Source organism: Myotis daubentonii, chromosome 1, assembly GCF_963259705.1.
Source record: "Myotis daubentonii chromosome 1, mMyoDau2.1, whole genome shotgun sequence".
NCBI classification, from domain to species: domain Eukaryota; kingdom Metazoa; phylum Chordata; class Mammalia; order Chiroptera; family Vespertilionidae; genus Myotis; species Myotis daubentonii.
In genome coordinates, this window is record NC_081840.1 from 68,746,827 (window position 1) to 68,990,619 (window position 243,793).

At 43.5% G+C, this 243,793-nt stretch overlaps 2 protein-coding genes and 4 pseudogenes across 5 annotated transcripts; 4 read left to right on the top strand and 2 right to left on the bottom strand.

Moving 5' to 3' along the window:
- The first annotated feature begins 52,182 nt into the window (after positions 1-52,182).
- LOC132226153 (tigger transposable element-derived protein 1-like) lies at positions 52,183-54,003 on the top strand (annotated as a pseudogene).
- Positions 54,004-72,859: 18,856 nt separating this feature from the next.
- On the top strand, positions 72,860-73,575 carry LOC132220382 (U2 small nuclear ribonucleoprotein A'-like; annotated as a pseudogene).
- Positions 73,576-116,340: 42,765 nt separating this feature from the next.
- RASGRP1 (RAS guanyl releasing protein 1) lies at positions 116,341-199,210 on the top strand. Of its 4 annotated transcripts, XM_059705143.1 has the most exons (18): positions 116,588-116,770; positions 121,331-121,515; positions 163,333-163,438; positions 170,004-170,066; positions 170,985-171,116; positions 172,918-173,071; positions 176,107-176,280; positions 177,395-177,511; positions 179,889-180,164; positions 181,557-181,637; positions 182,877-182,981; positions 183,778-183,887; positions 184,564-184,708; positions 185,378-185,414; positions 186,361-186,513; positions 187,962-188,347; positions 190,459-190,554; positions 197,792-199,210. In XM_059705143.1, exons 1-18 carry the CDS (start codon positions 116,736-116,738, stop codon positions 197,924-197,926), a joined length of 2,490 nt encoding a protein of 829 aa, XP_059561126.1. In that variant the 5' UTR covers positions 116,588-116,735; the 3' UTR covers positions 197,927-199,210. The 4 variants fall into 4 exon arrangements, with proteins under 4 accessions (XP_059561107.1, XP_059561116.1, XP_059561126.1 ...); XM_059705124.1 differs by lacking the exon at positions 121,331-121,515 and having other exon boundaries at positions 116,341-116,770; XM_059705153.1 differs by lacking the exon at positions 190,459-190,554.
- Positions 148,059-148,555, bottom strand: LOC132239160 (large ribosomal subunit protein eL21-like; annotated as a pseudogene).
- Positions 199,211-202,374: 3,164 nt separating the features above from the next.
- FAM98B (family with sequence similarity 98 member B) lies at positions 202,375-240,387 on the bottom strand. The gene is made up of 8 exons (XM_059705164.1): positions 240,274-240,387; positions 230,252-230,397; positions 228,962-229,096; positions 224,042-224,220; positions 221,023-221,103; positions 219,606-219,722; positions 209,138-209,305; positions 202,375-204,736 (listed from the first exon to the last, which is right to left on the bottom strand). The coding sequence occupies exons 1-8, from the start codon at positions 240,342-240,344 to the stop codon at positions 204,368-204,370; spliced, it is 1,266 nt and encodes a 421-aa protein (XP_059561147.1). The 5' UTR covers positions 240,345-240,387; the 3' UTR covers positions 202,375-204,367.
- Positions 211,013-218,769, top strand: LOC132227920 (aurora kinase B-like; annotated as a pseudogene).
- Positions 240,388-243,793: the final 3,406 nt, after the last annotated feature.

Genomic DNA, 243,793 nt, shown 5'->3' on the forward strand with positions numbered 1-243,793 from the left:
CTAGAAAAAAGACTTTATGATGAAGAATCTATAATAATAAAAGCGAATATACTAATTAGACCGGAAGACCTTCCGACAACCTTCCGGACGAAGCCGCAGCGGCAGGGGCCGAGGCAGAGGCAGCCGCCACCGTGGCAGCAGGGGCTGAGCCCCTTGTAGGCATTTTGTGCATTGGGCCCCTCGTATAGAAGAAAAAGAGGGGCAAAAAACAGTGGCATATTAGTCCTTTGAAGGAGAAAATCGATTGTGTGTGTGTGTGTGTGTGTGTGTGTGTGTGTGTGTGTGTGTAGTTCGAGATTTAGAAATTCCCAGAGACAGTTTTAAGCTCCATATAAAAAGGAATATTGTCAACAGCAGGTCACTGGGGTACCTTGAGCAGTAGTCAAGTCTCTAATCACAGAGACTGCTCAAGAAGGCTCGTAGCCATGTATCATGAATGCTACTCAAACAAATCCCCACCAGGTGGGAGAGGACATCTTCCTATGACTGTGGTTTTCGATTTAGACAAAGCTGGGCCTTGCCCCCACTTTAGACTAGTTGATCATTGTATTTTCTTATCTTGTATATTTCACATTGGCAACAAGGTCACATCGTTTTCACTTGAAGTGTCTCAGAACCAGCTGCTGCCATCAAAATTTACCAATCCTGAGTAGTCAGGACTCCCAGTGCGGATTTTGTGTTATTTTCAAAGCATTCTCTAGAAGAAAGAGTCCTTCCCGGGCTTGCCCCCAAAGTTCCCCCACAGGCTATGAGAGGTCTTCATCGCTAACAGATGTAAACACAGTATCCACAGGGTTTGCCTTGTCCTCCTTCAAGGTCCAGCTTGCAACTGAAATGAAAAATCAGAGCTCTGCAAATCTTTCGCAATTGCCCTCAGTGTGTTAGATAAATACTAGTACAAAAGAGGAAGCAATGAGAAGAGAGAAAACGTTTATAAGAGAAGGTGGCTGTCCTTCAGGTAGCTGAAAGTTCTCCTAATCTGTCTACAGATCCCGCACACCCTTTCTCCCCATCTCCTAGCCCGCTGCCAGTTAGCGGAGGCCCAGCCACCCACTGTAGATATCTAAGTGCTCCAACCCCAGGCAACTGTTCTCAGAAGAAAAGAAAGCAGAGGAAATAAGTTGATCATAATCTATCAGATCCCAAGTTGACTTCTTAAAACCTTCTACAAATCCCAACTTTTAAAAAATGTTTTAAAAAATATTTTATTGATTTTTTAGAGAGAGGAAGGGAGAGGGATAGAGAGTTAGAAACATCGATGAGAGAGAAACATCGATCAGCTGCCTCCTGCACACCCCCTACTGGGAATGTGCCCGCAACCAAGGTACATGCCCTTGACCGGAATCAAACCTGGGACCTTTCAGTCCGCAGGCCGACGCTCTATCCACTGAGCCAAACTGGTTAGGGCTACAAATCCCAATTTTAACAAGCATCTTCAATGCCCTCCCCTAGCTACCTTTAAGCTCCAATCCATCAGAAAAATACTTCAAACATTGATACGATGCAAAAAAAGAAAGAAAGAAGAAAGAAAGAAAGAAAGAAAGAAAGAAAGAAAGAAAGAAAGAAAGAAAGAAAGAAAGAAGAAAGAAAGAAAGAAAGAAAGAAAGAAAGAAAGAAAGAAAGAAAGAAAGAAAGAAAGAAAGAAAGACACACCTTTGAGAAGCCTGCCAGTGAATCTCACCCACTTGCTTAACTGCCTGACTCCACCTCTCACAGTTTGTAAACAACCAGGATGTGCCAGTGTGACCTCATTTATATACTGCCTCATAAACACAGCAGCCTCGTCTTCATAGATACATGCGATGTTTCCTAACACCAACTCAACAAACACCTCCTTTAATTTTCCATCGACAGACTTTGGACAATGTGATCTTTAAGGTGAAAGCGGAAAGGCCTCCCATGTTGCAGCCCCAAGTTGTGCCCTGAGAGAGTGCATTTCCAGTGCCTCTTCCCGGGCTCTGGAGGCCAAAAAAGATCTGATCCTTGTAGTGGTTCCTTCCTCCCAGCCGCACCCCTGGAGGAGAACTAAAGGTCAGGATAGGCAGGGCTACAGAAGCATTCAGATGGGCATGCAAAATAGCTAGAGCTACCTGTCTCTTCAGAGCTGAGTGTGCTTTCAGAGTCTAGCTGGCTATTCTGTCATAGGGGGAAGTGGCTTATCCACTGCCTCCCTGTTCATGAGGGGCAGAGCTAGGGCAGGAACCCACATTCCCTGATTTGCATGTAACTTACCTTATGCAAGGAGTTAAATGTGGGTAAGGAAAGGTTATCGGATCCGTGGGAAACTGAGGCAACACAAGAACTTACAGAGCCTGACATTGACTCCCTGGAGCCAGCTTCTCATCAGGGAAATAGCATATTAATATCTCACTTAAAGCTTCTGTAACAAGGACATAATGCATGTAGACGGCCTGCTGCTTATGGACATGCACCACATAAAGTTTTCCGTGTCGCTTGTTGTCATTTAGCCAGCCTTTGGCATTCATTTTAGGTTTGATGTCACCCCCCGCACACTAAAAATTGCCGCAGATATTTGGAATATGAGGCTTAGCTAACTTGATGTGCAACATCAAAATCCTCCTCTTTAACGTGAATACTTTTTAAGTTTTTTTTCTAGATTGTCTAGACTGGTGTCAAACAAAATTAGAAGAAATGTTCTCAGGCACTTTGTGGCTCTTAACTGCTGTTGGAAACAGCTGGGACTTGTTTTTCACCTTTGAAGAATACAAAGGCTCGTAATTTTGCAAGTGCATTGGCATGTAGCACACATGAAAAAAGTCCTGGCGAGGGACAGGATACCTGGATGGAAACTTTTTCCTCCCTGAGAGTCTCTTGCTTTCATTTCCGAATCCGTTTGTAGAACATAAAGACCTTGCCAGCACTGGAAAGGGATGAGGGATGGGGGTAGGGGTAAGGGGAGTGGCACTGTGCTTTGTTGCTAAGAGGTGGGAAGTAGTGGGAGTCAGAGAGCTCTGCAGTGCTTGGGTGACACGAACAGGCCCAGAGCCTCGCCTGGGCTTTGGGACATTCCCACTGGTTCCCCAGTTGTGTGGCTGAACGCTGACTCAGAGAAGGAGGCGGTGAGGTCATCAGCTAACGAACCAATGCGCCAGCAGACAAGGCCAAGTCAGTGGCCTGCTCTCCCCCGTGTCCCCTCCCCCAATGAGCACGCAGCACACACGTCCCCAAGTTGTAGCCCGTCTTCTTATGACTTCCCCTTGGTGCTCTTCATAACCTGATTTCACTTCTAAAAAATATGCTGTGGGGGAGGAAACATGCAGAGAAGTCTGGCCCCGCTCTGTATCTCCCTCCCTCCCTCCCCACTCCAGATGGCTCTAGTTGCGAAAGTTTACACTCTGGGCTTTCAGATATGTTTATACTTTGCCTTGAAAAGCTGCCGTGCTCCACCGCCCCTCTCTCTCTGGTCCACTCAGGGCCTCCTGCTGCGCTGCTCTCTCCCGCACCGGGCTACTCTGCCTCGGCGCACATTACCCCTTTTTAATCATGACTCTAAACAACATGCACTGTTACCCTAATTTTAGAGAGGGAAAACAGATACTTCAGAGAGATTATTCTCTCAGTGCAGAAACTGAATTCCTTACCAGGTTTGTCTCCATAATATTGCCCATTCTATAATCATGTCTCTACAAACAGAAGCCTCAATTAAAAGAAATTTTAATTTTCTATCTTAAGAAAATAAACTGAGGCTATGGATTTCTTTCTAAAGCAATGCAATGACATTTGTGGCTGCCCATCCCCAAATCCATCACCATCTTCTTTCTTCCTAATATAAGGCCACACAGCCCACGTCTAGAGAAGCTGATCCCACCGGCAGGTCCAGGATGGGATCGCTGGTGTAAGAATGATCCCATACCTCTTGTCAGCCATCGGCTCAGCAATGGACATGTGACCCAATTCTGGCCAATACGGCATGAGGGAATTCTATGGGGGTCCTCTGAAAACTTCTCCTGCTCTTAAGAAAGAACCACACCTAATGACTCTCTCTCCCACTGGATGTGAGCAAGGAAGCAAACAGCCACAATGACTACTGGCAGCCTTCCTGCCATAAGAGGAGTTGAGAATGAAGACAATACTGGGCATGTCACAGAGGACAGATGAGAGTAAAATAATAAGACATCACTTTACGATATCACTAAAGCATTAAATCAATATATTAGTTCTAATTAAAGAAGTATTAGCCTCAAACAGTGTGAGTAATGACCCGTTGCAAGTTTCTCAGTCCCCTGAAAGCAACCATCCACCTCTAGACTTCCTACCTAATAAGCAAATGCATTTTCATTTCACGTTAACAGGTTTTATTTAGCTTTTCTATTCTTTACAGATAAAGGCATCTTTGATTAATGCCGGGATCTGTCACATCTCCTGCATCCACATAACTATGAGCTCATCATTCACATCTGGAATGACGGTTGAGAGGCACCACACAACCCTTAGTCAACAAAACCAAGTCTGGCTTGGCTGTGGCAAGCTTTGTGTGGGGCATTAAGGATGGCCACAGATCTTTTGTCATTGGGAGGCCATAGAGAGATGAAGTCAATTTCCCCTTTCCTTGAGTTTGTGCTGGCCTTGTGACCAACAAGATGCAGTGGAAGTGACACTGGATGACTTCTGAGGCTGAGCCTTCAGAAAACTGCAGCCTCAGCATGCCATTTGGAACACTCCCTCTTAGAACCAGCCTAGCCTATGACCACCAAGGGCAAACTGGCCCAGAGGGAGAGAAAGAGGAAGGAGGGAGAAGGGGCATGGGGAGAGAAGGGGAGGGGAAGGGAGGGGAGGGGAGGGGCAGGGTGCTCTGTGGAGTAGCACTGAGGTGCCAGACATTTGATAAAACCTCAAACACAGCCAAGTAAACACCGGTACATGCCATAAAGAATTAAAGTCCCACATAGCTGAGCCCTACCCAAATTCATTACTCACAAATAAATGCTTAGTGTTTTAAGCCACTAAGTTTTATGGTAGTTTTTTATTCAGTCAATAACTCATACAAGAGGAAAAGATAGAAACTCCTGTTTCGCAAGCTTCAATAACAAATACAAAAAGCTTTCTGCTGAACCCTCTCCCATCTAGAAACTTCATTCCTCAGGACCTGTATTCCCTGAGTGCCTCCGCGAATCCAGGTGGATGTCTGTGAGCTGGGACCAGGGGCTTCACCCCGTTGCTTCTTGTTCTCCTCTATCCTCCTCAGATCTTGGGTGTTCACAAAGTTTTCAAAAGGCTAAAGAAAATGTATGGGAGGATGATAGACAATTAAGGGGAGCCCACTCTCTTGGTCTTGTGTGCTTGCTACACACACACACACACACACACACACACACACACACATACACACACACACACAATGTCCTTCAAGTTCATGTTCTCCTCGGTTTCTAGTCACTGTGCTTAGCTTGGCAGAACAGCAATTATTCAATTAATTATTCCATAAAAAGTCAGTAGAATTTGAATTAGCAACCAGTTTCTTTTTAAGCTGAGCTGACATTTTGCGTTAAATTTATTTTAACTAGGGATTTATGACAGGAAAGGAATAGTTCTAATTAAATAAGTATTAGCCTCAAACAGTGTGAATAATGACCCGCTGGAAGTTTCTCAGTCCCCTAATAGCTAATTAACAGCTCATAACTGGGTTCCCTTTGTGTCCCAAGGCAAGTGTGAAAAGGAGGCCTTGACTGATTAATGAGATCGGCTCCAACAGGATTAAAAATGAAAATTGGCTTTGTGGACTCCAGACCTGCAAATCCCCTCCACGTGAACAGGAAGGCTTACTTGTAAGGCTTCCTGGGTGATCACTGGGAACAGAGAGTGCAGAGCCAAAGGCACTGATCTGTTAGTGGCCTCCTGGTGACCCCTTTCCCAGCAGCCCCGACAGAGGACAGCACGCCAGTGGGAGGGAAATGGTCTCACCAAGGTCATGGTGTCTATAGGGTTTGAGAGGCAAAGCCAAATAGCCTTTGTAAAGACTTTTTTCTTTTGTTGTGTTTGTATTTCAGGAAAAATTTTAAGGCGGGCAGACAACAAGCTAGAAGCCAATAAATACATTCTAGAATGTATGAGAAGTTCTTCTCCCTTCATCTGAGCTGAAGCCCAGCTTTTCCTCATTTAAAGGGTTTTGCTCAGCTCTCGTGAGGCAAGAGTGAGCCCACACCAAGCCACCTCCCACATAACACTTCCTCTGGCACTTACCAGAACATGGTTTTGAAAAGCAGTCGTGGACTCTGGAAAAACGTTGCCTGTTTTTCTCAGAAGCCCCTCTTCACTGGAGAGAACCACATCCCTTTCATGGAGCTGAGAGTTGTGGTCACATTGGCGAAGCCCTAGGCAGGCCCTTGCTTTTACCACCAACAAACCCCGGAAACTAAAATAGTCCATGAAGCCAACATCTATTTGCCCAGTAGAATTCCATTCAGTGCACAAAATTGCTTTTAGTCTTGGGAGTGGCGGGGGGGACTGGTGCGGAGGGGTCACACACAGATTATCAGGAAATTCAAATCCTCTCAGAGCAGCAGGCCCACTCCCACCCCGCCCCATCCCCCCCCACATTGGAACTGAGAACACGTTCTAAGGGTGGGCCAGAGCAAGGCCACAGTTTTAGGGGTACCGGTGTGGGGTCTTTATCACATGGCTGACCCACAAACGATAGGTTAAATGTAGAGGGTGGAGGAGGAACTACCTCCTTTCTGAGTTGACAAATAAATTTATGACCTGCCATAGTCAAGAAATGGGATGCTATCTGTTAACCAAATAGACTGTCACTGTTCAAAAACATAGGACTATATTGAATTGAATCTTTATTATTTTAAAAGGCATTAGAAACTGTAGTGCTTTCGATTTCTCATAATAAACCTTATCAAAAAGCGAATAAGAGTTAATTAATAGATCAGAAGATTGGAAGACCTATTTTCCCAGTCTGAGTGCATTATGCTCACCCTGCATTCCAAAAGAAGATTCCTTACCTTCCAGTATCTTCTGTCTTCTCCCTACCATCTTAACCATGGCCAGGATAGAACCAGGGCAAAGTCACACAATTGTTTTTTCTCTCCTTCAAGAAATCCACATTTTAAAAAAATGTACGGAGAACACCTAGACATTATATAATCCTATACTGGGCTTAATGCCAACCTATTTGGTTTACTGCCAAGAAAGGTGTTAACTCTCAAGGGAGATGGAGACACACTTAATTAACACTCCCTCAAGGTGAGCAGAAGTGCTCTCCTAGGCTGGATAGAATCTCATTTTCTTCCCAACATGTGACTTGGGACTGACACTTAAAAATTGTCAAAAGTAATTTGGAAAAGGGAATGTGTCTCTTTAGTTATGTTAATCAGCAGCATGTACTCAGCACACTTTGGTGCAGAACTCTGTCTGCATGAGCTTCTGTGGAAGAAATAACAACTGTGTCTGCCCTCGGTTAGTTGATCAGGTGATGTAGGGAATTAGGACCAGCACAGAGTACACTGTGAAGGGAAGCCCATAAAAAGCAATATTACATTAGGGCAGTAGTCGGCAAACTGCGGCTCGCGAGCCACATGCGGCTCTTTGGCCCCTTGAGTGTGGCTCTTCCTAAGCCTTAGGAGCACCCTAATTAAGTTGATAACAATGTACCTACCTACATAGTTTAAGTTTAAAAAATTTGGCTCTCGAAAGAAATTTCAATCGTTGTACTGTTGATATTTGGCTCTGTTGACTAATGGGTTTGCCAACCACTGCATTAGGGTAATTGTGTGTGTGTATGGAGTCTGAATGTCTAAAGGATGGCCATCTTTTAAATTTTAGTTAAGGATGAGGACACTTTAAAATAGTGTATCGGAAGAAGCGGTGGGTGAGGCTTAACAGCAGAGGGGGGTGAGCAAGTGCATCCTGTACAGGGACTAGCCAGAAAATTTGATCCAGCAAGAACATAAAGAGGTCCAAACTTTCATGGCACAAGAAGCAAGAAAAAAGTACAATATTTTAAGTTATAAATGTACAGTATGCTAGGCATAGCTAGAGAAAAACAAAATAACTCTTTCAAAACCTAGTCCGTATCAAGAACAAGAGAAGCCCGGGTGTTCCTTGCTGTATTATTCATGTTAAAGGCATCTCAGGACAGGGTGCCTCACGCCTGGCGGCATATTTTGAAGCCTTCACTCTTATTTCACTTTGAAGGGCTATTGGTTTTGGCCAGATAGTAAAATCAGACACTTTCAATTAGTGAAAAGTCAGCAGCATTTCTGGGGGACTTGGAAATATTACCGTTCTAAAATCCTTCATCCGGCTGTTAAATCGCTAAATCCAGAGTGAGCCAGAATTTTCATTTTCTCAAGATCTACAAAAAGTTGATCTGACATTTGGTTTCTAATCATTTTCATAGCTCCCTCTCACATTATATACCCAGCTTATAGAATTGTATGATTTAAAAGGTCATTTTAAGGGTCATTTAGTCTAGTTCTCTCATTTTAAAAGAGTACCAAAGTGGGGCCTCACAGGAGCTCTGTGACTTGCCACGGGCATGAACAAATTAGTAAACTGTATTCTTTCCGAGGCATTGAGGCCTATAATTCTCTTTCCTGGGTCTTTTCCCTCACCCCAATAAAATCTAGGAAGGAAAATGCTTGCGAACAGTAAAAAATTGCCTTCACCACAATAAAGAGGTGAATCGTGTACCAAAATTTCTCTCCCACCCATCCTTTTTTATGCACTTCACATTAAAACATCCTTTTTTAAAAAAAATTCTGTGAAGAAAAAAACAACCTTTAAGGGTCAAAGTGTCTTAATTCAGTCAATGTGGAAAAAGGGAAGTAAAAAAGAGCTCTCCAAGGATAATCACAATGAGAACAAAAGCTATTCCAAATTATGCAATACATTATAATTATGCTAACAAATTGCTCTTCAGCTGGAGGTGTCAATGGAAAGCGTTACAGTTTTTAAATAGTTCTGTTCTTGATGGGAATGCACGAGCATTGGAGGTGCTCGTGTGTGTGCGTTTATATTTAGACAAATCATGGGGCTGTAAGCATCCATCCAGACCTCTGGATCCTTTCCCCTGCAATACGAAATTAATGGATAATAATAAGAAGAAAAAAGAACTGTCTTGATGTGCATGCAGGCATTGCCCTGATGGTGTGATCCTTGAGGGGAAAAAAACAGTAGCTCTAAATTCTTGCCCTATGCTGTTTGTCCACCTGCAGATGAAGCCGATGGAGGAACAAGCAGTTGAGTATGTTCCAAAAGTGAGTGGAAAACAATGCTAGAAGCAAAAAAAAAATAAATTATGAGAAAGTGCAACGTATTGATGTTATCTAAGTAGCTCTCTGAGCAGAGCATTTTTGGAAATACAACAAAGCAGACTTTTCTTAACTAAAGAATTGAGGAAGTCAATGGCTTTAGCTATTAGTTCTAATAAGAGTCAAGATTTACAAAAAATATTACTTTTAAGGGTTGTTCTGAGTTTTAAATTCCTACTTTTGGGTCTCTCATTTTTTTTCTTTCTTCCTTCAAACTTTGACTGACTCAACTGTTTGTTGTTGTTAATGTTTTTGTGCTTATGTATCAATGGTTCCCAACCTAGCTTCACATTAAAATCCCCTAAGAATCCCCCGCCCCCCGCACTCCAGTTAAGACCAATTATATCAGCATCTCTAAGTCTGGGCATCAGTATTTAGGAAAGTTCCCTTGATGTGTCTATGTGTAGCCATGAGTGAGAACTCCTGTTGGTGTAGACAGTATAACAAGATCATTCTGTAGAAACTTCAGTTAAAATCAGTTTTGCTTATTAAGTTAGTCCAAAGATCTGTGTGTGTAAACAGGCCTCTTGTGGAACATGACACCAATGTGCCTATTGTAAGACCTGTAGATATCATTGGATGACACTAGGGTTTATAGAAAACTCCAGAGTTTAGTTACTTCAAGTCTGGGACCATTTCCTGATATGGACAATGCACTCTGGTTTGTGCTACATTTCTACCTCATTATATGGTTTTGTAAGACAGTTGCTTGTCAAAATCTTTTTCCAAACTGACCACAAGCTCTTCCCACTCACAATGGCCCTGGAACTCCTTTTGCACAGTAGGCCTGCTCTAGCCAGGTGTATCTATAAGAGACATAATGCAGCCCTTCCCAGAGCCCAGGTTTTAGAAGTAGATTGGCAACACTTAGCTTCAAGAAAGAGGGGCATAAGCTCATGTGATATAAGTTGCTGCTTTCAGTAGCATTTGTCTCCCCACCATGACTTTGTAAACTGAGTCTGTACTGAGTGTGGGATGGGAAACTCTGAGCTCAGGTGGGGACAGAGGGCAAGGAGGACAGTGCTGAGGGCTAGGGGCAGCAGCATGCAATGGTCACCCGTGAATTACATTCTATGTGTGAGTGACCATGGAAACCTGGGCTTTAAGTATTTGTACTAGAATCTTTCTTTGGAATATTATGTATATTCTACACATACATATACCAATAATATAAGGTGTCCCAAAAATGTATACATATACTTTATATAATTATAAAGTCAGTGTTTATTAAAGTAATTTAATTTTCAAAATTTCAGTCATTATCTGTGACTTCATTGTATAATAAAGAGCTCAGGTGGGTCTGCCTTCAATCATCATACCATGTGGGAAAGCCCTTAGCCAGGGGCTAGTGCTGAAATTCAGGCCTAGAACATTACTTACAAGTAGACTGCCCAGAAAGTGCTATTTATGAATTGCCCTCTTGGGGAGGAAAGTTAAACAAAATGCAGTTTTTAAAAAATTTCATCAGGTGAGATATTCTGTACTCCAGAAGGAATGGAAAGAAGAGGGAAGACTGACAGAGTACAAGAATAGAACATTCTAATTAAAACTATAAAGTGAGAAATTTTCAGGGGAGTACCCTCCCTTGAAAAGATATTTAAATTGGAAAATTCAGAGAGAAATGACAATAGATGTTGGTGTAGGGTCCTCATGAACAAACTGTGGTTTGTTTGCATATATCACACTAAAACACTGGCCACTCAAATAATCTTTGGACCATGATTTCCCCTTGATCCAAGCCTTATGAAAAGGATGACACAAATAAAGGAAGAAAGAGCCTATGCATATTATCAATCCATCAGCAGAGACAAAAAACTGGTCATCTTGACTTTCAAATGTTATTAACAACTTGAAAAAGTGAAGAGAAGCACATGAAGCAGAACAAGTCAAGCCAATAAATAATAAGTGCTTTGAAATATAGATAGGACCACACTCTCTGATAGGGTGTGGATATACCGGAAAGAAGGGTGACACTGGGACCTTCACCTGGAGTCTATGTCAGAATTTGTGTCCTGAGGAAAGAGTGGAATTATTACAAAGAGAAAGAGTTGACAGTGGCTGATCTGTTTTTTCAATAATTGTGACAACTGGATTTATCTCCCCTTACATGCATTGATTTATCTATTAGTTAGTAAAAACTCAGAAAGCTCCTATATATCCAAAATAGATGACATAGCTCCCCAAAATTGGACAAATGACATGAAAATGTCCTACAAGAAAACAGCAGGGCTGACTTTGCTACCTCTCCTGGTAAAAGCTCTCCATCAGCTTCAATGCGAGGTCAATGAGAGGGTGAATTTTTCAGATCTGTCAGGGTGTCAACACATTTTTGAAATTAATAAAAAAGAAAAAGCATTTAAAATATAGATTCACATCCACTGTTATCAACAAGGAGCCATGTCCCTAAGTGAATATTTTCCTTTGAGATATAAGCTAATAATAACATGAAGACATGACAATTAGTATATTTTAAAATATTATTTAATTTTTACCTCATCTTTTAAATTTCTCTTATTTCTGTATAATGTTGTAGAGCAGTTATATGTATATATTTTAAAGAATCAATAAATACATGTTCTGGGGGATGTGCTAGAAAATGCTCTGCTGGGACGGGTATGTAATCAGAGAAGCAGAGATCACTGGTTTACTTATGAAGTAGCAGAAATTCAGAGAAAGAAAAGTCAGTAGGAGCTGAGGTCAGGAGAGTGTCATAGAATTTGGATTTGGAGGATGAGGATGCATAGAGAAGGCATATCCAGGTGCAAGAAAAAGTTTCAGCAAAGGCATAAATGAAATAATGTTAGATAGCAGATATGTCTGATCTGAGAACTGGTTGTAAGGATGAATAAAGGCATAACAGTTCAGTTTGGGGCATACCTGCCTCCTAATAACAGGAAGACACAAAGTCTGATAGACTTCTCTACCAGTCTTACCCTCACTCTTTCCCTCAACTCTGTCTTTCCATACCTTAGCTATCTTCTCTGTAGATGGCCCCATACATATCTCTATCTCCATGCTGACTTTTCCAGGTACCAGTTGGTTATCTCCTCAAATTTCTAGGACTTATCAGATTTCACAAGTTCAAGAAACTGTATTAGACTGAAAGAACCTCATCACCAGTCTCCATCTTCAAATGGCCTACCACTCTGCATTTCAGTCAAGTAGAAGGATCAGTTTAATGCATGTATATTTATTGTTCCAAAACCTACATTTTACATCTGTTTAAAAAAAACTAAAAGCAGCTACTCATTCAACAAATATTGATTAAGCACCTACCATGTGCCAGATACTGATAACAGCACCCAGGATACATCCATGGAAAAAACACACACAATGATCTCTGACGTAGAGAAGCAAGGACATCTATATTTAAGAAAATAAACAACTTATCCTACAGGTAAAGTGAAATGTCAAGTCCACCAATTAACTGATCTTAGAGAAAGAGTTGCCTGAGCTATTTAGCAGCAGCATCTTTCACTTTACAGGGCAGTATGCTGTTTTTGAAGTCAAGTCAATCTGGCTTCAAATATCAACTTCCTCACCAATAAGCTAATCGAAAGTCTCTTTTCTCCTCAGCAAAGTGGGCATTAAAAATACAAAATTGGGATGTTGCAGGTTTCTATAAAATGCAATGTCGGCCTTACTGAGAGGTGGTATGTGTGTGTTTATAGCATATAAATACATTAAATTGAAAGGATGATTTGGGATGAGAAGGGTTTAGGGAAGAATCCCTCCCAAATCAATGCTGCCTCCTTTATGGAAGCTTCTCAACCTTTCAGTCAGAATTCATTTTTCCTGGACCCTCAGTTTAATTTCTAGACCACAGTGGTTTTTACTGTGGTGATTTTTTTTTTGGAGGGAGGGGTTGGTTTAAATGAAAAACATTTATTTTCTCATAGTTCTGGAGGGTAGAAGTGAAAGTTCAAAGCAGATTTGGTTCCTTGTGAGCCTTTCTCTTTGGCTTGTAGATGGCTGCTGTCTTGTCGCCTCTTCACCTGGTCTTTTCTCTTTGATCTTTTTTGTGTCCAAATTTTCTTATAAGGATATCAGTCAAATTAGATTAGGGCCCACCATACCCTTATTTTAACTTAATCATTTTAAAGGGTCCATCTCCAAATATAGGCACATTGTGAGGTGCTAGGAGTTAGGGTTTCAATGTATAAATTTTGGGGAGATATAGTTCAACCCATAACACTTACCAACAACTTGAAATAATTAGCAGTTTCCATTTGCATTTTCCTGCTGTGGTGATTTTCGTATCTCCCTCTCTACACTACTTGAAGGCTGTGTCTTCTCATTCTTCATGGCCTTTTCAGCATTCATTATGGTGCCAACCACAAATATAGGCCTCAGTGAATTCAGTAGCAATTGAGTGCATCAGGAAAACATCTGTTTATTTGTCTCAGCAAGACATTCTATATGACTGGAGGAGAGACTTTGGGATAGATTCTGCATTAGCCAGCTTGGGCTATCATAACAAAACTAGAGGCCTAGTGCATGAAATTCATACAGGTTAACCTGCCTCGCAGCCTCCCCGCCTCCTCCTTCCCTCACTCCCTCAGCACCGCACAGCCACTGCTGGTCTCCCGGCATGTTCTGTGCCACCCCCTGGTGGTCAGCACACATCATAGCGAGCGATAGAACTCCTGAGCCAACAATTTGCATATTAGACTTTTATATATATACTAGGGGCCCGGTACACGAAATTCGTGCACTGGGTGTGTGTGTGGTGGGGAGTGTCCCTCAGCCCAGCCTGCCCCCTCTCACATACTGGGAGCCCTCAGGCGTTGACTCCCATCACCCTCCAATCGCAGGATCGGCCCCTTGCCCAGGCCTGACGCCTCTGACAGAGGCGTCAGGCCTGGGCAGGGGACCCTCATTTCCCCCCATCACTGGTTCTGCCCCCAGCCCAGGCCTGATGCCCCGGCCAGAGGCGTAGACCCCCATCACCCTCCAATCGCCTGATCGGACCCTTGCCCAGGCCTGACGCCTCCGCCAGAGGTGTCAGGCTTGGACAGGGGACCCCCATCTCCCCCTGATCACTGGCTCTGGCCCCCGCCCAGGCCTGAGGCCTCTGGCCCAGGAATCATGCCTGGGCAGGGGACCCCCATCTCCCTCTGATCGCTTGCTCCACCCCCCGCCCAAGCCTGATGCCTCTGACCCAGGCTTCAGGCCTGGGCAAGGGGACCATCATATCCCCCCAATCCCCGGCTCCGCCCCCCACCCAGGCCTGATGCCTCGGCCAGAGGAATTGACCCTCATCACCCTCCGATCACCAATCACCGGATCGGCCCCTTGACCAGGCCTGAGGCCTCCGGCAGAGGTGTCAGGTCTAGGCAGGGGACCCCCAGCTCCCCGCGTTTGCAGGCTCTGCCCCTGCCCAGGCCTAACACCACTGGCTGAGGCATCCAGCCCGGGCAGCGGGGACCCGCAGCTGCAGCGGCCCCGCGATCGTGGGCTTCGCTTTAGGCCCAGGCAAGGGACCCCTAGCTCCCGGGACTGCCAGCTTTGACCGTGCCCAGCTCCCATCGCTGGCTCCACCCCTACTTCCTGCTATCACTGGCCAGGGTGGCAAAGGCACCTGATTCTCCGATCATGGCTGGGGGGCCCCCCAGCTCTTAGCTCCCCTCTGCGTTTCCGATCACTGTCAGTGGCAGGGGGCTTCTTCCTGCTTTCCCTTTCGCCTCCCTGCATTGTGCCTACATATGCAAATTAACCGCCATCTTGTTGGCAGTTAACTGCCAATCTTAGTTGGCAGTTAATTTGCATATAGCCCTGATTAGCCAATGAAAAAGGTATCGTCGTACGCCAATTACCATTTTTCTCTTTTATTAGATAGGACTAGAGGCCCGGTGCACAAAAATTTGTGCACTCGGCGGGGAGGGGGGTCCCTCAGCCCGGCCTGTGCCCTCTCGCAGTCTGGGACCCCTTGGGAGATAACCACCTGCTGGCTTAGGCCTTTTCCCGGGTGGCAGAGGGCAGGCCCAATCCCTAGGTGCAGCTCCTGGTCGGGCTCAGAGCAGGGCCGATTGGGGAGTTGGGGCGCCACCCCCTGTCATGCACAGAGCAGGGCCAATCAGGGGGTTGGGGCACTGCCCCCTATCACTCACAGAGCAGGGCCCATCAGGGGGTTGGGGCACTGCCCCCTATCACTCACAGAGCAGGGCCCATCAGGGGGGTTGGGGCTCTGTACCCTGTCACGCACAGAGCAGTGCCCATCAGGGGGTTGGGGCGCTGCCCCCTGTCATGCACAGAGCAGGGCCCATCGGGGGTTGGGGCACCACCCTCTATCACCCACAGAGCAGGGCCGATCAGGGGGTTGGGGCGCCGCAACTCTCACACTCAGGGCAGGGCCGATGGGGAGGTTATGGCTCTACCCAGCCGTGGGCAAACTACAGCCCGCGGGCTGGATCCGGCCCGTTTGAAATGAATAAAACTAAAAAGAAAAAAGACCGTACCCTTTTATGTAATGATGTTTACTTTGAATTTATATTAGTTCACAAACACTCCATCCATGCTTTTGTTTCAGCCCTCCGGTCCAGTTTAAGAGCCCATTGTGGCCCTCGAGTCAAAAAGTTTGCCTACTCTACCCTGTCACACACAGATCAGGGCCGATCAGGGGGTTGGGGCACCGCACCCTGTCACACACAGAGCCACAGTGCAATCAGGGGGTTGGGGAGCTCCCCCCTATCAGGCACAGAGCAGGGCTGATCAGGGGGTTGGGGCGCCTTCCCCTGTCACAAACAGAGCAGGGTGGATAGGGAGGTTGTGGCACCACCCCCTGTCACACACAGAGCCGCAGGGCAATCAGGGGGTTTGGGCGCTGGCCCCTGTCACGCTGATCCCAGTGCTGGGAGGCATATCACCCTTTTACTATATAGGGTAGAGGCCTGGTGCATGGGTGGGTGCCGGCTGGTTTGCCCTGAAGGGTGTCCTGGATCAGGGTGGGGGTCCCCACTGGGGTGCCTGGTCAGCCTGGGTGAGGGGATGATGGCTGTTTGCAGCTGGTCACACATCTTTCAGGGTGGGGGTACCCACTGGGGTGCCTGATCAGCCTGGGTAAGGGGATGATGGCTGTTTGTAGCTGGTCACACACCCTTCAGGGTGGGGGTCCCCACTGGGGTGCCTGGCCAGTCTGGGTGAGGGGCTGAGGGCTGTTTTCAGGCTGGGGGTGACTGAAGCTCCCAACCGCTCCTTTTTTTCTTTTCTTTTTTTAATTCTGGGCCAGCTTTAGCTTTGAGGCTTGGCTCCAGCTCTTAGGCCTCCGCTGCTGAAAGTAGGTTTCTGGCCTTTGCTTACAATGTTTCGACCCTGCTGGCTGAAGCCCGGTGACTAAAGCAGATTTCTGGGGTTTTGTTTAGCTTCTATATTTGTTACATAGTTGCTTAGAGTTGCAGCTCAGAGGCCTGCAGCAGCTGGTGGGGAACGTTGGAGTCCTCTGTCACTGAAGCAAGCAAACCTCATGTTAGTTTCAAGCTGCCTGGCTGCCCGCTGCCATCTTGGCTGGCAGTTAATTTGCATATTGCCCTCATTAGCCGATGGGAAGGGTAGCGGTCGTATGCCAATTACCATGTTTCTCTTTTATTAGATAGGATATGTCAGAGACTTAATATGGCCTCTCCTCTGTGCATGTGCAGAGAGCGCGCTTTCTCTTATAAGAACACCAGTCCCACAGGGTTAGGGCTCATCCCTTGTGATCTTATTTGACCTTAAATATCTCCTTAAAAGTCCTGTCTCTAAACTCAAACACATTGGAATTAGGGCTTCAAAATATTAATCTGGGAGGGAGGGACACAATTCAGTCCATCATAAGTCTCTTGCTTTATATTTGTCTACAAAGAAAAATGTTAATTATAGAAGGAGATTTGTGGTCCCTGCTCTCATGAAATTCACATCTATCTTTATCTAGCAAGACTTGAAGACAGAACTAGAAATGAAGAGAAAGGCAGAAAATGATTAGGAGCCCCTGATTCCACCAATCTGCAAATTGTGTCACCAGGATAGAAAAAACATTAATCAGGGAATTAGAAATCCAGTGCTCAATGCCAACCAGACCATTGACTTACAATATGCTCATCTCATGCAATGCATCTAACTTCTCCACTTAATTCTCTATTCTGTAAAATGAGGTTAAGACTTCCTGCTACAAAAATGATGATTCTGTGATTCAAAAATTAACAAGACAACATTTTCCATTTTAAATAATCTCCTTTTCCCCAGTGACGTCTTCACACTCACAGCTTTTGAAAATGTATTTGGTCGTGGTTATTTTTACATTGTTTAGTGTTTGGAATGAATTGGTTCCCCAAACACAGGCAATCCTTTTTTAGTTACTTTCTCTCCTTTACAATGCCTGATATCTCAGTAGAAGTTCTTGCTCTTGTCCCAGACCAACTGGGAAACTGCATGCCTGATTTTTTGCCAGAAGAAGAAAACAACACTGCTTCTCCTATTTGAACCACATCTACCTGAAAATCTGTCTTTCTGGGCCTACCACTCCACAAAGGCACAAATTCACAAGCAGCATTTCCTTACCAATTTTGAGTTAACTTCACAATTTGCAACCAAGGTCAAAAAGACAGGGAAATAGTCAAAAGTCCTGTTCACCAAGTTGTCCACCTCTCAGCTTGCTTTTTGGGTACATTGTAAAATTGTACTTCCTGGTCACTTTGGGTTGGATGTGGCCACCAATGATGGAAGTGACTTATGTCACTTCTGGTTCCATCGCGTAGTTGTGAGACCACCCAGAACAGTCTTCCTCTCTACTTTGGTGACTAGCCATGTTTCAGATAGTAACTGCTCTGTCAGATTGGATCAGGAGCAAGGACGGGGAGCAGACACCCTCTACACCAATCCAAGTTGGACGTGTAACATGGCCTGGTTGGCATTAGCTCTGGATTCTTAATTCCCTGATTATTATTATTAGTTTTTAACCTGGTGACACAGTTTGCATATTGGGGGATTCAGGGGCTCCTCATTATTTTCTTCCTCTTCCTTTCTAGCTCTCTTTTCAGATCCTGATAAAGATAGATGTGAGTGTCATGAGGTCAGGGACCACAAATCTCTTTCTTTAATTAGCATTTCCCTTAAGGTTCTTTATTATTGAAGCAAAACCTAGTCGATCCTGACTGCTAAAGACAGCAACTATCATTTCTTACCCCTTCCCACATTCTTATAATCTCCTGAAGGACACAGTCCTTCTATCAAGGACACTGTAGTCCCACACATGTGGTTGTTTAAGCATCCACCCGGTGCATCAATTTTACAACAGAGAATAGACTCTTAAATCACTTAAAACACACGTGTTTATATAACTCAGTTATCTGGACTCAAATTAAAGTGCAAAAGGTTCCATCATTTGAGATCCCAAGTTCTGACCTGCTCTGTCTGACATGGTAGTCTAGTTCACATGTGCTACTGAGCATTGAATTGTATGTTGTCAGTGCAACAGAGGAACCAAGTTTTTAATTTTATCTAATTTTTATTACTTCAACATTAAAATTAATTTAAAATATCTCAAATGTTACTTATGTTAAATGTGTGGAAATGGTAATATTTGGATATATTGCACTAAGTAAAATCCTATCTAATAAAGAGGGAATATGCTAATAGACCCTCACACCATCACAAAGATGGCGCCCACAGCCAATAAGGAGAGAATATGCTAATTGAGTGCCACACCCTCAAAGATGGTGGTGCCCACAGCCACAAGATGGCAGCACCCAGTCCCCTCAGTCCCACCTGCCTCCAGAGTCCCCCAGTCCCCTGAGCCCCCCAGCCACCCAGGGCTGGCCGAGGCTTGTGCTGCCAGCAGTGGCAGCAACAGAGGGTATGTTGGGGGCATCTCCTTCCCCTGATCACCAGGTCTCCTCACACCCCTGAGAGCTCCCAGACTGTGAGAGGGGGCAGGCCGGGCTGAGGGACCTCCCCCTCCAGTGCATGCATTTTCATGCACTGGGCCTCTAGTATATTAATAAAATAATTGAACCTATTTCTTCATACCTTTTTAAATGTGGCTACTAGAAAATTTAAACATATAGCTGGCTCACATTATATTTCTATTGAACAGAGTTGGTGTGGAACCTAATCCTCAGGTTGCAATTCTTTATTCAAATCCACCTTCTATCATCCAGTCCCATGTAAAATTATGCTGTCACCCCACCACCACCACCACTACCACCACCCCTTCAGTTTCTAGAGGAGTAAGGTTTACCTCTGTGGTCCTGGAAGTCCCCACCTGCCTAGGGGTTGAAAGAAGTGTTTCCCTGCTTCACTAGGTCCTAATTCCCTGAGAATCCATGGTGTGATTCTCTCCTCTGCATCCCCATCTCTCAGTCCTGCCCCAGCGCTGCCTCCTTGGAGTGCTGCATGGTGGTTTCCTGTTTCTCTGTGTCCTTTTCTCAGAACTACCCCAGATATTACCCTCCTTAGACATTGTTCCCATTTGCATGTTGACTCTGTGGCTCTGAGACATCACCTAATCTCCTTAAACAAGGAAGTTATGAAAGACACCTATAATCCTGGGCTTCTTGTCTGATGTGGGGAAAGAGTGCCTGTCAGCTCACCATTGCGTTGTAGGAAAGGGGAGAATTTATTCTTACCTTCTTAGGAAGAGATTTGACTCAACCTAAGTTAGATGAGTCTCCGAAAATACACTTCCCCTGTTGGAATGGCTCATTAGAGTTAAAGACCTCTGTTGGTCCACCTTGACGTTCAGCGACATCATTTCAGCATCTGTCCATAGTTTTCTCCCGAAGCTCTTACAGTCTCTTGCTTTTGATAATGAAAGTCTTTAAAGAATCTTGGATGGTTTAAATCCAGGTCATTCGAACAAGCTTATAGAATCTACCAGAGCCTGGGAGTTGCTCGCACAATGAAGGCTTGGACTCCTTCAATTTCCTTTCTTTGCATCAGATATTTATCTGGCCTTTGGTACTCATTCCCCTTCCGAGCTGCTCATCTAAATGTCAGATAGCTGACCCAGTGCCACATTCTTCAAAGACAGGTAAAAAGTCCCCCCACGTGGCCTATCACCAACCAAAGGCCCACTGAAGCTGGTTATCATTTTCGGAGTCTGCAAAGATCAAACAATTCTTCTACACTTGCTCAGACAGCCACAGAAAAACTCCACCTCCCTCCCCAACCTAACTTCCTGACCCAAAACCCAGAGTCTAATTACCGAGCCAATAGCTTTAAATTTGAGGTTTTGACAGCTACAGAAAGCCAGGCTGCAAGAAAGTGGCTTCCAGACAAGAGTAGGGGGAGGATGCAAGAGAAGTCCTGCAGGTTTACTTACTTTTAATCTGCCAGTTCTTCTCATCTACATGCTTCTTTGCATATATTTTCAGTTTGAGTACCTTCTTCTTCCAACCCTTGAATTTGATTAGTGTCAGGGATTAAATTAGGATGCTATCTATTTGATGATCAGCAGGGCAAGACCTGAATGCACTTTGCACGGTCCCTGTCCCAAAATGGGGGTCCCAGAATACAAGGCTGACACTGGGCAGAGATTCAGATCAAATAGGTTGCACTGGACTTTGGGCCAAATACAGTGTTGAGTGTGAATAAATAAGTGAATGAAATGGATGAATATTTTCATGTTGAGAGATATCACCATGCTTCTGACCTAAGCTAAGTGATCTGAGCTCACAGTACTTAAACCACAAGGCTCAGAGGCTAGAGCTACCCAGCATGACATGGATTGATGGGCTAGAGCAGCCGTGGGCAAACTACGGCCCGCGGGCCGGATCCGGCCAGTTTGAAATGAATAAAACTAAAAAAAAAAAAAAAGACCGTACTCTTTTATGTAATGATGTTTACTTTGAATTTATATTAGTTCACACAAACACTCCATCCATGCTTTTGTTCCGGCCCTCCGGTCCAGTTTAAGAACCCATTGTGGCCCTCGAGTCAAAAAGTTTGCCCACCCCTGGGACTGACTGGGCCTTGATCATTGCATGGAAGTTTCACTCAAATCAAAGTTCCTTTGCTTTTCTGCAGGGAAGTGTAGGAACAAAGTTTACTTAACTGTGAGATTCTTATACATATTTTAAGTGCATTTAGAGGTGTAGACTACTGTTTTTGCATATGCAAATAGGTAGCCACTTCTATAATAAGATTTTAGACTCCATAGTATACCCTCTACTCACACTATTTCTTATTCATGAATCGCTGGTGCCTGAAATGCCCACTAAGTAATTTGGCTTAAGGGGAAGAATATCCCTGGAAAGGATGATACATTAAAGCTCATTAATTATCTATAGTACAAATGATTCTACAGTATTTTCTCTACCTTCGTGTAAATGCATTTTCTCAAACCCTTTCTTAAAGCTATTTTGAGAGAAGAAAGAAGAGAGTTGTAAGGTGCCCAGGAAGTATTTGAGAGATAGAAAATGGTGCCTCAAGTTCCCCTAGCACCTCTGCACTGGGCCAGCTCCACGTGGAGATGGAAATTGGAGAGGCAGGAACCCCCAGTTCTGTTTTCTCTTTCCTGCTCAGTTGCCCTTCACTTCAGTTTGCTTGTTGCTGGAATGTAGAGGCCAGACCAGGAAAGGTTATCTTTGTCACCTGGAGGGGAAGGAGGTGTGGTTGTAGTTTAACTTCAGCTTCCTTTGCTTCTTGGGTGCAGCTCTCACAAGTACTAACTTGCTCTGCTTGTGGGAGCATTGTAGTTTGCTACCTGTGCCCATGTACTTTGGCAAAGAGAGGAAAAAAACAATCCCTTTGAAGCAAAGGTGGGTGAAAGAGAAAGCCACATTAAACAACCAGCCAATGTTAAATTTGGGCTTGGACCTATTTGTAAGAGGTTTAAAAATACCCTAGGCCATTTTTTGCTTTTGCACTTTTTTATTTAGTAGCTTGTCCCATTTCCAAGCAGCCCGGTGTGAAGGCATTTCCTTTGACCCTCTTACACCTGCTGAGAGCTTTAATATCAGTTATCTAAAGGCTCAGGTTCTAGAAACTCCTATTAGAAACTTGAAGACTCTGGGACCCAAGATCTGAATTCAAACATAACAAACAATAGTGAAGAACTATTCATCCTACCCCACCCACCAACACACACCCCAATTAAACCAACCTAAACCCACACTTGAGGGGTGTGTCCCCCAAGGTGCTTACTGAAAGATAAGTTGATCTAATTGTTGAGCAAATTGTGGAGTGCACTTGTTTGAGGTGGGGTGGGGGAGTGTCTTGATTTGCCTCTGATAGTTGAGCAAGCCATGGAGTCATGGAGCTCTTTATAGGAAAGAAAATCTTTCTGTGTCCTATAGGAACAAGTTCTCAAATACTGTGCCCAAAATGAAATACAAATGGGAACAGACATCCGCAAAGAGTGAGTTAAATATAATATGATGTAACCATAAATGGAAAACTGAACAGTTGCAAAAAGAAAAAAAAGAGGAAGCTCTCTGGGCATTGATATGGAACAATCATCAAGAGATATTATTATGTGATAAAAAGCAAGGTATAAAACAATGTGGATAGTCTTCTACTATAAAAATGTCTCCTCCTTCTTGTATACTCACAGATGGATGATCTGGGATCCAGAAGAGAAGATGTGTTCTGTCCTGTCTCCCAGAGCTCCAGACTGTTTGGGTCATGGACTCCCTCAGGGACCCATCCATTGAGTGCTTACTATGTGCCAGGCACAGTGTCAAACAAGTAAAATCTAGATATACTCAACACTACAAAGACTAACACAACAAACACTCAGGTACAACAGTCATTGTCCCTCTTATTTCATCTATAACCCCCCGCCCCAAACATACATATACCTAGGATTATTCTACAGGAAATAACAGATATCATATCATTTCATCCATAAGGATTTTAGTATAAACTTATAAAATATAAGGACTACGTTTTTAAACCTAACCATAATATCACACCACTTCAAATTAAAAATAATTCTTTAAAATCTTCAGATATCCAGACATGTTCACTCTCATAGGATGACTAAGGACATCTGAACACTAACTGGATTTGCACATAATTTTTAATTTTAGGGTCTATCTGTATCAGGATCTAAACAGGGGACGTTGGCATTTGGTTGATATTGACCTTAAGTCTATTTTGGTTTTTCTTTTTTTGAAATATATTTGTTGAATAAACTGGGTTGTTTGACCTGTATTGATTCTCACCTTCTGGACTTGGCTGATTGCATTCTCACAGTTTTGTTTGGTCTTGTCCATTCAGCTTCCTACGTAAATTGATGTTCGATCTAGAAGCTTGTTTTGATTAAGATTTAATCATTTTTACAAGAATACCTCATAGGTGGTGCTGTGTGCATTCAGCAGGAGGCATATGATATCTGGTTGTCTCTCTTTTGGTGATATTAGCAGCCACTGGTGGTCATTACCTAGATCTATTATTTCAATTAGAAGTTGCAAAATAGTGCTATCCCAATTCTGTCATTCTTCCTTATTAGCTTGGATACTCCTATAGCAGTGGTTCCCAACCTTGGCTGCACATTAGAATCATCTGGGAGTCTTTTTAAAATCCTGATTTCTGGGCCTCATCCTCCGGAAATTCTGTTTCTTTGTTACTAATGTTGTGGCCTCACCCCATAACAAAGAAACAGAATTTTCGGAGGATGAGGCCCAGAAATCAGGATTTTAAAAAGATTCCCGGGTGATTCTAATGTGCAGCCAAGGTTGAGAACCACTGTCCTACAGAGAGAAAAAATTTCTCTTTAACTATTTGGTTACTCTGAGATAGAGTTCTCACATGAAAAGAAGTGTAAATGCTTAATGTTTTCCTGAATTATAAATAATTCAAAATGAGTTGGTCCTCCAGCATCTTCCAAAGATGACCAATTAGTTTTTTAAGTATCTTTATGAATTCATGAGTTTTCACATATCTAATATATTTTAATTCATTGTTTTTACTTTTCTGATGCTCACATGGCTCTATATCTGGCCAATAGGAAGCTCTTCAAATTAGCTTCTGAGTTTTGACACAAGCCCAATAGTCTTCAATAACTTCCTCACATTCTGCCGTGACAAGATATTCAGTTTCCTCTTGACCCTTGTCTGGAACCCCCTCCCTCCCCCCAAACCCTGGTTCCTTTTACTGGAAATGTTATTTATATGCTAGAATCTGGACACAGAGGTGCTTATTGCTAATGGGTTGTCTTTATATGGATAGACTAGAAGAGAAGTATGTTTTAATAACACATCATGGGTTCATACTGATATTTATAATTCTACTTTAGGAATACATGGTTTTGCTTATGTGATTTTGTATTCTTTTTTCTCTTACATGGAAAATCTTAGTTTCTAATTTCTTTAACATAATCATTTATTTGCTTATATATATATATATATATATATATATATATATATATATATATATATATATATATAACCATTTCAGGTAACAATACAAACAGAACCATTATTAAGTTTTTCAATTATTTTTTGTTGTTTGTTTGTAGGGTTTATTTTTTATCTTCATAGTTTACCACACTAGGGCTATAGTCACATGACTTTTAAATCACTTGTTTTTTATTTTTCAGATTACTTCTTTAATTTTTATTTTTTTTATAATTTATAAGACATTTACACTGTTCCATTGTTATACCTGTAAAACAAAATACATTAAGAAAAGTCTAACTTCCATCTCTATCCCTTTATCCTTATTTCTTTAAGTAATTATTTTATTTATTTACTAGAGGTCCGGCGCACAAAATTCATGCGCGAGTATGGTCCTTAGGCCTGTCCTGCAATCAGGGCCATCTTCCCTGGCTGCCCGCAGCTGGCCCCGCTCCCCACTGCCACCCACCCCCAGTTCCCCATTCACCATTGGGTGATCAGAGCCTGCTGGCCAGGGGAAGGAACCAAGAGGTCGGCTGTTCTGCCCTCTCAATGGTTCCGCCCCTGCCACGGGTTGCCCTCTGTGTGGGGGGCAATTGGTGGGGCAGGGGCCTTGGCCTGGTGCCACCCATGTGCCCCCGACCCACCCCCAGTTCCCCATTCACCATCGGGCGATCAGAGCCTGCTGGCTGGGGGAAGGAGCCAAGAGGTGGTCAGTGCGCCTCGTAGTAACTGGTCAAGCCGTTGTTCTGGTTGTTCCCCCGTTAGGGTCAATTTGTATATTGCCCTTTTATTATATAGGACTAGAGGCCCGGTGCACAAAAATTTGTGCACTCAGGAGGGTCCCTCAGCCTGGCCTGTGCCCTCTCGCAGTCTGGGACCCCTTGGGGAATGACCATCTGCTGGCTTAGGCCTGCTCCCCGGGTTTGCCCTGAAGGGTGTCCTGGATCAGGGTTGGGGTCCCACTGGGGTGCCTGGCCAGCCTGGGTGAGGAGCTGAGGGCCGTTTTCAGACTGACCACACTCCCTTCAGGGAGGTGGGTCCTGCTGGAGTGCCTGGCCAGCCTGGGTGAGTGGCTGATGGTTGTTTGCAGGCTGGCCACAGCCCCTTAAGGGTGGGGGTCCCCGCTGGGGTGCCTGGCCAGCATGGGTGAGGGGCTGATGGCTGTTTGCAGGCTGGCCATAGCCCCTTCAGGGTAGGGGTCCCCGCTGGGTGCCTGGCCAGCCCAGGTGAGGGGCTGATGGATGTTTGCAGGCTGTCCATAGCCTCTTCAGAGTGGGGGTCCCTGCTGGGGTGCCTGGCCAGCCCGGGTGAGGGGCTGATGGCTGTTTGCAGGCTGGCCACAACCCCTTCAGGGTGGGGGTCCCCACTGGGGTGCCTGGCCAGCCTGGGTGAGGGGCTGAGGGCCGTTTTCAGGCCAGCTGCACCCCCTTCAGGGTGGAGGGTCCTGCTGGGGTCCCTGGCCAGTCTGGGTGAGGGGCTGATGCCTGTTTGCAGGCTGGCCAAGCCCCCCAGCAGGGACCCTCACCCCATGAGGGTGTGGTCATCCTGAGTGAGAGACTGATGGCTGTTTGCAGGCTGGCCACAGCCCCCAGCTACCCAAGCTCCCAGTGGAGGCTGGCTGGAAGCAGGTATCTGGGATTTATTTAGCTTCTATAATTGAAACTTTGTTGCCTTTTGTGGAGGCCACAGCCAGCCAGAGCAGGCGGGAAGCTTGACTTCCTCCATCGCCAGGGCAACCAAGCCTCCTGCTTGCTCCAGTTCTGTGGCTGCTGGCCGCCATCTTGGTTGGGTTAATTTGCATATAGTTGCTCTGATTGGCTGGTGGGCATGGCTTGGGCATAGGGAAGGTACAGTCAATTAGCATCTTTGTCTTTTATTAGTGTAGGTAGCAGCCCAGTGCATGGGTGAGGGCCAGACGGCCTGCCCTGTTGGGGGCCCCTGATCAGGGTGGGGGTCCCTGCTGAGGTGTGGGGCCAGCCTGGGCCACGGTTGTTCTGGTCTCTGGTCGTTCTGCCGTTTCGGTCATTGGGCTTTTATATAGGAGGCCCGGTGCACAAAAATCTGTGTACTCGGGGGGGGGGGGGTCTCTCAGCCCAGCCTGTGCCGTCTCGCAGTCTGGGACCCCTCGGGGGATGACCACCTACTGGCTTAGGACCACTCCCCGGGGAATTGGGCCTAAGCTGGCAGTCAGACATCACTCTGGCAGCCCGGGAGCCCTCAGGGGATGTCCACTTGCCAGCGGGGAGCAGGCCTAAGCTGTAGTAGGACATCCTTAGCACTGCTGAGGAGGCGGGAGAGGCTCACCACCACCACTGTACTGGCAGCCATCAGCCTGGCTTGTGGCTGAGCAGAGCTCCCCCTGTGGGAGCGCACCGACCACCAGGGGGCAGCTCCTGCATTGAGCGTCTGCCCCCTGGTGGTCAGTGTGTCTCAGTGACCAGTGTTTCCCAGTCGCTCTGCTGTTAGGGTCAATTTGCATATTACCCTTTTATTATATAGGATAGAGGCCTGGTGCATGGGTGGGGGCCGGCTGATTTGCCCTGAAGGGTGTCCCAGATTGGTTGTGGGGTCCTGCTGGGGTGCCTGGCCAGCCTGGGTGAGGGGCTGATGGCTGTTTGCAGCTGGTCACACCCCCTTCAGGGTGAGGGTCTCCACTGGTGTGCCTGGCCAGTCTGGGTGAGGGGCTGAGGACCATTTTCAGGCTGGCCAACCCTTCCCTCCCCCCGCCCCCTGGCAATGGAAGCTCCCAGCCTCTCCTTTCTTTTTTTTTCTTTTTTATTCTGGGATTTATTTACCTTCTATAATTGAAACTTTGTAGCCTTGAGAGGAGCTCAGAGCCGGCCAGAGCGGGTGGGGCGGGGTGGAAGCTTGGCTTCCTCCATTGCCAGGGGCAACCCACTCCTGCTAGCTCCAGCTCTGTGGCTACAGCCTTCTGAAAGCAGGTATCTGGGGTTTATTTACCTTCTATAATTTAAACTTTGTTGCTTTGAGTTGAGCTCAAAGCCAGGCGGCAGGCGGGAACCTTGGCTTCTTCCATATTGGGGCAACCAAGCCCCCTGCTTGCTCCAGCTCCGTGGCTGCTGGCCGCCATCTTGGTTGGGTTAATTTGTGTGGCTTAAGGTGTAGTGAAGGTACGGTCAATTTGCATGTTTGTCTTTTATCAGTGTAGATTATGGTTTATTAAATATTAGCAACTACACACAGAGATACTCATATCCCTCTTCTAACATTAGACAAATGTTAGAATACTATGTATACATCTCTACCTTTATTTTTTTTTACTAAACATCTTATTGAGTTAATCACTCCATGCCTACATTTAGAGATAGCCCATTTCCTGTTTATAGCTGCATAGTCTTTTATTGGGAGGATGTTCCATAGTTTATTTTAAAAGTTTCCAATCTTATCCTATTAGAATAGCAAATAAACAATACAATAAATAATTCTCTAGTTTATAATAATGTATAAAAGTCCTTCCTTTTTTTTTTTTTTTACTTTTACATCATATTTTATGGATAGAGTCCTAAAGGTTGAAATGCTAGATCAAAGTTATGCCAAATTCCTAGCCATCAGGTTTGTACTATTTCACATTCCCACTAGCAATGTATGTGACTATTTCTCCACAGTCTTACCAACAAAATATGTTATTCTTCTAGATATTTGTTAATTTGATAGGTGAAAAAAAACTTATGTCAGTGAACCTTTCCTGTGTATTTCTGCTATTATAAGTAAGGTTGAGCATTTTTTCATATGCTTAACAGCCATTTCCCTTTTTTTTCCTGTGAACTGTCTGCTCATATTTCCAGCCCACTTTTTCATAGATGTGTTGGTCTAGGGCAGTGATGGCGAACCTTTTGAGCTCGGCGTGTCAGCATTTTGAAAAACCCTAACTTAACTCTGGTGCCGTGTCACATATAGAAATTTTTTGATATTTGTTATCATAGTAAAACAAAGATTTATATTTTTGATAATTATTTTATACATTTAAATGCCATTTAACAAAGAAAAATCAACCCAAAAAAATGAGTTCGCGTGTTACCTCTGGCAAACATGTCATAGGTTCACCATCACTGGTCTAGGTCTTCTATGTTTTTAGACGTGCTTTTATATTATTCTGTGAGCTCTTTGTGATATAAGTTGCAAATATTTTTTTCAGGTTTAATAAAAATTTCAAACATATATTTATATATCCTCAGATAAAAACACTAAAGCACAAAAAAGTTAAGGAAGCTCCCCCCAAAAGTGACACATTGCACTGATAACAAAGTAGAGGTGTACAAGCGGTTAATTGCCAGTGCTATGTCTCTAAACCCTGGTTCTGCATGTTTAACTTCAGATAGCAGCACTTTTACATTCAGATTACCAGAGTCTAGCTCTGCCTGGATAATCCGAAATAGGTCACCTCAATGCGTAGTACCTTGGTTTCCGTTTCTGTAAAACACCTAGCAGAACACACTGTTTTCATTTCTATCAAGTTCATTTACTCAACAAACATTTCTGGATACCTTTCATTTAGAGTGTGGAGGTCAGGCCAGGTCTCTCTGAGAAGGCAATATTTAAACTAAGACCTAAAAAGAGAGGCCAGGCATTGTGAAGATCCAGGGAACAGATTTCTGGGCAAAGGGGACATCAAGTGCTAAGTCGCTCAGAGAGAAAAAGCTTGAAGTGTTTGAGTAACAGCAGGAATCTGAACATAGATGGAGCATCAGGAATGAAGGGACAAGTGTGGTGGATGGTTTGATAGCAGGGGCCAGATTACAAAGGCCCTTCTAGGTTAGGGTTAGGAGTTTGGCTTCTGCTCTTGCCTCTGGATGAGTTTAATTTTTTGTTTGTTTGTCTCCCGCATGAGTTAATTATGCTCACTCTCTCCTTCCCACCTTCTCCAACATGAGCCCTCTCTCTCCTACCATTACTGCCCACCTCTACCTTGGCCTCTGAGCTTTGAAGCAATGTTCTTGTTCTCCTGGTACCACACAGCTCTTTGTCCTGAAGGAGAGGAATTGTGAATGTGACCAGTTAATGCATGCAGGCACTTCAAGAGCTCAGTTACACAAGAGACAATTTACACAGATGGGAAGTACATGTTCGCACACGCTAACACACATACCTGGCCTTGGCCCAAAACAAATCAATAACAATCCCTCATACATTTGCAAGTGGCTTCTTGTGTAAAGTTTATCCAGGTATTTTATAAGTTTCTGGTGGGGGTGTTATTTATTTTTTGCACTCTCTGTAAATTCTTGGAACATTATCACAGACTCAATAAATGTCAGTAGCTGCTTTTCTATTCATTAACTTTCCTTGGAGCTCAGCTATTAAGAAGTCATATTTTAGCTGTCATGCCACTATTGCAGGCAGTGACAAAAGTTAGAGAAGCCAAGGAGACCATTCAGAAAAAAATATGTCCCATGTTTTATCACCCACCCACCAGTCCCTCTCCCCTCCAGCTCCTCACTGTTAACAATAAATGAGTCTCTCCCTACCTTAGGAAAACCTGTAGAATCAGGAAAGGGCAGTGAAGAGCTAAATATATAATTCTCAAGCAAATTATACAGCCTGCAAAGTGTACAAGAGCCCTAGGACAGGATTTCAAATGCTGACTCTTCAAATGGGATATTTGCTTAATTTGGGATATTAAATATTTCTTCTGCTTGAGAAATGTGTTCCCCAATCATGTTTCATCCTTGGCTACAAATGATAGTCCTCTTCTTCTTGGTGACTATTTCTAACTCAGTGGTTTAATTTTCATTTCAGTAGACACTTATTCTCATACACAGTGAAGTATTTGAAAAGAAACCTAAAGTTTAGATGTCTTACTTAAATCCAATTAATATTTAATGTGTGGTGTGTTTTTTTCTTTCAGTAAACTTTTATTAAGCACTTACAAATGCCAGCACCATGCCGAGTGTTTGGGATATGTATCAATCAGATGGACTTGCTTATACTGTGATAACAAACAACCCCGCATCATAGTGATTTAAAACAAAGCTTATTTTGTACTCACGCTGTGGGGCACCATGGGTTGGCTGGGGATCTGTTGTTCACCATCTTCATCATCCTCACTCTGGGTCCTAGGTTGACAGGGCAGTCACTACCTGTCCATTGCCGGTCAGCCAAGGGAACAGCCAGAGCCTGGACTGGAGGGTCTCCCACTGACAATTAGCTTCTCCATACAGGACTGACATACATAACTCATGGTCAGAACTAGTCACATGACTTCAGGGGGTCAAGAAATACAATCCTACCACATGCCCAGAGCAGAGAGGTAGAAATAGTCAGTGACCAGCGTACAAGAGACAATTAAAATGACATGGTTCTTGCTTTTGCTGGAGTGATCAATCCCAGTTGGGGAGACAGAAACATAAACAAATGTTCAAACACTGTATGCTGAGTGCCAGAACTGAAGCCTGCAAAGGTGGCTAAGGAGCATAGAGGGAGGGTGGTGAATCCAAGATCTGAGGTGTAGAAAGTGGCAAAGGCTACCTAGTGAAGGTAACAGTTGAGTGAATAGTGAAATAATGAGTGAATTATAGGTAGGATCTAACAAGTGAAGGGCACAGGGGAGGGGTTAGCCCTCCTGGCAGCTGGATCCATGGCAGAAGCAAGCTCAGTGTGTGAGAAACAAAAAGCAGGGTGTTGGTGCAGCATTGCTGAGGGTGCAATACTAGAGCAGAAGGGACAGAAGATGAGACTGCAGGTACAGGCAGGAGCCAAATCATGCTATTGGGAGGTGGAGCCTTAGCCCAGGAGAAAGGGAGCTACTGAAGTCTTTTAAGCAGGAAAGTATTATGGTCAGTATGTCATCTCTTGAGGCATTCAGTACAGTGTTTTCCCCGTAAATTCTTTGGACATAAAAGAGTAAGATAGTACTTAGAGAAATATTATGAAATCAACCCAAATTAGGACAAAGCCACAAAATGGAAAATTACCATAAAGAGAGAATGCCTCTCAAAGCTTAGCTGACTGGAACCTCTATTAACTGATCTAAAGATATTTGCCAGTGGAGGGAATGGGGAGGTGTAGTTCAGCCTTGAAAGCCTTAAAATGATTTCACAGAGTCAAATATAGACTCTGCTCATCCAGCTGTGTCTAGAGGCAAGAAAAATTCTCAAGTGGACTTTGGAATTTCCAATCTCATTGCCAAGGTCAATCCAGTCCTGAAATGGTTGCCTCGGGTGTTGCCAGAGCCTGATGATATTAAACAGTCATTGTTTAAACAATGCCATTTAGTCTAAGTCGGAGCTCACTAAGCAAACTTCTCCTTGGGATTTCTCTTTCAACATTATATAAGCCTGGGAAGTTGTCCACCAAGCAGGAATATTTAGGTCCCTGTTGCAGTTTCTCACTGTCAGTAGATTTTCTAACAAACCTAAATTTTGAACCTGAAAGATCCAGGTTCATTTCATGGTAGCATCAAGAAGATAATGTCACTCTGTGAAATCTAATAAGGAAAGGCCCATTTTTTTTCCTGATCAACACACTACATTACCCAGTATATATAAGACCTAATGCATCTATGAATATATTTCTTGTTCAATTTTTAAAATATGAACTATTTCAAATATACAAAAGTACAAAAATCATGTAGCAGCTATCCATATACCTGTCACCAGATTTTACCATTTTTATTCTTTGCTATATATTTGTTTTATTTTTTAGAAATAACAGAACTATTGTTCTGTGTTTTCAACCAACATAAATATAGTATAGGCTCAACTGGCCTTTTTTCTTGACATTATCTTCAACAGATGTATCTGTATCAATATATACAAATATAGTTCATTCTTTTTAAAAAAATGTATTTGTATTGATTTCAGAGAGGAAGGGAGAGGGACACATCAATGATGAGAGAGGATCATTGATCAGCTGCCTCCTGCATGCTCCCTACTGGGGATTGAGCCCAAAACCCGGGCATGTGCTCTGACCAGAAATCGAACCATGACCTCCGGGTTCATAGGTCAATGCTCAACCACTGAGCCAAACCAACCTGGCAGCTCATTCATTTTTAATTGCTATATTACAGTGACTCTCAACCCTGACTGTACATTAAAATTTCTTGGAAAACTTAAAAGAACAACAGCAAAAAAAACCTGATCCCTGAGATCCACCCCAAGAAAAGTCAATCCAAGTGGTCAACTTTGGTAAATGTTACAATTGCCCTTAAAATTAATGTACATTTTTTTAATTGATGGAGACAGGGTTTTATAAACATCAATCAGATCTAATCTACTAATTGCATTAATCAAAATTCCCATGACCTTATTTGTTTTTTATCTTCTTGACCTATCAATTTCCAAGCAATATATGTGATAAAATTTTCTACTGTGGTTGCTGACTTATCAGTGTCTCCTTGGAGTTCTTCAATTTGGGGTTTATATACTTTGATACTGTGTTGGAATTTCTTCCTCAAAAATTATTCCCTTTTATTGCTTTTTATTCTAATAATTTTCATTTATATTTTTTGAAATCTGTTTTATTTACATTAAGGCAGTTATCCCAGCTTTCTTTGTGCTGTTATTTTTATACTATCTCTTTATCAACATTTTACTTTACTTAGGTATTTTGAAACTATCATATATCTAGATTATAAGGTTGTGAGATTCTTAAAATACAATCTGAGCCTCTGTATTTGAACTGGTAAATTTAGCCCATTTACATTTATTATTATTATTATTGCTGACATATTTGACTGGATCTATTTCTGTAATTTTCTTTTGTGCTTTCTATTTACCCTTTTTATTCATTGCTGGGGGTTTTTTCTTAAATTTTATTTTATTCATGTTTTCTATTTCTTCTCTTGTTTTCTTCTGGTTTTGGAGTTACTTGTTTCTATATTTTGAGGATTACTCTTAAAATTCTACATACATGATTAATCAAAAAATCTAAGTTTAGCCCTAACTGGTTTGGCTCTGTGGATAGAGCATCGGCCTGCGGACTGAAGGGTCCCCGGTTCGATTCCGGTCAAGGGCATGTACCTTGGTTGCGGGCACATCCCCAGTAGGGAGTGTGCAGGAGGCAGCTGATCGATATATCTCTCTATCGATGTTTCTACCTCTCTATCCCTCTCCCTTTCTCTCTGTAAAAAATCAATAAAATATATTTTTTTTAAAAATCTAAGTTAAATTAATATTTCTAACTTTCTCATACATAATGAGACTAGAACTTTTTAAATTTAGTAAATTCCCTGCCATCTTATGTTATTTTCTTCTACTTTAATTCCACTTTGAAATTATATCCCCACAATAGTGATCATTTTGTTGGTGTTGTTATTGTTTATATTTATGCTTATCAAATTTATGATTAAGTTTCATATTACTTATTATGAATTTGAATTTATGAACCATGTAGGCAATATAAATGTGGATATCAAATCCATGCAAGTCATAGGTTTGTTGGTGTCATATTCTCAGGTGAGAATTCTTTTGTCTACCAAAAGCCAAGTAGAAACAGAGATATTTCCTTTTTCAGTCTTTGATCACTGTGCAGACTTTTTCTCTTACATCCTTTCACCGAGAGGACAGCCTCAGACTGCATTTTTGGCTTTTTCACTCACCACATCATGTAAATTCTAGCGCCTTCTTTTATACACTGTGGTCCTTAAAGACCAAGGCCCTAGTGGCAGGAACCCATATCCCCACACCAAGGGCAGCCAATGTCAGTGTGTAAACTTACTGACCTGGCTTTCAGTTCCCTCTTCATTTCTGGGACCTAGGGATTTCCCTTCTGCCCCCCCCCCCTTATAGGCTCAGCTATAAATTTCAAAGAATTTTCAAACATTTTATTTCGCTTTTCTCAGAACTTATAGTGGGAGAGTTTCAGTTTCTCTGAGTCTATTTTTTTTTTTTTTTGGCCCAAAGCCAAAATTTTCTATAGCTGTGTGTGTATGTTTATATTAATATATACATACTAGGGGCCCGGTGCACGAAATTCGTGCACTGGGTGTGTGTGTGGGGAGGGGAGTGTCCCTCAGCCCAGCCTGCCCCCTCTCACATACTGGGAGCCCTCAGGCGTTGACCCCCATCACCCTCCAATCGCAGGATCGGCCCCTTGCCCAGGCCTGATGCCTCGGCCAGAGGCGTAGACCCCCATCACCCTCCGATCACCTGATCGGCCCCTTGCCCAGGCCTGACGCCTCCGCCAGAGGTGTCAGGCTTGGACAGGGGACCCCCATCTCCCCCCGGTCACTGGCTCTGGCCCCCGCCCAGGCCTGAGGCCTCTGGCCCAGGAATCATGCCTGGGCAGGGGACCCCCATCTCCCTCTGATCGCTTGCTCCACCCCCCGCCCAAGCCTGACGCCTCTGACCCAGGCTTCAGGCCTGGGCAAGGGGACCATCATATCCCCCCAATCCCCGGCTCCGCCCCCCACCCAGGCCTGATGCCTCGGCCAGAGGAGTTGACCCTCATCACCCTCTGATCACCAATCACCGGATCGGCCCCTTGCCCAGGCCTAACGCCTCTGGCTGAGGCGTCCGGCCCAGGCAAGGGACCCCTAGCTCCCGGGACTGCCAGCTTCCACCATGCCCAGCTCCAATCGCTGGCTCCACCCCTACTTCCTGCTATCACTGGCCAGGGCGGAAAAGGCGCCTGATTCTCCGATCATGGCTGGGGGGCAGGGCAAAGGCGGCCCCAGGGCCGCCTTTGCCCTGCCCCCCAGCTCTTAGCTCCCCCCTGGGTTTCCGATCACTGTCAGTGGCAGGGGGCTTCTTCCTGCTTTCCCTTTCGCCTCCCTGCATTGTGCCTACATATGCAAATTAACCGCCATCTTGTTGGCAGTTAACCGCCATCTTATTGGCAGTTAACCGCCATCTTGTTGGCAGTTAACTGCCAATCTTAGTTGGCAGTTAACTGCCAATCATAGTTGGCAGTTAATTTGCATATAGCCCTGATTAGCCAATGAAAAGGGTATCGTCGTACGCCAATTACCATTTTTCTCTTTTATTAGATAGGATAGGTATTGGTATATGTTTTCTATGTACTTTTATCTTATATATTTTCTATGTATTCAATATGTTTATATATGTATGTGTGTGTTTAGAAATAAAAACAAATGAAAATAACATGTATACAACAAATATTCACATTCACAACTACAACAATTGCATATAAACTTCTACAATTATATATAATCAAATTTCTATAAAAAATTCTTTATTATGACATAATGATACAGAATTGCTCATAGTGGCTTCTGCTTCTCAAAACCTTAATTAATAAAAAATTTGTTACTGGGAATGGTTTGGTTGGTTGCTTCTAAATGAGCTGCAGGACTTGGAGAAAGGAAATGGTGAAATCAGGGCTTTAAATTCCAGGCTCAAAATCTGCATAAGGGCCTAAAGCATATGACTTCCTCAGAGAAGCCTTTATCTTCTACAGCAGTGATGGCAAACCTTTTGAGCTTGGCATGTCAGCATTTTGAAAAACCCTAACTTAACTCTGGTGCCGTGTCACATATAGAATTTTTTTGATATTTGCAACCATAGTAAAACAAAGACTTATATTTTTGATATTTATTTTATATATTTAAATGCCATTTAACAAAGAAAAATCAACAACAAAAAATGAGTTCGCGTGTCACCTCTGACAAGCGTGTCATAGGTTCGCCATCACTGTCCTACAGCCTTAGGTCCAAGGTTTCCAAAACCACACTACTCTCGTAGGTGGCTAAATTACAGTGCAAGTTGACTTATAGAGTTTCCCAGGTTAAAATTAGAGTATTAATTGGCACAGTGAAAACCTGAATATTGGAATGAAGATTTATGACCAAATTGCAATGAAGCTGGGTGACTTGAACCCCTAAACTCTACTGAAACTCTTTTGCCAAATAGAAGTATCCCTCCCTCCCTTGTCTAAGGAGGTTAGTCTCCTTTTGCCTGAAGAACCTGTAATTACCTCACCTGAAATATTTTGCCTTGCAAGAAATTGCTAATCTTTCTTTGGACCTAGTCCGCCTATCTTTACTGCTCTTATGAATAGACTCGAGTCCCAGCACACCCAAGAGGGCAAGGTACAAAGTATGACTCATAAGAAGATACAATAAACACTAAAGAATTGAATTACTATGCCAACTTATATCAAAATAATCTAAATCACAACCAATTCTCAGACTTGAACTGGGCATAGTATACATGCCCAGAACGCCTTGAATGAAGAAAGGTCCCCCTGGAGTAAGAACCCTGCTACATAAACAAAAAGTTTATATTGCAAATCTTCCTTCCAACTTTCCCCAAAGGCACCGATGGCCATTTATCAAAGTGACTATGCACTGAAGAAGAAAAAAATAACCAGACTTGGCAGAGATTACTGAGTATTCCTTAATTCCTGAAGATCCAAAGCATTACTGTGCCCACCAGTCAGAGTAGGGTTTTGTGGAGGTTGGGTGATGAAGGATTTTTGGCTCAAATCTGTCTTCTAATAGTCACAGTGGGTACCCTAACCTCCAACAAGATCATCATTGTATGTCACTAAGATTTTGTGGCTTTTTGTTATGCAACATTAATGTGGCAAGAGATAACTGATAGAATTGATTTAAGAAAATTTAAGGGAGGTTAAAATCAAAGGGCCTGAATTTTAGATATGATAAGTGAGATTAGTCCTATCCTATCTAATAAAAGAGAAACATGGTAATTAGCGTACGACCGCTACCCTTCCCATTGGCTAATCAGTGAGATATGCAAATTAACTGCCAGCCAAGATGGCGGCCGGCAGCCAGGCAGCTTGAAACTAACATGAGGCTTGCTTGCTTCAGTGACAGAGGAAGCCAACGTTCCCCACCTGCCTTGCCGGCTTCTGAGCCTACAGTTTGAAACATTTTAACAAATATAGAAGCTAAACAAAACCCCAGAAACCTGCTTTCAGCAAGCCGGGATCTTAGAGCTGGAGTTATACATTGTTTCGATTATAGAACCCAAACAAACCAGATACCTGCTTTCAGCAGCAGAGGCCTCAGAGCTGGAGCCAGAGCTAAAGCTGGCCCAGAATAAAAAGAAAAAAAGGAGCAGTTGGAAGCTTCAGTCACCCACCAGCCTGAAAACAGCCCTCAGCCCATCACCCAGACTAGCCAGGCACCTCAGTGGGGACCCCCACCCTGAAGGGTGTGTGACCAGCTGCAAACAGCCATCATCCCCTCATCCAGGCTGGCCAGGCACCCCCGTGGGGACCCCTACCCTGAAGGGTGTGTGACCAGCTGCAAACAGCCATCATCCCTTCACCCAGGCTGGCCAGGCACCCCAGTGGGGACCCCCACCCTGGTCCAGGACACCCTTCAGGGAAAACCAGCCAGCCCCACCCATGCACCAGGCCTCTATCCTATATAGTAAAAGGGTAATATGCCTCCCAGCACCGGGATCAGCGGAGCCGCGAGGCCTCCCCGCACCGGGATCAGCGGAGCCGCAAGGCCTCCTGGCACTGGGATCAGCATGACAGGGGGCAGCGCCCAAACCCCCTGATTGCCCTGCGGCTCTGTGTGTGACAGGGGGCGGGGCCAAAACCTCCCTATCCACCCTGCTCTGTTTGTGACAGGGGAAGGCGCCCCAACCTCCTGATCAGCCCTGCTCTGTGCCTGATACGGGGTAGCTCCCCAACCCCCTGATCGCCCTGCGGCTCTGTGTGTGACAGGGTGAGGCGCCCCAACCCCCCTCCCCAACCCCCACAGGCCCTGCTCTGTGTGTGACAGGGTAGAGCCATAACCTCCCCATCGGCCCTGCCCTGAGTGTGAGAGTGGCGGCGCCCCAACCCCCTGATCGGCCCTGCTCTGTGGGTGATAGAGGGTGGCGCCCCAACCCCCTGATCCGTCCTGCTCTGTGTGTGACAGGGGGGAGCGCCTCAACCCCCTGATCGGCCCTGCTCTGTGGGTGATAGAGGGTGGCGCCCCAACTCCCCTATCGGCCCTGCTCTGTGAGTGACAGGGGGGAGTGCCTCAACCCCCTGATTGGCCCTGCTCTGTGGGTGATAGAGGGTGGCGCCCCAACTCCCCTATCGGCCCTGCTCTGTGAGTGACAGGGGGGAGTGCCTCAACCCCCTGATTGGCCCTGCTCTGTGGGTGACAGGGGGGAGCTCCCCAGCCCCTGATCGGCCCTGCTCTGTGGGTGACGGGGTAAGGAGCTCCAACCCCCCTGATGGGCCCTGCTCTGTGAGTGACAGGGGGCAGCGCCCCAACCCCCTGATTGGCCCTGCTCTGTGCGTGACAGGGGGTGGCGCCGCAACCTCCCCATCGACCCTGCCTTCAGTGTGACAGGGGGCGGTGCCCCAACCCCCAATCGGTCCTACCCGAGCGTGACTGAGGGTGGCATTGCAACCTCCCAATCCGCCCTGCTCTGTGAATGACAGGGGGCGGCACCCCAACTCCCCAATCGGCCCTGCTCTGAGCCCGACCAGGGGCTGCACCTAGGGATTGGGCCTGCCCTCTGCCACCTGCGAGCAGGCCTAAGCCAGCAGGGCGTTATCTCCCGAGGGGTCCCAGACTGCGAGAGGGCACAGGCCAGGCTGAGAGACCCTCCATTCCCACCCAAGTGCACGGATTTTTGTGCACCGGGCCTCTAGTTTACAGTATAATAAGACTGAGGTTTTAGGGAGAGACAAAGTTATTTGTCCAAGGTCACAAAGGAGAATATTAGAAGGTGTCCAGTTGTGATTTCTGATGTGATGACATGTAAAAGTAAGGTGTAATTGCATTGCAAAGAGGCTGTCATGCCCCATTTAACTAATAAACATTTGGGAATTAGAAGAACTGGTGCTGGGCTCCAACTTGACCACAAATTAGCCCTATGACCTTTGGCAGTCACTTCACCTCTTTAGCTTCATTCCTTATCCTCCAAGTGAGAATCCTCAGATCTCTCCTGCACTCACATTGCGAAATATCCCAGGGCAGAGCCTCTGGATCTAAACAAGAAACACAACAGAAATATGGGTGTGTGTTAAATCCCAGCAAGCCTCAATGTCTGACTGCAGTTTGTGAGTAGGAGTGTTGTGCTTAGCTGTCAGAACAACCACATCCCGCATGACAGACTCCAGTTCCTTATCACTGAAGGCTAATGTGCACAGGATTTGTATGGTCTCTGCCATCGCTGGCATCCACAGCCCTTGTTGACTTAACGGCACTGTTTCCAAAGAAGATAACTGCAAAGCCATCTTTGCTGTGATGTTTGAGGTAACAGGTGGTTGTGGTTTTAGAGTGGGTCTTTATACTCACTCTCTTGCTTACTCAATTTCTCTTCAAATCGTATCAATTTCCTGGATAATAGATGCCCCGAATCTTACCGTCAGTAGTAAGACCTGCCACTTCACACCACACCAAAAATTTTGTTCCTAATTTTTTTTTTAATCTCAGGCGTGAGAGCTTCATTACCAAAGAGGCCCACAGCTAACCCATGCTGCCCTAACCTGGAGGAAGTGGCTGTCATCCTGTACCTGTTAGCTGCTATCCAGTTTTCAAAGGTCTTTGTAAGTGCTTTGCAACTGCTAGCTAATCCTCTCGACAGACAGTGAGAAAATTGTTATAGAAAACAGTTTTCCATATGACAAAACTGAGCTCTGGAAGCCATGACTTTCCCTTTAGTATATCACAAGTTGGCCTGAAACTAGATCACTACACAGCAAAGTGACATGATACACTCATGCTTCTGAGGCTCTCACATTTGCAAATCCCAGGTTTATTACACATTTCCCAGACTCCATTTTCACAACAAAGAATATAAAGTTTATCATTCTGTCAGACAGATGTGGACTAAGCCAATCTCATCTATGAACATTTCATATTAACAAGTATTTATTAGGCTCTGTTTAGCATACTCCTACTTGTGAGAAACATACACATCTTTGTACCAACATGTAGGAATGATAATCACAATTGGTCTACGGCGTCTCCCACTCTTAGGCAACAACACAAGACTCCTCTCAGCTACTATGTTAATGTATAAAAGAAATCAGATGGCTCCATAGTGAGGAGGAAGGTCTTCTAAACCTGTCCTACTTAGAATACTCATTTTAACTCATCAAGTTTCTGTTAGAAAGTGAAATGGTTTCTCAGGAAGCCTTTGGCTCTATTCCAGTGAAGCTTCCCTTGGGCGACCTGTGAACTTCATCTGAGAGTTCATTTATCAAAGAAACCCACAGCTAACCCACCCTCCCCTAACTTTGGAAGAAATGCCTGGAGTGGGGTCAATGAAAGGAAGGGAAATTATCTACATCTATGCAAAGGGAATGTTCTCTTGAAAATAGGGTGTACCCTTCAACACCATTTTAGGCTCAGATGTATCCTAAAAGGCATTAGGATAGTAGATTTGTCCAAACTCCTACAGATTAACTTGCATTTCCCCCCATAGATCCAGGAGACGTGAATAATGAGATCTGCCTAGAAATTTTATCATTAACGCAACCCTTCCAACCAATAGGCTTCCTGGCTGGTTGTAGGCATACATCTGCAGTAGGAGACTTCCTCTTCCCACAAATTCCTTTGGTAAACAGACAAGTGGTTTCAGGAGATAGTCTCAAGGTTAAATCTATTCTCTCCTTTCATGGTCACTGCCCATGCCCTAATTCAGGTCCTTGGCACATCTCATATGGATTCTTGCAAAGTGTGTCAGTTGGATTTCGGCCTCTAGTCTCGCCCTCTTTAATCCATTCTCTACACTGTCCCCAAAGTATTCTTTCTAAAATGAATTGTCATGTGCTCTACAGAATAAAGTCTAAACTCCATAACTTGGTACGTAAGGTCCTCTCAAATGTAGGCATGACCTGGATTTCCAATCTTCATGTCTCTTTTTATCCTGACATGTATAAGGGGATAACATCAATCATTTATTGTCACATGAATTCTGTGTTATACTCTACACTCAGTGGCTTGAAACAACAATAATTTATTCTCAGGCTTCGCAGTCTGAAAATTGGCTGGAGTGACTCTGTTAATGTGTGCCCTTATGGGTATTCCTTGACTGATGCTTCTCTTTTCACTTGTGCCTTGATTAGGGTCCAGAACCCACAGCCATGTAAAGCCTTGAAGCTCTCCCTTTTATCTAAGAGGGAGAGTTGTATCTGAAAGAGTAAGCATATCACAGAGAAGCCTGGAGAAACCCAGAGCCCTGAAGGCAGGAAGAATCCAGCAGCCAAGTCCAGCTCCCTAAATACACTCACACAAAGAGGGAGAGGGCCTGATCCAGGCATCTCACTGCAGATGTCCATCACGGGAGCCAGGCAGCAAGCCCTGTGGGCTTTGACATTTAAAGGTCACATCTCCTAGGAAGTCACAAAGATCAAATGAATTGTATATAAAGAAGCATTAACATATTTTTGAAAATCATTATTTACGTTAATTTTCCAGCCAGCTATCTTGGACACATATCTACACACAAATATAAAAATAAATATGTACATAATACATAAATACATATATTAATTTTTAAATTATACATTGAATCATGTCATAGATATGGGAGAAGGATGTACTAAAGTCTTTTATTTTCTTTTTTTTTCTGCTGCTGGCATTCTCCAGATCTTCTACCCACAGAGTGTTAAAACCAAGAAAGTATCTTTTCTCCATGTTCACATGCACACTTGTACATATATTAAGGGTCCTTACTTATTTAGTAATAATGGAAATCATATTATACAAGCTTTGTAGCATCATGCATTTCTCAATAACAATATGTCATAGAAATTCCCCCAAGTCAAATCATGTAACATAGTTCTAAATTATTCTTTTGAAAATTGCATAATATGTGTGGATGAGATTGGCCCATAATTTTTAAAATCTCTTCCTCTCTTAGTGGCACTTGTCTCCAGTTTGTTTGGTTGGTTGGTTAACAGTGGTTCTCAACCTTCCTAATGCCGTGACCCTTTAATACAGTTCCTCATGTTGTGGTGACCCCCAATTTCATTGTTACAAATTGAACATAATTAAAGCATAGTGATTAATCACAAAAACAATATGTAATTATATATGTGTTTTCTGATGGTCTTAGGTGACCCCTGTGAAAGGGTCGTTCGACCCCCAAAGGGGTTGCGACCCACAGATTGAGAACCGCTGGTTTAGTACGACAAACAAGATTGCAATAAGATCGATAGGTAGAGTTTCACATTTGTGTGTGTGTGTGTGTGTGTGTGTGTGTGTGTGTGTGTGTGTGTTTCTGTGAGATATATGCCCAGGAAAGGGATTGCTGCTCAAAGGGTATATATATTTTGGCATGTCCGCCTGCCAGCAATCGGACATCCTGTTCACAATCCTGGACAGCTGGCTTCTAATTGCTCACCTGCCTGCCTGCCTGGTCACCCCTAACTGCCCCACCCACACTGGCCTGATCACCCCTCACTGCCTCTGCGTGCTGGTCACCCCCAACTGCCCCCTCCCTGCTGACCTGGTCACTCCTAACTGCCACACCCCACCGGCCTGGTCACCCCCAACTGCCCCCCTGCCAACCTGGCCGCCCCTCATGGCCCCACTGCCAACCTGGTCGCCCCACGCAGCCTGCTTTTCAGTCATTTGGTTGTCCCTCACTAACCCCCCTGCTGGCCTGGTCGCCCCACGCAGCCTGCTTATTCAGTCATTTGGTCGCCCCTCACTAACCCCCCTGCAGGCCTGGTCGTAGGCAGCCATCTTGTGAGGGTGTGGGGTTAATTTGCATATTGCCTCTTTATTATATAGGATAAGAGCTCTTCAAATATTATAGACAAATTTTTTTGTCTTCTATATTGGAGCTATAGTTTTCCATATTTATCCTTTGTTTCTTGACATTTTTTGTAATCCTCATCCCAGGATATATTTCCATTCATTTTTAGAGAGAGTGGAAGGGAGGGGGAGAGAGAGAAAAAAACATCGATGTGAGAGAGACACACATCAATTGGTTGCCTCCTGCATGTGCCCTCGACCTGAGTCAAACCTGGGACCCTTCAGTCTCCGGGGCAGTTTCTTTTTTTCTTTTTTTTAATTAAATCTTTATTGTTCAGATTATTACATTTGTTCCTCTTTTTTCCCCCCCATAACTCCCCTCCTCCCAGTTCCCACCCCACCCTCCGCCCTCACTCCCCACCCACTGTCCTCATCCATAGGTGCACCATTTTTGTCCAGTCTCTTACCGCAACTCCCACACCCCTTTCCCCCACAAGAATAGTCAGTCCATTCCCTTTCTATGTCCCTGATTCTATTATAATCACCAGTTCATTCTGTTCATCAGATTATTTATTCACTTGAATTTTAGATTCACTTGTTGATAGATGCGTATTTGTTGTTCATAATTTGTATCTTTACCTTTTTCTTCTTCTTCCTCTTCTTAAAGAATACCTTTCAGCATTTCATATAATACTGGTTTGGTGGTGATGAACTCCTTTAGCTTTTCCTTATCTGTGAAGCTCTTTATCTGACCTTCAATTCTGAATGATAGCTTTGCTGGATAAAGTAATCTTGGTTGTAGGTTCTTGGTATTCATCACTTTGAATATTTCTTGCCACTCCCTTCTGGCCTGCAAAGTTTCTGTTGAAAAATCAGCTGACAGTCATATGGGTATACCCATAGGTAATTGAGTTTCTTTCTCTTGCTGCTTTTAAGATTCTCTCTTTGTCTTTTGCTCTTGACATTTTAATTATGATGTGTCTTGGTGTGGTCCTCTTTGGATTCCTTTTGTTTGGGGTTCTCTGTGCTTCCTGGACTTGTAAGTCTATTGCTTTCACCAGGTAGGGGAAGTTTTCTGTCATTATTTCTTCAAATAGGTTTTCAATATCTTGCTCTCTCTCATCTTCTGGCACCCCTATAATTCTGATGTTGGTACACTTGAAGCTGTCCCAGAGGCTCCTTACACTATCTTCGTATTTTCGGATTCTTTTTTCATTTTGCTTTTCCAGTTGGGTGTTTTTTGCTTCTTCACATTTCAAATCTTTAACTTGATTCTGTGCTCCTCTGGTCTGCTGTTGGGATTCTGTATAATATTCTTTATTTCAGTCAGTGTATGCTTAATTTCTAGTTGGTCCTTTATCACAACATCGAGGGTCTCATTAGATTTCGTGTACATCTCATTAAGTTTATCGGCAGTCTCTAGAAGACTCTTGAAAGACCTCAAAAGTGTCGTTTTGAATTCTATATGCAGCAGCCTGCTTTCCTCCAGTTCTGTCATTTGTGTCCTGTTTCTTTGTCTCAGCATTTTTTATGCTTCGCTGTGTCAAAAGAGTGGCTTTCTGTGCTAAGTGTCCCAATTACCTGAGGTAGACACTCTTGCTGCACCCCCTTGTGGTCTTTGTGCGCAGTCTTGTTGTAGCTAAGCCTTGATTGTTGTAGGTAATACTGGGAGGGATTTGACCTCCAGGCCAACTGGCTGTGAGAATCAGCTGTGTCTGCAGTGGGAGAACTTCTGTCCTCTAGGGAGGTACTAATCTAGCCTTTGCCTGAGGCTATCCCGCAAATGCCTCTGAGCAAGGCTTGGGCGGGGCTGGTCCCAGGGGATCAACAGGGAGGCGGAGCGAGCAGTTATGGCTGCTCTCAGTCTTGTCCTCAGAGGCTCTGCTTCTCAGTGTCCCAGCAATTGCTGCAAGTACTTCGGATAGAAAGCTGCCCTTGAGTTCTGACCGATATCAGACAGTCCCACTTCTCCCATTTGAGTCTGGGTCCCCAGAGACTTGCCTGGAACTGGAGCTCAGAGCCTGAGACTCCCTCCTGATTGAAAAAGACAACCGCGCCCTCAGCCGCCAGCCCGCTCCTCATGCACCTCCGCACCTTTGTGTTTTACTTCTGCACCGCACCTCCTCTGAGTCTCAGTATGCTTTTCTCTTTCCTTCTAGTTGTGGAATTTCCACTCAGCCAGCCTTCCTGTGGTTCTGGGTGATGTCCGTTCCATCTTTTAGTTGTATTTTTGAAGTGGTTTTGGGAGGCAGCAATCTCCGGAGTTTACCTATGCCGCCATCTTGGTTTCTCCGTCGCACCTCCAAGGCAGTTTCTTGACATTTTTTATTGTCTCTATTGATGTCACTGTGTATATATATATATATATATTCCTATACAGAGTCTGGTTCTTCTGTCTTGGTTAAGAAAGTATCTTCTAGCCTAGATGATTCATGAAGTTTTTTAGATTTTATTATATTTTGTTGTATTTTTTTTTGCATTTATATCTTTATCTGAAATTTATTTGATTTTTGAACATGGTGTAAAATAGAGTCTAATTTTATCTTTACCCAGATAAAGAAACAGTTGTGCCAGCACTACTTATTTAAAAATCCATCACCTTTAAAGTATATTAAATCCTCACAAGTACTTCAGTTGTTTTCTAGTTTCTTTATTCTGTTAGGCTGGTCTAGTTCTGTATTCCTATGACAACATCATATTTATATGATTACAAATTGTTCTGATATCTGGTAAAGCAACTCCAACTCAAGAAAAGCCCTCTTCTTTTTATTCACATTTTTCTAACTATTCTTGGACATTTATTCTTCTATGTGATGTATAAGATTATTTTATCCAATTCCAAGGGGAAAATGTATTGAGATTCTCATTAAAGTCTGATTAAATTTTTACATTAGTTTTAGGAATGTTTATTCATAATTCTAAGGCTTTCTATTCAAGAGCAAAGTATGTCTTCATAAATCTTTTACAATTGTTGCTGCTACTGACAATGAACTCTTTTCTCTATATTCATTTGAGGTGCTTATGCTAATATGGAGGAAAGCTAATGATTTGTATGCATTTATCTTATAGATAATTACCTACATAATTCTTTCATTAATTCTAGTATTTTTCAACTAGACACTCTGATTTCCAAGTGTACCCTTGCAGATCAAGCAAAGGAGATTATTTTTTTCCTTTTCCAAAGTTTATACAAATTATTTCATTTTTAAAAATATCATTGCATTTGCTAGAACCTCAAAGCCAATATTAGGTAATAATATTAATGACAGGCAATCTCATCTTTTCCTGATTTTAATGGGAATGGTTTTAGCAGTTATGTAGTTTGGAGAAATACTCTTCACTTACTGAGGCCGGCCCAGGGATTTTCCAGGAAGTGGCATGTTACCACTTTCTTGTATGTTCATATCTAAGCGAGACGCAAAAGAAGCAGTGATCAGAGGGAGAACCAGAAGGGCAGAACTCCTCCCCTCCACAGAGGAGTGGCTGCTTCCTGGAGCACCACACTGTAAGCAAAGTGAGAGCAGAGATCAGGGCACAGGAAGGCATATAGTGTAGTAGTAAGAACTCTCCATCTGTGCCTGACTGGTGTGGCTCAGTGGTTGAGTGTCGACCTATGAACCAGGAGGTCACATGCCCAGGTTATGGGCTTCAATCCCAGTAGGGAATGTGCAGGAAGCAGCAGATCAACGATTCTCTCTCATCATTGATGTTTCTATCTTTCTCTCCCTCTCGCTTCCTCTCTGAAATCAATAAAAAAAATTTTTTTTAAAAAAGAACTTTCCACCTGCCACCAAGTGGCCAGATTCTCCCCTCCTCTCTTTTACAGGATCAGTCACTTTCTATCAAACTCTTTAGTTCTTCCCAATCCAAACTTCTCATGCCACAAACCTGGGTATGCAAAGCCCAGCCCACCTCCAGCTCACTGCAGCTTTCCCTTTCATCCCCTTGAGAACTCTTAAAGTCCCACCCCTTCCTCCAAGTAAGACACACTGGGCATGGGTTTCACAGGTTCCACTATTTATTATCGACGAGTGACAAGTCTCTGCAGCAACAGGTGCTGATACACATACACCAGTAACAATCTGGCCACCCAGGCACTGCAAAGGAGGATCATCAACCTTCATTAAAGAATTAACTCTCTAGGGCAGGGTTTCCCAACCTTAACACTGTGTACATTTGGGGCTGGATAATTTTTTGTTGTGGAGGACTGCCCTATGCTAATACAGTGGGGCCTTGACTTACGAGGTTTTTTTGTGTTTTTTTTAATTAAATCTTTATTGTTCAGATTATTACATTTGTTCCTCTTTTTTCCCCCCCATAACCCCCCTCCTCCCAGTTCCCACCCCACCCTCCGCCCTCACTCCCCACCCACTGTCCTCATCCATAGGTGCACCATTTTTGTCGTCTCTTCCCGCATCTCCCACACCCCTTTCCCCCACAAGAATAGTCAGTCCATTCCCTTTCTATGTCCCTGATTCTATTATAATCACCAGTTCATTCTGTTCATCAGATTATTTATTCACTTGAATTTTAGATTCACTTGTTGATAGATGCGTATTTGTTGTTCATAATTTGTATCTTTACCTTTTTCTTCTTCTTCCTCTTCTTAAAGAATACCTTTCAGCATTTCATATAATACTGGTTTGGTGGTGATGAACTCCTTTAGCTTTTCCTTATCTGTGAAGCTCTTTATCTGACCTTCAATTCTGAATGATAGCTTTGTTGGATAAAGTAATCTTGGTTGTAGGTTCTTGGTATTCATCACTTTGAATATTTCTTGCCACTCCCTTCTGGCCTGCAAAGTTTCTGTTGAAAAATCAGCTGACAGTCATATGGGTATTCCCATAGGTAACTGAGTTTCTTTCTCTTGCTGCTTTTAAGATTCTCTCTTTGTCTTTTGCTCTTGACATTTTAATTATGATGTGTCTTGGTGTGGTCCTCTTTGGATTCCTTTTGTTTGGGGTTCTCTGTGCTTCCTGGACTTGTAAGTCTATTGCTTTCACCAGGTAGGGGAAGTTTTCTGTCATTATTTCTTCAAATAGGTTTTCAATATCTTGCTCTCTCTCATCTTCTGGCACCCCTATAATTCTGATGTTGGTATGCTTGAAGCTGTCCCAGAGGCTCCTTACACTATCTTCGTATTTTTGGATTCTTTTTTCATTTTGCTTTTCGAGTTGGGTGTTTTTTGCTTCTTCTCATTTCAAATCTTTGACTTGATTCTTGCGCTTCTCTGGTCTGCTATTGGTAGTCTGTATAATATTCTTTATTTCAGTCAGTGCATGCTTAATTTCTAGTTGGTCCTTTATCACAACATCGAGGGTCTCATTAGATTTCTTGAGGATCTCACTACATTTATCGGCGGTCTCACCAGTCTTTTCGAGGGCCTTACTAAATTTATCAGCGGCTTCTAGACAGTTCTTGAAAGACCTTAAAAGTGTGGTTTTGAACTCTATATCCAACAGTTTGCTTTCCTCCATTTCTGTCATTTGTTTCCTGTTTCTTTGTCTCCGCATTTTTTATGCTTTCTTGGTGCACCCCCTAGTGGTCTTTGTGCACAGTCTTGTTGTAGTTAAGCCTTGATTGTTGTAGGTAACACTGGGGGGAATTTGACCTCCAGGCCAACTGGCTGTGAGAATCAGCTGTGTCTGCAGTGGGAGAACTTCTGTCCTCTAGGGAGGTGCTAATCTAGCCTTTGCCTGAGGCTATCCAGCAAATGCCTCTGTTCGAGGCTTGGGCAGGGCGGGTCCCAGGGGATCAACAGGGAGGTGGAGCGAGCAGTTATGGCTGCTCTCAGTCTTGTCCTCAGAGGCTCTGCTTCTCAGTGTCCCAGCAATTGCTGCAAGTACTTCGGATAGAAAGCTGCCCTTGAGTTCTGACCGATATCAGACAGTCCCACTTCTCCCATTTGAGTCTGGGTCCCCAGAGACTTGCCTGGAACTGGAGCTCAGAGCCTGAGACTCCCTCCTGATTGAAAAAGACAACCGCGCCCTCAGCCGCCAGCCCGCTCCTCATGCACCTCCGCACCTTTGTGTTTTACTTCTGCACCGCACCTCCTCTGAGTCTCAGTATGCTTTTCTCTTTCCTTCTAGTTGTAGAATTTCCACTCAGCCAGCCTTCCTGTGGTTCTGGGTGATGTCCATTCCGTCTTTTAGTTGTATTTTTGAAGTGGTTTTGGGAGGCAGCAATCTCCGGAGTTTACCTATGCCGCCATCTTGGTTTCTCCCACTTACAAGTTTAATTCGTTCCGTGACGGAGCTCATAACTCAAATTACTCGTATGTCAAATCAATTTTAACCATTACAATGAATTGAAATGCTGGGCTGATGTTGTGGCATTCACTGTGACGTTCGCTGTGCCAACTAGCAGTGGGGTATCTGAAGCTGGCTCGTAACCTGAATTTTAGCTCGCAACTCAAAGCAAAAAATCGGCCGAGAGATGGCTCATATCTCAAAAAACTCGTTAGTCGGGACACTCGTAAGTCAAGGCCCCACTGTATAAGATGTTTAGCAGCATCCTTGGCCTCCTTAAATAGCATCCCCATTTCCAGCTGTGACAACCAAAAATGTCTCCAAATAGCACCAAATGTTACACCCCAATATGGAAATAAGGATGGGGGGCAAAATCATCTCAGCTGAGAATCATTGCCCCAGGCTCTATGCCCCAAAGCACACTACCTATTTGCCTGTGTATGACATAGCTCATTTGCAAATCATTGCCTATACATGGAAGCATCTGCCCTTGTCTCTTTCAATTTGGAATCTATTTGAAACTACTGCTTCTTCTCTCTATTCAAAGGGTTTTAATACATATGGCTTGCTTCTTCTGACTGGCAGTCACCCAGGCCTCTTGTTGAAGGATGACGGCTCAGAGATCCTGTAAGATAATTTTGTGTGCCACAGTGTGGTCAGTTCACGCCAGTGTTATCTATTTTTAGTTGCAAGAGTAGGATCATTTTTATTTAGCTTGCTGATATATCACTCAGCATGAAGAAACATGTACGTTGGTTCCTATTGATGATGGAGATAAAATATGTGCAGCTTTCAGAATTGCAGTTTTCAGGAGGAAATTAGCTTTCCCCTAAGCAGCCAGACTACTGCAGTTTGGCTGATGACTTCCCAGTAAACAACCTACAAACAAACTCCTGACTCTAGAAAAAAGTAGGAGCTATTTATAGGCAAGAAATTATTTTCATGTGGGTGGGTCAAAGGGAAAAACGAGCTGAGAAAAGTCAGCAAGGAAACTCCCATTTACCCAGTACCTTGAAGAGAGGAACTGTAGGGCCATTTGCCAGAATGGAAAGTCTGCGTCAGAATTACTAACAGAGGAATGATGTTTCGGTGAATTTTCAGCCTGTTGAAAGTGTCAGCCCATTTTGTTTGGCACAACCACAGACTCAATTTAAAACATAAAACCTAAAGGCATGTCCTTAGGACTAAAGAAACAAAGGAGTTTCAACCAGGATCTTGGAACCATCTTAGAAAAGAGTAAAGAAAGGCAATATATAAAATAGGGTCACTTTAACCAAGCTGCTAAAAGTGTTAACATTATGAAGGTTGAGGCATGAGCAAAGACCCATCCTATTCTTATTCTAACTAGCCTGGGAACTTCATTTTTTTTTAACATTCCAGCCCTGTGCCATTGCCTGGATATGCATGTGGACTTCCAGATAACCCTTAATTACCCCCTGAAGGACTCACATATACATCCACCTGGCATCCATTATCCAGGCCACTGGATGTGACCAGACCTCCTGACACCCATCTTCCAGACCACCTGGCATCCATCATTCTGACCACTTGTCACCTGACTGATAACCATCCTGGACAAATCTTAGGGCTAAGAGTGCAGGGCATGATTATCAAGAATCATTAACTTTTACTGAGAGAACTTTTAACGTTTTCTCTTCTTTGAGACACTTCTGGGTTTTTACCTAGCTGTATTTCCGGTTTGCAAACTCTAAGACCCTTGAATAAATCTCTATCATTTATTTCTAGCAAAGCCTCCAGCCTCATTATTAGTTCCTTCAACACATCAATCATATGATGTGTGTCCTATCAACAGGAATGCCAGAAAAAGGCCATCTTCCAGGAACCTGAGGTTTCCCACTGTAAGGTTATTTGAGATAGGTCTCCATGTGCATATGAACGGAAAGGGCCTCAACATGCTGAAAGGCTGTCATGTCACTGCTGCTCTCTTTTTCACTGAGGAAGATTAGAAAACTCTGAATTGTATTTGGAGGAAGTCCAATTTGGGACAGGAGACTGGGTAGCAAGCAGCTCTGAAGTCAAGGAGACAGCATCTGAAAGGGTCAATCTGGTGGGCCCTCCAAAGGCAAAAGATGCCTCTTAAGGAAGTTAAGCTGTTTGGTCATTGGACAGAGATGACGGTCTCCTTCCCAATCAGCCTCTCAGGTCTGTGGCTTCCAGTTCTTATGGCTCCTAACTTCCCTAGAATATAGGACAAAAGCTCAAGACAAAGAGCAGCAGTTGGTTGATGGAGAAACAGGCTGATTCCCAGAGAACAGGGACAGTTTTTGATGGCAGTGATTTGAGCATCTAAGACCTGTATTTAGACCTATCTACAGGCAGGCCTCATTTTACTGAGCTTTGCTTTATAGACATTGCACATTTTACAGACTGAAGGTTTACGGCAACCCTGCATCAAGCAAGTCTATCAGCACCATTTTTCCAGTAGCATTGGCTCGCTTTGTGTTTCTATGTCACATTTCAATAATTTTTGTAATTATTATCATTTTTTTTTTCCATTATTATCAAATTTGTTATGGTGACCTGTAATCAATGGTCTTTTATGTTGCTATTGTAATTGTTTGCCAAGCACCACACCCATGTAAGACAACAAACTTAATATATGTTGTATGTGTTCTTATTGCTCCACCAAACATTCCCCTATATCTCTCCCTCTCCTCAGGCTTCCCTATTCCCTGAGACACATCATTATTGAAGTTAAGCCAATTAATAACCCTACAATGGCCTCTAAGTATACAATATAAAGGAAGAGTTGCATGGTTCTCAGTTTAAATCAAAAGCTAAAAATGATTAAGAAAGGCATGATGAAAGCCAAGATAAGCCAAAAGCTAGGTCTCTTGTGCCAAATATTTATCCAACTTGTGAATGCAAAGGAAAGGCTCCTGAAGGAAATGGTAAGTGCTACTCCAGTGAATACACAAATAATAAGAAGATGAAACAGCCTGATTGCTGATATGGAGAAAGTTTTAGTGTTCTGGATAGATCCATCTAGCCATAACATTCTCTTAAGACAAACCCTAATCCACAGCAAGGCCCTAACTCTCTTCAATTTCATTAAGGCTAACAGAGATGAGGAAGCTACAGAAGAAAAGTTTGAACCTAGCAAAGGTTGGTTCATGAGATTTAAGGGAAAAAGCCGTCTTCATAACACAAAAGTGCAAGATGAAGCAGTAAAGAATGATGAATAAGCTGCAGAAAGTTATCCAGAAGATCTAGCTAAGATAATTAGCAAAGGTGGTCACCCTAAACAACAGATCTTCAATGTAGATAAAATAGCCTTATATTGGAAAATGTCATCGAGGACTTTCATAGCTAAAGAGGATAAGTAAAAAAAAAAAAAAAAAAAAAAAAAAAGACAGAGAGAGAGAGAGAGAGAGAGAGAGAGAGAGAGAGAGAGAAGTTAATGCCTGGCTTCAAAGGACAGGCTGGCTCTCTTGTTAGGGGGCTAATGCAGCTGGTAACTTTAAGTTAAAGTCAATGCTAATTTGCCATTCTAAAAATTCTAAGGCCCTAAAAAAATAGGACAAATCTACTCTGCCTTTGCTCTATAAATGGAACAACAAAACCTAGATGACAGCACATCTGTTTACAACATCGTTTGCTAAATATTTTAAGCCCATTTTTAAGACCTACTGCTCAGAAAAAAAGAAAATGTTCCTTTCAAAATATTATTTCTTGTTGACAATGCACCTAGTCACCCAAGAGCTCTGATAGAGATGTACAATGAAATTAATGTTGTTTTCCTGCCTGTTAACACAGCATCCATTCTGCAGCCTATTCATCAGGGAGTAATTTTGACTTTCAAGTCTTATTGCTTAGGAAATGCATTTTCTAAGTCTATAGCTGCCATTGATAGTGATTCTTCTGATAGGTCTGGGCAAAGTAAATTGAAAACCTTTAGGAAAGGATTCATCATTCTAGATGCCAACTAATAACATTTGTGATTTATGGGAAGAAATCAAAATATGAACATTAATAGGACTTTGGAAGAAGTTTGGAATTCCAACCCTCATGGGTGACACTGAGGGTTCAAGACTTCAGGTGGAGAAAGAAACTGCAGATGTGGTTGAAATAGCAAGAGAACTAGAATTAGAAGTGGATCCTGAAGATGTGACTGAATAGTTACAATCTCATGATAAATCTTTAACAGAAAAGAAGTTGCTCCTTATGGCTGACCAAAGAAAGTGATTTCTTGATATAAAATCTACTTCTGATGAAGACTATTGAAATGACAAGAAAATATTTAGGATATTACATAAACTTAGTTGATAAAGCAGCAGCAGAGTTAAAGAGTCGGCTCCACTTTTGAAAGAGGATCTACTGTGGGTAAAATGCTATCAAACAGCATTGCATGCTACAGAGAAATCATGCGTGAAAGGAAGTCTCTCAATGTAGCAAACTTCACTGTTGTCTTATGTTAAGCAATTATCTCAGCCACCCCAACCTTCAGCAACCATGACCCTGGTCAGTCACCAACTATCAAGATTGAGGCAAGACCAAAAAAGAGGTTATGACTCACTGAAGGCTCAGATGATGGTTAGCATTTTTTTTAGCAATAAAATATTTTCAAAGTAAGTTATGTATATTGGGGTGTTTTTTAGACATAATGCTATCTTACACTACATAGATTAGAGCACAGTGGTAACATAGCTCTTATGTGCTCTGGGAAACCAAAAGGTTTGTGTAACTTGCTTTATTGGGATATTCACTTTATTGCAGTTGTCTGGAACCAAACCCACAATATCTCTAAAATATGCCTGAGTAGATATTGTCAGTCTTGACCAGATATCAGCAAACTTTTCCTGAAAAAGGCAAGGTCGTAAATATTTTAAGCTTGTCACACCATTAGGTCACAACTGTTCAACTCTGCCAATGTAGCAACAAAGCATCCTAGACAATATGTAAAAAAAAAAAATGGGTATGGCTGTCTCCAAATAAAACTGTACTCACACAAATAGGTGGTGAGCTGCATTTGGCCCATGGCCATAGCTTTCCAATTCCTGATCTTGAGGAAAGATATAAAACAAATTTAATTCTCCCTGTCTGAAAAGGCCACTACTTCACATCTTTCTGGCCCTTGCCCAAGTTCACTGTTTCTTTTCTCCAAATGCATCCTCCTGACCCCAGTCTTTCCCTTCTCCAATAAACATTTTCCACTGCTAATAATATTATCTTCTTAGAATATATAATTAATTCATCACCCCCACCTCAAAGTCTTTCATAGTTCCCCAATGCTTATAATAATGATCTAAATTCCTCAATACAGCATTCCGATCCCTCCATAATTCATTATGCCTTTACTAGTACATACACAGTGTAAGCTCCTGCCATGGTGGCCAAGGTGTCACTCTCCAAACATGCCAGGCAGTTACCCACCTCCAAACTTTGTCTAGACATGTCCCTGCCCTGCATGAGCACCCTATAGTTCCTACCTGCCAGTCATTTTCATCTTTACACTGTCACTTCAAATTCACTTTCTCAGTGACACCTTTCTTTTCTGCCTACGATGATATGCCCCCTTCATGGGCTCTCATAGAATTGATTGCATCCCTCTCTTAAAACAATATGCCTTGAATTAAAGTTATTTTCATTTGCTTCCCCCATTCAATAAATTACATGCTTCCTACTCTGGCTGGTGTGGCTTAGTTGGTTGAGTGTCATCCCATGTACCTAAAGGTCACCAGTTCAATTCCTCGTCAGGGCTCATGCACAGGTTGTAGGTTCAATCCCCTGTCAGGGTGTGTATAGGACAGGGGTGGGCAAACTTTTTGACTTGAAGGCCACAATGGGTTCTTAAACTGGACCGGAGGGCCAGAACAAAAGCATGGATGGAGTGTTTGTGTGAACTAATATAAATTCAAAGTAAACATCATTACATAAAAGGGTATGGTCTTTTTTTTTTTTTTTAGTTTTATTCATTTCAAACGGGCCAGATCCAGCCCGCCGGCTGTAGTTTGCCCACAGCTGGTATAGGAGGCAACCAATAGATGTTTCTCTCTCACGACATTGTTTCTCTCTCTCCTTCACCTTTCCTCTCTCTCTAAAGTTAAATTTTTAAAAATATTTTTTAAATAGAATCCTTTAAAAAAAATGACATGCTTTCTGGTTATCTGTTGTTTATCTTTATACTAGAGGCCTGGTGAACGAAATTCATGCACAGGTAGGGTCCCTAGGCCTGGCCCAGGATCAAGGCCAATCTGTGGGGCAACTAGCGGAGTGATCAGGACCCCTGATCACACCCACCTTGGCCTGGCACTGCCTGCTCACCTGCTCCACCATCCCGCCATGGTCCTGCTCTCATCAGGGCTCATCAGGGCTGGCAGCACCTCTACTGCTGCCTACTGCCAGCACCGCATCACTGACACCCACCATATTCCATGCCATCCCCTGATGGTCAGCAAACGTCTAACTCCCAGTCAGTTGAACTCCCGCCCATGGGGACAATTTGCATATTAGCCTTTTATTACATAAGACTAGTGTCCTGGTGCATGGATTCATGCACATTGAAAGGAAATTAATTAGAAAAAATATTTTAATATTGCTATTTACCCTTTCTCTATAATAGAAGTGTCAACCAAATTCTCAATTGATAATGACAGATAGAAACACGCGCATGCAATTGGCGCCAGCTAGAGCTTTATATGTATCATGCATGCGCGGGTCAACTTAGCCTTTTATATATATGTAGAATAAACTTGCTTAATTAGACCTGCTTTCTGATTTAGCTAAACTTTTTCCAGCCCAGTGAAGCACCCCAACTTCTTTTTCAGGTAATTGTCAGCAACACAGCAGTAAATATCAACATGAAGCAGATTATTATTGTAGATCATGCAGGGAGAAAAAAGGGTAAAATATTTAACTGTAGCAGTGTTTGACTATATTCTGTGCAGTGAGAAAGCCTGAAGTCATTTTCAAGTTCTACCATTTCTTACTTCTTTTCAGTCAGGTCAAGTTTCTAAACTTTCTAAATCTCCATTTTCTGGCTAATGAAAAGAAAATAGGATTCTACTGAGTCTCCTATCTACCTATTCCAGGACTTCTGTGAGGATCAAATGAGATGAGGCACATGAAAACACTACACAAACATTTGATTAAAGTGTAAAGTATTTGCACCTGGCTATAAAGCAAGTAGTGTTCCTGTGCTGAAGAAACTCCAGGAAGGCTAGTCACTAGGGAGAGGAAGCCAGGCATTGCTATGTGATGTCATTACCAGGCACCCACAGCAACTGATTCCTGGCTGGGTTGGGCTGTGGGCTGCATTTTGCACCATGGAGTCTTGGCAGTGTTGGCTGCGATTTGGTGGGGTGTCGCTCTGGAGTGTCGGGGCCTATGTCCCACTTGGGGGAAGCTGAGTGTTGGTTTGTCGGCGCCAGGTCTATGGTGCCGTTTATTTTTAAATTGCCAGTGTGCATCACAGCAGCTCCTGCATTGAGTGTCTGCCCCCTGGTGGTCAGTGAGCGTCATAGCTACCGGTCAGACAAACACTTAGTCTTTTATATATATAGATATGCCACAGTATGTTCAATTCTATCATTTGATCATTTATCCTTTAACAAGTATACTTTGAGTACCCACTATATGTTCTCAGTGCTGGGAAAACAGCCATAAACTAGACAATGTCCCTTCTTTCAGACTTACATGATAGTAAGGAAAGTCAGATATAAGTAAACAAATCAACATATAAGATCATTTCAGATAGAGATAAACACCATTAGAAAAACAACACAATTTGTTAGGAAAAGTGAGGGTGTGGGTAGGCACATAGCTACTTTTGCTACAGAGAACAGGGAATGCTCCTCTGAGATGATATTTGAACTGATACCAAGTATTGATGATGAATTGAAAATTGAATGATGAGAAGTAACCACTTGTGCAAAGCTCTTCCCAGAGAAAATATTTTTAAGTGTCCCTTAAATAATTAATAATTGAAAGTATTCCTACAACGTAATAAATTATAATACAGTTCTTTAAGAAGAATGAGGCAGGTATATCTATATGTACATATATGAAAAGATATTGATGATATACTGTTAAGTGACAATAAAAGCAACTTGCAGAGAGGTGTAAAAGATGTTTCCATTTTTTAAATTTAAAAAAAAATCATATGTATACATATGTCAATCCTTGCCTAAGAAATTTCTGGAAAGATATACAAATGAACATTAAGAGTGGTAATTTCTAGGGGCAATAATGAGGGGGTTTAATACTTCTTTTTTTCTATTTTATACCTGTCTGTACCATTTAAAATTTTTACATGCATATATCCCTTCTATAAATTTACACACCAAAAAAAATATATTTCTCAAGGGATAAAAATCCCTTTATGAAGCCTTCTTTAGTTTTTTCAGTCTTTAACTGATGAGTGAATTTTCCCTGACATATCGGGGGCGGGGGTGGGGGGAGGAATCTTCTCATTCTCCTTATTATTATTGAAACATTTGTCTCTCCTAACTCCCAAGGGCAAGTATCCCCACCTTTTTAGTGCCCTTAACACACACACACACACACACACACACACACACACACACACACACACGAACACAGCTGCTTGCCCTCACAATTCACCAAGGGCATCTTTCCTGATATACCATGATGTCCCAGAGCATAGATTGGGATTCACTGTTTTAAACAGGCTAGATTACCAGATAAAATACAGGGCACACAGTTAAGTTTGAGTTTCAGATAGATAGTAAATAATTTTTAATATAAGTACAGTATGTCCCAAATATTTCCCATGAGAAATTATACTAAACGATTACTCTTTGGTCACCTGAGATTCAACTTTAACTGAGTGTCCTATATTTTTCTATTTGCTACATGGGACAGTCCCCAAACAGGCATAGATACTGGATGAAAGATGCTGAAATCTTGGGTGAAGGCCACTAGGTCTCCATGAATGCTCCCTCCACTCAGTTGGGAGAACAAAGGTGCATTTTTCCAACCTTTGACTATCTGAACTCAGTCCCCATGGTTCGCTTTTCAATGCCTTCTCAAAAACAATATCTACACGTGATCGAGCTTGATTGTGTGTGTCAGTATTGCACTGTCCTTCCTTGAACCTTACCTACATCGTGCTGCCTTAGATGGAGTCAGGCAGAGCGAGCCCCTGTCCTCCCACAGATCCACATCTTCCAGGTGTGAACTCAACAGCAGACCCAGGACTCCGCTTTCCCTTGGGCAGTGGTGCTGCCCTGACTGAACTTTAGAATCACCCATGCCCATGCCCAGACCACACACAAGACGAATGCAGAATCCTGAGCAGTGGGGCCCAGTCTAACCTGTTCTACAGTTGAGCCAGCGCTGTGAACAATTGCCTTAACACCTAGGCCATCTGTACCTACTCTCACACTTTAAGTTCCAGAACATAGTGCCTCTCAAACTTGTTGTGCACATGGGTGCTGTTAAAATACAGATTGCAATTCCATCGATCTGGGTGGGGTCTGAGAGTCTGCATTCACAAACTCCCAGGTGATGCTGATGTTGCTAGTCCTTGAGACATACTTTGAGAAGCAAGGCCATCAACACACACACACACACACACACACACACACACACACACACACGACTCACTCACCTTAAAATCAAAGTCATTGCCACTTTTTCTTTTATAATTCATGTAATAGGCAAAATGCATCTTGCAGAGACTTGGCAGTGAAACTCTCCTTGGACCCACGATGGTCCTGAGACTCGCACCATATGTGCATTCCAGTTTCAAGTAGCAGCTTTGCTGGATTCATTTCCTATCCGTGGGAAGCTAAGAAGAATATAACACTGGTTCAGGTTTCAGCACACAGATTTTTTTTCAGACACAAATAGAAACCTCAGGCTAAAACTGCCTGTATAAGGGTCATGAAACCCCCCAAAATTTGTCCAACTTGGCCGTGGGATGACTTAACTCCCAACTATTTAGATTTGGGAGGGGCAACATCTTAGATTTGGAGACCAGCTGAGCAATATGTCCTCTGGAAGCAGGGAAATGGGCTAGGTCACCTCAGGAGGGCCCTGCAGCCCTACAGGGGCTATAACTCCACATTGCACTTCCCCGACCCAGGAAACAGTCCGAGCGAACTTTCCAGGTGCAGATTTCATATGTAGTGCACAGGGGTGAGGTGCTGGACCTCTGCCCTCTCACTGACCAGCGCCGTGACCCAGCACAAGTGATGTCACCTCCCTTAGGCCTTAGATCCCTCGGTATCTTCTGTGAAAAAGGAATGCAAATGTACGCTTAGATAAGATCGTAAGTAAAGTGTTTGGTCCGAGCAGTGCCTGGCACATTAGCAATATTAAATCTTAGCAGTAATTGTTAGGGGTCTTCCTCCATCTCTAAGGGAGGTGGAAATACTGGCCTTGGTGTCACTTACAGAGAGAAGCTGATTGCTACAGTCAAGTACAGTACCCACGCCAAAGTCCTGTAATCTCTGCCCTGGCTTTGCTTCTAGCCTCTGACGGACAGCAATTGGGGCCCACAAAGAAAGAATAATAACCACACCATATCTGCACACATTTAAGAAACCACATCAGGCTTGAAGGCAAACAACATCCAGCAGGTTTTTTTCCCACTTCATGGAAAAGGAAGTCTGTCTTGTGACCGAAGCTACTTCCTTTCAAGGCCAAGGAAAGGGGAAGTAAGGACAGCTCGAGACTCCACACCCTTTACCGGAGCGGAGACCTACAGTGCGAGGCTCTGGGTGGGGCCTGCAAATGGCAGGGGAGAGGAGCCAGGGAAAAGAAAAGTGCCAGAGTTTTTAATATGGATGAGAAGCTGCCTGCTCTTTCCTAAGCAAATGAGGAACAAGAAAAGCAAAAATGTACCCTATGTACAGGTGGTCTCCTGAATAAAGGGGGAAACAGCAGAGGTGTTGTGCGGATCCATGTTTCAGTGCAAAACCTACTAGTATTGAGCCAGGCTTCTGGGAGACGATCTCTGACTTGTTTCAGGAAAGAGACGATAACAATGCAGAAATAGCAGATAACCCTTGAAATGCCAGTGTCAGGCCCAAAGAGCAACTTCCAGAGATGAGGAGTGGGTGGACTTCCAGAGACACAGATTCAGAGTCTAACTTTAGCATGAACTTTCTGAAACTGCGCAGCAGTCCCAGGGAAAAGATTTGGTGTGAAGGTGTCTAAGAATAGAAACTCAAATCAGACTGGAATTAGATGAATTTTTATCAGCCACATGTTGCCCCAATCGGTCGTCTCCTCCCCAGCCTTGGGGGGATATGAACACCCCTAACACTGGAGAGTTGAAGCTATGAGAAGGAGCTTAGACTCATAACAGTGAAAACAAGAGCTGACATTTATTGGGTGATTAGGACTCACAGGCCTTATGCTAAGCACTTTACATAGATCGATTCATTTTTGTTCCTTGTTTAATTTTGTGTGTGTGTGATTTTATGTTGGAAATGATTTTTAAAATTCCCATCCCCTACTTCTCCCTCCCCTTTGGCAACTAATCAGCTTGTTCTCTATATCTATGGGTCTGCTTCTATTTTGTTTTGTTTATTATTTATTTTGATTTTTAAGTTCCACATGTATGTGAGATCATTGAGTATTTTTATTTCTCTGTCTGACTTATTTCACTTAGCATAATACCCTCTACGTTCATCCATGTTGTTGCAAATGGCAAGATTTCATTCTTTTCATGACTGAATTATATATATGTTTAGTGATGTTTAGTAGCCTTTCTTTTTTTAATCTTCAATTCCCTTTTATTTTTAATTTTTCAATTATACTTTAGTTTCAATATTATTTTTGTATTGGTTTCAGGTTTTAAGCATAGTGGTTAGACAATCAGAAATATTTTCAGTACGCACCTGGTACCATTCATAAGTATTGCAATATAATTTACTATATTCCCTATGCTGTGCTTTATATCCCAATGACTATGTCCCGATGACTATTTTTTAACTAATTTGTACTTCTTAATTCCTTCACCTCTTTCACCAAGTTCCCCAACTCCACTCCCCTCTAACATCCTCCACCAGTTCACTCTCTGTATATGAGTCAATTTAAATTTTGTTGTTCATTTATTTTGTTCTTTAAATTCCACATATAAGTGAAATCATATGATATTTGTCTTTCTCTGACTAACCTATTTGACTGAGCGTAATACCCTCTAGGTCCATTAATATTGTTGCAAATGGTAAACTTTCATTCTTTTTATGGCCAAGTAATATTCCATTGTATATATGTACCATAACTCTTTTTTTTAAATAATTTATTTTCAAAATTTACATATGTGTCCTTTTTTTCCCCCGCCCTTGACAATTCCCTGCCCTCCCCTACCCGCCAGTGTCCATTGGTTATGCTTATATGCATGCATACAAGTCCTTCGGTTGATCTCTTACCCCCCTCCCTCCTGCCCCCCACCCCTCCCCGGCCTTCCCGCTGCAGTTTGACAATCAGTTTGAGGCAGCTCTGCCTCTGTATCTATTATTGTTCATAAGTTTATAATGGTCTTTATTATCCATGAATGAGTGAGATCATGTGGTATTTTTTTTTCATTGACTGGCTTATTTCACTTAGCATAATGCTCTCCAGTTCTATCCATGCTGTTGCAAATGGTAAGAGTTCCTTCTTTTTTACAGCAGCATAGTATTCCACAAGGGTGTCTCCAACACAGCAGTTCTTCCACTATAGACACAGCAGGTCCTCACAGCCATTTGGCCTGGAGGTCAATTCCTCCCAGTGATACCAAGAGCAATCAAGGCTTAACTACAACAAGACTGTGCACCCAGCACACAAAGGGGTGCACCAAGAGTGTCCACCTCAGGTGATTGGGGAGGCTGAGCCACTGGGCCCTATAGGACACCTACCACACAAAGCCACTCTATCAACACAGGGAAGCAGCCAAAATGCAGAGACAAAATAGAGGAAAGCAAACTACTGGATATAGAGTTCAAAACTACAGTTATAAGGTTACTCAAGAATCTTCTACAAACCTCTGAGGAACTTAGTGAGACCTTCAAGGATCTTAATGACAATGCCAAAAAAAAAAAATGGAAAAGGACCAGTCAGAAATTAAGCATACACTGTCCAAAATAAAGAATAATATACAGAAATTCAACAGTAGACTAGAGGATCCCAAGAATCAAATCAAAGATTTGAAATACAGGAAGCAAAACACACCCATCCGGAAAAGCAAAAAGAAAAATGAATCCAAAAATATGAAGATAGTGTAAGGAGCCTCTGGGACAACTTCAAACATACTGACATCCAAATTATGGGGGTGCCAGAAGAAGAGAGAGAGCAAGATATTGAAAACCTATTTGAAGAAATAATGACTGAAAACTTCCCCTACCTGGTGAAAGAAATAGACTTACAAGTCCAGGAAGCACAGAGAACCCCAAACAAGAGGAATCCAAAGAGGACCACACCAAGACACATCATAATTAAAATGCCAAGGGCAAAAGACAAAGAGAGAATCTTAAAAGCAGCAAGAGAAAAACAGTTAGTTACCTACAAGGAAGTACCCATATGACTGTCAGCTGATTTCTTAACAGAAACTATGCAGGCCAGAAGGAGTGGCAAGAAATATTCTAAGTGATGAATAGCAAGAACCTACAACCAAGATTACCCTACCCAGCAAAGCTATCACTTAGAATTGAAGGTCAGATAAAGAGCTTCACAGACAAGAAAAAGCTAAAGGAGTTCATCACCACCAAACCAGGATTATAGGAAATGCTGAAAGGTATTCTTTAAGAAGAGGAAGAAGAAGAAAAAGGTAAAGATAAAAATTATGAACAACAAAGTGACAACAAATACATATCTATCAACAAGTGAATCTAAACATTAAGTCAATAAAAATATCTGATGAACAGAATAAACTGGTGAATATAATAGAAGCATGGGCATAGAAAGGGAGTGGACTGACAGACAATTCTCATGGGGAAAGGGGTGTGAGGGGTGCAGGAAGAGATTGGACAAAAATCTTACACCTATGGATGAGGACAGTGGCAGGCGGTAAGGGTATGGGGTGGGGTGGGAACAAGGTGGAGGGGTGCTATGGGGGGAAAAAGAGGAAAATCTGTAATAATCTGAACATCTGTAATAATAAAGATTTTTTTAAAATAAAAATAAATAAATAAATATAAGGTGGTCTTGTGCTTCTCCAGGTATGTCCCCCAAAATAACCCACTAATTTTTTTAAGACATTAATAGCCATAATCAAATACTCTTAGCAAATATGCTAAGTAGAGTCAAACAGGTTTATCTACTGGGGAGCTCTAAAGAGCATTTGATTAGCTAATATACACTGTAACTCTCTAGTAGTAGAACATAGTAGGTGGTATTCAAACATTCAAACAGAATCTTTTTTCAAACTAGTCTTTTCTCAAATATGCATGGGGAAATCCTGGGGTTTTCAAAGATGATTTAATGTGGAACTTCCTGGAGGGCTGAGAACTGGCTTTGCTACTCAAAGTGTCGCCATGCACTTTGTCATCAGTATAAGTATCACTTAGAAGCTGGTGAGAAATACAGAATCTCAACCCCACCCAGACATACTGAATCAAAACCTGCCTTTTAACTATATGTCCTGATTATTTATTTGTAGAGTAAAGCTTAACAAACTCAAAATGTCTTCAAGCCTCAGGATTGGGTTACATAAAATCCCATAGCAACAGCAGCCTAGCATTAGCTATCTGCTGCATAACAAGCCACCCCAAAATTGACTGTGTCTTGAAACACTAACGATTCATTGCTCATGCTTCTGTAGTTTGACTTGGCTCCATCAGCAGAGTCTTCTGCTTGAAGTGGCATGGACTGGGGTCAATCGCTAGGCTGCATTTTTGAGCTGGACTGTAAGATCCAAGATTTCACACAAATATCTGGCACCTCAATGTTCCTCTCTGGGGCTTCTCCGCATGAATAGCTTGGACCAGTGGTTCTCAACCTTCCTAATGCCCTGACCCTTTAATACAGTTCCTCATGTTGTGGTGACCCCCAACCATAAAATTATTTTTGTTGCTACTTCATAACTGTAATTTTGCTACTGTTATAAATCATAATGTAAATACCTGATATGCAGGATGTATTTTCATTGTTACAAATTGAACATAATTAAAGCATAGTGATTGATCACAAGAACAATGTGTAATTATATATGTGTTTTCCGATGGTCTTAGGCAACCCCTGTGAAAGGGTCGTTCGACCCCCAAAGGAGTCGCACCCACAGATTGAGAACCGCTGGCTTGGACTTCCTCAAAATACAGCTTCCTCAGGATTTTGGACTTAATGGCAGCCGATTTCAAGAGAAAACTGATGCTGCCACTTCAATAAGGCCCAGGTCTGAAAGTCCCAGAACGTCACCTGCTGCATTCTATTTATTAGCTGTAAAAAAAAAACCACACACACAAGGTGAATTAGATTCAAGGAGAGGAGAAATAGTTTCTACTTCTTGATGGGTGAATTAGCATGCATATGCAAGGAGAGAAGAAATTGGTGCTGGCCATCATTGAAGACTATCGACCATACTGCTCCTCTTGGGTGATATCAGATACTGTGCATGAGCCTTCCCTAAATTCTAAGTAATTTAAATGTTCTAATGTGTGTCCTAGACTGGCTTTTCCTCTAAAGTAGGCAAGCACTTCAACCTGCTTTACAACGGAAAACTATGTCCCATCCATGGATCATGTCAATGCCAGAGGGATGGGAGAATGGATTAAATCTCACCGTTTATCAACATCAACCAAAACTATTTATCCTGGAACTACTGTATGCCAGGAATTTATTTCTGGGTACATAGCAGTGTGCAACATAGTTATAAGCATGCTCTCTGAAGCTTATACTCAAGTGGTTGAAAATAGTCAATAAACTACTAAACCATTAAATAAACAATAATTTTAGAACGTGTTTAAAGACTATGAAGAAAATAAAATAGGCAATTTAATTGTGAGTGACCTCCCGAGTTCATCTAGATTAGAAAGTCAAAGAAGGTCTCGGAGGTGGTGGCGTTGAACTGAGGTCTAAAGGATGAGAAGGAAGCAGATAGTCAAAGAACTGAGGTCAGAGTGGCTAAGGATGCAAGCACAAAGGCCCTGGGGCAGGACATGACCTACATGCTCAAGGACAGAAAGAAGGCCATTGTGCCTGGAGCACATTCTATAAGGGGAAGAGAGTCTGAGATGAGGCTGGGGATGTGAGTGAGGACCAGGGCTTTGCAGGGCTCTGTAGACCAGAGTAGGAATAGAATGTGATAACATGATATTCTAAGTGCAATGGAAAACTACATGCAGGAGGTGATATGGCTTGATTTCATATTTATAAGAAGACTCTGGCTGCTGTGTGAGAATCAGATGTTAGAGAGAGAAGCAAGGAGACCAGTTAGGAAGCTAATGCAACAACCGAGGTGAGAGAAAATGGCAGTGTGCACTAAGGTGGGGCTCTGAGTGCTGAGGGGCCATGTGGAATATTCCTGTCCCATCTATCTACCCATCATCATGGAAATGCAGTCAGACATCCTCACAGCCCTTGAGCTTCCACTTGAAGAAATACATCTTAATTTAGGCCTTCACAGAGTAGACTATTGCCCTGGGTGTCTATCTTCATTGAATTGGGTTTATGTGATGAGGGAGAACAGGAGAATCTAGCCACGTATAACTTATTTGTGCCTTCATTTAGGTTTAGGTGATGAGGGATTAGAATGCAAATTTTCTGCATATCCTTTTGTACCTAGAAATATGTGACTGTGAGACACTTCATTTCCTCCCGTAATCTTCCAAAGTCCTGACTCTAAACCCAAACTGGTCAGAGTTAGCAGAAGGCAAGTGTATTACCACAATGAACTATAGTAGGAGTTCCTAATAACCAGCTGATTAATATTAATTATCTTTGTTCATGTTTCAAATATTTTGGCAAGGTCATTGCCTCTAGCCTTCTGAGAATAAACAGAAAGAAGCTAATATATAAATGCTGTCTCCCAGCTTGAACCCAGAATGTACATAGATGTCTTAGCTATTGCCACCCCAATCCCATAGCTCCTCCTGAGTTGTGACCACACTGACAGTTTGTGTTTACTCATCACAAGAACTTACGTATAAGTCCTTTACATGTTTCACCTTCTGATTTTGCAAGCCATGAGCATGGCACTACATGTTTAATCTTCTGAAATCACCCCAATTTTTATATACTTACTCTTTTCAACAAAGGTGATTCATTCAGTGGATGCCAAAATAAAGTTCATATTTCTACTGTTGTAGTTGCATGTAAATTCCAAAATCAAAAACAGCTTCTTGTAAATCCCAGTCTCCAACTTTGGTTTCTAAAATATATTCATCATCAATAACCTCTGCCTCTGAGAAAGCTATGGGAAGTGTGACTTTGTACATCACTGACTCCTTCAAAATAAGACATTCACTGCACACACACTACAGGCCAGGCTTGTGCCAGGTGCCCTCAGGATGCTCACAAGCATGCAGTTTCAACCACAATGCTCTAATTAATTAAGAACTTAATAAATGACCTTTGGTCATCAAGAGCTAATTTTTTCTACCCTGTTGAATAGAATTTGTAACAAATAGCCTAGATAAACTACATGACAAGGACAGAGACCAGGAGAACAGGAGAATCTAGCCACACATAACTTACTTGTGCCTTCACTTATTTTTCCCAAACCTCTTTCAAAGTTTGCAGTGAAGGGGTTCAGGACAGGCTTCCCCAGGATGTGTCACTTTGGCATGTGAATTATTTTGATCTGAAGGCAATCAAGAGCCTGCAGGCTCACAAGAAACTTTTATCTCTCCCTTAAATAATTTAAATTAGGGGACTTGACCACAATAAAAATTATCACCAGAAATAATCTTTTATGACCTTTACTAGAGGCCCAGTGCACGAAATTCATGCATGGGGGCGGGGGCTGTTCTCAGCCCCACCTGCACCCTCTTATTTTTAAAATAAATTTTATTGATTTTTTACAGAGAGGAAGGGAGAGGGATAGAGAGTTAGAAACATTGATGATAGAGAAACATCGATCAGCTGCCTCCCACACACCTCCTCCTGGGGATGTGCCTGCAACTAAGGTACATGCCCTTGGCTGGAATCGAACCTGGGACCTTTCAGTCCACAGGCTGATGCCCTATCCACTGAGCCAAACCAGCCAGGGAGACCTGCACCCTCTTGCAATCCAGGACCCCTTGGGGGATGTCCGACTGCCAGTTTAGGCCCAATCCCTAAAAGCCTAAACTGGCAGTCAGACATCTGTCTTGCAATCTGGGACCAGTGGCTCCTAACCACTCGCCTGCCTGCCTGATTGTCCCTAACCACTCACCTGCCTGCCTGATCACCCCTAACTGCTTGCCTGCCTGCCTGCCTGTTTGACCCTAACTGCTCATCTGCCTGCCTGGTCACCCCTAACCACTCTGCCTGCTTGCCTGATTTGCCCCTAACCACCTCTGCCTCAGCCCCCACCATTGCAGCTTCATCAGGAAGGACATCCAAAATGATGTCTGGAAGGTTGTTTGGCTATCCAGTCTAATTAGCATATTACGCTTTTATTATTATAGATACATGGCAGGGCAAACTACTAATCCCTGAACATCTGCTCTTCTTATCGTCCTTCAATGACCCTCTGAAGTCCTAATGTGCCTTACCTCAATCTTGCTCAGAATACCTCGTTTTCCTTTATGTCTGTGAACTTCTCATATATGTGGGGTCTCTGGCTCACTCATGTATGTGAAGTTCCCATATGTACATATGTAATTAAATTCAGTCATTTTTTTTCTTGTTATCTGTCTCATGTCGATTTGATCATTAACCCAACAGGAAGGCCCTCTAAGGATATTGGAAAGTTTATTCCTCCCCAGCAGCTAAGAGGAGAACAAGAAGTTTGGGACCTCAGCCCTAATGCCCACATATAGATTGGTAAGAAATAGGGACATGATATTTTCAGGAGTTTGCCAATAAAGGAAAAGATGGCTTTCTTTTTCTTATTCCTGTAGGATCTTAGAATAATAGTAATGATTTTTGTGCACCATATTCTAGAAGCTGTTATTTGTAAACTAAGGTAATAAATAGGGTTATGGTGAGCTGGGCTGATAAGGGGAGGTGAGAGTGAGGAGAGAAGATGGTTAAATAAAGAAGAAAAAAACAGTGATGAGAGAATATTAAAAAGGAAGTGATGAGGTCGGGATCCCAGAATCCCAAATCAGAAATGCAAACTCATTTTTCCAATCCTTTCTTAAAACAAAGAGACTGAGGCAAAGTGGCAGAGGTGGAACTTGATTCTCAGAGCTTTCTTTCCCTCCACATTTACAATATTATTATACATTGTGACTTTGAGGCACTGTCCCCATGTATAACTAAGGGTGACAGAGCACCTTGCACTGTATGGAACTCTGTAAATATTTAATAACACTAACCTAGGTAGAGATGATAAGTGCAATCATATTAGTATTAGAAGAAAGGTTTCTGCAGGCCCCTGAGTAGTTTTTAATAAGGAAAAGCAATGACAAGGGCAATAGCCCAGGTATAGAGCCTTGTAAAGATCTCCTGTTTACTTCTGGTTTGGAATTCCTCTGTTACAGGGTTCTTTTTCAGTGGGATTCCCTCCCTAGTAGCTGCTGTATGGGATGCAGGTGGTTGTCAGGAGGACAGGGAGACAAATGAAAGAATGAATTTTAGCTGCTCAAGGTCAATGGCATGGCACATTTCCAACCAATGTTAGCCCCTTGCTCAGGAGCTGGAATCGAAAAGAAAAAGCTCTCTGCCAAACGCCTGGCATAGGGCATTCCATAACTTTATAAAACTGTGAGGACTAAGTAAATAACCCCGCATCCTGCTCCATCTCTCACAACACAATCTTGGCCACAGAGGAGAAGCTTAAACATATAAAAGGAGAAGAAGCTAAATAAAGAAAATGGAGAATAAAATTAAATAGCATGTTGGTTCCTCTAGTGCCTATATGTCTAGATCAAAACTATTTAATAGGAGTGTCCCTCATGGAACTGTTATTTAAGCATCCAAGAACTGATACATCCACCCTCAGTGGGTGACCGAAGGTGAGGTCAGTGTGTAATATGTGTGTATATGAAGGGGGGGGGGCACTTGGGAAGTAACAAACAGAAAACAACAGAAAGAAGAGCCACTAGGAGACTGGAGCAAAGGCAGCTCTGCCGGCCCCACCTCTGCACTGCAGTTCTGACACTACCTGAGCCCCTGGAAGCCTGTGGTAGGCAGGCTCTCATTCCTGGGCTCACGCTTAGGCGGAGAGGGAGGCTTAAAGGAGAGGAAGAAAAGGCAGTGAGTCACAATTTGTTTTTATACTGAAAGGTGAACATTCGGACATCCAAGCAAACAGGAAGACACAAAACCCAATTTTTAGTACAAGAGATAACCAAAAACTCACTCCTGACCCCTTTCAAACAAGTGAGTTGTGTCCATCCGAGAATTCTACAAAGACAGGGATGTGGCTGTACCTCCTTAGCACTTACATCTAGAAGCCCACGTGGCTCTAATAGTCCTCATGGTATCTCTTCTGTGAGATAAGTTCCTTCAGGGCAGGACCCATGGCATGTCTCTTCGTCTCTGTATCTTTCACAGTGTGAAGCACAGTAGTTTGTACCCAAAACTCTCTGTTTGTTTAATGATTTATCTTGGAGGATGGCTATTCCCATAGGCTTTCTAAGAGGTCCCTTGTCTTTCCTCACTAAATCTATACTTCAAAGCTTGGTTAACCTTCATAATAAATGATTGAGTATGTCCTACGTGTACTCAAAAATTTCCATGGTGCCCTAATGCACACAGTTCATCAAATCCACTGTCAACGGCTGGTATGCACACCCATGCCAGTCTTGCCTCACACCATCCGCCTTCAAATACCCTCTACTTTCTGCACTCTACCTGCACCATTCCTTACTTTCAAATACTGTGCTTCTCCAATTCAGCATCTGTACTCACTCCTTCCTTCTGCCTAGAATAACAGCAGTAGGAGTCTGGACACTTGGCTTGAAATCTCACCTCTCTTAGTTCATTAGCTGTATGACCTATGGCATTTTTTAAAACCACTGATTCTCATTTCCCCATCTTCAAAATTAGAGAGCATATTAACCCCACACAGTTGTTGTGGAGAGAGAGAAAAAAAATTAGATAACATTTGTGAACGCACCAAGAATAGTAGATACCCCAGCAGCATTTATCCATCTTCTTTGTGATCCTTCAAGCTTGAGCACAGATATATCCCATCACTGTGGACAGAAGAGCCTCTCCCCCACTAACCTGAGCAAGTAGTTATGGGGGGTGTTCATGCAACAGTGGGGGAAGTTCCATTTCCTAGTCAGCCATGTCCAGCTGGGAAGCAAGGGCTGATAGATGATACAGCTATCTGTCCTCCAACACAGAAACTTGGAGTTAAAGAGCTAGAAAATCCTTACAGATTATTTGACCAGATCTTCTATTTTGTAGAGAAGGAAATTGAAGCCCAGTGAGGAGCCAAGACTGGACTCCTGCATTTTGTTCTTTGCTTTTCACAATGCCATGAATAAGGGCCAAAAGTCACTGAACCAACCAGACGCACAGCAATGCCCTGGGCTGAGGCTGGAACTAGAATCACAGGCAAAAGAGCTTCCTCAGAAGTGTCTAGTCCACTACCTTATTCCAGACAGGTGTGTGCCTTCCACTGACTCAGCACTTATTGGGTTCCTACAAAGTGTCAAGTCCACACCTATGAGGGAGATAATAAAATGCCTGAGACAGACATCATCCCATCCTTAAGATTCACAACCTAGCTAGGGAGGAGCCATGTGTTCAAATAATTGCCATGCAGTGTGAGAAATGCACCCTCCTACCTGGTGATGCTGCCTGGGAGAGCAGAAAAGTTCTCACAAAGGAGACAAATGCGTTGGGCCTTGATGACTAAGCAGCTCGTTAAGTGTCCAGGTGTTGGGAAGGGCATTCCCACTTGGTCTTTTACTTTCATGGTGCAAACAATTACAACAGCATATGCTGGAGGTGACGCTGCACACCTGTGTCCGCTGGTGACTATCTTCTGATCACAACAGAAGATCCAGCTCCATGAACGGTAGCCAAGGACTGTCCCAGGAATCAAATGCCAGTGACCCCATATCTTCCTTAATTTATCTGTTTTACACAAATTACTTCCAAGAGTCCCTCTTCACTTTCTTTACTGCTAGGATTGAGGTGGGCCTCGATAAGAGAAATCAGAATCTCAGATATGGGAGGTTTTGTTCAGGGGATAAAAGAAAAAAAACAAAGGTAAGTGGAAAAGCTCTTAAGTGAGAAATAAATGAGTAACTTCTCAAAAGAAAAGGTGTTTTTGCACAGTGGGCTGATTGGTTCCGCCAGGAAGCAGATGCCAAGACCAAGTTAGGAATCCAAGAGATTCATTGGCAGTGATACTTGTGAAAGAGAAAAAGGAGAGAAAGCAGGAGTAGGTGGGGAAAGGCTTCAGATAATGACAGAGGTCTGATCCCTGTGAAAGGAAAGGCATAGGAGGGAGAATGGGGTAACAAGCTCAGGTGAAAAGATCGCCCGTAGTGAAGAAATGGCTGCTCCTTGTACTTGCTGACCTCACTCACGACCAGGGCTGCTCAGTGAGAGATCTGTTCCAAAGCCCAGGCAGATTCCAAATGAACTTTCAACTGACAGCAGCCCTGCAGCAGGTTCTCTCTCAGGGAGATCTGAGCAACACTTCTCCGTGGCTGCTGAACACACGCATCATCCTGGAGTGAAGAATTTAGAGGGGAATTTACTGCGTGGATAGTGACAAATGTGTTTTAGGTGTGCACGTGTGTGAAGTAAACTCTGATCTTAAGATAACAGATGAGGGGTGGGCTCTGTTTATTAGTTAATTATTGTCGTACCTGGAAGGAAAAACTCCATCACTGGTATTTATGACTGGCCTGGGTTGAGGGTAAATTTTCACTCCTGGAGCTCTTAGCTCTCTAGAAACCAATTCTTCAGTTGAGCAAGTCTCTCAACTGTCCGATCACTAACTGAAAAGAAATATAAGTCAATATTCTCAGCCAGGGAGATAGAACAGGGGAGGGAAAGAGGTATACAGTCATGCACTTCAGAAGGTTTCAGACAACAGCGGATCACGTGTGTGGTAATGGTACCCCGTGTAGCCTGGGTGTGTGGTAGGCTATGCCATCTAGATTTTTGTACATGCGCTCTATGATGTTCCCACAATGACAGAATTACCTAATGATGCATTTCTCAGAATGCATCCCCATTATTAAGAGGCGTGTAACTGTAATCCACTAGACCTTGAGCACTATGAATACAGGAGCCCATCAGTCTTTTCCCTCAGTGAATGGCTATCTGCTCCCAGTGTCTGGCCTTCAATAAATATGGCATGAATGAATGAATGAATGAATGAATGAATGAACAAATGAATGTCAACCACCAGCTGCAGATAAAAGTTCTCTTTCGTGAGGCTGCAGGATGGTGAAGCTGACTGCGGAGCTGATGGAGCAGGCGGCGCAGTACACCAGCGCCATGCGGGACGCGAGCTGGACCTGCGGGGATGTAACATTCCTGTCATGGAACATCTGGGTGCGACCTTAGACCAGTTTGATGCTATTCATTTTTCTGACAATGCAATCCGGAATCTGGATGGCTCTCCTTTGTTGAGAAGACTGGTGAACAGCAGTAGAAGATGTCGCACGGGCGAGGCGCTGGGCCGAGCTCATTCTCACCAACAATAGCCTCGTGGAGCTGGGTGACCGGGACCCTTTGGCGTCTCTCGAGTCACTGGCTTAGCTGAGGATTCTAAGAAACCCCGTGGCAAACCAGAAGCGTTACCCACTCTATGTCATTTACAAAGTTCCCAAGTCAGAGTGCTGGGTTTCCAGAAGGTGAAGCTGAAAGAGCATCAGGAAGCAGAGAACGTGTTCAAGGGCAAACGGGGTGCACAGCTCGCAAAGGATATTGCCAGGAGAAGCAAACGTTCACCCCAGGTGCTGGTTTGCCCACTGACAAAAGAAAGGCGTCCCGCCCCGGGGCCATGGAAGCGATCAAGAACCCCAGAGCAAACGCGGACGCTGGCGGAGGTGGAGCGGCCGACGGGCCTGCTGCAGTCAGGCCAGACCCTGCGGAGGAGGCCCCAGCAAGACCGGAGGGAGGAGATGGAAGGAGACACCCTCCCCCACGGGTCCTGAGCAGCGGGCCGAGTGTCCACGAGGCGTGGGGCCTGGCCGGGGACAGGGTCCTGCTTTTGAACGTGGAACAACAGCCTTGTGTCAGCGAAGAGGGGTTCCCAAGCATCGCTGAAGGGCTCCAAAAGCTGCTGGTCGTTTTTTAATACACCTTTTGAGTTCTAAATGCCTATTTTTTACAAACAGTAAAAATAAAGATCACCAGGTGCCTGGGCTGTGTGTGCAGTGGGCGTGTGTCTGCCTTTAAGCTGGAAATGCAGGAGGCATCGTTTCTGACCAGGCCTCCGTCCTCTGTAAAATGTTTGGATGTTTAAATCCTTAATAAAACGGGTTTTAAGTGGCAAATAAATAAATAAATAATAAATAAATAAAAGAAATCTCTTTTCCACTTACCTCTTCCTGTGTTTAACTCCTCAGACATATTTTGATATTGTTTCGTATATATTCTTTACACACCGTGCTGTATCCCTTGGGGTTTAGTGGTAGAGAACAGAATCCTGTCTAGTAGGTGATGCAGGAAGCGATTGATTTCAGGGTATTAAAAGGGCTTATAGAATCGTTGGGAGGACTGCAGAAACAGACTCAAAGCTGGGCTGTCAGGAAAGCCTCCCTAAGCACTCTGCAGAACCGGCCCATCAAGGAAGCTGCCTCGGAACCAGGAAACCACCTTCACCAGAACTACACGACAGCTGCTGCCACCAGGATGCTGCCAAGATCAGGAATCTTCCACTGCTGCCAGCTCCAGATGACACCACACCTGCTGGGTTAGAAATGAATGCCTCACACTCTGCCTCTCAACACTCAAGTGAGTGATAGACTCTGGAAAGGCCAAATGCCTCCATGAGCTTTTTGGCCTCAGAAGCAGCGGAAGCAAGGCCCTTGCCCCATGCCTGTCTTCTGAAACTACGTGAGTGCCACCGGTGGGTGAAACTTGAATCATGTCCTAGCTTCCAGGGAGTTGAGAAAATGTAGTTTTTAGACTTCCAGCCTCTACAGAATAAAAGAAAGCACTCTAGAAGGAGGGCAGAATGAATTGCTGATCCATTCCACCATATCCCCCTTTGAGGAAACAAAGAGAAGGTCTTATCCTCTCATGTTCTATCAATGGCATCTTCAGGCCAATCCTAAGGTAGGGTGGTATCCTCACTTGTGTTTGCAACAACTTTTGTGCATTTTTTATGGATAGAGAAGAGCAGAAATCATTGGTCATCAATTGTCTTCCACAAAGGGACATAATCTGTGGGCTGTGTGGACACTCTACCTCATTCAGAACACCATGAGGTCATTAATGTTGCCTTGTGGTGGTGATACTTGTGAGATCAAATAGTTCACAATCCTTAACTAGTTCATAGAAACCCCAAACCACAACTTCTAGGGTCCATTTTTTGTGCTCTTCTGACATCTGTGTCTCCATGTAGAGAGTTCTAGTGCAATCATTATAACCTTTTGACATTACTCAGTGAAAAGATATTTATTGGACACTTGCTGTATGCCAAGCACTGTTTGCATACGTAATAGATATGTTGAGTAAGTATGACTCATGATATACTCAAAACTGTGTATGTCCCTTAATGGTTTATCAGTAGGTTAACCTTCCCTACCCCTGAATAAAAACCCTGGCTCACTCCTGGGAAATAGGAGAGTACTGGAATAACTTTAAGTCACAAAGACATTCTCACTTTGATTATAAACATGTCCGGTCCCATGTAATGATCAAGAGGCTGAACTTAATATTAAATCCTCTCTCCTCAAGTCTGGCTCAGGCTGGAAGTCCACAGTCAGAAAGGAGGCTTGACATTTCAGCTCTTCTCTTCTTATCACAATCTTTCCCACTCCCTCATTGTCAGACCTAAAAGAGAGGAGGAGGGAGAAGCAAGGAAAGAGGACAGTACTTACTTGACTGGCTGGCTCTGTGCTCTCTGGGCCTAGCACAAGGCTAATGCTGGTGTCCCTGGTTAGAACTCTTTCTCTTATAATGAGCTTTTATAGTTCTTCATGAGTCTCCTGCTAGAGTCTCCAGCCGTGGGCAAACTACGGCCCGCGGGCCGAATCCGGCCCGTTTGAAATGAATAAAACTAATTTAAAAAAAAAGACCATACCCTTTTATGTAATGATGTTTACTTTGAATTTATATTAGTTCACACAAGCACTCCATCCATGCTTTTGTTCCGGCCCTCCGGTCCAGTTTAAGAACCCATTGTGGCCCTCGAGTCAAAAAGTTTGCCCACCCCTGTGCTAGACTCATCTCTCCTGCAGTCCCCTTTGACCAGGTGAAAATAATCTCTATTCTTGGTGGTCTCTTACAGCTCCTTCCTGATCCCCCGGGCATTGGGCAACATACCTCTGGCCCTTTTCAATAAAGATTCTCCTCTCCTTTGGAGACAAGTCCTCCCCTATTGGGCCAACCAAAGATAACCCACCTCATCTCTCTCCTAAGTGGCCTTCATCTAGTCCACAGAAAAAAGGCAATATATATGGCATCCTTGCCCTGAAACATACTTGATCTGGTTGAGGGGGGAATGGGTCTTTAGAGTTATTTCCTTGATAAATCTGCAGAGTGTGGAGGTGTAGGATTTGTCTCCTACTCCCTTTGGTAACTGATAACTTTCATATTGGTGCCTCAGTGAAAATAGAGGCAGGAATGGTTCCATTGTAACATCCTGCCACACATGCCTTCTAATGTCATTTCACAGAGATTTGCCCTGCCCCTCCCTTTGTACAGTGAGTTATTCAGCAATAGAAATCATGCTTATGTTGTTCTCTCCCATCATTATCCTTCCCCTTCACATTCTTTAAGATCCAGCTCATCTCCCACTCCTTTGATGAAGCATGAAGTCTTTCTAGATCTTTCTGACTGTTTAAAATTTCTCAGTTTTCACATGCTTCTCAGTCTTTCACATGTCCCTGTTGAGTTTGCCCTGATCAACCTGTATGCTCTCCAACACAATTGAGCTCCCTCCTTAGAGCTCCCTTAGGACCTTTATATACATCTATTACTATATTTTTTGTTGTTATTTTCCAACTGTTTGCCTTACATAGTAGCCTAGGAACTCTTCAAAGGTAGTGCCCATGTTTTAGCCAACTCATACCTCTGGTCAACTCATACCATACTACACTTAGTCAGCTTATACTTCTAGTACCATACCCAGTCCATCAAATCAACTCATCTTACGTGAATTTATTCAACTACTACAAGCACTGAGGACACCATGGTGAACCAGACAGATGGGGCCTTTGCCTTCATGGCACTTGACAGAACCCAAGTACATTTGTGGCACCTCATTGAATCCCCCTCACTCAAGTCCTGGTTTGTGCTGGGCCCCTCGTGGAGAATAGGTGCATCCCAGAGAAGTGTCACAGTGAGATTCTCAACTACTTAACGTGGAGGTCCAGGACACTTCTAAACAATTGTCACACTACTTCTGGAAAACTCTGACTTGATCTACTAATGTGGACTCACCCATTCAGTGACACAATTTATTCAAAACAAGGATTGAGAAGTGTCCTGAAAATTCCATTATTGGGGAACATTTCATGCTTCATGAGAAAGGTAACGCTCCCCACAAGGGGTGTGTCCTTCCTCATGAATCACCTGTGCACACATGCAGTCCAGGACTCCCAGCAATGACAACATGTCTGTGCATGCAGAGAGGGAGAAAAAAATATGGGTACACAGCAAGTTTTCTTATCTTCACTTCTAATAAGAGAGCATGGCTCATTGAGGTTCTAGGTTATGGAACTATTATTATGTTGCACTTCTTTATATGGGGGAGAGGGGGAAGGAAGGATAGTAACAACAAGTCATATCATACCTGAACATTGGAGATGAAGAATATCTGAGTCTGCATGTCAATGCTAACAAATACTATTCATCAAGCTCACTGACATCAACAATCTCCTCATAAAAGGCGACCTATGGGTTATAGGACTTGGCAAGGCTTTTCTACCCAAAGACTATTTCTCCCCTCACTTTACATCACAAAGCAAGAAAATACCACCATGGAACTCAAGCTAAGGTAAACTGTCTCTAGCAGCTCTGTGTTTAGGTAGCTATGAAGGACAGTAGGCATCAAAAACTCCAGTAATGGTTGTTGACAACATAGGTTCCTGGGGCCTGAATATTTTTATTCAGAGAGTACCCCAAACACTATAGGATATGCTATAGCTTTTGCTGGATTTGATATCAGATTTACTCTGCATAGGTTCAATTTGTTGAATGCCTGTACTTAATATCAAAGTACAGAGGATAGGGGAGACCTGACAAGGGAAAAGTTGACAGACCATATCCAGACTTTGGGTTGACACAGAAAAGAGCATGTGGAGGCAAAGCTGTGGGAGGTGGGCCCTGGAGGAAGGGATCCCTCAGAAACACAAACTCCACATCAGATCAAAGCACAGGCTGCTGGTTCCTAGGAAGAAGTGGGGCAATAGTTCTGTGTTCAACATGGAGTTAGATATATGGCAATGACACACGGCACATTTTTCTGTTAAAATCTTTTTAGTTTCTCAGAAGCCTTCCTGAGCTAAGACTGCTCTGTCCTTCATAAACCTTTCCTGTAAAAGAGGGTGTCAGTACCACAAACCAAATTGTGAGGCAGCTGAGCTGCTGACTTCCTGGAGGCCATCACCAAACCCACGGCAGGGCTCAGATTAGACTAAACTGTCTGTTCCAGTTGTCTTGACCCAACCAGCCAATCCAGTGCTTCCCTGTGAAAATGAGGCATCACTTCAGCAAACTCCAGTGGTCCTCCCCTGTCATTTGGGGCCAGTTTTACTGTGTGGCACTAACAGTAGAGACTAGGAGTAGAAATGAGACATTCTCAAAGCTAACTAGAGGTTACCTAGCTTTACCACCAGGACCGGCAGGAGCACTGCTCCACTCAGCTTACAAGACACTGCTACCACAATAGGCCAAGATGACGCTGAATCTGCAAATGCAAATGTAAAATCTAAGCATGATAGTCTGCTTCAGTAGTTCTCTTTGGACCTGCTGCTCCTGTTTCATAGGTCTCATCATTTCAAACATCCCTCCTCTGCCACCCCCAACAGATGCCGTGGAAAGTCCACATTTCCTGCATTTGCTCCTCCTGGCCCCCCAGTCTGGAATGTTCCCACCTTTTATCTCTGTATCTCACACCTTCTAAGATCCAGTTCTAATTTTCAAGCTTCTATCAAGGCACACTTGACTATTCTGAACTCCAGAGAGCCTTACATATAGTGGTGGTTCTATAGTGGTGTTCCAAAATCTGGAGCAAAGCAAAACTCTTTGATGAGCTTTTTAAGTATTTATTATCACTCTCCTCAGACTGTCTATATTTGAAATTTGAGGAGTGAGGTTGGGAAATCTGCCTTTTTTCGTTTATTTGTTTGTTGTTTAATGTTCCCAAAAGCACTCACTTAAGACTCATTGGTCTATAAAGAGCCAAGTAATGTTTGATATATACTATAATATTGTTTTTCACTTGTTTTGAGTTTTCAGATTTTTTTATTGAATTTATTGTGGTGACATTGGTCAATAAAATTATATAGGTTTCAGGTATATAATTCTGTAATACATAATCTGTATATTGCATTGTGTGTTCACCACCCCAAGTCAAGTCTCCTTCTATCACCATTTATTCCCCCTTTACCCTGTCCTACCTCCCCTCACCCCCCTTTCCCTTTGGTAATCACCATATTGTTGTCTGTATCTAATAGCCCTTTGGAAGACAGTTTGTCAGTTTCTTATAAAACTAAGCATACTCTTACCATATGATCTTGCAATCACACTTCTTGGTATTTATTCAAATGAGTTGAAAACGATGTCCACACAAAAACCTGAATGTGGATATTTACCTCAGCTTTATTCATAATTATGAAAACATGAAGCAACCAACGTGTCCTTCAGTGGGTGAATGGGTAAGTAAGTTGTGGTACATCCAGACAATGGAATATTACTCAGTGCTAAAAAGGATGTCATGAAAAGACATGGAGGAAACTTAAATGCATGTTGCTAAGAGAATGAAGCCAACGTGAAAAGGCTTCATACTGTATGATTCCAACTACATGACATTCTGGACAAGGCAACACCATGGAGACAGTAGAAAGATCGGGACTTGTCAGGGGTTGGGCGGAGGGAGAAATGAATAGATGGCGCACAGAGGATGTTTAGGGCAGTGAAACTACTCTGTATGATACTATAAAGATGGATACATGTCATTATTATTTTGTCCAAGCCCATAGAATATAAAACACTAAAGTGAACCTTAATGTAAGTAATGGACTTTGGGTGATGATAATGTGTCAATGTAGGTTCATCAGTTGTGACAAAGGTACCACATTGGAGGATATTGATAATGGCAGAGGCTGTGCATGTGTGTGTGTGGATGGGGAGGTATGAATAGGGGACATCTCCATGTTTTATGCTCAATTTTTCTGTGACCCTAAAACTGCTCTAAAAAATAAAGTCTATTTTTTTTTAAATGGGGAGAGGGTTAGTTATTCCTGTGACTTTACCATCCAGTCCCACTCTAGTGAAGGAGGGTTATGATGGGATGCAGAGATGATGGGATCTTAGAAAAGGAAATTAAGTCAAGTCAGGCCTTAGAGAACTAAAAAGCCATCCAAAATATTAATAATAATTATGATAATAGCTATTATTTTGTGAGAGCTGATTATGTGCCAGCCACTGTAGGAAGCAATTCACCTGACAGAGATATCATCATCCCCACTTTAAAGATGAAGAAATTGAGTCCTGGGGAAGTTAGGCAATTAGTCCATGTTCACAAATGACAGAGTCCAGATTCCCACCCGGGCCTAACAGACCCCAGAGCCAGAGTGTTCAACCATTTTTGTCTTTCTTTCTTAGCATCATGTGGCTCTGTCTTTGTGCTGCTCTCTTAGTAGACAAGCTCCCTCTATTTTCCCATCTAGTTACACGTGATCCAGCAAGACGGCCTCATCCCTAGAGCTTTCTTTCAAAGAGACTCTTATTTTTATGACCCCTATTTCAAATTCTTGAGAAAATAGGACTATCCAATGAATTGGCTGATTTTGAGACAGGTATTCATTCAGAGTCCAATCAGCCATAGCCAGGAGTGTTACCCCAGAACTATAGGTAGTATAGGCAAATTGCCTGAGGTGTCCTTCATTCCAGGACATCACTAACTATCCTTGAATCCAGAACCCTGGAGTAGGCATTGTTAAATTGCTACTTTTCACACATGTAGAATCATGTGTGATAATAATATACCCTTATGGTGCTATTATGAGATTTAAAGTTATTCTATGTGAAATGCATAAAACAGCGTCTAGCACATGGCCATTGCTATGAATAGCATTATTATTCAAGCTGCACTGCAACCACTTTGGCTCTTGCTTTCCGGTATGCTATTCCCTTGACTCCCAACTTAGCTTCTTTGCCTTGACTCATCCCTTTCAAAAGCATGTGCCTCAACAATTGCCAAATTTAACCATCTCTGCAAACTCATTCTTTTCTAGTTCAGATTTGATAACACCCTTAGACAACAAAAGTAAATAATTCCAGGTCTGAAAATGTCCAGGGCTATTCTAAAATCACACAAACCAATGCTAGCCTTTATCTTTGGGAAGATAGTTTCAAAACCAGGTTTTAAAGAAAGTTGAGGTCACAAAAGTGATAGCCATTTGCACGATAAATAATGCTACCACGGCAAGCTGGAGAATTTAAATATTTCCAGAGGATTGCTATGAATCTTGGTATAGTTCTAGAATCAAATTAAGCAGTGCATTCAGACTTTTGTTGGCAAAGAGAGGCATCACTGCCATGAAGCAACATCCAAATAAAATGAGGTTTCTTAGCCCATATATCACAACAACCACCAACTTACATTTGTTTATTTAAAATTTCTCATTTGATTATTCCCAACTATTGCCCTGCAAGCAAAGTAAGGCCACTCTTCTCCAATCTTACAGATGATAAAATTGAGGCTAAGCAACTTGCTACCACTTGGCACAGCTAGTAGGAAGAACATAGAACAAGAACCCAGGTCTCCTGCTCCACAATATCTCTCCAATGAAAACTGAAAGGAAACTTCCAAGTAGTAAAAGCAATTTGTTGAGAAATCATTGGTGTCTCTCAAAGTGTGCTCCTTAAATCACTCTTGTGTCATGATACTCTGAGAATTAGCTTAGAAATTACTGCTCACCAGATGGTCCCTCTTGGTTTATAATACATTAACTTATTAAAGGCCCTGAGAAATTCTACCTAATTTCTAGCTAATTTATATTAGCCCTGTATTTTTCAAATTTATTTGACCACAAAACTCTTACTGTGTGTGTTATTTATTAATATCACATCGAAGAATATTCTTTGGAAAGCATTTTAGACTGCGTTAAAAACAGTTGTTCAGTGATGTAAGTGAATTAACTAAAAAAAAAAAGTGCTTTAACTAAAAAAAATTATTCTACTTTGCCTGATCCCCAGTTTCTTAGGCCTAAACAAATTTCAGAAGTCATACTAATTCTAGGGAAGTTTTCTGGGCAGGCTGTTAGAAGGCATATAGGAGAGGTGAGACTTTGAAGAATTGAAGCAGGCTTTAGGGGGGCAGATAAATATAAAAACAGAGCTTCTGTCTCCATCCTCCAAGTGGCCAGGAAACTCCAGGTAGCCTTCTGTCTTCGTGTGTTCTCTCTACCTCCACAGCTTTCCATCATCTAGGCCTGGGTCAATAGTGTGGGTGAGATATTTCTCCTTTCCTTCCTCATCTTGTGGCTTTCCTCACAAAGAGAACTTCCTCTAATCCTCTAAGAGAAATCTTTGGCTTCCAGGAGATCAACCTCTTATACATAAAGTAGAAAGGTCACCCTGTGGTTGCCAGGAATGATGACGGTGGCATTAAGGAAAGGGGAATGCAATTTGCATGCCTTTCAAAAACCTCTACCAAGCACTAGTTACCCAACAAATTAAAAGTCACCGCATAACCAGAGTGAGCCCCTTCATTCTTAAACCACTTTCTCAGACCTTCTTGTCAGTGGCTTCAGCTCCCCAATAACTACTACAGCAACTTCTCTTAAAAGAATTAACTTTGCCTCTTCTTAACTCCAACCCTTTACATCCAGCTTAAACTCATTGAACCAGGTTGCCAATTTACTGCATATATTTTCCACTTGGGGAAACACATGAGCTTCTTTGCCTAGGGCCAATCCCCGGAGCAGTAGTGTTTTAAGATGTTTTTCTACTCTGGGCCTCACCCTGGGCCTGGGGACAGTTGAGGAGACTGGCTGCTCTCTGAAACCGTGTGTTTTCCTTCCCACACGAGCCAACATGGCCTTGGCCTATCAGAGACATTTCTCTTCCTTAGATTCTCAGCTCTATAGTTTCTTCTTTACTATTGAGCAGTTTCTTCCAGGAAACAGTCTCAAGGCAGCACACCCAGAGGTCCGCTGGCAAGCTGTGGCCGTCACTTCCTCACTGGCCCAGCTTCTCCCACAAGCAGGGAATGTGTTTATTCTCAGAGGTTTCCCAGGAGTCAGAGGGGTGAGCACTTGCCTGAGTGCCAGCTGGATAGTGGATATGGGGGTCCACAGCCCCCCTTCCACCTTCCTTGCCTCCTCTTCTATCTCCTGGGCCCTGAAGCAGATGCTCCCCAACAAGATAGATTACCCCTCACAGTTCCTCTCTGAGAACTTAGGCCCTGGAGCAGGAACCGCCCACTCCATCATTGGCCAACACTTTCTTAAAAATATGTTTTTATTGATTTTTAGAGAGAGAGGACGGGAGAGGGATAGAGAGAAATATTGATAAGAGAGAAACATCATTGATCTGCTGCTTCCTGCATGGCCCCTTCTGGGCATGTGCCCTGACCTAGAATCAAACTGTGACTTCCTGGTTCACAGGTCAACGCCCAACCACTGAGCCATGCGAGCCAGGCAACACAGAGCACTTTTGAGTCACCTTTCTGGAAAGTCCACTGCGCTACCCTCAGAGCAAGAGAAAACTTAATTTTCTAAATATTGCAGAGTAGAAGATTCTTTCTTGAAGTTAACCACCCATGACAGAAAAAAGCACCCCTCCTCAAATGAGTGCCCTTCTTAGCTGCATGTGATACACTTGGTACCATTTATATCACTCTACTTGAGTTAAAATGGCACTTTTCTTAAAGGTTAAGAATAACACTTTAAAATAATAAATATTGTTATTTTAATATTATAATCAAACACAGGTGAAATGCACATAAGTGCTTTATAATATTACAAGAGGCCCAGTGCATGAAATTCATGCACAGGGTGGGGGGGGGGGTGTTCCTCATCCCAGCCTGCACCCTCTCCAATCTGGGACATCCCTCTCACAATCTAGGACTGCTGGCTCCCAACTGCTCACCTGCCTGCCTGCCTGATTGCCCCTAACCACTTCTGCCTGCCAGCCTGACCACCCCCTAACCACTCCCCTGCCAGCCTGATCGATGCCTAACTGCTCTCCTGCCAGCCCGACTGCCCCTAACTGCCCTCACCTGCTGACCTGGTCACCCCTAACTGTCTTCCCCTGCAGGCCTGGTCACCCCCAACTGCCCTCCCCTACTGGCCTGGTCACCCCTAACTTCCCTCCCTATCCTGGTCACCCCCAACTGCCCTCCCCTGCTGGCCTGATTGCCCACAACTGCCCTCCCCTGCAGGCCATCTTTGACCACATGGGGGTGGCCATCTTGTGTGTTGGAGTGATGGTCAATTTGCATATTACCTCTTTCTTATATAGGATTGACATATTTTTAAAATTTTGATTGACTTTAGAGAAAGAAAGGGAAAAAGAGGGACAGACAGAGTGACATCAACTCGTTGTTCTACCTATTTATGCATTCGTTGATTAATTCCTATATGTATCCTGACCAAGGATGGAACCCATAACCTTGGCTCATTGGGGAAAATGCTCCAACCAACTGTCCTACCTGGCCAGGGCAATATGGTTGATATTGTATAAAATAACATTAGTAAACTCACATAACAATGTTATGAGATAAGTACTATTATTATTTCCATTTTACAGATTAAAAAACTGATGAGAAGGGTAAATTCCCTTTACAGACAGTATAGTGAGTGGGAGGGCTGGTTTTACTTTTTCCTCCCAGACTCTTTGTCCTTGTGTCCCCTTCACTGAGAGGTGTTACTCCCTCTGGAAAAGTCTCTCCCCCTCTCCCTCTCTCCCTCTCTCCCTCTCTCCCCCTTTTCCTTTCTCCCCCTCTCCCTCTCTCCCCCTTTTCCTCTCTCCCCCTTTCTCCCTCTCTCCCTCTCTCCATCTCTCCCCCTTTCCCTCTCTCCCCCTTTCTCCCCCTCTCTCCCTCTCTCCCCCTTTCCCTCTCTCCCCCTTCCTCCCCCTCTCTCCCTCTCTCCCTCTCCTTTTCTTTCCCTCTCTCCCTCTCACACATACACACAGTTAAAGAAAAAAATTATTCTGACACTTGTTAAAACATTAAGGAGGACTTCGTTCAAGACTACTGCAGTAGTGGTATTGCAGTAGGGAAGAGAGATTGAGCTCAACTCCAAATACAGCAAGGACAAGTGGGGGTTTATAGCCAGGAAGCAGAGGGAAGGGGTCGGTAGGTAGAAAATTACTAAGAAGAGACATCAAGGGGAGGAGGATTCTTGCTAAACTGACCAACAAGGATCCTTGCTGAAGGCAGGCCAAGGACTTGGATGTTAAAGGTGGTTGATGAAGATCTTGATCAGATATCAGTGGTGAGGGGATTCTTTCTAAAATAACTTAGCAGGATTCTTGCTAAAACTGCACTAAACAAACCCAAGACAGGTCAAGGTCCAAAGTCAGAGGGCTCACAGAGAGGAGCCTAACTAAAGTTTGGTAAGGGTGAAAGTTTTTATCAACACACACACACACACACACACACACACACACACACCCCAAGTTTGTCCTCTAACAGCCCCCTTTATTCCTTTTCTAAGAAATTGAGTTCTGAATATTGCCTCCCCCTTGCTCTACCTATATATCCTTGAGCCCTAGGATAACTAAAGATACACTGAACATCATTCTCCTTTTCTTAGAACTCCCTGAGAAAGTGCCAGGTGGGAAAGGCACATCAGAACAGCCATCCAGGCTCAGTCACTGGCATGAGGTGGTCAGTGGAAGGCAGGGAAGTCAGCCAGTGAACTGCCCTGTGCAGGTTTCAAGGAGAACTAAGTGCACATTTTAACTGGTTTTCAACCACATAACAATGTTGTAAGGGGGAAAATTAGTGCTACCTGGTGTTTTCTGCCATGATTTCAACGGATGTTTAGCATCTCTGAAGATTTAAGCACAAGGAAAATTGTGAAAAAAACTTTGAAATGAGCAAACTGATTGAGTATCCTTCCCATGGAAGGCTATTGTCTGAAGGACTCTCTCAAGGATGTCTGATGCATTGAACGTCTGAGTCTTTCTTGGTCTTCAACTATTGTGGAGAACTGATAGTGATGCAAATGATTTCTTTCCATAAAAAAGCAAATAAGTTTTGTCCTGTGAAATTACAGTTAATCCCCACCTGTGAAACAGACTGTTTTTGCATCTCTTAGCAAATTAAAAGCAGTGTTTCTGATTGCCTACGTAAATGACTGGTCTCTGACTTTTTATTTGAGCTAGTTGTAATTTCTTATTAGTTCTCTCAATATTCATGAGTTAAATCAAATATTTGACATGTCTTCTTTCTACATTTGTATGAGCCATAGTTTTATCTTTTTAGAAAATTACTCTGTAAGGAAGAGATTCCACAATTTGGTAGTTAACACTAAACTCTTTCTCCCTCCTCTCTTCTGGGCTTTCACCTAAAATTAGACCAGATGCCACATCATGCTGACTCTCAAAAAGAGGCAGCTTTAACAGTAAATAAAGTTTAAGAAGTTTCCTTGCAAGGGGACTAAGACTCCTAAGCCATCTTTAACTCATTGGTAGAGACACCTGGAGCACTGAAGAGAGCAAGGGATAATTCTAACTTACATTACATAAGTTACTTAAGAATTGGGGTTCCTTTAGTATTTTTGTATAGTCCTCACTTAACTATTCTTGCTTTTGTTGCTTGTGCTTTTAGTGGCATATACAATAAATTATTGCTGAGACCAGTGGAATATTACTTGGCCTTTAAAAATCAGGAAGTCCAGCCATATGTGACAACATGAATGACCCTGGAGGACATTACACTAAGTGAAATAAGTCATCACTGAAGGACAAATACTGCATGATTCCACATAGATGAGGTATCTAACATAGTCAAACTCATGGGAACAGAGAGTCAAATGGTGGCTGCTAGGGGCCGGAGGGAGGGGAAATGGGTTTGCTGGAAAATGGGTATGAAGTTTCAATTATATAAAATATAAGATCAAGAGATCTTCTGTCTGACATTGTGCCTATAGTCAACAATACTGTGTTGAACACAAAAAATTTTGTTAAGAGAGTAGATCTCATTTTATATGTTCTTGCTATAATCAATCAATCAATCACAGTAACAGATAATAAACTTGCAAAAAGAAAAATAACAATTGGGGACTCTTTAGATCCCAACCTTTCTCCAATATGTTAGCTCAAACATAATATACCAGACATGGCTATACAGCACGGAGGTGGGCCCTGACATAACTGAGCAGCGATCCACTCCATGCTCCTGATTTTTGGTCTCCTTTATCTTGCGTCACGTGAGAAAGAAAGGATCAGAGGCAGTGAGCAGTGGGCCGCGCACCATCACACAGCTGCTCGACTTCCCATGCCTTGCTTCTCTCACTGCCCCTACCCCTCACTACAGACAACAGCAGACAAAAAACACCACCACAAAGGCAAGTAGCCTAGTGTCATTAAATAAGCGACAGAAAGGAGCCCCAAGGCTCAACTAATTTCCAAGTGTGGTCCAAAGACCACCTGCATCAGAATCACCTGGTTAGATGAGCTTGTTAGAAATGCAGACGCCTGCTTTCCTCCCCTAAGGGATTCTGCATCAGTGGTGATGATTCATAGGAAATGTTAGTCCAGATATCAAAAAGATGGGGGCATGTTGCTTACCCTCCATAGGCCTTAAAAACCCATCAGGGCCGCGTCAGGACCAGGCTCCGGGTGCCCCCACATGCGGGCTTTCCCCACGTGCCCACTGCCTCTCAGGCGGTTAAGATGGAGAAGTGAAACTCACTTCATAAAAGTGTTTTGCTCTTTACCATCTGTTTACCATTTTCAAACCATCTGTTCCTTCTCACGAGCTGTTTTGGCTCATGAAGGCACTACAGGGTGGTGATTAGAGCTGGATTCTGGTAGAATACCAGGATTTGAATTCTGACTTTGCCAATTCCTGGCTTTGAAACCTTAGGTAAGGTACTTAATCTTTCTGTGCCTCAGTTTTCTCATCAACTCTAATAAAAGAGGAGAACCAAGATGGCGGCATAGGTTAACGCCGGAGTTTGCTGCTTTGAACAACTACTTCAAAAGTGAAACTAAAACACGGAACGGACATCACCCAGAACCATAGGAACGCTGGCTGAGTGGAAGTCCTACAACTAGGAGGAAAGAGAAACGCATACGGACACTCAGAGGAGGCGCAGTGCTGAAGTCAAATTCTGAGGTGCGGAGTGCGCGGAGCCGGCTGGCGGCAGAGGGCGAGATTGTTGTTTTCAATCGGGAGGGAGTCGCAGACTCTGAGCTCCAGATACAGGCGAGGCTTTAGGGACCCAGGCTCAAACGGGAGAAGCGGACTGTCGGGCTTCGGTCAGAGCGAGTGCAGCTTTCTCTCCGAGCTTTGCAGCGGGTGCTGGGACTCAGAGAGGCAGAGCCCCTGGGGACAGGACTGAGAGCTGCCATAACTGCTCTCTCCGGCCCACCCTGTTGATCCTGTGCGACCCGCCCTACCCAAGCCCTGCACAGAGGCATTTGCCAGATAGCCTCAGGCAAAGGCTAGATTAGCACCTCCCTAGAGGACAGAAGTTCTCTCACTGCTGACACAGCTGATTCTCATAGCCACTTGGCCTGGAGGTCAAACCCTCCCTGGAATTAGCTACAACAATCAAGATTTATCTATAAGACTGTGAACAAAGACCACTAGGGGGTGCACCAAAGAAGCATAACAAAATGCGGAGACAAAGAAACAGGACAAAATTGTCAATGGAAGAAATAGAGTTCAGAACCACACTTTTAAGGTCTCTCAAGAACTGTTTAGAAGCTGCCGATAAACTTAATGAGATCTACACGAAAACTAATAAGACCCTCGATCTTATATTGGGAAACCAACTAGAAATTAAGCACACATGGACTGAAATAACGAATATTATACAGACGCCCGACAGCAGACCAGAGGAGCGCAAGAATCAAGTCAATGATTTGAAATGCGAGGAAGCAAAAAACATCCAACTGGAAAAGCAAAATGAAAAAAGAATCCAAAAATGCGAGGATAGTGTAAGGAGCCTCTGGGACAGCTTCAAGCGTACCAACATCAGAATTATAGGGGTGCCAGAAGATGAGAGAGAGCAAGATATTGAAAACCTATTTGAAGAAATAATGACAGAAAACTTCCCCCACCTGGTGAAAGAAATGGACTTACAGGTCCAAGAAGCGCGGAGAACCCCAAACAAAAGGAATCCAAAGAGGACCACACCAAGGCATATCATAATTAAAATGCCAAGAGCAAAAGATAGAGAATCTTAAAAACAGCAAGAGAAAGAAACTCAGTTACCTACAAGGGAATACCCATACGACTGTCAGCTGATTTCTCAACAGAAACTTTGCAGGCCAGAAGGGAATGGCAAGAAATATTCAAAGTGATGAATACCAAGAACCTACAACCAAGATTACTTTATCCAGCAAAGCTATCATTCAGAATTGAAGGTCAGATAAAGAGCTTCACAGATAAGGAAAAGCTAAAGGAGTTCATCACCACCAAACCAGGATTATATGAAATGCTGAAAGGTATCCTTTAAGAAGAGGAAGAGGAAGAAAAAGGTAAAGATACAAATTATGAACAACAAATATGCATCTATCAACAAGTGAATCTAAGAATCAAGTGAATAAATAATCTGATGAACAGAATGAACTGTTGATTATAATAGAATCAGGGACATAGAAAGGGAATGGACTGACTATTCTTGGGGGGGAAAGGGGTGTGGGAGATGTGGGAAGAGACTGGACAAAAATCGTGCACCTATGGATGAGGACAGTGGGTGGGGAGTGAGGGCGGAGGGTGGGGCGGGAACTGGGAGGAGGGGAGTTATGGGGGTGAAAAAAAAATGGAACAAATGTAATAATCTGAACAATAAAGATTTAATTAAAAAAAAACAAAAAAAGAAAAAAAAACTCTAATAAAAGAGAAAAATGGTAATTGGCGTACGAGCTACCCTTTTCATTGGCTAATCAGGGCTATATGCAAATTAACTGCCAACTAAGATTGGCAGTTAACTGCCAACAAGATGGCAGTTAATTTGCATATGTAGGCACAATGCAGGGAGGCGAAAGGGAACGCAGGAAGAAGCCCCCTGCCACTGACAGTGATCGGAAACCCAGGGGGGAGCTAAGAGGTGGGGGGCAGGGCAAAGGCGGCCCTGGGGCCGCCTTTGCCCTGCCCCCCAGCCATGATCTGAGAATCAGGTGCCTTTTCCGCCCTGGCCAGTGATAGCAGGAAGTAGGGGTGGAGCCAGCGATGGGAGCTGGGCACGGTCGAAGCTGGCAGTCCCAGGAGCTAGGGGTCCCTTGCCTGGGCCTAAAACGGAGCCCACGATCGTGGGGCCACTGCAGCTGCGGGTCCCCGCTGCCTGGGCCGGACGCCTCAGCCAGAGGCATCAGGCCTGGACAAGGGGCCGATCCTGCGATTGGAGGGTGATGGGGGTCAACGCCTGAGGGCTCCCAGTATGTGAGAGGAGGCAGGCTGGGCTGAGGGACACTCCCCCCCACACACACCCAGTGCACGAATTTCGTGCACCGGGCCCCTAGTCTATAATAATAGCATTCACTATTGATTGTTTTGAGGGATATAGTAATTAGTACAAGTTGTGACAGTTCAGCTAACACAGGTTGTGAGAATTCAAATAATAATGTATGTAAAGAATGTAAAACAGAGGCTGGTGTGTGATAAATGCTCAGTAAGTATTAACTATCACCCTTATTATTATTGGCTTCTCTCCTATGATTATTCCTTCAGATAGGAGGAGGGTTTACGAATTAGTTTGGCTACCCTAGGTGTTATCCTGAGAGTCCAGTGCCCAGCTACAATCTTAGCCCACTGGCCCATGACTCCTCCCATAGTTGGCCATATCGGTCAAGGTCACTGTACTAGGGCAGAACTGTATGGAGCAGAGACATAAAGGGAAACCCACTCACGCTTCTGTGACTATGGGGTATGTCATTGAAAGTTACTTTTTTCTTGGTTAGCTTTCCGTAGAATTAAAGATGTGTGTTAATATTCCCTTCCCCCCCCCCCCCAACAAAACTCAGAGAGGCATCTGCTTAGACACGGCACAGGCTCCTCAGGTAAGAAAAATCTGAGCCATCTTCCCTCCCATCCTGATTGGATCTTGTTCTTGTAAACCCCACCCATGCCTTCTTCCCAGATCCTAGTTAAAGGACGCTCTTGGTGTAAAGATAAATGCTAAGATCAATTCAATACAACATGTTGCAGAAAAGGAAAACTAGGTTTCCTCAGTGTTTATAGCATGAATATTGTCTTTTTAAAAGACGGCAATATTAAGAAGTGGTAACTGCCAAAGTCTGTCATTTAAATAAAGAGCAGGTGTTACTTATGATGGGGCGAAGTGTGTTGCCCTAGAAATGAGAATCACTTTAGAGAATCACTCTTCTTCCTTTTAAGGGAACTGGTGAGACTCACCTTGCACACTGGGTTGGGAAGTCATTAAAACTGCTGAAGCATGTCATGTTGCAGGGCCCTTGCAGCACAACTCCTGGGCTGCCTGGAGGTAGCACAGATCAGTGAGCATCATGAACATCTGAGATGCTGCTTACTTATTAAGCAAGTGTTTGTCCTATGATGTCCTGGGCGCTCAGGCCACAGGGGATGTATGAGACTGCTCTGAATGGCCACTTGCTGTCTGAGTTGAAGTAAATAACGCACATAACTTTAAAGTTCAGTTTCTCACTTGGGACATAGGAAGCAAAATGTTAGGATGCTTTCTTTGGGTGCAATTTATAGAAAAAGCATGACTCAAGAGCTTCAAAATCATGGGAAGTCCCATCTCACATTATAGGGAGTGCACAGCTGTGCCAGGAGCAAGGAGGCCTGCCTCTGCTTCGCTGGGCTCTGGCCTCCTCTCTGTGTTGACTTTCTCTACAGCTATAGAAATTTCAGGCACACATCCAGACAGCACAACACCCAAAGTAGAGAAGAGGAATGGCTCTTCCTATCTGTCCTTTTCATCAATGAGGAACCTTCCCCAAGCCCCCATCCCCAAGCAGCAGGGCTTGCCTGCCCTCATGCCTCACTGGCTAAAATGAGGTAACATGACCCCCTGGACCAGTTGCTGGTGATGGATGCCATAATTGGTTTAAAAGATTTCACACTTAACCCTGGGATATGAGCAGAATCAATTCCCAAAGAATAGGATGATAGGAGGAAAACACCTAAACAGCAGCAGGACTTTGCAGACAAAGAGGAAGAAGTAGCTGGTTGGAGTGCAGGCAATGGACAGTGTTTACTGTGTCCGCCCACCAAATTCTTGTGATGAATAGATGAGATGGTGGATGAAAAATCACCCACTCAGTGCCTGGCATATGGAAATAATAATAGCAGGTGAGTTTTTTAATGGCTCTTTATATGAATTCTCTGAGTCAATTAGTGCCCTGTGAAGTAGGCACCATCATTACAGATAAGGGGACACAGGTGAGTTAAGTACCTTGATCAAGGCAGCGTCTGCATTTAAACTCAGGCTGCCTGACTTCAAGGTCCATTTTCTAAAGAACTACCATTTTCTTCACTGAAATGGTAGTCCAACCCTTCACCTCATCTCTTCCTGATCTCAAGAGAATGGGTAAATTTTGAGTTCAATGGGATTCACGTACATGAAAAATTAGAGACCAATATAATATAGCAGCTAGTGACAATATCAGTGGTATAATAGAGGGAAGAAGTAACCCATGTGTTGAGTGGGCAGCAGGGGGCTGGACCTGGAAGGAGGAGTGATTTTGAAGAGGCAATGGAGAGCATGCCAGACTGGTGTAGCTGCTTCTAGTTTTCAAGAATAAAAATCTACTGTTATGTGAGTTGGGTAAAGGGATGTGGCTTACAATCCACTCTGGAGAAGTAGAGGCATAGCAGGACTCCAGCCACATTCACCTTAAGGAGAGACTTTGAAGGTTGTTTTACCCACAAAACCATTGACTCATGAGCTGGACTTCATGAGTCACAAAACTTCTGTGCAAGGGAAACCAAATCACATTGGTAAACTCTAAAATTTTCCTAATGTTCTCTTATAACTACTGCCTGTAAGTCCCAATCTATGGCATTGTTAACTTCCAAGAGAAGTTTGATATTGATGGAAGACTTGGAAGTTCCCCCACAAAAGCATGGCAAGATCTCTAGTAGATTTGGGTGGGACGAAAGGTGGTGCTAGAGTTCAAACTCAAGGTAATTATGCACTTATCCTCATCTCCCCTAGCCCCTTAGGATTACATCCCCATTCCTGCAGTTTGGGTACCAAGTCTTCTGAAATGCTCGAGATTTGGACCTAAACCTCACATTCTTATGAAGAGTGCCCTGGGTGTCCCAGTCACAGATGATGTTACAATGTTGAACACTAGATGGTATCTCCCAAAGGAACCTACTTGAGGAAGAGATTTCTCTTTATATCTCACACCACTTCCTGTGACACCAACTTTCATGCCAAGAGAGGACCTCCAAGGATGTGTTATGGGCAGGTTTTCGGGTCATGTTGTTTTCCAATATTAATGTGTTAGAATCTAATCAATGTGTTTATATTCTATTTAGTCTTGTCTGTCATCAGGTTCTTGTTCATCATCTTTTACCTTATTTAGTCTTAGTATTACTTTCCAAATCCCTCTGCAATCTGACATTTAGGCAACAGGTACCTTTCTAGGTTAATACAATATATCAGGTTGGGGAAGGATGGTCTCCGGAGTCAGAGAGTGAGTTTAGATTGCAGCACCATCACTCACTGCTGATGCCTCTGGATCCAGGACTGAACTTGTGAGGTGAAGACCTTGTGTTCAACACAGCATAATGACCATCCTGACCAGGTGAACAAAGTAAAAGGAAGGTGCTCAGATCATTGCCTGGCACATAATTGCTGTTTTAAATGTTAGTTTTTTCCTTCCCTCTGTTCTTTTCCCCTTGGAGGGGGAAGGGAGAAGAAGGTTCAAATGCAGTAAAGGCAAAAGAGCATTTGTGTAGTTTTCAGGAAACCTGATTATGCCACTAAGTTACTGTGTATCCTCCGGTGAGACTTACCTTCTATGGTTCCTTTTCTCATGTACAAAAAGAGGAGGTTGTATTTTATATCCCTAATGTCACCTGTATATTTAAAATTATATCCTGTCTACATTCCCCAAGTTCTGGATCACCGGAATTCCCCCAATTCATCTGTCACATCCAGTCTCCCAAGTCATCTCCCTCAGGTGGGTGTAGCCCAGTTTCTCCCCTTTCAACTTGGCCTTCAGGATCCCCCCTGCTTCTGACCTGTTGTGAAATGGCTGCTATCTAAGATTAACAAGTAGCTGCTGACCACTTAGGAAGGACATGATGGGGACCCAGAGATACGATCTCAGACCTGTCTAGACAGCCAGCAAGCAGTTCAGTCAAAGCACCTGATAACAAAGATGTCATTGGAAAGAAACATGAGGTCATCTCACCCCATCATCTGCAAACTATGTGCCCCAGAGATCTGGAGGTTCTTCAGAGCCCCTGGCAGCTGAGAGGACAGGGGGCAGAAAGAGACCATCCCAGCACCACTCCACCAGAGTGGGCTCACCTCTGACTCATTTCCTTCCTGGGTTTCTGCTGGGAGAGTCTACTGGCTAATAAGAACAGAGCAAAAAGCTTGAAAGTCACCAATTCCATCTTACCCATTTACAAATAAGGTGACTGTACTTCATACTTCAAAATCTACAGAATGATTCCCATACTCTTTAGATCCTGTAATCCCACTTTCATATAAGTTCTATCCCAAGAAACTATTTATGGATTTATGAAATTTTCAAGAAGGTTCTTTATACCTTAGTTTAAAATAGAGAAAAATTGGAAGCGTCAGTAAGAAAGTAGTTGAACACATATTAGTACATCCCCAAACATGGAATACTAGGAAGTCCCATGTATCAAAGAAAGAATAACTTACATGAAAAAAAAGTGCTCATACTCTATTGCTAAGTGGAGCACACACACACACACACACACACACACACACACACACACACAAGTACACACTTCTAACATCGCCATTCCTTTCATAGAAGACTATCCCAGAGCCTCTAAGTGGGACATCATTATATGCATGGTCATCTATAGTTTACCTGTGGCATTTACCTATCCCTTCTCTCACCTACCAGCTCTCTCTCATACATGACCTCTACCACTGCCACCGTAAGAATAAGCATGTCCATGTGACATTGGCACATCCCGATGCTTCAGTGCTTCCATTACTGGTACATCAGAAGTCTGCTGGATTCTTGGCAAAAGCAGGTAATTCTAAGTCACATTTCCCTTCAAGCAGCAGTTCATGTGCCCAAAGCCACACAGTCTTTCTGCAAAGGTTCCATCCATTTCTTGTCATCACCATCTATCAAACAGGTCTCAAGTTCACTTCTTCAGCCAGAACTAGAATATACATCACAGAACCTTCTACTTTCCCTTTCTGCTTTTACTTTTCCCTCTTCCCCCCACCCCCCCACCAAAGAACATAAACTCCTCACTATTCCTCAATTTATAACAATAAACATTTGCATGTACAAAAATGGAGACAGATGGATGATGGAATGTGTTTTTGATTGGGAAGGTGTGATAGACACAATAATGGATACCCCCAAAATGTCCAAATCTTAATCCCTGACCTGTGAATCTGCTCATTTACATGGCAACAGAGACTTTGCAGGTGGAGAGTAAGGATCTTGAGATGAGAAGATTGCTTGGTTGGTCCAGTGTAATCACAAGGATCCTTATAATAGGAGGCAAGAGGGACAAAGTAAAAAACAGGAGATGTGACCATGAAATAGGGATTGGAGTGCTGTGCTCTGGAGATGGAGGAAGGGACCACAAACAAGGGGCCCTGGCAGCTTCTAGAAGTGGGAAAGGTTAAGCAAGTTGATTCTTCCTGGAGACTCCAGCAGGAACTTAGCCCCATATGACTTATGTAGGACTTCTGACCTCCTGAACAGGAAGATTATAAGTGCTGTTTTAAGTCACCAAAGTAGGAGTCACTGTTACAGCAGCGGTAGGAAACCAAGGTCAGGCCAGGAGCTGCCAGACTATCCAATTGTATTATGATTGGGGGGTGGGGGGGTCGGAAGCTTTCTTTACTTATCTACATTTCTTATCTTCACTACAATGAACACGTATAACTTTTATAATAAAAATGAAAAGTTATTATTTTTAAAAAGAGAATTCTAGCCTGGAATGTCTCTAACACCCACTGATTTATCCAGAGCAACAATGTCCCGGAACTTTGGAGAGAAGGAACTTTCGGCTGAAACAGCACTCAGGAACACCGGGCTTCCCCCAAAATGAACTGAGACAATGGATTTAGAGGTGAGCAGGCACAGGAAGAAAAGGAAACAAACTGGGGGAAAAAATAAATATTAAGCTACAAAAGAAAAGTCAAAATATACATGAAAGTGAATCCTCAGACACTTTACAAATCGAGGTGAAGGAGGCAGATAGAGCAAAGGTCAATCAACTGGCCTACACGGAGCACACACATGACATAGCAAGGTGTAGCAGACTCTTCAAGGTTCCTTCCACTGGGGCATCTATGCAAGCCTCCCAAGAAGCAGGCTTTTCTACAGATTTTCCCTCGCCTTTTTTCTCCCCACCAAAATATACTTACCTTATTCTAAGGGCAATAGTCATAGACATGTCATTAAGTTCATGCCATGGGGTAAAGGAAGGGGGCACATTCTAGAACCAGCTCTCCCCAATAGAAATACAATGCAAGTCACATATGTCATTTTTAATCTTCTGGTGATCACACTTAAAAACATTAAAATAACTAGATGAAACTAATTTTTACAATATATTTTATTTAACTCAATATAGCCAAAATTTTATTTCAACATTTAATCAATGTTACAATGATACTAATGAGATATTTTGCATTTTTCACTTCATGCTAAGCCTTCAGAATTTGATGTATATTTTGCACTTAAAGCACATCTCAGTTTGGACATTTTAAGTGTCTAATAGTTGTGTTGGCTAATAAGTATTGTGCAGGTCAGGGCAGTTCTAGGTTAAAAGAAATTAAAGAGACCTAATGACCAAGGCCAGTGGGGAGTCTAGCCTGGACACTAGTTCTAAAGAAAAGAGCTATACAAGATAATTATAGAACATTTGAATAGTAGCTGAACAACTGGAAAAAGATAACTATGAACTAGCTATCTATTAAATATTACTATAGAATTATTGTTAGTTATAAGTGAAATATGGGTGTGGGAGAGTGTCCTTATATTTAGGAGACTTAGGCTGAAGTAGTTAAAGGCAAAGTGTCATGAGGTCTGAAAATTATTCCTGAAAAGAATATTTTCAAAAGGAAGAAAGCAAATATGTCAAACTGTTAATAATTATTGAATCTAGGTAGAGAGTAAATGGATGGTCTATGTACTATTTTTTAACTTCTCACTTTGTCTAAAATTCATAATAAACACTTAGGGCAAACACACACACACACACACACCACCTACCCTAGACCTCATTTCAAGTAGAGACCATTTATCTGTTGAATGCTATTAATCTGCTGAATTAATAGTGCTAAAATATTTATAGGGTAGAAAATTTTATGGAGGAGGCAACATGGTTAATAGTAAAAACACTAAATTTAAAGACAAAAAAAATCAAGATCCAGTTCTAAGTTTACCATTTACTAGTTATCTAATCTGAGTAGCCTGTTTTGGAAGGCTTCAAGTCATATATATATATTATTATAATGAGATATATAATTATATATAGTATCATTATGTTAAAATATTATAACGACCTTATATAATATCTATAATAATAAAAGCACAATATGCTAATTAGACTGGACAGCCGGATGTCCTTCAGACAAAGCCACAGCAACCGGCAGCAGCAGCACTGTTGGGGTGATGGGGCTGGTGCCTTCCCCTGATTGGCCTGGTTGCCTCCTGCAGAGGGAGGCCAGACTGCTCCCCCAGGGGAGTGGGCCTAGCCATCAGTAGGACATCCCCTGAGGGCTCCCAGACTGTGTGGGGGGGAAGGCTGAGCTGAGAGACTCTGCCCCCTCCAGTGCACAAATTTTCATGCACAGGGCCTCTAGTATCCTATATAATAAAAGGGTGATATGCAAATTAAAAGAATGGCAGAATGACCAGTCGCTATGATGCACACTGACAACCAGGGGACAGACGCTCAACATAGGTGTTGCCCCCTGGTAGTCAGTGCGCTCCCACAGAGGAGGGGCCACTCAGCCACAAGCTGGGCTGATGGCTGGCGAGCACAGTGGCAATGGTGTCAGTCGGACTGGGCTGAGAAGACCCTCCACCCCTAAGTGCATGAATGTTGTGCACCAGGCTTCTAGTAGTTTTATATTATAACTAGAGGCCCAGTGCACAAAAATTTGTGCACTCGGGGGGGGGGGGGGAGAGGGGGTCCCTCAGCCCTGCCTGTGCCCTCTCGCAGTCTGGGACCACTGGGGAGATAATGACCTGCTGGCTTAGGCCCGCTCCAGGGTGGCAGAGGGCAGGCCCAATCCCTAGGTGCAGCCCCTGGTTGGGCTCAGAGCAGGGCCGATTGGGGAGTTGGGGCGCCGCCCCCTGTCATGCACAGAGCAGGGCGGATTGGGAGGTTGTGATGCCACCCCTAGTCACGCTCAGGGTAGGGCCGATTGGGGGGTTGGGGCACCGCCCCCTGTCACACACAGAGCAGGGCCCATCAGGGGGTTGGGGAGCTCCCCCCTGTCACGCACAGAGCAGGGCTGATCAGGGGGTTGAGGAGCTCCCCTCTGTCACTCACAGAGCAGGGCCAATAGGGGAGTTAGGGAACTGCCCTCTATCACCCACAGAGCAGGGCCCATCAGGGGGTTGGGGAGCTCCCCCCTATCAGGCACAGAGCAGGGCTAATCAGGGGGTTGGGGCACCTTCCCCTGTCATGAACAGAGCAGGGTGGATAGGGAGGTTGTGGGCCCACCCCCTGTCACACACAGAGCCGCAGGGCGATCAGGGGGTTTGGGCGCTGCCCCCTGTCACACTGATCCTGGGTTCGGGAGGCCTCGCGGCTCCGCTGATCCCAGTGCTGGGAGGCATATTACCCTTTTACTATATAGGATAGAGACCTGGTGCACAGGTGGGGGCCAGCTGGTTTGCCTTGAGGGTGTCCTGGATCAGGGTGGGGGTTCCCACTGGGGTGCCTGGCCAGTCTGGGTGAGGGGCTGAGGGCTGTTTTCAGGCTGGCGGGTGACTGAAGCTCCCAACCGCTCCTTTTTTCCTTTTTTTTTAATTCTGGGCCAGCTTTAGCTCTGAGGCTCAGCTCCAGCTATGAGACCTCGGCTGCTGAATGCAGGTTTCTGGCCTTTGTTTACCTTTTGCATTTGAAACAATGTTGCGGTCCTGCTGGCTGAAGCCTGGCTGACTAAAGCAGGTTTCTAGGGGTTTGTTTAGCTTCTATATTTGTTACAATGTTTCTTAGAGAGCAGCTGAGAGGCCGGCAAGGCAGGCGGGGAACCTGGCTTCCTCCGTCACTGGAGCAAGCAAGCCTCATGTTCGGGTCAGCTGCCTGGCTGCCGGCCGCCATCTTGGCTGTCAGTTAATTTGCATATCTCAGTGATTAGCCAATGGGAAGGGTAGCGGCCGTATGGCTAATTACCATGTTTCTCTTTTATTAGATAGTATATACTGGTGGCCCAGTTCTAATATACTAGGGGTCTGTTTTGCGACGGGTTCCGTTGGGGCTTTGGCATTTCTGTGCTTCCTAGTGGCATCTGGCTGTGTGGGATGGCCAAGCTGGTGCTCCAGTGGCTCCCGGTTCCCTGAGCCCGAGAAGAATGTGCGGTAAAATACGGAGAAAAGATGGAGTCGTAAGCAAGTTCAGGCTGCCCCATTTCAACATTAAGGAATCAACAGCACCCATCACATACGGTGTCCTTTCGATGGAAACACAGAGAGTGCTGCCCTGAGCACGCACAGCGCTGGCTCACCCGGCCCACGGACCAGCAGCGATGGCCACTTGCGGGTGATGTCATGAAGTCGTGACACTGAGGCGGCGCCGGGGGGAGTCCGCTGCCAAGACCACGTCCTGGCCCACACCCGGGCCTACGCCCCACCGTGAAGCCTGCGGTCGGGCACTGACAGGCGGCTTGGGGAACTGGCGTAGCCATGTTGGTACCGCCACAGTTTCTCTATGCACGTTTAAACCATCCGCGTTCTCCAGAAAGAAGCGCTTTTTCTCCCACTCTGGACGGCCACACTCCCCCGGGGGCGCCTGAGGACCGGAGCCTACATGGTACCCTTCCCTCGCTGGCTCCGCAGGCCACTGCCCTAACAGCTCTGTACCTCTACGGCCCTCTGTGCAGCCCGCTGGCGCTGTCCAGCGTGGTCCGTCCATCTGCACGGCCCCCGAGGCCACCGGCCACATGTGCTTGGGCCACTCCCGCCCGGACTCTGCTTTCCCCAGGCCTGGTGGTGGGCCCAGTGCGCCTGCGCAGAGCTCCCGCCTGGACCGGTCATCCGTCTGGCCGTGATGGCCCTAGTCTATTATTAGTATAGATATTATAAATAACTTTATATATATATATATATATATATATATATATATATATATATATATATATATATATATATATATATGACATCAAATAGATGCACAAAGGACAACTAGTATGGCCTTTTAAAGGAAACTTTGAATGTCAAAGGCTCTTTCTACAGGAATTCCAGGCCTTGGAGCCAAGTAAGTGAGGAAGCTATTTTTGTTGGAAGGAAGCCGAGTGATAGCATTAGAGTACCTCTCTATTTGGTTCACAGTGCTGGCTGGCATCCTGGAAAGAGACAGGTTCTCCAAAAGCCCCTTCCCTGGCCACACGCTCCTGAGCTGTGGCAAGAAAGCTTTGCCCTGCACAGGCTTCAGCACCACTGCTCCAGGGTTGATAAGCAGAACCACCGGCAAGAGACAGTGGGCAGGCTGGGTTCAGAGCTAGGTGGAAAGGGCTCTGAAATTATGAAATGCCAAATACTATCTGGAAGTAGCAAATTCCAAATAATACAGGAAGAAAGCATCCCTGTGGATGATGAACACTTAATATCCACAAAAATACTTGTTTGGGAATAGAATCCACTTATCCTCAGAGCACCACAGTCAGTGCAAAACGAAGAGAAAGCAGACCTGTGAAGGCCACATCTGTCACTTAAACTGGCAATTTGTCGGCATCAAAGGGCCAGTAAGAAAGACTCTACTAACCAGGCTAAAGGCTCCTGGAGGAGGAACTTTGCATGTTTGTGTTCTTCCTAAAAACTGGTAGAATTGTAATTAATTATTTTACTCATGACCAGGGTTGGGAATAGAATACAGGTCTCTTGTTCTAAGATAGGCATCTCAAAATTCATCCATTATCCCCAAACATAAACACTATGCACATGTAGAAATAACCATCTGCCTCAGAAATTCTATTCTGGTGGGTTCCATTTTTTTATTCTGCCAAAGATTTTAGTATTTATGATGAAGTCATGCCAGCCTGTTACATCCCTCTTTGTTTTTTATGCTGTGAAGTCTCTCTCTTGCTTTCACTTAACTTCAGAATTCTGATATGATTTTCCCCCTTTTCCATATAGGTGACTTCTGTCACCCTTGATCTTGTCCCTGTCCCTGCTTCCTTCAACTCCTTTGGCATTGAAATGTATCATCATAGCACACACACCTGCATAGTGCACACACTCTGACACACATAAATACATGCACCTAAACAGGCTCACACATCTGAACACCACACTTAAATCCCAGAGGTTCATAGATTACCCTTGAAAAGTTGTATTCTTGTAAGTCACCCCAAACCTCATAACATTATGACACCTAGTTAAACTCAAGTGTGGACTGATTGGTGTGAAAAAGGGCTCATGTCATGGGTTTGTTTTTGTTTTTAAGTCTCATATACAGAATATCTTTAAGGACATGGAGTTTTGTGGTGGTGTTTTTATTTTTAACTTCATAGAACATATATTAATTGAAGATTCTTTTAGAATGCTGCTCACTTTAGAATGTTGCTAAACTTCTCTGTAATTAGTAGCAGCAACATTTAAAAAGTATTTGCATCTTCAAAGGTAGTTTCCTTCTTAGCAGGTTAACTATTTGCTCCTATAATCATGCTTAGGCTTAATAAACACTTTCTTCATATATGTAGTAGACTTCATCTCATACCTCTGGAATTACTAACCTCTAAAGATATTGAGCCTGGATTAATGACATATTTCTGTATCACTTATCTGATTGAAGAGCATGGAATTAGTGAGGTGAAAATTATCATAGAGCACCACTATAAAGACCAAGATTTTAGAAGTAAGTGATTTGTCTAGTGTGTTAAAGAAACAAAGAGTTGAACTAACAACCTAACAATAAATGTTTACTTAAAAGCTTGAGAAAGTGCAGAGCTCAAAGTCTAATGGCCCTGACCCCTCTCCAGGCCCTATCCCTTTTGAAACTAGTTTTTGGGTATCCTGGCTGGGGCAGCTCCAGAAGAGAAGGGAGGGGACTAAACCTCTGAGACCATCTGCTCCCTCCAGAAATTCATAAGATTCCTGATCTATGTTTTTAGGAAATTTTTTTCTCAGCAAAACAAGCTATGAAATTCAGATTTTTAACATTAAATTCATAGTAAAAATGTGTATGTATTTTCAGCTTACAGATATACACCCTTGATTAAAAATCAAGTGACATATTCAAGGTCAACACTAAAACTGCTCTTAGAAATCAAGTACTTGCTTCCATAAACTATAAGATCAGATGCAACACAGCAAGTGTTGCAATGGGGATGGTTTCCATGATGTAGACAGTTTTGATATGCCATAATAATTTTTATTGCACAGATCTCTTCCTTTTTTAATGAAACAAAATAATTCAAGAGAGAGCAAGCATATACAAATCAAGTGGTATACTGTGGATCAATTACAAAGGCTAGTCAGACATTTCAGATAATACCTGCTAGAAACCAGGAAACAGAAATGAGATGAAGAAAGGCACAGACAAATGCTTCACTATGCGTGACACAATCTTTTCAAGAAAGACTCGATGCTGACTTGGTCAAAATGTCAAGCTAGACTTTGAAGATAAGATACAATTCTCAATTTGTCAATGACTCACCCTATGGCCCAAAACAAGTCACTTATCTCTGGGCCTTGGGAAAGACTCTTAAGGGTAATGAACAAAGAACAAGGATGGAAAGTCCTCTGTGAACTAAGAGGAACCAGCTGTCTACTGAAATTCCTGGAAAATTTCAGGAAGGTTTGGGATTTTCCACTTCTCAACCCTGAATGCCTGGACCTGCCTGTTTCATTCAGTCCCTATTATGAAGGCTCAGTCTAACATGCTTACAGGGGTCTCTCACAGCCCTAAGCCTCCCCAGGGAACCATCCGTCTTTACAGGTCATAGGCTCCTTGGAGGCCTCAGGGCACTGGGCCTCCCCAGCTGTGTCCAGAAGAGGATTCACTTCCTACCAAATGAGATCTGAGTTAAATCTTCTTAAGAAATAAGTAGACATCAATAGCTTTCAAAAGGAGTTGAGAGAGAGAGAGAGAGAGAGAGAGAGAGAGAGAGAGAGAGAAGAAAGGAAAGGAAGGAAGGAAGGAAGGAAGGGAGGGAGGGAGGGAGGGAGGGAGGGAGGGAAAGGGAGGGAGGAAGGAAGGAAAGGAAAGGAAATAAAGAAGGAAGGAAGGAAGGAAGGAAGGAAGGAAGGAAGGAAGGAAGGAAGGGAGGGAGGGAGGGAGGGATGGGAGGGAAAGGGAGGGAGGAAGGAAGGAAAGGAAAGGAAATAAAGAAGGAAGGAAGGAAGGAAGGAAGGAAGGAAGGAAGGAAGGAAGGAAGGAAGGAAGGGAGGGAGGGAGGGAAAGGGAGGGAGGAAGGAAGGAAAGGAAAGGAAATAAAGAAGGAAGGAAGGAAGGAAGGAAGGAAGGAAGGAAGGAAGGAAGGGAGGGAGGGAGGGAGGGAGGAAAGGGAGGGAAGGAGGGAAAGGGAGGGAGGGAGGAAGGAAGGGAAAGGAAATAAAGAAGGAAGGAAGGAAGGGAGGGAGGGAGGGAGGGAGGGAGGGAGGGAGGGAGGGAAAGGGAGGGAGGAAGGAAGGAAAGGAAAGGAAATAAAGAAGGAAGGAAGGAAGGAAGGAAGGAAGGAAGGAAGGAAGGAAGGAAGGAAGGAAGGGAGGGAGGGAGGGAAAGGGAGGGAGGAAGGAAGGAAAGGAAAGGAAATAAAGAAGGAAGGAAGGAAGGAAGGAAGGAAGGAAGGAAGGAAGGAAGGAAGGGAGGGAGGAAAGGGAGGGAAGGAGGGAAAGGGAGGGAGGGAGGAAGGAAGGGAAAGGAAATAAAGAAGGAAGGAAGGAAGGAAGGAAGGAAGGAAGGAAGGAAGGAAGGAAGGAAGGGAGGGAGGGAGGGAGGGAGGGAGGGAGGGAGGGAAAGAAAGGGAGGGAGGGAGGAAGGAAGGGAAAGGAAATAGGAAGGAAGGAAGGAAGGAAGGAAGGAAGGAAGGAAGGAAGGAAGGAAGGAAGGAAGGAAGGAAGGAAGACATGGGGCATAAGGAACCTGGTAAACTGGAATGATACTCTTTTCTGTTTGATAGTTACCTGTAACTACAGCCATGCCCCTCATGAAATACAAAATGAAAATATGTACAGATATGACAGAAAAGAGTTATCTATGTCTCCCCTTCCCAGATAAACTTTATGCTGAGCAGCAAGCACTTCATATCCCTGAATGGCAGCTGACCTCCCAGTCCAAGTGGGCTTGGAGTCCAGGCGCCACAGTTCCACGTGCTTTCTCCCTGCAAAAGGAGCAACCTTGGCTCAGTGAGGGATGAAACCCTGAATACCAGGGACTGAAAGGACTTTTGTTTGAGACAATCTTTGAAAGCTTCATTTTCTTTAGCTCTGGTCCTATCCATGTCCGTCGACAATGACTTACTGTTCAGAAAGAGCTGCATCTGCCAAAAACATTGGACCTTGAGAGTCTACATCGAAAGTTACCCCTGGCTCTCAGAAGCCTGCCCTAGGTTTGGGATATCCACAACCTAGTGAAGTTAAAGCTGTGGTGTAAAAAATATTGACAGCTGCCAGTCCTAGGCAGTTCAGCCCACTGGCCCCAAGTGGTGAGGAAAAAACACAAGTCTGAGCAGAGAACAGAGCTTTCCCTGACGGATGAACCCAAACCTATCCTGCTTCTTTGTAGCAGAAGCTAGAAAGTAGGTGACGCATCCTACTTGCTGCATCTTCTTATATCCCTTATCTGTAGCCCCCTGTCTATGTTATAGGCATCTGGACAGGTGACCATCTGACCCTTCCTTCATGGACTCCAGTGTTTGTAGGGACATGCCCTCTCAGGGCTGGCAGAGATGCCAGGCATCATGCTACATAGAAGATCAAATAAAAAGTGGTCCTTGCCCTAGCCAGTTTGGCTCAGTGGATAGAGTGTTGGCCTATGGCCTGAAGGGTCTCAGGTTTGATTTTTGGTCAAGGGCATGCACTTCAGTTGCAGGCTCCATCCCCGGCCCGGTCCCCGTGTGTTCAGGAGGCAACCAATCTCTCTCACTGTCTCTACCTCTCCCTTCCACTCTCTCTAAAAATCAATGGAAAAATATCCCCGGGTGAGGATTAACAACAAAAAAAGTGGCCCTTAAATGTTCTGGAAGAGAAAAAGAGAGAATGAGACTCTGGTGGGGTAGCAGGAAGTAGAAGCCTGGGTGTCCCTGTGAGTCTTCCTAAGAGGCTGGGGACCAGGAAGAAAAGCAGGTCTGCTGAGTCAGGAACTTCCTAGCAGGCAATCTGCCCTGTGTTGAAAGCAAGGGGAGAAAGAGACCCTTTTTATTCAGTGCCCAGGTCTGTATCAGAAGCTGTAAACAGGCTGGGTAGGGCAACTGGAATGAAGATGCAGAGAACACTGGGTTTCTGAGATGTTCCAGGAAATGACAGCCCATGGTGGGAACTTATAGGGACAGAACAAAATAATCCATAAAACAGAAAAGTCAAAATCAGTCTTAAATCCTAATTTCAACAGATTAGACTAAATGTCTGAAATTATCTCTACACCACAGAAAAAATATGCATAACTCTTGAAAGTAGATTTTGAAATTGGAGTACAATTGCATTAATAGCTCAGTCATGAGACCTGTTTTATCAGTAAAAGTACACAGTAGTTTCTCCTTATCCACGGTTTTGCTTTCTGCAGTTTCAGATACCCGCAGTCAACTGCAGTCCAAAAATACTAAATGGGAAATTCCACCTCACTTCATCTCATCACATGGGCATTGTATCATCTCACATCATCACAAGAAGAAGGGTGAGTACAGTACAAAAACATATTTTGAGAGAAAAATCACATCCACATAACTTTTATTACTGTATATTGTTATAATTGTTCTATTTTATTATTAGTTACTAATGGTCTGGTGCACAAAATTCATGCACATTAAAAGGGAATTAATTAGAGGAAATTTCTTAATATTGCTATTTTCCCTTTCTCTATAATAGAAGTGTCAGAGATGAAAGAAAATTAATAAAATGTATATGAAAATCTCCCTCCTGTCAGAGTCCAGGGCCCGTCGCAGAGCCCAGAGTCAAGTCTCCGCCCACCTGTACGCATCTCTAAATTGCAAGAGACCCAGACCTGGTTGGCCCCACTCCCATCAAACCCCGCCGGGCAGGGGGGCAGCCTCAGGTCCCCCGGCACAGCCTCAGGTCCCCTGGCCTGGTGCCAGGGCGGGGGGGCATGGCCTCAGGTCCCCCGGCCCCAGCACAAGGGCACAAGGGTGTGATATTTGCATATTAGCTCTTTATTATATAGGACTAGAGGCCCAATGCATAAACTTCGTGCAAGAGTAGGCCTTCCTTCTCCCAGCTGCCAGCACTGGCTTTCCTCCGGCACCTGGGACCCAGGCTTCCCTCCCAGCCCTGGCTTTCATTTGGAAGGTCGTCCTGAAGGATGTCCAGTCTAATTAGCATATTATGCTTTTATTATTATAGATTGTTGTTAGTCTCTTATTGTGCCTAATTTATCAGTTAAACTTTATAAGATGTATGTGTGTACAGGAAAATCAGTACATATAGGTTTCAGTACTATCAGTGGTTTCAGGCATCCACTGGGGGCATTTTGGAATATATCTCCCATGAATAAAGGTGGGGAGGGGCTAGTGTAATAATGAGCTAAAAATCTTGTTAAATAAATAAATTAACAGCCCTAGCCAGTTTGGCTGAGTGGATAGAGCATCAGCCTGTGGACTGAAAGGTCCCAGGTTTGGTACCGGTCAAGGGCACATGCCGGTTGCAGCTCAATCCCTGGAGGAGGGTGTGCAGGAGGCAGCTGATCAATGATTCTCTCTCATCGTTGATGCTTCTATCTCTCTCTCCCTCTCCCTTCCTCTCTGAAATCAATAAAAATATATTTTATAAAGTAAATAAGTAAATAAGTAAACAAAAACTCTTGGGTTGTAGTAAGAATGCCCCAAGGAATAATACTTGGATCACTTCATCTATGAAGTCCCCATTTCTTAAAGAGATAACCAAAGCCCTTAAAATCAGAATCATGGGCAAGACAATGTCATAGGAAACATGTTTTTATCCCAATCTGTTAAGGAAACATTCGCATGTGCAGACAGACACACACACACACAGGTTATGTATCTATTACATGAGAACTGATATAGAAAGGTAGCATGGCCCCCACTAACATATTAATAGCACATGGGCAACACTTATACTTTCACTTTTCAAATAACTGAAAGAGAACTACGTAGGGCCTGAAGGAGCCTTAAGTCGTGGCTCTCCCTCCCCCACCTGTGGCCACGCCTTTTTAGAGGCAATCTTAGCGTGAGCTAGGCCCAGGAGAAGCTGTAACCAGACAGAAAGTCTCCCTGTGATGCTCGGGTTTGTAAGTTGTGGTTGATACGGCAGCTAAAAGGTTAGCGCTTCACTGAGACCATCAACAATATAGTTAGTGCTGGTTATTCATCCTCCTACCTCATCCAGATTTCGTAATGTGTAACATCTAACAAGCACAACTGTTTTGGATGCAAAATCTAATACCTTCTGAGCAGGCAGCGTAGCAGATCGGTGATGAGCTTGCACTCCAGAATGACAATGTCTTGAAACCCAGCTTCACTGTTCAACAGCTCTGTGTCCTTAGGCAAGTGCCTTACCCTTTCTGAGCCCCAACTCCCCCATCTGTGAAGAGGGGGCAACAATGGTAAATCGTCATTTTCTTGTGAGGATGAAGTGAAATCGTGCACTCTGACTTCCTGGCACAGTGCTTGACAGGTAGGAAGTACCCAATGTGTTGGCTCATGTACTAGTAATCATCATGAACAATTTAGGGTAAACAGAGATGCAGAGAAAAACATAAAGAGCATTCTGTTTGATCATAGAATCCTGCTCAGCATACCTGGCCTCTCTGGCCTGGGATGACCTTCAGGGCCCCGCGTATTGAAGAGGACCATGTGTTCACCTCTCTTCCCCAGGCAGGCCTTCACTCATCCCATTTCTCACCTCACTGCTTTCCCGGCGATTTCATGTTTCTCCTTACTGCTTGTCCAACAGAGGTGAAGAGGGAGCCTCCACTTCTTCAAAACTCACCTGATATCCTTATTCCACACCGTTTCTCAACAGCCAGAAGCCACTAACTCTCCTGGAGAAAAAAAAAAAAAAAGGAGTCAGCCAACCTCCCAGGACTCACTGACCAGGGAGGTACATTGCCTAGTGTCCACAGTACTTACAGGGGCACACGACAGTGTTTTAATTTAATTCCTTTTCAAATCAGAAGAAAAAAATGAATACGATAAGAATGAATGTATAATAATGAATCTAGTCTAGATTATATTTATCGTTATGGCAACACAATCAGAAAATATATTTTTAATGTATTTTTATGAAGGAAGGACCCAGGAATGTCAAAATGGGGCCCAGTCACTCCTTCAGGGTAGGGAGGGCCTGACAAACTCCTCCTCCTTCCAGGCCTGCCTCTCACTCCTGCCTCCCACTGGACCTACTTACTTCCTCTGGCTGGTGCAACACAAAAGTCACAGCAACTTAGGTTTTTAAGAGGATCGTTCTAAACAATGGCCAGCATGGATTATCTATAACTTATCTATCTCTGTCATAACTCTAACCCAGATCTCCTCACACCCCCACCCAAATACAAACTAACCACGTCAAAGCAATAATGCTACAGCAGGATGGCACCTGCATGGGCCAAATTAAGATCCAGCCTGAGGCAACCTTCCTCAGGGAGCAAGGTCTCGCTTCCTGGAAATCACACAACATGGGCACTGACTGGGTTTTCGCAACATATGGCAATGCTTTCCCTGATGTTTAATTTATTGCAAGTCATTAAAGCCAGACACTTGGTTCACTATCTTGATTGACCAGCAGGTCTCTGTCCGTACTTGTGAAGCCGTGACACAGACTCCTCCAGCTCACACTCTGTTCAGAGTTGTGTTCTGAGTTAGATGCAAAATGAAAAAAGAAAGAAAGAAAGAAAAAACAACACAATGCAAAACAACAACAGAAAAACAGTTTTCTTTTACTGTAAATTTTGGGTGTCATTTGGATGGACTCTGAGAAATTACTTTGACCAAAATACTTGAGTCAGTTGCCAATTAAACATGGGGACAGATCTGTCTTAATGGATACTTGCAGCAAATTTAAGCTTTCAGTTTTATTTTTAAATCAATACATTTCTCATTTGCATGATGCCCTCTTAGTGTGAAACGCAAATTCTGTCCTCAGGGAACAGATCCCACAGCATTAAGACACACCCTCCTTAGTCCACCACTTCCAAAGCCAGAGGAACATAAAAGATTATTCTATCCCAATTTATACTTTCCTAGGGCTGCTTTCTGGCCACAGAGTTTCCCTCCCCATTCCCATGGCAAAGAACAGACTTACACCCCATGGAGGGGAAGACTGGGCTTGGCCCAGAGCAGTGGGCTATTAGAACTCCACTGTCAAAGTCAAGAGGTAAAATGCTTGCAAGTTGCATGTGAAATGGCCTACTTTCATATTTCTGAGATATGAGTAAAGTATGAACCCTTCTAAAGGGAGAGAATTTCTTCTAGACCGTTAAGGATGCATCTGCCAATGATCCCAGTTTGAGAAACACCCACCCACGTTCATTTACAATGATTTTCTCCACTACATCCATGCAAGTGTATCTATTGATACTCGGGAGTTTTCACTTCGATATTATGCTTATCACAGTACTTTTTAAAATGCATATTAAACAGTTTTTGTACCCAGAAAACCACATCCTTGGGCTGGTCAGGCCATTTGAATCTTTCTATGAACTGCTGTGTGTGTGTGTGTGTGTGTGTGTGTGTGTGTTCCAGCTTTTACTCATGTGTCCTTGTAGTTGTTAAATTACTGAGCACTAGTAATGCTAGTAAGGGTAGGGTGCAAGCTAGGAGTTGTTAAAATAGTGGTTGCATCGCTAAACTACTTTTAGCCTTTACATTACTGCTGCTTCATTGCAATGCCAGCCCCGTGAAAAGAAGCCCCCTCCCCGCTGTGCTGAACTGTAATGAGCTCAGTCCTCAGCTCTGCAGCCCTCATCTCACACACCCAAAGGCAGGCGAGCTGGAGTGTGGTGTTAATTGAATCGCATCTAAAGTGAAGGGAGGGATCTAAGGAGCCCATGGGACTCTCCACGTTGTAAAGCCTCTGGGGTCTGTAAAGGGAATAAGATTAAGTCAGACTTGAGAACCTTATTTATATGCAGATGGGGGTGGAGGGATCAGAATTAAGTTCCTGGGTCTTGTAGTTCAGCAAAGCACCTTGCTCTTCTCTTCCTCACCCCTGCATCTTCCTTTTCTCTGAAACACTCACTTCTCCTCTGCCCTCACTTCTATTCATCTCACCCTTTGCACCTTAACCTACACACTTCACTTCCTCTGAGAAGCTGGCTCCCCATCAACCAAGAACTAGGGGAGGTGTCCCTTGGATGTGATCACATAGCACTCACTAGGTTTCTGCGATGCTCAGCTGTGTGCCCACAACCTGACACAGAGTAATCAGTCAAAACAGCAACATTTCTTCAGTGGTTACTGCATGCTGGGCGCAGGCATGGTCCATATAATCACTAGTAAAGTTCCATGAGTAGGCCTTCTTTGGACCCATTTTTGCAGACATGGAAACTGAGGCTTAGAGAAGTTAACTTGCCCTAGGTCATGACACTAGGAAGCTTTAGGGCTAAAATTAAAAATCAACCTAACTGCAGAGCTTTCAACCACTGTACCATTCTGCCTCCCAGATACTTGTGAAAAAAAATATTGTTTGATTTTTTAAATCCTCATCTGAGGATATGTTTTTGGAGAGAGGAAAGGGAAGAGAAAGAGTGAGAGAGAGAGAGAGTGAAGGGGTGGGGGAGAGAGAGAGGGAGGTGAGAGAGAAACATCCATCGGTTGCTAAATTCAAAACCTAGGCATGTGCCCTGACAGGGAATCGGACCAACAACCCTTTTGGTGTATGGGATGACACGCCAACCAACTAGCCATGCAGCCAGGTCTTGTTTGGTGTATTCTGATAAATTTAAGCAGAACAAATTCACCAGCAACTCACTTTTGCCAACCCCAGCCTCTGGTTTTGTAAAGCCACTCAGGTCAGAATTGGAAAGCAGGAAGTTTTTTTGCCATAATGATTCAAAATAGAATTTATTTATTAAATAGTTGTATAACACAAAAATTAAAAGTACAAAAGGGGAAACAATGAAAAGTACAATTTTCCCCTATTCAATGCCACCTGGTTCTCATCTCCTGAGGTAACTATGGAGACCTATTGTTATCATGAGAGGTCGACCTAGAGCTGTATTTTATAAACTATGATCCCAACCCAGTAATGGATCACTTCAGTAGATGCTGACCCTCATTTATTTATTTGCCTATCTATTTATTTGTTTTAAGAAAGCATTCCATTTCTACCCATTGCTTCAAATAATAGTGGTTCATTTTTTTAAAAAAAAATATGTCTTTATTGATTATATAGAGACAGGAAGGGAGAGGGAGAGAGAGGAAAACATCGGCTGCCTCCTGCATGCCCCCACTGGGGATTGAGCTACAACCCTGGCATAGGCCCTGACCTGGAGTGGAACCAACAGCCTCTCGGTGCTCATGAAGACACTCAACCAACTGAGCCACATGGGCTGAGGCCAGACCAGCATTTATTTTTTAATGTCATTAAACAAAATTTAAAAACATAAAAAGATCAGAACAGACCACATGCAGCCAGGGTAAACATTGCTTCTCAGCCTGTTTCAGTTTTACCTGAGTCCGAGTGTAAAGTGTGACTTTATTCTTCTTACCAGGGAGCAATGTTCACAACAATCTGAAAGCCACCAACCTGGCAGACCCGCCCAGCTGGAAATTATAAAGGTGCTCCACCCAGAGCCTGCCGCCCTTCCTTCCCATGAGTCGCTCAGGGACTCAGCAGTCTAGTCTGCGAGTCCCTATAAAGCAGATGTCAGATCCAGTCTCTCATCTCTTCAAAGCCCTGCAGGGACTCCCATCCTACTAGGAGTAAAAGTCAGGAGACAACATATATTTCTATTTGTTTGTTGTGTTAGCATCCTAACAACCTCCAAAATCAAATTTGATCAAATTTGAGGCCGATCTCACTGAGAATGTGGGCTGTGATGGGCCTCAGGGGGCTTCACAGAGACGCCCTGCATCCTTCAAAGCAGCTGAAAACAAGAGTGGATATTCACAGTCAGGGCCTGTCTATAGGATGATCTATCTCAAAATGTAATTCACAGGGCAACCATACAATTCCTTTTGGAGAATCCTGGGGATACCACAGGAGACAGACATTTTCCCGAACAGCGTGCCCAGAGATGGAGAGACCAGAGCGGCTTGCTGCTGGGTCCCAGAGAAGATGCCCAGGACAAAGAAACAAGCAGGCATCCAACCACATGCCCGCAACCTACAGGTCTGCAGCAAAACGAGTCGCTTCTCACAGGAGAAGTTCCTCTAGCCTTGGTCCAAAGTGAGCAGCAGCAGGGACTCAGTCACAATCGTGAAGCATTAAGGCCAATTCCCCTGTCTCAGAAATCGTGGCAGCACTCAGCAGGAGGGTGGAGGATGGGGCCACACCCTCTCCCCTCTTTCCCTCTCCATCTCTCTCCACTCTCCTCGGGAGCTCTCGGCTCCTAAATGTGGCCATTTTCTGCTCGCAGGCCCATGTGGGGCCCCAAACAGGATGCATCATGGTATCCCCCATGAGGGCAGGGGTAACCTGACTCTGAGGTGGCAGCTCCTGGAAATCAGGGTGTAAAACTGTGGTGTGTTTACTTCCTTGTTGACTTGGTTACTGTCTGCTTGTTAGATATGTAAGCTCTTGTGAACAAAGATCTTATCTGCCTTGTTGTCTACCAGATTCTCAATGACAAGGACAGCATCTGACACTCAGTAGGCACCAGTGACCATATCCTAAATGAATGAACACATGGTAGACAACAGAGTGGAGGCTGTGGTAGCCAGTAGGCTCTCAAAGCACAAGAGTCTTCAAGCAGATTCTGACGGTGAGTTTGCACACCTCTGCACCTGGGAGGCATCCCTGTGTGTGCCCCCTCTGGTGACTGGCTGGTTTGACATGGCTATGCTATAACTGTCCCTTTGTGTGTGTACCAGGCAGAAGGAAGTACACAAGCAAAAGCACCAAGGCTTGCAGGGGGACAGTTCACAACAAGGATCAGGAGTGACCAAGGTGCAACCTGAGAGATCAGGGGCCTGGGAGGGCATGGCTGGAGCTTCAGATTGGACAGGCAAGGTCCATTCTGTAGGTAACTGGGGATTCCTTGGCAATTTGAAAGCAGAGACATGGCATGATCAGGTAAATCTGAGAGCAACATGAAAGAAGGATCAGAGAAGATGAGGTTCTGTTATTATAAAGCTATAACACATGTTCAGATTCTGAGATAATGGGGGCCAACAAGTGAATAGGATGTCTTGTGGGATAATTAAAGGAGGTGAGCAGTTGGAAATATGGGTGTGGATGTTAGATTTCAAGGCTGTGTATTCCAACATTACAGTCCTGTGGGTCCCAGTGAAGTCATGGAAGAAAATAAAAGCACCTAATTTGAGCAAAATAAAAGTCTATGCACATCAGTTGAGAATGCCTGATTGAAAAGCAAAAGAATGACAGAGAGTCCCACAGATTGAGCTCACCCAAGGGGCAGGCAGAGGAAGAGAGTGGTCCCCAACCTTTCTCAACTGCTACAGACATTGACTACTGCTCATCCAAGAGGTTAGAGAAGCAGAAGAGAGGGTAAGAGAGGAGAACAAGAGAAAAGAACTTTGTGCTTCAGGTCAGAGGCACCTCAGACAATACCAGGGAGACTAACCTCATGGCGAAGATGAAGAAAGATGGGGAGCTAACTTCAAGGTTTTTAGACGTCTGAAAAGACAAATTGCTCAAATAGGAGTAGCCAGGAGGCCTCATCAAAGAGCTCAGGTGGGCCGAGAAACAGAATCAGGTGCAACTAGAGTGCAGAGCTCTCAGGAAGCTGGAGAGGAGGAAACTTCGGGCCAGAATCAGGCCTTGTTCGTTACAGAATTCAGCAAGGCTTGTTTCTGAATGAACTAATAATTTCTATACTTATCCACATATTGAACTGCAGGCGTACAGGTGTGTGCAACTGCCTACATTTGTGCTTAGTACTGTGTATATGCACCAAATAGCCTATCTATCTACATATACATACATTTACATACAGTTATGCATTTACATAAAAGTATATATTTACCATTTGTGTACAGATATATGCATATCCTATCTAATAATAGACAAACATGGTAATTGACCATACCTTCACTACACCTCCCATTGGCTAATCAGCACGATATGCAAATTAACGACCAACTGGAGTGGCAGCTAATTTGCATACTGCAGGAAGGGCAGGCCAGCGCAAGCCGCCATCTGGGCCCCCGTGTGCCGCCTAAGCCCCGCCCCCAGCCGGGACCCCCATGTGTAGGCACCTAGGGATCGGGCCTGCCATCTGCCACCCAGGGAGCAGGCCTAAGCCGCCAGCAGGTGGTTATCTCCCGAGGGGTCCCAGACTGTGAGAGAGCACAAGTGGGGCTGAGAGACACCTCCCCCGCCAGTGCACAAATTTTTGTGCACCGGGCCTCTGGTACAGTATGATTCTGGAAGAGTGTCATTATTTAATAGTTATTGAACATCCACATACCCTCTTTATATATGCTGTAACTTAGGACTTGGTTCTTTCTATCACCTCAAAGTTCATGGGGATTTTTTAGAGAAATTTTTTCTGGTCTCAGTATCAAGAATAGTTGATCTTCTCTTAAGCAATTTTCTTTTTTCCTTTTCTTTTTTTGTCTTGCATGTGTCAGGAATTGTTTTAGGTAAGTCTTCTCTTTTGAACTTGATGGCTAGAAATCCTGGAGACAAGTTTTCATCCCACTTATAGCAAGTGTATTGGACTCTATGCGGTGCATTTTTAGAAAACGACTTTCATTTCTGGCTCCATTCTATATACTTTATTTTTCACTGTACATTTTCATACTTCTTTTGTAGCTTATGTACATAAGCTATCTTGAATACTCTTTTTTCAGGACAAGATGCATATACTAGTAAATATAAGGAAATGTATAAATGAAGTTGCGGAAGGAGGCTTTAAGGTCCAAACACTGTGGCTGTAGTTATGGCGTGAGACAATGATACTGCTGTTATCAGGGCAGTCCAGCAGTGATTACAGGGAGTCAGATCTCAGCCCAGTCATAGTTCTCTCTGCTTTTTACTAGTTGTGTAATGGAAGGTGTAGTATTTTCTAAACCTTAATTTTCTCATCTTTAAAATAGTGACCTCTTGGTATTTGGAGGAGATGGGTTAAATGAGGCAATGTATAGCAAGCACTTAGCGAAACGTACTCAACAGTAGCTTTCCTTATCATCACTTGGAAGCAATGGCTGGCCACCATTCCTGGCCAGGTCTGCTGTCACAAACTTCTCTCCACCCCTCCCCACCCGTCTCCCTCCCCCCACATCTCCTACACCTACAGAGGCCAGGTGGCTGATGCATATCAGGCCCCCAGAGCGCACCTCCACCCGCCGCCTCTTGCACGGTACAGTGCACCTATCTCCAGCCTCCTCTTGCAAAGTGCTACCAAGAAGACACCCAAAGGCGCAGGCTAAAGCAAATCCACAACTTTGTATAGTTTCTTACCCGGCCCAGCTCTGAGCTCTGCTATATACAAAAGAGGCCTGCGAGAGCACAAGGGGTGCTCAGGAGCCATGCTGAAATGCAGAACGGCAGGGGGCCAGGGAAACAGACGGAGGGGATGTTGGGGGAGGGAGAGAGGGTTTTGCCCCGAGAGCCGCTGAGTGAAGCCGGTGCCCTTGGGAGCACACCTGCTGTCCAGCCGCGGCTTTGGTGGGATCCAAGGCACCCGGGGCCTCCCCAGCCCTCCCGCTCCCCTGGACCGCACCAGGGAGCGGTCGGGCTGGGAGAGGTAGATGGCTGGGGCCAAAGGCGAGGGCTGGGAGAGGTGCTGGCCTCCGGGCCCAGCCCAGTACTGGGGGCAGGATTCAGAAAAGAGCTTTGGTCGCCGCACAGTTCCTACCGCTGATAACATCAGTGGGCGTGTCAGGCGGTGCCGGGGAGAGAGTGCGCGCGCCGGGGAAGGCGGGAGGGCGCGCGCACAAAGTTTGTGCCTGCGGGTGCGCGTCGGGCGGGCTCGCCCGGCTCCCAGAGCAGCGGGTGGGCGGCCCGAGGGCGGAGAGGCCCGGGGCGAAGGGCCGCGCTGGCAGCGGCAGCGGCCGTGGCGAGGCGATGCGCCCCGCCGAGCCCGTCCCGCCGCGCTAGGTGAAACGTCTCCACGAGCGCGGCCGCGGCCATGGGCACCCTGGGCAAGGCGAGAGAGGCTCCGCGGTGAGTAGGGGCCCAGGCCCTCGGGGGCGCCAACGTCCTTCATCGGGGCGGGGACCCGGGTGCGGGCAGCCTCCTGAGGCTCTCAGGGGTAGAATATGGGGCGGACGACACGGGAGTCTTCTCTAGGGGAAGTTGCCGGCGACTAATGGGGACGACAGGCTGAGGTCTCGGCTCATGTCGGGGGAGATGCGCGCTGCGGAGACCAGCGCAAGGGACTGTCGCGCCTGGAGTGCCCAGCCCGTTGCACCGGGAAATGGGGAAGGGAGCTGGGTTGTGCGGCCAGAGTTCGCCCAGCAAGCTCCGGGATTGCAATGACCGGCCTCCTCCCCCAGCTCCTCGCTGCCACGCACCTGGGACTCCCACTCGCGGACTTTCCCGGACGCCCGCACCTGCCGGGGCTCCGGGCTCCGGGCTCCGGGCGCGCCACCTGGCGGTCTCTGCCGGCCCTGCAAGTCTCGGGAGGACCCAGAAAGGCCAGCAGGGCTTGCAGCGAACAAGCAGAGGTCAGGGGACCATAGCCCCTGGAGGGGGGGGGGGGGACCTGTATTCCCCTCCACCCCACTGTGACTCTAGAGAGACGTTTTAGGAGGGTCTTGGGGTGCAGAATATGAAGAGTGACAGTGAGTGAAAAAGCTCTTTATCAGGAGAAAGAGGCCTGGAAGTGCCAGGCAACTTTGAGTTTGTCCCCCAAAAGGCTGGAATGGGACAGCTGCCTAGACAGGGGCCTGCGCTCAGCGAAGGGCCGGGCACGTTGTGCACTTCCCACCTCCATCCACATGGACTCTGTGTGCCAGCGCCATGCCTAGAGGACGCAGGAAGCTTTGCCCTGCTGGACTTTCTAGAGCTAAAGGTCCTCGGCCCTGTATGCACCTCGCCCTTTATCACGGGGGTCCGACACTGTACCCCGCACCAGATTGAGGGGAAGGGCCTCGGTACTTTAAATTGAGCCATTTTGGGGGAGCCATTTTGAACAGGACTGGAAGGAACCCTCACTAGAAGCCAATAAAAGCCACTTTGCACTGCAAAGAAAGCCGTGGAAGTTTCCATAAAAAGTGACCTCCACTGAGGAAACCTGTGCCTGGAGAGGATTTCATTTGAACCAGTTCTGAGTTTTGACAGTGTCTTTCAGCAAACTTAATAGGGCCTTAGCCAATTTTGGCCTCAGAAACCACCTTAAGTTAATTTGTTTCTCTCGGGGATTTTTTCGTTTGTTTTGTGTTTTGTGTTCTTTTTAATTCACAAGGAAATGGCTACTGTCCTTTAAAGATATGCCTTTTAAGATTAGGGTCTATTTATTCTATGGATTACAACACCTTCAAGACCTGACTGCAGAGAAGTCTTTGTTTAATCCTATGTACAGCCATTTCACCCGAAGAGGCAGCTTTGAAAGGTTTGTCACAAAGCAGCCAGTCAAGAAGCTGCACAGAAAAGCTGAGTTCCGCCAGGTCATGGTTCAGATAACCCCCATCTCCCTAGACCGCTCAGGTCACAATTTGGTTTTTAGTAGTTCCTCTCCTCCCCGGTTTCTCATGCCCCAGCCCTCGAGTCTCTCTGGGCTCCATAGTTCCCAGGTTGCATTTTTCACACACACACACACACACACACACACACACACACACACACACACACACACCAATACTTCAAGCTTTTTCTTTCTACTTGAATCTACCCGAGTCCTTTTTAGTTCCGGTAATAGCATCTCACCTTGTGAACCACAGTGGTTTCTGCTACTGCTGACATGAGGAACCACCACTAGAATTAGAACCAGGGCAGTTTTCAGGGTCCTCAATGATCACTGCTACTAACTGAGAGAGAAAGTGGGATTTTCCTGTATCCGCCAGCTGAGAGACTGAGGGAGACACCTCCAGGCCTGAGGGAAGAGCTGTGTGTGGAGGCCCAGCGTCTGGTTGCAGATGCCTCTTCTCCAGGGGTCAGGGAGAGGTACTGGAAGGCCTAAGAGAAAAAGAGGCTATACTGAGAAGGACTGTCTTGTTCTCTTTCCCAACTCTGCCTTGGGTGGAGACCTTAATGGTAAAAAGGCAGCCGCTCAGGCAGAAAGCTGACTAATCCCAGCAGCAGACAACCAGCCCCAGTTTGAGAGATTGTCAGTGCCTCCTGGAAGGGGAAGGTGCCCAGGTGGGGAGCAAGGCATGGGCACAGGAGGCCTGGCTTCTGCCTGTCTCTGCACTGGAGGCTGGTCCCGTTGCCCTTCTGATCCTGGACCCACACACATCTAGAGAAGGGCTTGGAGGATGTCCATGGAGAGCCCACGCAGCCTCTGCTCTGAGGACTGTTCTGGCGACAGGCAGGAGGAGGAGGGCCCCAGATTCAGCCTTTATATTAGCAGCTATGATTTCAGAGGACGTCACTTTTGTCTTAGGTTGAATTGACCTTTCAGCCTCTCGTGCTCATTCTGATGGAGTGAAAAGCACATAGTTCCAGGCACAGCAACTCTTGATGAAGCAAATAGAGCCAGAGAGGCGCCCAGTACAAATCCCAGATCTAGCACATGGGAGTTGTACTTGACCAAGTCGTTTAGCCTCTTTGAGACGCAGTGTCAACATCACGGAATGGAGATAATGTCTCTCTGGTATGTAAGCTTTAAAAACCATGCAGACCCCCGGCACAGTGCCTGCCATGTCGTAGGTTCTCAATTCGTGGTGGCCACTATTATTTCCTCTCATTTTCAGGCACTGATCTGCTCCTGGGGCTATCTTAGGCCCTGGGTAAAAATCAGTAATGGCCAGAAGTCCTGTAACACGATCTTTCGGAAATCCCTGCCTCTGGTTAGTACACTCCTAATAGCCAATGACCGGTTCAGTTTCACTGGGACCACCCTCGGTCGGAACGGAGCTCAGCAGCCAGTGCCGGCCCAGCACCCTGGAGGGATTTTGAAATGCAGGGTGTTCCCTCCACAGGTCAGGCTGTGCACTGAGTGGCCCCATCGTATAGTAGCCTTTTTCCACAGGCTGGTTTTCCAAATTCTGTGCATGCCCCAGTGTCTTATTTTGATTTCAGCACTTTTTTAGCCCCTTCTGGGTGAGATTTCTTGTCAGAGAAACTTTCCCCAACACTGCAGCTGCAGCTGGCTCTCCCTTCTCTGAGGACAGCACAGCCCTTCCCCTTGCCACTCACAGGACACTGAGGATTGATAGAGCTATCTTTCCTTGGTCTGGGCCTGATCCTCCAACTAGAGTTTTGTACTGAAAAACTTATAGATAGACGACCTTTCGACAACATCAGCTAACATGTAGTTAGTATGATTTACAGTTTACAGAGTGCCATCGCATAGACTGTCCTGCTGGTATTCTCTGGCCCATCGCGACGTCTTACCCATGGAATAAGCACTTACTGATAAATGGGTGCCCTCCTGTGTTCAGCAAAACACATAGGGAGTCGCTAAAGTTATGGATCTGAGGTATATTTCTCTTTCCTTTTTTTCTTGCTTCCTCTTTGTAAACTGTGAAATAAGCAGGCACAGTGGGGAGAGAAGAGTTAACGATATGCTTGAAGAAGTTACAAGTAACAACACCCATCACTAGTGAACCTTCAGAGATGATGGAAATGTGCCTGTGTGTGTTGATGTTTTTTAATGGAAGGGAAAACAAAATGCTTAATTAACCTTCATGTATCATTTTGCAAACAACGTGACTTATACTGAGAGGTCATGATCAAAGGTATAGCTCTGTGAGAGTGGGCAGAGGTGACCTATAGGCACTCCTAAGCCTTTCCATATCCAGGCGTATTCTTTTGGATTCAGTTCTGGAATGAAGCTCTCATGAGCTCTGCTCCTCCACACCCCACCTCTTCCCCACCCACCAATAGGTAAGGACCCAAGTACAGACTTAATGGAATGGTGTTTAATGATAAAAATGACTCATAATGATTACCTGCATTATCAATCATGAAAGACAGAATCTTAAAACCCACCAAGATTTGTGAGAAAGGCAGGACTAGCTTAAAATCTAAATACCACCACCCTCACCCCTCACACCTCCTCCCCCACTGCACACGGGTCCTCAGTCTTTGACTCCCCCCCCCCCCGCCTCCCCCCCCCCCCCCCCCCGCAAAGTCCTTAAAGATGTTTCCGAGGCCATCTAGGTTTCTGCAGCGTCTTGGGTGTTGTTCAAGATGAATGAGTTTAGCCAAAGATGAGACCACCTGAAACTCAATTCTTAAGACCCAAGTCAGTGGCCTCAAGGCTGAAATGAAAAAGTATTGCTAGGACCCAGGACTGCCACGGTAGCCCTGCCTCTGCCTCTCCCCTCAGGCAATGGAGACAACAGGGCAAAGCAATCCTAACCCCCAGAGGACAAGCCCTAGATGCAGCCCTGAAATCTCACCTTGTTATTTGCTTGGGAGATGTTTCTTTAACAGCCAACCAGTCCGTTTGGTGCATCTGCCAAGTGGGAGGGGTGTATCTTCTATCAGCCCAACTCCCAGGATTAATTGTCTTATCTCTAGTCCTTCCTCTCTAATCTGCCTTCAGAGCGTGGAGCTGCCCCTGTGTTCGCCCCCTGGCCGCTCCGCTTGCACTCACTGCCTCCTCTCTTTCCCCAGGAAACCTTCTCATGGCTGCAGAGCTGCCCCTAAAGCAAAACTAGAGGCGAAGCCAGCCAGCAGCCCCTTCCCCTCCCATCCCAGCCTGGCCCAGATCACCCAGTTCCGAATGATGGTGTCTCTGGGACATTTGGCCAAAGGAGCCAGCCTGGACGATCTCATCGATAGCTGCATTCAATCCTTCGGTGAGTTGCCCACATGTATAAAAATCACTCTCTTACTTTGTTCTTCCTTAACAAGTGCTTCATAGACTAGCAACCTAGATTGCATTTTGGCTTTAAAAATAGCTTTTGAGTCTTTGAAATGTGGGAGAGGGTGCGCAGTGCCTGTGGCACATGACTGTGTGGGTGTATTAGGTCGTGATGAGAGGTGTGACTTAAAGTGAGAAAAGTTACCGAGGAGAGTTTGTATGTTTCTTCGGACGGAGGTTTTTCTCGTGACAAAAAAGAATTATATAATGCTGTTGTGCGTCTGGTGCTCTGACTTTTTGTCCTTGTGTTCTTGGGGCACACAAAACCTAGGTTCCATGAGCAGACTCTATTATCAAACAGAAATGTGAAAGTCTTTGAATCATTTGAACAAAAAAAATCTTAATAATTCCCTTTCCAATCTGAATGGTCCTTACAGAGGAATAGGAAGGGATTGGGTAAAGCTGGCATTTCTGTGACTGGAAGATACTGATTAATAAGCATTGCAATTGGGGGTAAGAGGCCTGAGAAGCATACAGACTCACGTTGGCAGTGAATTACCTAAACGCTGTCCTCCGTCATCACCCATAATCACTGTGCAGGGTGCACACCCTAGTGCAGCTGACAAGCAGTTATCGGCACAGATGCCCTATTTTTAAAAATTTTATAAGCACTGTCTTCCTCTTGGTTGTTATTTGTGAAATAGTGATGGAAAAGTACTAAATATTTTCTCCCTTCAAAAAAAGGAATGATTAAAACGGATGGAAAAGTCATAGGTTTCCCCTCTGTGTGCGCCCCCCCCCCCCCTTTGAGCCCCTCATCTCCCACCATGAAGCAGAGGAGCCCTAGTGGCTCAGCTCGCAAGCGCCTGCCCAGCCGGCACCGGGAGCCTCCGGGAGGTGGTCACATCCCAGGTAGCAAGGCATGCAGATGCGCTGGAACTCAGGGCTGGGATTCCTGGCCGGACTTGTTTAGTGCTTGGCCAGACCTTATTTCTAGAATTGGGAAAGGCTTGACACCAGGAACACTCATTTAGTGCCCTTTATTACAACACTGAAAAGAATAGTTTTGATGATTTCAACACTGTTTAAAGCAAATGTTCTCAACTGTTAGTGCAGAATCACATGGAGGATTTTTTTGATAATACATTTGCTCCACCCCTCAAAGTTTCTGCTCCAATGGGCCTGGGGTGTGGCCCATAATTTACATTTCTAACAAGTTCCCAGGCGGCGATGCTGATGCAGCTGATCCAAACAGCCCGCTTTGCTTTTTAACCAGGAAAAGAGGGAGCATTTTGTTGTTAGTTGGGCCTTAATTTTAATTAAATTTCTATTTGTTTACACTTTAATTTTTCAGTCAGGGATGAAGTCGGGAGCAGGATGAATGGTTTTCCATTTCAAATTAACCTCCTTAGGAAACATGCGTGCGAGGAGAAGCACGAGGACACAGTGGAGCCTGGAGGAAGCGCCGCTGTGATAAGTTATGTCGCCTGGCTCCCAATCTAATACGCAGCAGAGAGCCTCACACGGGCCTGGCAGTCGCGGTGCACTGGCCTTTGGCAGGGCACTAAGACTGTTTCACGCACAAAGCTGTTTATTCTCTTTCCATTTCACTGTTGAGAAAACGGCGACCAGCAATGTATTTATTTATCATGCTTTCTTCCTCCCATGTCAATCATGCAGCTGGTGGCTGATTATTAACCTTCAGATAATCATGACATCAACCTGAAAAGTACATGACTGATTCTGCAGTCCTTCCCTGAAAGAACCAAGCCCAGTCCACGGCCCTCAACAAGTAGTATGTTGTTTTCTAGAATATGTTGAACTGGAAGATGTGCCTTAAAATCCCAAAGCTGTAAAAATCCCATAGAGCCTGAGCGTCTTTTATGCTTTATCAGGAAGCATTGAAGTCCCTGATTGTGACGCTGTGCTGGGCAGTGCACACGGAGAATGGCAGGGACTGAACCCCTGTCCCATTATTGGCGCTTAGAATACCTGAGATATACTCTGTTCAGAAAAAAAAAAAAGAAAAAGATACAAAACACAGGGCAGTCATAAGCGAAGTGTAGGGAGAATAAATCCTTTATACCATGTAGAGTTTGAGTCAGTTCACCTCCAAGGGGAGGACATAGATTCGGGAGAGCAGCCAGTGTTTGTTCAAACCCCTCTTGGGGCCGTGGGAATGTTTCAGGAAGGCAGGAAGGTTAAGATCGCAGGGCTTCTCGTATTATATTCTGCGGAGTTTCCTGCCACAGAGTTTACATGAAAGGGGCAAAGAAGAAAAGACACTGTATGTCTGGAGAGAACGGGAGACAGCACTTAGCCTGTGATTTTGAGTGGTTGGTTATCAGTTGACGTGTCTAGTCGGGGGAGGGGAGTGAGATTGAGCCGCAGAGGTAAGGGGGGTGGGGATGGGCAGCAGCAGAAGAGCTATGTCCTTGGGCTCCTACCTGTCGGCCTCCTCAGAGGCGATGGGAGAAGGGTGCAGAGTGAGGCTAATGTTTCTCCCTGGTTATTTCTCCGCCTTGGGTAGAAAAGATGTTTTATAGGATAAAGTCATCTAGTTTAGCTTTGTGTTAATGAGTTTAGATACCATCTCAGTTTAATATTCATAAAATATGGAGGGAAATAGTACTGGAGGATTAGGGAAACCTGTTCTTATTTTCTGGTAATCTCTCACTTCAGACCTTGATATTGGCCACTTCTTCCAACGTGAAAAACAAATTGTTTTGAACATAAAGACTGACTAATGAGTTCATGTATGTTCTACTGCTTTCCCAGCCTCACTTGCATGCAGTTGCTCTGAGGGGTTTTGAATTGGCTAGAGCTGTGCTGTCTCATATGGTGGCCACTAGCCACACATGGCTGTTTACATAGACAGTTCAATTAATTAAATTATATCAGGTGTGAAATTTAGTTCCTATTTCAAATGCTCAACGGCCACAAGTGGTAGCTGCCTCTGGACAGAGTAATAGAAAAATTCCCATCATCGCAGGAAGTCTGTGGGGCATGCTGGGCAGGGTAGACGGCCGACTTGGAAGGGGAAAGCAACAGACAAATTTTCTGGAAACTGAGGGATTTGCATTTTCCTAGCATCTCTAGGTAATAGTCTGAGTACTCCCTGAGGCCTCATGTGCACTTGGCAGTCTTGACTGATGGCTCTGTCTTGAGTAATATTGGCCACTAGTTACCACCCACACTGTTCTCAGAGGAAGGACTTACTACAATACTTCTAAGAATGAATGATCAGCCCTGGCCCGTTTGGCTCAGTGGGTAGAGGATCTGCCCGTGGACTGATGGGTCCTGGGTTTGATTCTGATCATGGGCACATACCTCGGTTGTAGGCTCCATCTGTGTGTGCGGGAGACAACCCATCAATGTGTCTTTCTCACATCGATGTTTCTCTCTATCTGTCTCTCTCTCCCACCCTCCCAGGCTCTCTAAAAATCAATGGAAAAATATCCTGTGGGTGAGGATTAAATAAATAAATAAGTAAATATGCCGGGGTCCAACCCCAGCAGGTCCAGGGGTTCCCAAAGGTGTAGACAGAGTCGGCGAAGATGGAATGATACGGAGACAGCGTTCGGGTGATCATCATAGCCAGGTTCCTCTAGCCAGGTTCAGTAGCCAGGTTCTAGTCAGGCTCTCTTGCCAACCTCTGCAGTCAGGTTCAGTCCAGGATCCCTTGCCATGTTCTCCCGCTAGGCTCTGTCTCTAGGCTCCGAGGCCAGTCCCTCTCCAGGATCCTCCGGCATGCTCTCTCCAGCAAAGTTCTTCTGTCTCTAGGCTCCGTGTAGGTTCTGTCTTCTTGATTCTGTTCTAAGTTCTGAGTGTTTCTGTCTTGTTACAACTGTATTTATACCAGTTGATTCAATCCTATCAATCTCTATTACAAAGGTTAGGGCGTTTCTTATCTCCATTCCAGGGAGAAAAGATTATGTAGTTTAAGCATGATTGTTCGTAGTTAAAGGGATTAATTACCCGCCTGGCACTTAGTTGAGGGGTTTTATTCCCTCCCTAACTTCAGGGGAAAATCCCTACCTGGGGATTCAACCTTTCTCGGAGAGGTGACCTTGGTTAAAACACAGCACCAAGAAGGTGAGCAAACATATTAAGAACTGTATGCCATATATGCCAGGTCCCTTGAAACAGCAAGGATGGACCGGCTCCCGGCAAATTCCCCCTTTTTTATTTTTTAAAAGCAGGCATTAAAAAGAAAAACCTCAAATGCTCTCTTATATCCATTTTAAGAGTAGGATTGGCGCTTTCCGCTATTACCTGAGTCCTGATCTATCATCCCAGGGAGAGCTTGCCAATCCTGCACTTTTCCGGGGTGGAAAGGCTGCAGTGGGGTTAAGGATAAGGCTCCTTGGGCCTACCTTCTCCCATGCCTCTACATTTACCTTTCCGGCACCTTTCCTTCCTCAGAAAAGCATGGACGTATTTCTTGTATAAAATGTTCTGTCTGACTGGGAGTAACCTTAATTCCTCTGCTAACAAGCATATGTGTTAAAAGATCAATACAGAGTCTTTTTTCTTTAGACTCAGTATGGCACATCTTCTTAATCTAAAGATCAATACAGAGTCTTCTTTCTTTGGACTCAGTATGGCACATCTTCTCAATCTAAGTTCTGTACTATCCACCTTCTTACCCTACTTATCCTCTATAGGGGGGTCTGTAGCACCCTGGTGGAGTCCTATCCGTCCTGAGTGTGGAGGTTCTCAATGGGGGGGCTTACCTAAGGGAATCCTGTTCCAGGGGTTCCCAAAGGTGTGGACGGAGTCGGCGAAGACTATCCACCCTCTTCCTACGGTGGAGTCTGATCCGTCCCGAGTGTGGGGCGCTTACTTAGGGGTCCCTGTTCGGGCGCCATATGCCGGGGTCCTGCCCCAGCGGGTCCAGGGGTCCCCAAAGGTGTGGACGGAGTCGGCAAAGAAGGAATAACACGAAGGCAGCGTTCAGTTGATCAGCAGCCCAGCCAGGATCTCTAGCCCGGATCTCCAGCCAAGTTCTGGTCTGGATCTCCAGAGAGGTTCTGCTTTGGATTTCCAGCGAGGTTCTGTAGCCATGTTCCCTCGCTAGGTTCTCCAGCCAGGTTCTGTCCAGGCTCTCCAGTCAGGTTCAGTGTCCAGGTTCCAGTCAGGTTCTCCTGCCAATCTCTAGTCAGGTTCAGTCCAGGATCCCTTGCCATGTTCTCCCGCTAGGCTCTGTCTCTAGGCTCCGAGTAGGTTCTGTCTTCTTGATTCTGTTCTAAGTTCTGAGTGTTTCTGTCTTGTTACAACTGTATTTATACCAGTTGATTCAATCCTATCAATCTCTATTACAAAGGTTAGGGCGTTTCTTATCTCCATTCCAGGGAGAAAAGATTATGTAGTTTAAGCATGATTGTTCGTAGTTAAAGGGATTAATTACCCGCCTGGCACTTAGTTGAGGGGTTTTATTCCCTCCCTAACTTCAGGGGAAAATCCCTACCTGGGGATTCAACCTTTCTCGGAGAGGTGACCTTGGTTAAAACACAGCACCAAGAAGGTGAGCAAACATATTAAGAACTGTATGCCATATATGCCAGGTCCCTTGAAACAGCAAGGATGGACCGGCTCCCGGCATAAATAAATAAATAATAAATAAATAGTTAAAAAAGGAACGAGTGATCAGCACCCACAAAGTAAGCGTCCTCATGCAGGCCTCGAGCAAGCCTCCCAGGGTCACATACAAGGTTACACATTTGGGATTAGAAACTCAGAACCCTGAGTCAGTCCATTGCTTTGCCACGAAGCAACCACCCCCACCTTCTGTTTCAATCACAGGCCATGCGTTACATTCTCAGCGTATTATGGGGAGTTAATCCACTCTTCAGCTGAGCACAATGAGGCAAATCATCACAACCTGGAACATTGATGTCAGATGCGTGTGAGTCACACCCTCTGTCTCAGAGGTAGAAAAGACTGACAAAAGCATCTGGGCTTTTTAAAACGTTTTTCACTTCGTAGGAGGGCTGCCAGCACTGGGGACCGAGTGGAAGGCTTCAGACGTCCCAACTCCCAAAGCTCTTGTCTTGTCCTTTTCGGAAAGCAAGACAACTCCTGACAGCATCAGAAAGAAGGCTGCAAACACATCCCAGAAAGGGACCCTCCGGAGGCAGCTCTGCTGCTCTCCGCTGGGGTGTGGGGGAAGCTGCAGGTCTTTGTCTTACCTGTCAGTGTAAGGGGGCAACGCAGCTTAGCCTAATATCTTACATTTAGGATTAGAGGCCCAATGCACAAATTTCGTGCAAGCGTAGGCCTTCGCAGCCCCAGCCACCTCCCTTGTAGCCCCGGCCACCTCGGCCGGCCCCCCAGCCCCAGCTTTGTCCAGAAGTTCGTTCCGCTGTTTGGCCGTTTGGTCAATTTGCATATTATGCTTTTAATATTATAGGTCAGTGATGGCGAACCTTTTGAGCTCGGCGTGTCAGCATTTTGAAAAACCCTAACTTAACTCTGGTGCCGTGTCACATATAGAAATTTTTTGATATTTGCAACCATAGTAAAACAAAGACTTATATTTTTGATATTTATTTTACATATTTAAATGCCATTTAACAAAGAAAAATCAACCAAAAAATGAGTTCGCGTGTCACCTCTGACACGCGTGTCATAGGTTCACCATCACTGTTATAAATGTTGATTTTTTTTTTCTTGGAGTCCCATATGTATTGATTTCTTTTAAACTCAAACCAACTCTGAAAAAGGCAGATCAGCTATTATTGTCTCCATTGGACAAATGAGAAAATAAATTGAGCCTCATGCCCCCAATCTAAGGAGAAAACATGCTACTCACGTGCTCCTTCCTCTGCCCCCAGCAGCCTCTTGGCCCCTGAGCTGACGCAGGCTCAGGTCCCTCTCCTAGAACAGGTTCCCTTCGCTCAGGGGGAGCCCACAGGCCACACAGGGCAAGCCTGTGTCCTGGCTCCACATCCTCCCCCAGACTGGAAATTAAACTCCATGAAATATAAGAACTTTATGTTGGACCCCATCTTCATAACAGGTGTCCGCCTGAAATTTTCTCTTGAACAAAGTGTTAATTGATTAAAATTACCGTGTGCCTTATATTAATGCTATCCAAAGACCTCCCAAACTAGAAATACCCCAAAGCTTTCAGGTGTATTTCCCACACCATGGAGGAGCTGGATGTTAAGGGTAAAACACTACACCTATTTTTAAAATTAGAGCCAAAGAAGGCAGACACTCACTTGGGACCACACACAGTTCCCTCCATGGCAAAGGGAGGGGTGGGAATTCCGCACCACTCTGCCACTTAGAGTCTGCACCAAAGCCATGTGCCCCTAGGCAGCAGGGGCACAAGACCAGAAGCCCGGGACTGTGATAGCCAAGGGCACTCGGACCCAAGAATGGGCAACTCCAGGCTACAAAGCCAAGTGTAGGATCAGCAAGGGGCTCACGCCTGGGCCACTGTTGATGACAGGCCCTCGCAGAGAAGACCACAGCTGACGAGTAGCGTCCTCACGGGAATGCCCAGTTGCTGGAAGTCATGGCCACAGGTTTCACATGTAAAGGATGGTCCTCCGGGCAGCGACTTCCTAAAGGCTTCCAGGCGTCAGAGCAGCTCGCAGGCAGGACTGTCCTTTTTGGAATTCATGGGCTGAATTAATTAGCATTCTGTGATCAAGATGCTGTTTATCCCAAGGAGCCTCTTTGCTGCAGCTTTGTCAGGCTGGCAACACCCCATGCCCCGGGCTGGCATGTCTGCCTCTCATGGGTGTGAGTTACCGTGACTGCCATCCCTGTGAAATGAGGAAATGGGAACCCCCTTTACGCTCTCATCTGTGCTCTCCTGTAGGGAGGGAGGGTATTTATTGCCGACCTCCCACAGTAGTAGAGAACAGCGGCAGTCATAAAAATGCTTATGCATAAGGATGATAGTGTCTTGGGAATTCTGAGCACTGTAGGTCAGTAAGTCCATCCAGAGCGATGAGATGGACTGCTGAGAGAGAGACAGGCAGGCAGACAGATAGGTCCAGAGACCAATGGTTCTCAACCTGTGGGTCGCGAGCCCTTTGGGGGCCGAATGACCCTTCCACAGGGGTCGCCTAAGACCATCGGAAAACACATATATAATTACATATTGTCTTTGTGATTAATCACTATGCTTTAATTATGTTCAATTTGTAACAATGAAATTGGGGGTCACCACAACATGAGGAACTGTATTAAAGGGTTGCGGCATTAGGAAGGTTGAGAACCACTGGTCTAGGCTGATGGTGGTTGGCTCTGTAGGCTGCGGGGCCTTACCTGAATTGGTGCCATGAATGTTTTTTTGCCTTTCAATTGATAGAAAGTTGAAGCTCAGGGACATTACGGAACCTATGGATAGTGGCCCAGCTCATTAGTGAGAGGGCCCTGAGATCTGAACCCGGTCATTGATGTCCCAGGCCCACGTTCTTCCCATTCTAACAGAGGTTCTCTGCCCTTAACATGAGCAGGAATCGGGGAGGGGGGTTCATCTTTCAGATTCCTGAGCGTCCACTCCAGAGATTCCCACTCAGCCGGCAGTCACTGTGATTTTGATGGAGGTGACACACGAACTGATGGCACGCTTGCTTTTTGGACACCCCGGAGCGTTTTCTTGGGCTTTCTAGGAAAACATGCAAAACTGAAGGGTACAAATCCTCTGAGAAGCGATAGAGCCAAGTAGGTTTTTCAACTATATGAACTAGAAAAGCACCTGGTGAGGCCAGCCACCCAGGTAACTCAAATGCAACCCCCTCCCCCAGATCTAAGTACAGACAGCCCTGCCACTAAGCGGGTTTGCTACATTTGAAACGTCTTTCAGAGTTTCCTGCATTTCTGTTCCTTCTCTACGACAGAAACTCCCTTCAAAACTGCCAGCCTGTTCATCTTTGGCCATGAAAATAAGTGGAATGCAGGGGTCTGTTATTAATGTGGTTTGGTCCTTTGCATTCAAAGGCAGCATTCCTATTCTGCATTTCCACCTTCAAGTTTACTGTGGTTCTATGGAACCTTGCTCCCTGATGTATGCCTGTCCCCCTTGGGTCAGAGGCCAAAAATAGTAACTTAGCTGGTTGGGGGTGGGGGTGGGAGGAACGGGACTGGAGAGGCGCTTTCTATGAGAACTCCAAAAGTACCACTTTTCCAACAGATTTTTTAAGGCCATAGGTTGACGTGAAAGTTATAAAGTTCATGATGGCCGAAACCGGTTTGGCTCAGTGGATAGAGCGTCGGCCTGTGGACTGGGAGGTCCCGGGTTCGATTCCGATCAAGGGCATGTGCTTGGGTTGCGGGCGCATCCCCAGTAGGAGATGTGCAGGAGGCAGCTGATCGATGTTTCTCTCTCATCGATGTTTCTGACTCTCTATCTCTCTCCCTTCCTCTCTGTAAAAAATCAATAAAAGATATTTAAAAAAAAAAAATAAAGTTCATGATGGAAACACATTAGGAAATAGTGTGACAGCAAAAGCTGTGTACTCGGTGATTGACAGAAACAGCAGTGGTTGGGCAGTGAGACCACTGGAAAAGGTCCTCCAAAGTGGAAGCTACTCCCAGATCCACCTCCTCATGGTAGGACCTGCCCACCTGTGCCTGGAGCAGTTATAGCTGCTGGACTTGGTGACTAGTTCTGCAAACGGTTGGGGTCATCGTAGCTAGAGTGGTTGGGAAGGAAACAGCAGGGAAAGAGCAGGAGTGTAAGCAGGGCCAGCTTCAGGGGCACACCCTGTGCAGACATGCAGGCTCCCACACTTCGTTAAATACTGTCAGTCTTGAAAGTCTTAACCTGCAAGAGCAGATTGCTAAATTTTCAGAAATTTTGCAAGCCAGTTGTTAAACACAGCCATCATTAAAAATTAAATTGTAGCCTGGCCAGTATGGGTCAGCGGTTGAGCGTCAGCCCATGAACCAGGAGGTCATGGTTCAATTCTGAATCAGGGCACATGCCTGGGTTGTGGGCTCAACCCCCGTGTAGGGGGTGGGCAGGGCAACCAATAGATGTTTCTTTTCATCGATGTTTCTATCCCTCACCCTTCCTCTCTCTAAAATCAATTTAAAAAAAATTAAATTGTATAAACTTACAAGATAAATCCTCAAAACTCATCATTGCCTAATGTATTATTACCACATTTTACTGTCATCTAAGCTCTTGAGGTTGTCTATTGTTTCCATACGGTAGGAATGCTGTATAGTGGTAAGCAATGGTATGCACATCTCTTCCCAGCTCCATTTTCAGTGAAGTGGTGCTAGTAGCTTGACATTGTCTATGTTGGGAGTATTTACACCATGGAAATGGACAAGCACCACTAACCAGGGCTTCTTCTTACACCCCACCCCTGGAGAGGCCATTGTTGAACATCACTTTGCCCAGCTGCAAGGGTGCTTACATAGCAAAGTTTTGAGGTGAGAAGGCAAGCTAAAACTGGAAATTTAATTTTGTATAACCTAATTAGGAGAAGGCAATATTTGCCATTGTTTTGCTCCTTTTATCTAGAATCTTATAAAACAACTCTCCATGTGTTCGTCAAAGAAAAGGAACATTATACCTTAAAGAAAAGGAAATCAAATATCCGTGAAATTGAAAATTTTTCTTAAAAAAGAGACAATGGAACTTCAAAACTCAAACTGAGATAATCATTCTGGAGTCAAAGTTATCACTCTGTAGGGTTTTTTAAATTTTGTTTTGTCTTTGTCTTACATTTACCTCCTCTAAAAATTCTCCATGGCTTAACTATCCCTTATTTTTGACCGACCAACCCTCAATTTTGTGAACTTCTGTTCTTCATGTCTTACATGCTGTCGCTATTTGTTTCTGATTCCATCTGTTTAATCATTTGCCTTCATTTCATGCTACATGGTAACAGGGTCTATTGTATAACCAAGCTTTTGTTGAGTGTGTTTTCATAAGTTTGTTTGCTAACCATATCTCCAATTTTGTAAACTATCTGTTCATATCGTTTGCCTATTTATCACATTATTATTAGGTGGTTGCAAAAGCTTTTTACCAAAAAAAAAAAAAAAAAAGAAAGAAAGAAAAAAAAAAGCTTTTAACTTTTGGAATACCACATGCTTCAGGAATTTTTTTTTTCTCATTCTCATTTCCATTTTTACATTGGTTTATATTGGGGATTTTATTGTACAGAAATTTTACATTTTTATGTAGTTAAATTTTCCATGTTTTCTGTTATCTTTTCTTTTATTAACTTGAAAAAATATCCCTATTCCAAAGATTTGGTGAATATTCCATTATTGTTTTCATCAATGTTTTATTAAATCTATTCTGTGATATACAGTAATTCTATAATCCACAGTGTGGCTGGTCAATAAAATTTTGTCAGTAAGTTTTTGCTGGAGAAAAAGAAGCCTTCAGATTTGTTTCAGAGATTGTCACTGGCTTGAAACCAGAGTGTTTACAGTCACTTTGTAACACAGAGCCTCCGTTTCATCTCCCTGCGGTACCGCTGAGATGATTTCTGAGACTGAAAATATCTGGGAGACGTTGTAATGAGGTCTTCATCATGATGTTGAGTGTGAATTTGAGGAAAGTCCTATAAGAATTTTTATATTTAAAGGAAGTACTTTTGATCTATTTTCAGAGCCAATATCCTTAGGGAGGAGACTTAGAAAACCAACCAAATTTAAATCCATTATTTCTAAATTATTAATATACACTGAGTCTATATTGTTATTACATAATTTTTTATTATGGTAAAATGTACATAACATGAAATTGACCACTTACATACATTTCTAAAACATTATTTTAGTAATAGTTAACTCTTGAGTATTTACTATGGACAACACAGTTTTCATATTAATATATTTATTCGCATATTGTTATTTAATTCCCACTCTTTTATAAGTTTATGTATTTACAAAAATCTAATTGCAACTCTGCTCTTATATTTACTTTTTATTTTACTTTTAATTTTTTTTTTTATTTATTAACTCGAGGCCCAATACATGAAATTCGTGCAAGAGTAGGCCTTCCTTCCCCCGGCTGCTGGCACCGGCTTCCCTCTGACACCCTAACACCCGGGACCCAGGCTTTCCTCGCAGCCCCGGCTTCGTCTGGAAGGTTGTCCAGTCTAATTAGCGTATGCTTTTATTATTATAGATTGGTTTGAGAGAAAGACACACACATTAATTTTTTCCACTTATTTATGCATTAACTTTAAAGATTATTCCTGCTCACTTTAGAAAACTTAGAAAATACAGACTAGCAAGAAAAGGAAATTGCAGTCATCTATTCTGCCACCAAGGGCAAGATAAGCAGTGTCAACATTGTTGGGAATACCTTCCTAGATTCCCTTCTGTGCATGTTGATATGTACTGTAATCACGTGAGCTTTTTTTATGGTAAACTCACTGCAATTAACTCCACTTTCCATAATTCACATTTTAAACAATTATGCTCTTAAAATCAACATCAGTTTTTATAAATAGGTGTGCTAGCACAGAAAGTTGCTTATTCTAGCCTAAAATTGATTTAAAAAAATAATTCTGCCTTAATCCTTTCAAATATGGGACATAAAAGTGACAGTTGCTTGGCAACTAAAATGATTCTAATGAAGAATTAAAAACATTACAAGAAGAGTAATTACTCATTTCTTTCTTTTCAAGGCCAAATGCTAAGTATGATAACCAGTGACTATAGTTATAATAAATGAAGAAAACAAAAAAGTGTTTCTATTAACTTAAAATTCTAGGTGTGGGCTTTTTTTTTTTTTAATGAATGAGGGAAGTTAGATGGGTTTTGTGGAAGAAAGCTTTGTTTTCAGAAACAATGAAAAAATCTTGTGTTCACTAACTTTTTAAGAGACTCAAGAAGTTGCAACTGCGAAAGATCGAAAACTCGAAGATGCTACCGTTTGGCCCATCTGTGATTCTTGTGCAGAGTAGGAGAGATGGCGGCCAGTGGTGTGATGGAGACCACATTGCCCACCTTGTTTTTTTTCCAGACAGTGGTCCAGGGCCCTGGAGAGATTGCCAAGGTTCTTACCAAAATCTTCAGGCAGGAGATGCTACCAGGATGGAGCTTGGGTTGGGGGGACACCACCAATGAACTGAAATGGACAAAAGGAGTGGTGACGGGAGGCACTATTCCTGCCAGTTTTGTAGTGAAGGAGAGAATGGAATAACCAGAGTAGTGAGGCCATCAGTGATGAGGTCATCTGGGAATTTGGGGGGTGGAGGCGCAAAGGTGAATATTCCCGGCACCCTTTCACTGCCCTCTCTGAATTGCTGTCCGGGACTTGTACTGTCTTTTTAATCTTGTGAACAGCCCCATTTAAGGGGACACCCAGGGTATTTAGGAAGCCAGGAAATGTCCCCGCATTATCATTCATGAGTCTGTCTTGTTAGAATATAATTACAGCCTATAGAGCATCCTTAAATCTGATGAGCAATTAATCATTTTGGTTAATTTTACATTCACTTAGTGAATGCCAAATGCATAGGGGCATTTTCCTGCTTCCTTTTCCTCTTCCTCCCCAGTGCGTTGGCATCAAGGGTTCCAGATTTACTCCACCCATACCTGCCTTGGCGGGTTCATCATTTACCTCCACCCCCAGGCAGTTCAGGCCACACAGTCACTCCGCTTCTGATGCACTGCTTCCCAGGAAATAGCCGGGGTGCCCCCGCTGCTGCTGCTGGGCTAGCCAGAGATGCACGGAGCACTTGGTCTCAGCGAATGACACTGGAATTCACTTGACTTGGGCATTGCGTGAAGCCCCAAAGAAAGCAGTATGCTGTGGTTCCCCGCCCCTCTGTCCCCAGTGGCTTGGAGTCCTGTTACCTGGGCAGCAACCGTAATCATCTACCTGAGGAGCATAGCTTCAGTGAACTGAGAAAGTGTGCCCTTCCAGCTGCAAGAAAGATGGAGGAGGAGACTCTCAACGCTAAGAGACTTAAGGGACATTTCAACTTTTTAAAAAATTGAAATTTTAGAAAACTATATCATTAATTATAGGTATTTGGAAATCTGAATGCTGACTGGATATTTGGTATCAGGAATTACTATTGGTTTTGTTTTAGGCACGTTGTTTTAAAAAGTCCTTATTTTAAAATATATATAATGAAAGAGTTACTGATGAAATATCACATTTGGGATTTGCTTTATAATAATACTAGTAGCCCAGTGCATGAAATTTGTGCACATTAAAAGGGAATTAATTGCCCTAACTGGTTTGGCTCAGTGGATAGAGCATCGGCCTGTGGACTCAAGGGTCCCAGGTTCAATTCTGGTCAAGGGCATGTACCTTGGTTGCAGGCACATCCCCAGTGGGGAGTGTGCAGGAGGCAGCTGATCGATGTTTCTCTCTCATCGATGTTTCTAACTCTCTATCCCTCTCCCTTTCTCTCTGTAAAAAATCAGTAATATATATATATATATTTTAAAAGGGAATTAGCAGAGATATTTTAATATTGCTATTTGCCCTTTCTCTATAATAGAAGTGTGAGAGATGAAAGGAAATTAGTAAAATATATATGAAAATCATATATAAATTGATTAATAAATAAACAGTAACAAAAGGATATAACAACAGAGGCATGATATAAAAATGACAAAAACATGATATGAAAACAACAAAAACATGATATAAAAACAACTGTGATGCCAACAATGACTGATAAAGTGATTAAACTTATTCTAATATCTCCCTGTACACCACATTAAGAGTGAAAATACTTTCAGAGTGCTTGACTAATTTTCCTTGCAATGAAGTATTTAGAACTTTAACTGTAATGTCACATGCTCTTTAAACTCGAGAGAAAGCAACATATAACTGACCATGTGCAAAAACGGGTTCAGGTAGGAATATGCCTACTCTGTCTAGAGTTTGTCCTTGTGATTTATCAATAGTCATCACAAGTGCTGGCATCACGGGAAACCGTCATTGAATCAATTTAAATGGGAGGCCAGTGTCAGATGGGGACAAATTAATTCTTGGAATCAGAACAGCCTTTCCCTCTGCAGATCCTGTTAATACTTCAGCTTTGATAATGTTAGGTTGTAATCTTTTGATAATAAATCTGGTAACATTAGAGAGACCCCATTTACTATTGAGATTTCTCAATAGCATGATGATTGCACCCACTTTCAGAATTGCACGTTTAGATATATTTTTAATATTATCTATAGCAGTGGTTCTCAACCTTGGGTGCACATTAGAATCACCTGGGAATCTTTTTAAAATCCCGATTTCTGGGCCTCATCCTCCAGAAATTGTTTCTTTGTTATGGGGTGGGGCCACAACATCAGTAACAAAGAAACAAAATTAAAACTTTATTGTGGGGAGCCGCTACAGTGTTTTGGACAGGTTCAAGCCTTGGACTGAGGAGAGGGCACAGTCCTCTCATTGCCATGTGCAAGTCCCAGCTTGGAGGGCAGGGCCCTCCCAGCACAATTATAGCCAACAGCTGTAGTTGTAAGCTTGAACTTATGGTCCGAACACATGGCCCCACGTGCCTGAGTGATGTAGGCTTGATAGAGTTCAGGTGCATGTAGTTGAGTGGGATTGAAACCCAGGAGAATGTTGTAAACATCTTGACCACGCCCTTTGCTTTGCCTGGTAGCATCTGCTATAAAATAAAGGCATGGCTGTGGGCGTGGTCGCTGTCTCTCAGAGAAGCAGCGTCCCACCGAGACCCAGCTTTCATTCTCTTGTCTGTCTTTTCTAAGCCTTTCAGCTGCCCCCACTCAGGTTCACCCCTGGCCGTGCTGGCACAGCACACTCCCAGGGAACCACGCTCTCAGGGCAGGTTCCTGCCTCAAACCCCGCCCTTGCCAGAAACAGCTCCGGGAAACAGCTCGGGGAGGGCGCAGCCCTTGGCAAAGCGACCCAGGATTCAGTGGGACCACGCTCCAAGGGCGGGTTCCTGCCTCAAACCCCATGCTTGCTGGAAACAGCACTGGAAACAGCTTGGGGAAGGGCGCAGCCATTGCCAAGACTACCCCTGTAGTACTGACTTCCTTCTGGTTGGTTGTAGCTGTTCTTCTGGATGTGATGAACACCACCCATGGTTTTTATATAAGTAGATGGGAAGGAAAGTGAATGTGGTATAGATGGATCAAAATCGGCCATGTAATGATCATTTTTGAAGCTGAGTGAGTTCATGGAGGTTTCTTACATTGTTTTGCCTACTGTGGTATTTGCTTATAATTTTCTTTTTTTAAATTATTTTGTTTACTTTTCAATGACAGTTGAAATACAATATTATATTAGTTTTACGTGTACAGCATAGTGCTTAAACATTTATATAACTAATTTATGAAGTGATCACTTCGGTAACTGTAGTATCCAAATTACATCATACATAGTTATTACAATATTAATTTTTAAATATTTTCTCTGACTTTATTTCTATAAAATTTGTTTTAATCCTCAAGCAAGGATATGTTTTAATTGATTTTTTTTAGAGAGAGAGAGGAGGGGGGAGAGAGAGAGAGAGAGAGTGAGAGAGAGAGAGATTGATGTGAGAGTAAAACATTGATCAGTCGCCTCTCCATACACATACTCACACCAACCAGGGATTGAACCCAAAACCTTTTGGTGTATGGGACAATGCTTCAACCAGCTGAGTCACCAGGCTGGGCACAATATTATTGACTATATTCCCTATGTTGTAGTTTATATCCCCAAGACTAATTTTATGACTACCAATTTGTACCTCTTAATCCCTTCGCCCTTTTTACCCAGCCTTCCAACCACCCTCCCCACCCCCCACCAATCTGATAAACCTCAATTTGTTTTCTGTATCTGAATTTGTTTCTGTTTTGTTTGCTAGTTTTTGTCTTTTAGTTTCCACATATAAGTGAAATCATACAATATTTGTCTTTCTCTGTTTTACTTATTTTACTTAGTATAATACCCTTTAGGTCCATCCATGTTGTCACAAATGGCAAGATTTCATTATTTTTTATGGCTGAGTAGTATTTCATTACATATACGTACCACAATCTCTTTATCCATTGGTCTATCAATGGATACTTAAGTTACTTCCATGTCTTGGCTATTGTAAATAATACTACAAAGAAAACATATGGGTGCATATATCTCTTCAAATTAGTGTTTTGGATTTCTTTGGATAAATAGCCAGAAGTGGAATTACTGGGTCATACGGTAGTACTATTTTTAACTTTTTGAGGAAACTCCATACTGTTTTCCATAGTGGCTGCACCAATTTATAATGCTAGCAACAATACATGAGGGTTCCCTTTCTCCACATTCTCTCCAACACTTGTTGTTTGCTGATTTATTGATGGTAGCCATTCTAACAGGTGTATGGCAATTTCTCACTGTGCTTTTAATTTGCATTTCCCTGATGATTAGTGATCTTGAACATCTTTTCCTACTTCTATTGGCCCTCTGTATATCCTCTTGGGAGGACATAGAAGTCTATTCAGGTCTCTGCCCATTTTTTAATCAGATTGTTTGTGGAATTTTTTATTTTTTTGACTTTAAGTTGTTTGAGTTTCTTATGTTTTGGATATTAACCCCTTATCAAATGTATCTTTGGTGAATATCTTCTCCCACTCAGTAGGTTGTCTTTTTATTTGTTGCTGGTTTCCTTCACTCTGCAAAAACTTTATTTTATGTTTGTTAATTTTGTTGGTTTGTTTTCCTTCCCGAAGATACTTATCCCCCCAAAATGGTTAAGACCAATGTCAGAGTCTACTGGCTGTTTTCTTCTAGGAGTTTTATGGTTTCAGGTCTTACATTCAAGTCATTAACCCATTTTTACTTTATTCTTGTATATGGTATAATAAAGTGGTCTGGTTTAATTTTTTTACATCTATCGGTCCAGTTTTCCCAACACCATTTAGTGATGAGAATGTCTTTCTCCTATTGTATATACTTGCTTCATTTGTCATAGATCAGTTGACCATGCAGATGTGGCTTTACTTCTGGGCTCTCTATTCTGTTGAATAACAGTGGTTAAAGTGGGCATCCGTTTTGTTCCTGATCTTAAAGAACAAGCTCTTGGTTTCATTTGCAAATGACTCCATTCAGTAGATTGTTTTTTCATCTCCATGTTTTCCTTTACTGTGAGAAAGATTTTTAGTTAATGTATTCCTCATTAGTTTATTTTTGCTTTTGTTGCCTTTGCCCAAGGACATATCTAAAAATAATATTGCAAAGGCTGATTTCAAAGAGTTTACTACCAATGTTTTCTTATAGGAGTTTTGTGATTTCAGGTCTGAAATTTAAGTGATCCATTTTGAGTTTAGTTTGTATATGGTATAAGGAAATGTCTAGTTTCTCTCTCTCTCTCTCTCTCTCTCTCTCTCTCTCTCTCTCTCTCTCTCTCTCTCTCTCTCTGTTTTTGCATGTATCTATCCAATATTTCCAACACCAGGAAGAGACAGTTTTCCCCTTATGGTATATTCTTGCCCCTTTTGTTTTAGATTGACCATAGAAATGTGGGGTGTTTTCTGGTCTCTATTCTGTTTCATTGATCTATTTTTGTGCTACTACCATACAGATTTGATTATTATAGCTCTGTACTATACTTTTAAGTTAGGGAGAATTACACCTTTAACTTTTTTCTTTCTCAAGATTTCTTTGGCTCTTTGGAGTCTATTGTGATTCCATATACATTTTAGGATCACTTGTTCTAGTTCTGTTGAAATTGAAAATGCCATTGATATTTTGATAGAGATCACATTGCTTAGGGTAGTATGAACATTATTAATTCTTCCTATCCATTAGCATGATATATCCTTCCACTTATTTGTGTCTTCTTCAATTTCTTTTATCAATACTTTATACTCTTTAGAATATAGGTCTTGTACTTCCTTTGTTAAATGTATTTTTAGGTATCTTATTCTTGTTAATACAATTTAAAATGAGGTTGTTTTCTTCATTTCTCTTTCTGATAGTTTATTTGTATACAGAAATTTAGCAGATTTCTGAGTATTTTATATCCTGCCACTTTACTGAATTCATTTATTAATTCTAATAGTTTTTGGTAGAATCCTTCAGATTTCCTGTATAGTATCATGTCATCTGCAAAAGTGACAATTATACTTCCTCCTTTCCAATTTAGATAACTTTTATTTCTTTTTCTTGTTTATTCCACTACTATGTTAAATAAGAGTTGTGAGAGTGGCATCCTGGTCTTGCTTCTGATCTTAGAAAAGCAGTTTTCAGCTTTTCACTGTTGAATATGTTAGCTGTGAATTTGTCACATAAGGTCTTTATTATATTGAGGTATGTCCTTCTATACTCACTTTGTAGAGAGGTTTTTTTTTTAATCAGAAATGGATATTGAATTTTAATACTTTTTCTGCACCTAATTATAGAACCATGTGATTTTTATCCTTCATTTTGTTTGTGTGGTGTATCACATTGATTGATTTGTGGATAGTGAGCCACCTTTGCACCTCTGGGTCAGGTATATGATGTGCTTAATCTGTTGTTGAAGTCAGTGTGCTAAGATTTTGTAAAGGATTTTTGCATCTATGTTCATCAGGGATATTAGTCTATAATTTTCTTTCTGTTGCAGTGTCTTTGTCTGGTTCTAGTATCAGAGTAATGCTAGTATTGTAGAATGAGTTTGGAAACTTTCCTTATTCTTCAATTATTTTGGAATAGTTTGAGAAGGATAGATAGTAATTCTTCTTCGAATGTTTGGTAGACAAACCAGATGGTTTGTAAAGCCATCTGGTCCTGGACTTTTGTTTGTTGGAAGTTTTTGATTACTGATACAATTTCATATCTAGTGATCAGTCTGTTCAGATTTTCTTTCTATTTTTTTTTCCTGATTCAGTCTTGGAAGATAATATCTCTCACAATTTATCCATTTTTTTTCTCTAGGTTGTCCAATTTGTTGGCATTGTATTTTCTTATAATCCTTTGTGTTTCTGTGATGCCAGTTGTCACTCCTCTTCTTTCATATCTGATTTTATTTATTTGGGCCCTCTTTTTGTTCTTGATAAGTCTGACTAAGAATTTATTATTTTGTTTATCTTTTCAAAGAACTAGCTCTAGTCTTATTGGTACATATTTTCTATTGGTTTTGTTTAGTCACTATTTAATTTATTTCTGCTCTGATTTTTATTATTTCCTTTGGGCTTTATTTGCTTTTCTTTTTCTGGTTCCTTTAGATATAAGCTTAGATTATTTATTTTATATTTTTCTTATTTCTTCAGGTAGGCCTACATTGCTATGAATTTCCCTATTAGAACTGCTTTTACTGTGTCCCTAAAATTTTAGAATGTTGGTGTTTTTATTTTCATTTGTTTCAAGATATTTTTTTCTCCTTGATTTCTTCATTAACCCATTGATTACTTAGTAGCTTGTTGTTTACCCTTTATTTATATTTTTTCCAGTTTTTTCTTGTAATAATTCTAGTTATATACCATTGTTATTAGAGAAAATGCTCCATAGGATTTCAATCTTCTTAAATTTACTGAGGCTTGATTTTTTGCCAAACTTGGACTATCTATACTGCTGATTTGGGGGGAATGTTATATAGTTATCTATTAACTCTACCTGGTATAAGGTGTCATTTAAGGCCACTCTTTTCTTTTTTATTTTCTGCCCAGATGTTCTATCCAATGATAAAGTAGGGTGTTAAAGTCCCCTACAATTTTGTATTACTATCTGTCTCTTCCTTTATGTCTGTTAATATTTGCTTTATGTGTTTTGGTGCTCCGACATTGGGTGTGAAGATGTTTACAAGTGTTATATCCTCTTGTTAGATTGATCTTTTCATCATTATATTAGAGGCCCGGTGCCACTGGGACCATGCCGGGGTCCATCCCCAGCAGGTCCAGGGGTCCCCAAAGGCGTAGACGGAGTCGGCGAAGAAGGAAGGACATGGAGACAGTGTTCAGTTGATCAGCAGCCTAGCCAGGATCTCCAGCCAAGTTCTGGTCTCGATCCCCAGAGAGGTTCTGCTTAGGATCTCCAGCCAGGTTCTGTGTCCATGTTGTCTTGCTAGGTTCTCCAGCCAGGTTCTGTCTGAGATCTCCAGCCAGGTTCGGTCACCAGGTTCTAGTCAGGTTCTCTTGCCATATTTCTGTAGTCAGGTTCAGTCCAGGATCTTTTGCCATGTTCTCTCCAGCGAAGTTCTTCTGTCTCTAGAGAACGTTCTGTGTAGGTTCTGTGTTCTGAATTCTGTCTGTTGTTGTCTTGTTGCATCTGTATTTATACCAGTTGATTCAATCCTATCAATCTCTATTACAAAGGTTAGGGCGTTTCTTATGTCCATTCCAGGGAGTAAAGATTATGTAGCTTAAGCATGATTGTTCGTAGTTAAAGTGATTAATTACCCGCCTGGCACTTAGTTAAGAGGTTTTATTCCCTCCCTAACTTCAGGGAAAAATCCCTACCTGGGGAAACAACCTTTCTCAGAGACCTTGGTTAAAACACATAGTGCCAAGAAGGTGAGCAAACATATTAAGAACCGTATGCCATATATGCCAGGTCCCTTGAAACAGCAAGCATGGACCGGCTCCCGGCAGGACTGGGGGAGGCCCTCCGCCCAGCCTGTGCCCTCTCGCAGTCTGAGACCTCTCGCTCCTTACCACCCACCTGCTCGCTGCTCCTTACCCTCCTTACTGCTCAGCTGGCTGCTCCTTAGTGCTGCTGCAAAGGCGGGATAGGCTCCCGCCACAGCCACTGCACTCACCAGCCATGAGCCCGGCTTCTGGCTGAGCGGTGCTCCCCCTGTGGGAGCGCACTAACCACCAGGGGGCAGCTCCTGCTTTGAGCGTCTGCCTCCTTCTGGTCAGTGCGCATCATAGCGACCAGTTGTTCTGGTCATTCTGGTCATTCCTCCCTAATGGTCGCTTAGGCTTTTATTATATAGACTAGAGGCCCGGTGCACAAAAATTTGTGCACTCGGGGGGGGGGGGATGGGAGGGTCCCTCAGCCCGGCCTGTGCCCTCTCGCAGTCTGGGACCCCTCGGGAGATAACGCCCTGCTGGCTTAGGCCTGCTCCTGGGTGGCAGAGGGCAGGCCCAATCCCTAGGTGCAGCCCCTGGTCGGGCTCAGAGCAGGGCCAATTGGGGAGTTGGGGCGATGCCCCCTGTCATGCACAGAGCAGGGCGGATTGAGAGGTTGCGATGCCACCCTCAGTCACGCTCAGGGTAGGGCTGATTGGGGGGTTGGGGCACCGCCCCCGTCACACTGAAGGTAGGGTCGATGGGGAGGTTGCGGCGCCACCCCCTGTCATGCACAGAGCAGGGCCAATCAGGGGGTTGGGGCGCTGCCCCCTGTCACACACAGAGCAGGGCCCATTAGGGGAGTTGGGGCTCCGTACCCTGTCATGCACAGAGCAGGGTCGATCAGGGGGTTGGGGAGCTCCCCTCGTCACTCACAGAGTAGGGCCAATAGGGGAGTTGGGGCACCGCCCCCTGTCACACACAGAGCAGGGCGGATCAGGGGGCTGGGGCACCACCCTCTATCACTCACAGAGCAGGGCCGATCAGGGGGTTGGGCCGCCGCCACTGCCACACTCAGGGCAGGGCCGATGGGGAGGTTATGGCTCTACCCCATCACACACAGAGCAGAGTCCGTTGGGGGGAGAGGGGGCGCCGCCCTCTATCACCCACAGAGCAGGGCCAATCAGGGGGTTGGGGCACCTCACCCTGTCACACACAGAGCTGCAGGCGATCAGGGGGTTGGGGAGCTCCCCCCTATCAGGCACAGAGCAGGGATGATCAAGATGTTGGGGCGCCTTCCCCTGTCAGGAACAGAGCAGGGCAGATAGGGAGGTTGTGGCCCCACCCCCTGTCACACACAGAGCCGCAGGGCGATCAGGGGGTTCGGGAGCTCCCCCCTGTCACGCTGATCCCAGTGCTGGGAGGCCTCTCGGCTTCGCTGATCCCAGTGCTGGGAGGCATATTACCCTTTTACTATATAGGATAGAGGCCTGGTGCATGGGTGGGGCTGGCTGTTTTGCCCTGAAGGGTGTCCTGGATCAGGGTGGGGGTCCCCACTAGGGTGCCTGGCCAGCCTGGGTGAGGGGATGATGGCTGTTTGCAGCTGGTCACACACCCTTCAGGATGGGGGTCCCCACTGGGGTGCCTGGCCAGCCTGGGTGAGGGGCTGAGAGCTGTTTTCTGGCTGGCCAATCCCCCGGCGATGGAAGCTCCCAGCCTCTCCTTTTTTTCTTTTTTTTTATTCTGAGATTTATTTACCTTCTATAATTGAAACTTTGTAGCCTTGATTGGAGCTTAGAGCCGGCCAGGGCGGGGTGGAAACTTGGCTTCCTCCATTGCCAGGGACAACCCATGCCTCCTGCTCGCTCCAGCTCTGTGGCCACGGCCGACTGAAAGCAGGTATCTGGGGTTTATTTATCTTCTATAATTGAAACTTTGTTGCCTTAAGTGGAGCTCATAGCCGGCCACAGCAGGCGGGAAACTTGGCTTCCTCCATCACTGGAGCAACCAAGCCTCCTGCTTGCTCCAGCTCCGTGGCTGCCGGCCACCATCTTGGTTTGGTTAATTTGCATATAGTTGCTCTGATTGGCTTGTGGGCGTGGCTTAAGGCATAGCAAAGGTATGGTCAATTTGCATGTTTGTCTTTTATTAGATTAGATATCCAATCATACTATGTCTCTTGATAGGACCATTTAGTCCTTTTATGTTTAAAGTAATTGTGGATAGATATGTACTAATTGCCATTTTATTAATTGTTTCCTTGTTTGCTTTTGGTTGTTCTTTGTTTCTTTCTTCTCTTTCTCTCTTGTACATTGATGACTTTAGTGATTCATTTGCATTTATTTTTCTTATGTTGTGTATCTATTATAGTTTTTTGATTTGTAGTTACCATAAGATTCATATATGACAAGTTATGTTCATATCAGTCTATTTTAAGTTCATTGTCATTTAAGTTCAAATGCATTCTAAAAACACATTTTTGCCCACCCCCTTACACATATTTTTGACAACATATTTTACAGCATGTGTGTATCCCTTAATTTATTACTGTAGTTACACATATTCTTACTAAAACTTTCTTCTTCGCTATTTTTCCATCTGCAAACAGGATAATTTGAAAAATTTTAAAGGTTGTTTTAGTTAGGGTGAAAATTAAATAAGATTGTTTTAGCTTGGGTTTTCCCACATACAGATCCTGAGACAAGGATTTAAATACAAATAGTTTACTTTGGGAGATGATATTAGGAAAAACTGGTAGAGGGACAGGGAAGGCAGCTGATAAAGAGTGCATTGTCAAGTGAATTATTACTGAGGATCAGGATAGAGGAGTTCCGGCCCAGGGCAAAGAAGCTGGGCATTTATATACCAAGTTCCATCAGTCGTTGGTTATGGGCTGCTCTTAAGAGATGTTAATTCTCTAGCATATCTGGCCTGCCTTGCACACAGGTTGTAGTGGCCTCCAAGAAAGTCCTCAGGAATATGGAAGTTGAGTGGGTATGCACTCTAGTGGTAAGGCCTGAGAATGTATAGGTTGGGTACTGGCAGGCTCTGCTACAAAGTAAAAAATCAAGTGCTCAATAAATGTTAGGCAAATATCATCTACATAAAAATTTATATAAGCAGATTTATCGCTGGTTAATAATCATACTCAAAGTGTATGCATACAGATAGGAACATAGGTAGATGGATGTCATCCTGCAGGTGTAAGCATTTACTAGTATGAGTGGTTCTGGACATTTTCATCAGACTGAAACGCAGTCTGTTTTTGGTAGACACACTGATGGAATTAGCAAATACACAGGTGAAAATCAAAAGTCAGGAGATAATAAGGCAAAACAAAGAACTTTGATAAACAACACATCAGTAAGAATAAGTGTCTTGCACTTAAGTTTTAAAATATTGATTCATATATGTTTTGCATGGAGAAAAAACTGTATAAATTATCATTCTTGTGGAAAAATACCAAAAGATTTTAGTAGATTGTAAATTCAATATAAGCCAGTAGTGCTATGTGTCTTTCAAAAAGTTAAAATAATCTGAGATTGCATTAATAGAAATAGACTTTCCAGATTTAGGATTAGTACCCCAACTAATCCTAAATTAATGCTGGCAGTCTTAATGCTGGCACATAGTAATTCTTGACCCTTAGCAAAGAGTTAATGTTTCTGAAATGCTTGTTCTAAAAACATGAAAATTAATACACATTTTTTGTATTGTTGTGAAAGGTGTTATTAAATTCAGGTTTAATCTCTGTTTTCCATGCTAGGAATGGAAAGCTAGAATGAGTACAAAGGAGGGGAATAGTGAAGAAATGATACAGAAATAAAATTATGAGGATATAAGATGGCAATACCTGAAAAGAAGACAATTGGGTGGCTTTTTCTTTTTTTTTTTTGGTCTTAACCTGTGTTAAAGTGTTAAGTCTTGACAGTGTTAAGCATAAAAGAGTTAGTACGAGTTATTTTCCTCCAAAAGGACAGATATAAAATATAAGTGGATTCAAATTTCAGCAAGAAACTGCACCTTCCCATTTATAAAGATATTCAGGATCAAAACAAGAACTTCCAGTCTGGTCATAATGGAATATTGGGTATTGTAATTATGTTCCTGCTATAAACAGCTATAAAAATGAACAACATATGTGAAACAACTATTTTCAACTATTGGATTGGTTTGTGGATAAAATGAAAAGACATATCTTGGCTTTTGCCTGGGGGCACTGTACAAATTTTGGTACAGGGCACTAGGTCCTGGAGAGCAGCATCTTGCTTGGCAGCGGAAACAGAGTTTGTATTCAGGGCTTCTGGGATTGCTGGAATTTGTGGAGTACGATACGGGAGAGAAAGGATCTCCTTTAGTCTTTCACCAAATACTAAACTGTGTATGAATATGCTAAGACTCCATGACACCAATTAGTCACTGGGGGTCTGTGAGTCAGAGGAGGTCTCATAAGTATCATGTCACAGTTCCAACCAGTAGAATGGAGAGATATAACACCTTGGACATTCAGTTAGGATCTGAAAAAGACTGCAACATAGGAATCGGGTTACTCTAGACCTAGAGTAAGAGCTACCCTTGACCCCCACGAGCAAGGCCTAAATCCAGAACTTGATAGTGCAAATGTGAGGCTCAAGTAAATAAAATGTCTCAACATTGTATCCACCATGCCCAGCATATAATGTAAAATTACAATACACAAAGAAGCAGGAAAATGTGACCCATAAGAAGAAAAAAAATTCATAGGAATGAACTCAAGAGTTGACACAAATGTTGGAATTAGTCCATAAGGAATTTAAAAAAGCTTTTGTAAATATGTTGAAAGACTTAAAGTAGGGTGAACAGATGGGTAGCTTCAACAGAGAAATAGAAACAATTAAAAAATGGAAATTCTAGAAGTGAAAAATAAAATACACCAAACGGAAAAATTCACTGGATGGGCTTAATACTTCATTGGACACTGGAAAAACACACGATCATTGAATTTGAAGACAACTCAATAATTCAAAAAGACTGAAAACAACAACACTAGAGTTTCAGGTGATACAACTGGAGCTTATATGGAAATGAAAGGACCTGAAATAGCCAAAACAACCTTTTCATGTTTTTTAACACTACAGAGGTCTTTTCCCACACACACACTTATCATGCCATGACTTCTTAGGGAGTGGGTTCCCGCAGCTCAGGCTCCCTTCCATTGGTTCTCACAACGTGTGCTTCTCTGGGTGGAGCAGGCTGACGCTTCAGTTGAACCCAGGTACCTTTCTCGTTGGCTTCCTTCTTTTTCTGATCATTTTCCTTCACACGTTTCAGGAAGCTATCTCGGCTCTTAGAGTGCCTAATATGCTCAATACGTACATTAATTCTCTTGGCAAGACTCTTGCCCTTAGCTTGTTTGTTTACAACAATGCCCACCACATGCTGGGTGACATTGTTCACTCTTCCAGTTTTCCCAGGGGAACATTTGTGGGGCGCTCCTTTTCGAACAGCACTCATTCCCTTGATGTCCACAGTGTCACCTCTCTTGTAGATGTGCATGGATGTGGGCAAAGGAACAATTCCATGTTTTCTGAAAGGCCTAGAGAACATATGCGGGTGCCTCTCCTCCTTCCCCTTGTGTTAGTCATTTTGGCAAATTACTGGAAGATGGCGGTTCCGGCCAAAAGGCCAAAACAATCTTGAAAAAGAAAGATGAAGTTGGAAAATTTACAATACCTGATGTCAAAACTTACTATAAAGCCATAATAATCTAGACCATATATGTATAGACAAATATATCAGTGGAACAGAATAATGAGTTCAGAAATAAATCCACATATATGGGCAATTAATCTTCAACAAAGACAACAAAGTAAGTCATGGAAAAAGGAATGTCCCTTCAACACATGGTGATGGAACAACTGCTACCCGTGAAAAAAAATGACTGTGAACTGTATTTCACACCATACACAAAAAAATAACTTGAAATGAATCAGGGAGCTAAATATAAAGTACAAGTAATAAGGCTTCTGAAAAGTAATATAGAATGTTTTTGTAAACTTTGGGTAGGTACTTTTATACAGGGTGCAAAGGATTTACCATAAATGGTGTATTTAATAGGTTAGACTTCAAAAAAATAATTTCTGCTCATCAAAAGAGCCATTAAAGAAATGAATGACCAAGCTACAGAATGGGAGGAAATACTTGGTAACACAAATCTTTGACAGGAATTTTATATATTCAAAATATATTTTAAAAACTCCTGTGACCCAATAATAAAAAAAACAATTAAAATGGACAAAAACACACACATCACAAAAGAAGATACATGAATGCAAATAGACACATAAAAAATCCTCAACATCATTAGGCACTGAAAAATGTGAATTATAATCACAATGAGATACCACTGTTACAGCCTCCGAAAAGGCTGAAATTAAAATACAACACCAAGTGTTGGTGAGGATGTGGAGCATCTGAGACTCTTAAGCATTACTGATGGGGATGTAAAATGATACAATCACTTTGGAAGACTGCTTAGCAATTTCTTATAAAATAAAATATTCACCTACCCTGTTAGCCTATCAATTCCACTACTAGGTATTTATGGAAGAGGAAGGAAAACATATGTCTGCGATATAACTTGAATCCATAAGAGCTTTAGCCATAAAACCTAAAACTGGAACAACCCATATATCACTTGACAGCAAAAAGAATAAACAAAGTGTTATTTATTCAACAGAATACCTATATATCCATGAAAAGGAATGAACCACTGATACGGTTAACATTGTTTCATCTCAAAAACATTTTGCTTCACGAAAGAAGCATTGCACACACACAAAAAATACGTACTGTATGATTTCAATTATGTGAAGTGCTAAAACAGGTAAAACTAATCTCTGTGTGTGTGTGTGTGTGTGTGTGTGTGTGTGTGTGTGTTAAATACTGGCTTTATGGTTGGAGGAACTGACTGGGAATATTAGGAAACTTACTGGGTCATAGAAATATGCTAGATCTTCAACCAAAGGACTTACATGCAGGCATATGGGCCTAACCAATGGACACAGACAACGGGGGGGGTCATGAGCGGGGGGTGAGGGCATGAGCGGGGGGGGGGTAGAGGGTAACGTGGGGACAAGGACACATATGTAATATCTTAATCAATAAAAATATATTAAAAAAAATATGCTAGATCTTGAGAGGAGTTTGATAAGATAGAGAAAGTTATTTTTAAAAAGCAAACAAACACCAAAACAGCCTAACAGGAACAATGATAGAGGGTCCTTCTGTAGGAGCTTTAAGTAAGGAACAATCTTATCACAATTCTCGCCCATGAGGTCGAGCTTGCTCGAAGGCAGCAGGTGACAAGTGGTGATGACTACCTTCTGCTTCAGCCGGTTTGCTCCTCTGGGCCCCTCTGTGATTGTGTGTGATCAAACATGTGAGGGCCGCAATGGGAGGGACAAAGGTCTAGTAACTCAGAAACTAGAGACCCCATCTGATGACTCACTCGGCAGGGCGGGGAGAAAAAACCCTCCTTATTTAATCAGGTGACCTGCTGCTAATGAAGTACTCGTTGGAACACCCCAAGAACTAAAGAGGTGAAATGGCAAATTACCTGAAGGTTAATTCACAAGATCATGCCAGTTCAGAAGGGTTCAGTGAAATTTGCCAAGAACCCTCACAGTTTAATCATCCTTTTGAGTCTGTTCCAATTGTTTTACCGGAGTTACTGAAATGCCGTAAAACAACTGTGGGTCCTCTCTCGGCACAAGCGTTTTAAGTGGTAAAAGACCCACGAGTTGGGTGGTGGGAAAGGGACAGAGAAATGCTTTGCTGTCCTGGATGCGAAGCTCCTGTCCAAAGCAGAACGGAGTCATCCTGGGACTGAGCTTCTGTTGCCCCTTTGCTAATGAACACCTGTAGAGTGACAGGCCCCAGTGGACACCTCCTCAAGACACCACAGGCAGAGGGGAGAGAAGCTGCCCACACCCCACAGGCAAAGATCAGGGGTGCCGCCGACCACAGGAGAACTGGCGCCTTTATTTTAGACTATGAAGGGCCAGGGTCTCTGGCTTCAGGAACCAAGTATCATCCCAGAGCATGGCTGTGCTGGTTGGGGGGGGTAGAGAGAGAAAGAGATTGCTTTGCTAATATCTAATAGGAAACTGCCTGTGGCCCAGCCTGTTAATTTTATCTTGGTCCCCGGCTCACCCCAGACAATGCTGGCAGCAATCCCCTATTTGTTAAAAGCTTCCCTGTATCCAACCCTGAAAACAATTGAAAGACCGCTCCCCGCCCCCTCCCGTCTGCTCCCCCCCCCCCCCCCCCCCCCCGCCTCCACCCCGATTTCTGAAACTGGAAGTGTCTTCCTGGGCTCACTCAGAGCTTGAAGACCTACCCCAGGGCAAGGAATGGGCTCAATGGGCTAAATCAGCCCAAGCAAACTGATCGATCATCAGGTCCCTGAAAAGATTTCAAAAAATACAAATTATGTGCCCTGTTCCTGGACATCTTGATGTGATAGATATGAAATCAGGACTTGGATTTAATTTGGGGGAGGGGAGGAGTTTGGCTTATTTTTTGTTTTGTTTACTTTTAGCCTACCCAGAAAGTCTTAAAGTCAGATTTAATATATTTATTTGCTTCTGGATAAGCCAGAGCATATTCATCCTGAGATACAAAACCATTGTTTTTATTTCCCCTGAAACTCCCCATTAACATAAAAGGGGGGAAAATTCCCCAAATTTTACCTATTGTGAATTTTTTCGTTTTGTTACATGATCTCCTCTCAGAGTGACTATTACTATGCAAATATGACTTGAAGAGTACTGAAGTCTCCAACAGCTTAACATGGTCTTTCCTCTGGCTTCCAAGGGTAGCCATGAGGGTGAGAGGTAAAGGGAAATACTCACCAAGTGGGGAAAGCATGGCTGTCCTTCCCTACTTCCCAGTCTTCTCTAGCCCATTTGGACTGGCGACAAGGTCATAGTTGTGTTTAAATCAATAGCGTGGATCAGGGACAGATGTACCAGCTGGTGCATATGAGGGACCAAAGGTGAAATAACAGTACTTACCCCACTGTGATAAAACTCAGCTAAGCAGGGGACACCGAAGTCTTGCCAAATTTCAACCCATCCTTGGTGGCTTTCTGTACATTTGGGGGGTCTGATTTTGTTTGAAAGTGAGTGACCCAGCATCCCTGTGACAGACTTGGGAAACCCTTGAGTCATTGCTCCCTGTAGCGTGGATGGCCTTCCATACAGTTACCCAGCTTCCAAAGCAGGCAGGGAAGGGTGTGGAGGGTTAAGATGCTAACGTGGCAAAGTGGGGGAGGAAAAGGAATAGCTGCAAGTAACCGAGCTTCCTAAACAACAAAATCAGTTGAGTTCAGCAAAAGCCACCCTTTATTTCATACTTGGATATGACCTCACTGTTCACTCTCTCTAGCCCTCCCCAGGTGGCTGTGTCTCTTCAGGGGCTATGCAGGTAGGGAAAGATATGCAAGTAGAAATTAAAATCAAGTGCAAGGCTCTTTAGAATGTTCCACCTTGAAAAGAGCTCTGGGCTCAGGTTGTAGGTGCAACAGCCTGGCCATTTGAACAGGACACTAGGTGAGAGGATGCTGCTTTCTTTTTTCTGTCGCAGAATTTTAAGGTAAAGATCAGAGTTAGGCCACTCCCCAGTTAGTATGTGAGGTCCCCATACCCTGACCCTGATCCATTCCCACACCTCTCTCCCTACCTAACTAAACTGTACATCTTTTCCTGAATATATTGTAACTCCCTCATCCAAAAGTAGAAACCATTTCTCCCCCACCCAGAACGCCCTTCCCTCCAGCTTAGTCTGTCCAAATCGGACCCCTCCTTCAAAGCCCACCTCAGATGCCACTCTTTGTGAAGGTTGAGCCATTGCTTCCAGTGAAATCTGACGTTCCGCCTTGCCCACACTGCCTTGGCAATGCGTTTCCAGGCCTTCCCGTATCCCCTCCATCCTGGAGCCAGTAGCTCCGGGTACTCACTGGGACCGGAGCCTGGCGCCTCTGCACTCCCCGCAGTACCCAGCACAGGCTCTTCCAACCAAGAACCCAGGGCTGTGACAGCAGCATGGAGGCCTGGAACCCCAACTCTGCCACTGGCGTTATCCTTGGGCCAGCTGCTTATCTGGGGCGATAGTCAAAGTAGTTAACTGGCTCAGCTCAGGCCCCATCCATCGGAGGACTGGACAGATTGAACATCCCTTTGTGTGCCTTTCTCATCTGTACAACAGGCACAGTCCCTGCCTGCCTCACGGGGAGGTTGGGAGTCAAAGCAGACCATACGTGTGAGTGTTTTGTAGAGTGAAGTGTTCTGCAATCATCAGGCAGGGTTGTTCAGCGGTACTTCCAGGGCTTGTGTGTGGCGTTGGCGGCCCTGCCTCAGCTTTCCTCTGCCCTGCTCCGCTCGGGCTCCCAGGAGCTGGCCACGGGGTTGTGTATGTCAAACAGGACAAGTGGGAGAACTCTTGCAAAAAAGCGGTTAGGTCCCGCAGACAGTCAGGATCCCAGCTTCTTCAAGCATCACCCCTTACCGTTTCCATCCTGAAAATGTCAATTTTTCAGTAGATAAGTTTTGGAAGATCTAATCGAAGCCAAAAGCCTAGAAAAGGCTTTTTGAACTTGAACCTTTTCTCACTTGAGGCCACGGTGTGCTATTGCACAGTGACCTTAAAATCCAGGATTCCTAAAGGCACCTGGGAACCTCTGGTTGTCGTCGTGTGTCAGAGGGCAGCTCTGTCTGAATCTGCAAATGGAAATAAATGCCAGGGACATTAACACACCTGGAAAGAACAGTCTAAATCTTAGTTCCTGTTTTGTCCTTATCATTTATTAGCTCTTCTTCTGACCCTTTCTTAAAAACTGTTGATTCTTTTTTTCCCTTCACTATCAGCTCCCTGCATCCTCTCATGTCTCATCCTGGGAACACAAAGTCGTAGCTATTTCCTCCTTCCGAAGACATTTAACCCCTTCCTCTTAGCCAGTGCGCAGGGACTGTTTTGTGTTTGCTGTTGGTTGCTAGTTGATGACTATTCTTCTCTACTGCGATCTGAGTGAAGGAAAGGGCCGCAGTGTAATGTGAAATCACAGCGGTCAGACTCAGTGCAGCAGGGGACCCCAGGCTGTAGGAACCGAAAGGAAATAGACACGGCCTTTGCCTTATCCTTGGAGGAACCCCACTTAAAAGGCAATGCAGGCCCTGGCCAGTGTTCCTAAGTGGTTAGAGCATCTGCCCAGGAACTGAAGGGTCTTGAATTCGATTCCCAGTCAAGGGCACGTACCTCAGGGTCAGGTTCCATCTTTGGCCTAGTGGGGCGTAAGCAGGAGGCAACCAATCAATGTTTCACTCTCTCATTCTCTTCTCTCTCTCTCTCTGTCTCCACCTCTTCCTTCTCTTCCACTTTCTCTAGAAAAAAATACCCTCACACGTTGGGTAAGGATGTAAAAAAATAAAGGCAATGCAGGACTATCATACCCAAATCCCCTAGAACTGGAATGATAAAGGAACCAGGACAATCCTCCACAGCACCTTCCTGCCCACTTCCTAGCGGTGGGACCACTGATGAGTTCTCTTCCCTCTCTTGAGTCTGTTTCTTCATATGAGAAACGGAGAAACATCTACCAAGCAGAGCTGTGTAAGAATCAGCGAGGGTGTCTGCCAGTACCTGGCCATGGTTGGGTGGTGATTATTGTTTGTCTTCTCATTGAGCGGGTAGGCTGGCTCCAGAAACCCGCAAGTGCTAAGGCAAAGGGTGTGCCTCTCACCCTTACCACTCTCAGGACGAGAAGCAAGGGGATAGGGTGGGAAGGGCAGGGCTCCAGGCAAATGAGCAGGACTCAAGCCTCAGCGCTCACTCAGCAGATGTGTGACTTCTGGCAGGTCCTCACCTATAAAATAATAATACCCACCCCACAGAGTCATCTTGAGGCTCAAATGAGCTAACATGTAAGGAGAGGGGAGTCAGCGAGAAAGCACTAATAAATGTGTGTTACTAATGCTTTGACAACAGACTGAGGGTTTCATGTGCCTACGTGACAACTGTCAGGCAGCCTAGATGTTTGGGACCCACGAGTCAACCAGAAATCGCAGTGGTTTAGACTCAGTTCAAGACTTTGTTCTCCCCAAAAGATAAGAAAGCTTCTTATCTTGACTGGTCTCCTGATTATTTCCCTGCTGGGAAGGATGGGGGCAGGGCATTGTCAACTGCGGCTCAGACACGATAAGAGCTATCCCAGGGCTGCACAGTCTGGGTTCAAGTCCCAGGTCTGCCACTTACCAGCTAAACTTGAGAAAGTTACCTTTGCCTCTGTTTCTTCATCCGTAGATGACAGTAGTGCCACTGACCTCATAGAGTTAACACAGGGAAACACTGTGTTTCCTCTGGTGCACAGGAAACACTCGGGCATGTGGACAAAAAGAGCAACACAGAGACAGAAGAGCCAGGAGAAGTAGTAGGTGTTTTGGAGAGAGAATCAGGCTACCCTTCAAATATAGTTCATTTCTTCAGTCAGATGCTACATTTCCTCCAACAATACCTGCTACTTCTCCTGGTTCTTCTGTCTCCCACTTGGCACCAATATTGTGAGTTTCTGTGTTACATGTGGGCTTTCTCTGTAAGACGGTGACACGGCACCAGCTCATGACTTGGGGTGGTTTGAAACATTCTTATTTGGCTCCTGGCTCCTGAGTAGAGGGCAGTTTCTTCTCTGGCTCAGATAGTAAGAGGCTCCTCCCCACCTGTGCCATTCTCTTTTCCACGGTCCTTCCCCAGCCCTTTTGCAGGTTTCTCTCAGCACCTCAGTAAACTCTAAGAAATCTTTCTGCCTTCAAGGTCTGAGGGGACGGTGCCCTTAAAACCCAGGAAGGACAGGAAGTTGGGCGGCCCCCCATGGAGCCAGAACCACCCTTGAGGGGAAGCCATGTCCAGGCTCATCCGCACGGGCAGTGTGACACCCACAGAGGGCAGCCACTCTCTGAGCGGAGGTTAGAGTCAGTGTTGTGTGAAACATCGCGATCCCATCTGCAATAGCTGGAGACTAACAGGAGCAAAGAGACAAGTGAGATGGTGTTCCCGATCCAGCAAGGGAAATGAGACCACTCACTGTTCAGTGTGTCACAGTTCACTAGCACTTTTCTCCATGCAGCCAAACGTAATCTAATCCTAACTACAACCAAAGAAGGGGGAAGAGACTTTCAGAATAACTTCAGTCACGAAAGACTAGGCTCAGTCTAAACGCTCTTTTTCACTTTAGGCAACTCATGCAATGATGCCTGGTGATATGATGATGTTTGGGGTACAAGACTCTGCACCACAAAGAACTATAAGCCAGGGACAGTTTTTAGGGTGAAAGCCCGATTAGTGCTAAGACTGTACTCGGTGTATTGCTATTTTATGTCAGCATACCCCAGTGGCTTCAGCCCTGCTCTGCACTGGGATGGGGTTCCCTAGGGCTCTTAGGAAGTAGCCACACATTGAGTTTCTGGAGAAGATGGAGTTTGAGGCTGACCAGTCTCAGCAAAGCCTTTACAGGAAGTTCCCTGAATTGCTGCCCCAGATCTTCCTCCCTGTTTGTTTGCATCCTTTTTCTTTGGATCCACTCCTCCTTTGTTGGTCTCTCTCCAGCCACCTGCTGGCAGCTCCGTGTCCTCTGTACCCCATCGCCCGTTGGCCACACCAGGCACATTCCTGTGATGCTGTGGGGGGGGATGAGCCCTGTGTGTGAGCCAACGAGACTGCATCACCGAAAGAATCAAACCCCAGCTTCACTGCTACCCAGTCAGGTCATGTGATCGTTCCAGGGTGGATGGGCCCCAGAGAAGCAGCCACCTGGGAGATTCAATGGGTGCTACCTTCCAACAATGGCTCTGAGAGCCTGAGGTCATGGAGTCATCCCAGGCAGATCACTGGGTCTGCAGAACCGAAGAGGACAGGTGCCCTTGTGACTTCTAAGGCCCCTGATTTTTCAGACGCGACAGGTCTAGTGGAGATGGCAACCCCCGAGGAAGGTCGGCTGTCTTGCTCAGCAGCAGCCACACAGCTAAAAGCTCTTTTTCACTTTAGGCAATTCATGCGCTTGGTTAGACATTTATAGATTGCAGTCGCTCATCCAAAAAATCTAGGTCATCCTTCACACAGAGCTTCGCGCTTCTGCAGAAGCGCCGTGCCCAGGGAGGGATGTGCCTGCTGCCGTCTGGTTTGGCCGAGGGAGTGGAGTGTCTGCCACAGGAGGATGGAGGGCCCAGCACGGGGGCTGTGAGCTGTCAGGGGACTTGGTATTTTCACCGACACAGCCCTGGCTCACAGGCTCTCTGGTTTCGAGCTGTCCTAGCTAAACGGTGTCAGGAACAGCTGCCTTGTGTTGATGTTATGGAAAGTGGTGGCTCTACGGGTTCGGATCTCCAGAGAGATTTTTAGAGTACATGCACCATAAATGCAATGAGAAGGGGGAGAGGTTGGTCTGAATGGGTGTGGGGCTTCTTGGGGAGAAAGAGAAGTGGGTAGGGGTTTAGCTTTAGAGCATGGATGGCTGAAAGTTAGAGCTCTTCCCTATATAACTGGTCTTCGCCGCACTCATCTCTTAACCCCTAAGGAGAGGCAGGTTGCGAGGGGCCCGATGGCCATTTCTGTCCAGGAGCCGTCACTCACCAGCCCTGGGGGCCATGGCCCAGGCACAGACCTTGGTTTCCTCATCTTTAAAATGGAGCCACAGTCCCTGCTACCGCAGAGGTGTGCAACTTGTGTTCAATACAGGTGAGGGTTTAAGAACATGAGGTGCTGCTATCAGGTGTTCTCATCTCGGGAGAACAGTGGTTCTCCAGGGCTGGCTGGTTTCAGGTGCTTGGTGTGTGTGTGTGTGTGTGTGTGTGTGTGTGTGTGTGTGTGTGTGTGTGTCAGGATCCCCCTAGAGCCAGTCTTCTGATTTACGGAGATGTTGACCTCCAAGAGCCTCATCAGCCCTGCCATAGGCTGCAGATCTAACTCTGCGTGTTTTTCTGACGCTGGCTTTCCCATTACCATCTTCCGGGCCCTGTTTTTGACACTCCTGTTATTTTGTGTTATGACCCCTATGCTGACAGCCTGCCTGCCCTCCATATACTAATTTCTGACATCTGCCTTTAGTATACTCAGGATCCCTTCACTCATCCGCAGATTTCCATGGAAACCAAGACAAAGGGGAAGAAAAGACAGCTTTAGAGTCTGTCTGGTGTGGGATATGCTTTGTGTCCATTTTGCAGCGAGTCGTTTCCACCACATCCCCCAGACAGGCCCCCACTGTAGGAGTCACCCCACCTCTCATCAGTATGAAGCAGGTTCAGGCATGCAGCCCTTAGCAAATTTCCTTTCACATGATTCTAACCATCAGGGAGCAGTTCATTGCTCTCAGGGGCAAGTAGCTTATTTAAGATTAAACCACAGAAAGGAAAAAAAAATAGAGTGTGCAGGCTGATTTAGAGGAAGAGGGCTGGATCATAAGGCCTCTTGAATCTTGACGTTCTGGGTCACCTCATCACCGGATATCAACAGATGCTTACTGAGCCACCACGCTGGATAGGATCTCTCCCCTTCTGAACTGGACCACTCTGTAGCATGGCCTCCTCCGCTTCATTCTTCATATTTACTGTCTTGTATTGTTTGGTGTCTTGGGTGTGTGTCCCATTCCCCAACTAGACTGTGAGCTCCTCAATGGCGAGTGTTCTGTAGCTCTTCAGGTCTCCTTCGGGACCTAGGACGGTGCCTCGCACAGAGCGGATTAATTATCAATGTTGATTAATTGTGTCCAAAACTGTTTTTAATCTAAGTAGACTGAGAAGTTGCTATATAGAAAAGGAGTATCCTCTCATTGGAAGGGTACAAGCAGAGGCTAGATAGCCACTTACCTGCGACACTTTTAGAAGGAAATAATGCATCGGATGGAAGGTCGAGGTAGATGACTAAAGTCTTTTCCACCCCCGAGATTCTGTGATTCCATGAAGTGTCAGTATTGCTGCCACTGAGTCTAATGATGGAAAATGGGTTGTTGCTTCAGAGACAAATGACTGTCTAGAAGCCCCGTGACTTTCCTATTTGCTTGAGGAACAAACGGTCCCCAGGTTGGGTGGGTCTTTAAGTTGTATAGATCTCTGGCAGTATACTTTATTCTCCAAGACAAGTATAGAGTGTGTAAGACTGACATTTTGTACCCACTGAATTTTCACCCCTTTAAAGAAGTCTTCCCCTGAAGTGTAAGGAGAAGCAGATGGGGATGAGAAAATCTGCATATTTTACTATGCATTGCACATTTTACTTATTAGAATTTTTAGTTTGACACCTTGCATTTTTAAAAAGCTTCAAGATGCAAACAAAATGAAATTATTCATTGAAATATTTAAATCACCTTACACCAATTACATCAAAATATCAATAAAATCCAGCAGCCTGGAAGGTAGGCTCCCTTTGACTTTCAAAGAGGCCCTCCCCCTCAAAAAGGAAGAAGTGCTTGCTGAGAGGCGGTCAGGAAGGAAATGCATCCGTGATGAGGTCACGTGGGGAGAGATGGCGGTGGGATGAGGGCAAGTGAAACACCAAGGCGTTCTCCTGTGGAAAACGGAGAGCCGAGAAGGAAGTTCAGGACCCAGGAACCCAGGTGCTTCTGCTGTCACCCCGTCTCTGCCTCCCTTTGCTGAGTGGGTCATCCCCTCCTGGCCTTGCCCTCACTCCACAGAGAGCACATGAGGATTAACAAGCCACAGTGGGGAGCGTCACAGAACTGTGTAAAGAGAGTGCGAGGGAACATGGAGTGTGACTGCTTGTGAATCTTAGACACAGCATGCTTCTTACTTTAAAGGTAACTTTAATGATCGATATCAATTAACCAAGGCTTATAAGAGACTTTCAGAAACCACTGGAGCCCCAATCCCACGTCCCAGTGACATCTCTTAGACTTGTAACCTAAGGACTGGAAGAGATCGTTTAGCTCATCCACTTTGGCCTCCCATTTAACACTCAAATTCCCTCTCCTAAGAAATGGTTGTGCCGTGTGCAGCCGAGCCCAGTGGAAGGAGCAGGGCTTCCAGAATCCGACAAACCTGGAGCAGATCCTAGCCCCTCCACCCATTGTCTCTTTGACCCAGAACAAATTACCCAGTGTCGCCATGCTTTCATTTTCTCATCTGCACGCCATGAACAATACCAACATTGCAGAGTTGTGAGAATTAGAAATGACATTGTTAAAAGATGCTAGCCAACCACAAGGAAGAGTTGAGTCACAAGCCTTAGATTCTGTCCACACGAGAGAAGCCTGGGACTGTGTCCATAGCTCCTTTGACCACTCTGATGCCCTACAAATACATTTCACAGTCTTTCCTGCTCTTTACCATCCTGCATGGGAATATGAGCACTACTAGCTCTGCGAGGAAAGCTGCGTCATAAAAACTATGTTGTCAGATACTGAATTGAAAAGTTACCTCTATAATTGTAGTCTACTTGATTGCATAAGTACAGGTGTGGAGAGGAGTAATCGGGTATGAAACAGGAAATACAGTGGGAAATGGTAAAAGGGGCCAGAACCTGTGGCGCTCCATTGGCCATTGTAAGGATTTTGAGTTTTATTACCAGCATAACGGAGTTCAGTAAAGCACATTAAGCACATGACCTGAGTCACGGGTTTTAGAAGCTTGTTCCTGACTTCTGAGTGGAGAATTGACTGTAGAGTGGAAGCAGGAAGGGCATCTAGGTTATTGCCTTGCGATCATGGCTACAACTAATAAAACGGCAGGGATGGAGGGAAATGGACAGGTTTGAGATATAGTTTGAAAGTAGAGTTTGAAAGACCTCCCGTGGAAACAGCAGAGGCTTGCTGATGGATTGGCTATGAGAGAAAGTGAGGCAAGAAGGATAACTCCTAGGTTTTTTACTTAAGAGGATGGTTGGTGGTGCTATTTGCTGAGATGAAGAAAAGTGGAGGAGGAATGAATGTGGTGGGGGTCGTGGGGGAAGGTCAGGAGTTTTGTTTGGGTGAGACATCTGAGTGGATTTGCCAAGTGTGTTGGACAGACTAATTCGGTACTCGGGGCTGAAGATATAAGTTGGGCAGTCATCAGCATATAGGTGGCATTTTTAGCCAAAGGACTAGATAAGTTCACTTAGGAAAAAAATTAGTTAATTTTTTTAATTTAAATTTTAAGAAGTTTTAAATTTTAAAAATTGTTAGAAAAAAAGAAGTGGGAGGAATAAACCACAGAGCACAGTGACATTTAAAAGCTCAGCAGAGGAAGAAGAGGCAGAAGAAGAGCTTGAGAGAGAAGCTGAGAAAGTGTGATGTTATGGGAGCCAAGAGAAGAAAGTGTTCCAGGAAAGAGAGTTGTCAACGTGGGTTGGCTTGAATGCAACTTGAGTCATAAAGTAAGCTGAGGACAGAGGCATACACTACAGGATTTGGTGGGGCTACTTGGTGACCTTGAAAATACAATATGCAGTGGTTCTCAACCTTCCTAATGCCGCAACCCTTTAATACATTTCCTCATGTTGTGGTGACCCCCAACCATAAAATTATTTTCGTTGTTACTTCATAACTGTAATTTTGCTACTGTTATGAATTGTAATGTAAATATCTGATATGCAGGATGTATTTTCATTGTTCGCGACCCACAGTTTGAGAACTCCACTAAGTGGAATGATGGAGTTAGAAGTCAGAATGGGATGGTTGAGAAGGAACAGGAGTTGATAAATTGATGACAGGGAGGTTTTGCTGAAAAGGAGAACAGAAATGGAGAGGTAGCTAGAGAGGATGCCAGTTTAAGGTTTTGTTTTATTTATTTCATTGTGTTTTAAATAGGAAAGTCTGATGCATATTTAAATGCCAGTGGGAGTAAAGTAGGAGAGAGAGAGAGAGAGAGAGAAGTTGATGATGCAGGGAAGAAAGTAGACAAAGGCAGGATCAGAGTCCTTGGGGAAGGAGACCCAGAGCTCAGTGGGAGCCACGGCCTCAGAAAGGCCTCCATGGAAACAGCGGGCCGTAATGGAATGTGGGGAAATCAGTGGGTTTGGTGATGGCAGGGTGAGTGACCCTGTCAGCTTACTTACATTTTCTCATGAACTGTGGCTTCAGGTCATCTTTTGAGGATGAGCGAGGACTTCTGAATCCTGAGTCCAAGTGCACTATGTCTTTTACTTACAGTTTGGCACACTTGGAAAGAATGAAAATGAGAACCCCTTTTGTATAACACATTTTAAAGAGCTATCAATGATAAAGCAATTCATGTTTATTCTTTCATTTGATATTTTATCCTGAATTAGTCAAGTTCCCAACAGAGAATAGAATTCGCATGGTTTGTTTAATTGAAGACACATAGATGAAGGAGCTATTTACAGAGATAAAGTAGCATTAACAGATGTTGCACCCAGAGACTGTCAACAGCCACAAGTCATCGCTACCCTCAGGGCCAGAGGGCCAAGGGCCAAGGAGATGAGCAGTGTTAGATCCCAGGAGAAGCAGAAGTCACGAGGGGCCAACCAGTGGGATGGTTCATGGGAGAGACCTGCAGCTCCTTTCAGGGAAGTGGTGCAGAGCAGAGAAGGGAGGGCAAAGACATGGCCTGACTTCTCTTCTCCCTTCTCTTGCTGATGCTTCCTCATGGCTGAGCACAACTGGAAGCTAGCTGGCACTGGTGATGCAGTCCATGGTGAAGGACAGAGAGCAGGTCTGGCATCAAAAGACCAGCATAGCCCCTAGCACTTCATGCCATCACTATTGAAAAGATTTTGAAAAGCCCTCCAAGAGAAATCTTTATACCCAATGCCAGTGTATAGAATGCATCTTATTATTTGACATTAGCTGGGCTTTGGAAAACCTAGCTAACCAAGCTTTTGGATATAAAGCATCATGGATACTTGTAACTCACCCATAATCTCCAAATGTAATGTTTCCCCATAGCCTTCCTCCTTTGTTGTCCTGCCCATAAAACTAGGGGAGCTTTTGTCAGAGCTCCTCCATGCCGTGGGAGAGCCCTCGACATGTTTTGGCCAAGTTGCAAAAGTAAGGCATTTTAACTGAAATCTATTAACACTATACTTTTTTGACTGTGACCCTAGAAAGGACCCGCCGTCATATGCACTTTGGGCCCCACAAAACCTGGATCTGCTTCTGCTTTCGGGTGCACGGGTGCAAATTTTATCCCTTTCCCAAGATTCTACCACCTCCCAGTGGGTGGTTAACGGGCATCAAAATGGACATTTTGCGAAGGGGAGAATACGGCAGGAGGATAAGGAAAGCAAAGCCGGGAGGGAGTGTGGCGCCAGAGGCAGTGGGAGGAAAGCACTGTGCCTGGAGACGCCTGTTGGGCCCGCACCGTTGTGTCATGGAGGGTGGTCGGGGCTGGTTTCTCTCTGGGGCCTCGCTCAGATGCTGCTCTCTGTGTTTCAGATGCAGATGGAAACCTGTGTCGAAGTAACCAACTGCTGCAAGTCATGCTGACCATGCACCGAGTTATCATTTCCTCTGCGGAACTGCTCCAAAAAGTGATCGCCCTATATCCTTTCAGCAGACCCGCTGGCAGTCCCCAGTAGGAGTGCTCAAGAGTAACTGGAAATTGGAAGTATGCTTGTATTTTGAATGGTTTGGAATAATCCTGAATGGTTACACGTCCTTTCAGGGGCATGGTATGTGTGTGTGTGTGTGTGTGTGTGTGTGTGTGTGTGTGTACATACATGTGTATGTATACCTTCAGTTGGGCAGGGCGATGCTCTTGATGCTGATTGCTCTGGGAAGTAGTCAAAGAAATCAGCATGCAAACAGTCTTCTCTGGCTAGAAACAATACTTTTCTTGTCTATTCATCCAACTTCACAGTTGCCTGTGCAGATTGACAAGGGTGCAAGCATGACTCAAGTGATGACATGCATTCTGGCTTTCCTGACCAATTCTGGAACCTTCCCCAGGTTCTGGCCAAGGCTTCCTGGTGCCGCAGCAACTGGAGTCTGCTGGTGCCTTTTGCTGCAGGCAGCAAACCCAGCTGGACTGTAACCTTCTTGTGGGGTGTGAACCGAGTAGGGTGGGGAATTGCCTGCCCTCTCCCTCTCACTGATGGCACTGTTAGCTGTGGCCTCTGAAGAGAACCTGTGGGTGGGGTGAGACTGTTTAGCGCCCGAAGCCCAGATCCCCAGCTCTGAGTCATGACTTGCAGCTCTTCTCATCTTCACCACCTCTCCTGACTACCTTTTCATCTTATGACAGGCGCACGTGCACATACACACATGCGCACACATATACATACACACACACACACACACACACACACCCATACCCATCAGGACCAAATCTCTTTTCTAAACCCACTTATATATCTTTTTTAAAAACAATTCTTTATTTTTGAAAGTATTACGTATGTCCCCCTTGTTCCCCCATTGAACCCCTCCAGCCCGCCCCCACTCCACTTATATATCTTTACCTCTCCTCTCAAAGGAGGTGTCTCCAGTGCCTTCCAAGGGCGGGGCATTGGGAGGGGTTCACGTCATAAGAGGTGCAGGTAATAAGTGGTGTCTCGTCTACAGAGAATTTTAAAACCATAATAAAACCAACTCAGAGTTGGTCTGCTTTTTATTAACTCCATGTACCAGCAATTCTAAACAGTGCCAGGGATGAAGTATTTCTCACTGGAAAAATTGTTTGTTAGCCTAAGGCAGCAGTTCTCAACCTGTGGGTTGAGACCCCTTTGGGGGTCGAATGACCCTTTCACAGGGGTTGCCTAAGACCATCGGAAAACACATACATAAATACATATTGTTTTCGTGATTAATCACTATGCTTTAATTATGTTCAATTTGTAACAATGAAATTGGGGGTCACCACAACATGCGGAACTGTATTAAACGGTCGCGGCGTTAGGAAGGTTGAGAACCACTGGTCTAAGGATTACATCGTACCGGATGCCCGCCCACAGGGCGAATGGACACCTCTCCCCTTCCCGCCCTGCCTGCCCCTGCTCACAGGATCTACCCATCAGGACCTCCCCTCTCCTGCACTCTTAAACTGCCTGTCAGTGGCGCCTGCCCCTCCGCCTAAAACACATCGAAATGCCTCCAACCTAAAAATAAACTCTCAGCCCTGCCTCCCCTTCATTCCATTGTTAAGGTTAGAAATTTGATGCGCAAACTTCTTAAAATAGTCTGCACCCACTATCTCCAATCTCTCAGCTCCCTCCCACTCCTAATTCAACCGCGGCCCCCACCCCTGCACTCGAACTTTCCCCTGATGTCACCAGCAACCTCCCAATGGCTTTTTTCCATCCCAGTCTATGCTGACCTCCCAGCAGCCCTGGGCGCTGCTGACAGCCCTGCCTTTCCAAACCCGCCCTCCAGGGCTCCGGAATGCACCTTCCCGGCTCCCCTTCCTCCCAGCACCCCTCCAGCTTCCCACCCAGCACCTTCTCGGAGGGCCTCTGAGCTACCGGGTAGCATCCTCTTGTTCTCTCACTCCTCTTCCTTCCCTGGGCGATGTCTCACCGGGATTTTCACCACCATTCCTCTGTGTTGGTGACTTTTGAGTCTGTATTTCTCTAACCCAAGCCATTTCTTTAAAAAGTTTGGACTAGTTAGGACATCAATTTTAATATGTTCAAAACACTGCAAAACTCACCACCCTCTCTCCCCAACTACCACCCCGTTAACTCTGCTTTGACACCTGTATTTTCATTTTCAGTTTCAGTTAATGGTGTCATCACCCGCTCAGTGGCCTAAACCACATCAGAAGCACCCTGCACTCCTTCCTGCCTCTCACCTCCTTCCGGCCGTCACCCAATCCCAGGGTTTTGACTTCAGAAATGACTATCATCTGGTCTCTCCTCTGCATTTCCATGCCATGGCCGACCATAGTCCCAGGGTCTTCTCACCTATGTGCCTTCTACCCCCCCCCCCACCACCATTCGTTGTCATCCTCTGAAGTTACTTTCCTGAGAGGTGGGGTAACCTTTGCTTCAGAGCCTCTGCCCACTGGGGGAGGTGACATCAGACCCCTCGGTTGCCAGGAGACGGCCCTCCAGGGTCTGACCCAATTCAGTGTCTCTCCCGCTTTGTCCTGCTGCTCCCAGAAACCCTTTCCCGCCCAGCCAGTGTGGCTCAGCAGTTGAGCATGGACCCAGGAACCAAGAGGTCACTGGTTTGATTCCTGGTCAGGGCACATGCTCAGGTTGTGGGCTCCATCCCCAGTAGGGGTGTGCAGGAGGCAGCCAATCGATATTTCTCCCATCGATGTTTCTATCTCTCTCTCCCTTCCTCTCTCTTTTAAATAAAATAATAATAATAATAATTTTTTTTAAAGAAACCATTTCCCCTCCACACTGAGCTTCTCAATGCCCCGACTGTCACGGATCCTCACCCAGTTCCTGGGCCTGGAGCGCCTTTTCCTCGCCGCAAGCCTAGCAAATTCTTTCATGACCCTCAGTGAAATCTTTCCTGACCTTCCCACTCCCTCCCCCTTGGGAAATACATCTAGTGCTTTAAAATAGTGCTATTGATGTGAAAACATATTTCATTCCCATGACTCTTGTTTTGTATCACCTAAGTGGTCAGTGTCTCTCTCATGTCTGCCTGGCTGTCATCTGCCTTGAGGGGCTTTTCATTCTGTTCTGTTAGCTAAATATATCGACCTGCCTAAACCTTAGTTTGTAAGTTTTGAAATGTAATACCTGTATTCTCTGGTATTTATAGATGACATTTAAGGAAAACTCAAAACTTTTGTGTCTAGTTTCTGTAGTTTGAATTGTGTTAGTAATATGGAATTTTGCAAGGGTGCTGAAAAATTAATTAAATTACAAGTTACTTTAAGACAAGATAGGTATAGTTTTACCCTATATACACACACCATATTGTAACTTACCTATTTACGAATTGTCTCCCCCAGGAAACTGTGTCCCCTCAAGTGCAGGAACCAAAGGCATATTTATCTTTGTTTCTCTAGAACTTAGCTAAGTGGCCATCTCATGGGAGGGCTCGATGAATGTTGCACTGTCGTGGATGCAAAACACTGAGATACTTTTTCTGTATCTGTCAGGACCTTAGGTGAGAAACCTGGGCTTTGCTCAAGTCTGGGGTCGGGGGAGGGATTCTAAGAAGGGAATATGAAGTAAGATTTCCCGTCATTGAAACCCAGGTTAAACATTGAAGGCAAAACTATTTTGTCTTCACAGTTAGTTTCCCTGTTCTGGCTTGGGGGTAATAGAATTGTTAATAAAATAAGCTCAGATGGTGTCTTGCTTTTCCATTGTTTAAAAAAAGAGGGGAAAAAATAAAACATGCTTTGCATAGTTCAGCTGCCTGAAGAGCACAGTCAGAACTGCCCCGGTACTTCCCAGGCACAGGACCAGCCGTGAAGGGAAGGAAGACAGGTTGGGCCTGAACTGTCAGCAACAGGGACATTCACTGGGTCGCGGCGCCCAAGCCTCTCGCTGCTGGCCTGTGTCATCAGCACTGGCTTCCCGCTCCTCGAGGGAGAAAGCGGGTGCCCTGCCTCTGCTACGCATCGGGCTCTGATGGCCTTGGGAGGCTCTGCCATCCCGCCTGGCATCCCGCATGCCCACAGCGGCTCGGCCCCTGACTGCAGGCCACTGGGTTTGCAGACGCTACCCGCCCCCATTTAAAGAGGATAAGAAACCACCCGAGGAAGGTAAACTCCACATAAAGGGCACCATGTTGATTTCGGTGTCCATTTAGTTGTCTTAAAATAGATGGGTTTCTGTGCCTTCCTTATTAAAAAGGAAGAAGAAAAATTTCAACAAGTTGGTCAAATAATTCAAATATAGAATCTAAGACATACCTATCTAAAATGTGCCTTATGCGTGAACCTCTGTGTGTTCAGGGGATGCATTTTCTTAGCGATGTGGCATTAAGACATGTAAAGTCATCTCATTGCCACTCCTACCTTTTAGGCCCAAAGAAAGGCCGGTGTCAGAACCTGTTACTTCATGAAGTTTGCCAGTTGGCTGGGCTTATTTTAATTTTTATTTCATTTGTTGATGTCGGTGTAGTTTTGTTTTGGTGCCGTCAAAGACAGATTTTATAAGCAGTAAATCTATTAAAATATGTTTTTAAAATTAATTTTATTGAAAGCACAGATTTCAGAACCATAGTTTTTCTTTAGGGACCTGGTTTTAGCTCACAAGTCGTATTCTTTCTATAAGTCTCTCATGTTCCACCAAATCTTTTTAAGGGGCCTTGAAAATTTTTTGGTTAATTTGGAAAATGCTAATTAAATACTCCCAATGGTTTTAAACAATTATGAATTTTACACTTTAGTTTACTTTTAAAGATTTCAGAGGCTTCCCTGAATTTGAATAATTTTTATAACTCTAGTAGATTAAAGTTATAAACAGGAAAGCTAATATTATCTTAGATGCTCCAAAGCAGTGGTTCTCAACCTTGGCTGAACATTAGAATCACCCGGGAATCTTTTTAAAATCCTGATTTCTGGGCCTCATCCTCCGGAAATTCTGTTTCTTTGTTACTAATGTTGTGGCCCCACCCCATAACAAAGAAACAGAATTTCCGGAGGATGAGGCCCAGAAATCAGGATTTTAAAAAGATTCCCGGGTGATTCTAATGTGCAGCCAAGGTTGAGAACCACTGTTCCAAAGCAATGCATAAACTTAATAAGGTTTCAATTTAAAACCACAATTAATTATATATTCCAAATTGGAGTTTCCATGCTACCATTCTAATATACTCTTAAACTTTACAGGCATATAAAATCTCAAAATGCACAGATGCCTTCCTAATAAAAACATCAATAATATGATTTGGGCTGTCTTTACTTTGCTGTAGTTGACTCTGAGTTTTGCATGGGTTACAGTGTGCGCTCCCACCGAAAGAAGGCCGCTTCTGTCCTGGTTATTTGAGATCTCTGCTGGCTTCTCCCTGGTTTCATCTCGGGGGCCCGGCTGCAGGTCACTGAGACCTGCATTGCAGTTATTATGGCACAGTTTTTCCATGAGAAAGAAGTCAGAGTCTTGCAGGGCACACAGACTACATGGCCTGCTTGCTCATTCGGTTTGCGGAAGATGGTAGGGCCTGCCCAGGTTCATCACTCGATTGGATTTTGCATTTCTTTTAAGTGAATATTCTTTCCATCTAAGCTCTAGAGCAGCAGCTCTCAACCGATATGCTGCAAGAATTTTTAAACATGCAATACCTGACTATTTAGTTAGGAGCTCTGACTTCTGTTTCCTTAGATTGTCAAACAAAAACAAAAAAAATGCCAACACAACAATAATTGTCCAGTGTGAATGAATTAAATTATACCTTTTTATTTGTCAGATTGGCAAAAAATATATTTTTTGGTGTACTGCAGAATTTTAGTAATCAGTTAATGTGTACCATGAGATGAAAAAGGTTGACAATTGCTGCTCTTCAACATGGGAACTTGATGGAACCTGCTATTCTTTCATATTCTTAGGATGGCACCATTTCATGGAATATTCCAGATGCTATGGATCCTTAACATGTCTCTGATTGTATTTTGGCTTTATTCACATTTTCACATGGCTTTGTCCGACTTGCCATCCAACTTACAAGGTCAACCTACTAACATCCTCTAGGCATATATTATCATTTTGCTATTATTGTCATGACACTATATCTGAATATGTATCCCTTCCCCCTCTCCTCTAATTCATGGCACCAATTGTTTATCAGTTACTAGAAGCATTGTAAAAGGTGAGAAGGGGCTGCTCTCTTTAACTGGTCTCATTGGACTCCTGGTCTCCTGGTCCCGGGCAGGAGGCCATTGCCTCTCTGGTACTTCTTATAGTCACCTGCGCAGGGCTTTCCGCACCATGGACTTCCTAGCTCTACTTCTGCAGAGGAGATGCGGTGACCTCCTCCCACCACCATTTCAGCGTGAGCTAGACAGTCCCCACGCCACCCTTATGGTGATAATAACATACAGCCGCACACACCAAGTTGGTTTTTATCTATGGGGAGAGATAAGAATACATTTTCATTTGAAATTTATTTCGGGAGGGGATTGGTTTTAGCAAACACTTCCACTGATGAGAAGCTGTTTGGTTGCTGTCACAGAAGCTCCATTTGCCTTAACCACAGCCCACGTATAAGGACGCCTGGGCCAAGAAGTCACCAGGGCTGTGCCTGAAGATCTGCTACTTCGTAAGGTGAGGTTTCTGCATGCATGTGGGTCTGTGTGGCCTGGGGTGACACAAAAGACTGAAGCAAGGTGATCTAGTTCTTCCTCATGCCCCTGCCCTCCCCTTCCTGGCGTCTTTCTGTGGATCACCTCTGGGCAGCCTGGAAGGGCAGGCGGTACTGGAAATGGAGCACAGCTCGTTTTTCCTGGTGTGCCTGAGCTTAATGTTTTATACCAAGGCTTTCCTCAGTCTTACAGTATTTTGGTATCAAACGACATGGGAGAGGTTATCTTGTTTGTTTTTAGTCTGAATCATAAAAGTAATATAGCTCATATTAGTGCATTTTGAACATACAGAAAAGAATATGACTATAGTAATAAGCACTCATATCCAACTACCTGTTTTGGCATTTTTATTTTGTCTTTTTTCCCAAGCAGATTTTTCAATCATAGTTGAGATTCAAAAACATGTTAAGTTTTCTATCCTATTGTTCTCACTTAACTTTAATATCATTGAAAATGTCTTTAGTCATGAAAAACTTTTGTATTATTTTTAATGGCTATATAATAGTCTGAGACCTGACTATTTACAGTGTAATTTACAGATACATGCCCATCTTGGGACATCCGGCTTGTCTGTAGTTGTCTTATTTATGATTATCTCTGATGCGCATGGCTGTGCCTAGACCTGCCATGGCTATGAGACACCTTGTCCTATCCAAGCCCTCAACACGAGGAGGGGCAGAGAGCTGCAGACAGGTGGTTTTCTTCCCTCCCCACTCCCCCGCCCCCACTCGTTATGCTCTATGTTAGGAATATATATTCCATGTTCCCAGGAATAGACAAGGGCAAACCCACCTGTCTTTCTGTCAGTCCTCTTTGAGGGAAGAACCTACCAAGGTGACCCTGGCCTTCCGTTTTGGCATGTTCTACCCCCGCCGTGCAGGTACTGGATAACGGAATTCTGGACCATGTTTAAAATGGATGCCAGCTTGACGAACACCATGGAGGAGTTTCAGGAACTGGTGAAGGCTAGTGGGGAGGAGTTACACTGCCGCCTGATCGACACAACTCAAATGTGAGTGCCAGGCTGTGGAGGCATCTCTGCTCCGCTGGCCCGGACGCCCGGCTGTGGCTGTGGCTCTGCCGCTGGGAGAGGCCCCTCGGATAGGCAGGTCCAAACCACCTCACCAAGGTGAAAAGCTTGACATTTGACAAGCAAGCAACGACGCCCCTGGTGATAAAGCTGTGGGTGACTAATACTCACGAGCAGGAACAATGGAAGACCCAGTCAAAAAGCAATCAGGTAGCAAGACAGTGACTAAAACGTGTCCAGGTTGTGAGAAACTGAAAGCACAGTGACTAAATGCACGCTAGATGGCAGCTAATGCCTGGAGGCCCCTGAACTTGAAAATGGGGGACTGCTGACAATGTATTGAACAGAGGGAGTATGGCATGTGGAGTCTATGAAAGACACGTAGACTTCAGGAGCTGGGAGAGATCGCAGGGATATCTTCCATTACTTATTGGATTTCTTATTTATGAGGTGAACCCACTGTGGAAATATGGCAGGGGAGGGTACACACATTGCATACTGAAATTTTCACAGAGTGGCCACTTTATTTCACAATAGTGCAGATCCTTAGAATACAGAATTCTAGAACTGAAAGGAATTCTAGAGATCGTTTCATCCAACATCCTAGGAAACAGACTCAGAAAGGTTGTCTGGCTCGTCTGGGGTCACAGAGCATGCTAAGCTAGTGGTCGGACACAAGCTCGGTGCACTGGGTCACAGCCCTGCAGAAATGTAAACGTCACATGTCATGCTCCCCAATAAATCAATTTGTCACTTTGGATTCTCTGTACCTCTACTTAGAATAATACAACTCAAAAGATACAAGAGATTTTCAAGTAACAATTTCCTCATTGCAAAGGTGCAGAACCTAGGCCCCAGGGCACTTTTCAAACCCTAAATCTCCTTGTCCCAATATACTGCCTGTGTGACTTTCCTCTACCAATATTTCCCACAGTCTGCTCTTTAGGAATTAGTCAGTGAGATATAGCCTGACCAGGTATATGTGAGAAATAGTGAGTTAAACTTGCAACGTTTGCAGTGCATCTCAGAGTCTGTAATATGCTCTTTGGACAAGGGGCTGCAGAATTTGTAGCATCTCCCAAACTCATTTGACCACAAAGCCCTCTGTAGAGACAAGGTTCTCAGGAATAGCAGTTTGGGAAACACACATCTGCAGCCTGCACCTCTCAAACGGCTTTTCCCCTTTGCTTCCTCCCTGTGGGAAACACGCTGAATCAGAACACATGGGTTGGTTACAAGAAAATGGGGGGGGGGGGGGCGCTAGGCTCTCTCGGGGACATCAGCTGGGGAAGTGGAGGAAAATGCCAGCAGTCACTCAGTGTTCCTCCCCATGACCCCCTGCAGCACGACATCTCCTCGCCATGGTTCTCTGCCCTCCCAGCATGAAAACTACCCTCCCACCTTGAGATTTCCAACCAGTTAGTCCCTGTGACCCTTATGAGGATGATGGGACACCGAGCAGGCATGGAGAGAGCAGGCGTGCCGGGACTGAAGACCAGGAAACTGGGGCCAATGCTTGAACCCTATTTCCCACGGCCTTAAACACCTCTCCCCAGTTCCCATGTGCATTCTAAAGGCTCACAGGAAACCAGCCAGGCTTCCTAGTTGCTGCCATAGACTAAGGTGATTTGGGAAAACTCTGTTGATGCATTGTTTTGGCCAAGGAAAGTGAGCTAATGGTTCTTTGTATATTCTCATGCAAAACTGGACTGACTTGTATTCAAAAGCAATTTTGATGCATTCTTTTTCCCTATCTTCTCTCTTTCACATTTACCCACAAAAGCAATGCCCGTGACTGGTCCAGGAAACTTACTCAAAGGATAAAATCGAACACCAGCAAGAAACGGAAAGTCTCCCTGCTCTTTGACCACCTGGAACCGGAAGAGCTGTCGGAGCACCTCACCTACCTGGAGTTCAAGTCCTTCCGGAGGATCTCCGTATGTACCCAAGGGGCAGGAGAAAGCGCCCCCGGGGCATTTCTGAACATAAGCAGAGAAATACAGCAGCCTGTTCACCTCCGAACCCCAGAGGCCCTCGGTGCTGGTGGGCCTTCCCGTTAGACTCTGTACCGTCCAGAGAACAAGTGCTCTGAATTCCTGGGCGGTCCCTCCCCCTCCATCCACCATCCTCCATGCCCACCCACCCCCAAGAGACAATACAGTGGGTATACATGTATATGTGAGTGTGTACACACACACACACACACACACACACACACACACACACACACACACACACACACTTTTTAACCCTGTGCCATTAGGTTGCCAGAAATTTTATTTTTTCATTTTCCTCCCCCCAAAATGGAGATATCCTGTAAGACTTTGAGTTCATTCTAGGGTAGGTGTGAATGGCTGTGGGACATGGTCCAGCCCAGAATATACCTGAATCCATGAAGTGGTGCTGACATGGCCCAGCTGTCGCTGATGATTCTAGAGATAAACTTTGCTGATCCAAACTTGGTCCTTAAATCTCCATACATGATGCCAAAGAACACTGGTGCCACACGAGACATCTTGTCAACACGGCAGGTGCCAGCAGACCCTCACTGACCAATATACTTTCCTGGGGAACGGCACCTTCACTCAGCCCTGCCCCTACCCCAAAATGGTCTTCAGCTTTGCTCTAAAAATAGAGACTGCCTAGTTGCTGGATTCCTTTCTTAGAGTGACCCGTGTTTCCCAGAGGGGATGGAGGCCCAGAGGGGTGACTTGACAAGGTCACACAGCTTATTAGATTAAGAGCTGGGGCTAGAATTACATGCCTGTCTTGGTCACTCAGCACCAACTTATTGAGCCTGGTTCTATTTGTTGTTGTTTTTGGTGTGTTTCTTTTTTAATCCTCACCTAAGGATATTTTTTCTATTGATTTTTATAGAGAGGGGAGGGAAAGGGAGAAACAGAGAGAAACGAGAGAGAGAGAGAGAGGGAGAGAGAGAGAGAGAGAGAGAGAGAGAGAGAGAGAGAGAGAGAGGAGAGAGAGGAGAGAGAGAGAGATTGGTTGCCTCCCACACGCTCTCCAATTGGGACCAGAGATAGAGCCTGCAACGAGGTACATGCCCTTGACCGGAAGCGAACCCAGGACCCTTCAGTCCGTGGGCCGACACTCTAACCACACTAGCCAAACCCGCCAGGTGACAGGTTATTTCTTCTTTCCTCCCATAATGTTGACATCTGTTTTCACACAGCAGTTTGCTCAGCCAGCCAGGAACCTCCCAGCGCCCTTTTGGAAATTAGTCTCCCAGCAGGACTCTCTGCACTGGCCCCAGCCCCCTCACGGCACCCCTGACAGAACCAGGGGACTTGCTGGGAGGCCCCACCTGGGGAGTTTCCATTTGGCGGTGCCTTCGTGTCATGGGAGGGGCCCTGAAAGGAGCCATTCTCACACTGAAAATTTGCCCTGCGCTGGGGCCCAGCTGGCAGGAGCGGGAAACGCGTGCAGAACAGGGACGCTAAGCCCGTGCTCCCGCGGGGGCGGCAGTGCTGTTTGCAGAGCAGCACATCATTTGGAACCTTCCTGGCTTGAATGGTACAGTCCCTCCAGCAGTTTCCCCTCCGACATGGGACCAGAGGGAGCTGTCTCCCACCTGTGAACTGATGGCGTTTGATATTTCCTGTTTATTATAATACTTGGGCGGGGGGGGGGGGGAGGGGGGAGATTACTGGGATAATTCTTTTAAAAAACAATTAAAGTTAGTGTTGTCTTGATAGTGGGAGGAATATATAAATGAATTTTCTGTTAGAACCGGTAAGAGTTTTGCTCCGTGTGTGGCTCCTAAGGAGTAGTTTTGGTCCTACTCAGAGTTTTCGCCCTGTGAGTAAGCACAGCAGTGAAATAGGGCTCTGCGCACTTGCGTTATTTTATTTAGGCTGTGTTTCTCATCAGTGTATTCCTAGTCAGGCGGGACTAACATATACTGAAGTAACCCCCAGCTCCTCCCCCACAATCCGTCACACGACATATGTAACATGGGTCGCACAGGGACGCAGATGTGGAAGGCTTCACCTTTACACAGCTTCTGCAGCTGAGGGCCGGCAGCATGGCGGATCGCTCAGTGACTCTTACACCTTTCCCTCAAAAGTCCCCTCACTTCCCCTCATGCTGCTGGCCGCACTGTGAACACATGGTAAGCAGCACCAACACGCCCAGAGGAGCACTGGAGCGGGCAGACACCGCCTGCCTTTGGGCTGTTTGGGACAAGGACACGATAGCTACAGTCACCACCTCTACAGCGGTCTGCTGGCACATCTGCTTCACATATGCTGTTTGATTGTCAACCAGTCAGTACTACTGTCCAGCTGGGAAACTATGGTCATGGAATTAGCTAACCAGGTTTCATGTATTCAACTCACTTGGCCTCTGTTCAAGTTCAATTTAATTCAGGCAGGTTTGTTTCAGCAAGAAGGTAGTAATTACCCTATTAGCACCACCTCACATTAATGTAGCACTTGGAAAAGTTAAAGTTGTTTCATACCTTATCATGTTTAACCTTCATAACAATTTCATGTGCTAGATAGAGCAGATGTTATCATCCCACTCTTAAGGTAAGAAAACAGCTGGCGGAGAGGGAGAGAGGTAGGAGAGAGGATGGAGATGGAAAACAGGGAGGAGTAAGTCTTGTGAATTCCTTTTTTCCCCTTAACCTCAGCAGCAGAGGTGGGATTAGTCCTGAGATTTTTCTTCTATTCTTTAGAATTTAGAAGTACCAATATCTACCAAATACAGTATTTGAATTAACTCATGTGTTGGATGAATTAGTCCACATCCATGGAGCCTAATGACTTATGGTTTAGGGACCGTGCTGTGGGTAGGTTTCCTTCCCACCACTTTTGTCAGCCAAGCAGAGGACATACAGAAGAGGTGGACTCCTCAGTCCCACAGCAGGTCCGAGCCATCAACTGAACAGAGGTGACATGCCCCTCAGATGCCTCAACACCAGAGCAGCAGTCCTGATGGGGTCCTTTCCCCGCAGTTCTCCGACTACCAGAATTACGCGGTGAACAGCTGTGTGAAGGAGAACCCCACCATGGAGCGGTCCATAGCCCTGTGCAACGGCATCTCCCAGTGGGTGCAGCTGATGGTGCTCAGCTGCCCCACCCCGCAGCTCCGAGCTGAGGTCTTCATTAAGTTCATCCAGGTGGCTCAGGTGAGTGGCGGAGTCGGAGTGTGGCCTGGGCTGAGATGAATTTTCCCCTCCTCCTGCAGCCAAGATTCCCCTCCTGAGCCACAGTGGGGTTAGTGTCCTTCAACTATCCTGAGGTCTAGGTAGGTATGGCAACTTCTCTGGTTCCCACACAAGGGCACTATGGAGAGGACCATCTCAGGGCTCGGGATACGGTTTTAGATGTTTAGATATTTAACATTTCTTAGAAGGTGCTTACCAGCCTACATGGTCTTCTCAAATCTGGCCCCCATGACAAAGGAAAGGGCAAGTCCAAGTTTTCCTGGGGCTGGAGTTGTCTTAGGTCTTCAAGCCCACACTGTTAAATGTCTGAGCTGAGTGTTCGATAAGTATTTGATAAGAGGAACCGGTACACTAAGTCCTCACTTAATGCCCGTCAATAGGTACCACGATGTATACCGAAACCAGTTTTAATAGATTGACATAAATTGACTTAATAGGCTAATTGACACGGCACTTCATCAACATAATAATGAAGTGATGTTGACTGAAATGGCGTTATTCAAGGACCTACATTTCTATGAACTCGTATTTGAAATTCCCCAGAGATTCTAGCTTTGTTGTCCCAATTACTGACCAATATAGGCACCAGCACTTTGTCCTAAAAAATAAAACAGGTTAATTCAGTGCAAAAGATATATAGGATTATGCTAATTAGTCCAGTACTAGATGGTGCAGTGTATCTCAAAGCTTGGTACACAGACTGCCTGCTCTGGTATTAACTAATGGGATATTAAAAGCACAGGTCCCTAAGCTCAACCTCAGATCCAGGCAATTGGAAAATCTGGACTTGGGTCCAGAAATCTTTGTGCTAACAAACAAGTACTTTGGGTGATTCTTAGAAACCACGGATCCAGGTGGTCCAGGACCAGCACAAAGGGAGGGAGACGTGACGCCTTGCCAGACTTGGGACCTCCTGGTCTGGATTAAGCCTTGGGGGAAAGGAACAGGAAACTGCAGCACCTGGCTGCTAGTGCTCCACAATGTAAGGAAGATGAGGCCCAGAGACGAGGGCGGCCTCTGAGCTCGCATGTAACAGGCATGTTCAGTGACTGTTCTCACCTGTTTTGTGTCACAGAAGCTCCACCAACTACAGAACTTCAATACTTTGATGGCCGTGATAGGCGGCCTGTGTCACAGCTCCATCTCCAGGCTCAAGGAGACAAGCTCACACGTCCCCCATGAAATCAACAAGGTCAGTGCTACTGTCTCTTCTGAAGCCTCAGCACATTCCTGGGACAGCGCCCTTTCCTCCTTCAGGGGGTAACCCAGGAAACATCTGCCAACCACACCATCCCATCAACCGGGCAAAATACCAAGGAGGCAAACCCCAAGGAAACCCACCGAGCGGGGATGTCACAGATCAGAAAGTGACTGTGATTCAGTATCCCGGTCGCTGCCCATGTCCCTGCTGGTCAGGTGAAATATGTGCCTCCTTCCCATGCTTATATGCCACTGAATGTTCATTTTGTTGATAATCCTCACCAGAGGATTTTTTCCATTGATTTTTAGAGAGTGGGAGGGGGAGAAACATCAATGTGAGAGACATCCTCATTGGTTGCCTCCTGCACATGCCCAACCAGGGCTGGAATCAAACCCAGGACCCTTCATCTGAGAGCCAACACTATCCACTGAGCGAAACCGGCTAGGGCTCAGTTATTGTCTTTAATACTGACTCCCTTGCCCAGAATATTTTCCCCAAAGGACCAGTGATTCTGTCTGCATGTCAAGCACACTTATATGGGGGCACACTGAAACCCTGGCTCTCCAGATCCCTTGGAGTGACATTCTGGAGAGCTGAATTTCCCCAGATAACTGGAAATGAGCCTTTCAGGTGCCATTTTGTAATAGTGTTCATTGAGGACTATTTTTCTCAAGTATCCAATGCATTTTCCTATATTCTTAGATTTTACAGGATCAATGTTAATCCTTCATAAGGCCGTTATAAATGTAAGCCACGATGGTATACCGAAGGCATCAGTGCAGCTATGTGGTGTGAATTAGATAATGACTGCACTTTGAGCATTTTCACCTATTTAAGAGGACCAACCCTCCCTTCCTAATCCCAAACCCCACTCCTCCCAAGCTGGCCCGGAGACTCTCTTCTTAGGGAAAGACATCTGTGCCTCGTGGCCTCATCTGCTTTCCCAGGTATTCAGCCTCCTTTTGGGGTCTCCAGTTAGTCACCCCTGCTCTCAACGCTTGGCTGTGAGGACGCTGACTCACCCGCCCCCCGCCATGGTCTGGTCACCTCACAATTCCCTAGGAGTTCTGCTGAGACCAGCCCATGCCTCAGAGATGACAGAGGAAAGCCACAGAGACTAACATGCCTTCGTGTCATTTCATTTATAAGATACAAGCTCGCTCCTCTTCAGCTCGGGGTCCCCACACCAGTGCTTCCTGCCTGTAGCTGCTGGCCCCAGTTAAGTCCAGCTTAAAGCAAGTGTCCCCCAGGAGTTTACTTCACCTTCCAAGGAGACATATATTATTTTGCTGTTAGTTTCTCATCTGTGAGCACCTTCCGTACTCACACGCCCCTGCACTGTTTGCTAGAGACGTGTGAGGAGGAGGGTGCCAGCTCAGCGGCTGAGCGAGGCTAATCCAGAACCTCGGGCTCTTCACTGGAGAGAGATGGTACTACTTAGGCCACGATTTTATTAAGAGAATCTGTGGCACAGTGTCTAAAAAGGTCATTTTCTGTTGTAACATGGTTGGCAGACAGTCTACTTCCCGTCTTTGCTTCTGAGAAAGCTGGTCAGCACAAGGGGGCACGGGGTTCTGTGAACGGCTGGCTGACCTGCGCCAGGCGTGTCAGAAAAGAACCCCAGGCCGGCTGCTGCCTTTTGTGCTGGTGAGCGGCCCTGCCCCTTCCAGGGCGAGGGAGGGGTGGGTCCTCGGCCTCATCCTCTGCCTGTCCTTTCCTGGGAATTGGTCTGGTCTATTCAGTCTGTCCGGGTCAGAGTTTCGGCGGGCAGATGGAATGTCACCTGCTCCCTAGACAAAGGCCCGTGTGGAGAGTCACTGAGAGGAGGCCCAGAGCGCAGCAGGAAGAGTGACCTGTGCAGGAGGCCGAGGCTCTGGCGCTCTCCCCAGGCCAGCAGCACTGCAGCACGTCCAGTACCACAGTCCAAATGTTAAACAATGTCCTTCTGCTCTAGGACTCGGAAGACACTGGGGAAAGGAAATGTGTGGCTTAGGGACAGAGGTCAGAGGGACACATTAGTGTCTGTATACTCTTGTGCCTTTTTGACTTTATATCAGGTGCTTACGTATTTTTTTAAAGAAAAACTTTAGTATAAAAGCAATAAGTAAGACCTCACTTCAAGTTTCCCAGTTATGTTGCAGAATCAACTAAAGCGCACCTGTGTTTGTAAATACTCTGAGCCTTTTGACATAAGCTGGAGTTTTAATTGGGGATCATGATCTGCACCTTTTAGATGAATCACCCGTTCCCGACAGATTAGGGGTGGGGTGCAGTCATGGTAGAGGCTGAAAGCAGACAAGGGGGCTACTGCAGACAATACAACCTGCCTCGCAGGTGCAGTGATGGGGTCTCCTCTTCCGCTTTTTAGGTCCTGGGTGAGATGACGGAGCTGCTGTCCTCCTGCAGAAACTATGACAACTACCGGCGAGCCTATGGGGAGTGCACCCACTTCAAGATCCCCATCCTGGGGGTGCACCTCAAGGACCTCATCTCCCTGTATGAAGCCATGCCCGACTACCTAGAGGATGGGAAGGTGAACGTCCACAAGCTGCTGGCCCTTTACAATCACATCAACGAACTGGTCCAGCTGCAGGAGGTGGCCCCGCCCTTGGAGGCCAACAAGGACTTGGTGCACCTGCTGACGGTGAGGCTCACCGGGGAGACGATGACTAAGCACTTTGTGTGTGCCCGGCATCACTCTCCACACCTTACAAATGTTAGTCCAGTTAATCCTCATACAAACTAGGACGTAGATACTGCTATTATCCTCTTTTTATGGATGGGGATTCGGAGGCACAAAGACATAATTTCCCGGAGGACCAGACATTAATAAGCAGCAGAGCCTGGACTCAGACCCAGGAGGTAGGACCCTGGCGGCTGTCCTCTAAAGCAGCATTGCCTTTCTGACGGCTGGAAATGTTCCCCTCTTCCTGCAAAAACAGTCAGCCCTCAAGCTCTCTGGGAGGAGCTGAGAGCAAAGCAGGATACAGGCTTGGTAAGAGATGGGGACTAAACAGGTTCATTATTTGGATTCCTGTTCCTGGAGGTGTTTGAGCTAAGGAGAGGCAAACACTGGTGCAAGGACCAGAATTTGCACTTCAGGTGCAGGGGGAGGGCAGGTGAACTCCCTTCCAGCACAGCGGTTCTGTAGCTCACCAGCTGTGTGACTGTGGACACCTAACTCCAAATCCTGTTTCCTCCTCTGTAAAATCAGGAGGATTATTCTGTGAGATGACTTCTAACTTCTTTGAGTTCTAAAATTATACAATTTGTAATGTGTTTTTTTTGGCAGAATGGAATAATTACAGCCTCTTCCTACCTCACAGGATGATGCCAAAGGGGCCTGAGCTTTGCATCCAGCTAGTGTTCTAATGCTAGCCCTTTCTCTAATGGCCAGGTGGCCTTGGTCTTGGCCTTAGACGTCATCTGTGGAAAGATGTACAGAATCCTATTTGGGGGATCACAAATCCTGTGATGAAAGCTGAATGTTCTTCCCAGAAAAAAAATATACATAAGCCAAGTATTTTTGAGCTTTGCACCCCCTGAAGCTCATCCATGGACTATAGGATCAGAACAAGATTATTTGTAAGACCTCTGTCCTCTAAAATGTTCAAGTTCTAATAAATATGAAATTTATTAACTCTGAAAATGGTTTAATTAATACCGTTATTTAAACTGGGTTCTGGTGCAAGAACCAAATTTTAATAGTATCAGACGGCACAAATTATCCTTTCAGATCATCTGTCTGTCTGCTTTGGGGAAGAACAAGTGAGGTGTGGACCATCTGACCACACAGCACCTAAATTCTACATAAAGGCTTACAGATAAAACTGTCATTTAAATGAGGGCATCTTGAGACTTGTCCAAAATTTAAAAACATTTTAACAAAAAAGAATTAATGCTTGCCCCATTGCCCTACTGAGAATTTTAAAAACAAACTACTAAGAGCCTAGAAGAGTAAACCACTGGAGAGGAAGAAGCAAGAGAGAAAGAAATACAACATCCTAGCAGGTAACCCTGTTGTTTTGATCCACAGTTATCCCTCGATCTCTATTACACTGAGGATGAAATCTACGAGCTCTCCTATGCCCGGGAACCAAGGAACCACAGAGCCCCCGTGAGTTTTCCTATTACGATTCTTGCAGGTAATAGGATTGGCCTTTTAGTTCAGTTTTATAAGAGCACTAGGTGTCTCCTTTGTGCCTAAACCTGTGTGAGGCACAGAGAAAACTTCCACATGTGTGAGGAACAGATCCTGACCAAATAGTCCTCTTAAAGGGATAACTAATGTGTGAACAGTAAATAACTAAACACCGCAGAGCATCAGATTGCATGGGGGAGTTGGCCAGTGGTTTGCAGATTAGAGATGGGAGAGAATACTCGCCCTCGCCCTCCTATGTATTATAAAGTGGCCCCACATCAGTTTCCCTCCTGCGATTTGTTGATAAGAATGTGAGCCATATGCGCACTCTCAGAAGCTAACTTCGGAGGATTTCTAGCTTGGTAGACAGGAGAGCCCCATCACTCTGCAGTCACCTGGGTCAGAAAGAGCAGTCTACTAAGTTTTTTGACCCCCTGGCAGAGAAGACCTCAAACAGCACAGAGCTAGCGCTACCCAGTCCAAACACACCAGGTTATCTGGCCCCGCCTCTCCTACAGACAGGTTTAGTTATTCATCTTCCTTCTGAATGACCAGTAACTCCCCACAGTGGTACTCTTCCCTTGAGTACCACTTCCCAAAATAAGTGGTACTCAAGGAAAGATTTGCCCCCACAGAAGAAATTCAGCTTACCTGTGGCTAAATTTCATTGTATCTATACAGAAGAGCAAGTTCTAGCTTCCTATTGTAATTAACAATGTTCACTGAAAATACCTGATAGATTCCATTTTCAGAATGTTAAAAGGCATTTCAATGGAAAGGGTACCTTCTCCTGTTTTTAGAAGAGCTTTTAATTTGGGCCAAGTCTTAAATACTTAGAGTGGATCCCATCTCAGCATGTCTATGCACCTTCCTGCCTTTTAGCTATTTTCCTCCTCATCCTATCTCCATTAAGTAGCCAGTGGAGAACAGAGAGGAAATTTAAGTGATCCACTTTACTCTTTGTTGATAGCTTTGACAAAAGGTTTAGATGGAGATGACGTACGTGAGGAGCGTATTGGAAACAGTAAAACATAACGCTTGTGTGAGCCACGATTACTATTCTTTCAGTATGTGGGCTCTCTGCTCCCCGCCAGGGGCATAGCTGGGGGTCATCTGCAGCTGGCAGGTGGTTGCAGCCTCAGGTAGTGGGAGAGGAAGGGGCTGTGGATTACTGCATTACAGTCATGGGGATCTCTTTGTCTTATTTCATTTCAGCCACTAACACCTTCAAAGCCACCAGTAGTAGTGGACTGGGCCTCTGGGGTATCTCCCAAACCTGACCCAAAGACTATAAGCAAGCACGTCCAGCGGATGGTGGATGTAAGTACAGCTTTCACCAGACAAAAGCAAGACACTGCCTGGCTTCGTTTTGTATGTGGGGCTGGGGGGGGGGGGGGGGCGGGCAGTGGTAGAAACACAAGGTAAGAAACTGGAAACTCGTTCCTGTGTGAGCCCAGGGACAACTTACTCCTCACACTATGGCTGCAGAACAGCCGTTACATTGGGCCAGCACACTTTGGCCTTATGTGGGGGAAGGTGAGCCTCCTCTGACAGGCCTAGCAGGAGAGAATAGATTTAAAGTTTGTCAGTTGATTTGGAGGCAGAAAGGTGTTGGAAAAGGTTTGAGTAAAAGGTAATGAGAATCTAAAACTGAAAATCTTGGCACTTGTTTGAGTGCACTGTGCTAAATGCTGAGGGGCAGTACGTTAGGTTCATATTTCTACATTTATCCCTATGGACCATTCCAGCATAACCACAGAAAAGTAACAGCCAGAGAGTGACAGGACGAGTAACTGAGGATTAAGAGGGGAGGGAGCCCTTCCAACTGCGCTATAGCTTCACAGAGGAAGTGCCGTCTGAGCTGAGCAAGGAAGGGCAGAGGGAGGGAGAACACCCCTGTGCGGCGACAGTACACTGGCCAGGGTGGCGGCATAACTGCTGTGCTAATGGATCCAAAGCCCCTGGCCACCCTCCAGAGGTGACCCGCGCTTCTCTGCAGCAGCTTCACCTGCATTTCTTCATCCCCACCCCTCAGAGGGGGAGGCTCCTACCAGCCGCCCCAGCCCCTTTGCCACTTGCCTAAAGGGTGATCACCAAAGAAACTCCTTTTTCACAGTCTGTCTTCAAGAACTATGATCATGACCAAGACGGATACATTTCTCAGGAAGAATTTGAAAAAATTGCTGCGAGTTTTCCGTTTTCCTTCTGTGTGATGGACAAAGACAGGTGAGAGTTTGTGTATGGGAATGTGGCTATGAGCCCTTTAGTAAAAGCAGTTTGTGTATCACTGAAAGAACTTATAAACTTGGATGTGTCGCTGCTATGATTACTTAATGAATATTTGGGCTAAGAGAGCAATCATCAAATGATGCCTATCTGGCTTTGGATTGGACCACAAGTGATCATGAAGCCAGGTTAGTAATAGGCAACTATGAATTTTAAGTTTAGTCTCCTTCTTGTTTTGTCCTTACAGATCATGAAAAACTAATATTTATTAATAATCAGCATATTTACTATTCACAAGGTTACATATGTTCTATCTTGGTTCTCTATATAAAACCAAATATATGGTTGGTGGGTTCAAGTTATGTATTATTACTGTCTGAAGTCAGAAACTGCAGCATAAGTTATCTCTCTCCCTATACACACAATTTCCATAATTTTTTAAAGTCCTGTAGATAGTGGTTAAATTATTTGGGAAAACCTCAGTTAGCCAAAGAACAACTCCATAAAAGTGAGTAATGCTGTCTCCACTATTTATTACAAGCTATTCATGTATGATTAAAAGGACGGCTCATGGTGGTAATTACCAGGTAATACATAGTGTACTTCCACTCAAGGATGAAGGGTGAATTCCCCCCGCCCCCCGCCCCCCACATCCTGGTCTGTCGTTTGCTGGCAGGGAAGGCCTCATCAGCCGGGACGAGATCACGGCCTACTTCATGAGGGCCAGCTCCATCTACTCCAAGCTGGGCCTGGGCTTTCCTCACAACTTCCAAGAGACAACCTACCTGAAGCCTACTTTCTGTGACAACTGTGCTGGATTTGTAAGTTGTCCTTGGAGTGCTTCAGGGCTGAACTTGGGGAGGGGTACAAGACAGGTTAAATGACTAAGCTACACACAGACCTCATAGCCCTTATCAGCTCATTCCAGCTTAGAGCCTAAGCAAACACCTGGAATAACCTAGGCCTCAAATGCATTTATGTGCATTCATCTTTTCCCATTCGTTCCTGATTTATTTTTCCCTCTGGTACGGGGCCTTAGATAAATAAGTATTAAATTTGGGATATGTATTTTTTAAGTATTATATATTCATATGTTTCAAATGTTAGGAAAAAACATCCTCACCCCTCCCTACATCTGGGCTCTGCCCATCCTCTGTCCCGCCTCTGACCAACAGTTTCCCCCAAACCCAGTCCCTGACCCCCGGGTTCTATAGATGTGTTAGTTTGGGATCCTGATATGATTCCACTTCTGGCCTAGAGAAGTCCTGGCTCATAAATCCTGTGAGCTTCTTGAGAACATTTGACTGATCAGCACAAACTCTCGAAGTTTTCAATTTAAGGTCAGAAGGGACAATACATAAGAGAGAAATGAGGTTTCCCTCTTCTTGAGGTAGGAAGTAGAATGAAGGAAAATCAAGAATGATGTCAGTGCCTAGCCTCCTGCCAGATAGCTGAGTGACATGTGGTGCATTCTGTCTCTTGTCTCACAGCTCTGGGGAGTGATCAAACAAGGATATCGATGTAAAGGTAAGGCTCAGCTTTGTCCACTGCACTGTTTTCCCTGGTCTTAGGTATTTTCCTATAAAGATTGTTTGTTCATAGTAGTTGTCCGTTCAGTCCACAACTTCTCAGCAGAGCCTCATCCTCAGACTGGCTCCCCTAGAGGAACCCTCGAGAGTGACTGCCACCATATAGAAGAGGAGTGCCTGGGTGACCAGTTATGCAGCTTCCCTTATAAGAGCCTCTCTCTGCCTTGGAAATACGGGTGGCTGCTAGGAGGTTATGCTCCCAGACAGCCCTGGAGAGGCAGATCCCCAGTGAAAGGCAAAGAATCACTTTTGGAACAGAAGTGATTACCAACGCCTTTGTCAGCTTTCCTTTGATGAGTAGACACCTCCCTGTGACTAGAAAAATTCAGGAGTGAAGGAAAAGAGACATTTTAATGAAAGGAAGGAAGGATAAGACCTAATAGCTGAGAGCCTCTAGAGCAGTGGTTCTCAACCTTGGCTGCACATTAGAATCACCTGGGAATCTTTTTAAAATCCTGATTTCTGGGCCTCCTCCTCCGGAAATTCTGTTTCTTTGTTACTAATGTTGTGGCCCCACCCCATAACAAAGAAACAGAATTTCCGGAGGATGAGGCCCAGAAATCAGGATTTAAAAAAGATTCCCAGGTGATTCTAATGTGCAGCCAAGGTTGAGAACCACTGCCCTAGAGGGTCTCCTCAGAGTAGGCAGTATGTGAGGGATAACCAAGACACCACCTCTTCCCTCCGCGGCAACAGGTGCCGCTTCCTCACCTTGTGGTAAGGGCTACAACAGGACTGTGAGATCCAGGACTGACCAAGTGGGAATGCTGGTTCACTAGGTGTCCTAGCTCCAGAAGAGAGGGCAGGCATATGTGACAAGAGGGCCCTAGAGAAGAAAGCGATGTGTGCTGAAAGACTTTCTGACTGGGGTGTCTTGTCCATAGACTGCGGGATGAACTGCCACAAACAATGCAAAGATCTGGTTGTGTTCGAGTGCAAGAAGCGAGCCAAGAACTCAGCAGCTCTCACAGACAATAGCACCGCTGTGGGGCCAACGTTCAACCTCTGCTCATTGGGAGCCAAAGACCTGCTCCATGGTAAGGAGGCATTGGGAACATCTATCTTGGAAAGTGAAATGGGAAGGATGAAGTTTTCAGGGAGGAAAGATTATCTTTATCCTTCTCTTTCTTTTCTTTCTGTAAATATATTTTAATTTATTTTGGAGAGGGAGAGAGATAGAAACATCACTGATTGGCTGCCTCCTGCACGCCCCACACTGGGGATCAAGTCCACAACCCTGGCATGTGCCCTGACCAGGAAGCGAACCATGACCTCCTGGTTCATAGGTCGACGCTCTATCACTGAGCCATGCCATCCTTCTCTTTCTTAATAGAAACCAGCACGAATTCCACTATGGAAGACATGCCTGTATATTATGTGCCCTATATTTTAAGAGTTATATCATCTTTGGGAACAACTGCCACATAAAATGCAAATTTCATGCAGAAAATAACACAGAGGTCTGGGGTCTCAGTGTGAAGTCTGGAAAAAGGCTGTATCTTTTCATACTTACCTTACTCCTCCAAAAGAGACAGTGAAATTATTTTAGAGTAAATATAACAATTTATTCTGGTACTTAAAGAACAGTATAATTATAATTTTGAGCTTTATTTGGGTAAATATTTAATGTTAATTTAAATTATGTTCCCCTAGAGAAAAATACTAGGTAGGATCCTTAAAAGTATTACAAGTATTTCTAGTATTACAATTGTTGATTGGGATTACAAATGCTAAGTAGAAAACTCTCATTGTCCAAAGGCCATTTTACTTTACCAATCCAATGTCTTAGCTGGAAAGTTTGCTAATAGAAAAGCGTATTTTAAACTGACTGCTGAGTCTTTGCAAAGCAGTAAACATAGATGATCTGCTGCCTATCTTAAAGCCTACCCCCATCTCAAATTCATGCGCTCCTACTCTACATCTCCAGGAACTTACTTCTTTTGGTTAATACCTAGCTGGGTCCTGGATAAGGCTGCTGTTCGAAGAGGAAAACCAGAATGACTCCTCTCTCCTTTTCTCTCATCAGTATCAAAGGGGGGCAATATATTTGCTAGAACTTCCCTATCACAGTTAAGCTGTGCCTATTGTACAAATTCGCAAATAGGTGCCACAGAGAATTCCTAGCAGCTAATCAAGGCCACCTGTATCAGGACCAAAACCTGAGTGCTGACAGCTCCCAAATCCCAGGGTCTACTGAAGATATTTATGAAACATGACAGCCCTGAGGCAGGGGCTTCAGTTTTCCCTCTAGGCAACCTTTGTGCAAATAGAAAAAGATGCCCCTTCCTCAGGGTGAATGCAGCCTGATACCAGCAGCCACAGCTTGGCCAGCAAAGTCCCTGCGTTTCAGTCCCCTTCACCCCCTAAATTGGGTGCCTAAAAATGAGCCCATTTGGGGCCCATGGGCTTTCTGAAACTAATGTATCAATCTTGAGTCTCTGCTTTTCTGAACTAGAGCACGAACATGTCTCGTGTCTTCCTACAGCACCTGAGGATGGACCTTTTCCATTCCCTAATGGGGAGGCTGTGGAACAAAGTGAAGAAAGTAAAGATCGGACCATCATGCTCATGGGAGTGTCCTCACAGAAGATTTCTGTTCGGCTGAGGAGGACTGTCGCCCACAAGGCCACCCAGACCGAAGCACTGCCTTGGATGGGCAGCGAGGGCCCTTCTGGTCCTTTTGCGCTATCTTCCCCAAGGAAGACAGCCCAGGACACTCTGTACGTGCTTCCTAGTCCTACGTCTCCATGCCCCAGCCCAGTCTTGGTCAGAAAGCGGGCTTTTGTCAAGTGGGAGAATAAAGACTCCTTCATGAAATCAAAGGAGGAACTCCGCCACCTCAGACTCCCAACTTACCAAGAGCTGGAACAGGTACCTTTTCCTTTGTTTTCAGACTCAGAGAAATGGGGCTAAACCAGGGAAGGGAGCGTAAACTGAAGATTTAGTCCAGGTTGATTACTAGCAGATTAAAACAAGTAAAGAGATCCTGGCTTTCTCTCAAAGAAACGAGTGGGGGCACTGTCTCACATTACATGACTACAACAGGATATATACAGGGCTCCCTATTGCCATAAACGTGCCAGGGCAGAAACTGTTCACAGGAGGCTCCAAAACAACTCCTACTGACCAGTTTTACAATGCTGACCCCACCCCCCTTTTCTAGATGGGACTTACAGTGAACTTGCCTAAATCCTTCTTCCTTATAATTTTTACTCTATTCATCAGTGTTATGTTTGGGGACCTTCATGGTTGCCTAGGCATCTTCCTAAAAGAAGGTAGGTGATCAGTGTGCTACCAAAAAAAAAAAAAGTGTATTATAATTCACCAACTGAAAGGCCTCCCTCTTCATGTAAATGAGGGAGATCATTTCTAACACATCAGGTAATGTGCTGAAGAGCTAAATCAATAGTAGTTGGCAAATGCATAGCTGAATATAATATACAGCAATATAATCTATAAAATGGTAAAAATTGTGCTACTGGGAGCTTCTTTTTTCTGTTAGGCTCACAATGTCTAGTAAGGTACCTAATAGTGGCAAAAGGAGTTTGGGAATATGGTGCCAAAGATTTGAGAGAAGGGAATAAGGAGGTTAAAAAATAAAAAGGAAAGAAGGTGCCCTAACCGGTTTGGCTCAGTGGATAGAGTGTCGGCCCGCAGACTGAAAGGTCCCGGGTTCGATTCTGGTCAAGGGCATTTACCTTGGTTGCGGGCACATTCCTGGTAGGGGAGTATGCAGAAGGCAGCTGATCAATGTTTCTCTCCCATCGATGTTTCTAACTCTCTATCCCTCTCCCTTCCTCTCTGTAAAAAAAAGATCAATAAAATATATTTTTTTTTTAAAAAAAAAAGGAAAGTAGGAGATAGAACACGTAGTTTCCAAATACTCTCCTCTGTAGGGTCAATTACTAGCATACTTCTTTTTGTTCAGCATGCAAAACTCACAGTGAGCTGGCTTACACAGACCTCTTGTTTATAGATATAGTTTCTTACCAATGGCAGGTACGTTAAGTCATTTTAGAGATCATTCACTTCGTTACAGGGGAGGAATGCCTATCTGCCTCTCCTCCCCCCCGCACCCCCCTCCTCCCCGACCCGCAAGCATCAAGGTTGGCAATGTGTTTTTGGAGGTCTATCATTACAATATAAAGCCAACATTCACCTAGATAGAATTCCTTACATAAGTCTATATAATACATAGTGAAGCTGTGCAAGATGACCTCAGGATTCCCACCTTGTTCTCAGTGTTGTACCTTTCCTGTCAAACTCCAGGAACTGACTTAGAGGCACATTTAAAGAAACAAGTTAGCTGGCATGGCTCAGTGAACCAGGAGGTCACAGTTCGATTCCTGGTCAGGGCATATGCCCGGGTTGTGGGCTATCCCCAATAGGGGGCATGCAGGAAGCAGCCAATCGATGATCCTCTCTAAAATCAATAAAAAATATTTTTTTAAAAAAGGGAAGTAAGTTACATACATAAGAAGAAAATCTTGGTTTGGTGTCTGGAACAACATTAGGCCCTAACCGGTTTGGCTCAATGGATAGAGCGTTGGCCTGCGTACTCAAGGGTCCCAGGTTCAATTCCAGTCAAGGGCATGTACCTTGGTTGCAGACACACATACCCAGTGGGGAGTGTGCAGGAGGCAGCTGACCGATGTTTCTAACTCTCTATCTCTCTCCCTTCCTCTCTGTGAAAAAATCAATAAAATATATTAAAAACAAAAAGATATAACATTAAAGAAACATGAAAAAAAGAACAGATTTTCTGGATGAAAGGTACTCTCTTACTCAGAGTATTTTTAACACATGCTTCAAGTCAATCAAAAGGTGAAAGAAAGTGAACCCAATAGGGGAGAAAAAACTTTACAAAGATTTGTGTTTCTAGTCCCCAGAAACACAACTACCCATCAAAGTCTTTGACCTGTTTAGTCCTCTGTAAAACACAGGGCCAGGATTCCATATGCTCTCTTTACGGTTTGCTTCAGGTCTTGACATTTTACATGTCCATGAAAAGGAACAATGTAGATGGCAACAATGACTTCCTGATGCAAGAAATGGGTGGTAGAGAGATTTCATATGAGGTATGTCCAGAATAATTCCTACCCACTAATATCAGAACTCACAAACCCCCTTACCGCTTGCCTCTCTTTACATTTATTCTTGTCATAGTGACCTAGGGACAAGAATTCACAATTATGTTTAAAAAACACACACACAATGAGTCCCACTTTCCATTAAGTAAAATCCTTACATGATTAGACTACCTAGAATTCAACGGCCCCATCCACAGCTCACCGTAAACTCTAAAAAGAAGTACATTGTTAGTATTGACCCTATAGAATATTTAGACAACTGCTATTGGCCCAGTTGCCCCATAACCTACTTTCCTACACTACTCTAGCAATAAACAGTTAGAATTACAAAAACTATAACTATCTATTAGAAAGGGGTGTTAACTGCTTATGGTAGTAGTAGAGGCCCGACGCACAAAATTCGTGCAAGGGGCTTGGCCCTCGCAGACCCAACTTTGTCCAGAAGATCGTTTGGCTGTCTGGTCTAATTAGCATATTACACTTTTATTATTATAAAGACTTAAGGAGTATTAAAATAACTATTACCTAATTTCATTTCTCAATGAATTCAAAGCATAAAGAGGTAAATTGTGATATCAAAAATATAAAAGGGGAGAAGTGAAAGAGTAGAAACTTTATAGACAAATGAAGATAAGGTGCTACCAGCATAAAAGGACTATTTTATGTATGATATGTTTTTTATAAGCCACATGGTATCCACAAAGCAAAAATCTAAAGTAGAGTTATGAAACACAAAAAGGGGAGACTAAGCAAATTACCATGGGAAATTACCACTTTACAAAGGTAAACTGAGAGAAAAAGAAACAATGGAGATACACAACAACCAGATGGCAATAGTAAGTTCTTACACATCAATAATCACTCTAAATATAAATAGATTAAGTTTACCAATCAAAAGGCCATATGGATTTAAAAAGAGACCCAATTATATGCTATCTATAGCAAACTCATTTTAGCTCTAGACACAGGCTCAAAATGGATAGAAAAGGAATATTCCACATGAATAGAAACTAAAACAAGGTGGCCATTGCCACACAAGACAAATGTACAATTGTAATATATATATATATATATATATGCAGCCATCATTGGAGCACTGAAATATATGTATTAAGCAAATACTAACAGATCTGAAGGGAGAAATAGACCACACAATAATAGTAGGGGACTTCAACACCCTATTGTTATCAAAGGATAGATCATCCAGACAGAAAATTAACAAGGAAATTTTAGAATTGAACCACACTCTAGAACAAATCAACTTAACAGACATACATAGAAAATTCTCTTAAACAGCAGAATATATATTTTCCAGGATAGATCATGATAGGGCACAAACAAATCACAGCAAATTTAAAGACTGAAATCATACCAACTATATTTTCAGACCACAATGGTATGAAACTAGAAATTAACAAGAGGGAAACTGAACAACCATTGAGTCAAAGAAATCAAATGGGAAATAAAAAATTACCTCTACACAAATGGAAATACAACATATCAAAACTTACAGTATGCACCAAATGCATATCTAAAAAGTCTCAAACACCCTAACTTTACACCTCTTGGGACTTAAAAAAGAACAAATTAAACCCAAAGTTAGAAGAAGGAAGAAAATTATTAAGATCAGAACAAAAATAAGTGAAATAGAGACAAGTAAAAATAGAAAGGCTCGACGAAACTAAAAGCTGATTCTTTGAAAGGATAAAATTAGAAATGCAAAATGTGGTATTACAACTGTTACTACACAAATACATGACACCACAAGAAACTATTATAAACAACTAGAGGCCCGGTACACAAAAATTTGTGCACTCGTGGGGGAGGGGGGTCCCTCAGCCCGGCCTGTGCCCTCTCGCAGTCTGGGACCCCTCGGGAGATAACGACCTGCTGGCTTAGGCCTGCTCCCCGGTGGCAGAGGGCAGGCCCAATCCCTAGGTGCAGCCCCTGGTCGGGCTCAGAGCAGGGCCGATTGGGGAGTTGGGGCGCCGCCCCCACTCATGCACAGAGCAGGGGGGATTGGGAGGTTGCGATGCCACCCTCAGTCATGCTCAGGGTAGGGCTGATTGGGGGGTTGGGGCACCACCCCGTCACACTCAAGGCAGGGTGGATGGTGAGGTTGCGGCGCCACCCCCTATCACGCACAGAGCAGGGCCAATCAGGGGGGTTGGGGCTCCGTACCCTGTCACGCACACAGCAGGGCCCATCAGGGGGTTGGGGAGCTCCCCGTCACTCACAGAGTAGGGCCGATAGGGGAGTTGGGGCACTGTCCCCTGTCACACACAGAGCAGGGCAGATCAGTGGGTTGGGGCGCCGCCCTCTATCACCCACAGAAGAGGGCCAATCAGGGTTGGGGTGCCGCCACTCTCACACTCAGGGCAGGGCTGATGGGGAGGTTATGGCTCTACCCCATCACACACAGAGCAGGGCCCGTGGGGGGTGAGGGGGGTTGGGGTGCCGCACCCTGTCACACACAGAGCCGCAGGGCGATCAGGGGGTTTGGGCGCTGCCCCCTGTCACGCTGATCCCGGTGCCGGGAGGCATATTATCCTTTTACTATATAGGGTAGAGGCCTGGTGCACGGGTGGGGGCCGGCTGGTTTGCCCTGAAGGGTGTCCTGGATCAGGGTGGGGGTCCCCACTGGGGTGCCTGGCCAGCCTGGGTGAGGGGATGATGGCTGTTTGCAGCTGGTCACACATCCTTCAGGGTGGGGGTCCCCACTGGGCTGCCTGGCCAGTCTGGGTGAGAGGCTGAGGGCTGTTTTCAGGCTGGGGGTGACTGAAGCTCCCAACCGCTCCTTTTTTCCTTTTTTTTTTTTTTCTTCTGGGCCAGCTTTAGCTTGAGGCTTGGCTCCAGCTCTTAGGCCTCCGCTGCTGAAAGTAGGTTTCTGGCCTTTGCATACAATGTTGCAATCCTGCTGGCTGAAGTCCTTGAAGTCTGGCGGTATTTGTTAAAATGTTTCAAACTGCAGGCTCGGAGGCCTGCAATGCAGGCGGGGAACGTTGGTTTCCTCCGTCACTGAGGCAAGCAAGCCTCATGTTAGTTTCAAGCTGCCTGGCTGCTGGCTGCCATCTTGGCTGACAGTTAATTTGCATATCTCGCTGATTAGCCAATGAAAAGGGTAGCGGTCATATGCCAATTACCATGTTTCTCTTTTATTAGTGTAGATTATATGCCAATAAATTAGATAACCTAAAATAAATGGATACATTTCTAGAAACACACAGTATACCCAGACAGAAGTAGAAATCTGAACAGACTAATAATGAACAAAGAGACTGAATAGTAATGAACCTCCCAATACAAAAAAAATCCCAGGATAATGAAATGGCTTCAGTAGCAAATTCTACTCAAAGAAGAATTAACACCAATCCTTCTCAAACTCTTTCAAAAAACTGAGGAGGGAATACTTCCAAACTCATTCTACAAGGGCACCATTACCCTGTTACCAAAGAGAGATAAGGGCACCACAAGAAAAATACAGACCAATATCACTGATAAATATAGATACAAAAATTATCAACAAAACATTAGCAAACCAAATTCAAGAACACACCGAAAGGATTATATACCAGGGCTAAGTGGGATTTACCCTTGGATGCAAGGATGGCTCAACATATGCCCACTCTTATTCAGTACAATACTGAAAGTCTTAGCTAGAGTGATTAAACTAGAAAAAGAAATAAAAGTCATCCAAAATAGGATTGTCTGCAGATATTATGAGTCTGTACTGGTATGTAGAAAATCCAAAGACTCAACCAGAAAACTGTTGGAACTAATCAACAATTTCAGTAAAATTGCAGGATACAGCAATCAGTTGAATTTCTACTAATATACATCTAAAAAAAACATTCACAATAGCATCAAAAACAATAAAATACTTGGACTACATTTAACCCAGGAAGTGAAAGAGCTATACAATGAAAACTACAAGACATTGTTAAAACTGAAGAAAACATAAATGGAAAGACTCCTGTGTTCATGGATTAGAAGAATTAATATTGTTAAAATATCCACACTGTCCAAAGCAATCTATAGATTCAATGTAATCCCCATCAAAATACCAATGGTATTCTTTAAGAAATGGAAAAATAATCCTAAAAATGGTATGGAACCACAAAAGACCTCAAATAACCAAAGCAATCCCTATTTAAAAAAATGTTTGGAGATACCACACTCCCTGATTTCAAACTTCACCATAAAGCTACAGTAATAAAAAACAGTATGGTACTGGCACAAAAATAAACATGTAGACCAATGTAACAGAAACAAGAGCTCAGAATGAAACTCCTGCTCATACAAGTCAGCTAATATTCAATGTGTGAGCCAAGAGCACCCAGTGGGGAAAATAAAGTCTCTTCAACAAATGGTTTTGGAAAAACACATAGAGCAATGAAACTGGGAATTTTACACTACTCCCAAAAAATAACTCAAAATGGATCAAAGACTTAAACGTAAAACTTGGTATTATAGAACTCTTGAAAGAAAACATAGTTCGGAAGAAGTTCCTTGATATTAGTCTTGACAATGATTTTTTTGGATATGACACCAAAAGCAAAAATAAAAGTAAAAATCAACAAATAAAACTACATTTAAACATAAAAGCTTTCCCAAAAGAAACAACAAAATGATAAAGAATGAGAGAACATTTTTGCAAACTATATATCAAATAAAGGATTAATGTCCAAAATATGTATTTTAAAAGACTCAAACAATAACAAAAAAAAATCCAATTAAAAAATGGGCAGCCCTGGCCTAGTGACTCAGTTGGTTGAAGCATCGTCCCATAAACCAAAAGGTTTTGGTTCGATTTCTGTCAGGGCACATACCCAGGTTGCAGGTTCAATCCCCGGTCAGGAGCATACTGGGGGCAACTAATTGGTTTCTCTCCCTCTCCCTTCCTCTCTTTCTACAATCAATAAACATATCCTGGGGGAAGGATTAAAAAAACTGGTCAGAAGAACTAAAGATATTTTCCAAAGAAGATATACAGATGGCCAACAGGTACATAAAAATGTGCTCATCATCACTAATCATCAGGGAAATGCCTATCAAAACTACAATGAGTGCTGGCCAATTTGGCTCAATGGATAGAGCGTCAGCCTGCAGACTGAAGAATCCTGGGTTGACTCTGATCAAGGGCACATGCCCAGGTTGTGGGCTCCATCTAGGCCTGGGCCCTGGTCGGGGCGTGTGCAGGAGGCAACCAATCAATGTGTCTCTCTCACATCGATGTTTCTCTCTCTATGTCTCTCCCTCTCCCTTCCACGCTCTCTAAAAAATCAATGGAAAAATATCCTCGGATGAGGATTAAAAAACAAACAAAATTACAATGAAATATTACCTCACACCTGTTAGAACCGCTATCATCGGATCCCACTTCTAGGAATTAATCCTAAGAAGCCAGAAACACTGATCATAATCAGAAAGAATATATGCACTCCTATGTTTATAGCAGCATTATTTACAATAGCTAAGATCCGGAAATAGCCCAAGTGCCCATCAGTAAATGAATGATTAAAAAACTGTGATACATTTACACATGGAATACTATGCAGCTGTAAAAAAAAGAAGGCTCTCTTACCCTTTGAGACAGCATGGAGGGACCTGGAGAGTATTATGCCAAGTGAAATAAGCCAGAAAGAGAAAGACAAGTATCACATGATCTCATTTATATTTGGAATCTAACGAACAAAATAAACTGATGAACAAAAAAAGATCCGAAGACATTGAAGCATGCAACAGACTGACGTATTTCAGGGGATGGGGGGGCAGGAAGTGATTAGCCAATGAATTTATATGCATAGACCATGAACAGACAATAGTGCAGAGAAGGCCTGGAAGGGGAAGGGTGTAGGATGGGGGGGAAAAAGAGATACCTGTTAAACTTTCAACAATAAAGATAAATGTTAAAAAAGACAAGTAATGAGTGCTGACAAGGCCATGGAGAAAAGGGAACCCTTGTGCACTGTTGCGGGAATGTTAATTGGTACAGCCACTGTGGAAAACAATATGGAGGTCCCTCAAAAAATTAAAAATAGAACTAACACATGATCTAGCAATTCCACTTCTGAGTAATTGTCAGAAGAAAACACTAACTCAAAAGCATAAATACACCACCTGTTCACTGCAGCATTATTTAGATACGCAACAACCTAAGTGTCCATAGACAGATGAATGGATAAAGAAAATGTGGTACATGTATACAATTGACTATTATTCAACCATAAAAAAAATTAAATCTTCCTGTTTGTGACACATGGATGAACCTTGAGCACACTGAGATAAGTCAGACAGAGAAAAACAAGTACTATACTGAATGACTTATATGTAGAATTTTAAAAAGCAAACTTATAAAAGCAGAGAATAAAATGGTGGTTACCAGGCAATGGGGGTGGGAGGAGAGGACAGATGTTGAGGGTACAAATTTACAACAAGTGATAAATTAGCCCTAGAGATATAATGCACAGTATAGAGATTATAGACAATATTGTATCATCAAACTTGCTAAGAAGACTAGAATTATTCCAACTTCTAAAAAGAATTATATAACATGATAGAGGTGTTAATTATAGCGACCTTGGCAATCATATTACAATACATGATTATCAAATTAACAGATTGTACACCTTAAATTTATATAATGTTATGTGCCAAATATATTTCAATTTTAAGAAAAACTTCAAGACTGGAAACCAACTGCTGTCCATATAATTAAATCACTGAAAATTAGATAACTGGATTCCAGTTTAGAGGCTGGGATAAAATTCCTGTCTTTGCCAAGAGTTCACTAGTTTTCAATGATTTGGAGGTAAAAACACTTGAAGAAAAATGAACTATGATATATCATATTACAGTATTCCGAATCACTGCTTTCATACCTCAAACCTGACCAGAGACTTTGTTTCTGCCAAGTTTAGGTCTCCTGCTACACAACTTCCATAGGTTGTTTCATTATCCACCTATTGCCCTGGAATGGTTTATTCTGCCTGTTAGCCACTCACACCTTTGATATGATTAACAAAAACTAATTGCTGTTTGCACATGTTCATTTGTTATTTAACTTATTAGTTTATATTAAGGGTAAAATAACTCTTGAAAAAATTTTTTAATACTCAGCCACAATGAATGGGAGATGCCAATCAAGTGTAGTACTTCCGATATTGTAACTGATTTACTATTCATTGCTGCTTTATTAACATACCTTATTCTCCTTTCTCTTTAGGAAATAAATACACTGAAAGCAGATAATGATGCTCTAAAGATCCAACTGAGATATGCACAGAAGAAAATAGAAGGACTCCAACTTGCAAAAAGCAATCATGTCTTAGCTCAGATGGAACAGGGTGACAGTTCTTAGCCCAGAAACGCAAGAAGCACAATCTGTAGATAAATGGATCAGAGATCTCATTTCCCAAACCAGTCAACACAAAGATTGGGGAATCTTAGAGTGACCAGCTTTAAAGGGGGTACTTTAAAAAGGAAAAGCTAGTCTCTCCCCCCACCCCCCCCCCACCCCGGTAATGTGTGATATTGTTTTCTCTTCCAGTCAGTTGAATCAAAGGGGAGGAAAACTGAAAAATGCAAAATTTTTGCCATTCATACCACTAACATTTTCCCCTGAGACTAAGGGCAAAAGTAAGAAAAAACATGACTATAGTTTTCTGACAAGGTAGCTTCTCCTATGTGGCCTGCCTGGCTGCTTCTTCCTCAGAACTAAAATCTCTGGAAAATAAATTTGCTTCCTTCCCTGGGGTTTTCTGTAAACTGGGGAATTTACTTTGTTCCACTCAAAGCTTATTTATAATATTAAAGTAGATTCACTTCCTCTACATTCCAGCATTCTTTATGAATCTGGTTCCCGATTCACTACCTCAAATCTAATCAATTAGCCCCTCCCACCCCATCCTTCCTCACTGTGCTCATCATATACACGAGGATATCTACCTAGAGCTGAACTTCTAGAATGTAAGTACAAATTGTGGAGGCCTATTCAACAACATGACATTATCCAGTTGTATATCAACTAATAGATTTAGTCACAAAGTCACAATAAATAAGTAATCAAATTAAATACCTGAAAACATAACTATTACCATTTTATACATGACTGAGTAATTAGCTAAAATAAACATAATGCAAACATGTCTGTCCTCTACAGTGGATAGAACTAGGACTTTATGGCTATTTTTTAAAAAACAGTCTGCTTAGCTCTTCATGTGCCATCTTTACCCTTTTTTAAGTAACTTTTTGAGCTGAATTTGTGCTTACCAGTATACTGCCTTCACTGTTAATACCGTTTAGAAATAAGCTAATTGGATCAGAGCCTTCAATAACAGCTGACAGCGTGTATATATGTGTATATATTGTGTATATACAGTATCAGGCATGCATGTGACTTGGAATTTTGTTTCCCCCTTCATAAAATGTGGAAGTGAATTAAACAACTTTTAGTCATTTACATAAATTCACAAATATAAGTTCAGTTTGTTATAAGATGAAGAATTTACTCACAATGTAAATTGTATTGTTTGCAACCTCACAAGTAAGAGCCCTGTGAGTTATCTATTAATGAAAGTTAATGATGAATGGGCTCATTTAGTTGTCTGGGCAACTGATCACTAACTCCTTTGTTAGACTACTTCTCTAAAAAAGTCCAATGATCATTTTCTTTCTTTCTTTTTTTGGGGAGGGGTAGGGGGGCGACTTACCTTCCATGCTTAGAAAGCCTGGTACAAAACTGACTTGAAATTCATAAACAAGTTGAAGAACATGCCAAGAATATAATCCCAGCCTTTAGAAGTTCCAAACCTAAAGCCAACAACACCAAATCTTAGAGTACAAAGTACATATACATAATGTAGCTTCCTTGGAGGATTCAGACCATTTAAGAAGTTAATTTGATGAAAGACTAGTTCCTACCTGCATACCTCCTTATACTGAGCTTTAGTGACAAAGCTAGTGACTAGTTTTCCTTTGTGTTTTAAAAAATCGCTTTACACACGGACTTAAATCTCACCACCTAATATGTGAACTTATAGAAGCTACTCTACTGTGCCACTTACATTATATGGAACATGAGTTTATGATCATCTTTAAAATTTATATTCTTCACTATTTTCCTTTTCCTCTGATATAAACCAAAAACAGTACAGCTCAATTTTCTTTAAACATAGCCACATAACAATAATTTTTTCATTTTTCTTCCCCTCCACCCAAAATACAGATTCCAGGTTAGTTTCTATGTAAATAATCTGTAATCTATAGGAATTCGAAAGATCAGTCCTCTTAGTTAGTCAAATTAACATGGCTAAAGAATCTTACCCCTGAATGGACAGGAAGCAGTAATTTCATCACAGGTTTTTACAGCCCACCTAGGGCCAAAGAAGTAGTGTGTAAATTAGTATTATTTGTGTGGAATCTACAGAAATAATCTGGAATAGACTTTTGGTTGTTAAGCCTAGAATACAAATTTCTGTGTCTTGTACTGACTTGAATAAGTTTGGGCATATATTTATCTGCCAAAACAATGACAAGTTTTGTTTTGTTAACAGCAATGTCACTTCTCATTTTCTTTGTTAACTGACTTGCCTTTTTACTGGTTGTGAATTTCTGTCTAAAGATGTATTATGTAAAAGAACTACAAGGAAAAAACAAATGTACAGATTGTAAAGTTTTTTATATCTATTGTAAGTTTTCTTTGTGTAATATTTATATGATAAAAGACATTAGGATCCCTATAGCATAGATGTCTTGTATTTCTTCTAGTTCATGAATATGTAGACGCTTCACCTGAATTTTTATTATAATCCACAGCTGAGACTACTCCCCTATTGTATTAACCAAACAGTTCTGGAAGAAAAAGCAAAGCAACTAACTAGTTAGTAAAATTTTTTCTAAATCTTTTTATAACACAAAGAAGTAACAGTACAGAAATATTCAACCTTTTCCCATCTTACTGCATTATGACTTACAGTGACCCCTAAATATTAAGTCTATAAACACTTAACACTGAGGACACAGATCTGAGGCTGTCATTTCTCTGTGGCTTTGGTCTTTAATTCCACAGTTCTATCCAAGAAAACTGGCAAGTAGAGAAACTTTGAAGCTGTGGGTGAAATTGGTAGAGAATGATGGTTCAATCTAGTATACAGACCACCCAGAGCAATTCATTTGTGCTCATGATTAGTGACTAGAGACCCAGTGCACAAATTCGTGCATGGGTGGGGTCCCTCGGCCTGGCGATTGAGGTCTATCAGGAGGGCTGACTGGCCAGGCAGAGGGGCTGTGGGAGGTTGGCCAGCTGTGGGGAGGGGCCATGGAAGGTTGGCTGACCACCCCCCCCCCCAGGATCCGATAGGGGGGGGAGGGATGGCTGGGAGAGAGGGGCCAAGGGAGGTTGGCCAGCTGGGGGATGGGGGGGAAGGGGCCATAGGAGGTTGGCTGGCTGGCCGGGGGAAGGGGCCGCGGAAGGTTGGCTGTGAGAGAGCACTGACCACTAGGGGGCAGTTCCTGCATTGAGCATCTGCCCCCTGGTAGTCAGTGCATGTCATAGCGACTGGTCGACCAGTTGTCCGGTCGTTCGGTCGTAATGGTCATTTAGGCTTTTATATATATGGATATATAGATGAGAGAGAGCTGTGATTTCCCTAATCCCCAGCCAACTTCTGTGTAACCAGACCAACGAAGAAGGAAGAAAAATTCCAATCACTGAAATCCCAATACAGAATGCATTCTGATACACTTGGATGTGGGTGTAGTCATCATTTGGGCAATTTTCATTATATTGTATACAAAATAATGAAGTCACTCTGACAACCTAAACCTAAGGAAGAGATTAAATTTCCTCTCCTCCAGCCCCAATTCCCATCCCAAATCTCTATCTTGTGCTCCTTACACGATATAGATAGTATCATTACTTAGAACATTCTCTGGTCACAGATCATTTATGGATTTTCAAACCTTCTTTTGATACAAATACTGGCAACTAAATGTTTTTGGTTTAAAATGTTTTGCAGTTTTTTTCTGCTTAGTGAGTAAGGTTTCCCTGATCTGCAAAACACAAGGGAATAGGTTCAAAGAAAACACAGGACCCCTCTTTTGCTGGGAGCTGACATTAATGTGTGGTGGTTATGTATGGACAGGACTTACATTATTTATACTAGTACAGTCCAAATGTGAGGTGAGTTCCCTTGTTTAACCCAGAAACTCCCAGTAATGACATATCTATAGATGCTATTAGATACCAAAGGCTAGACCAATGCAAGAAAAATTAAAAAGGGGAGGGAAAACCAGGTAATATGAAAATGAGAACCAGGCAAAAAGAAAATGAAGCAGCACACAAAAAAGGTATTGAACTTTAGGAAGCAGTTAAGTACCATTCATCATACTATACATTTGTATTACACTCGATTTACAAAACATTTTCACATTATGGCCTTTCAATAAGACCCTAGCTGGCCTTATTGCTATTTTATTTTATTATTTTTTTAAATATATTTTTATTGATTCAGAGAGAAAGGGAGAGGGAGTGCTAGAAATATCAATGATGAGAGAGAATCATTGCTCAGCTGCCTCCTGCATGCCCCACACTGGGACTACAGCCCGCAACCTGGGCACATGCCCTGACCAGAAATCAAACCATAATCTCCTAGTTCATCAGTCGATGCTCAACCACTGAACCATGCCAGCTGGGCACCTTAATACTATTTTAGATACTGCTTAGCACACTCTTCTACAAATGAAATTTTTACTGAACAAAGATTATCATTAAAATCTTAGCTCAGAAGAAAGAATAAGATATTTGAGTCTAGACCACTCAGCTTTTATTCACATGAAGTTTATAGGAATGTGTAAATGTGTTGCTCCAGCTCTGACATGATTGCAGGAGCAAGTGCTAAACCTGTATAAAATTTACAGTGAGTCCTGTGGATAATCCAACAGCACTCCTATGAAGGTACAAAGAAATCTTACAGAAATTGATGAACTACTGTTTCTGTCATTATTCATAAACCTTTAGTGATAATAATTGAAGGTAATTATAAGCCCCTTCTACGTCAGCAACTAAAGCTTCCGAAAAGAAATAAAGCAGAAATGTTAAAGTTTTAAATGAACGTTTTAACTAGAAACTCTCTTGAAATACTTTACTCCAGTGGTCTCTGCTTACATATTTTTAAAAATTATTTTTTAGAGTTCATAGCTACTGATAAAAATGTTTTCTTAATTATGAAAAACATTCTTCTCCAACAATCACAAATAAAATTAAGTCTTTTCATTAAATATAAGCACATTAAAAAATAATCTAAGTTTACAAATAATCAAAAACATTTGTTTTCCTATACTTAACAAATTTCTTTGAAGGGTTATCTTGAAAAACACATGGCCAAGACTACACACAATGTTTACTTTTAAAGTTTTAACATTATTTTAGGTTTCACCACAGGGTTTACTATAAAACAAAATAAAACAACAAGAACTGCCAAATACCAACATCCACTGGTACTCAGCATTCTATCTATTGAGGTGGTTAGAGCATAGAAAGTTGTTATGCACAGGTGTTGAACAGAAGCTTACATCGGGATACAGGCTTTACAGTGGGAATTTAAAAAATCTGTACGGCTATCACTTTCTCTTTCTACATTAAGAGAAAAATACATAAATTGGCCCACTTCTTAAACCATTCACAATAAGCGCACTATAAATTCCCAACAAATTTCACTTGTACTTAGGTCTATATGAAACAACCTGGGTAGGGCTCAAGCATCACATACATTCCTCATCTGACAAATGAGGACATATCAATCCTTGAGATCTTTGATCATTTTAGCCCATAGCACCCCTCAGCTAGCGCCATAATTCAAATTCACAGCTTCTGGTCACCAAGCCTTTGACTGCTCCAACCACATATAATGCTTCTCTAACACTGTATTTTCCAAATCTAACTGTGAATCGGAACTACCAAGGGATGCCTTGGCCTACCTCTGATTTATTAAAACTGGAAAGTACTGCTCTAATCCTATGTAATAGAGTTCAGCCTGCCATTTAACATTCTAATATCTAAAATGATGGCCCAAAGGATGAAGAAACAATTTATAAGAATTTTTTTTACACCATCATGTAAAACTGGTTCATGTCTTTGTCCCTTTAGAGTAATTCTGACCTCAATCAAACTTTGCTTTGTCAAACAAAATCACAAATTTCAAATCCAGTTGGAAAATAAATCAAATATGCACACCAAAAAGTAGACTCAGGCTTCAATTAGTGGAATTTTAACAGAAACCTGGGCAGAGGAATCATTTCCTATAAAAGAAAAAACAAGCCATGACAACTATCTATTGAACAAAACTATCAGTCCCTTTCCCTATTTTATAAAGTAAAATTAATAAATATAAAACACAGGAATACAGATGAGGCAACAGTCTAATAACAAGTAGGGTCTGTTTTATGTGTGTCGAACCTGAATAAAATACAGGTAACAATCTAAATTCAATCATGACAATAAAATACTTTCCATTTTTCCAAGTCTGATGGTAATATTTACAATTTTAAAAATAGCCTTTGCTTTTTTGTTTTTTAAAAAGACATAACATGCTCAAGGGTACACAGATATGAAAAAAAATTCACCACTCTGTCCAAGAGGATCATATAGTATAAAACAATGCTCTTACATATTAACCCAATTCAAGAATGATATCAAGGAATCTAACAGTGTTTACTTCATAGATGACATTCAAATATGTTATTTAGAACACTATACCTAATGTAGCTATCAAAAAGTAAGCACTGCTAATTTTTGTACCTTTCAATATCTTCTATATCCGCCACCACCACCTCCTCCATATGGATCTCCATAACCTCTTCCACCATAGCCTCCTCTCCCACCATAGCCCCCTCTCCCACCATAGTCTCCCCTCCCACCATAATCTCCCCTGCCTTGGAAACCTCCTCCTCTACCACCCCCTCCCCCACCTCCTCCCCACCCTCCACCCCCTCCCCCACCACCTCCCCAGCCACCTCTTCCACCCCCACCACCTCCTCTACCTCCACCTCCACCACCCCAACCACCCCTTCCGCCGCCTTCTTGTCTCTTTTGCCAAGGTGGCATTTCAGGGGGTGGTGGTTCGATTTCATTCGGCCGTCCTCCCCTGTCCGGCACCCTTCCCATCAGCACCTGTATGAAGAAACATTTTCTTTCAGATACTAATATTTTAAAAGGTAAAATTTACATAAAGGACTCAAGTAACACTGAAATTATTGTTCTAATAAAAAGAAGCCAAATATTTAAGGACATGAAAGTATCAGAATGACAGTATGAATATTGAAAATATAAATGCAATGTATGACAAATTCCTTACAACGTGGTATTATTTTTAAACACCTAGGAAAATATTTCTAAAACTTAAAGGCTTGTTTTCTATTGTTTAAATGTGTCTAGCATATTCTGTAACAAATGTAGTATCCATCATACTAAGAAACTTTTTTAGCAAAACATTAATATACTTAAACTACAGACCTTAAATTAAAATCATATCTACTCATACAACAACTCTGGACTTTCCATTGCTACTAGTTTGGTAATGGACTATCCAATAAAAGATTGTATTTTTAAGCACATTTTTATTTCACAAGTATGAAGTATATGTGATAACATGTGGCTATAATGAGGTCAGAGATGAATATAATGACTATAACCCAAGATAGTACTGCAAAGAGATACAAGGATTCTCAGTGATTTATTCCTCTCTTATGAGAAACTTAAGTTTACTAACGTTCAATGATACTAGTTATTATAAAAAAAAATACTTGATGTCCTTCCTTAACCATGCTTTCTTTCTAATACTTTAAAGGATAAATCAAGAGTTTGGTTTAAGACACCAGACTTCTATAGGAAGGCTCTACTCTACATGCCCATGAACAGAGAAAGACAGCTGTGAGGAGGCTGCCTCCCCACCAGCCACAGCCAAGGCTAAGCCAAAGCTTCCTGCTAGTCTCTTTCAGAAAAGAAGGTGAAACAGTAACTGCCTCAGCCAAACTGACCTATAAATCAGTTAGGTTCTACTTCTATCGATCTTCTAACCAAAACTATGTGTTAGTAATTTATGTCATGAAGAAAAGACAAAAGTACAACATTCTCACTGTGGGACAAGGTTCAAAGTACGTAAACATTCTTTTAAGGTAGGCAATAATGCCCTAATTACCAAATCCAAAAAATTGCTTTTCTTGGTTGTCATTCTCATTGGTCTCTCCACCAAACATGCTACGTTGGTGGGTATACGAGGATGCTGCTCCAAGAACTGATCATAAGATTGCTCTCAAAAAGATGTTCTAACATTTCCTCTGTTCATATCTGTCCCCCTGAAAAAGTCCCAGAAAGAACCCATCAATGTTCCTCCTGAATGCCTTGGTTTCCAATACAGTTCTGTTCTATATCACTTTAGTAGCCTCTTAGAAGTATTTTGAAAATATGGAGTTCAAAAGTACATTCTGCCACATGGGTATTTTAGTATAGTAAATTAGGAACACTGACTTAGCCACAGGGCCACATACAGGTTATACATGGTAGCAGCACTGGTTTGATTAAAGTTACTACCATGTGCATTGATACCACATAAGGTGTACTGGGATGGGCATGTGAACACTTTCCACCCTGGAATAAGACGATTTAAAAATTTCTTCTTGGTTTTACACTATGTCCAAAGGGATACTATTGCGTTGAGTTGTATTTGCAAGAGAGAGAAAAAGCCATTAGGTTAAGCATATGATTCAGAAGAAAGGGGATGGAAGAATGATGGTAGATACCTGCTGGGGAGGTATGCTGAATGCTGTCATTCTTATGTTTATCCCAAACTAACCTTGGGCTTCTACATACACTGGCTTTGTTTGACCCTCTTATTTTCCCCTGAAGGTTTAATTAATTAAGTTCGACCATATTCTGTCAACTGTTTTAGTTTCAGTGGAATCTTGTATTTCTGGCTTAGTATAACAAGAAATTGTTCCCTCAAATGTAGAAAAAAAAAAAGGATTGCCTCAAATAATTAGACTGTAAATTATAAACTCAGAAAACGGATGGACAATTTCAATTAAAGAAGTAGAACTCTAATTGCTGTAAGGGTAAATAATCTGATGCAAGATACTGAGTAACATACAGGGTGGGGCAGACGAAGGTTTACAGCTGTTCATATGGACAATAATGCAATAATTCTATATGATAAAAGGGTAATATGCAAATCGATTGAATGGTGGAACGACCGGTGGCTATGCAGGAGCTGCCCCCTGGTGGTGAGTGTGCTCCACAGGGAGAGACCTACTCAGTCAGAAGCCGTTGGTGGCAGGAGCGCCTCCACAGCAGTCAGACATTCCCGGAAGGCACCTGGACTGCAAGAGTGCACAGGCCTGGCTGAGGGATAACCCCCTCCACCCCACCCCCACCCCACCCCACCCCCCACGCGTGCATGAATTCCGTGCATTGGGCCTCTAGTTAATAAATAATAGTATAAGAATAAACTCTTGTGTTTTGCATATTCACAACTATAAACCTTTGCCCCACCCTGTATTTAAAGACAGGACACTTTCAGAAGATAGAGAAGGTTGGTCTAAAATGGAAGTAGGAGGCATGAACACTAGTGCCTAACTGAGCAATGATTAGGCAAACTGACTTTATAAACAACCATCCATCTGGCAAAATATCCTGCATCAAGGACATATTTCTCCCTATATTGAGTGAAAACCGATGTTTTAAAATTACCCAAATCTATTACTTCTGCTCTTTTGTAAAGTCTGTCATAGGCTGTTCTATCTAAATGAAGCGTACTTTCTAGTTGAGCAACAAGTACTTCAGATTAGTTTATTGTTGTTAAAGTAAAAATTTCAGACTCTACTCTATGAACTTAAGACCGAGCTTGTCAGAGAAATTGATCTATACGATGAGTCAGGAAACTTCCAAGAGATTCAGTAATTTGCCCACAGTGATTCCTCTAAGTAAATGAACCCAGATTTGTATGACTCCAAAGCATGTACGGTTCCCTTTACACCAAGGATATAGGGAATCTGTCAGTACTGAAACAATTCATGTTTTCATTGACAAAGAATGATTGATTACATTCTTAGAAAGAAATAATTCTTCCTAAAGCTATTGATAAAATAATTTTTAATTCCTCTAATTCAGATAAAACTTTGGTTTAATTAATGAACAGAGATTCAAATGAACATGCACACACAAAACTAAGCCTAGATGGACTGAAGCCCTTACACCACTGTCTTTTCTAGTGCACCAGGACATAAAGGAAAAATGGATTAATATCTGTAAAAACAGCATCAAATTGAAAAGGGAACTCACTGTATGGGAGAACATACAGTGGGGCCTTGACTTATGAGTTTAAATTGTTCGGAGACAGAGCTCATTAAGGAGCTCGTTAACTCAAATTACTCTATCAACTCAATGCAAAAAATCGGCGGAGAGACAGCTGGTATCTCAAAAAACTCGTTAGTCGGGACACTCGTAAGTCAAGGCCCCACTGTATTTGCCAATGATACATCTGATAAGGGGTTAATTTCCAAAATATATAAAGTTGTCATACAACTCACCAAAAGGAAGACAAACAATCCAATAAAAAAAAATGGGCAGAGGACCTAAACAGACACTTCTCCAAAGAGGACATACAAATGGCCAAGAGACATATGAAAAAATGTTCGTCACTAATCATCAGAGAGATGCAAATTAAAATGACAATGAGGTACCATCTCATACCTGTCAGAATGGCTGCATCAATAAATCAACAAACAACAGGTACTGGAGAGTATGTGGAGAGAAAGGAACACTAGTACACTGCTGGTGGGAATACAGGCTGGTGCAGCCATTATTGGAAAACAGTGTGGAGTTTCCTCAAAAAATAAAAAATGAAACTGCCATTTGAACCAGTGATCCCACTTCTAGGAATATATCCTAAGAAACCTGAAACACCAATCAGAAAGAATATATGCACCCCTATGTTCACAGCAGCATTATTTACAATTGCTAAGCTCTGCAAACAGCCCAAGTGCCCATCAGTAGATGAATGGATAAAAAAGCTGTGAAATTTACACAATGGAATACTATGCAGCTGTATAAAAGAAGGATCTCTCAACCTTTGAGACAGCATGGAGGGACCTAGAGAGTATTATGGCTAAGTGAAATAAGCCAGAGAGAAAATCAAGTATCATGTGATCTCACTTATATGTGGAATCTAATAACAAAGTAAACTGACAAATAAAATAGATCCAGAGAATGGAAGCATGGAACAGATTGATGAATACCAGAGGGCGCGGGGGTGGGGGGGGGGGGGGCAGGCAGGAGGGAGGAAGTCAACCAAAGATCTTATGTACGTATATGCATAACCCATGGACACAGACAATAGTGGGGTGAAGGCCTGGGGAGGGGATGAGAGTGAGGGAGAGGGGGGTCAATGGAGAGAAAAGGGGGGACATCTGTAATACTTTCAACAATATACATTTAAAACAGTAAAATAAAATCTGTAAAAACATCAAATGAGGATATTATAGATTCATTCTCCACTGTACTAAAAGCAAAACCAACCTTATTAATGGCACATGCCGTCTTCTCCCGGCTAGAGCCACTACTTGTCCTAATGATCTTGGAAAGATCTTCACGAGCAGCAAGTAAATGTGCCAATGTAATGGTTGTCTTGGGTGACAAAGCATAACGTTTAGGCTGATAAATTCTTGCTATGTCATCTGTTTTCACCTAAATGACAAAAGTTAGGGGAAAAGGGGAATCAAAGAACATTTCAATGAAAGAGCAATAGCAATCATAAATATCTGATAATTTATATGTTTAATGAAAAAATGTAAACAGATGCTAAAAGAACACATAACTACCACGATCAACTCATTAAAAACTAACACACAAAGAAAAATACCTAAAAATACCAAAGCCACATACAGGACCTTTCAGACAAAAAACAGTAAATCTTATGAAAACTTGAAAAAATTGGAGAGAAATACCAATTTTCTGGATGAGGACTCTGAATACTATGTGTTTTCCCAAAAATTAATAATAGATTTACTGCAATCCTGTTAGAATGGTTTTTGAAAGGATAGGGAAAAAAAGGAATCTAAAGATAATCCAGAAACTAAATATTTAATGACAAAAACAATTTTGAAAGAGTTCTATCAGATATTAATATGCAATATGAAATTATCATTGTCTTAACTGCTCACATTCATCGAGTACTTATTAAATGTGCTAGGATACTATTCACTTAATAGTCATTTAATTCTCAAAATAGAATGGTTGTATTTATTGCCCCCTTTTGTATCTGGAAAAAATGAGGCTTACAAAGCTTAAACAACTTCGCCAAAATACAGAGAGAATCCCAGTTTTGCCCACTTACTAATAAAGATCTACTTGACCCCCAATACAGTATACTATCCTAACTCAGTCAAATTACATGAAACTTTGGGAGGAAAAAAAGAGATTAATGAAGCAAAATAGGCAATTGAAATTCAGAGTCCCATACATATATGAATGCAATAAATAATAATCAAAGAACAGTGAGAAAATAAATGGATAATTCTAAAATGGTGCTGGAATAAACTGTTGGCTATTTATAAAAGTAGTAATAATAAGGTATACCATATTAAAATTCCAAATACATTGTTTAGTGTTTTATTTTAAATTGAAAAAATATATTATAAAGTTTAAATTTCTATACATTAAAAAACATAAAACAAAATCAAAAGACAATGGGGAAAATATTTTCAACAAATAAAGCAACTAGCTAACTTCCTTAATATAAAAAACCTCAATCAAAAGGAAAACAGGAAGATCCTAAGGGGGGGAAAAAAGACACAAATAGAACTTTCAAAAAAAGAGGAAAACTGAAATGACTAATATGCTTATGAAAAAAAGTTAAAAATTTCCCAACAATAAAAACATACAAATTAGGAGAAATTAGTCTTTTATAACAATCAAGTTAACAATAAAATTGGTAATATTCTAAATATTAAAGAGGCTAAATTGAAGACAAAATTTCATTTATCTTACTGGTAAGAGTTTAAATTCATACCAACTTTCTAATAAGCAATTTTGCTATGTGAATCAAGAGCATTAAGTGTGAATAACCTCTGACACAGTAACTTTCCATTTAGGAATCGACCATAAGAATATACTTTGAAATTTATAAATATATAATAAAAGCCTAATATGCAAATTGTTTGACCAGGAGTTCAACCGCTCACTATGATGTGCGCTGACCACCAGGGGGCGGGGCAGAACATGGCGGGCATCAGTGACATGGCACTGGCAGCAGGTGGCAGTGGAGGAGCTGTCAGCCCCGATGGGCCCTGACGAGAGTGGGACCATGGCGGGATGGTGGAGCAGGTGAGCGGGCGGCGCCAGGCCAAGGTGGGTGCAAGCAGGGGCCTGATCACCCCACCAATCACCCTGCAGATGGTGACCAGCAGCGGTGGCAGGGAGCACGACTGCCCCCTGGGCTCCCAGGCACTGAGGGAGCTGGATGGGGAACCCAGCCCGGATCAATCGCCCCACAGGCAGGTGGAGCAGGTAAGGGGGCGGTGCCAGGCCACAGCAGGGTGCCAGGCGGGGCTGTGGGGCTGCAAGGCAGGAGCTGTGAGTCTGGGAACACAAGCTAAAGCCCGATGCCTGCAGGACACCCGGAGGGCCTCCACTTTGCACGAATTCATGCACTGGGCCTCTAGTCCTATATAATAATAGGCTAATATGCAAATAGACCAGCTGACGGAACAACCAAACAACCAGTTGCTTTATGTGCGCTGACCACCAAGGGGCTTGCGCAGAACATGGCAGGCATCAGCAGCAGGCGGCAGAGTGCAGAACATGACGGGTGTTTGCTGGGCCGGATGGTGAAGCAGATGAGCAGGGGCATCAGACCAAGGCGGGGCGCCAGTCACTGTCATCGGGGCGAGTCTCTGATGGTTACTGAAAATTCTTTGCTCCCACGCACCACAGTCCCATCCATCGCTCACACCTGCTGCCGGTGTCAGCCCTGCTCACACCCGCTGCCAGTGACAGCCCGCTCGCACCTGTTGCCAGCACCAGAGCCTCCACTCACACTCACTGCTGGCACCAGCTCCGCTCGCACCCACTGCCAGCGCCCGGCGCTGGTCCCAATTGCTCAGCTCCATCAGTGGGTGCGAGCGGCAGCTGCTGGCCCTGGTCACCCCTGAGGGTTCTCCGCCTCCCCCTGCTCCTGAAGGGCGAGCTAATGAGCAATATACTTATGAAAAAAAGGTTTCTGCCAAAACCGGTTTGGCTCAGTGGATAGAGCATCGGCCTGTGGACTGAAAGGTCCCAGGTTCGATTCCGGTCAAGGGCATGTACCTGGGTTGCGGGCACATCCCCAGTAGGAGATGTGCAGGAGGCAGCTAATCGATGTTTCTCTCTCATCGATGTTTCTAACTCTCTATCTCTCTCCCTTCCTCTCTGTAAAAAATCAATAAAATATATATATATATATTATATATATATATATATATATATATATAAAGAAAAAGAAAAAAAGCTTTCATAAGGAGCAGGGAGAGGTGGAGAAGCCCTCAGGGGCAACCAGGGCTGGCAGCTGCTGCTCGCACCCACTGATGGTGCCGAGCAATTGGGACTGGCACCAGGCACCGGCTGCGGGTGAGAGCGGGGTCTCCAGTGCCAGCAGCAGGTGCAAGCAGGGCTAGCATCAGAAGCAGGTGTGAGCAGGGCCAGCATCAGCAGCAGGTGCGAGCACGGGGCGGGACCATGGCACAGGGGAGCAAAGAATTTTCAGTAACCACCAGAGGCTCACCCTGATGACAGCGACCAGCACCCCGCCTTGGTCTGGTGTCCCCGCTCACCTGCTCCACCATCCCGCTGCAGCCGAAGCCCACCATGTTCTGCGCTGTGCCTCCTGCTTCCGACACCTGCCGGGGTCCGCACACGCCCCCTGGTGGTCAGCGCACCTCATAGTGACCGGTTGTTTGGTTGGTCTGCCATTCGATCTATTTGCGTATTAGTCTTTTATAATACAGGATTATACATATTAACATTCCTGGTATTAGTTATGTAGAAAAAAATGTATAAAATAAGAAAGCAAATTATGGTATCACTATGTGATAAAGTATAATAGCCATAAACAGATACTAAAAGGAAGTACTGTTATATGAGATGACACAGATGAACCTCGAAAGCATTATGCTAAGAAAACAGACACAAAAATCCACATACTGTATGATTTCATTTATATGAAATGTCCAGAATGGACAAATCTAAAGAGACAGAAAGTAGATCATAATAGCGGCTTCCAGGGAAGGGAGAGGTTATTGAGAATGACTGCTAATGGGTGCATGCTTCTTTTGGGAGTGATAGAAATGTTCTGGAATTAGAAAGTGGTAGAAACCACTGAATTATACATTTTAAGATGGTGAATTATATTTCCAAAAATAAGAAATAAATTGAGAATTGTTTTTGAAATATGAGATAATAATCAGGACATGGTAGGTGAAAAAAGCAAACTATAAAATTATACTCACAATCTTATCTCAATACTAGCAAAATAATAATAAAAACTAAATCATGTTTAACCACACTAATAAAGGTATATAATATTTTTGAAGGGTAACTCTGGAGTACACATCAAAAGCATTAAAATCATGCACATTCTAAGTTGTTTGCCAGCAGCCAGGAGGTTGGCTGAGCCACTGGCCTCAGGGATGCTTTCCCCTTTCTCTCTAAGCATGACCCAGAAGGAGACCGCTACCCTTGGCCCTACCGCCCAGCAGCCAGCTTAATCTGGCATGAATACCCTAACCCCAGAGAGCCTACCACCCCATCTTCACTTGTCCTGAAGAGCCACTTGAATGCCCAGCCTACAGCTGCCCCTGGCCAGAACAGCATTGGGACACTTAATGGGTCCTTCACAATTGATAACTTTGAGATTGGGCAGCCTTTGGGTAAAGGCAAGTTTGGAAATGTGTACTTGACTCGTTTCATCATGGCGCTCAAGGTCCTCTTCAGTCTCAGATGGAGAAGGAAGGTGTAGAGCACCAACTTCACAGGAAGATCGAAACCTAGGCCCATCTGCAGCATCCCAACATCTCGCATCTCTACAACTATTTCTATCAAAGGATCTACTTGATTTTGGAGAATGTCTGCCCCCAGACAACCCTCTTCACCGCCCCTGCATGGGGAGCTCTACAAGGAGCTTCAGAAGAGCGGCACTTTTGACCAGCAGTGCACAGCCATGGTTAATGGAAGAACTGACATGCTGGGCACTACAGGAAGAAGGGGATTCACAGAGAGATAAAGCCAGGGAGAGCTGAAACTTGCTGACTTTGGCTGGTCTGTACTCACCCCCCTCTCTGAGGAGGAAGGCCATGTGTGGCATATTGGACTACCTGCCCCCAGAGATGACTGAGGGGTGCATGCACAATGAGAAGGTGGATCTGTGGTGCACAGGCATACTCTGCTATGAGTTGCTGATGAGAGTACTTCATACAATGAAACTTACCGGCACATCATCAAATTCCCCCTTGTGTGTTCACAGGAAGCCAGGACCTCATCTCCAAGCTGCTCAAACATAATCCCTTAGAACAGTGGTTCTCAACCTGTGGGTCGCGACCCCTTTGGCAGTATAGAGGTCGCCTAAGACCATCCTGCATAGCAGATATTTACATTACGATTCATAACAGTAGCAACATTACAGTTATGAAGTAGCAACAAAAATAATTTTATGGTTGGGTCACAACATGAGGAACTGTATTTAAAGGGCCAGAAGGTTGAGAACCACTGCCTTAGAACGTCTGCCTCTGGCCCAGGTCTCAGCCCACCCCTGGGTCTAAGCTCATTCTAGGGAGGGTGCTGCCTCCCTTGGCCCCTCAGTCTGTCCCCTGAATTGTCTGTCATTTACTCAGTTGTGTCTGTCTTTTATGTCTACATATGTATAGTTGGAAGGTGGGGTCCCTGGCCTATTTCCTTATCTGTCTTCTACTTCCTTTTTATTTAATAAAGACTGAAGCTAAAAAAAAAAAAAAAAATACCACACACAAAATAAACAAAAAAACACACACATGCCCACATGCATATTCTCTGATCAAGAAATTCCATTTGGACTACAAAGACCCCAAATAGCCAAGCAACCTTGAGAAAGAATAAAGCTGGAGGCATCATACTCCCTAATTTCAAACTATATTACAAAGCTTTGATAATCAAAATAGTATGATATTGAGATGACACAGAGATCAATGGAACAGAATAAAGACCCCAGAAATAGACCTACACATGTATGGTCAACTAATTTATGACAAACGAGCCAAGAATATACAATGAGGAAAGGACAATCTCTTCAATAAATGGTGTTGTGAAAATCGAACAACAACATGTAAAAGAATGAAACTGGACCGCAATCTTAAACCACAGTCAAAAATCAACTCAAAATAGATTAAAGACTTGAATATAAGACCTGAGACTTTAAAGCTCCTAGAAGAAAACATAGGTGTAAGCTCTCTGACATCAGTCTTGGCGCTGATTTTTTGGACTTAATACCAAAAGCAAAGACAATAAGAGCAAAAATACTAGTAAACAGGTGGAACCACATCAAATTAAAAAGCTTCTGCACAGCAAAGGAAGCCAACAACAAAATGAAAAGGCAACCTACTGAATGGAAGGAAATATTTGCAAGTCATACATCTGACAAGGGGTCAACATCCAAAATGTATAAATAACTCATACAATTCAACAGCAAAAAATAATCTGATTTTTTAAAATGGAGAGTCCAAACAGACATTTTTCCAAAGACATAAAGATGGCCAACATGTACATGAAAAATGCCCAACATCACTAACTACAAAGGAAACACAAATTAAAAGCACAATGAGGTATCACCTCACATCTGTTAGAAAGGCTATCATTAAAAAGTCAAGAAATATAGTACAACCTGAAACCTATAAACCAATGTTTAAGTCAAGAAATAGCAAATGTTGGCAAGGCTATGGAGAAAAGGGAACCCTGTACCCTGTTGAATGTTAATGTAAATTGGGACAGCCACTATAGAAAACAGGTTCCTCAAAAAAATTTAAAAAAGAAGTACTACATGATCCAGCAATTCCACTTCTGGGTATTTATATCTGAAGAAAACAAAATCACTGACTAAAAAAGAGATATGTACCCCCATGTTCAGTGCAGCATGATTTAAAACAGCCAAGATAAAGTAACAACCTAAGTGTCCATCGATGGATGAATGGATAAACAAAATGTGATACACACACATATTATTTAGCTATAAAAAAGAATAAACCTTGCTATCTGCAACAATATGGATAGACCTTGCGGGCATTGTACTAAGTAATATAAGTCAGAGAAAGACAAATACTATATGATCGCACTATTATGTGAAATATAAGGAAAATAAAACAGCTCCATCCTGTGTCAAAAAAAACCCACCCGGCTCATAGATAAAACAGACTGTGGGGAGGTGAGGGGTATGGAGGTAAGGAAATGCAAAATGGCTAAAGACTCAAAGGTATAAACTTTCAGTTAAAAGATAAATGTTTGGGGATGTAATGTACAACATGGCATCTATGGTTAACACTGTATTGCATATTTGAAAGTTGCTGAGAATAAATCTTAAAAGTTCTCATCACGAAAAAAATTCTGTAACTTACTGCGCTGATCATTTTGTAATATATACAAACTTCAGATAATTATGTTCTACACCTAAAACTAATATATGTCAATTATATAACAATTTTTTTTAAAAAGAAATTTTAGGAATGTATCATGAACAAGAACAAAAATTTAGCTGCCGAGGATTTCATTAGAGTCAAACAAGAGACAAAAATTAAAGACAACCTCAATGTCAATGTCTATGTGATAAAATTTTCTGTAACGTTTTAAAATGCTATAGAACAATCTATAATCAGTCATTCAATAATATCAGATATGTTGTATAAGGGGGTAATATATATATATATAATAAAACAGAAACATGGTAATTAGCGTACGACCGCTACCCTTCCCATTGGCTAATCAGCGAGATATGCAAATTAACTGCCAGCCAAGATGGCGGCCGGCAGCCAGGCAGCTTGAAACTAACATGAGGCTTGCTTGCTTCAGTGACGGAGGAAACCAACGTTCCCTGCCTGCCTTGCCGGCCTCTGAGCCTGCAGTTTGAAACATTGTAACAAATATAGAAGCTAAACAAAACCCCAGAAACCTGCTTTCAGCGAGCCGGGATCTCAGAGCTGGAGTTATACATTGTTTCGATTATAGAACCCAAACAAACCAGATACCTGCTTTCAGCAGCAGAGGCCTCAGAGCTGGAGCCAGAGCTAAAGCTGGCCCAGAATAAAAAGAAAAAGAAAAAAAGGAGCAGTTGGGAGCTTCAGTCGGCCTGAAAGCAGCCCTCAGCCCCTCACCCAAACTGGCCAGGCACCCCAGTGGGGACCCCCACCCTGATCCAGGACACCCTTCAAGGCATACCAGCCGGGCCCACCCATGCACCAGGCCTCTATCCTATATAGTAAAAGGGTAATATGCCTCCCAGCACCGGGATCAGCGTGACAGGGGGCAGCGCCCAAACCCCCTGATCACCCTGTGGCTCTGTGTGTGACAGGGGGCGGGGCCACAACCTCCCTATCCGCCCTACTCTGTTTGTGACAGGGTAAGGCGCCCCAACCTCCTGATCAGCCCTGCTCTGTGCCTGATACGGGGGAGCTCCCCAACCCCCTGATCACCCTGCGGCTCTGTGTGTGACACGGTGCGGCGCCCCAACCCCCTGATCGGCCCTGCTCTGTCTGTGACAGGTGGCGGCGCCCCAACTCCCTAATCAGCCCTGCTCTGAGCCTGACGAGGGGCTGCACCTAGGGATTGGGCCTGCCCTCTGCCACCCGGGAGCAGGCCTAAGCCTGCAGGGCGTTATCTCCCGAGGGGTCCCAGATTGCGAGAGGGCACAGGCCAGGCTGAGGGGACCCCTCTTCCCCCCGAGTGCACAAATTTTGTGCACCGGGCCTCTAGTATATATATAAAAAGCCAGTGTCGTGACGACTGAACGACCAAGAGGTGCTCAGTCCCTCCCCTGCAGCTCACAGGCTCCAATCGCAGCAAGGCGGGCAGTGGGTGGGCAGGATAGCGAGCACCGAGAGCAGCAGCAGGCGGGTGGGCGGTGCTGCGAGTACAGAGGCAGGTGAGCAGGGCTGCAAGCAGTAGCAGGCTACCACACACAATTTCTCACAATCTCTCACACCTGCTGCTGGCGACAGCCCAGCTTACACCTGCAGCTGGAACCGCCACTCACACCTGCTGCCAGCTCCCGGTGCCAGTCCCTATCACTCGGTGCCATTGGCGGGTGCAAGCGGCAGCTGCAAGTGGCAGCTGCCGGCCCCGATCGCCCCTGAAGGCTTCTCCACCTTCCCCTGCTCCTGAGGGGCAATTGGGGCACCAGCTACTGGTTGCACCTGCTGACAGCGCCGGCCCCACTCACACCCACTGCTGGTGCCATCCCCAATCGCTATGCTCCATTAGTGGGTGCGAGTGGGGCCAGCGTTGTCAGTGCATGGGACCGGTGGTGGCGGGAGCAGGGCTGCCAGCAGACAGGACCAGGGGCTGTGGCGGGAGGGTCTGGGTGGGGGCGTAGAGGATGGGCTGAGAACTGCCCACTGTGCCCACTGCAGCCTCATGGCCCATAGATCCTTTCAAGGTGCACGAATTCATGCACTGAGCCCCTATCCTATATAATAAAGGGCTAATATGCAAATCGACCAGTCGCTATGAAGCGCACAGATCACCAAGGGGCAGACGCTCAATGCAGGAGCTGTCCCCTGGTGGTAGTGTGCTCCCACAGGAGGAACGTCACTCAGCCAGAAGCCGGGCTCACAGCTGGCTAGCGCAGCAGCAATGGCGGGAGCCTCTCCCGCCTCCATGGCATCACTAAGGATGTCTGACTGTTGGCTTAGGCCCGCTCTCTGTGGGCGTAAGCCGTCAATTGGACATCCCCTGAGGGCTCCCAGATTGTGAGAGGGCGTAGGCTGGGCTGAGGGACCCCTCCCCACCACGAGTGCAAGAATTGCAGGCACCGGGCCTCTAGTATTATATAAGCAACTAAGTTTGTGGTAATATGTTTCTACAGCCATAGGAAACTGATACAAGACACCACATGGAGAAACCACATCAAAGCCAGGAAGACAACCGAAGCACCCCAGTAGACAGCAGAACCTAGACATGCGAGACAAGCATCTTGGATGTTCCAGCTCAGTCCAGGCATAAGCTGAAGCTGCATAAACGACCCCAGCTAACACAACATGGGCAAAAGAAATGCCCAGTTAATATGAAGAGTAACATGCAAAGATTAACCTTGCAACCTGAAGCAACTTTAAAACTGACAACCCATGTGAACCAGTGATTTTTCAGACACTGGGCATCAAGGAGCACAAGACCCTGAACCCTGAAACAAGGGAAGCAAATGATTCCCAGCTTCCTGTTTGGAGAGTTTCCAGAGTATGTTGCAAAGTAGGGCAGGGAATCCTACATAAAGCCTGGGTACAGGTTGAAGGCATAAAATGGCAGTGATGACAAACAGCTCTCTAGAAATCTACCTGCAGATTCTACTTGTGGATGCCTCCATTCTCCAACCCTCTCTCTAACTGGACCATACTCCACAGCCTTAAGATACTTTTAAGAATACTTGTTCGGCATCCATACTACCTGTATCTATTCTTATATCCTGCTTTCTTGATCAGTAGCTCACTATACCAATCTCACTGTTTCATTTGATGCCTTCCTTAATGCAATCCTTGCGTAAGTCAAAACAGCTATGAGTTTAAAATAAATATGAAACATTTGGATAGAAATTTAGATAACTGCAAACAGGGATCTACACAAGGCCAGGATCATTATATAAGACCAGTAGTTGGCTTGGGTATGTGTTTCAGATACAGTGAAAAAGTGCAAATGTGGCGCAGTTACATATTAACAGACAGGGGAGTCTGAAGAGCTGTCACAGAGTACCACCTACAGGACACAAATGGGAAAACAGCCTTACCTTTGCTCTGTCAGACCATCCAAAGGACTGCACTGTTACATCCAATCGCTTCATCAACATCCGCCGACGGCACTCATATTCACAGGAAAGAGCATCATTGATTCTTTCCAGTTGTTCCTAAAGAATTTGAAAACAAATATCATAGATTTTAGACTCTTTCATTTTGCAAAGAAAAGAAGTTTTAAAATTGTGGTCAATTACTTCCTACTGATTCAAAAGATACTGTACTTGAGGGCCATTTTCTAATCCCTTGAGACTTTTCATTAAACTATACAAATAATAAAGAGTATTTGATAGAACATTTGTAATATTCAGAATATAGTAAACATATAATTAAATTTTACAATTGGCGAATTCACCTCATCTTTAATCAAATGTGTTAATTTAAGTAAAACATCTTGTTAAGTAGTGGGGACCAATAAGGAAAGAAAATACCAATTAACGTCCCATCTTGCTGGTTTTGAACTATTATCCTTTTCATATCACAATTATACTAACATCCTGGGCACTATAAAAACTCTTGGCCAGATATTTTTAAAAGTAATAATCTGATTGAAGAAGTATTTGGACTTATCTATATATATAAAACCCTAATATGCAAATAGACCGAATGGCGGAACAACCAAAATACCGGTCGCTATGACATGCGCTGACCACCAAAGGGCGCGCACGGAACATGGTGGGCATCGGCAGCAAGTGGCAGAGCGCAGAACACGGCGGGCATCTGCTTCGGCGGGATAATGGAGCAGGTGAGTGGGGGCACCAAACCAAGGTGGGGCACTGGTCACTGTCATTAGGGCCAGCCTCTGATGGTTACTGAAAATTCTTTGCTCCTGCGTGCCACGATGCCGCCGGGCACTCGCACCTGCTGCCGGCACCAGCCCTGCTTGCATCCGCTGTCGGCACCAGAGCCACCTCTCACACCTACTGCTGGCGCCCCGCACCAGCCCCGATTGCTCAGAGCCCTCAGGGCTTCTCCACCTCCCCCTGCTCCTGAGGGGCAATCAGGGCAGCAGCCACCACTCACACCTGCTGACTGCGCTGGCCCTGGTTGCACCCACTACTGGCGCTGGCCCCAATCACTCCATGCTATCAGCGGGTGCGAGCAGGGCCGGAGGGAGGGGGCTGTCGGCAGACGGGACCGGGGGCTGTGGTGGGAGGGGCCAGGAAGGGGCGCGGAGGATGGGCTGAGACCCACCTCTGTGCCCACCGCAGCCTCATGGCCCACAGTTCCTTTCGAGGTGCACAAATTCATGCACTGGGCCCCTAGTTATTCTAGATATCAATTCATTTTAATTCTCCAAAATAATATATGCACACTATACATTGTAAAATCTAAATGCTTATTTATAAAATTAAGTCATATTCACTAGGTGAATTACATACAACTAATAAAAGGTAGGTGATGGGGACTTACTGTCTGTTCCAGATTTAAGTCCATTTTCAACAGTGGTTTTCCCACATGATTTTTCTGGACTTTTGCAAGAATATCTTTCACCTAAAAGTAAATAAATATAATAGATTGTCAAAATGTATATTCTTTAATTTAAAACAATCTTATTCTTTAATGCTATAGAATAAATAAAATGTTAAAGTGAAATAACTAAAATATACTTTAAGCCCTAGCCAGTTTGGCTCAGTGGATAGAGTGTCAGCCTGCAGACCAAGGGTCCTGGGTTTGATTTCAGTTAAGGGCATATGCCTTGGTTGCAGGCTCCTCCCCAGCCTGGGCCCTGGTGGAGGCTCTTACAAGAGGCAACCAATCGATGTGTTTCTCTCACATCAATATTTCTTTCTGACTTTCCCTCTCTCGTCAACTCTCCCTAAAAATCAAGGAAAATATCCTCGGGTGAGAATTAACAAAAACAAAAACAAATAAACAAAATAAAATATACCTTTACATACTAGGAAAGAATATCACTGCAAAGCAGAATATCTTTTTCTCTTTCTTAACATATTTTTATTGATTTCAGAGAGGAAAGGAGGAGAGAGAGATAGAAACATCAATGATGAGAGAGAATCATTGATTGGCTGCCTCCTGCACGCCCCCTATTGGGGATTGAGCCAACCTGGGCATGTGCCCTTGACCAGAATCGAACCTGGGCCCCTTCAGTCGGCAGGCTGATGTTCTATCCACTGAGCCAAACCAGCTAAGGCCAGAATATCTTTTTCAAAGAGCATTAGCTATATTAATTCAAGCTATAACACATCCTCTTTTCCAGAATAAGAAATTATGTACATAGACAACTACAGTAGTTACAGGTTTTGCAATAAGAATTGTATATTTTATGTAAAACAATTTTGGAGTTTCTTCTTAAGATGGTATTACATCCTGGTAAATGCTCTAAAAGAATACCATTGACGAGCACATTGATTTTTCTCAGTTAAGTACTATGTACACATTCCAAATATAAGTATTCTGGTTTCACTGTTCAGCAGGACACCATAGGAGACCAAGCCCACTCACTTATAGTCACCACATACAAACGTCATTATTTTTGCAAACATATAAAAGAAAAAAATATGGAAATATTTCCTTTTGATAGGTACTGAATGGAAAAGGAAGTCCTTTTAAGTAAAAATTTAGCCACAATGACTCGAGTAACAACTACCTTATAATTAACCTGTCAGCATTTGAACACAGGCATTATAGCCTGCCTTAAGTAGGGAAAAGAGGTTTGGGGAAATTATTAATACCAACTGGAACCCATAAAAGGAAAGGAAAAAGCCTTTAGAAAGAGCCCAGAAATCTGTTTCATTGTGAAACAGTCCCCAAACATTTTAGCCAATACCAGATCATTCCTAATCCAGAGGAAATGAGGGGAAAAGAAACTCTAAAGAGTAACTTGTTAACTCTAGAACAGTGTTTTTGAGCTGGGATTTACTTACTAATTCTTTTAGCTGTGCCCAGCTGGTGTGGCACAGTGGTTGAGCGTTGACCCAGGAACCAAGAGGTCACTAGTTAGATTCCTGGTAGGGGCACATGGTTTGCAAATTCTACCTCTGCCCCCCAAAAGAGTTTCTAATATTGCTTTCATCTTGATAATACTAAAATTTTCTCACATTCATTAAGGCAAATATTTTTTATTTTTCAGTTCATAAAAAAATCAATGCAAAAAAATACTTTACTCAAGGTTTTAGTTTAAAGCAGTATGTCTAAACATGAAGTGTTAATACCTATTCTTAAGGTAAGAATTTTCTTATCCTTTAACACTAGAAAGACTGAAATTTAGTATATACCTATATTGCCCAAAAGCAGTCAAAATGACTGCATTGTGAAAGAATAATATCGGAGCACTCTTCACTTATGTTCCTTAGCTTTTCCAATAACTCACTTCTATTTGACATTTCTTTCATGAATTTAGGGCACAAAAGAAATAAAATACACAACTTATTAGAACAGGTATCACTGCATAAAGATTCGAATAACAAGTACTAGTTTAGCTTATTGAGCAACTGCAACTTATCAAGTATCGACAATTTATCATGTACTTGTATGTTATCATGTGACGGTAATCGAAAAAAAATGAAAACTGTTATTTCAATACAGAGCCGAACTGGTCATATAAGAAATTTACTCAAGTCAATAATAAGAGTCATTTGATTATTTAAAATTTCCCAAGCAGTCAAAATGACTGCTTTTGGGCAATATAGGTATAACACATATACATATACCGGAAATGAAGGAGGGGGAGGTAACTACAATTATTAATAAATGCATTTATATGTTGTACAAAAAGTCACAAAATTCTAAGACATTGTGTCCTTATATACATAATTGTTTTTCTAATTGAAATTAAAAAGCAGTCAAAATGACTTCCTTGGGCAATCTAGTGTTAAAATGAACCCTATATTATTCCCTTACGGGGCTCCTATAAAACCTAGAAATTAGGTCAGAATTTGGTCTGTGAGAGTAGAATTCTCACTAACATATGGCTCGACTAAGAAAAAGGGTAGTTTAATAATTGAAAATAATTCAAAAAGCTTGAAGTAGGTAGTTTGTGGTTGTTTTCACTCCATTAGTATACTCATTCATTCACTCTACAACAAACACTAAATACTTATCCACCAGAAATTGTGCTGCCAAAGAGAACTACATTGCAATTCTATTAACAATATCCACTAAAAAAATTTAATTTGCCTTTGACCTTATAGGATGACTCTACTTGTTTCACTATGGTGCATTTCAACCTTGTTTAGGAAAGGGATCCTTAAATTTGCAAAGTGATTTCTATCATGCAACTCTCAAAAGCCTGAGGCAGATTAGGTCACAAACATATTAACTCCAAATCCAAAGTTTAGATGTGAAGATAAACTCTCTTGAAATGGAATGTATATCTTATACTTAAAAGGAAATATTTTTATTTTTAATACAACATTTACATGTTAGCATTTAGCTGAATTTTGGGGAAAGAAAAATAAAACAAATACAATACCTTTGACTCCACTTGGTTTAACATAAGTGGAATGTCAGAAGTTGCTGAGTTGGGAACACCAAGCGTATCGCAGATAGCTTGAACTTCCTGATAAATTTCACTGTTTTTATCTAATTGAGAATTTTTACGTTTCTTGTTCTGTAATATCTGTAAAGCTTGAAGCTCTGTACTTAAAAATACTATAAGAAAAAGGAAAAACAAATAATGTTAAAATGTATACAAACTCCTTAAAAATCCCATTTCTGAGCATATATCAAAGGAACTGAAATCAGGATCTAAAAGAGATATGAGTTACCATGTTCACTGCCATACTGTTCACAATACCAAGATATAGATATAAACAACCTGTGTTCTTTGACAGATGAATGGATAAAGAAAATGTGGTATATACATACAAAGGAATATTATTTGGCCATTAAAAAAGGAAATCCAGCCATTTGTAACAACATAGATGAACCTGGAGGCCATTGTGCAAAGTGAAAAAAGCCAGACACAGGAGCACAAATACTACATGTCACTGTGACGAGAAACCTCAAACAGTCAAACTTGTAATACAGAAAGTAGAATGATGGTTGCCAGGGGGAGGGTGAAACAGAGAGTTATTAGTCAAATATACATTTTTTAAGAACTAGTGATCTGTTTTAATGAACTTTTAAAATCAGAGGGACCTTGGCATAAGTCCCCATAAGCCAAGTTGGATACACAGTGATCAGATTATATAACAGAAGTCCTAGAGATCCACTACTTCATCGCATTATGGCTATAGTTAACAGCACTGTACTGTAATTTTTAAATACTTCATGGGGAGACAAAATTGAGAAACACTGATTTAAAGACTTCTCCATGCAATCTACATGTCAGACAGTCTAAAGAGCCCACAAAAAGTTAAGACCAATTAGTATCTTTGCTTATGAGGATATGCCAAGGTCTCTCTGATTTCAAAATTTCGTAAAACAAATTACCAGTTCTTCCAAAATTTATATTCTGTATAGAACCTTGGCTGAAGTCCACCTTGTTCTATGGATGCATGCTCTATATAACAGTACAAATAAGAGTTCAGTCTAGTATTTAAAATGTTAATCCATGCAGATGGTAAACAATACAGTAAAAGTCTTCTTCCTACCACAGATCCTCAGATTCCCCTTTCTCTGAGGCAATTACCATTAGTTTCTTGGCTATCTTTTTAGGCATATATGTGTATGTATATTTAATATATGTATCTGCCACCTATGCACTTTTCTTTTTTTCTACAAGACATACTACAAATATTCTGTATATTCAATTTTTATTTACCAATATAACTTAAGAGACCATTCCACATCAGCACATCTGATCTGTTCTCATTCTTACGGCTATAAAATGGTATCACTGCAAAGATGTGTATCACTGCAAAGATGTACCATTGCTACTTAACCACTACAAACAATGCCATAGTGAACATCCTTTTCATATATCTTTGTACACTTGGGGAAGTAAATATGTATGCCTAATCATAAAATTGCCAAGCCAAACAGCAGGTGAATTTCAATGGTATTAATAGACCCTTCCAGAGATAGTACCAGCTATCCTCCCACCACACTCTAATGCCTATAGTATATGAGAATGCTTAGTCCCACAAACTTTATCATGACTTAAAAAAATTTTTTTGGGGGGGAGGTATTTGCTAACTCGATAAGTGGGGGGAAAAAAATGATATCCTATCATTTTAGTTTTTTATAAATCTTTAACTTTGAGGGATATTGTGCATCTTTTCATGTTTAAAAGTGATTTTAAAAAAATTTTTTTTTCTGTATAATGCCTTTGTCTTATGTGCATTATATATTTTTCCAGATTTTTTTCTTGATTTACAAAAGTTCTCCAAATAATAAGGAATTTGGCCCTTTTTATTTTATATGTGTTGCACACACTTCCAAGAAGATGAAGAAGGTTCTTATATATGTTTCAACACAGTCAAACCAAAGATAAAAATGGACTAGATGCTGGTAAAATTGTGAACTGGTATAACCTTTCTGGAGCAAAATATGGCAATATATACCTAGACCAGAGATCTTTCTTTTAAATGTTCATAATCTAGCCCTAGCCCATTTGGTTCAGTGGATAGAGCGTCGGCCCTCAGACTGAAGGGTTGATGACTCGATTAAAGTCAAGGGAACATACAGTAATTGCAGGCTCGATCCCCAGCCTGGGTAGGGGCACGTGTGGGAGGCAACCAATAAATGTGTCTCTCTTATATCAGTAATTCTTTCTCATTGTCTGTCTCTCCCCCTTCTTTCCACTCTCTCTAAAAATCAGTGGAAAAATATCCTCAGGGGAGGATTAACAAAAAAAGTTCATACTCTAAGCAAAAGTAATCCAAAATTATAAAGAAATTAATGTAAAACAGAAAAAAAATAAAACATCCAAATTTGAAACCTATTAAATAAATGTTATGTCCATAGCATAGAATGTTATGTAGCCAATTTAAATATTTTTTAAATATTAAGTGATGGGGAAATGCTCACAATATATTAATTGAAGAGGAAGAGGAGAAGGAACTATATCTGTAACAAGATCTCAATCTTATTTAAGTGTGGTGGACAAAGGAAAGAGAAAAGGAAAAGAAAATATGCCAAAAGGTAATTCACAATTCTCTCTGAGAAGTGAGATTATAAATGATTTTGTTCTTTACAATTTTATCTACTCTGTAAGATTTTTATGATAAGCATGCAATTTCTTAATATATAACATCATAACATAAAATTTACCATTCTATTTTTTAAGTGTACAATGGCATTAAGTACATTCACACTGTTGTGCAACCATCACCACGTCCATCTCCAGAACTTTTTCATCTTCCCCAGCTAAAACTCTGTACCCCTTTGACACTAACTCTCCAACTTACCCCACCCCCAAGCATGTACTTTCATAATCAGAAAAGCGATACCAACTTCTCCTCTATCTCCTCTTTACTTTTACTCGCACCAGAAGCCTGTCTCACCTGCTGAAGAAGCCTATTGCTGAGCTCCCTCACATTAAGGCAAAAAGGGAAACATGATGCATTCCACAGTTCTCACTGACTGGCATAGAGAACATGCAAGTTCCTCTAGGCCAGTAGTCAGCAAACTCATTCGTCAACAGAGCCAAATATCAACAGTACAACGATTGAAATTTCTTTTGAGAGCCAAATTTTTTAAACTTAAACTATATAGGTAGGTACACTGTTATGCTGGCCTTTGCTAAAAAGGTCCTCAATCTGAGGGGTCAACCTCAGCGAATGTACCCCCACTTCTTCTAACGCCACTTCTTTAAAATAGACTTGCCCAGGCTGAAAACCAACTTCTGCGCATGGGCCACAAAGTTTCAATCGCACTGTACGTGCACGCCTGCACGTGGTATTTTGTGCAAGAGCCACACTCAAGGGGCCAAAGAGCCGAGGTTTGCCGACCACTGCTCTAGGCCATGCTTCTTAGCTTCCTTTCTATTCCAATATACATAAGGGATACTATGACCCCCCCATTAATAACAATAGTACATTAAGTCAGTGACTCACACTGAACGGAAGATGGGAAAATAGTATAAGAAATGAGGGGGAAGACATAATATTTATTCCACCCAACACACAAGGTAATTCAAATGTCAACACTTCTAGCATCATCACTAGTTAAACACACACAATTCCTGCTCTAGTGCAACAAACATTACTAACACTAGAGCCTACAAGGAATATATCATCACATGGAACTTTTTATAAATGGTACAACCTAAAACAATAGAAATCTTCAATAACAGATGTTAGAAAAATTCTTTCAAATGGTCATTGTTTGCAGAACTTCCAAAAGAGCATAAAATTTAAAAAAGTTTTGAAGGGACCCAGTGCAAATAAATGGATTTTTATTAATGGTAGTTGTTTGGATATAGGGTAATTTTACTCCAAATTAACCCCCGATAAAAATAGGCCACACCTGCCCAGGCCAGGTAGCACAATTGATTAGAGCAGTGGTTCTCAACCTTCTGGCCCTTTAAATACAGTTCCTCATGTTGTGACCCAACCATAAAATTATTTTCGTTGCTACTTCATAACTGTAATGTTACTACTGTTATGAATCATAATGTAAATATCTGCTATGCGGGATGGTCTTAGGCGACCCCTGTGAAAGGGTCGTTCCACCGCCAAAGGGGTCGCGACCCATAGGTTGAGAACCGCTTGATTAGAGCATCTTGCTGATATTCCAAGGCTGTGGGTTCAATCCCCAGTCAAGAATTAACCAAAGAATGTGTAAATAAGTAGAACAACAACTCTCTCTCTCTCTCTCTCTCTCTCTCTCTCTCTCTCTCTCTCTCTCTCTCTCTCCTCCCTCTTATTCTCTTTCTCTAAATCAATAAATACAAATTTTAAAGAATAAAAAATAGGCCACACTCACTAGAACTCTTGTGGTTCAATGGAGCAATTTTTTTTTTAATTGATATACCCCTAATGCCTAGAGTAGTTTCTAGTACAATAGTAAATGATCAATACATATTTCTGAATCTACCACTATCACTCAAAGACTATCACTAAAGCAAGATCTAATAACCAGCTTAGTAGCCTAGTTTCAAAGAATCTTATGATTAAATAGAACTTTAAAGATGACCAACTTTAGCCACCTAGTCACAAATGCTAGGAGATTCATTAAGTGAAGGAAAAAATTATTAAAATACTACATGAATCACAAACAGGTCCAATAAATCATAAGTGTTAAAATCTTACACTAGTAGAATTCATTAGAATTTATGCTACCTTTATATAAATATCCGAGTCATCTTTACATTTTAAGTCAAATATTAAAACCTTTTAAATATATGATATCTAATGCTACATTAATAAAATTTCATAAATTTTGACTTAAAAATTTAAAACAAGGATCAAATACATGCATTTAAATGTTCAAAGAAAGAACTTACATAGAAGTTTCAAGCAGTCATCCTTCTTTTTTAAACGCTCTTTAATATCTCCTGATATGAGGACAGAATATGGACATGCCATTTCTTTTAAAAAACCACTTATCTCAAGCTGGAAGCTTTCTAGATCATCTCTCCCTTTAAAAAAGAAAAATCACAAAACATTTACTGAATATTTACTATATAATCTGATACTATAAAATCTACAAGTTGATTTCAATTTCACATTCAATTCTGTTTTCCTTTTAACATTAAATCCTTACATGTGTGACCCCAAAGCTTAGGTAAAGGTAACCAAGTAATTTCTACATTTAGAAAGTCACACTTAAATTCAGAAACATAAGTATCAATTTAAAAATATAAATATGTAATTGTGAGATTATAAATATTTTTATATTTAAATTTGATTAGCATTTTCCAATGTATGTTCCAACAAGCAGATAGAATGGGAATATTTTTGTATGGGTAACAAAAATATTAAAAACATTATTATGGCTATAATTATTAATTGGCTTCAGAGCAAATGATATTTCTATGGATTCAGATCATAAATGCAGTCATCTAATTAAGCCTCACTGCTTATCTTTCTTTCATAACCTACTTATATGGGAGCCTGTGTCATGTATTTTCAATTTAGCTTATCTTACTTAGTTTCGAGGGAATTCTATTATATTTGGCAAGAAAAAAAAAAGCAATTTAAAAAGACAGCTTCAAAAGTGAAGTCTACTTTGTCCCCTAGCAAAATGCCCAATAATTTATTTTTTCATTTTATTACACCATCTGAAATTCTACCAAAGACCCACAATGACTCCAGTTACCAAGAGAGCAATGCATTAAACTTTATGAACAAGTACAGGAATATTTTATAAGATCATTCCTATGTGAATCCATGTCCTGAATTATAGGCTTTGTAATACAACTTAAATTAGGGATTACATGTACTTAAAAAACAAAAACAAAACCCCACCTTAATTCAAAATAAGCAGCATTCAAATATGAAACTTCTTAAATAACCAAATTCAGAGTCTACTTTTTCTTAAAAATACTAAGGTTACGACAGCAGATAAACAGAAATTGTTTATAATCTTATACAAATTTTAAGAATGAATTTTGGATTAATATAACATTTAATCCAAAGATATTTAATACAATATATTGAAGTTCTTAATATCAATGATTTTTCTTTGTATAGATTCTTCTTTTTCTAGTACATTTTAGATAAAACTATAAATCATAGGCTATCATTTCATTTTACTATTACACAAAAAAGTAAATAAAACACAATGGCAATACCAGCTGAAGTGATACTTTCTTCCAAGTTGCATAATGATTTTATTTGAGAGCCTAACCAAACACAGAGCTCTGAAAATTCAGGTGAAGATAGTCCACCCTCAGCTGCCTTGGTAAGGGCTTGCTCTTCTAACAGTGGTCCCTTATACCTAGAAAGAAAGACATAAAAGGTTAAAAATTAACAAAAACCTCAATATTCTTTATCAAAGCCTATTGCCTATTTTTGTAAATAAAGTTTTATCAGAGTATATCTGATAAACGTATCCATTTACAGACTGTCTCTGGCTGCTTTCACACTGCAATGGCAGAGTCGAGTCATTGTGACAGAGATAGCATGGCCAGCAAAGCCTAAATTTCTACTATCTGCTCTGTTATAGAAATGGTTTACTGATTTGTGCTCTATATAATTAACATTTGGCTTTTTCCCTATATTTAACATCTTTTAGTAAAATTATCAACCAATTTTAAGAGAAACATTACATATAATAAAGTCAAATAGAGCTAAGTCTAATAATTATACTGGTTAAAAGAATAAGAAAAAAGGAAGTAGTGACAAAACAGATGCAAATTTTAAATTTAAAAAGTTAAAGTTGAAAAAGACCTGAGATCATTTTAACCTAAACCATTTATTTATAATTTTACTAGAGGTCCAGTGCACAGATTCATCCACTGGTGGGGGGGCGTGGCCTGTAGTGATCAGCTGAGTGGTGAGCATATGACCCCTGGTCAACAGGTTGTTCTGGTTGTTCTGCTATTCGGTCACTGAGCTTTTGTAGACTAGAGGCCCAGTGCACAAAATTCGTGCATGGGGGGGTGTTTCCCTCAGCCCAGCCTGCACCCTCTCCAATTCGGGACCCCTTGAGGGACATCCCTTTCACAATCCTGGACCACTGGCTCCTAATCGCTCACCTGTCTACCTGCCTGGTTGCCCCTAACTGCCCGCCCCTCCCAGCCTGATGGCCCCTAGCTGCCCCTCCTGCTGGCCTGGTCGCCCCTAACAGTCCCCTGCTGCCAGACAGGTTGCCCCCAACTGCCTCCTCCCTGCTGGCCTGGTTGCTCCTAATTGCCCCCTCACCAGCCTGGTCACCCCTTACTGCCCCCTCTGCCAGCCTGGTCACCCCCAACTTCACCCCCCCGCCGGCGTGGTCGCCCCCAACTGCCCCCCTGCTGGCCTGGTCACCCCTCATGGCCTCCCCCTCCCCCGCCAGCCTGGTCACCCCATACAGGCTTCTGTTCAGTCGTTTGGTTGCCCCTCACTAATCCCTCTGTGGGCCTGATCGCCCCAAGCAGCCTGCTTATTCAGTCGTTTGGTCGTCCCTCACTAACCCCCCTGCCAGCCTGGTTGTAGGCAGCCATCTTGTGATGGCATGAGGGTTAATTTGCATATTACCTTTATTATACAGGATACTTTCAAACACTGCTACAAAGTTTACTTGAATAGTACCTTAAATTTTTTAACCATCTTATAAATTATCTTAATTGAATTAGATATCAGTTTTCTACTTTATTCCTCTTTCTGCAACTGAGCTTTTATTTCACATTATAAACTTATAAATTTTAACATATTTCATGAGTTTTAATCCACTGTAGTTATTTTTCTTTTCAAACAGTCCTACCCTTGGTTAGTGAGAGGCCATTCCTTGATTTATCCCCAGTATTCTTCGAATACTTCCCTTGATTTCTTTGACAAGATGTTCTTGTCCTGTACTTGTAATTGGCCATTTCTCCAAGAAGCCCTGATTCTTTTTAATGGTATTTAGAGTACACAACCTGGTACTAAAGGTTAGTCACTGTATCTGAAGCTTTTTCAAAGAACTTACATCTGGATTCCACGTTGCTATTTCCAATTCAAACTTAGAATTGTGGGTTTTTTACTTAATTTGTTTTGTATTTTTATCTATTTTCTCTAAAATTGTGGTTTTTGCTATTTTTATCTATTTTCAATTAAAAAAAATATGGTTTCTAATAACATTTACAAACTCCTAGTAAAAAATATAAGCTACATATAGTTTCAGAGTAGGAAAATCAGCATTTTTACTAACAACAAAATCACAGAAAACAATTTATGTTTTTACGTTTTAGAATATATTCCAGTAAGGATATATTTTTAAAAATTCCTTTCTGTGATTAAACCACCTACTCAACATATCAACACACCTTTGTTTCATTTTGCTTTAAAATTTAGAAATTTGTCTCTTGTTTTGTTCTGATTTCATTTTTAATTTTGCTTTATAATTATGTAAGACATTTATATGGCTTCAAAGTCTAATTTACAAAACAAGGTACATTCAGACAAATCTACTTAACGATCTCAATTGTGTTCCCTCTACTCTGGTTCCCTCCCTCCCCCAAAGGTAACCACATTTATTAGTTTTGGGATGTCATTCCACAATGTTTTTAAAAACAAACATAAATACACTTTTCCTTTTTTTAGATAAAAGGTAGCCTACTACATACTGTCCTATTCCGTGCTTTAAGCACATATATATTCACATATACATATTTACATATACTAGAGATCAACAGAAATACTACTCGATCATTTTTGTTGTCATATAGTACCTCTCTGTCTGGATGCACCCTAGTTTATTCACTATGCCCTTACTGATGGATATTTGGGTTAGTACATCGTTTTCCTATTATAAAAACTGGCAGATTTTTGTCAGTATATATCTGGGATAGATTCCTAGAGTTGGGACTGTTAGGTTAAAGAGTAAACGGATATGTAATTTTGCTGGATACTACTATATTTTCCTCTACAGGGGTTGTGTACGTACCCATTCCTCATAATTCACCACAATTGTCAAACATTTGGATTTTTGACTATCTGGTATCTCAGTATAGTTTTAATTTACATTTCTCTTATGAGCAAGGCTGTACATCTTTTCACATGTTTATAGGCCATTTGCATTTCCTTTTCTCTGAATTCTCTGGTCATATCTCATGATATTTTCAAATCCCCATTTTACAGGTAAAAAATTAAAAGTTAATGAAGTTAGGATACCTACTTTATAAGTACTAGGCCAGGCACAGAGCTAGTCACATATATATATATTCATATTTATAAATATATATACTCATATTTATAAATATGTTTATTTATAATTCATTTAATGTTTACAGCAATAATTTGAAGTTAGTATTATCCTAATTCTGGGTCAGAAAATAACTAGATGATGACAAAATAATTTAAACCCAAATGTGACCCCAAATGTTCCATGTGAACTATAAACTTCTGCCTACACTATTAAGGAAACTAAGCCAATAACCTGGCTAAGTTATGCAGTCAGGTAAAGCAGAGCTGTGACTAGACTACTGTCTTTGCTCCTCTAGCCAAAACTGGTTCTCTATGCAGTGACCTTTCTTCCATGACTTACAGTGCCTCTCACTGAGATTTAATCGTAAACATCTTTTCCCCCCCTACTTGCTTGCATTTCTGCAATAATCATAAACTCTTGAATAAATATATCTAATTCATATAGTTGGTGATATTTTCACTCATATGCCAACCACAATTCAACAAAATTCATTAAATCACCAGAAATAAAGAATTTAGAGCAGTGGTTCTCAACCTTCCGGCCCTTTAAATACAGTTCCTCATGTTGTGACCCAACCATAAAATTACTTTCGTTGCTACTTCATAACTGTAATGTTGCTACTGTTATGAATTGTGATGTAAATATCTGATATGCAGGATGGTCTTAGGCGACCCCTGTGAAAGGGCCGTTCCACCGCCAAAGGGGTCACGACCCACAGGTTGAGAATCGCTGATTTAGATGGAGAAAACCCCATAATCCTTAATGCCTCTGGTTTCATCAGATCGATATAAAGGAAAAAAAAAATGCATTTAACAAACCTAACATCTAATAACAATCACAATACAACTAAAATTTATAAACTGCTCTTATGGTAGGCCAGTGTTATGTGCTTTATGTATATTGCCTCATTTAATTGCCATAATGTCCTAAAAGGTATTATTATTATGCTCTTAGTTTGTTCTATATATTCATATTTAATTATGAAAGTGCTACTCTTAGTACAACCATTGGAGATACCTCCCCTAGGCCCAGCCTCCCCCAGGAGTCCTCCACACAGTGGAACCATAGCTGCTGGCCTGACACTTCAAACTGTGTGATCCAATCTTCAGTCTGTTAGGGCCATTGGCAAACCTCCACAAAGACACAGCCAGATCCTAATTTACTTTGTTTTCTATTTTTATTAGCCAGTATACTAGTATAAAATATGAGATCCTTTCCCCTGTCATCTGCCCAACCAATTGGCTTGCCTCTGATCCAGTTCTCCACTTCTCCCTGCTTCCCAAATTCTTCCACTATGTTCCAGCCATAAACAGCAACTCTCCTATACTGTCAATCTCTTCTCAGAAAGATTATCCCTAGCACCTCTAGCTTTGGCTAGTTTACTCTCTCAATCAGAGGGCAGGGTTTGTCCTCCGTACTTCCCAATATAGCACCCGTATCATTGCTCCCTCATTTTCTTAAAAATATCTGCTGCTCTCTCACCCTCTTTCTCTTGTGATTTTCATCTACCAATCTCTTGGGTACTCCCCAACATTCCCTGTGCTCTCTTTTCCTTTCCATTCCTTTTTTCTTTTTTTGTCATTATATTAAGTTTCTTCAGAGTCCACACATATACCCTACCCAGTACCCTGAGCTCTCAATTCTCTAACTTTCTCTTTTCCATCCTTTGCCACTTCAGCCGTGGGCAAACTACAGCCCGCGGGCCGGATCCGGCCTGTTTGAAATGAATAAAACTAAAAAAAAAAAAAAAAAGACCGTACCCTTTTATGTAATGATGTTTACTTTGAATTTATATTAGTTCACACAAACACTCCATCCATGCTTTTGTTCCGGCCCTCCGGTCCAGTTTAGGAACCCACTGTGGCCCTCGAGTCAAAAAGTTTGCCCACCCCTGCACTACATCCTAGACCAGTGATGGCGAACCTTTTGAGCTCAGCGTGTCAGCATTTTGAAAAACCCTAACTTAACTCTGGTGCCGTGTCACATATAGAAATATTTTGATATTTGCAACCAAAGTAAAACAAAGATTTATATTTTTGGCATTTATTTTATATATTTAAAAGCCATTTAACAAAGAAAAATCAACCAAAAAACTGAGTTCGCATGTCACCTCTGACACGCGTGTCATAGGTTCACCATCACTGTCCTAGATCTTGCTATCACCTGGAACTACTCCATCTTGGAAATCATTAATTCAAATATGTCACTTCCTGACCACAACCTACTATCTATCCTTTCAGCTTGCTCTTTTGACCAGTCACCTACAACTACTCTTTAATATCATCTCTACCTCCATTCCATTGGTTCCTCCACATTCTCTGCATTGACTAGCTCTCGGCTGTCTTCACTTTCTTCCCTATTCAATTTAGATTCCAATATATATTTCATTTTGGTGCTAAATAAATGCCTATTGCAGAAATGAATCCTTGATACCATCATCTCCTTCAGCTCTAATATCCAATCAATCATTAAGCCCTATAAATGCACTTCTTTCCATATCCACTGCCACTAAGCAAACATCACTTCTTGCTAACTAAATTCTCCAATCCACTCTCCACCTTGCTGACAGAGGTAACTTTTCAAACTAGACATCTAATCACTCCCTTTTTTATTTAAAATCCTTCAATCATAAAGATGGTAGCATAAGTAAGCACAGTACTCGCCTCCTTCCACAACCACATCAAAATTACAACTAAGCTACATAACAACCATCATTCAGAACCGCCTGAAATCTGGCTGAACAGAAGTTCTACAACTAGAGAATTAAAGAAGAAGACACACTGAGACTCTGTGTGTGTGTGGGGGGGGGGGGGGAGTAGGGGGGGAGCGGGCAGGGGGATGGGGAACAGACAGAAGGGGGAAGGTCTCCTGCACAGGAGCCCTCCTGGAAGGAGAAGAGAGGGAGCAAGAAATTGAAAACCTATTTGAAAAAATAATGACAGAAAATTTCCCTTACCTGGTGAAAGAAATAGACATACAAGTTCAAAAGCGCAGAGTCCCAATTAAGACGAACCCAAAGAGGCCTACACTCCCAAGATACATCATAATTAAAATGCCAAAGGTTAAAGGTAAAGAGAGAATCTTAAAAGCAAGAGAAAAGCAGTTATTACCTATAAGGGAGTGCCATGTGACTGAGCTGATTTCTCAACAGAAACTTTGCAGGCCAGAAGGGATTAGCAGGAAATATTCAAAGTGATGAATAGCAAGGACCTACAACCAAGATTATCACTCTACCCAGCAACATTATCATTTAATATTGAAGGTCAGATAAAGAGCTTCACAGACAAGAAAAAGCTAAAGGAGTTCACATCACCAAACCAGTATTACATGAAATGGTGAAGGGTATTCTTTTTTTTTTTTTAAATATATTTTATTGATTTTTCACAGAGAGGAAGGGAGAGGGATAGAGAGTTAGAAACATCGATGAGAGAGAAACATCGATCAGCTGCCTCCTGCACACTCCCCACTGGGGATGTGCCCGCAACCAAGGTACATGCCCTTGACCGGAATCGAACCTGGGACCCTTCAGTCTGCAGGCCGACGCTCTATCCACTGAGCCAAACCGGTCAGGGCGTAAAGGGTATTCTTTAAGAAGAGGAAGAAGGAAGAAGGAGAAGGGAAAAGAAGGGAGTAAGAGGGAGGAGAAGGGAGGAGAAAAGGGGAGGAGGAGGAAGAGGATAAAAAATATGAACAGTAAAATGGCAATAAATATAAAAAAATAAATGAACAAGGAATCTAGTGAACAAAATAAACTGATGAATAAAATAGAACCAGAGGCATAGAAACATGGAATAGACTGAGGAATCTCAGAGTAAATGAGAGAGGGGGCATGAGAAGAGTTTAACCAAAGAACTTACATGCATACATGCATTACCCATGGACACAGACAATAGGGTGATGAAGGCCTAGGGTGGAGTGGAATCCGGGAAAAGGGGGGCGGTTGGGGGGGGGGGGAACATCTGTAATATAGTACCTTCAACAATAAAGATTAAAAAGTAAATAAATAAAGCCCTCAATCATGTCCCATTGCCGTTATGACAAATAAGAAAACCACAACATAGCCTAAAAGGTGCCACATGCCCTAGTCTTCACCTACCTCTCCAATCCAGTCTTCACCACTCTGGCCTTTGCTCTCTGCCCTCCGGCCTCTTAGCCTCCTTCCAGTTCTTCTAATACAGCATGCTTCTTTCCTCTTGTTCTCACTGTAAGGACACCTTTGTCCTCCCTTCCAATCCAACGTCTCCTAGTTAACTCCTATTCACCCTTTCTTTTTCAACTCAAATACCAATTCCTCAGAAATCTATAACTAACCTCCCTAAAACTATATAGGTCCTCCTGTCATGTTATGTCATCCTGCTCTTTTCCTTTAAAACACCTGTTATCAGAGTTAATAAATATCTGTGTGATCACGTCTGTTTCTCCACTAGGCTGTAGCTCCACAGGACAGGGACCTATTTTGCTTACCATGGACCTCTCAGAACAGTATAGAGTTGTGCTCAATAAATATTTGAAATAAACTTCTCTCCATAATGGTGGTTTGCAACCTAGGCTGTGTAGCTTGTTTTTAAAAATGCACGCTTGTACTGCATCCCCAAAAAAGATCATGATTCACTCAGCTTATAGCATATACGAAACCAGGACATTTTTTCACAAGCTCCATACATGATTTTGATGCACAATCAGGGTTGAGATCCACTGTTCTACAAAATCAGAGACTCTCAACTGAAAGAGACTTCTGAAATCTCAGCTCCTTTCACAGATGAGAAAACTAAGTTATTTTTACCCTACCATTTATAACAGACCATATCACTAAACTGTTCTTTCACATAGATGTCCACTTTTAATTCCTCCCTTTAGTACTAAAGTACCTTCATGATATCTCACATTTCAATCACAATAGAAAATTACTTACAATCTACATAGACGGTATTTTAAAACACTGTTCAATTATAACACCTATTGTAAGTATACAACTACTAGAGGCCCCGGTGCATGAAATTCATGCGGGGGGGGGGGGAGGGTGTCCTTCAGCCAGGCCTGCGCCCTCTGACAGTCCGGGAGCCCTCAGGGGATGTCCACTGCTGTTGAGGTGGGAGAGGCTCCCACCACCACAGCAGCACTTGCCAGCCTTGAGCCCGGCTTCTGGCTGAGCAGCATTCCCCCTGTGGGAGCGCAATGACCACCAGGGGGCAGCTCCTGTGTTGAGCATCTGCCCCCTGGTGGTCAGTGCACGTCATAGTGACCAGTCATTCCAACGTTCGGTCAATTTGCATATTAGCCTTTTATTACATAGGAGGATAGGACTTTTTTCCTACACTTTATTATAAGAAACTTCAAACACTTGTCCTCAGTTATTTCAGGAAAAATCAACTCTAAAGTGTGCAATTTTTACTTTTCATATTGAATACTCTGAAACTAATTTTCCTTAAAAGTCAAAGTTATAGCAAACTTCATCTTTCAAGCACCTATAATATAAACAAATTCAAGGAATAAAGAAAGCAAAAAAGGGACTTTACCTTTTTCATAAACTACAGAATCCCACGATTCTTACCCGGAATACTTAGGAGCTCAAACGTTTGAGGCCTAAGCACTTCAATTGGGTATTTTAACTTCTTGTTTTGGTTACTTCCTTAACCAAGCTAAGTGAAAATTTCCAAGGGATTTCACAGAAGAAAAAAAAAAAAAAAAGCCCCCTAAATAATCAGTGGCTCTATTCTTTCATTCGGCAAACATCTACTCAGGATCTACTAAGTGCCGGTCTCTCTAACATTGGGTCACTTGCAAAGTAGGTGCTAATCAGGGTCCAAAAGCAACAACTGATAGAGGATCAAGTGCAGCTTCAGGAAAAGATAAAGGGAGTGGTGGTTTCAAGCTTCACAACAGCAGGCAAAGGCACAGTCTAATCATTCAAGAAACTCCAGCGTGTGGGAAGGCAAGCAACTGTGCAGATGGCTCCATGCTCTTTAACGTGTGTTTGTTTGTTTGTTGGACTCTCAACTACCTGGTCCTAGGCTGGCCTCTGTGCACGCTCTTCTTGGAACTTTTCTTCATTCACTCGCCCATTCATTCACCCACGATTTATTGTGCCAGACACCACTGTGGGATGGTACTGGCATCAAGACCAGAAAGGCGCCTGTTTTCCTGGAGCTGCCTGGGATGAGGGCGGGGGCACTCCACATACAACGTGCAGGTCAAGATACATTGTGAAAAGAAAAGCGGCTACGAAGAAAAACAGGCTAAGTCTGAGGGAGAGACTACGTTGTACAGATATTGCTCCCCGCGCCGGGAGCATCAGTACCACCCCGGGAGTCCCCACAGCACTGACTAGTACCACTCTGAACAGTAAGTACCACACTCCGCGGAGCCCCCACGACGACGTAAACGAGCAGTCGCCTGAGACTGGCTTTTCCTCCGCCTGGCACACAGAGATGCATTCAGAACACATTAACAAGAAGTAAATACGCTGTGCACGAACGGTGGCTGGATGAATGAATGGACTGAACGAAAACATTTTCTACAGTCACGGCAGCTGGAGAGATGCGCTCCCGAGGCCTAGGTAAGCCACAGGTGAGGCCTAATTCAGCCCCGGGTCGCCCAGCGCAGGAGACACCACACCCCCGCCCCCGGACGCCGCAACAACGTGGACAAAAATATGCCCCGCGGGCTAGGGACGCGCGTGCGGGAGGACGCATGCCGGTCGGGCCGCCCCGCGTCACTGCCGCGAATGCCGGCGGAGGAGTTCCAGGCAAGGAGTTTGGAAGAGGGGCCGCGCGCCCCAGCTCTCAGGCCACACTCCACCCCCAGGCCCCAAACGGATCTCTTTCCCGCCTCCCGCTTAACTCCGTCGGCGCCGGAGGGGGCGAGGCAGGAAAGGAGGCCTGCGCCGAGCTGCCGGAGCCCGGAAGAGGCCCGCAGGTGGGGACTGCTGCAGCCAGGCCGAGGGAGAGCTTACGTTTTCGGGGGAAAGACGTTCGTAGGCATACTCACCCCAACGCCTCTAGTGTGTCCAGAACGTCTCCTTCCATCGTGAGTTCGGGACCCGGCTCCGGCCCTCTCATGGTCCTCCGGGCAAAAGCTGTTCGCCGCTCTAAGGAGCCCGCCGGAAACCGGCGTTGCCGCGCCAAGGTTCCGGTCGGGATCTTGACTAGGATTGCCTGCAGCGCCTCTGACTGGGAGCCCAAAGGTTCCCGGCCTGGAGGCAGTCTGTACTCAGACGGCTTTATTTAAAATAATAATAGAAATAGTAATAAAAAGCGTTAGTTCTTATCTGTGTGGAAGTCAATCTTAGCAAGCATCGGGATTCCACCTGAGTTTTTCTCAATCTATCAGACTCCCAGCCCTCTCTTTTTATAACAAAAATCCCGAAATAGAATAATAATTATCTTGAGCTAAAATAAGTACGTAATATCATGTATCTACACATATAATTTTTACATCAATATACACGGCAATTCTCCAAGTTTAAGAAATAAGGGGCAGCTAATTTATACTTATATTGTTTTTTTACAAAATGTGCAAGATCGATGAAGCTACCAGATGTTTGTATCCATCTGCAGAATCTTATACACAATATGTATCCTATTGCTGATAAAGTATAGGTGAATTGTGTAAGAGACATTAATAAAAGTTGCATGTCGCCATCTTAGAGTACTCACCAAAAGAATAATCAAATGTAAAACTTATAACTAACAACTAAGAGAAGGGGGAAACAGAATAATGGGGGGAAAAACACATAAGACTAAATCTAAAAACGGGAAAAAAAGAAAATAAGTTTAAAACATAAGATAGTGGGTAGAAATATTAACATCAGAAAAAATAGCTGCTAATGCAGGAAGCATCAGAGAGACATAAAGAGGGACATTTCATAATAACAATAAAAGTATCAAAACCACAGGAGGCTATAACAATCTTAAATGTTCATTTGCTTAAATAACCAGGCTCAAAATATAACCAAATGAACTTAAACGAGAAATATGAAGATTTTAAACACATCTCTAATTGCTTAATGTAACAACTAGTTTTTAAAAATCAGTGGACATACATGAGACTTGGAAAACATCATTTACATATTTGACCTAATTGATATATGTAGATCACTCCTCCCCAAACTTCAGAATATGCATTTTTCAAGTGCACATGTGTCATTTATAAAACTTGACTTCAGACTATACCTGAAAGTAAGTCTCATCACATTTAAAGACTGAAAGCATACTAGTAAAAGGCACTTTTTTCTGACTACAGTAGAATTAAACTAGGAACTGAAGCCATGACAATGAGGCCTTCAGTCTGTAGGCACAAGGAAGGCAGCAGCAACTGACTCCACAAACCACTTAATAACACAAGCTATTGGTAGGGCCACGCTGGCCAGAACACAGTGCACATGTGTAGCTCTAGATCAGTGGTTCTCAACCTTCTGGCCCTTTAAATACAGTTCCTCATGTTGTGACCCAACCTTAAAATTATTTTCGTTGCTACTTCATAACTGTAATGTTGCTACTGTTATGAATCGTAATGTAAATATCTGATATGCAGGATGGTCTTAGGCGACCCCTGTGAAAGGGTCGTTCGACTGCCAAAGGGGTCGCGACCCACAGGTTGAGAACCGCTGCTCTAGATGGTGCATAAACTAAATCCAGTCAGTTCAGCCCTGCTGCATTCAGAGCCACTTGCACCCCTTATTATATCTGGGACTAAATACCCTCCCTTCTTCCCTGATAGGAGAGATACATGACCAATCTGTCAAGAGAGTGGACACTCCAACCTCCTCAAAAGCCTTTAAAATGGTCAGCAAACCAAGCTAGAGTCCTTGATGATACAGCTAGTCCAAGCTATAATGGAGGCCCATCCTCTTCCTCCTCCACACCTATTACCTATTACCCACACTCTCGACCAGAATTTCATTATTCTGGGTTGATAGTGATGTTTGCTGAAATGAACCATTTTTGGTCAGAAAAAGGACAAGGGTAACCAGAGATACCCCAGTAAGATCTTGGATTTCAAACAAATTCCTGCCTCCACTGTGTAGCAGCAGCCTGAGATGTTCATGATAAATAGCTATGTCAGTAAAGTAACTATTCTTTGCCTGCAAGGTCACTAGTTTGAAGAGCCAAGCTTGTAAAAGGATAGTTGCCACAGTCAACATCTTCCCACCCTGGAAGCCAGAGTCTCTAACCCATAAGAGCCCAAAATTTTAGAAACAGTGAGCACAAATTCTATAAGAGTGTCCTTAGGCAAGATGGTGGGGGAGCCAATTCTACTTGTTCCCTTTAGTTCCTGAGCCCACGTTTTCTAGCAAAGGAGCACACCATTATAAATTATCTTCTGGTTCCACTCATCCTATCTAATAAAAGAGAAAAATGGTAATTGGCGTACGACGATACCCTTTTCATTGGCTAATCAGGGCTATATGCAAATTAACTGCCAACTATGATTGGCAGTTAACTGCCAACTAAGATTGGCAGTTAACTGCCAACAAGATGGCGGTTAATTTGCATATGTAGGCACAATGCAGGGAGGCGAAAGGGAAAGCAGGAAGAAGCCCCCTGCCACTGACAGTGATCCGAAACCCAGGGGGGAGCTAAGAGCTGGGGGGCAGGGCAAAGGCGGCCCTGGGGCCGCCTTTGCCCTGCCCCCTAGCCATGATCGGAGAATCAGGCGCCTTTCTGCCCTGGCCAGTGATAGCAGGAAGTAGGGGTGGAGCCAGCGATGGGAGCTGGGCAAGGTCGAAGCTGGCAGTCCCGGGAGCTAGGGGTCCCTTGCCTGGGCCTAAAGCGGAGCCCACGATCGCGGGGCCGCTGCAGCTGCGGGTCCCCGCTGCCTGGGCCGGACGCCTAGGCCAGAGGCGTTAGGCCTGGGCAGGGGCGGAGCCTGCAACCGCAGGGAGCTGGGGGTTCCCTGCCTAGGCCTGACACCTCTGCCAGAGGCCTCAGGCCTGGTCAAGGGGCCGATCCGGTGATTGGTGATTGGAGGGTGATGAGGGTCAACTCCTCTGGCCGAGGCATCAGGCCTGGGTGGGGGGCAGAGCCGGGGATTGGGGGGATATGATGGTCCCCTTGCCCAGGCCTGAAGCCTGGGTCAGAGGTGTCAGGCTTGGGCGGGGGGTGGAGCAAGCGATCAGAGGGAGATGGGGGTCCCCTGCCCAGGCATGATTCCTGGGCCAGAGGCCTCAGGCCTGGGCGGGGGCCAGAGCCAGTGATCAGGGGGAGATGGGGGTCCCCTGTCCAAGCCTGATACCTCTGGCGGAGGCGTCAGGCCTGGGCAAGGGGCCGATCAGGTGATCGGAGGGTGATGGGGGTCTATGCCTCTGGCGGAGGCGTCAGGCCTGGGCAAGGGGCCGATCAGGTGATCGGAGGGTGATGGGGGTCAACGCCTGCGGGCTCCCAGTATGTGAGAGGGGGCAGGCTGGGCTGAGGGACACTCCCCTCCCCACACACACCCAGTGCACGAATTTCGTGCACCGGGCCCCTAGTCCTATATAATAAAGAGCTAATATGCAAATGGTCCTCGC

Coding starts and splice junctions, on each gene's coding strand:
- RASGRP1 (XM_059705124.1), top strand. CDS start 116,356: ATGGCTGGGGCCAAAGGCGAGGGCTGGGAGAGGTGCTGGCCTCCGGGC. Junction 170,067..170,984: donor AAGATCTGCTACTTCGTAAG/GTGAGGTTTCTG, acceptor CCCGCCGTGCAG/GTACTGGATAACGGAATTCT. Junction 176,281..177,394: donor AGTTCATCCAGGTGGCTCAG/GTGAGTGGCGGA, acceptor TTTGTGTCACAG/AAGCTCCACCAACTACAGAA.
- FAM98B (XM_059705164.1), bottom strand. CDS start 240,344: ATGAGAGGGCCGGAGCCGGGTCCCGAACTCACGATGGAAGGAGACGTT. Junction 221,104..224,041: donor TAAACCAAGTGGAGTCAAAG/GTATTGTATTTG, acceptor ATTTACTTTTAG/GTGAAAGATATTCTTGCAAA. Junction 209,306..219,605: donor GATGGTCTGACAGAGCAAAG/GTAAGGCTGTTT, acceptor TTTGTCATTTAG/GTGAAAACAGATGACATAGC.